The sequence below is a fragment of the Spinacia oleracea genome, chromosome 5 (assembly GCF_020520425.1).
Source record: "Spinacia oleracea cultivar Varoflay chromosome 5, BTI_SOV_V1, whole genome shotgun sequence".
In the NCBI taxonomy this organism is placed as follows: domain Eukaryota; kingdom Viridiplantae; phylum Streptophyta; class Magnoliopsida; order Caryophyllales; family Amaranthaceae; genus Spinacia; species Spinacia oleracea.
In genome coordinates, this window is record NC_079491.1 from 28,556,468 (window position 1) to 28,823,476 (window position 267,009).

The 267,009-nt window shown below is 36.9% G+C and overlaps 17 protein-coding genes, 3 long non-coding RNA genes and 2 other non-coding genes across 36 annotated transcripts; 11 read left to right on the plus strand and 11 right to left on the minus strand.

Moving 5' to 3' along the window:
• The first annotated feature begins 41,948 nt into the window (after positions 1-41,948).
• Positions 41,949-42,871, plus strand: LOC130461387 (uncharacterized). The gene is made up of 3 exons (XM_056829475.1): positions 41,949-42,260; positions 42,574-42,781; positions 42,868-42,871. Exons 1-3 carry the CDS (start codon positions 42,125-42,127, stop codon positions 42,869-42,871), a joined length of 348 nt encoding a protein of 115 aa, XP_056685453.1. The 5' UTR covers positions 41,949-42,124.
• A 1,131-nt stretch (positions 42,872-44,002) lies between these two features.
• On the minus strand, positions 44,003-45,007 carry LOC130462082 (uncharacterized). The gene is made up of 2 exons (XM_056830439.1): positions 44,813-45,007; positions 44,003-44,721 (listed from the first exon to the last, which is right to left on the minus strand). The coding sequence occupies exons 1-2, from the start codon at positions 44,930-44,932 to the stop codon at positions 44,401-44,403; spliced, it is 441 nt and encodes a 146-aa protein (XP_056686417.1). The 5' UTR covers positions 44,933-45,007; the 3' UTR covers positions 44,003-44,400.
• A 495-nt stretch (positions 45,008-45,502) lies between these two features.
• Positions 45,503-47,438, minus strand: LOC130461083 (uncharacterized). The gene is made up of 2 exons (XR_008921404.1): positions 46,943-47,438; positions 45,503-45,873 (listed from the first exon to the last, which is right to left on the minus strand). It is a non-coding gene; the product is annotated as an uncharacterized lncRNA (long non-coding RNA).
• Positions 47,439-48,145: 707 nt separating this feature from the next.
• Positions 48,146-52,146, minus strand: LOC130461388 (protein FAR1-RELATED SEQUENCE 5-like). The gene is made up of 5 exons (XM_056829476.1): positions 51,651-52,146; positions 50,578-51,007; positions 49,563-50,133; positions 48,875-49,158; positions 48,146-48,509 (listed from the first exon to the last, which is right to left on the minus strand). The coding sequence occupies exons 1-5, from the start codon at positions 52,144-52,146 to the stop codon at positions 48,146-48,148; spliced, it is 2,145 nt and encodes a 714-aa protein (XP_056685454.1).
• A 5,403-nt stretch (positions 52,147-57,549) lies between these two features.
• LOC110804333 (phospholipid-transporting ATPase 1) lies at positions 57,550-78,094 on the minus strand. Of its 2 annotated transcripts, XM_056828460.1 has the most exons (11): positions 77,527-78,094; positions 75,153-77,131; positions 73,305-73,659; positions 63,532-64,324; positions 63,114-63,237; positions 62,374-62,593; positions 61,152-61,610; positions 60,769-61,055; positions 59,041-59,138; positions 58,912-58,953; positions 57,550-57,846 (listed from the first exon to the last, which is right to left on the minus strand). In XM_056828460.1, exons 2-8 carry the CDS (start codon positions 76,576-76,578, stop codon positions 60,860-60,862), a joined length of 3,573 nt encoding a protein of 1,190 aa, XP_056684438.1. In that variant the 5' UTR covers positions 76,579-77,131; positions 77,527-78,094; the 3' UTR covers positions 57,550-57,846; positions 58,912-58,953; positions 59,041-59,138; positions 60,769-60,859. The 2 variants fall into 2 exon arrangements, with proteins under 2 accessions (XP_056684438.1, XP_056684439.1); XM_056828461.1 differs by lacking the exon at positions 59,041-59,138.
• A 7,468-nt stretch (positions 78,095-85,562) lies between these two features.
• LOC110804339 (uncharacterized) lies at positions 85,563-86,753 on the minus strand. Its single transcript, XM_022009922.2, has 3 exons — positions 86,190-86,753; positions 86,012-86,080; positions 85,563-85,925 (listed from the first exon to the last, which is right to left on the minus strand). Exons 1-3 carry the CDS (start codon positions 86,640-86,642, stop codon positions 85,731-85,733), a joined length of 717 nt encoding a protein of 238 aa, XP_021865614.1. The 5' UTR covers positions 86,643-86,753; the 3' UTR covers positions 85,563-85,730.
• A 227-nt stretch (positions 86,754-86,980) lies between these two features.
• TRNAI-AAU (transfer RNA isoleucine (anticodon AAU)) lies at positions 86,981-87,054 on the plus strand. The gene has a single exon. It is a non-coding gene; the product is annotated as a tRNA-Ile (tRNA).
• A 114-nt stretch (positions 87,055-87,168) lies between these two features.
• On the minus strand, positions 87,169-93,903 carry LOC110804343 (uncharacterized). The gene is made up of 8 exons (XM_022009926.2): positions 93,775-93,903; positions 92,618-93,445; positions 91,624-91,704; positions 90,845-90,919; positions 90,229-90,273; positions 90,048-90,137; positions 88,122-88,223; positions 87,169-87,492 (listed from the first exon to the last, which is right to left on the minus strand). Exons 2-8 carry the CDS (start codon positions 93,338-93,340, stop codon positions 87,328-87,330), a joined length of 1,281 nt encoding a protein of 426 aa, XP_021865618.1. The 5' UTR covers positions 93,341-93,445; positions 93,775-93,903; the 3' UTR covers positions 87,169-87,327.
• Positions 93,904-94,444: 541 nt separating this feature from the next.
• Positions 94,445-94,864, minus strand: LOC110804350 (uncharacterized). Its single transcript, XM_022009936.2, has one exon. The coding sequence runs from the start codon at positions 94,862-94,864 to the stop codon at positions 94,445-94,447; it is 420 nt and encodes a 139-aa protein (XP_021865628.1).
• A 948-nt stretch (positions 94,865-95,812) lies between these two features.
• Positions 95,813-102,864, plus strand: LOC110804338 (uncharacterized). Of its 3 annotated transcripts, XM_022009920.2 has the most exons (13): positions 95,815-97,111; positions 97,208-97,439; positions 97,535-97,669; positions 97,788-97,932; positions 98,511-98,795; positions 99,259-99,511; positions 99,840-100,006; positions 100,115-100,225; positions 100,315-100,366; positions 100,459-100,568; positions 100,817-100,945; positions 101,345-101,434; positions 102,132-102,864. In XM_022009920.2, the coding sequence occupies exons 1-13, from the start codon at positions 96,043-96,045 to the stop codon at positions 102,630-102,632; spliced, it is 3,279 nt and encodes a 1,092-aa protein (XP_021865612.2). In that variant the 5' UTR covers positions 95,815-96,042; the 3' UTR covers positions 102,633-102,864. The 3 variants fall into 3 exon arrangements, with proteins under 3 accessions (XP_021865613.2, XP_021865612.2, XP_021865611.2); XM_022009921.2 differs by lacking the exon at positions 102,132-102,864 and adding an exon at positions 101,894-102,125 and having other exon boundaries at positions 95,813-97,439; XM_022009919.2 differs by having other exon boundaries at positions 95,815-97,439.
• A 10,436-nt stretch (positions 102,865-113,300) lies between these two features.
• LOC110804345 (uncharacterized) lies at positions 113,301-118,415 on the plus strand. The gene is made up of 3 exons (XR_002537703.2): positions 113,301-113,673; positions 115,868-115,930; positions 118,109-118,415. It is a non-coding gene; the product is annotated as an uncharacterized lncRNA (long non-coding RNA).
• Positions 118,416-129,201: 10,786 nt separating this feature from the next.
• Positions 129,202-133,117, plus strand: LOC110804359 (serine/threonine-protein kinase AtPK2/AtPK19). Its single transcript, XM_022009948.2, has 7 exons — positions 129,202-129,348; positions 130,147-131,085; positions 131,279-131,361; positions 131,444-131,564; positions 131,663-131,836; positions 132,417-132,524; positions 132,631-133,117. The coding sequence occupies exons 2-7, from the start codon at positions 130,420-130,422 to the stop codon at positions 132,943-132,945; spliced, it is 1,467 nt and encodes a 488-aa protein (XP_021865640.2). The 5' UTR covers positions 129,202-129,348; positions 130,147-130,419; the 3' UTR covers positions 132,946-133,117.
• Positions 133,118-133,294: 177 nt separating this feature from the next.
• Positions 133,295-136,316, plus strand: LOC110804358 (serine/threonine-protein kinase STN8, chloroplastic). 5 transcript variants are annotated; one of them, XM_022009947.2, is made up of 5 exons: positions 133,295-134,027; positions 134,210-134,383; positions 134,456-134,860; positions 135,431-135,814; positions 136,022-136,316. In XM_022009947.2, exons 1-4 carry the CDS (start codon positions 133,464-133,466, stop codon positions 135,776-135,778), a joined length of 1,491 nt encoding a protein of 496 aa, XP_021865639.1. In that variant the 5' UTR covers positions 133,295-133,463; the 3' UTR covers positions 135,779-135,814; positions 136,022-136,316. The 5 variants fall into 5 exon arrangements, 3 of the variants coding, with proteins under 3 accessions (XP_021865639.1, XP_021865638.1, XP_021865636.1); XR_002537704.2 differs by having other exon boundaries at positions 133,296-134,027; positions 135,431-135,860; positions 136,018-136,316; XR_002537705.2 differs by having other exon boundaries at positions 133,296-134,027; positions 135,431-135,860.
• On the minus strand, positions 136,018-138,664 carry LOC110804337 (mannan endo-1,4-beta-mannosidase 6). Its single transcript, XM_022009918.2, has 6 exons — positions 138,410-138,664; positions 138,029-138,299; positions 137,753-137,947; positions 137,544-137,666; positions 137,247-137,458; positions 136,018-137,162 (listed from the first exon to the last, which is right to left on the minus strand). Exons 1-6 carry the CDS (start codon positions 138,565-138,567, stop codon positions 136,739-136,741), a joined length of 1,383 nt encoding a protein of 460 aa, XP_021865610.2. The 5' UTR covers positions 138,568-138,664; the 3' UTR covers positions 136,018-136,738.
• Positions 138,665-140,075: 1,411 nt separating this feature from the next.
• On the plus strand, positions 140,076-140,147 carry TRNAK-UUU (transfer RNA lysine (anticodon UUU)). Its single transcript has one exon. It is a non-coding gene; the product is annotated as a tRNA-Lys (tRNA).
• Positions 140,148-140,994: 847 nt separating this feature from the next.
• Positions 140,995-148,332, minus strand: LOC110804361 (eukaryotic translation initiation factor 2 subunit beta). Of its 5 annotated transcripts, none has more exons than XM_056828430.1 (11): positions 148,193-148,251; positions 147,787-147,851; positions 147,259-147,316; positions 143,858-143,954; positions 143,614-143,666; positions 143,471-143,525; positions 143,080-143,171; positions 142,267-142,412; positions 141,825-141,967; positions 141,644-141,729; positions 140,995-141,506 (listed from the first exon to the last, which is right to left on the minus strand). In XM_056828430.1, the coding sequence occupies exons 4-11, from the start codon at positions 143,868-143,870 to the stop codon at positions 141,429-141,431; spliced, it is 666 nt and encodes a 221-aa protein (XP_056684408.1). In that variant the 5' UTR covers positions 143,871-143,954; positions 147,259-147,316; positions 147,787-147,851; positions 148,193-148,251; the 3' UTR covers positions 140,995-141,428. The 5 variants fall into 5 exon arrangements, with proteins under 5 accessions (XP_056684408.1, XP_056684407.1, XP_021865642.1 ...); XM_056828429.1 differs by having other exon boundaries at positions 147,259-147,363; positions 148,193-148,238; XM_022009950.2 differs by lacking the exon at positions 147,259-147,316 and having other exon boundaries at positions 148,193-148,332.
• A 5,423-nt stretch (positions 148,333-153,755) lies between these two features.
• LOC110804360 (receptor-like protein kinase FERONIA) lies at positions 153,756-157,208 on the plus strand. Its single transcript, XM_022009949.2, has one exon. It carries the CDS (start codon positions 154,211-154,213, stop codon positions 156,845-156,847), a length of 2,637 nt encoding a protein of 878 aa, XP_021865641.1. The 5' UTR covers positions 153,756-154,210; the 3' UTR covers positions 156,848-157,208.
• Positions 157,209-192,907: 35,699 nt separating this feature from the next.
• LOC110779845 (anthocyanidin 3-O-glucosyltransferase 2-like) lies at positions 192,908-194,575 on the plus strand. The gene has a single exon (XM_021984309.2). It carries the CDS (start codon positions 192,948-192,950, stop codon positions 194,406-194,408), a length of 1,461 nt encoding a protein of 486 aa, XP_021840001.2. The 5' UTR covers positions 192,908-192,947; the 3' UTR covers positions 194,409-194,575.
• Positions 194,576-195,194: 619 nt separating this feature from the next.
• Positions 195,195-216,735, minus strand: LOC110804330 (sm-like protein LSM7). Of its 3 annotated transcripts, none has more exons than XM_022009906.2 (7): positions 216,550-216,735; positions 216,267-216,325; positions 215,927-216,008; positions 215,151-215,222; positions 197,389-197,441; positions 196,848-196,976; positions 195,195-195,499 (listed from the first exon to the last, which is right to left on the minus strand). In XM_022009906.2, the coding sequence occupies exons 2-6, from the start codon at positions 216,267-216,269 to the stop codon at positions 196,887-196,889; spliced, it is 300 nt and encodes a 99-aa protein (XP_021865598.1). In that variant the 5' UTR covers positions 216,270-216,325; positions 216,550-216,735; the 3' UTR covers positions 195,195-195,499; positions 196,848-196,886. The 3 variants fall into 3 exon arrangements, with proteins under 3 accessions (XP_021865598.1, XP_056684070.1, XP_021865597.1); XM_056828092.1 differs by having other exon boundaries at positions 195,195-195,524; XM_022009905.2 differs by lacking the exon at positions 195,195-195,499 and having other exon boundaries at positions 196,695-196,976.
• LOC110804329 (uncharacterized) lies at positions 199,927-203,022 on the plus strand. Of its 2 annotated transcripts, XR_008920665.1 has the most exons (3): positions 199,927-202,008; positions 202,118-202,812; positions 202,888-203,022. XR_008920665.1 is itself a non-coding variant. In XM_056828091.1 (2 exons), the coding sequence occupies exons 1-2, from the start codon at positions 200,803-200,805 to the stop codon at positions 202,193-202,195; spliced, it is 1,284 nt and encodes a 427-aa protein (XP_056684069.1). In that variant the 5' UTR covers positions 199,927-200,802; the 3' UTR covers positions 202,196-202,859. The 2 variants fall into 2 exon arrangements, 1 of the variants encoding a protein (XP_056684069.1); XM_056828091.1 differs by lacking the exon at positions 202,888-203,022 and having other exon boundaries at positions 202,118-202,859.
• A 19,078-nt stretch (positions 216,736-235,813) lies between the features above and the next one.
• Positions 235,814-239,157, minus strand: LOC110804347 (thioredoxin H-type). The gene is made up of 5 exons (XM_022009931.2): positions 239,003-239,157; positions 238,488-238,570; positions 237,578-237,697; positions 236,695-236,817; positions 235,814-236,245 (listed from the first exon to the last, which is right to left on the minus strand). The coding sequence occupies exons 2-5, from the start codon at positions 238,506-238,508 to the stop codon at positions 236,096-236,098; spliced, it is 414 nt and encodes a 137-aa protein (XP_021865623.2). The 5' UTR covers positions 238,509-238,570; positions 239,003-239,157; the 3' UTR covers positions 235,814-236,095.
• Positions 239,158-243,974: 4,817 nt separating this feature from the next.
• Positions 243,975-245,363, plus strand: LOC130461147 (uncharacterized). The gene is made up of 2 exons (XR_008921529.1): positions 243,975-244,093; positions 245,097-245,363. It is a non-coding gene; the product is annotated as an uncharacterized lncRNA (long non-coding RNA).
• The last annotated feature ends 21,646 nt before the right edge of the window (positions 245,364-267,009 follow it).

A 267,009-nucleotide genomic window follows, 5' to 3' on the forward strand; every position in this document is an offset into this window, starting at 1 on the left:
AAAGGAAGATGAAAAGGTAGTCAATGAGAATGAGGCTACAACTGAGGTTAAGAAGGGGGCGGATATTCAAGTACCACCTATTGCACTCCCCTTCCCAAACCGACAACTCAAGAATAAGCTGGATAAGCAGTTTGGCAGATTCTTGGAAGTGGTCAAAAATTTGCAGGTAACGGTTCCTTTTACTGAATTAATTTTACAGGCTCCTGCATATGCTAAATTCATGAAAGATATTTTGACCAGGAAACGTGCTTTTTGTGAAGTAGAGACTGTAGCTTTCACTGAGGAATGTAGTGCTTATTTGAAAAACAAGTCTCCACCTAAACTTAAGGACCCCGGGAGTTTTTCCATCCCATGTAACATTGGCACCGTATTTATTGATAAAGCTTTGTGTGATCTAGGTGCTAGTGTGTCTGTCATGCCTTTGTCTGTCTGTACTAAACTGAATATGGGTGAGCTTAAGGTTACCAATATCACTCTACAAATGGCCGACCGTTCTGTCAAATACCCCTTAGGTGTTTTAGAGGACGTCCCTGTTAGAGTAGGTAAATTCTATATATCTGTAGACTTTGTAGTATTAGACATGCAGGAGGATTCTCAAATTCCCATAATCTTAGGTAGACCCTTCCTTCACACGGCGGGGGCGGTAATTGATGTTAAAAGTGGGAAATTGACATTGTCTGTTGGGGATGATAAGGTGACTTTTAATCTAAACAGTGCCTTAAAAAGTCCCATGCTAGAGGAGGAACAATGCTATCGCATAGATGTAGTTGACTTTATTACTCGTGATAACGTCTCCCAAGTTCTCGAAAGAGACCCTTTGGAGGCAGTGCTTTGTTGTGAGTATTCTCCAGGTGATAGCAGTTCTTGGAGTGCTGAAGTGGATGCTCTGGAGTTGGCTCTTAATGGTGGAGAATCTGAGCCGGAGAGCACCAAATTGAAGAGGTTAGTTCGGCCGGTTTGTTCTGTTAAAGAGGTAAAGAAACCCGAACTTAAGCCTCTTCCTGCTAACCTTAAATATGCATTCTTAGATAATCAACAACTTTGCCCTGTGATCGTCAGTACTGCACTTGATGCAGCCCAGTTATCCCAACTTCTTATTGTGTTGAAAAGGCACAAAAAGGCCATTGGGTACAGTATTGATGATTTAAAGGGTATTAGCCCCGACTTTTGTATGCATAGGATACATCTAGATGAAAATCATAAACCATGCATCCAACCCCAGCGTCGTTTGAACCCTGTCATGCAAGATGTTGTAAAAGCTAAAGTTATGAAATTGCTTGATGCGGGTATTGTGTATGCTGTGTCTGATTCTAAGTGGGTGAGTCCTATTCAGGTAGTGCCTAAGAAAGGGGGGACAACTGTGGTGAGAAATGAAAAAAATGAGTTGATACCAACTAGGGTAGTCACAGGTTGGCGCATGTGCATTGATTATAGGCGTCTTAATGTTGCTACCAAAAAGGACCATTTCCCCCTTCCCTTCATTGATCAAATGTTAGAAAGGCTAGCCTGTCACAAGTTTTTCTGTTATCTGGATGGTTATTCTGGTTTCTTTCAAATTCCCATACATCCAGACGACCAGGAAAAGACCACATTCACCTGTCCCTATGGTACCTTTGCATATCGTAGGATACCTTTTGGTCTATGTAATGCACCTGCTACTTTCCAACGTTTCATGATGAGTATCTTTTCTGATTTTATTGAGTCTATCATGGAAGTGTTTATGGATGATTTTAGCGTCTATGGTACTTCTTTTGATTCTTGCTTGCTAAATCTGACTAAATTTTTGAAGAGATGTGAAGAGTGCAATTTAGTCTTGACCTGGGAAAAGTGTCATTTCATGGTTACTGAAGGGGTGGTTTTGGGACATTTGATATCTGATAAGGGCATTCAGGTGGATCAAGCTAAGGTCCAAGTGATTGAACAATTACCCCCTCCAGTTAATGTGAAGGGTGTTAGAAGTTTTCTTGGTCATGCGGGGTTTTATCGCCGCTTTATCAAGGATTTTTCTAAAATTGTTAAACCACTTACCCAGCTCCTCCTCAAGGATGCCCCGTTTGTGTTTACTGATGCTTGTCTTGAAGCCTTTGACAGGATTAAACAGGCACTGATTTCGGCTCCCATCATTCGTTCTCCCGAATGGGATCTTTCGTTTGAGATAATGTGTGATGCAAGTGATTATGCAGTTGGGGCAGTTCTGGGTCAGAGAAAGGAGAAGGTTTTACATGCCATCTATTATGCAAGTAAGACCTTAGATGAAGCTCAAGTTAATTATGCTACTACTGAGAAGGAGCTTCTAGCTATGGTCTATGCCTTGGATAAATTCCGCACCTATCTGATTGGATCCAAGGTGATAGTCTATACTGACCATGCGGCCCTTAAGTATCTTCTCTCTAAGAAGGAAGCCAAGCCTAGGCTTATTCGATGGATACTACTGCTACAGGAGTTCGATCTAGAGATCCGCGACAAGAAAGGGGCTGAGAATGTGGTTGCAGATCACTTGTCTAGATTGAGGTATGACGATGGTAAGGGATCTACACCGATTGATGATTCATTTCCGGATGATCATTTACTTGCACTTGCCAGTCAGTCACCATGGTTCGCAGATTTTGCTAACTACATTGTAGGGAGAATTCTTCCGGCGGATCTTTCATATCAACAGAAGAAGAAATTCCTACATGATGTCCGGTTTTACTTTTGGGACGACCCTTATTTGTTTCGTGAGACTGCTGAAGGGTTGTACAAGCGTTGTATTCCAGAATGGGAAGTTCAAGGTGTTATCAGTAGGTGTCATTCTTCACCTTATGGTGGTCACCATGGACCGTCTAAAACAAACGCTAAGTTGTCACAATGTGGTTTTTACTGGCCTACTATGTTCAAGGATGCACAGGCTTTTATTATGGCTTGTGATGCGTGCCAGAGGGCCGGCACTATTTCGAGGAGGTATGAGATGCCATAGAACGGGATCCTTGAGGTTGAGATTTTTGATGTGTGGGGAATTGATTACATGGGACCATTCCCATCGTCCAAGGGTAACTTGTATATCCTTGTTGCTGTAGATTATGTGTCAAAGTGGGTGGAAGCCGTTGCCTCACCTACTAACGATGCTAAGACAGTCGTCTCCCTGTTCAAGAAGATCATTTTTCCTAGATTTGGGGTTCCGCGCGCTTTGATCAGTGATGGAGGGTCACACTTCCATGAGAGGCATCTGGATGCGCTCCTGCGCAAGTATGGGGTTTATCACCGCACTGGGCTAGCCTACCACCCTAAGACGAGTGGTCAAGTTGAGGTCTCCAACCGAGAGATCAAATCTATCCTTGAGAAAGTGGTGGCGAAGTCTAGGAAAGATTGGAGCGATAAGCTAGATGATACTCTGTGGGCATACAGAACCGCCTTTAAGACACCTATTGGTACCTCCCCGTATCGGTTGGTGTACGGCAAGGCGTGTCACTTACCAGTAGAAATGGAGTACAAGGCTTATTGGGCAATCAAACAGCTCAACATGGATGCAAAGCTAGCCGGTGAGAAGCGGTTACTTCAATTGGGTGAGCTCGATGAATTCCGACTACAAGCCTATGATAGTGCCCGGATTTACAAGGAAAAGACCAAGAAGTGGCACGACAATCACATTTTGCATAGAGAGTTCGCGGTGGGCGACAAGGTTCTACTTTTTAACTCTAGGCTTAAGTTATTTCCTGGAAAACTTAAGTCTAGGTGGTCTGGGCCGTTCACCGTGACTATGGTAAGTAAATTTGGGTCTATTGAAGTAGAGAATGAGAATGGTGAACGATTCAAGGTCAACGGGCAACGTCTGAAGTTGTACCATGATGGGGCTACTATAGGAGTGGTTGAGGTCCATCACCTCAACCCCTCCGCCTCATAGATGCATATTCAAGGTAACAAGGTCGAGCGGGACCTATGAATAAACCAGCGCTTTGCGGGAGGCAACCCGTATTTCATTGCTTTCGATAGTTTAGTTTTGTTTTGTGTGTTTTGTAGTCTAGTTTCTTTGTTCATGAGTGGTGAGGAGAGAGCATGCTAGTCTAATTAATTACTTTGTTGATTATCGCGATTGTTTATTGTCCTGGATTGTTATTTGTTGGTGAACCTATGCCCTAGATTCCTTAATATATTGATTTATAATCGTTTAATTCTACGCTCGTTGGTTGGTTATTTACTAACCAATCGCTTTGCGGGAGACACATAAGAGTTGGAGCCGGAGGGGTTCAATGAAGATTGAGACCCTCGATCTCCACTCCTTCAAGCACTGAGGACATTGCTGAGTTTGGCTTGGGGGAGGTATGTGTTATTGCTTTCTAGAATAGTTTATCGCTTTTGAAAAAAAAAAAAACAAAAATACGTTCCGATAAAATACAAAATCATGCTTCCATGTGCCCCTTGATTGAAAATTGTTTTGATTCTTGGTTTTTGATGACGAGCAATGTTGATATGTTAGCCATGATTTGATATTTGATTACTTTGATGCCTTGATATGAGTCAACTTTGACCAACTATTTGTGGACTTGGTGCTTGGCTAGTTGATTTGTTTAGGAATGTGTGATAGCTTCCTGGTGTGTCATTGACTTTGAGTATTGATATGCAACTGTTAGTAATGTTTTATGACTCATATACATGCACATTGAGGAGGACGAAGGCATTTTTCTATTTAGGTAGCCTTCGGATGAAATTAGATACATTTGTTCCCTCTTTTCTGCCCATGTTGTTGCTTGTGCCCCTTTATTCGGTGACTATCCATATTACAAGCCCATGAAAGCCCCATTGGTTACTAGTCCCAAGCCTAGTTGGGGGAGCTAATAGTACTGAGGTGAAGGAGTTGTAGTGTGATACATTTTGAGCATATTGAGTATTGAAAAGGGAAGTTCTTCTTATCATGATTGTTGTTGAAAAAAAATGAAATGAAAAATGAATGAGATGAGGAGAATAAAAAAAAATTTGTGTGAAGGTTCCAAAAGAAAAAAAAAATGAGATTGAGCAAGAAAAAAAAAAGGGAAGAAAAAAAAATCGTTATTCTCAAGTTGAATCAAGCTTTTGTCACTCCGGTATTACAATTTCTTATCTTCATGAGTGATTGGTTACAATTGTGAAATCAAGGCAAGAAAGTATAGTTTGGTTGTTTGTTGTTTTTATTCATGTGTTGAGTGGGAGATTATGGTCATTGTGTTGATTGATCGCGGTTGTTTTTAGGATTTATGCTCCCCAAAGCCAAGGCTTTAAGCTCACATTTTACCCAAACTTACCGCACCCTTACCTAAGCCTATCATTACAAGCTTGAAAGACCTTCTGACCTTTGTGCATAGAGTTGTATTAATGTGAAAGTAGTTGTTTATCAATGCAAGTTACGACATGACACATTCCGAGTCGAATACTAGGTTGAGTGTATGTTTTTCTAGACACACGAGTGTGTAAGTTTGGGAGGGCATTGTTCACTTATATGTTGGGAGGAGAGCGAACGGGTACATCTTTTATCCGCCACATAAATGAGTGACGAGTGTGTGAGCACTAGTCTTGAATTCCATTGTGCATTTGTGGTTCGCTTTGCGTGACGATTGTTAAGGAGGATTAGCAATTGAATGGACTTGATTGGTTGACATTGATGCATACTTGTTAGATTTTACCTTGGATTATGTGTTCATTTTGAAATATGTTGGGGGTGAAGTTGGTTTTGTGTTCATCGATGATTTCTTTGCTTAGGGACAAGCAAAGATCTAGCTTGGGGGAGTTTGATATGTGCGTTTTATATAGTGTTTTCACCCCCGTCCCTTAGTACTTTTATGCGTCAAATAAACTCTTAGGAGCCGTTTTTAGTACTAATCTGTGTATTTGAGTGTGCCTTGAGTTTCAGGAATACTTAGTGAGAAATTGGTCTTTTTAGTCCCGTTTCTTGATGATTTAGGCCACTACGTGATCCCGAGGGAGTTCGGGACGACTTTTGTCGACTTACGGGAGCCTTAGATGATTCATGATTGAGCCCCGGAAGTTAGACTCGGTGTTGTGGACGAAGGGCGGATCACTTAGCCCTCCGCCCGGTTGATTGCCCCTCGCCCATCGGGTGAGCAAACAGAGGGACAGGCGCAGAAGGCGCCCGACGGGCGGGATCTCGCCCGGTGCCGACCGGGCGCCCATCAGAAGCAGCAGCAGTAATCGCCTTTTGCCCGACGGGCGGGTGCTGCCCGACCGGGCGCGTGCCGATGATTTCCAGAATTTCTCCCTCCGCCCGGCGGGCAGACCTGCGCCCGACGGGCGGGTTACGAGCTGGTCGCCCGACGGGCGGAAGGCTGCCCGACCGGGCGACGACAACCCAGGGCCCTTTTTCCGCGATTTTCTTCCGGTTTTTCCTTATGTTTATGGGCAAACTATAAATACTAGGCTTAGTTATTTTAGTTGGACATCTTTTTTCCTAGTATTGAAACCATTAGCTTTATTTTCCTTAGTTAATTTCTCTCTAATTTGTTCTAAACACTTAGTTTATTTTCAATTCAAAATTCAAGCTTTCCTTTACCATTGTTCTTCAATTAGGTATTGTTCTTTATTTCAATATTTTGTTTTGCCTTAATTATGTTTTCAATCATGCTAATTGCTTTGTTTATTGTTAATATGCTTGAGTAGTTTAATTTCTAGGGTTTGGGGATCCATGATTAATATGAAGGGATATTGAATAATTGTGATTGTTGGCATTGTAATTAATTCCTATTGATTGGTTTATTTCATTATACAATTAGATTTGCGCAGGTTTAATTGTGGTAGTTATGCAATATCAAATTAAGATTCGAGAAATGCAATTTGATGTTTAGGCTTGTGTCAATAGGTAGAATTAGGATTAATACGTAGCGAGAGCCCGTTAATTCTAAGTCTATGATTAGTATCGATTCGAGAGAGCATGCTAGTCTAATTAATTACTTTGTTGATTATCGCGATTGTTTATTGTCCTGGATTGTTATTTGTTGGTGAACCTATGCCCTAGATTCCTTAATATATTGATTTATAATCGTTTAATTATCGCCGTAGTCTTAGAATACAATCAATCAACCAACTCTTGTTCCCAATAGTCTAGTTTAATTAATTGATAGTAGAAAGAACGCCTGTTTCCCTGTGGATTCGATCCTGATTTCCTTTGCTACCTAGCTAGTGAAATTAGGTTTTATTTTTGATAAGGTAATACGACTTTAACCTGTCAAAATTTTGGCGCCGTTGCGTGGGAAACAATCTGTTGGATATTGAGTATTTTGGGAGCCTTTACAGGGTGCACTCTGAGTACGGGGGACTTCTCCCCGATCAGATGTCATGGATGTTCCAAAGGAACGCTCTCTTTACTCTCCCGGACACCACCGGGCTCACCAGTTTTACTAGGGGTCAGCCCCATTACATATATGTAGGTGAGCAGACAGCACCCTTAGCCCAGCCCCAGCCACAGCCCGAGGTCGCGCCTCGCACCCACCACAGGAGGGGAGGGCGTAGAGAGAGGGGGTCGGGACATAGAGGTAGTCCGGCTCCACAGGAGGAGCATGGGTCTTCAGAGGAGTTAGGGGCCATTCATGAGAGGCTGGGCAGACTTGAGCTAGGTTTCCACGAGTTTGCCGCGGATCACCAGAGGACTATGTTCCCTTTCTATGATCAGTACGCCAGGCAGGGCTACATTGCCCCAGATCATCAGCACCCTTCCTGGTTTACTTACCCCACAGAGGGGTACGGAGCCCCCGGTTCCATGGGCACCTTCACGCCTACCCACTACGGTGGGTTTGGAGCGGGCAGCCGCGGCTATGGTGGCCAAGGTGGCCATGGTGATGATGGTGATGATGGTAATGATGGCCAAGGCCATCAGTGGTGCTGTTGATGATGATGATGGTTCGGTACCCCTTGAGCCAATGAGGACATTGTCTGATTTGGTTTGGGGGGGGTTCACATTACCTGTATATATTAGGTATGTTTTTCTTTTCTTTTCGTATTCCTTTATTTTAGTGTGTTTCTTTGGTGTGTTTATTTTAGTGTGTTTCTTTGGTGTGTTTAAATACAAAAATACGTTCCGATGAATACAATATCATGCTTCCCTGTGCCCCTTGAGCGGAAATTGTTTTGATTCTTGGTATTTGATGATGGGCAATGTAGATGTGTTAGCCATGATTTGATATTCGATTGCTTTGATGCCTAAACATGAGTCAATTCCGACTAACTGCTTGTGGACTTGGTGCTTGACTAGTTGACTTGGTTAGGATGTGTGTTAGCTTCCTGGTGTGTCGTCGATTTTGAGGAATTGGTTTGCAACTATTAGTAATGTTTTATGACTCATATACATGCACATTGTGAAGGACGAAGGCATTTTTCTATTTAGGTAGCCTTCAGATGAAATTAGATACATTTGTTCCCTCTTTTTCTACCCATGTTGTGCTTGTGCCATTTATTCGGTGACTAACCACATTACAAGCCCGTAAATTCCCCATTGGTTACTAGTCCCAAGCCTAGCTTGGGGGAGCTAATAGTAGTGAGGTGAGGGAGTTGTAGTGTGATACATTTTGAGCATATTGAGTATTGAAAAGGGAAGTTCTTCTTATCATGATTGTTGTTGTTAAAAAATGAAATGAAAAATGAATGAGATGAGGAGAATAAAAAAAAAATGATTTTGGCGCCGTTGCCGGGGAAACGGTTTTATTTTCTGCTATTAATTTTATGATCTAGATTATTTTCTTGAGTCTCATAGAACTTCCAGTTCTTTGAGACCGTGTATATATTTTATTTTCTTTAGTTTATTTTTTTTATTTTTTATTTTTACTTTTTTTTTCCCTAAAAAAATGGATTATTATTCTTTCCCTCAATTTGTAAATGAGCCTTTTTGGGTGTATTTCGATAGGCTAAATGATTTTATTGGTTACCAAAATCTTAATCTTTGGGATTCTTGTGGTTTTGCTTATGGTGGTTTAAATGAGTATACAAGGAATGTGATAGAAAGTAGATTTAATGGTGATTTTTGAGCCTTGTCTTTGGATGATATGTGGAATTACTATATGTGGTTTGCAAGGGATTCGTATGAGCGTGAAATGGTCATTCATGTTCCATGTGCTAATCCAAATTATGAGCATAATCTACATGTTTCTACCCCCTCTCCCTTGAATACTTGTTATAATGAGGTGCATTCTAATGTTTATGACAATCATGCATATTTTAATGGCTTATCTAACCCTTGCATGGATATCAATGTTTTGTCTCATGATTACACTGTTGCTTCTCCCGTGTATTATTGTGAACCCTTATCCAATCCTGTTCAACCCGAATCAGAAAGCAGAGATAGCTTCTTAGAGGAATTAAGAAGATTAAAATCTGAGATTGAGATTCAGTGTACTAGATCTCAAGAGACTACTAATGAGATTATTAAAGCTAGTAAGGCTACTCTTGAGAGATTTAGAAAAGTTCAAGAAATTATTGAAAATAATGATTCGAGTTGTGTTGGGGATGGGGGTCAACTGAGTGAACCCACAGGCAACCAAAAGTGGGAGGAACTTATAACAGAGGTTGAGGATGAGTTGAAGGATGATGATGTGACTGTTGGATCAATAGATGAAGGATTTGTTGAAACTGAAAAGCCATATGTTATTGAGCAAGTCCATGAGGAAGTTGAAGTTGATAAAACCCTTGTTGTTGAGTCAACCCCTACCCCTCATATTCCAAGTCCAGGAAGGGTTTATCTTAGCCCCGTTTACACCGACTCACTCCCCTTCTCTTTCCCCATAAAACCTTTGCTTGAGGATCTTCCTCCTCCCCACGAAAATCAAAAGTCGAATGACCCAATAGAGTATGTTCCTCTTTGTGAGTCTTTTGCAGGTACTTACAGTACTTACAAAGAAGAGGTGGATGCTTTGGAGAGAGCTCTATATGGTGAAGACCATGTCCACCATGAATGCCAAAACACAGAGAGAGTTATTTCATTGATCATTGAGGTTGGAGAATCAATAGTCCGCAAAAACAATTTCCATAAGGAGAGTATGCCTACTTTCTCTTTTCCTTCTTTTTCTTATTCTTCTTTTATTATTGTTTTTTCTTTTTGTTCTTCTTCCTTTAGGCATCCTACTCCTTACTGGCATAGAGCTCATTCGGACTTTATGCAAATTTTGCTGTTGATTATCGTGCATGTCTTGTTGCACGAAAGATGTGCGAGTGCGCATGACAAGCTTCTACGCTCGTTGGTTGGTTATTTACTAACCAATCGCTTTGCGGGAGACACATAAGAGTTGGAGCCGGAGGGGTTCAATGAAGATTGAGACCCTCGATCTCCACTCCTTCAAGCACTGAGGACATTGCTGAGTTTGGCTTGGGGGAGGTATGTGTTATTGCTTTCTAGAATAGTTTATCGCTTTTGAAAAAAAAAAAAACAAAAATACGTTCCGATAAAATACAAAATCATGCTTCCATGTGCCCCTTGATTGAAAATTGTTTTGATTCTTGGTTTTTGATGACGAGCAATGTTGATATGTTAGCCATGATTTGATATTTGATTACTTTGATGCCTTGATATGAGTCAACTTTGACCAACTATTTGTGGACTTGGTGCTTGGCTAGTTGATTTGTTTAGGAATGTGTGATAGCTTCCTGGTGTGTCATTGACTTTGAGTATTGATATGCAACTGTTAGTAATGTTTTATGACTCATATACATGCACATTGAGGAGGAAGAAGGCATTTTTCTATTTAGGTAGCCTTCAGATGAAATTAGATACATTTGTTCCCTCTTTTCTGCCCATGTTGTTGCTTGTGCCCCTTTATTCGGTGACTATCCATATTACAAGCCCATGAAAGCCCCATTGGTTACTAGTCCCAAGCCTAGTTGGGGGAGCTAATAGTACTGAGGTGAAGGAGTTGTAGTGTGATACATTTTGAGCATATTGAGTATTGAAAAGGGAAGTTCTTCTTATCATGATTGTTGTTGAAAAAAAATGAAATGAAAAATGAATGAGATGAGGAGAATAAAAAAAAATTTGTGTGAAGGTTCCAAAAGAAAAAAAAATGAGATTGAGCAAGAAAAAAAAAAGGGAAGAAAAAAAAATCGTTATTCTCAAGTTGAATCAAGCTTTTGTCACTCCGGTATTACAATTTCTTATCTTCATGAGTGATTGGTTACAATTGTGAAATCAAGGCAAGAAAGTATAGTTTGGTTGTTTGTTGTTTTTATTCATGTGTTGAGTGGGAGATTATGGTCATTGTGTTGATTGATCGCGGTTGTTTTTAGGATTTATGCTCCCCAAAGCCAAGGCTTTAAGCTCACATTTTACCCAAACTTACCGCACCCTTACCTAAGCCTATCATTACAAGCTTGAAAGACCTTCTGACCTTTGTGCATAGAGTTGTATTAATGTGAAAGTAGTTGTTTATCAATGCAAGTTACGACATGACACATTCCGAGTCGAATACTAGGTTGAGTGTATGTTTTTCTAGACACACGAGTGTGTAAGTTTGGGAGGGCATTGTTCACTTATATGTTGGGAGGAGAGCGAACGGGTACATCTTTTATCCGCCACATAAATGAGTGACGAGTGTGTGAGCACTAGTCTTGAATTCCATTGTGCATTTGTGGTTCGCTTTGCGTGACGATTGTTAAGGAGGATTAGCAATTGAATGGACTTGATTGGTTGACATTGATGCATACTTGTTAGATTTTACCTTGGATTATGTGTTCATTTTGAAATATGTTGGGGGTGAAGTTGGTTTTGTGTTCATCGATGATTTCTTTGCTTAGGGACAAGCAAAGATCTAGCTTGGGGGAGTTTGATATGTGCGTTTTATATAGTGTTTTCACCCCCGTCCCTTAGTACTTTTATGCGTCAAATAAACTCTTAGGAGCCGTTTTTAGTACTAATCTGTGTATTTGAGTGTGCCTTGAGTTTCAGGAATACTTAGTGAGAAATTGGTCTTTTTAGTCCCGTTTCTTGATGATTTAGGCCACTACGTGATCCCGAGGGAGTTCGGGACGACTTTTGTCGACTTACGGGAGCCTTACTCGGTGTTGTGGACGAAGGGCGGATCACTTAGCCCTCCGCCCGGTTGATTGCCCCTCGCCCATCGGGTGAGCAAACAGAGGGACAGGCGCAGAAGGCGCCCGACGGGCGGGATCTCGCCCGGTGCCCACCGGGCGCCCATCAGAAGCAGCAGCAGTAATCGCCTTTTGCCCGACGGGCGGGTGCTGCCCGACCGGGCGCGTGCCGATGATTTCCAGAATTTCTCCCTCCGCCCGGCGGGCAGACCTGCGCCCGACGGGCGGGTTACGAGCTGGTCGCCCGACGGGCGGAAGGCTGCCCGACCGGGCGACGACAACCCAGGGCCCTTTTTCCGCGATTTTCTTCCGGTTTTTCCTTATGTTTATGGGCAAACTATAAATACTAGGCTTAGTTATTTTAGTTGGACATCTTTTTTCCTAGTATTGAAACCCTTAGCTTTATTTTCCTTAGTTAATTTCTCTTTAATTTGTTCTAAACACTTAGTTTATTTTCAATTCAAAATTCAAGCTTTCCTTTACAATTGTTCTTCAATTAGGTATTGTTCTTTATTTCAATATTTTGTTTTGCCTTAATTATGTTTTCAATCATGCTAATTGCTTTGTTTATTGTTAATATGCTTGAGTAGTTTAATTTCTAGGGTTTGGGGATCCATGATTAATATGAAGGGATATTGAATAATTGTGATTGTTGGCATTGTAATTAATTCCTATTGATTGGTTTATTTCATTATACAATTAGATTTGCGCAGGTTTAATTGTGGTAGTTATGCAATATCAAATTAAGATTCGAGAGATGCAATTTGATGTTTAGGCTTGTGTCAATAGGTAGAATTAGGATTAATACGTAGCGAGAGCCCGTTAGTTCTAAGTCTATGATTAGTATCGATTCGAGAGAGCATGCTAGTCTAATTAATTACTTTGTTGATTATCGCGATTGTTTATTGTCCTGGATTGTTATTTGTTGGTGAACCTATGCCCTAGATTCCTTAATATATTGATTTATAATCGTTTAATTATCGCCGTAGTCTTAGCATACAATCAATCAACCAACTCTTGTTCCCAATAGTCTAGTTTAATTAATTGATAGTAGAAAGAACGCCTGTTTCCCTGTGGATTCGATCCTGACTTCCTTTGCTACCTAGCTAGTGAAATTAGGTTTATTTTTGATAAGGTAATACGACTTTAGCCTGTCATATGGGGAATTTCAAATCTGGGCCAAGTTTCAATAAAGAGGTCCTGGCCCGATACTTGAGACAGGTAGACTTCTTCAGCATCATCATCCCACACACCGCACAATTCTCTCTCGATTTGATCCATAGGGACCATGGCGAGTGGTGCACCTTGGGGCGTAATATACGCCGTAGGGTCAAAGTTCATATTTTCTGGTTGGTCAAGAGAGATGTGACAAGAACCGAGTGGGCTCTTGTTGTTGTTGGGTTTGCCAACGTTGGGGAGAGGTATTATTTCCTCTATCATATCCCGGATCGTATTTTTTAGTCTCCAGCAGTTTTCAGTATCATGCCCATTCCCCTGATGGAACTCGCAGCGAGCGCCCTCGACCCAGTACTTACTTTTGACTGGAGGGTCGGGTGTGGGGCCTATGGGCCTTAGTTTTCCTTGATTGGTTAGTCTTTGGAAAGCTTGTACTAGAGTCGACCCGAGTGGGGCAAACTTTCGATTTCGGGTCCACCCTCCCGGGCTCCTTCGGGTTGGAGTTTCTTTCACAACATGGACCTCTTGGGCTTGGGGCATGGGGCCCCTGTGGTAGGTGCTACTCTTGTATGCAGGTTTGCTTTGTACTGTTTTTGTGAGGTCATCCTCGATCTTCATTCCTACCTCATAAACCCTCTTGAAGGTATCACGACTCAAGTATCTAAGATGTGGTTTGTAAGTTGGGTCCAGGTTGTCAATGAATTTTTGGACAAATTCGGTTTCGGGAGGCCAAATGATCAGTAATGCAAAATGTTTGGCTTGCGTAGCCGCTAAGGATTCGTTTTCCATTTTCAGTTGGTTCATGAGTAGGGTCATTTGGTTCTGTAACTCTTCTATAGACATATTTGAGGGTGCGAATCGAGGTTGGGGAAGCGGAGATCCTTGAAATGAGGGATGACGGACGGAGCTTGGAGTCACTAAACCTGGTGTTGGTGATGTATCTTCGAGACGCACTAACCTTTGATTTTCAGATCGGCACCAAGTGGCAGGACCAGCCCTATGCATAAGATTAGCTAAAGTTTAGGCCCCAAAGTTTTAATCATTACTTAGTCTAGACTCTTGACTCTCTCTATTGGTTTTTTCGCTCTTTCTTTTGTTGGTACACTTTTTAGTTTTTCTTTTGGTCATTCTTTGGATTTTCGAAACACTTGCCCGTGTGACATTCATAGTTATTGGCATGTTCGGTTTTGGTGCCGAGCATTGTCGTCGTAGGAGGACTAACAACGACACAAAGAGTTTTTTTTTATAAGTCGCTCTTAGAATCGAGTGCTTCTTCATACGCCCTCCTAGCAATTTTTTCACGAAAAAGTTTTTTTTTGCTACGTATTTTCTTCATGCGCGGGCACCGAGGCTGCTGCGCCTGACCAAAAGGCCAGGCAGCAACTTCAGCGCCCAGGGTAGGCGTGAGAAATTTTAGCGCCCAGCCAGGGGCGTTGAAAATGCGTCCCTAGCTGGTTCTCGTTTTCTGTTTGCGTCTAGTTTTGTTTATGCGACTTTGATTTTGCGTGCTTGCCTAATAACGTCCTTTACGCGTTGTGCGGCGTTTGTGGGATTCGTTACGGGCCATCCCGAGCGTCGCTTATTTTTGTGGCGATCGTTCGGGTTTGCGGAACAAGTATTTTGGTATAACTCTTTGTCCAATTGGTTTATGAATGTTTGGGCAATTTTTAAGGTCGTTGGTTTTCTAGCATTGTTTGTCACACACAATCACACATTTCGCTACACATAACTAACATTACATCATGAGGCAATAATAATATGTCATGTAGTTTATGATAGGCTTCTATGGGTAGTATTTGCGCCTGGCTTGGTACCGCTTCTATCGCAGATCCAACACATGCCCCGGTCGAGGTAGTGCCTTCCACAGACGAATTTCGCCCAAGAGGCCAATCACGATGTAAGCCAAGGGGGCATGCACCAATGAGAGGGACCTAATGTTAGGTTATGATACATATGACAATTCATAAATCATGCGGAAACAACCATTAAGCCAGGAATACATATTATTTACACATAATCATATAGCATAATTTAGATGCATACTCTTTGTTGCGTGCCTTCCCTAGCTGCGCCCGAACCGAACAAGAACAAGTCTTTAGGACTCCAAGTGTCGTCCCTCCGTAGATAGTCCACAGCACGTCCGGATCCGCCTTAAGATTGACCAACTAGAATCGCCCTTAAGGTACTAGAATTTTCGGCACTCTTAGGTAAGAAATATGGCTGAATTTTTCTCTCAAAACTCACTTTGAATACTTGAATTAATCTCTGAAAATATGTGACCCTAGGCACGTATTTATAGAGTTATGGAAAGGGAATTGGAATCCTAGTAGGATACGAATTAATTAAACTTAGAATCCTACAAGAACTCTAATTAATTAATTTATCCTTTTAGGAATAGGAATTTAATCATATACTAATTCTAATAGTTTTAGGAATCGTGCATGAACACAAACTCACACACACACACGGCAGCCACGAGGGCCGCCCATGCGTGCGTGCGAGCAGCAGCCCACGCAGCGAGGCCCATGGCCTTAGGCGCGCGCTGGGCCTGCCTTGCGGTGGGCCTGGGCGCTGCCTTGGCTGGGCGCGCGTTTGGCTTGCTGGGCGATGGCCCGACTTCGTGCTGGGCCTTCGTCCGGCAGGCCTCGTCCGATGCTAATTCGTACGATACGCTTCCGATTAAATTCCCGGTTCCGGAATTCATTTCCGATACGAACAATATTTAATATTTATGATTCCGGAATCAATTTCCGTTTCGAACAAATATTTAATATTTCCGTTTCCGGAATTATTTTCCGATTCCGATTATATTTCCGATTCTGACAATATTTCCGTTTCCGGCAATATTTCCGATTCTGGTAATATTTCCATTTCCGATAATATTTTCCGATACGTATGTACCATGTTTCCGTTTCCGGCAACATCTACGACTTGGATAATATTTATATTTCCGATACGATCCATATTTCCGTTTCCGGCAATATCATCGTTTCCGGAGTATTCATTTCTTGCCTGTGACGATCTCAGCTCCCACTGAAACCAAGATCCGTCGATTCCGAATATCCATAGATGGAGTATCTAATGCCATTAAATACTTGATCCGTTTACGTACTATTTGTGTGACCCTACGGGTTCAGTCAAGAGTAAGCTGTGGATTAATATTATTAATTCCACTTGAACTGAAGCGGCCTCTAGCTAGGCATTCAGCTCACTTGATCTCACTGAATTATTAACTTGTTAATTAATACTGATCCGCATTTATTAGACTTAACATAGAATGCATACTTGGACCAAGGGCATTATTTCCTTCAGTCTCCCACTTGTCCTTAGGGACAAGTGTGCATTTCCTAATTCCTTTGTCGCTCGATGCTTGCTCTTGAACATAAGGTAAGAGTTGTCATCCTTATTATGTCCAGAGGTGTTCCTCGGTTTCAGAGTTCAACTGATCAAATAAACAGATAATCATAGCCTATGATTCATCCGAGCACGGCCATGCATTTCACAGTTTCTAGCTCTCCGAGTGGCCTTGTACAACTTTTTAAGCATCTCATCCCGATTTATGGGAGGACAATCCCAATCTTGTGATCTTGAGATTAGACTTCGTTTGATAGGTGATTACCTGAGCGTTGCCTTTATAGCCTCCTTTTACGGTGCGACGGTTGGTCAACGTCAAAGCAACCAGTTCTCAAACAAGTAATCTCAAATCACTCAGGTATTGAGGATTTAGTGTCTAATAATTTTAATGAAATTTACTTATGACAGATTTTCATCTCTTACAGTAAAGTTTCATAGGTCTTGTCCGATACTAGTCTTCCCAAAGTAAGTATCTATGCAAATGATTATGACATTGCCATGTCCACATAGTTCAAGAAACAGAACTACTAGTCATCTTGCATTCTAATCGTCTAACGTTTTCTATGCGTCCAATTTTATAGAAAACTCCGACTAGGGACCATTTTCAACCTTTGACATTCAAGTTCACTTGATAGACATTTCTTAGTCACAGGACTGGTCCTGACAGTCTATCTTGAATATATCGTCAAATTGAAGGGACTCATCATTTAATACTAAACCAAGATTAAATGGAATATGAAAATACATTTCATATATGATAAATGTTCAACCCCAATGTTTTACAACCATGGGCCTCAAACCCATCTTTAAAACAGTTCATGGAATTCAAAGCTATGCTTGATTTCCAGTGCTACAACGTGAGTGTTGCTTCTCACTTGTTGCATAGGTTTAGTTATCATGCTTTGCCAATCTTAATATCCTTTTCATCGAATGTTCTTCGAGATATGATGATAAGATCTTTTCGAGTTTGTTTATTATGTGATCTAGTCTTTCTTACTTTGATGGTGGTTTTACTCATTTTGCAATGAAGAACCATCAAGTTAGCAGACGTTTTTCTTGCTTCAAGAGTGGTTCTACGCATTTTTCAATGAAGAACGATCAAGCCAGCAGATAGGTGATCTACCCAAGTTCAGTGAAGAACTTTAAACAACCCTGTTTTATTGCTTCTTAGGCAATAATTACTTTTACTTCAACTGTATAGGTTGCTAGTGATGCTTTGGTTTGGATTTACTTATCCAAGCAATTCACGGATATGTGGAAGACTTTCCAGCTGTATCTTAGAACATAGAAATTAATATTTAATTTCCCACGCAACAACTCATGGTCTCCAATCCATGTTGCCATTTCAAAACACGATGCTCTTTAGCTCGTCCTTGTCAATGGTTAACTCCAAAGGAATCTTGCTTGATCCTTTGCCAGTGTTTATGCGTGTAGCATCAATATTTAGCATATCTTTATTTCCTTGAGTCAAGAACTAATCTTATGTACCTTTTCAAGTACTATAAGTTTTTCTTGATCTCAATCTAGTTGATCTTCACTTAGATCAAATAAAGATTGGTATATGTTCGTCATGCCCAAAGTCATACGATACGTTTTTGGCGATCCTCATATTATATCATACATGATAAATTCTTTTGCAGAATAATTCCAATTGAATTCTATTCATGTAACTTTAGCTCATCTAGTTTCAGTAGATACTAAATCCAGCTAAATTCTTTGACATATAATATAGGTTAAGAATCTTACTTAGATCCTTTGATGTTTAACTTAGTAAATGCTTATACATAGTTCAAACATCCTTTACTTAGATTTATTCATATGGGTCGAATATCTCCAATGGAGTCTTTCGTGTTTGATTTAGTAAATGCCATTACTTAATCCAAAACAATATCATAAGATCTTTGTAAATAGATCTTAATACCCAGTATGTACTAAGTTTCGCCTTGGTCCATCATTGATGAATAATTTCAAACCTAAGTCATTAGCATTTGAATGTTATTTCACAATAGAGAGATATGTGTGATACACATAGGACCAAATAAGTTTTATGTACTCCCACTAAACTTCTTATATATCTATAAGAATCATGTACATTTTATGAAACTAAAATACTTATTAGCTTCACTAAAATACATTTCTAATTCCCAATTGCTTGCTTAAATCTGTACTTAGATTTTATAAACTAGCTTTTCTTTTCAAGCATTTATTTGGATCCATAAATCCTATGACATACCATGTACATAGTTTCTTCCAACATTTGACAGAGGAAGATGTTTTGTCATCCAATTGCCATATGTACCAATATGCAATCATTGCTTGAATTATAGACTTAAGCATTACGATTTTGCATGAGGTTTCTGTTAGGTTATGATACATATGATATTACATAAATCATGCGGAAACAACCATTAACCCAGGATTACATATTGTTTACACATAATCATATAGCATAATTTAGATGCATACTCTTTGTTGCGTGCCCTCCCTAGCTGTGCCCGAACCGAACAAGAACAAGTCTTTAGGACTCCAAGTGTCGTCCCTCCGTAGATAGTCCACAGCACGTCCGGATCCGCCTTAAGATTGACCAACTAGAATCGCCCTTAAGGTACTAGAATTTTCGGCACTTTTGAGCAAGATGTGTGGCTGAATTTTTCTCTCAAAAACTCACTTTGAATACTTGAAAACTCGTTATAAATTGTGAACCCAGGCCACATATTTATAGGGGTATGGAAAGGGAATTGGAATCCTATTCAGATACAAATTAATTAAACCTAGAATCCTACAAGAACTCTAATTAATTAATTTATCAAATAGAATTAGGAATTTAATCATTAACCGAACTCTGCATGATCTAGGAATCGTGCATGAACACAAACACTTACGCACACACACACGGCAGCCACGATGGGCCGCCCATGCGCGTGCGTGCGAGCGGCAGCCCACGCAGCGAGGCCTGCGCGAGCTACAAGCCCACGTAGCTCCTGCGCGCGATGCGCGCGCTGCCACGGCCTGCTGGGCCTGGCCTTGCGCTGGGCCTGGCGTGGCCTTGGCTGTTCGTGTGGCGCGCTTGGCTTGCTGGGCGATGGCCTGGCTTCGTGCTGGGCCCTCGTCCGGTAGGCCTCGTCCGATGCTTATTCGTACGATACGCTTCCGATTAAATTTCCGATTCCGGAATTCATTTCCGATACGAACAATATTTAATATTTCCGATTCCGGAATTAATTTCCGTTTCGAACAAATATTTAATATTTCCGTTTCCGGAATTATTTTCCGATTCCGACAATATTTCCGATTCTGACAATATTTCCGTTTCCGGCAATATTTCCGATTCTGGCAATATTTCCATTTCCGACAATATTTTCCGACACGTACCATGTTTCCGTTTCCGGCAACATCTACGACTTGGATAATATTTATATTTCCGATACGATCCATATTTCCTGTTTCCGGTAATATCATCGTTTCCGGAGTATTCATTTCTTGCCTGTGACGATCTCAGCTCCCACTGAAACCAAGATCCGTCGATTCCGAATATTCATAGATGGAGTATTTAATGCCATTAAATACTTGATCCGTTTACGTACTATTTGTGTGACCCTACGGGTTCAGTCAAGAGTAAGCTGTGGATTAATATCATTAATTCCACTTGAACTGAAGCGGCCTCTAGCTAGGCATTCAGCTCACTTGATCTCACTGAATTATTAACTTGTTAATTAATACTGAACCGCATTTATTAGACTTATCATAGAATGCATACTTGGACCAAGGGCATTATTTCCTTCAGTCTCCCACTTGTCCTTAGGGACAAGTGTGCATTTCCTAATTCCTTTGTCGCTCGATGCTTGCTCTTGAACATAAGGTAAGAGTTGTCATCCTTATTATGTCCAGAGGTGTTCCTCGGTTTCAGAGTTCAACTGATCAAATAAACAGATAATCATAGCCTATGATTCATCCGAGCACGGCCATGCATTTCACAGTTTCTAGCTCTCCGAGTGGCCTTGTACAACTTTTAAGCATCTCATCCCGATTTATGGGAGGACAATCCCAATCTTGTGATCTTGAGATTAGACTTCGTTTGATAGGTGATTACCTGAGCGTTGCCTTTATAGCCTCCTTTTACGGTGCGACGGTTGGTCAACGTCAAAGCAACCAGTTCTCAAACAAGTAATCTCAAATCACTCAGGTATTGAGGATTTAGTGTCTAATAATTTTAATGAAATTTACTTATGACAGATTTTCATCTCTTACAGTAAAGTTTCATAGGTCTTGTCCGATACTAGTCTTCCCAAAGTAAGTATCTATGCAAATGATTATGACATTGCCATGTCCACATAGTTCAAGAAACAGAACTACTAGTCATCTTGCATTCTAATCGTCTAACGTTTTCTATGCGTCCAATTTTATAGAAAACTCCGACTAGGGACCATTTTCAACCTTTGACATTCAAGTTCACTTGATAGACATTTCTTAGTCACAGGACTGGTCCTGACAGTCTATCTTGAATATATCGTCAAATTTGAAGGGACTCATCATTTAATACTAAACCAAGATTAAATGGAATATGAAAATACATTTCATATATGATAAATGTTCAACCCCAATGTTTTATAACCATGGGCCTCAAACCCATCTTCTAAAACAATTCATGGAATTCAAAGCTATGCTTGATTTCCAATGCTACAACGTGAGTGTTGCTTCTCACTTGTTGCATAGGTTTAGTTATCATGCTTTGCCAATCTTAATATCCTTTTCATCGAATTTTCTTCGATATATGATGATAAGATCTTTTCGAGTTTGTTTATTATGTGATCTAGTCTTTCTTACTTCGATGGTGGTTTTACTCATTTTGCAATGAAGAACCATCAAGTTAGCAGACGTTTTTCTTACTTCAAGAGTGGTTCTACGCATTTTTCAATGAAGAACCATCAAGCCAGCAGATAGGTGATCTACCCAAGTTCAGTGAAGAACTTTAAACAACCCTGTTTTATTGCTTCTTAGGCAATAATTACTTTTACTTCAACTGTATAGGTTGCTAGTGATGCTTTGTTTGGATTTACCTATCCAGGCAGTTCATAGATATGTGGAAGATTCTCCAACTATATCTTAGAACATAGAAATTATTATTTTAATTTCCCACGCAACAACTCATGGTCTCCAACCCATGTTGCCATTTTCAAAACACGATGCTCTATAGCTCGTCCTTATCAATGGTTAACTCCAAAGGGTCTTGCTTGATCCTTTGCCAGTGTTTATGCGTGTAGCATCAATATTTAGCATATCTTTATTTCCTTGAATCAAGAACTATTCCTATGTACCGTTTCAAGTACCATAAGTATTCTTGATCTCAATCTAGTTGATCTTTACTTAGATCAATAGAGATTGGTATATGTTCGTCATGGCTAAAGTCATACGATACGATTTTGGCGATCCTCATATTATATCATACATGATAAATTCTTTTGCAGAATAATTCCCAATTGAATTCTATTCATGTAACTTTAGCTTATCTAGTTTCAGTAGATACTAAACTCAGCTAAATTCTTTGACATATAATATAGGTTAAGAATCTTATTTAGATCCTTTGATGTTTAACTTAGTAAATGCTTATACATAGTTCAAACATCCTTTACTTAGATTTATTCACATGGGTCAAATATCTCCAATGGAGACTTTCGTGTTTGATTTAGTAAATGCCATTACTTAATCCAAAACAATATCATAAGATCTTTGTAAATAGATCTTAATACCCAGTATGTACTAAGTTTCGCCATGGTCCATCATTGATGAATAATTTCAAATCTAAGTCATTAGCATTTGAATGTTATTTCACAATAGAGAGATATGTGTGTAATACACATAGGACCAATTAAGTTTTAAGTACTCCCACTAAACTTCTTATATATCTATAAGAATCATGTATATTTTATGAAACTAAAATGCTTATTAGCTTCACTTAAAATACAGTTCCAATTCCCAATTGCTTGCTTAAATCTGTACTTAGATTTTATAAGCTAGCTTTCCTTTTCAAGCATTTATTTGGATCCACAAATTCTATGACATACCATGTACATATTATATTCCAACATTTGATTGAGGAATACGTTTTGTCATCCAATTGCCATATGTACCAATATGCAATCATTGCTTGAATTATAGACTTAAGCATTACGATTTTGCATGAGGTTTCAACACAATCCATGCCATGAATTTGCTTTTAACCTTTAGCAACTAATCTAGCTTTGTGTGTGAACACAATTCCATGTTTGATGGTTTTTATCCTTAAAACAAACTTGCAACCAATAGGTGTGAAACTATTCTTGGAAATCAACAAAATTTCAATTTTGTCATCAAAACATTGAGTATGTTTTGTGGCCTTTAACCAATTAAACATATAGTCTATGTATGGCCTCTAACCATTTTAGGGAATCTGGGTTTCGTCATAGCTTTCTTACAAGTCACTTCTTTTAGTTTGACTGCAAGTTGTAGGTTTCTTTACTATCTAATAGAAGAATTGCATAGTTTCAGTGACTTGAATTCTATGCCTACTTGGGTATAGAACATCAAACAATAGAATATCAATAGCCACTTGAAAGTCCTTTGAATATTCTGTTCTCCTTGAAGCACTTGTAAAGTCTTCTAAGAGATGTCTATTCTTTAAAGCCACTTCTAAAGTCCTTAAAGAATAAGTTCGATTTTTTTCTGAAGTACTTCGAAAAGCCTCCGGAATGTCCATTTATGTTTGTTGTTCGCCTCGAAGTCTTTCGAGATCTATTTTCTCCCACTTGTCATTTTGGAAACGAATCTCCAAAAGGACATTATTTCGAGCAAACAAACATTATGTTCTCAAAAATTCGTGGTAGAAACAATACCCTTGTGTCTCATTTGAATAAATCACAATGAAACATATATCTAGACTTGGGCCTTAGTTTGTTGAATAACAAACACTAAGCTCCCACTGAGTTTAGCAACTCTTTAGATATATATATAATTGAAAAGATATCCTGAAATTACTTTTCAATAGCTTTGACGAATTTGGTTTAGTTTGGTGGTAGTTGAGCATTTTGTTTTAGAAATTATAGGAAAAGTCTTTATGATTCATCATTGATCGAATCAAGTACTAATTGACTTCGATTATTCCAACTACGATATGCCATATCTTATGGACCTAGATTGTGAAATTACAACACACAATCATTGATGATCATATTTGGTCTCAAGTAATCATCAACATGATCTAACCTAGATCTTTATGATTTCTTGCCAAGTGGATTTTATACTTCTGAATCTTTGAACTAGTCAAACAGATTCAAACTTATATCACTTTGAGTAAATAAACCTATATTCCCTCAAATCCATGTGAAATAATAAAGTCATTAAATCTTTCTTTAGCTTTGAACTCTATTGTCTAGGCGTTCTAACGATAGTTCATATCTTTTGTTACTTTCAACAAGTAAGACTAGTTGTCTTAAATTGATCTAGAAATCAATGAACTTTCAAAAGTCCATCAAAATAGAGCTTTTGAATGTTAATTTGTTGATATGGTCTAAGCAACAATGCCAAAGATTAGTGGAACTCAAATCAAGGGGTTGATTTGAACCTAGTAAAGTTCTTTAAAGAGTTGTTTGTTTTAATCAAGCATATTGACTCAACCTGTAATTGACCATTTCATTCAAATAAACAAACAAACAAACATTGTTTTTGTTTTTCTTGAATGTGAGTCTTTCTGTGTTTGAAAACAGAAATTTAGGTATGTTGATTATGGAACAAAATAGCCATTAAGTTCCAGCCTTTGAAAGGACTTAAAACAAACTAGATGACCCTACAACTAATGTAGCATTGCCATGCTTCATTTCCCACTTGTAGGTCATTAGTGTATCCTAGCTTCCATTGTTTGAGTTATTACCGAAGTAAGAACCTCAAGCGGTATATGATACCAAGGAAGTTTGATTGCTAGGTCACTTCTCTTTAAACATAAACTTATAGGTAGAAACGGAATCGTAAATTCCTTTCATATGTTCCTTTGTTTTCCTATTTCTTGTACCCTTTCTTATAGTCTTAAGAATTGAATTCTTTAGTGTTGACTTTTATACTTTGTTAGACATGTCCAATGTCACCAACAAGGTTCTTTACCATTTTAATTTATGTTGAATATTTTGTTTCAACTAGATGATCTTACCAGAAGCTTCTAAAGTTCTCTAAGTATCGATCTATTCGAATGTCTAGTGACTAGACTCATTCGAGAATTAAATGGACAAAGATATTAGGTTGTTAACCATTGGTAAGGATGAGCGTTTAAACTCAATGCTTTATGATCTCAAAACTACATTGTATTTTGAATTCACAAGCACCAATTGGTTTGCCATTCGATTTTGATATTCGAAAACAACCATAAAAGTCGATATAAGAAACGTACATTTCAAATTGCTCACTTTCTCTCTTTTCCGTGAATCGTTCTTGGATTCACTACCAATCGAGGAAATTTACTGTTACCTTTCTAAAAGGATTTATTGCAGTGCAAGATATTTAATTATAAACAATAATTAAAACATACATTGAAGCATGCAAAGTCTAAACATTTATCATGAATAATAACTTGAAATTAAAGTAACCATGCAATTCAAACAAGTTATTAGCATTTTATTCGATTTTATTGTTCCGGCAGGTGTGAATAAAATGATTCCAAGATCCTAAAATCATTGAAGAACTAAGCACAGTTTGTCGACTTAATCCTAAAACATCTTAGGTAAGCAAAATCCTTTTGCTAATAGTCTAGAAACTATTCTTGGTTGATAGGTACGTCTAAGAACTTATTAGGTAAACCTATCGATTTTGCCACGACATAAAAGGACTCCTTACTTATATCGTTGAGTTTCACCAAAACTAACATGTACTCACAATTATTTGTGTACCTTGCCCCTTTAGGACCAATAAGTAACACCTCGCTGAGCGAAAACTATTACTAGATTGATGTAAAGGATATCCAAGCAAGTGTATATTTTGGCATGGCACCTTATAACTCAATTTTTAAGTTTGGAACTTAAGGCTCTTACTATGTTGGTTAGATTTTAAGTGAACTAAAATCCTTAATCATGCAACATAATCAAGCCACAATCTCATGCATAATTAAGACATATTTAAAGCAATAAATAACTTAAAGCATGCATAAGATAAATGTGATCTAGTATGGCCCGACTTCATCTTGAAGCTTTGACTTCAAAGTCCGTCTTGAAAATCTCCGTGGGAGGCACCATTTTCTTCAAATAGGATAAGCTATAACTAATTACAACTATTTGATGGTACGCAGACCATATTTGAATTGAAAAATAACTTTGGTGCTTCAGACCAATTACATTCAAATTAATGGTACGCAGACCATATTTTCTATCCTTTTTGGGCCATACTAGTCACTTCATAACCTGCAAAACAGTACATATACAATATATACCATTCACCCATTCATTATCATGAATGGCCCACATAGCTGGTTAGTAAAACACATTATGCATCACGTAAACATTTGCAGCAATTAATCAAGGGCACCAATAATCTACCAATTATTCAGTCCTTATTAATTCTAATCAAGTTGTTTTAACCTTAAGGATTTGTAGACCTAATCAAGAGTTCATGACTAAAAAGCGCTCCCACTTAAACCAATAAATTCATATGCTTTACTAATTTTAAACATAAAAATGTATTTCTAGTCTAACCGGAAACATACAAATTTAATTAAAATTTAAAGCTCATATAAATTTATAATTGAATCCAAAAAGTTTAATTTAATTTCAGTCGTTATTTAAATTAATTCATGATTTTAATTTTAGTAAAATAATTAGAATAAATAACATTTATTATAATTACAATATTCAAAATTAAAATCCAAGAAAATAATTTAAATTATTAATTTTAAAATTAATTAAAATTACGTGAACTGAAATTTTCAAATTAAACATTCAAAACGATCTAATCGTAACGCAAACACCCTACGCATTGCACGCCCATGGGCCGCACGCATACAGCCATTGCTGGCCATATGCACGCAGCCCATGCGCTCGTCGCATAGCTGCTGCATCTCCATCGCAAGCCATCGCACGCTGTGGTGCTTGCTTCGCGCGCGCCAGCGCTCGTCGCACGCGAGCCATCGCTCGCAGTGCGCGCTCGCCAGCGCTCGCTGTGCGCGCGAGCCATCGCTCGCTGGGCGCGCGACATCGCTCCTGTGCGCGCGAGCAACGCTGGGCGCAGCGCTCGTGGCACGCGAGCTTGCGCTCGCTGCGGGCGAGGCTGCGCGCTCTTGCGCGAGGCAGCGCGCGTCGTGGCGCAGCTCGCTTGCTGCCCACACGCGACTGCCTTGGCTTGCCTTTCGCCCATGCCCATTTGTTCATAGCTCGTGGCCCACGACACAAGGCAGGGTTGCTGCCTTGTGCTCGTGCACTACGCCCTTGCTCATTGCATTCGTGCCGCACGGGCGACGAGCTTTCTTGCTCGTCGTCGCATGCCCGCACTATACAACACCCCTTAAGGGTAACACGAAGCGTCCATTGCTTTGTGCGTGCAAGTTATATGAACGAATCGCATAAAATTTAAAATTTATATTTAAAATTAATGACAAATTAATAAATAATATTAATTTCATAATTTTAGGGCGAAAAATCGAAAATTTATTATTCAATTGATTTCCGATTGTTATGGATTCAAGTCTAGGTCATAAAAATTTAAAATTTATCATAAATTTACAATTTTTATGGTGGTTTTTAATCATAGGTTTCTAATTAAATTATAATTAATTATGAAAATCAAATTAATTCTAAATTATTCTAATTTTCAACAAATTAATCATAATTACAAATTAGATTGCATAATTAACAAGGCTAGGCATTCAAACTTGTTAAACATATACAGTAGGTCAATCAAAAATTCAAGATTTATCAACAAGAATCGCAAATATTTAATTTAACATCTTAAATTTACGAAATTTTGCATTCGAAAAACTAAAACCTTCGAAAAGTCATAGTTAGGCTTCTAATTTGAGAATTCTGGGTTCGGCAGAAAAAGACTATTTTTGTCAAAATTTTAGAATGCCTTTTACATGCGGAATTGACACAAAAATCACTCGATTTGGATGAGTAACGAAGAAACTGCCGAAAAACTGCGTACGTATAATTAAATAAACGCAATTTGCAATTAATTAACAATTACGAAAATTAATCACCCCTTTTAAATCTTGCAAATTTATAATATTTAACCATGTTCATGCAATTTAGATTATGAAAATAATAAGGGGCTCGTGATACCACTGTTAGGTTATGATACATATGATATTACATAAATCATGCGGAAACAACCATTAACCCAGGATTACATATTGTTTACACATAATCATATAGCATAATTTAGATGCATACTCTTTGTTGCGTGCCCTCCCTAGGTGCGCCCGAACCGAGCAAGAACAAGTCTTTAGGACTCCAAGTGTCGTCCCTCCGTAGATAGTCCACAGCACGTCCGGATCCGCCTTAAGATTGACCAACTAGAATCGCCCTTAAGGTACTAGAATTTTCGGCACTTTTGAGCAAGATGTGTGGCTGAATTTTTCTCTCAAAAACTCACTTTGAATACTTGAAAACTCGTTATAAATTGTGAACCCAGGCCACATATTTATAGGGGTATGGAAAGGGAATTGGAATCCTATTCAGATACAAATTAATTAAACCTAGAATCCTACAAGAACTCTAATTAATTAATTTATCAAATAGAATTAGGAATTTAATCATTAACCGAACTCTGCATGATCTAGGAATCGTGCATGAACACAAACACTTACGCACACACACACGGCAGCCACGATGGGCCGCCCATGCGCGTGCGTGCGAGCGGCAGCCCACGCAGCGAGGCCTGCGCGAGCTACAAGCCCACGTAGCTCCTGCGCGCTGGGCGCGCTGCCACGGCCTGCTGGGCCTGGCCTTGCGCTGGGCCTGGCGTGGCCTTGGCTGTTCGTGTGGCGCGCTTGGCTTGCTGGGCGATGGCCTGGCTTCGTGCTGGGCCCTCGTCCGGCAGGCCTCGTCCGATGCTTATTCGTACGATACGCTTCCGATTAAATTTCCGATTCCGGAATTCATTTCCGATACGAACAATATTTAATATTTCCGATTCCGGAATTAATTTCCGTTTCGAACAAATATTTAATATTTCCGTTTCCGGAATTATTTTCCGATTCCGACAATATTTCCGATTCTGACAATATTTCCGTTTCCGGCAATATTTCCGATTCTGGCAATATTTCCATTTCCGATAATATTTTCCGATACGTACCATGTTTCCGTTTTCGGCAACATCTACGACTTGGATAATATTTATATTTCCGATACGATCCATATTTCCTGTTTCCGGTAATATCATCGTTTCCGGAGTATTCATTTCTTGCCTGTGACGATCTCAGCTCCCCCTGAAACCAAGATCCGTCGATTCCGAATATTCATAGATGGAGTATTTAATGCCATTAAATACTTGATCCGTTTACGTACTATTTGTGTGACCCTACGGGTTCAGTCAAGAGTAAGCTGTGGATTAATATCATTAATTCCACTTGAACTGAAGCGGCCTCTAGCTAGGCATTCAGCTCACTTGATCTCACTGAATTATTAACTTGTTAATTAATACTGAACCGCATTTATTAGACTTATCATAGAATGCATACTTGGACCAAGGGCATTATTTCCTTCAGTTTCAACACAATCCATGCCATGAATTTGCTTGTAACCTTTAGCAACTAATCTAGCTTTGTGTGTGAACACAATTCCATGTTTGATGGTTTTTTATCCTTAAAACAAACTTGCAACCAATAGGTGTGAACCTATTCTTGCAAATCAACAAAATTTCAATTTTGTCATCAAAACATTGAGTATGTTTTATGGCCTCTAACCATTTAAAACATTTGAGTCTATATATGGCCTCTAACCATTTTAGGGAATCTGGGTTTCGTCATAGCTTTCTTATAAGTCACAAACTCATTAATCTACATGATAATAGTTTGACTGCAAGTTGTAGGTTTCACTATTTAATAGAAGAATCTCATAGTTTCATTGACCTGATCTCTATGTTTCTTCATTATCTAATAGAAGAATCTCATAGTTTCAGTGACTTGAATTCTATGCCTACTTGGGTATAGAACATTAAACAATAGAATATCAATAGCCACTTGAAAGTCCTTTGAATATTCTGTTCTCCTTGAAGCACTTGTAAAGTCTTCTAAGAGATGTCTATTCTTTAAAACCACTTCTAAAGTCTTTAAAGGATAAGTTCGGATTTTCTGAAGCACTTCGAAAAGCCTCCGGAATGTCCGTTTATGTTTGTTGTTCGCCTCGAAGACTTTCGAGGTCTATTTTCTCCCACTTGTCATTTTGGAAACGAATCTCCAAAAGGACATCATTTCGAGCAAACAAACATTATGTTCTCAAAAATTCGTGGTAGAAACAATACCCTTGTGTCTCATTTGAATAAATCACAATGAAACATATATCTATACTTGGGCCTTAGTTTGTTGAATAACAAACACTAAGCTCCCACTGAGTTTAGGAACTCTTTAGATATATTATGAAAAGATATTCTGAAATTACTTTTCAAGAGCTTTGACGAATTTGGTTTAGTTTGGTGGTAGTTGAGCATTTTGTTTTAGAAATTATAGGAAAAGTCTTTATGATTCATCATTGATCGAATCAAGTACTAATTGACTTCGATCATTCCAACGTAGATATGCCATATCTTATGGAGCTAGATTGTGAAATTACAACACACAATCATTGATGATCATATTTGGTCTCAAGTAATCATCAACATGATCTAACCTAGATCTTTATGATTTCTTGCCAAGTGGATTTTATACTTCTGAATCTTTGAACTAGCCAAACAGATTCAACTTATATCACATTTGAGTAAATAAACCTATATCCATGTGAAATAATAAAGTCATAAAATCTTTCTTTAGCTTTGAACTCTATTGTCTAGGCGTTCTAACAATAGTTCATATCTTTTGTTACTTTCAACAAGTAAGACTAGTTGTCTTAAAATGATCTAGAAATCAATCAACTTTCAAAAGTCCATCAAAATAGAGCTTACGAATGTTAACTTGTTGATATGGTCTAAGCAACAATGCCAAAGATTAGTGGAACTCAAACCAAGGGTTTGATTTGAACCTAGTAAAGTTCTTTAAAGAGTTGTTTGTTTTAATCAAGCATATTGACTCAACCTGTAATTGACCATTTCATTCAAATAAACAAACAAACAAGCATTGTTTTTGTTCTTCTGAATGTGAGTCTTTCTGTGTTTGAAGCAGAAATTTAGGTATGCTGATTATGGAACAAAATAGCCATTTAGTTCCAGCCTTTGAAAGGACTTAAAACAAACTAGATGACCCTACAACTAATGCAGCATTGCCATGCTTCATTTCCCACTTGTAGGTCATTAGTGTATCCTAGCTTCCATTGTTTGAGTTATTACCGAAGTAAGAACCTCAAGCGGTATATGATACCAAGGAAGTTTGATTGCTAGGTTACTTCTCTTTAAACATAAACTTATAGGTAGAAACGGAATCGTAAATTCCTTTCATTTGTTCCTCGTTTTCCTATTTCTTGTACCCTTTCTTATAGTCTTAAGAATTGAATTCTTTAGTGTTGACTTTTATACTTTGTTAGACATGTCCAATGTCACCAACAAGGTTCTTTACCATTTTAATTTATGTTGAATATTTTGTTTCAACTAGATGATCTTACCAGAAGCTTCTAAATTTCTCTAAGTATCGATCTATTCGAATGTCTAGTGACTAGACTCATTCGAGAATTAAATGGACAAAGATATTAGGTTGTTAACCATTGGTAAAGCTGAGCGTTTAAGCTCAATGCTTTATGATCTCAAAACTACAGTGTATTTTGAATTCACAAGCACCAATTGGTTTTCCATTCGATTTTGATATTCGAAAACAACCATAAAAGTCGCTATAAGAAACGTACATTTTAAATTGCTCACTTTCTCTCATTTCCGTGAATCGTTCTTGGATTCACTACCAATCGAGGAAATTTACTGTTACCTTTCTAAAAGGATTTATTGCAGTGCAAGATATTTAACAATAATTAAAACATACATTGAAGCATGCAAAGTCTAAACATTTATCATGAATAATAACTTGAAATTAAAGCAACCATGCAATTCAAACAAGTTATTAGCATTTTATTCGATTTTATTGTTCCGGCAGGTGTGAATAAAATGATTCCAAGACCCTAAAACCATTGAAGAATTAAGCACAGTTTGTCGACTCAATTCTAAAACATTTTAGGTAAGCAAAAGCCTTTTGCTAATAGTCTGGAAACTACTCTTGGTTGATAGGTACGTCTAAGAACTTATTAGGTAAACCTATCGATTTTGCCACGACATAAAAGGACTCCTTACTTATATCGTTGAGTTTCACCAAAACTAACATGTACTCACAATTATTTGTGCACCTTGCCCCTTTAGGACCAATAAGTAACACCTCGCTGAGCGAAAACTATTACTAGATTGATGTAAAGGATATCCAAGCAAGTGTATATTTTGGCATGGCACCTTTTAACTCAATTTTTTTTAAGTTTGGAACTTAAGGCTCTTACTATGTTGGTTAGATTTTAAGTGAACTAAAATCCTTAATCATGCAACATAATCAAGCCACAATCTTATGCATAATTAAGACATATTTAAAGCAATAAATAACTTAAAGCATGCATAAGATAAATGTGATCTAGTATGGCCCGACTTCATCTTGAAGCTTTAACTTCAAAGTCCGTCTTGAAAATCTCCGTGGGAGGCACCATTTTCTTCAAATAGGATAAGCTATAATTAAAACTAATTACAACTATTTGATGGTACGCAGACCATATTTGAATTGAAAAACAACTTTGGTACTTTAGACCAATTACATTCAAATTAATGGTACGCAGACCATATTTTCTATCCTATTTGGGCCATACTAGTCACTTCATAACCTGCAAAACAGTACATATACAATATATACCATTCACCCATTCATTATCATGAATGGCCCACATAGCTGGTTAGTAAAACACATTATGCATCACGTAAACATTTGCAGCAATTAATCAAGGGCACCAATAATCTACCAATTATTCAGTCCTTATTAATTCTAATCAAGTTGTTTTAACCTTAAGGATTCGTAGACCTAATCAAGAGTTTATGACTAAAAAGCGCTCCCACTTAAACCAATAAATTCATATGCTTTACTAATTTTAAACATAAAAATGTATTTCAAGTCTAACCGGAAACATACAAATTAAATTAAAATTTAAAGCTCATATAAATTTATAATTGAATCCAAAAGTTTAATTTAATTTCAGTCGTATTTAAATTAATTCATGATTTTAATTTTAGTAAAATAATTAGAATAAAAAATATTTATTATAATTACAATATTCAAAATTAAAATCCAAGAAAATAATTTAAATTATTAATTTTAAAATTAATTAAAATTACATAAACTGAAAAATTTCAAATTAAACATTCAAAACGATCTAATCGCAACGCAAACACCCTACGCATCGCACGCCCATGGGCCGCACGCACACAGCCATCGCTGGCCATGTGCGCGCAGCCCATGCGCTCGTCAAATAGCTGCTGCATCTACCCATCGCAAGCCATCGCACAAGTTGGTGCTCGTTGCGCGCGCGCCAGCGCTCGATGCACGCGAGCCATCGCTCGCTGTGCGCGCTCGCCAGCGCTTGCTGCGCGCGCTCCAGCGCTCGATGCACGCGAGCCATCACTCGCTGTGCGCGAGCCATCGCTCGCTGTGCGCGAGCAATTGCTCGCTGCGCGCGATCGACGTTGGGCGCAGCGCTCGTGGCACGCGAGCTTGCGCTCGCTGCGCGCGAGGCTGCGCGCGCTTGCGCGAGGCAGTGCGCGTTGTGGCGCAGCTCGCTTGCTGCCCACACGCGACTGCCGTGCCTTGCCTTCGCCCATGCCCATTCGTCCATAGCTCGTGGCCCACGACACAAGGCAGGGCTGCTGCCTTGTGCTCGTACACCATGCCCTTGCTCATTGCATTCGTGCCGCACGGGCGACGAGCTCCCTTGCTCGTCGTCGCATGCCCGCACTATACAACACCCCTTAAGGGTAACACGAAGCGTCCATTGCTTTGTGCGTGCAAGTTATATGAACGAATCGCATAAAAATTTAAAATTTATATTTAAAATAATGACAAATTAATAAATTAATATTAATTTCATAATTTTAGGGCGAAAAATCGAAAATTTATTATTCAATTGATTTCCGATTATCATGGATTCAAGCCTAGGTCATAAAAATTTAAAATTTATCATAAATTTACAATTTTTATGGTGGTTTTTAATCATAGGTTTCTAATTAAATTATAATTAATTATGAAAATCAAATTAATTCTAAATTATTCTAATTTTCAACTAATTAATCATAATTACAAATTAGATTGCATAATTAACAAGGCTAGGCATTCAAACTTGTTAAACATATACAGTAGGTCAATCAAAAATTCAAGATTTATCAACAAGAATCGCAAATATTTAATTTAACATCTTAAATTTACGAAATTTTGCATTCGAAAAACTAAAACCTTCGAAAAGTCATAGTTAGGCTTTTAGAATGCCTTTTACATGCGGAATTGACACAAAAATCACTCGATTTGGATGAGTAACGAAGAAACTGCCGAAAAACTGCGTACGTATAATTAAATAAACGCAATTTGCAATTAATTAACAATTACGAAAATTAATCACCCCTTTTAATTCTTGCAAATTTGTAATATTTAACCATGTTCATGCAATTTAGATTATGAAAATAATAAGAGGCTCGTGATACCACTGTTAGGTTATGATACATATGACAATTCATAAATCATGCGGAAACAACCATTAAGCCAGGAATACATATTATTTACACATAATCATATAGCATAATTTAGATGCATACTCTTTGTTGCGTGCCTTCCCTAGCTGCGCCCGAACCGAACAAGAACAAGTCTTTAGGACTCCAAGTGTCGTCCCTCCGTAGATAGTCCACAGCACGTCCGGATCCGCCTTAAGATTGACCAACTAGAATCGCCCTTAAGGTACTAGAATTTTCGGCACTCTTAGGTAAGAAATATGGCTGAATTTTTCTCTCAAAACTCACTTTGAATACTTGAATTAATCTCTGAAAATATGTGACCCTAGGCACGTATTTATAGAGTTATGGAAAGGGAATTGGAATCCTAGTAGGATACGAATTAATTAAACTTAGAATCCTACAAGAACTCTAATTAATTAATTTATCCTTTTAGGAATAGGAATTTAATCATATACTAATTCTAATAGTTTTAGGAATCGTGCATGAACACAAACTCACACACACACACGGCAGCCACGAGGGCCGCCCATGCGTGCGTGCGAGCAGCAGCCCACGCAGCGAGGCCCATGGCCTTAGGCGCGCGCTGGGCCTGCCTTGCGGTGGGCCTGGGCGCTGCCTTGGCTGGGCGCGCGTTTGGCTTGCTGGGCGATGGCCCGACTTCGTGCTGGGCCTTCGTCCGGCAGGCCTCGTCCGATGCTAATTCGTACGATACGCTTCCGATTAAATTCCCGGTTCCGGAATTCATTTCCGATACGAACAATATTTAATATTTCCGATTCCGGAATCAATTTCCGTTTCGAACAAATATTTAATATTTCCGTTTCCGGAATTATTTTCCGATTCCGATAATATTTCCGATTCTGACAATATTTCCGTTTCCGGCAATATTTCCGATTCTGGTAATATTTCCATTTCCGATAATATTTTCCGATACGTATGTACCATGTTTCCGTTTCCGGCAACATCTACGACTTGGATAATATTTATATTTCCGATACGGTCCATATTTCCGTTTCCGGCAATATCATCGTTTCCGGAGTATTCATTTCTTGCCTGTGACGATCTCAGCTCCCACTGAAACCAAGATCCTTCGATTCCGAATATCCATAGATGGAGTATCTAATGCCATTAAATACTTGATCCGTTTACGTACTATTTGTGTGACCCTACGGGTTCAGTCAAGAGTAAGCTGTGGATTAATATTATTAATTCCACTTGAACTGAAGCGGCCTCTAGCTAGGCATTCAGCTCACTTGATCTCACTGAATTATTAACTTGTTAATTAATACTGAACCGCATTTATTAGACTTAACATAGAATGCATACTTGGACCAAGGGCATTATTTCCTTCACCTAATAGGCGAGCGATTGGGTTTGGGACGGGTGTACTACTAGAGAAAGTGCCGAGTGGACAACATTCGAAGCGTATGCACCCCCCGGTTGGCGATGGGTATCCTTAGTCCCAACTCCCGAGATGAAACATCCAAGGGAGCCAAGATTCGTTATGCGGTTCTGTCCGTTCACATTAATATGCTGATTTTCATGTCGTCCCAACTTGATGGGGAAATAAACGCGGGGTAGGATCGTTTCACCCCTCGGCTATTTTGATTACCTACAAGCACGAGTATTTCCTTCACTATCCCTAGTGGAGTCGCCACTGTGAGGGGGTCGAAAAAGCACGAGGCTAATGCGTGACCTCGTCCCTCGTGGGTGTGACGTTTCTTTTTGTCAAATCAAGTGTAATTGGATTTCCTGTGAGTTTACACCCAATTGACTAGTAATATAGGAGTCGCCATTCAGCTTTTAACGACAATGAGAAAAACTGACAAAACCCGGTTATCGTGACATAAAGGGAGTGCAATTATGTTTGACCACGACGGCCGTAGGTTCCCTTGTGATCCCTGGTGTGGGGATCTCTCAACATACACCCGCAAGGTAGAGATTGAGGGTTCGGGGGACTGTAACTACCGAGAGGAGTACTCGCTCTTCGATAACTCCAGAGGCAGGATATCCTTACTAGCTCAGCATAAATAATTGAAGGGACATGCGTTAACTATTAAACTAATCTGAGTTGATTTTAACAATATGCAACATATAATACTAGATCGATCGCGATTATCTGATTTAGATTGTTTTAAGGGACCTAGCATGATAATCCAATTTCCCAACATATTATCTTTATTAGGCGTGATAGAACAATCAGATTTGATTAGTTTAACAGTTCATAAAAGGGCGAGGAAAGCAATTAAATCATGCGAAGGGGCACATTACGACGCACCCTTGAGAGGTGCGTCACGGTTCTCAGAAAACTAACCACTTTGACTTTGCTATTTCTCCTTTTATTTAACGAATCTCAAGTTACGGGACATGATACGTTCTGTTCGATTTTTGGATCGATTGCGACAGAACGCGTGATCAATTTCGCAGCGTGAGGCTTAGGATTAGGGGTTGGAGTCAATACTCAGAATATGAATTGTGTGTGTTTCACGTCGAATTAAAGCTATATTTATAGAAAAGAGTTCGTGGAAAGATAGAATTTTAGAGCTCTAATCCACGAAGAATTAGGAAAGAACACGTCCCAGGTAATTTCAGCGCCCAGGGCTGGGCGCCGAAGATTTCGGCGCCCAGAGCCAGGCGTTGAAAATAGGGTTTGGGCCGTTTTCTTTGTCAGACTTGGACTCTTAGAATCCGGAGTGTTTGAGACTTATTCGAGTCTTTTAGCGCGTATTAATTTTATGACGGAATGCGTCTGGGCCCGTTACGAACTCTAGGCTCGTTAGGATTTTAATTAATACGTAACTCTTATTTTCGAATCATATTAGGAATATGATTCCTCTTGCAATTTCTATCTCATTTAGGATTTATGTTGGAGTGCAACACCTAATTCTGACAGGTTTCTATCTTTTATGACTTGCCACTTTTAACAACTACCCATTACGGTAGTTACTATTTTTAGCAGGTTTCCATAAGTAGCTGGTTTCTATAAATAGCAGGTTTCGGGTGAAATGAAAAGGGTGATTGAGATTCGTTATTTTATAGGAAATGCGTTGCCAAGTGGAGATTTATGTTCTCTTCATCGAACCTTCCCTTTCGGGAATGGGGACAAAAGTAGGTGTCTACAGCATGGATGATGAATGAACTATTTTCAATGACATTTGCATGTGACATCATCACCTAATGCCCTCATCTTTCATAATTACTTAATTAGTAATACGATAACCCAATTGGCATATAAAGGAATGGATATAATAAACAGAAGAGTGTGAATGGTAGGATTTTCCATTGAACTCGCGTTGAAGACTAGATTTGGATCTTGGAATATTTCTCCTAAAGTGTTCACACTATGCATGTATGGTGTATGATGCATGTGTTTTCAATAATCTTCCTATCATACATACGAACTACTTGCACCTGAATACATATCAATTCCCAAATGGGCACCTAATTAGAGTTAAAGGGTTAATAATTATTGAAGATTTTACTACTTTAATATACCTTGTTGTGTCTTCTCGTCAAAAAATAAAAATAAATATACCTTGTTGTGTTCAAAAGTTAATATAATGCATGTGTGCAAGAATCTTCATACCATACATAATTACATACGGAGTACTTGCACCATTAATTAATTACACCTAAATAATTATAATTCCCAAATGGGCACCTAACTAAGCTTTACTAATTAAAGAGTTAAAGGGTTCATTACATGATTATGGAAAATTTTAATACTTTTGTATATCTTGTTGTATTAAAAAAAAAATCTAATAGTATAAGGCTACGTATAATACCACCAAAAGCAAGGTTTGACGTAATGACCAGTAAGATTAACATCTCACAATCTTGAATTTGGGGATCAATCTATCTCCACTCAAAGGCCGACTCTTTAAATCTTATCCCCCCCCCCCCCCCCCCCCTCAAAGGAGGCTTACCCGCTAATTCGAGTTTGGTTGTTCCATACGAAATTTTATCCTGGTAAGTCCGTCTCCTCACCGATTCCTATATACAATTCTAGTATCTTTCAGTTGGGAGTGGTTTTAGAGAAGCTAGCTACAAGACAAATATTAATTAAGTAGACAATGATTTTAATATATTACTTTAATTATGATTTGAATTAAGACACGTTGGTCAACAAACATTGTTAATGAACATATTAATTTGATTAGGAACCTCGACACCAAAGTGATGTCAGTTAAGAACCTAATCTAGTTATGTAATTAGTGTAATGCTTAATTGCTTACGAAAATGGGATGATATGTTACAATTTTACGTCTTGTAGGGTTGCATTTGCATATAAGATAAAGTTTCAAACTATACAGTCAACGAATTCTAGCTTCAAGTAAGGCACACGGTTTGGTCAATGAAAGAAAATTAGGTAGTTCAATCTTTGGAAAAAAAAACAAGAAATAGATAAAGCGAGTCGTCTCTTCATTTGTATATACATATTTTTCTTACAAAAGATTTTATGCTTAATAGATAACTTTTATTTATATCGTGGTAACATTTGATCACTTATAGAATAATTTTATTACAATATTTACAATACACCAACAATATATAAGTTTTTGTGTTTTTCTTTCTAAAGATGGAAAAAAAACTACAATGATTCACTAATGTATTTATGTAGTCTTTGTGATGGTTGACTTTTAACAATTACTTCGTATTTCCTTCGTTCCAATTTTTTTTTTTCATATTTACTATTTATTGGCTTAAAGTTTAAAAACTTTTATCATCGTAGTTTAAATATTTAGAGAAAACATTTACTTGTGACATCTCATTGGATTTGTTTCAATGTAAATTTTTTAAATATAATTTTTTTAATTACCTAAATATGATTAAAGGTATTAGTGGTCAAAATAGTGAATTGGAGACTGCACATAATGGAATAATGTGGAACATTATAGAACGGAGGGAGTATGTTTTACTTTACTATTCATATATTTAATCAATGTTTGGTTAAACTTATTTTGTTTGATTTTATTTTATATGAATTATCAGAAGTTATATATATATATATATATATATATATATATATATATATATATATATATATATATATATATATGACTTGCTTTATACTTTCTTACAAAAATTTGAATAAGACGGACTGACAGCGTCAGACGGGTGACGTGGCGGCGCGGGTCGTGACGCGGGTCAGGACGCGGGTCAAATCCGAATCGGGTTTAGTATAAAAGGTTTTCTTTCCCACGTTTTTGCCCATTTCCAAATCACTGTTCACTTTTAGAGAGAGAAACCGCCGAGTTCTTCCATTTCAGGAGAGAGAAAGCTTCTACTCTTTGTCTTCTCTTCGATTTCTTCAATTTCTGTAAGTTTTTTGCATTTTCACTTGTTTTTCTTTGTTCGTGTGTAGTTCTTACTGATTTATCCTCTCTTTTTTCGTTCGATTTAGGGTTTTGAAGGTGTGATTGTGATATTTTCCGATTTACTTCAAGTTTCGGTAAGTTCTTTCTATTTTCATCTACTTTTTGTTCAATTTTGTCATCATTTGATGTTCGTTTTGTTTCTTACTGTTTTTGGTTTTGATTTAGGGTTTTGTAATTGTGATTTGTGATAATTTCGGTTGCTCTTCATTTTCGACAATATTTTTGAAGTTTTGTTGTCATTTTTTCTTCTTTTTGTTCAATTTTGTTATCATTTGAAGTTCGTTTTTGTTTCTTACTGTTTTTGGTTGTGATTTAGGGTTTTGTAATTGTGATTTGTGATACTTTTGGTTGTTCTTCATTTTCGACAATATTTTTGAAGCTTCTTGTCCTTTTTCCTTCTTTTTGTTCAATTTGTTCATAATTTGAAGTTTGTTTTGGTGTTTTTGTTCAATTTGTTCAATTAAAAGTTCGCTGATAAATAGTTAGTTTTTTAATCAATTAGTTAATTATTTTTACCAATTAGTTATTCTTTCAAAGCAATTAGTCATATTCTGACATTCATAAATCAAGTATTAAACGAATTAGTTAATTTATTTAATTTCAAACTTTCTTGAGCAATTAGTTCACTTTTTTGACCAATTAGTTAATTGCATAATCCAATTAGTTAACTATTTTAACCTGTTAGTGAAACATTCAAAGCAATTAGTTATACAATGAAATTGTTTTGTTTTTATTGCTATTTATACTGCTTATGTTCATTACACATTCTTTTTATTTGCGCATTGAAATATATTGAACTACATTCATTTATAGTTTCAGTTCACATAATGAGGTCAAAAAATGCAAACAAAAAATCGGATTATCACGATGTTGGGAAGTCGAGTCAAGATGTTGAAGGCAGTTCAAGGCCGACTGAAGATATTCCAGCTAGTCCAAAGCTGAGTGCAGATGAGAGGAAAATTGGAAGGGGGCCAAAGAAGTCGAAAGTTAAAGTAGAATATACGGAAGATGGCGGGGAAGTTGTAGAGTTGGATAGGTATAACTCCTATCTTTGTAACTGTTATTTATCACTGTTTAATTAGTTGGATAGGTATGACTATTTAAAAATTGATTTTGCAATTATCATAACTTATTTTACATTTAGTGAACTTTTTGCATAATTTAGTTAACTTTTGACTGCAATTAGTTAAATATTTTTCAGTAATTAGTTAACATTTTTTAAAAAGAATCTTTCCACTAATTAGTTAACTTTTTTCACTAATTAGTTAACCTTTTCCATTAATTAGTTAACTTTTGACTGCAATTAGTTAACTCAATAATTAGTTTACTTTTGACTGCAAATAGTTAAATTTTTCCATTAATTAGTTAACCTATTTCATCAATTAGTTAACCTATTGCATGATTAGTGAAGTTTTTTTCAGTTAGTTAACCTATTTCATTAAATAGTTAACCTTTTTCTTCAATTAGTTAACCTATCTTTGTAACTGTTATTTATCACTGTTTAATTAGTTGGATAGGTATGACTATTTGTTATTTATTTTTTAATTAATTACTTTTGCTTTGAAACAAATTATTTTACCTATATGAAGTAGTTATGTAATTAAAATAATTAGTTAACCTTTAAACACAATTAGTTAAATATTTTTCAGTAATTAGTTAACCTTTTTTTAAAAAGAATCTTTCCACTAATTAGTTAACTTTTTCACTAATTAGTTAACCTTTTACATTAATTAGTTAACTTTTGACTGCAATTAGTTAACTCAATAATTAGTTAACTTTTGACTGCAATTAGTTAACTTTTTCCATTAATTAGTTAACCTATTTCATCAATTAGTTAACCTATTGCATGAATAATGAAGTTTTTTGCAGTTAGTTAACCTATTTCATTAAATAGTTAACCTTTTTCTTCAATTAGTTAACTTCTTAAGCAATTAGTTAAATATTTTCATTAATTAAATTCTTTTGTTTTGTGTAGGGGTTACAAACTAAATTGTAGACCAGAGGTGTTGATTAATCTTCTTAATTCTATAAAGAAGAATGAAAACAAAGTGAAAGCCATTAAAGAGATTGGTTTTGGTGGTTTGTTGAGTGTTCGACTTCATGAAGTCAACACACGCCTTGTTCCATGGCTGCTTCAACATTTTAATTGTGTTGGTCATATGCTCCAGTTTGGAGAAACACAAAATGTTCAGTTATATGATTATGATGTCTAGGACGTCTTTGGCTTGCCATGGAACAAGGATTTTGATGTTCAAGAAACGCCAAGAAAGCGGGTTGAAGAAGATGCCAACCATGAAATGATTCAAAGATGGAATGAGAAGTTCCACAAGAAACCAACTGTTCAGGCACCCACCTTGACGGAGTTGGAATCTTTTTTGAAAACAGATGAATGTGGAGATGATTTTAAACGTGCCTTTGTGGTATATGTTTTAGGTAAAAATTTCTAAATTAATTATGCTCAAGTTATTTACCTTTAACAGCAAGTATATAGTTCACTATTTACATTAATTAGTTTACCTTTTTTTTATTAATTATTCTTCTTTTTTCATTAATTAGTTCATTTTAATAATTAGTTTACCTTTTTTATCCATTAGTTACTGTTTTCATCAATCAGTTAACCTATTTTACATTTAGTTAACTTTCTTCATCATTTAGTTAACTTTTTACATTAATTAGTGAACTATTTTTATGAATTAGTTAACCTATTATCTTATTGATTTCTGTAATTATCTTATTGTTTTTATAGGTGTATTTTTGGCTCCTACGTCTAACCGGTTGTTAGACATCAAGGTTTTGAAGGCTGTTGAGGATGTTTCACAGATTGTGAAACAAAATTGGTGTAAATACGTGTTAAACCAGCTTGGGTTTGCTGTCGAGAGGTGGAGAGCGAGTGTCAAAAATGACAAGGTTGGTGGCTGTGTTCTATTTTTGGAGATAATTTATCTCCAAAGATCGTTATTTCGGGGTGTAGTCCCCCCTAAGGAAATCCCACTTGTTCAATTAGTTAACTTATTACTTCAAATAGTTAACCTTTTTTCAGTTAGTTTACTTTTTACATTAATTAGTTTACCTTTTGCATCCATTAAGCTTTTAACAATAATTATTTAACTTTTTCCATCTATTAGTTAACTTGTCCCATCAATTAGTTATCTTTTTCATCAATTAGTTATTGTTTTAACTTTTTAACAACTTTTTCAATCAAGTAGTTAATCAATTTAGGTAACTTTTACTGCAATTAGTTAACTTTTTACTACAATTAGTTAACTTTTTACAGCAATTAGTTAACTTTTTGCTGCAAAAAGTTAACTATTTACAACAATTAGTTAAGCATAAATAGATGGTACAAGTTAACTAATTGATGAAAAAGTTAACTAATTGAGGGAACAAGTTAATTAATAGATGGTACAAGTTAACTTATTGATGATAAAAGTTAACTAATTTTTAGAAAAAGGTAACTAATTGATGATAAAAGTTAACTAATTTTTACAAAAAGGTAACTATTTGAGGGAAAACGTTAACTAATTGAGGGAGCTTATTTTGAATTATTTACTTGGTATATTTCATAAGTCAGTCAGTCAATCTAATTCAATATATTAGTTAAGCATTAAATTCAATTAGTGAAATATCAAATTCAATTAGTTAAAACTTATTAATGAAAATAGTTAACTAATTGATGCAAAAAGTTAACTATTTGGTGGAAAAGGTTAATTAATTGATGGTAAAGGTTAACTAAAGAGTGGTAAGTTCAACTAATTGATGCAAAAAGTTAACTAATTTTAGGTTAACAATATTAGTTAAACATAGTCATCCTGCATATTGTGACGTCAACAATAATTACAGTAACTTGACTTTTGAAAATGAAATCAATTAGTTAACTAATTGAGGGAACAAGTTAACTAATTGATGAAAAAAGTTAACTAATTGAGGGAACAAGTTAAATAATTTTTATAGAAAGGTAACTAATTGATGGAAAAAGTTAACTAATTGATAGAAAAAGTTAACTAATTGCTGAAAAAAGTTAACTAATTGATGGAAAAGGTTAACTAATGCATTGTAAGGTTAACAATATTAAATAATTGAGGGAAGAAGTTAACTAATTGCTGTAAAAAGTTAACTAATTGCTGTAAAAAGTTAACTAATTGTAGTAAAAAGTTAACTAATTGCAGTAAAAAGTTACCTAAATTGATTAACTACTTGATAGAAAAAGTTGTTAAAAAGTTAAAACAATAACTAATTGATGAAAAAGATAACTAATTGATGGGACAAGTTAACTAATAGATGGAAAAAGTTAACTAATTATTGTTAAAAGCTTAATGGATGCAAAAGGTAAACTAATTAATTGATGAAAAAGTTAACTAATTGATGGAAAAAGTTAACTAATTTCTGAAAAAAGTTAACTAATTGATGGAAAAAGCTAACTAATTTCTGAAAAAATTTAACTAATTGATGGAAAAGGTTAACTAATGCATTGTAAGGTTAACAATATTAAATAATTGAGGGAAGAAGTTAACTAATTGAGGGAACAAGTTAACTAATTGCTGGTACAAGTTAACTAATTTGATAAACACTAAATTCAATCCAATGTCACTAAAAAAAATTGTTCTTTTGGTGTAAAAGTTCCAAATTCTGTAGGTGCTGTTGACGATGTCCTTATCTCAAAGTATCCTTTTTTTCTTTTACTTCTTCCTTTTGTCTTCACTAGTGGTGGATTTTCAACTATTATTTGTGGTGCATTTGATGATGATGATGATGTAGACGGTGCTATGTTGATTGTGGTTTGTTGTGCTTCAACATCGTCTTGTGCCTTTTGTGCTGCCTCCTTTTCTGCTGCTTTTTCTTTTTCTAGAACCTTATTTATGCTTTCGTTAGCATGAGCATAAGCCTCTTTAAGCACCTATTAGTTAAGATTTAAAGCAAACTAGTTAGACTCTTGAAGTATTTAGTATTTTTTGTTATGTATTAGTTAAATAATAGTTATTAAAAACCTTTTTAGCTGCATCACTCCCTTGACATTTAATAACCAAGTTGTACAAATTTCTTGCCATCTCATAACGCCATGGAGTAATTTTTCTCTTTTCTGTTCCATTATCTTCTCTATGTTCCATTCTCTTCCATACTTCACTTTTTGCAAACTTTGTCCACCTTTTTGAAATGTATTGCTCTGGAATGTTGACAATAGAATGTATATGTAGAACTCGTATTGCATGGAAACATCAATCCCACTTGCATGGACCCGGTCCACGCTATAATTAGCATGGACCAGGGTATTTTCGTAAATTAGCAGTGGTGGAGCATGGATCATAAATATTTTACCTAAAGAGTAACTATATGTTCTGTAACGTAACTATGTATTCATAATAGTAACTATGAAAAAATAATAATATAGTCATTTCGATAAGAATAACTATTCTATCCAAAGAGTAACTATATCATATAAAAAGTAATTTTAACTGTAGAACAGTTACTACGAAGTATATTATAAAATAAACAATATAATATAAAAAATTAGAAACTATATGTTCTGTAAAGTAACTATATCTTCATAATTGTAACTATGAAAAAAAAATATAGCCATTTCGATAAGAATAACTATTCAATCCAAAGAGTAACTATATCATATAAAAAAATAACTATAGAACAATTACTATATTATAAGATAAACAATACGATATTGATGCTTTAGAGGTAATATAGTAACTTTTTTCTATTATATAGTTACTATTATATATCGTATAGTTACTAAATAAAAAAGAGGAATTATAACTCTTGGACAATAATTAAGAAAAACATTAACTACATAGTTGGTTGTTTTAAGCTATGACATTCTAATTATTTGCATCTATTAAATAAATCACATTAAACTCAAATGATTTTTGAACTAAAAAATATATTAATCGCCACTTTCACGCACATCCTTCCTTCCTCTACCACGTCCTTGGTTTTCATTGTTGTCGGGATTTTCTTCTTCTTTTTCTCCTACTTTTGTTTTCCTTGTAGAAGTTATTCTTTGCACGACTTCAATTATGGATGCATCATCTTTGTATTTCTGAATCAATAGCATATAAACTAAGTTAATAATTTAACATTTAAATATGAAAAAGTAACATAGTAACTATTTTGAACATATAGTTTATATTATACATCATATAGTAACTCTTAGATTTAATGATGGTAAGATACTCGCAAAACTGCAGATATAGTTATTGTTATAGTCATATAGTTACTGTCATAATAATATAGTCACTCTTATTATTAATAACACAGAGAACAAAAAATTATGAATATAAAAAGAACATAATGATAACAAATCATGATAAAATAAACATAGTACCTATTTCAAATATATAGTAACTATATAAACCATATAGTATCTATATAAAACATATAGTGACTATTATTATAATATAGTAACTATTGTACACATATAGTAACCATTATAATCATATAGTCACTATCTAAGAATCGGACAAAAACATACTCTAAATAACATAGTACATAATGTAATCGTATAGTAACTATTATTTATCAAAAAGTCACTATAAACTGTTCATAACATAATAACTATCTTAAACACATAGTTACTGTTTTAAACTTATAATAACTTTCTAAAAAATATAGTGATTATTTTAAACACATAGTTACTGTTTTAAAGTAATAGTAACTTTTAAAAAAATATAGTTACTCTAAAAACTACTACTAACATAAACACAATGAACATTCCAGTGATATTAAAACACTATTTCGCAACATAAATTAAAGGTGACTATATCATTTATATACTAACTATGTGAAACACTAACCCTTATTTCAACAAAACAACAAACATTTCAAATCACTCAACAAAATAATAACTATTGTACACATATAGTAACCATTAAAATAATATAGTAACTATTGTACACATATAGTAACCATTAAAATTACATAGTACCTCTTTAAACCATATAGTTATTGTATTACTCATATAGTTACTATTTAAAATCGTGAAGTCACTGATCAAATTCGCGAAGTGAAAGTGATATTTCGGTAAAACACAAACATTAATTTCTTCAAAACAACAAATATTTTCAATTTTAAATAAAAATAGACTTAAAATTCTTTAAAAAACAACAAACCGAGATGTGATCTCTAAAAATTCTTGCGAAGATTTGTAGGCGAGCGCAAATTCTTCGATTCGATTTCGGCAACGACGAACCTCCTTCTTGATCTACTACTTCCTCCAATTTTTCCTCATCTAATAGATAAAATTATAAAAATTATAAGATAATTACGAAGAAAATCGAACAAAACCTAGAAATTTGGGCTAAATTTTGAAAAGCATAGAGAGAAAATGAAGAGAGAGAAAATGAAAGAGAATGAACAGAATGTAGATCTGAAATTTTGAAAAATAAAAAAGTTTAAAACGTATATAAAGTGGGTTAGACACAAATCGCATTGAAACTCTACAAAACACATAGTAACTCTTTAAAACACATAGTTACTGTTATACGTATATAGTTACTATTTAAAATCACAAAATAACTGTCACGTGACAGTTACATATGTTGCCCATACAAATTACTCCGTTGCCCTGGTCCACGCTAAGTTAGCTTGGACCAGGTTTATATTAGTGTAAATATGGAAACATAGCCATCATGCATATTGTGACATCAAAATATTAACTAATTGATGAAAAAAGTTAACTAATTGATAGAAAAAGTTCACGAATTGATAGAAAAAGTTAACTAAGTGATGAAAAAATTAATTAGTAAATGGTACAAGTAAACTAATTGATGAATAAAGTTAACTAATTGTACAACAAACTAACTGAAGTGAATACAAAACTAGGTACCTTAATAGTATAACTAATTCATGGAAAAGGCTAACTAATTGATAGAAAAAGTTCACTAATTGATAGAAAAAGTTAACTAAGTGATGAAAAAATTAATTAGTAGATGGTACAAGTAAACTAATTGATGAATAAAGTTAACTAATTGTACAACAAATTAACTGAAGTGAATACAAAACTAGGTACGTTAATAGTATAACTAATTCATGGAAAAGGCTAACTAATTGATAGTAAAAGTTCACTAATTGTTAGAAAAAGTTAACTAATTGATGAAAAAATTAATTAATAGATGGTACAAGTAAACTAATTGATGAATAAAGTTAACTAATTGTACAACAAACTAACTGAAGTGAATACAAAACTAGGTAACTTAATAGTATAACTAATTCATGGAAAAAACTAACTAATTGATAGAAAAAGTTCACTAATTGATAGAAAAAGTTCACTAATTGATAGTGTATGTAAAAATGCAATTAGTTAAGAGCATTAACTAACCTGATTCTTCGAAGTTCCTACAAGTGCATTTAATGGAATTTGTTGTTGGATCAAATGCTACATAATGGGCAGTATGTTCAGGCCAAGATTCATGTTGCACTTTGTAACCAAAGAAATTTCCATTGATGTAGTTGACATTTGAGATGCAACCCATTGCATACTTGAATTCTTTTTCAAAATCTCTAAACAATGTAAGTGTGTAAACATTTGCCGCATGTTTTATCATTCCGACCATTGGAAAATCAGATTTAGGCAAAGCATTTCCACAATCATATTCATTTTGATCTTCTTGATATCTCCAACGATCCACTGTTGCTCCAAAAATGTGAAAGAATTCTGTTAGTGAAGTGATTTGTTCCCTTTAAATCCAATTGCATTGTTAGTGCTCTCACTCCTGTGTAACAAGATTGAATTAGTTAAACATTCTATTTAATTAGTTAAGCAGGTACAGGAATTAGTTAAGCAAACAAAGGAACTAGTTAAGAAGGTGAAACATTTAGTTAAACATTTTGTTTAATTAGTTAATCTTTCTGATTAATTAGTTAAGCAGGCAAAGGAATTAGTTAAGTAGATGAAACAATTAGTTAAACATTGTGAAGTATTCAAAGCAATTAGTGAAGTATTCATAGTAATTAGTGAAGTATTCATAGCAATTAGTGAATTATTCTGAGCAATTAGTTTAGCATTAAAATAATTAGTGGACTTCTTTTATTTAAGCATTTACCTTTGTGAAGACAATATTGCAGCTGAGAAAAAATCTTTGTTCAAAGCTGTACACCATTTTTCTTTTATTGTATAGAGATTTGTAAACCAATCATGATCTTGAAGGTTATACTTAGTAATCATGTCAAACCAAGTGGTTTCAAATTCTTCTTCATTGTAACAACGATATAAGCACTTCTTGAATGTGTCTTTGAATGTATTGTCAGCTTTTAAGTCTCCAAATCTTGACACGGCATTCTTTTGTAAGTGCCATAAGCATAATCTATGTCTTGTATTAGGAAATACCTGCAATTTTTTTGATGAATGATGTATTAGTTAAGAATTTAAACTATATAGTTAAGTCGGAACAGAATTTTGTATTAGTTAGGAATCTGAAAATGATGCAAAAAGTTAACTAATTCATGCAAAAAGTTAACTAATTCATGCAAAAAGGTAACTAATATATTATTAAAACAAAAGTTAACTAGTTCATGCAAAAACTTATCTAATTCATTGCAAAAGTTAACTAATTGATTCAAAAAGATAACTAATGTATGTAATAGGATAACTAATTGATGGAAAAAGTAACTGATGAATGGATATCAATTTAGTTAAACTTTTCAACTCATTAGTTAAAGACCAGTAGCAAATAGTTAACAATTTTTAGCAATTAGTTAACTATAAAACCCAAATAGTTAATACACTCTTACTTGTTCAATAGCATTTGCCATTGCTTGATCTTGATCTGTAAAGATAGTTATAGGTGCTTTGCCTCCCATAGAGTCCAGAAATGTTTCCAATAGCCACACAAAAGTGTGTGTCTTCTCATCAGCAATAAAAGCACAACCAAACATCACATTACTCCAATGGTTGTTGACACCTAAAAATGGCGCACAAACTAAATTGTATTTGTTTGTTCTGAAAGTTGTGTCAAAGACACAGACATCACCATATACGTCATAATCTTCTTGCATCATTCCATCCCTCCAAAACATGCTTATTACTTGGTTTGCCTCGTTCACCTTTACTCGAAAATAAAAGTTTGGATCTTCTTCTCCTCTCTTAATTAACATGTTCACAACTGCTTGTGTATCTTTTCCTTCTAGTCTTTTCATTTTCAATCTACTTGTGAAATTCATGTGGTCAACTAATGTGTGTCCAACCACCCTTGCGTCGCCAGCTTCATTACACATATATCTATAGGAATCTGCTGGTGTTATTCCTGATAGTGTGAGTCCTTCAATTACTTTTCCCTTTTCTTCATCAATTTTTCTTTGTGATCTGGAAATGATGCAAAACGTTAACTAATTGTTGTAAAAAGTTAACTAATATATGCAAAAAGTTAACTATTTGTTGTAAAAGGTAAATAACTAATATATTATTAAAATAAAAGTTACCTAATTCATGCAAAAACGTAACTAATTGATTGAAAAAGTTAACTAATTGATGAAAAAGTTAATTTATGGTTTTAGGAAGTAAGTAATTGAGGTAAAAAGTAAACTAATTGATGCAAAACGTTAACTAAATGTTTTAAAAAGTTAACTAATGCATGGAAAAGGTTAACTAATTTATGAAAAAAGTTAAGTAATTGATGGAAAAAAGGTAAGTAACTGTTTGATCTAGTTTATTATTAAAACAAAATTATTTAAACGCTTAAGTAATTAATGTCAAAGCCTAACTAAATATATTTAATGGTTAACTAATTACTTGTATTTTGTTTTGTACCTTTCAAAGTTTTGCAGTGACTCTCTTGTTAAGGCATGATTGTGTTCTATAACATGATGAAAGACTATAAACTTTCCATCCTTTTGTAACTTCAATCGTATAGATGCGTTGCACCCTGTTCTAGTAAGGTTTTGCTGCCTTGCGTTCTTTGACTGCTCTTTCTGTTTGCTCTCACTTGATACAGTTGCTTCTTCTTTCTTTGTGTTCTTTGTGTTTTCCTTTCTCTTTCCTTCCTTTGAACAACAAAAGTATCTTTCCTTTATCTCTCCCGTTTTTTGATCTCTCCTTAATGTGTTTTTTCTTATTGAAAATCCAAGAAGTATTGAATGTTTGTCATAAAGTTCATATAGTTCATCTACAGTGCCAGTATATCCAGTCAAAGGTCCTCTAATATCATCCTCTGTTAAATCGTTCCAAATATCTTTTGAACCTGTAAAATGAACAAAAGTAATAATTAACAAAAGAAACTAATTAGTTACATAATTCAGGAAATTAGTTAACCAATTGAACTAATTGAGAGAACAAGTTAACTAATTGATGATAAAAGTTAACTAATTAAGGGAACAACTTAACTAATTGATGGTACAAGTTAACTAATTAAGGGAACAACTTAATTAATTGATGGTACAAGTTAACTAATTGATGATAAAAGTTAACTAATTGATGATAAAAGTTAACTAATTGCTTCAAAAAGTTAACTATTTGGTGGAAAAGGTTAACTAGTTGCTTCAAAAAGTTAACTATTTGGTGGAAAAGGTTACCTAATTGATGGTAATGGTTAACTTAGTGAAAAATGAAATTTGAAAAGTAGCTTTAAAAAAAATTAGTTTAGTATTGATATTATTTAGTTAAGTTCTTAAAGAAATCAGTGATTTATTTAAATTAAAAGTTCCTTTATATATTATTTAGTTTATTATCCAATTAGTTAACTATTTTGACCAGTTAGTGATTCTTTCAAAGCAATTAGTTAACCGATTTGTTTAGTTTTTTTGCCGCTTAGTTAATTGCACAATCTAATTAGTTACGACAAGTAATCAATTAGTTAACTATATTCATTAAATTAATTTTAAAACCTGAAAAATAAGCTGATGTTGTTTCTCCTGTTGTTGCAGAACTTGTTTCAGATGTGTTTTCCTTTGTTCCAGAACTTGTTTCAGTAGTTACTTGCTGCAATGTTGTAAAAGCCCTTTGATTAGGGTTATCAAATTGCGCAGAAGGTTGAAATCGAGAAGGAGGATGAAGATCGCTTTGATAATGGTTATCAAAACGGGCAGGAGGTTGAAATCGAGGAGGAGGATGTAGGTCGCTTTGGTTAGGGTTATCAAATCGCGCAGGAGGTTGAAAACGAGGAGGAGGATGACAGTCGCGAGGTTGAAAAATCGGTGGTGGTAGAAATCGAGGATGTTGAAGGTGGCGAGGTTGAAAATTCGGTGGTGTTAGAAATCGAGGAGAATGTTGAAGGTGGCGAGGTTGAAAACTCGGTGGTTGAAATTGTGGCGGAAACATCTGTGTTGGTTGTTGAAATTGTGGCGGAAATAATGGTGGTGGTGGTTGAAAGCCGTCGGCCATGTCTGATTTGAAAGTTGTCGGCGGTGATTGTGGCGGAAATATCGGTATTGGTGGTTGAAATTGCTCATAGCCGCCGTCGCCCATGCCGGATCTGAAAGTTGTTGGCGGCGATTGCGGCGGAGCAAGCTGAATAATTTCGCAAAATTAGATTAGGGTTTGAGAAAGGATGTCGCTGTTGTGAAGAAGGAAGGAGGAAGGAGGAAGGAGGAAGGGAGAGAAAGAAATATGAGATTTCGTATTTATGTGGCGCGTGAAGCCCACGCGCGCGTGGGGGAGTCAGCGGACTGACAGGCGCGTGGCCGTCAGGCCGCCTGACAGAAAACGCGCTGATACTTTCTCATTTTCCTCCTTGTAGGGGGTTAAAGTACGTTGAAAGGCAAGTAGTCAAAATATTATAAACGCCATAATAAAGAACTTTAATTTTGGGTTTCATAACAATAAAACTCAATACCTTGTCCAAATTATAACAATAACTTGGTGCGATTTCAATTTAAAATGGAAAAATAGAGTTTTCATGGAGATTTACTTTATTACAATTATTGCCACTAAATAAATAACACACAGAGACACTAATAAAAAAAGGATTCTCAACACTTATTGGGCATTATGCTATTATATACGAAATAATTAAATAAGCCTCTAAAAAAGTTCAAAGAAACATGCAATTATAAGTCTATAAAAATGGAGTACAAAAAACATTACTAGAAGAAAATCTTATGGAAATTTTAAAAAAAATCTTTTTGAAGAAAAATAACACTATAATTTTTGTTTCTGTAAAAGCAAAATCATGAATCTTATAGAAACAACCATTTTTTTTTTAAAGTAAACTGATGAAGAAAATACGACTTGTTAGGGAAAAAGGAAAAAAAGTGAAGAATTTAGAGAATTAACAAATGACAAGTAAAAGACGAAAAAATTCATATTCAATGTCCTCTTAGGATTTTTCGAACCAAAACAACCTATGTAGCATTATCAATAAGCAACCATTTTGCTACAGGTATATTTCATTATCATTATTGTAAGTTAATTACACATATATTAATTATTTTAAGTGCAATTAATTACCTCAAAATCAGTTTAACCATTTTTTATAAAAATAAAACCGGGGTTCCTTTAGACCCTTATAGGACCATATATATATGGACGCCTCTGACTGTGGCGTGTCGTTCACGTGCTTTTTTTTAATTGGAAAATTTGTCAAAATAGGCCTTTTATATGTTTGACTTTGCGAGAAAAAAAATCTTTTATATTTTTCTAAATTTGGCAATTTCATACGTAGTACCTTATTATTTTTATTGTTTTTGCAACAAACAACCTTTGTTACCTTTTATTGTGATTTTTTTTTTTAATTGTCGTGCTAGCTAACATCATTATAATCTTACATTTAGATAATAAGTAGAATTAATGTTGAGGCCTAAAACTAGTTAGAAGGAATTCCAACATGTCAGAGATCAAGGAATACATAACTCTAATATGCTTCTCAAAGATTGCTATAAGAATTCCAATAATATGTTAAAGGGATGCAAGAGAAAACCAATCATCTAGTTAATGGGTAAGTTGGATTAGGAGGATGGTATACTATGCAAAGGGTTTTAGCAAAAGGGAAGGGCTGAAGAGCTTTGACGGGATCATAATGCTATATGTAATTAAGATAATCTAATTCATAGGGGTCTAGTAGAAGTGAGTAGCATAATTGATTAACCAAGTAGACTTACATAAATTTAAAGTTGATCATGAAAAAGACACATTTGTTTAATTTGGAAATAAAGGTATGTTTCTGCTACATGCTAGATACGTGTAATTCCATGAGTATTCCTTGTTGACGTGTCATGACATGCACCCACAAGAGAAAGTAAAACATGATAATGAGAACTTAATTCACCATGCATACCATATACAAACATATGCCAAGGTTTGTGCTTATATATTTACATTCATGTAAGGTCATAACTAGTGGGAAGTTACACCTTACCCAGAACCTCTTCCTCCTACTTACATGAACATGGTTGGTAGGACTAGCAAAAAGAAGAGGGCAAAGGAACAAGAGGAAGGTCATGATAAACATAAGAGAGGCAATCAAAACAAAATAATAAGTTCAGTTCCTTTATGACTTCCATGTGAATCTTGAATGATTTTAACACAATAAAATAAAATCATCTTCCAATAAAATATTTCAAATGTTGTTTCTCGCAAAAAACAATAAAAAAATTACGGTTAGAAATTGCCAAAAAATTATAAAAGGCTATTTCTCGCAAAGTCAAACATATAAAACGTTTGTTTTGGCAAATTTTCCAAGAAAAAAAAACGCCCGTAATCGACACGTCATAATAAACGCCGGAAGGTCAACCCCTGAAAATGAACTAACCATGTTTCGCACAATTTTTTTTAAAAGGTCTGAATTTGTCAGAAATTTCATAAAAGATTATTTCTCACAAAAGTAGACCTATAAATTTTTTTTTTTTAAATTGCGAATCTAAAATTAGTTTAACTTAGTTATTTAGAAGATTGAATATGTATTAGCCAATGATCATCATTTTAGCTAATACCGTACCGGCCTAGTGTCCTACATATTCACACGATTTCTAGTCTAGTCAATATTCAGAATAACAGAAAGGTAGTCCACATTTTGAAGATTATATTTGACTAAAGAAAGAAAACAAAAAAATTTGAGTCTGAGTGTAACGATGTTACAAATGCATAAATGTTACTATTTGTGTTGGGTTACAAATAGAGAGATAACATAATGAATTTAATAGTGAAAGTTAAGTCAAAGAAGAATCCATGAGGTGTTGCCGTGTTGGTGGGAGAGTTGTTGATAAGTTACCTTTGAACTTTGACATCATACACTCGAGTATTCAATTTTTCATAGCATGGCCAATAATTTTAAATAGTTTATGCAAGAATCAATAGGGTTGATAACTATTTAGGTGTAAAGAAGATTGTTGCAAGGTAGACGTGATTTGATCACATATGTTGAACAAATCTTTAAAACTTTAACCAACTAAGTTAGTTGACATTCATATTAACAAAGGTAATTACGAGATTTATCAGATTTCATGGCAATAATACGTCTTACTAACTATATTCTTCGTATATGATTTAAACTTATCTTACTCGGAACAAATTGTATATAAAATTCCTCGTAAGGTTTAGACTGTCCAACACTTAGAGCAAGACATCAACTTCCTTAGAGGAAACTAATCAAAATAATCGTTCATAAAAAGGTATCCTAGATGTTCCTGCTTTTCCACGGTTAAACCTTTAGCACATACTGAGAACCACCACCAAATACTTCCAAGTAGACCACAAAGTCTTTCTCACTCCACCAAATATAGAGTTGTAGTTTGTAGATGGTGAATACCCTTTCTTTTTTATTAGGTATGGTTAATAGTCTTAATACCTTGTAGTTTGTAGATTGGTGGATACCATTTCTCATTTTACTCAATTTGGTAAGATTCAGCTCTAGTCCGACCACTTTAATTTGTTCCTTAATTTTTTTTTTTTTTAAAGTGAGAACTAAAAGATAAAAAGTAGGTTGAAATCCAATATCCGGTAGTGGTAGGTTAAGTGAAAGTTTTGAAGGTAATTTCTGACAACAAAAATGTTACTGCGTAGTTTTCGTAAAAAATTACAGAGTAACAATTATGACATGTCCCGTGGTCAGGATGTAACCAAACAATTCATCACCCAATGTTCATTTTGTGACCCCCATAGTAGGGAAAAAGTTTTTAAACTGAGCCCCTGTTCTTTTTGGCTTAATTTCAGTTTCAGAACTTATTTGGCAGTTCAGTTCAGTTCAGTTTAGTCCAGTTCAGTTCAGTTCAGTCCAGTTCAGTTCACTTCAGTTTAATTCAGTTTAATTCAATTCAATTTAACTTAACAATAATAATAATAATAATAATAACAGTAATAATAATAATTATAATAATAATATTATTATTATTATTATTATTATTATTACTTATATTATTATTTATATTATATTACTTATCATTTATATTTATATTATTATATTACTTATTATTTACATTTATATTATTATTATTATTTATAAATAATTATTTATTATTAATTAATATAATTTATTATTTATAATATATTATTATTTTTATTAATTAATTACTGATTATTAGTTATTAATTACTAGTATTTAGTTATTAGTTATTAATTATGAATTATTATTATTAATATTAATATTTACCATTTATTATAATTATTTAGTAATCAATTACATATTATTATTATTTATTATTTAGTTATTTAGTTATTAATTATTATTTAGTTATTAATTAACATTTTTTATTATTATTTTGTAACTAACTAGTTATTATTTATTATTTATTATTTATTTCGGTAATATTCTGTTAAGTTAAGTTAAGTTCAGGAGCATTCAGTTTAGTTCAGTTCAATTCAGTTCAGCTCTAAAGAACAGGGCCTGACACAAGAAGGGCCGCCTTATAATCGTCACCCAAATTTTGGGTATAAAAACAATTGGAAAATTCTCTATGGTAGTATTATACTTTTGCAAATGTCCCAAAGCTAGTACATGTATTAGCAGGTCCGGACACATGAGTAAGCAAACGAATCAACCGAACACTTTATCATCAATGTTCGATAATCATCAACAGGCTCAACCGAGCAAAGAAATTAGAAAACAGTAGATTTCCCAAGGCTATTTCATACATACTCCAAAAGAAAATGCACTAAGCCCAACACAACAATAATCAGCTATTAGGTAACAAAATTGCCGAACTTAGGTAACAAAATTCCGGCTAAAAGATAATCTGAAAAATGAATCACTCCACGAGTTTCTGCTAAAGAATAAAAGCAGGTTAAAATTGGATCAGATTGAATAAAAAATTCAGGAAAAACAAAAGTCCAAGGAGATGGAAGGGGGTGAGAGGAAAACACGAAGAAAATTGAGGGGGAAAGAGGGGTTGTTGGTTTCACAACCTATAATTTTTTGGAGGGAATGAAATGAGTTAACCATGATTAATTCTAATTAAGTTTTAAGTTAATTTGGTGGAAATTATTAAAATAATGTTAGATTAGAGATATCCTAAATAACTAGTGCTATTTTAGAGAATGTAGCAAAAAATTTGTTACCAATGAGAGATTACAAAAGTATAATATTATGCTACCAATGAGAATTTCCCAAAACAATTTGCAAAGTTTTTGTTGTGTTTGTTTTTTATAATACGGAGTAGCATACATCGTGGATTGTTTGGCAAATGTTTATTCCAAGGAATAATTTAACTTCTAAAGAAATCAACATTCAAGAAGGTGGGTTCTTGAAAACTGATTTATCTGGTTCCTTCGAATTTGTGCCTCATATAGTCATGTATGAAGTTGCTTTTTTTTTGTTTAAGTTGTAATTTGATAAACATATAAGCAAATACAGAGTAAACGCCAAAAGAAAAGCATAAACTTTGTATATACTTGATAGTAGTAGAAGTGTATGTTTACCAAAAGAGATCACCTACGATTTTCTCACCCAACTTTGTTTGAGTTGTACATCCAATAATTGATACGTTAACTTGTTTCAGCATGTACAAAAAATAGCTAACGTGTCAAATTGATGCTCATTTACATAGCTATACAAAAGGTGGCGTAGAGGCCTCAATATGGTGGTCTTGATCAATTCAGTCGTTCTTCCAAGCACGAGGCAAATATTTGAGACGAGTCTTTGAATTGAACAACCTTGAAATTGGAAAAATAAAATAAAAAATAATGTGGTTAATAATCCCAGAATGATAACATCCTACATATTCAGAAATTGAAAACATCATCAAAGCACAAGAGGACTACATATGTATCACCTAAATACTTAACTTGTCATAATAATACACATAGGAGAAAGATGTAACATGTAGACCAATTCACTTAAGCCAAAATTAGAGAACAATATCTCATGGCAGATGTATGCAATAACTAAATTCATTTTTACCCTACTAAGATTTTACTATGTATTCCCACAAAAAGAAGTATGTAATAGCTTCATTTGTCAGTTAACAGTCCCGGAAAAGATGACTTACGCTCCACAACAACTCAACAATAGAAATATCACTGAGCTCCATTAACACTAACTTGTCTCCAAACAAACCGTCTGATTGGGCTAGAAATATGGTCACTATACTCCCTCTATTTACCTTTTTGTCTATCACAATACCCTATCTCACCCTTTCATTCTGCCCAGGCACTCAAGAAAATCAAGGCTACCCTCTTTAGCTGTCGCAAAAATGAGCAAAATTGAGAACTGCAACTCACTAGTTTTTAAAGAAAAGATAGTTACTGAAAAATACAACACCTGTGCACTTGGAATTCACAGAGTAATCAGACAACATTTTAAGCTAGCATAATAAAAATCAGTCTCTAGTTTATACTCAATAATTTTATACAAAGCATAATTGACAGAAAATGCCATCAAATGTTTTTTATGCCTTGAAAACTTTTTAAGTTTACATAGAAACAAAAAGAAAAAGGTTACTTCAAAAACTATTGTGTTACACCAACAAATGCCAACATTATCGGAAAGCATAGAACAGCATAAGGAAACATATAGATCATTGTCTTCTATGATAATTACTTGATGTATACAATCCCAATCAATTTTAACCATCCTTCATGACAACCCAAAAAGAAAAAAAAAATTGGTTCACACTTTAAGAGATGGATGGAGTACACAAATTACAATCAGTATCTACGAATAGTCTAAAATTCATAGCGGAAAATTATGCTGCAAGAGTAAAGGATCAAGTTACTCACATTGTCTTTGCCATTTCATTTGAGTCGTGAGGTTCATTAACCCTGTACAGCCATAAAGAAAACCATAAATTAAAACCAAACTTCCGTGCATACTGTCAAACCCAAAAATCACAGAGTAAAAATCCTCACCATCTGTTAACACTAATCCTCCCGGTTCCATCATCGAGGACGAAACTGACGTCAGTAACCTTTTCAATCTTATTAAAAATCATCCCGACAAGCATCACCTAAATCGACAAATTTTCCCACCTTAACTATCACAATTAAACCTAAAATTGCAACTATAGCACCAAACAATTCAAGTAACTTTAAAAATAACAATCAAGAAAAAATAACAGCATAAATTGTTAACATCAACAAGGAAATGACCGCTCTCTTTAGATGCTAAAACTGCGTCTTTCCTTTATTTCACTGTTAACAACACCAAAGCCTGAGCATAACAATTATCTAATTCAATTTATCCAAACACTAAATGAAAATGTAAACCCCAATGAGAATAAATTCTCAATTTCCAATTAATTCATAGAAAAATGAGCGGAAATTAGCATAATTGAATACGAAAAAAAGGAAATGAGGGAGAGCAGTACCGAACAATAACGTAGTTATCGAGCACAATTAAAATTTACGAGAAATCTAAATTTGAGTAATACCCCAGCAAATTAATTTCCAAAATTCTACAAAGAAACTCAACATCATCCATCTAGCATTGTCTGATGGTTTTCTCTTGCACAATGGAGGTGATTTATACAGCCGCTCTAGCGATTGCTAGCGGTTTCTCGACTTGACGACGTCTTTTATGCATATCAGAAGGTAAAAAATTAAAACAGGAATATAAATCCCAGTGCTCTGATAGATCATACACTTGTACATTAGGCAGCAACAGCAAAGTCAGAATTCCCGTGCACTGACAACAGCCTACCAACTATCCAGCTGTTGAGTTTGTGCACACATGTCAATCTCAAATTCTCAACTCCAGTATCCCCCCTTCCTCATTAACAACATAAAATTTGGAATCCTATTGCATACCAGAGCTGCCGGATTCACAAGAAATGTCGGCTCAGCGAGACTATTGTATGAAACAGGACTATCACGCTAATTTGAACATTCACATGATCACATCTTAATCGCAATATAATCAAAGAGGTATCTCTGTACTAGGTTGATCTGATATGCAGCAAAGGGGTTCTTGTTCTTCAGCTGCAGTAATAGGACTAATGTAGGCTGGGGAGTAGAGGATTTAGGCATCTACATTACCATATGACTCAACTAAATTGCACAACTCAAATAGTTGGTTCTTTCACTTCCAAAAACACAAAACTAAGGAAACTCTAAAGTCCAAGATATTTTATAAAGAGATGAAACGTCGCCCTGAATTTGGCATCCAAAACAGGAAATCGTGATTACACTGAAAGTTGACCCAAAAAGCAGAACCTTGTCTTTCCATTATAGTGTTAGACTCAATCTTAAAAGCTTTGTAAACATTTATTCAAAACTAGTCTTTGAACCAAGTGACCAAGGCATCATAATATACAACAGCAATTGAATTTATGAAAATAAGAAGGAAACTGAAGATATGTATTCCTCTATGGACAATAATCCACACAGAAAGATGACAAGAACTAGGCAAGTGTCATCATTTAGGTATTCTGATAGGGCGCATTGACCTATGACTCTGAATTTGGTTTCTTAATCCTGGTTGAATTCTGAAACATCAGTCGACGCTTAGGACAATGGGTCCCACACCTAAGCCTTAATATGTATGACATTGCTGAATAAATACAAAACATAGCTCCATCTTATTAATAAAGAATACTCAACGAATTGACAGGAAAAATAAAAATAAAAACAGATGCTTACTGGTGGAACTTGAGGGATGGGGGCCATAGATAGAATAGGTGCACATCAGTAGTCTTGAAAATAAAGCCTGTACGTTTGTACATTAAACACATCAACTGGCATGCTCTGTTTTTGCATCTAGCTTTTTCCGCCTTTTCATTATCTCAGCTTCCCTAGCTATCTGAATATCTGAAGGCCAAAACATTTGAAACACAGCTTTGCAAAGAAAGCGGGGAAGCAATGCCACGACTAAAATTAGGGCAATTGTTAGCCAATAAGTAGGTGTAACTGCAAGATGATAAATGGTCCTGCAAATGCAAAAAGGACGGGTTACACTTTACATAAATAATCATCACAATTCACATAATCACGATGAATTTTAAACTGCAAAAATGAGAACTGACCAGTAGTTCGGAAAAATAGGTATAGAATCCAAAACCACCATACATACACATGTGATGACTATTGATCCCCATACAGCAGAATGAGTGATAACTACCCAGCGCTGAATGTCCATTGCCAAGTGCATATTAACAAGGAGTACAACAGAAATAGTCCACAAACTGCCCAAACTCCAAATATCAAGGGTACTGTCGAAGTATGTATACAGGGGAACATAAAAGAGGACAAGACTCTGCCATAAGGTGTCCAGCATTGTTATCCAAAAAAGCTGCAAATTATAGCTCTCTTGTCTATGTCCTGCACCGTAGAGCTTTGGATGCTCAAGCAATGTCTTATGACTCAGGTCCTTATCCAAAATTCCAACAACAATAGTTGGCACAGAAGTGTATATAACAGAATAAAAGACACTGCTCCAATCAGTCAACGCCTGAGTTGTTGAAAACGCAGTACACATTATATACCTGTCACAAAGAAAGGTGAATGTTATAACTAGTTTTATTGGTTAGAGCAAGGACATATATATAATATCTGATTTTTGTTCAACGACCAAAAGGCTAAAAGTTAGCAATACAACCATTCAATCTACAGGATGCTTCAGAAGAACTCTGTAGTGCTCATAAGATGTTCAATAAACAACACACTTTTTGTAATTTAATTAAAGGATGAAAGGAAGTTGACAAGAGGAAGGCAATTTGTTGCTAAATATCATAAATTTTGATGTTAACGCAATGAGGTCCATAAAAATTCTAGTGTGGGCTACTCATAGTAGCTAACTATAATTGCTTCAAAAATGTATAAAGAGACCAACAGCATAAATAATCTAAGATAATACAGAGACATTGCATTTAGCTTTCTAGGATAGTCAGAAGGCTAATACTCCGGTACTCCCTTGATTAGCATATTAATACAAAATGAACAACAAATCCAGATCAGATTACAAACTTTTACATTTCATAGCAACCAGCAAGGAAATGATGCCCCTTAAATAATGAAAAACATCTGACCAAAGGACACCTCACTTCAAAAAAGGCTAAAAACTGAAATACAACCATGCACCCACTTCCACAAAAAAATCACGGTAAATGTGCAAATAAGAATATTATGGGAGAATAATACGGCCAAAAAAGGTATGCATTTAATAGAACAAGAGATGAACAACAGATTTATTGAAACTAAGAATTTGTCCAGGTTGATATACTAGGACAAAAACCAGGTTGCACATACCAGAACAGCATAAGTACAAATACTGCATTTCTGTAGAAGTTGTAGAGGACCAGATAACCAACACGCTGATAGTTCCAATGACCATGCACCAATAGTAGTCTTTTCAAAAAACGAAATTGTCCCATAGCAAAATCAGACGCCATAACCGCCTGACGTCCTTCCTGACCACAAATTCCAACCCCAACATCCGCCATTTGAATCATTGAAACATCGTTTGCACCTAGGTTCATTAACAATTGATTCTTATCTTCGTAAATTGATTATTAACAAACATTGCAGGGTGGGGGGAGGGGCACTTTGAGGAAAACAAGTGTTTATGTCAGACAGAATTTGTACATAATCCCACATCAAAAACCAAAGCATTTTCCAATACCTTCAAACTAAGGCCTTTTGTTGGCAAATACTTGAAATCAGGAACTTGCAAATAACTTGTTGATTGATTTTTAATTTTATATGGAACTCAAAAATCCACAAGTAACAAAGTTTCATCAAAAACTGTAGAATGGCTTAACTTGGGATTTGTGTATTATTTTATGGAAGTCCAAATCCTAGGGAAATAGAAGTGTTGCAAAAAATAAGTTACATAGCTACCCTCAAGTTTTGATGTGGGGGGTAGCTATGTAACTTAATTCTGCAAATCTTCTATTTCCCAAGAATTTGGATTTCCATGAGTGCTCCTAGTTGAATAAAGCAAAGCCTAATCAAAGGACGACTTGCAGTAATCAGAAAAACCAACTTACCATCACCAATAGCCAGTGTCAAATCATCAGTGCGACTCTTTATTAAATCAACAATCCCAGCCTTTTGCAAGGGTGCAACACGACAGCAAATCACAACTTGACAAGAAGTTGCAAGATCATAAAGCTGTAGCAAGCAAAAAAGACGATCAACAATAAATAATAATGAGATTCTCTTGTACAGATATAAATAAACATATAGTGAAAAAATTATATTCTTATAAAATCAAAAAGAGGCATATGCAGTAAAAGTGGTAACCCAAGTCAAATTTGTACGACCAATGTACACGGCCAGTTAATGTTTTCCAGATAAAATTTCTCCAAATTCCAACACCAAAAAACAATGAACCAAAGAAGTATACTGCCAGAAAGTATAAAGCTGTCCCACAAAAAGATAATATGGCCAAAACAAAAATCACACCTGTAACTCAAGATCTTTCTCGAGAATGTAAACCAAACTATTCCCATCAATAATTAGAGCCAATGAAGAACTTGTCAATTCTTCTTCTTTTCCTGGGCTCCATGAGACTATATCCGCACTATTTGAATCATCTGGGATCTCAAGATAACCATTTGTAGCGTCCTTTTTCCGTACCAAGCTCTCATCTCCACAACATGCTGATGCGACAAAATACTTGGACTTTGCCTCAGCTAAAAGGCTTCTGCACTCTTGTTCTGAAGTCCCATTGATGATAATTTTCTGCATATCAGTGGTCAAGAGTCTACAAGAAAGCCCAATGGAGATTGCTGTCTCTTGCTTATCACCAGTTAAAACCCAAACTTTAATGCCCGCCTGGCGAAGGGACTCAATAGCTTCAGGCACACCAACTTGTAACTTATCCTCTATACCAGTAGCCCCAAGTAATGTCAAGTCACGCTCGATTAAAGCTGCTGTTTGACGTAGTTTTGCAGATCTATCAGTTAAAGAGGTACTAGCGTCCTCATACTTTTTCTGCCACTCCTCAAGTTCTTCATCTGTCAGATCTCGTGCAGCCACAACCAGTGTACGTAAACCAAAAGAAGAATAATCAAGAAGATGACCTTGAGTAGCAGTTTCTACATGATCATCTTTGTCCATTCCTTTGGCCAAAATCGAGAACATAGAAGTATCAGCACCTTTTACTAATACTTTGACTGAGTTGTCAGGAAATCTAATTACGACGGACATTCTTTTCCGTATACTATCAAATTCATGCAGACCCAACACATCTAACCTACAAATTGGAAAAGCTGATATTAGTGTATTGAAATAATAGACAACATTAAACTCACCAAACGAAACATGCTATATGTAATCTAATCTGCGTCTATCATAGATATAGAAATATGAGAATAATTAAAATTAGGCACAAAATAAAACATACAGCAAATAGCTCTAAGAAACATAAACAAAAAAAATTAACTTGTGATAGTTGGATAAATCATATACGTCCAAAATGATAGTGCATAAAGTTCTTTTTTATAATAGGAAAATATATTTTATTAAGAAATAGGGAGAAAAAAAGCAAGAGGACAAGGTGTCCTCATTATGAACCATAAGAAACTAGTTACAAATTAGCCCAGTTCTGTTGTAGCTCTCCAATTGAGTCAGTTTTTAAAATCGCAGCTGCCTGAGTCCACAAGGATGCCAACAAAGTTTATTCTATCCCATAGTAAATCGCGTGAAACATATGCTCCTTTAAAAACCGGAGCATTCTGTTCCAACTAAATTGTATGCTATAGTTCCTTTTTATCCTTCGCCTTTCCGAGACCCACAAACCCATAGTTCTATTTATTCAGCAAGTAGAGAGAAAATTAAGCGTATCAGAAAGAATATAAATTTATACATGGGAGATTCTGTATAAGTTAAGGCGCCCTTGCCTAAATTTTTTAAATTTAACATGGTACCCTCTCCTTAAATTTTGACCAACTCTGCCTCATAACATATCGTTAAGTGCTAGGGTGGCATATGGTAATAATTAAAGCAACTATTATACCCCTCACCTTTAAAATGGGAAGAAATAAAGATAAAATGGAAAGCAAAAACCCCCACTCCTGTTCCTTCAAAACCTATGGAACCCTTCATCCTCCCTCGCCACCCCTACAAATAGTCACCCCCACGAACCATGATGACAGGACTGGATACTGAAGCAGTGAAGCCCCTCGTCTAACACCCTTTAACAAGTTATCCTTCGAAAACATTAGCCTTAATATATTCAAGCCTTTGAAAACAACCACACATACTTTCCACCCATGTTTCTCCCTTGCACTAAACTATCCACTCCAGCACATCTTAGCCTTAATTTCAGCACTCTAGATAAAACCTGAAATAGACAACCTTAAGCAGTTATTGGATTTAACTTGATTTTGTTCATGAAATTAAAAAAATCGTACCATATCATCCTTTGGGGCTCCGCAATTTCAAGATTCCTTTTAGTATTAATGTTTTGACATTGTTGTTATTGATCTTATAAAAAGTTACTATTCTAATTTGTGCAAGAACAAAGACGAATCACATTCAATTTGCATTATGGTTCTTCAAATTTGACCTATTACATTGGGAGCATCTAAAATTTCTGGGATTAATATTAGAGGACAGAGATGAACCTCAAGAAAGCCATCAACCTTAATTGATTGCACTTGTGGATAATGGTAGGTAGGACCTCGAGGGGATGTTGCACTTTAACGTTAGTGGAAGGGGAAGGGCCATGGGGCAGGACCATGTAGAATTTTCCTTCATATTCTTTTCCCTTCTCTATTTATTTACCTATTTCAGTTGTTTGTAAATCTCACTTACGGATTACTCCCTCTGTTCCTATATACTTGCAACACTTGTGTTTGCGCATAGGTTTAGTAAGGCTTGTGGGTAATACATGAAAATGAAAGCTAATGTACAGGTGGAGAAATAACAAAGAAAGGGTGCAAGTAGGGTTAATAGAAGAGAGAAACAATAATAATTGGTACAAGTGGGGTTACTGGGAGAGAGGATCACTAAACAATTAGCGGTCTCGTGCCAAAATGGAAGCGTATTCAGAAACTGCCGAAAGATGCACGTGTTTTCAGGAATGAAGGGGTACCAATTTGCAATTTGGTGACACAAACCAAACCTTTTCTGAAAAGAAATAATTTCAGCATTAAGCTGAATTTTTAAAATAAAACCAAAGACAGAGTCGTGAGAAATAACACAAAGCGACCAATATTAGGGCCCTAGATGATCACTGGATGGAATTAGAATAAAACAAACATTCATGCCAACATTCTGTATTTACAAATGGACTGAACTTTTTTTAGTAATAGTTGGTATAGGATCAGAAAAACAGCCAATTTCACTCCACTCCACCTGAATTACACCTCTCAAAATCTGTAGAAAAACATCAAAGTCACTAATAAGGAAGATCTAGATGGAAAAGACAATGCAAAGGTAACATCAACAATCTCCAATGCTGGCTTTGTGGATTGTTACCTTTGTGAAGTTCCTAACTCTGAAAGTCACTAATTCTCCAATTACCTTGCCATATATTGACAACTTAGAAGCTTATAACTTATCAATACTTGGTTACCTTGGAATGCCCATTTAAAGGAAGTAAACATATGTACTACTCTTTTATGTAGGATTACACCAGACCAAATCAAGATAGCTTTCTCACACTGGCGTACTTCTGATTCATAAGGGATGGTAGATTGTAATAGCATTTTGGATCAATGATCTAACAGAAACAGCTCTTGTCATCTTATGTCGAGGTTCAGTACACCCCATATCCCTCCATCCAATACCCTTTAAGAGGCATTAGATGTTGATGTTGGCATGAGTACATGATCCCAAGAAAATGATGAAAAAGGTTGGCATATATATGTAAGATGTTGTATACAAATCCAAACTTCTAAAGAGTCTAGGAAACATAAATTTTCATGCAAAATAAAAACCAGCTCACTCAGTAAGTAGGTTGCAGACACAAAACAGAACATACACGCTCTTCGAGAATAAATATGCTGACTAACCATGCAATCAACTCTGAAAACTTTCCTCATATCATAGCAGTACTCTGACTTTTCCAAAATAATACAGAAGTAACCCCCCCCCCCCCCCAACACTCAGCACACCAAGTTCAAACTAAAACAACATAGTCCCTCTATTTTTTTATACCCAATTATTGTATACACTTGTTTCTAGGAGAGATAAGTGGGTGTAAGAAAAAGGTGAAAAAGTAAGAGAGCGGAATAAAATAATTGGGTAATAGTGGGATTCAGCAAGAAAACGGTGGGTTAAGTACGACACAGATGATAAAAAGGTGTAATATTATTGGGAAAAGGAATAAATAGTAAAAAAAATATGTTCGCTAAAAATCTCTATTATATAAGTGAAGAGGTGAGGTTATTTTAGTAAATCCAATTTTGGTGTCCCCCTTGGATTACTAAAATACCCTCCACATTTATAGAATAGAGAATATAATGACAACCTACCTAATAGAAAAAGCTCAAAGAAGCATTTAATCAATCTAGCCCTTAAATAAATTCTTACCATTTTAATCAATCTGTTTATATGCGTTCGCAATTTAGAAGGTGGACCATGGTGCACATAGAGCTACGTGCACCAAAAGAACACAGTATATAATTGAAAGAACATCTGGTTACGAGAAAAGAACATGAGTATTTTTTTTATTTAGGTTTTAATAAATAGTAAAATAAAAAAAAATTATTATAATAATAAAAAAGTGAAATATTATATCGCATGTTCTTTTGCCGTAGTGTCGTGTTCTTTTACTTATGCACACATGTTCTTTTGGTGCACGTAGCTCTATGTGCTCCACGGTCCATAGTCCACGAATTGATATGCGTTCGACTCTATCTAACTTATATGTTTCTTATATTCGCACGCATCGCATTTATATTATATTTTTTACATGTTATTTCAGGTTTAAATGTAACACTAATTTGTTTCTTATATCCGCACGCATCGCGTGCATGTAAGACTAGTAGAATACAGTAGAAGCGCGTAGAACAAAATAAACACCCCTTTTTAGAAAGTGGGTACATAAAAAAAAAATTAACAACCAAAGGGAGTATATGGCTTATATCAAACACAGGCTTTGTCACTAGGCGATGGCTTGGTTGTTGTACGGACAATAGTTCTAACCTTAAGAAACCTGCATAAATTAATGTTATTGTTCCTATTATATATAATATCAATATGTAAATTACTTTGAGTAGTTATTATGTTTCATAGTTAGTTTAATCATCATCGTGTTACTGAGATTTTCCTTTTAGACAAAAACATTTAATCCTGAAATGTCAAATTTTTAGTTTATTTAGCTTTAAAAATGTTGGATGTCGGGAAAAAAAAGGCATGTTTAATCTGATCAGCATTTTGGACTTTCTGTAGGATTTGTAAGCCTAAGTTGTCTTGTTTTGGCATTATTAACCCTAGATCTGCACGACCAAACTCGATTTTTCAAACATTTGGGTGTAATTATTTGGCCTATAAAATCTGAACAAATTTGAAATTTCAAACCGATCTTTGTGTTTTGGTATTTACTCCTAGAGAAAGTGATTGCATATACGTATAATTTTGTTTATTACATAATATAAATACTCTCTTTTGCTAAAATATATTTTCAAGTGTGCTAATACTAAATCAGCCCTAATCAACATAAAAGTTCAATTTAATACTCCTCATGTTTTTTCAAAGATATTCTTACTCCGCCTAAATTTATTCTTTAAAGATGTTTCAATTCTGCTTTTTCTTTATTCTAACTTTGTTAGCTTTTTAATATTTTCACCCATTACCTGCCATAACCCTGACTTAAACTTGTGTCTAATTAATTTAGTTAGTAATAGCCATGTTTTTAACAACTTTCTTTTTCCTACCTGAAAGGTAAAAAAAAAATAACACATACTTTCCACAACTTCTTCATTTCCTTGGTTTACATACGAACAATAAACAGGAAGGTATACGTATTTAAGAAATAAAGTAAGCAATATGCTACTAACAACACAATGTCTCGTGTAGGTGTAATTGTGTGGTTTTATTAGTAAGGTGATATGCAGATGATTGTGTTGTTTCAACATTAGGAGAAATCACCCGTAAAAAAACACAAGTAGAAATTAAAAGACGTACGTATTTAGATAATTTTTCGTGAAATACAAACATGATCACACACATTATGGAGGGCCACAAATCACAATACGTTGCATAACTCCCTAATAACTGATATTAATCACTTATTCTTTGTTGACAACGACCACAATCTAGAAACATACGTAAGCAAGCTTATTTCTAAATAGACTTCCTAAACTACTAGGAGGATATTTAGTTGGGCCTCTTGGTACGGATTGTAATGTATTAGGATCCAGGCTATTTTTTAGTTGAGATCTTTTGCTGTGGAACTTCATACCAAGGTTATCTAACTCCACCCCAACCCAAAGAATCTCATACCCACAGGACACCTCACCCCCTAAGATTCTAAATCCAACCTTGACTAAGAGGGGAAGGAGAGAGAGAATATGAGGTAACATCAACGACGCTCATGTTCAACTCGACGAGGAATCAACTGTCCATCACCCCCTCTTCTTTCGATGAATTTTTTTTTATTCAATCTATTATGCTATTTGGATTTTTGTTTCGGGATATCACCACCATTTTTGGATCAGTTTTTTTGTTATATAATTTGCTGGGAATTCAAAAAAGAAATCCTACAAGCATAATTCGTCAATTTGTGTTTGAGTTGGGTAGAGAATGAAAATGTCGGTAACTTCTGAATGAGAATGTTAGTTTATTATTGGTTTTCAATAGGAGGGAGAATACAAACAGGTCAAGGTAATGTATTTCAAAAAAAAATATTGAGGTGGATTTTAATTTTGTTGCATACAACGGAGCCTCATAAAACAAAAATGAAAACAAAATGGGGCTCAATAAATAAAAATAAAGATATACAAGGATAAGTCCTCGATTCCACACTAAAGTTAACCAAACAATAGAAATAGTTACAATATCTATCCCAGTTTCGACCCAAACACATTTAGCCATTTAGGTATGCGTGGGGTTCTCCCTGGTATGTGTTAGTCCACTCCATTCCCATGTATTGAACCAAACAACTCCTCGGAAATTTCAAGCCAACACGCCGAATAACACATACTAAAAAAGAGATTTCCTAAACAACTACGTCTACTTAGGAAATGTTCCAAAATATATATATATTGAAACTACACATCTAGATGAATAAAACTAGATCTCACATAAGATTATAACAACTTAAATAAATAGAGAGCGTATAACTTAATTTAATTTATTTCATATTTTGTCTTTTCTCTTCATATATTTTGTGTTGATTGATGAAACAATAGAAGGAGTGGAAAGTAAGTTGGAGTTATGGAGACAAACTTTGGAATCTCGGGGTTTTAGGCTGAGTAGAAACAAGACGGAATATATGGAGTGCAAGTTTAGTGGAGTCCGAGAAAGAGAGACAGGGGCGATTACCTTAGATGGGAAAATTGTCCAAGGCTCTGAAATGTTCCGTTATTTAGGATCTATTATCCAAAAGGATGGAGAATTGGATGGCGATGTGGCCCATAGAATCAAAGCAGGTTGGTTGAAGTGGAAAGGTGTCACGGGGTTCCTATGTGATTCAGGCATGCCCCAAAGATTGAAGGGAAAATTTTACCGCACGGCAATTCGACCGGCTTTGTTATACGGCACGCAATGCTGGCAATGAAACATTGTCACGTGCACAAGATGAATGTGGCGGAGATGCGCATGTTACGTTGGATGTGTGGGCATACAAGAAATGATCGTTTGAGGAATGAGATTATTAGGAAGAAAGTAGGGGTTGCACCGATTGAGTTTAAGATGATGGAAAATCGTTTAAGATGGATTGGACACGTAAGCAGAAGATCACATGATGCCCCGGTTAGGAGGATAGAAGGGTGGCAAAGGGATAGAATTGCAAGGGGTAGGGGAAGACCTAAGAAAACTTGGAGGAAGGTGATTGAGCACGATATGAGCTTTCTTGGAATTGAGGAAAATATGGCGTTGGATAGGACAGAGTGGAGGGAGAGAATATACATTGATGACTTTATTTGACTTATACAACTTCAATGTGTCTGATTCTCTTTATTTTTACTTTTATTTTATTTTTAAAATTCTTTCAAATGTTATTTGGAAATGTACTTATTTTACTTATTTTTTATTATCTCTTACAATATTTCTTCTATAATATATATATATATATATATATACATTTTTTCTCTTATCCTACTTTCATTAATTTCACTTTCTCTTCCTTGTTTTTTTCTTTTTACTTCCTGCTCCTTTCTGGTTTGATTGGTGACAATGACGATCTCCTACGACGATTCATGTTAGCCGACCCCAAATCATTTTGGAACTAAGGCTTTGTTGTTGTTGTTGTTGTTGTTGTTGTTGTTTGTCTTTTCTCTTCATATATTTTGATCCATTGTCAATTAAAACACATCACAAATGGATCTTATTTTAATGTACTTTTCAAAACGAATCTAATAATATTAAATTATAGTTTAGAAAGCGTATAACTTAATTTAATTTATTTCATATTTTGTCTTTTCTCTTCATTTATTTTGATCCATTAATTTAAATCGATTAAAACACATTTACACATCGCAAATGGATCTTATTTTAAAGTACTTTTCAAAATGAATCTAATAATATTAAATTATAGTTTTATAAGATATGTATGGGAAGTTGTATTACTTCGTACATTTTATGCATATGCAATGTCAAAAAGTTTATCAAAAATAATATCTTTTCCCTACAACAACTCATCTGAAATCTTACATGGCATCATATGTCGCATGTTATCATATGACGCACAACATTTTGGCAAACTCTGGGCTGCCAAGTGTAGTTATATATATTTTTTATTATTAGTCATAGGAATTTACCAAATACAACTCAAATGAAGCTTTGCCAATTACAACCTCAAACTTCCAAAATTGTAAATTACACCCTTAAACCTATATCTCACTTTAAATTACAACCCCGGGTCATTTTCCGACGAAATCAATCGAAATATTAATCTTATTAAAACACAATTACATAATTTTCTAAAAAATAAAATCGAATAATTTCTGATTATTTTGTTTTTTTTTTTTTGAATTATTTAATTTATGTTTAGAGTTTTTTTGGATTATTATATTAATGACATCATATTTCGCTGGTATTTTTGCCGGAAAATGACTCATGGTTGTAATTTAAAGTGAGGTATAAAGTTTAAGGTTGTAATTTATAAATCTGAAAGTTTGGGGTTGTAATTGGCAAAGAGACGACTTTATTGGTTTGTATTTGGCAAATTTTCCTTAGTTATATGATTGTACTTATCTACTCCCTCCGTCCCAAAATTATAGACCTGTTTGACTAAAAACACGGATTTTAAGAAAAGTGTAATTAAGTGTGTGGGAAATTGAAATATAGTACATTGATGATGAAAAAGTAGAATATAGTACATGTAAAAAAGAATAAAGTACATGGGAAAGAGAAAATAGTACATGTTAAAAAGAATAAAGTACATTTTGTTTTTGTTTTGTGGTCCCAAATGAGGGTAACATGGGAAATTTTTTGTGTTCAAATAAGGAAATAGGACTATAATTATGGGACGCCCGATTTGAAAAACAGGACTATAATTTTGGGACGGAGGGAGTATATGACAAGACGACAAGTTATAAACGTTGTATTATGAAGGCAAATCTAATAGTGGGAATTTATTGGATGCAAACATATGGCTAAGGCAAAGGAGAATGGCGGGGAACAACCCTATATGCATAGAAAAACAATTAAACTTCTCTTAAACCCTAAATATTTTTACCCAAGTATAAGAACCTCTCCCCCCGCCTTCTTTTTCCTGTAGGGACTCGTGGAATACAAACAAGTCCTAAGAATAGTTTATAAATAAAGTCACATAAACCAAGACATATGCGAAGTTGGATCTTTACGAATCATGTTAGTTTCCATCATATACAAACTTCTACAGTGAACAATTGAATACAGTTACAAATTTAACAGGTAGGTAAGTTTAAGCAGCACTGCATATCATGATACTGTAACAAAAAAAAATTGCCAGAGACAGATAATTGAATACAGTTGCACAGGTACCAGGAAGGAGAGAAAAGAAACTAAGTGTCTTCTTCTATGTCCAGAATATTGATTGCTGAATTTTAAATTTATAGATCAGATTGAAAATGAACTCTTACCTGAGCTTCTCCCCATCGACATCAATCACAATGTGACCAGAAGTGCGCTCAAAAAGGGTATATCCATAAGCAGAAGCAGCGGCAACAAGTGCTTGCTCATCAGGAGATTCACCCTGGTAATCAATTGCTTCAGTGTCTACTTCAACGTCATTTCCTGCATGCTCCAGAGAAGAACTTCGATTGAAAATAGGAATGACTGTGTTACATGCAGCTAATGTCAAGAAGAACTGATGAGCTGCATTTCGGTCATCTCCTTCCGATCCTTTATGCAACAATTCCATAAGTTCAAAATCAACATCTACTTCAGATTTCAGTTTCCATCTTTTTCTAGGCACATATGTTACACTAGTGACTCCTGCAAACATACAAATAAGAAATATTAAGAGACTTGGATATTTACCATTGGGACAAGAGAGTGTCATTATAAAACATGAGAACCTGGGGCACTGAAATATCTTAAATTGCCCAAGTTCCAAAAGTTTATAAACTTCTACATCAAATCATATAGGATTAGCTTCATAGCCACTCCCGAGTTAGTGACTAGACCATCATCATGCTGTGTTGTAGCTACAAAACTTGACCACTTCTCTATTAGAGGTAAGGGATGGAACTGGACATGATAAGGTCATCATCGCCGCCATGTAGAATTTATATCATAAATATGATGGCATACTCTAACAAACCAATTTACCAAAAATCTAATCCACAAAAAAGGGTGTAACTAAAGCTAAGAACATATACACAGAATACATAGAGTACAATACATCCTATGTGTTTTTAAAGCCCTTGGCCGAAATGCATGCTTCAATGCTTCATATATAAACCTAGAATACTTAATCAATGAACATTTGTAATTTTCTAATAGCTAAAATTCTTTGCACACACAAACTACCATGACAAATGTTTTTGCACCAACCACATATATTCCAAAACCAGTATCCTTTTACCTCAACTTTATACAGCAAATGTCACTGTCAATAATTCTCACACTTAAACAATATCATCTTTCTACAAGAAAAAAAGAAACCCAAAGACATTGTAAATTCTTATGAAAGGTGCTGGAGGAAAATGCATAACATGGACATTGGACAATCACTGTATATGTCAAAACAAAACTTCATCACAGACATGAATCCGCAAATAAAATAGTACATAATAAAATCAGCTCCAAGTCTCCAACTCCCCGTTACTAGCAGAATAATCATCTCTTCAGTAACAGGCTAGGTTAATCCTCAATTTTTGTCACATGCAAAGAGTACTTCAAAATCAACGAAAAAAGAAGAAATGGAATCGTGCAAATCGTGCCACAAGGAGGCCAGTTTTCTGGCCTATATTGATATTCTTATCAAGCGTAATACAACTACAAAGAATAAACAAAAGCGGTTTAAAAAGTTCAAATTAATTCCCACATAGTTGAGTTCGCACATCCCTCGCGACAACTCAAGACAAGCTCTAAACAAATCACAAAACCTTGGTGAAAACTAGAGATTGCAACTGAATATGCTAAATAAATGTTCATAAAAAATCGATAGGAACGCCAAGTTAGAAGTCCGGAATATTTTTTGAAAGAATCGTAAGAAAGAGACAAAGAATGACGATTTACACCAACTCAGTCTTTTCATTTACAGATATAGAATACAATGCGGCTAAAAAAAGCAAAAGCAAAGTTACACAATAATTATGTGCATAATGATCAGAGAAGAAACCTGAGGAATAAATGCATAGAGGAAATGGAGACAAAAGAAACACTACACAATCACAAGACTAGCTCAAAACAAAATTAACAATTGTAAAAGCACCAGAAAACTCAAGAAAAAATATGCATCACAATAAAAGAGCTCTGATTACCTGAAAGGCTCTGGCCTGGGGAAGGTGCAGCAGCAAAAGATATACTCCCGTACATCTTTCCATGAATACTAGCTGTCCTGAATTCCATTTTGTTTTGTGTAAGTGTCCCAGTCTTATCTGAGAATATGTAGCGTATCTGACCCAAGTCCTCATTTATGTTCAAAGATCTACATTGGAACCTAGAGTCACTACTGCTATCATACATATGCTTATCTCCAATCATGAAATAGGATTGTCCTAGTCTAACCAACTCCATTGTGATATAAAGTGATATTGGTATCATAATCTGAAAGACTATAATGGAACTCAAGAAGGCAAAGAAAGTTTCCATAGCAATCCCATAATATTTGTAGTTTTTTCCTGCCTTTCTTCCGCTTGTAAAATATCTTTTCCGGTAGTAAGGTAATGTGTCAAGCTGATCCCTGTGGCGTTGAAGCCACAGGCCCATTCCAAGAGCCACAACAGAACACATGATAAGCAGAAAAACCGACAACCATAGAGTTTCCCGATTCATATGATTTTCCACTTTGCTTCTCTTAGCAGGGGAAGCTGCACTATTCAGCATTGCTTTAGTTTCCTGACCAGTATATACCACAACACCAATCACCCATTCCGTGTTTTTAAGCTGACAACCACGCAAAATTATGTTTGATTGACTGAGTGGAAACTTATGCCCTTTGAAGTCCAAATTGGCTGTGAACTCGTAAATATTCCTGTTTGGTTGTTCACATCTGACCAGTCCTGAAACTGTCTCTCCTTCTGCAACAGCTGATGCTGTTTCTTGTCTCGCGTACCTGGTCTTCAAATTAGACTCACCATCCAAATTCATTGTTTGAATGTAGGCAATACCACTAGTATCACTTGTTCCCAGCAATACCATGTCACAAGGAATTGTATCTTCGGCATATATCTTCACAATCTCACCAGCCTGGATATCCTTCCACTTCTTCATCTCAAAACATCCTGATTGAAGCACAAGAGTTTCCCTGTTATTCTCTTTCTTGTCTGACCTGTGTCTCCGCCAATCTTCATAACCATCTTTTACAGCAGTTACACTAAGCACAAACAGGAGAGGAAACAGAGACACTGTCCTTCCAAAGACCGCAAGCGGGGGAAGTTGGTTGAGAGCAGCTATGGCTAAGAAATACAGATATGCAACCCGGTGGAATTGGATGAAAAGATTCTTCGGCAAGAAATTGAGCAATGTATATTTGCTAGTACGGATCTCATTACTTGAGAATTCGTACTTGTCATTTGTCCTCCTTGGATCATCAATATAAACTAATCTTGGACTTTGATCACAGAAAATATTATCATCCAACTGCCCATTCTTATAATAAATAGCCTGAGTCTTTCTCAATTTTTCCTGCACCCTAGATGCAGTACCAGAAATCTCAAAAGTACCAGGATGACTTATTTGTTCCATTCCACCCCACGACACGAGGCGCTTGCGGTCCCGTGTGGGGTGTTGCCAAGAAGATAACTCAGGGAAGAGAGAGCCAACGGAACAAAACCCTTTTTCCTAGAACCAGGGGTAGGGGAACTATGAACCACCGTCTAAGCAAAACTATCGTCAATAATGATAGTGGTCTCTTCGTCCTATTTTAGGTCGAATAGGTCAAATCCTGCCTCATTTGTGGAAGATGAGAATGAGGCATTTGAACACAGAAAAACCAGGTTACTGCATATTAAAAAATTGTCCAGATTACTTACGTAACGGCTCAGCTCCAGGATCATAAAGAACTCTCTAAAGTACACATTGAAGAAACACTCACAAAATAACAACTTCTACCAGCTCTAAAGGCTACGGAATATAGATACTCCACAGCTTAATTTCTCTACTTCATCTTCCCTCTCCAATCCTCATTCAAGTACTAGAAAAGACAAATCGTTTTGAGCTTCCCTCATCCATTTAAAGTGATCAGTTCAAAGAATACTACACATCAAAGGATCCACCATCGTCAAGCTACCACTGCAGTCTACAACAATAGTAAAAACCTGAATCAGCGTGACCCAGACGAACAACTTACAGACAAATAAGTTAAAGCAAAAACAACTGATCAAACTAAAGAATTCCCTCGAATAAAGTAAATAAATTACATTTCCACCAAAATTCTAATTATTGTAGTTAATTACATAATCTTAACACCTGATTCAAAACGCAAATTTCGCCAAATAGTAAAGCAGAAATTCTAGATGAGCAATAAACGAAGAAATGTGGTGGAACAATAACCCTAATTTCACCCAATGTACCTCCGCATAAATCAATCAAGCTATTAACTTTGTAAATAGCAGTAAATAGATACAAATATAGAAGCTCTAAACAGCTTCTGAAAGCTGAGTAAGAAACGGATGAAGAGAGAAAGGGACTAACCGGTGAGGTGAGGTAGAGATCAAATAGTCGATCCAAAATGCAAACGACACAGATAAATTGGAGGTAGACGATAAACCCTAAATAATTCGCTTCGATAAATGTGAAAACCCTGCCAAAAAGAAAAACTCAGAAGGAATTTGTTCTTCAAATTCAAGTTGTGCCACTGAACACGATAACCAAAATTCAATCAATCGCGCAAGAAATATACAGACTTTTAACGTAAAATCTCTGCTTCAATGACGCCAGATCTGATCGCGAAGTTTCAGATTAATTTTTATTTTTGGATTGTTTGCACTAGGTGTAATTTTGTTTGCAGTGTTAATAAGACAAAAATATCAAATCAATCGAATTCCGCCTCGAAAAAACAAAAAAATGGGATCAAAATTAGAAAATTAGGGTTTGAGAAGTGTTCATCGAATTAATATGGGATCGATTTACAGAATGTAGGTGGTGATGATGATGAAGGTGGAGTGGGTTACACGAAGAGAGAGGAGATAGAAAGGAAGAGAGATGGAGATGAGGATGGATGGAGGAACACAAATCGCGCCCCTGTTATTCTGTTATTTGTTAAATCATAAAATTGGTAAATTTGGAGAGTATTTATTGTGTCTTTATGAGTTTACTATTCTGCCCCTGGGTTTTTAATGGTCCACTTCACACTTCACTGATGTACTGTCTTTTAGAATTCTATTCAAAGTGACGTCGTTTTCTTGCCTTTTTTTATTGGGTTTCCTAAATCATAAAGTTCATAACAACCTTTCATTAACTTCTCAAACATGACTTGTATGAGCGAATTGAGAGAACGTTAGATGATTCATGATTGAGTCATTCAACTTAATTGTTGCTATTTTTGTTACGATTTTGTTAATTCGTTGGATAATCGGAAGGCTGTAATGATTAGTTACAACTTTGTATTTACTAGACATGGTAATTGGACAAGTTGAATTAAGGCATGTGCTGAGGAAAAGCAAAATATGGTTTATACACCCGGGTGCACAATGCTCACTGTGCACCCTGTTTTACAAAGAACATATAGTTCAAATACAAAGAACATATTGTTCATATCCAAAGAACATATTTCCAATGAACATAGTTCAAATTCATAGAACATATAGTTTAAATATTTCATTAGTACATGTACATTGAAATCGTTCTCAATGTTCATTAAATTTTCAATAAATGTTCAACAGGGTGCACAATGAGCACTGTGCACCCGGGTGTATAATCTAAATTGCGGAGGAAAAGTGGGTAGAGTCATAAAAAGATTACCTTGCAACGGGTCAAGTTGATCGGGCCAAGACGGTTGCGATCAATATCAGATAGTGGGCGAGCCAACGAACAAGCAGAGATAAATGAGAAAGAACAGAGACAAATGTGAGCACAAGTGAATACGAAGATGTACATATAATTTCTACACGTAACAGATTTTCATTAATTATATAGTGTGATAAACTAAACTTAACAACGGCTAATCATCATTACTTATCCAAATTTACTTGAACTTGTTATTAAACTTATTCTATATTTATTTTTACCTGAACAAGGTTCAAAATTCAAGGGTCTATAAATTATAAAGTTGAGTTTTTGTTACAAGCTTGTCATTATTAGTTATCTATGGAATTATTGATTATCGGTTATATACTTTTAGATAATCGGATAAACTATTTATTTTTTTGACTGGATAAAATGTTGCTAGTTTACGAGTGAATATTAATTATATTCGATAGGAAATATCTTAGTCCAACATTTACTTAAGAATTTTGAGTTACAAGAGGAGCAGAAGCATTGATTCAAAATTTCTAGGTCTAGAATTAAAGAAGAAAGCCACTAACTAGGGATGGAATAAATACCATATTCACCCAAATGGATAAGCTCATCATGCGCAGTTGAACTATGCATGCTCCTACGACTCTACGAGTATTGTTTCTTGATATGGTATAATGAAAATGTGATTAGTTGTTTATAACTTGGCAAGTTTTGAAGTTTTGAAGTTTTGAACAATTACTAAAAAAAAGGGAAATTTGGTGAAACAATATCTTAAGTTGAGATTTTGTGAATAGCAATAATTTTTTTTTTTTTTTAAAAAAAAAAAAAAAACCTAATAATTTAACTACCTTATATGTTTGGTTTGCTTGACCAACACTATCATTTGGCAGTTGACGTTTTCCGTTAATATTTTTTGTCGTGTATTTCTTCTATTCTTTTAAATAGCTCTCTTCTAGGAAAGATGGATAAATATAATAGAAGATGGATAAAATAAGAGATATTTGTAAAAAGATGGGTATGTTAGTATGTGTAAAAAAATGAATAAGGTAAGTAAAATTGAGTGGAAGTTGTAAATGTTGTGAAGTAAGAGGGATCACAAATTCTTATTTACATGGGGTGTACGATAAATATTGTACACTGAAGTTAAAATTGACGTAAAATGCTTAAAAGTTACCCTTATATATGTAAAAGTTATCTACTATTTAGTAATAAAAAATTTCATTTTAATAAAAAAATTATTTCTTCAAAATCACTAATAATGTATAAAATTAAGCATTTAACACTTAAAATGTTTATCTATTAACTTTTTTTTAATAATATAAAAGTTAGAGAAAACTGAGTAAAAGTTAGAGAAAACTGGGTAAAAGTTATGTTGGTGCACAATAAATTTATTGTACACCTTGTGCATGCAAGACCTTTTGAAGAAGGATATGATATTATATTTTCATGTCCAAAAATAGCATAAAGCGTAATGTAAAAGACATTATAAAACAGACTAAAACGTAAAGTGTAAAAATCATTTTGAAATGAAGGTAGTAAAGAAAAAAAAAGATAATGAAAGATTGAAAGCACACATACACACGATCACCTTAAATTATGTGGTCTCCTTTAGAAGATATGGAGATGGGAGGCAATCCCATTTTGACAATAACAAAAAGAAAAGGAGTCTTTTTTTATTTGATTCACCAAGTAAGATGATAAGCAAATTAAGTAGCAAAATGTCATACGCATAAAGCCATAAAACAAGATTGTTTTATAGTGCCGAAAGCTTTCGTTGTTAGTTGCTGTTTGGCTTGGCTTGGAAATTGGAATTGGCTGGTGTGATTATATTTCAACTTTCATGTATGCTTAAGATTGCTTACTAGTGATTCACAATCTTGTTTCCTTTTCTGCCTCTTTTTACTTTCTAGTCCTCGTCTTTTGTTGTAATTTGTGTGGCTACACATTCACTTTTTATGATCAAAAACTGCATGCAATGCATATCTTGGTTTTCCTAAATGTACTTGGGTTTTTGTCTTTTTATAAGATGGGGGAAGAAAATGTATTAATTAAGAGACCTTGCTCTCAAAGTAGAACACCTAAGTAATCATTACGTAGTACTTAGGAGCGAGAGGAGTTGCGGGTTATTACAATATTCTATGTACATCGAAGAACTCATTAAAAACTATTAATGGGAAAATAAAGTTTGCATTCTCCAACACGACGAGGAAAACTCTTCAATGTAGATTTCTCGCTCAACTTATGACAATTGTTCCAAGGGAAACAATGCAAGGTTTATAAGACTACGGATTATATATTCTTGGATGTCAGTGTGCAATGATCTGAAAACAAGAAGTCAAGAACAGGTGAACCAAACTTCAAGTACAAGTAGTTATTGGGATACGTACGGGTCAATTAGTTGAAATCCGCAACAATAAAGGAAATTATCATCACTAAGGAAATTTGTGAGTAGCTACTACATATATAGGGATATGGACCTCGACCCCGAGGCTGGTTGATTCCAAACTCTCTTACATTTCGTCAACAGGACAACTACCCTTTTCGTTTCTCAATATTGATTCTGAAACACATAATCACCGCAACACCAAGGTCGATCATGTCGGATTAAAGTTGGAAAAGACGTCGTCTGATGGGACCGGGCGGAGTAATATGACCGGGAACGAGTGTTGAGTAAAAATTGGAAGGTTAATGAGCCTAATCGGGTGGGCTCGTCCGATCAAGCAAATATATTTAGTGATTTTATTGTTGCATTCATGTCTGGCTAGGCGAATTACACGACCTTTAGGTCAGTGACGTTCAACCAAAGGTCGCGATATCCGATTTTGCTTGCCTCCTCGTGATTCCTTAGCTTTGTAATACGTAGTAGTTAATAAACTCTTCATTAGCATACTTAAGTCTATTGATGATGGTGATTGAATTCTTTTGAGTCTCTTGGCTTCCTTGGGTTGTCTTGATTCATCGTTAAATTCTATATATACACTCCTTTTCTGGCTTTGTATATACAACATTGTTATCTCCTATTCTTTTTTTCTATTCTCTCTTTTGGGCATAAGTTCTAGTGACTCATCACACACCTAATAGTGCCATTGTGTGTTGAGAATTGCGTAAACCTTTAGGGAATGAATCGGTAAAGACTATTGAACACCTCATTTTCAAGGCAGTGGTTTCATTATCACGGCATAACCATTTTCGTAAGATCATTCTACTATTTTGTTCTACATTTATTCTTGAAAACCTTTATTTACAACAGATCCCACCTATGTTACTTCATCTATGGTGAAAAATGGGGAATTATCAGAAGCGTTTATCCTTTTTTTCAAGGTGGCATTGGTGACAAATGAAAATTGACACCGCGTGTTTATAGTCATTTTGAAAGCAATGTTATCAGAAAAAAAAAAGAGCTCGTAGTAGTTATTCGATTTCTCTTTGTATGCGTTGGTTGTTCACTTAGCCTTTATAAAAAAAACAAAAAATGACTCACATTTATTATCAAATCAGTGTCGCCCTTTTAATTAGCCTTCATATAAATATGTTGTACGAAGCATAATGTTTAATATATGTATTTGACATACTTGTGTACAGACTATGATGTATTCCCTCCATTTCAAAATAATGGTTACCTTTGCCATAAATATGTATTCCAATTTAATGAGGATACTCTACTTTATCTCATTTTGGGTAGATGGTCCATCATATTTAATGTATTCACACTCTTCTTTTTCCCACTTTACTTACAACATTTCACTCTATCTATTTTTATATTCTCTATTACTCATAACTTTTCACTCACCCTAAATTTTTTTATCGGATTTTTCATGAAATAACCCCCAAATTTTGTCATAATTCACCAACCGCTCATCAAGTTTCAATTTTACATAAAATACCCCAAGTACCTTAATGACGTTATCAACCCCAATTTAACCCACCCATCAACCCATCCCCCCCCCCCTCCTTTTTTTTCTCTCTCCCCCTTTCTTCTTCCCTAGCCTTTTCTCCATGGATGCCCCCTTCCACTCTCTTCCCAGATCCCCAATTGACCACCACCAACGTTTTCGGCGCCTTCACCGCCCAAAATCCATGTTTAGGTTTCCGCTCAAAATACTCGCCGCCGGAAACGTTTGCCTTCTCTCTGATTCTGATTTGGATTTAACAAACAAAAATGAGCGACGGCGATGTGAGGAAGAGAGGGAGACGAAGCTCAAAAAGTTGTTCCTTTATACGGGGAGTTGGTATCGGATGAGTTGGGATTTTGAGTTGGAATTTTTATATTTAATTTTTGAGTTGGGATTTTTATATTTAATTTTTGCAGTGTGGGTATTCATCCCCAACACAATCTTCCATCATGAAGATCTTGACCTTAAAGGGAAGGAGCTAGCCAACAATGACGATTGTCTTACAATGGATGAAGTCAGTGCTGACCTTGATGCCTGTCAATGGCGAGATTTCAATGACGATAACGATGGCGACGAAGATGATGATAATGAAAGTGTGAATATGGAGAATTTTTATCCCAGAAGAGGGAGAAGAGTGAATCTAAGAAAGGTGTTTGACCCAGTGGAGGAGAGAGAGTGGAAGGCGGGGGAGAGAGAGTGGAAGGCGGTGGTTGTTGTGGTGGCGGATTGGCGTTTGTCGATCAATGGTCGGTCAATGGAAAAAGGGAAGAAGGAGATAGAGGGAGAAAAGAAAAGGAAAATGGGTGAGTTAGTGGGTTAATGGCTGGGTTGATTAGGTTTGTTGATGGGTGGGTTGATTAGGGGTGTTAATTAGGGATTAGGTGGGTTGATTATATGTTAATGGGTTGATTATGGGGTTGATGACGTCATTAAGGATATTTGGTGTATTAAGTTTTGAAATAGGGGTATTTGGTGTATTATATTTTCAAATAGGGGTATTTTTATGTATTATTGAAACTTAAGGACATTTGGTGAATTTCCTTAAAACTCTGGGCATTTCATGAAAAATTCGTGATAGTTCAGTAGGAACACTTGACAAGAGGGGGGGTGAATTGTTTCTTGGGAACTTGGGTAAGTTTCTTGCGGAATTCAAAAAATAAAGAGACTGTGAACAATGAGCGAAGAAAGATATAAAACTGAGGAACCTTCTTGATCCTAATCAAGAAGAACCTCATAACTCTTTGGTATTAATGCAATAACTCTATTAAAAATACACTATTTAACTCGAGTTCCTCTCGAACACGAGTTCCCCACAACAATCCCCTTCGATTACTGTGCTACTCTTTCTCTCTCTGACTTAACTCTAAGTCTCTCTTTTTCTCTTTGACTTAACTCTAAGTCGCTCTTTTTCTCTTTGACTTAAGTCTAAGTCGCTCTTTTTCTCTTTGACTTAACTCTAAGTCACTCAAGGATCACTCAACCCTTAAACCCAAAATACAATATGATAGATAAACTCTAGTACATAATAAAGCTTTTAGCAATAAGGAACTCAAGGAACACTCTATTTTGCAAATTGATTCTTTTAAAACGTTTAAGCTCTTTAAGATATATTTTGTAGAAATCAGTTGTGTGTTTTGAAAAGCAAAAACTCTTCTCCTTTTATAGAGGAGTTTTACCTAAGGTTGGGTACCCATGTTCTCCTCAACTACCCACTAACTGTTACTGCTCAGTAACATGGGCATAGTTGGAGAGAAACAGGGGAGACCAAATCAAAACACTAATTGCACGTTTAAACAGAAATACGTGGGAGAGTTTCAAGGATCATGGAAAATCTTTTACTTGAGAAACAAGGAGAATGAAAACAAAATCCTATGTTTACATTTATTAATTAAATTCATTTTATTTATTAAAAACGATTTTCTATTTTAAAACTCTTTTATAATTACAGTTAATATATTTCAATTTAAAACGCACCAAAATACTTAGGTTCCTTTCGTTCCAAATTACGTATAAACATTATTAAATACTTACATAAATCCTAAACATAAACTCATATGATATAGTCTTCATGCTTGCACCTTTAGGAAGCTTCACTCAAAGTCTTCATAGTTTGTTCCTTCTCTGGAACTTCGAGGATCCACATAATATATGAGGATCTCGCCTTAGGAACTCGCTTAAGGATCTCGCCTTGCAAACTTGCTAGATGATTAATTCTTCAACGTAGTGTCTGACATGGATCAAATACTTGCATATATTCCACGTTGCTTAGTTTATCCAACTCAGGATCTCCTTAACTTAGCATTATCCCTCTAAAGATCTCAGAACCTATTATGCATAATAACTTAACCAATAGTCATGAGTTTTCTTTGTCATCATCAAAACTTTAGGGTCAACAATTCGTTTTTTTTATTATTATTCTTTCTTACTGCATTACGCTTTTCTCATACTTATTCCTTACTGTCCAATCATTTACGAAATATCTTGATCGTTATAAAATGTATAAATGTCTCTATTATTTCAAACCGGGGGAGTACACGTTGTACAAGGTGCATTTGTCTATAACAGAAATCGAACTTAATAATAAGTTGTAATCGTAACCAAAATATCTTGGTCTTGCGGAAAAGACATCACCTCCCAACCAAAAAGTTGTGAGTCTAACCCCCCACCAAGGGCACTTTGAGCGAGGGTTCCCCTTACCATCCCTCACACTCTCAATATATCTAGCCGGTCAATCCGGGTCGAGTTGACCTATAAGAAAACCCGATAGTACACTTTATCTTAACTTATTAAGAAAAGAAAAAAAAAATGTAGAAAACATGTTTACTTGTTTAGTGCTAAACTTTTGATCACAATTCACCAGTGCTAAACATTTGACAATTGACAATTATCCCAAAACAACTTCATATCACCAATCCACCAGTAATAGCATCATACTTACTTTTTTTGAAGGTATACAACAAGATAACTTAAGAATTAGCTAAGGAAACAAAATCTAAAATCAATCAACCATGGTTGACAATAAATATTTTTATACACTCTCATTACTCATTCATCCAAAGCACTTTCCAAACTCAACCTTAACCGAATTGGCAACAATTTGGAGGTGGCCGTCGACTTGGAAGTAACCGATGATGACGATTTGGACGCCGAAGAGCTCGAAAAACTCGGGGTTGGACTCTCTGCAGTGCTGTTTTCACTCACCATTTCCTCCTTATTCCCTCCTGATTTCTCACACTCATTCTACAAAAACACAATTCAATTTTACAATCTCAAAATAAATGAAATTGTTTTAGATACAAGACTGAAAGTTAAATGCAATTACTTACAACAAGTTTTGGTTCTTTGTTTTTCTTCTCCATTTCTTTGTCTCTCAGTGACCGAATTGGAGACATCCTCTGCTTTCAAAAATCCCCAGAATTAAAACCCCCGAATTCAGCTCAATATTCATTCAAATATAATATCATGCTTTAATCGATTGAGAAAGTAAATGCATTAATTACATACCGTGCAAGCAAGCTTGAGATGCTTCAATCGATAAAGCCGATCGACCTCGATTTCAAGCTCTTTCTGGAACTCTCCGCGGCGATGGAGCTCAGTCATTTGAATCTCAAGAATACGGTCCCGTTCTTGAAGCATTCTCTCAGTGTTATCTCTCTCAAACTTTAGCCGCTCCAGCTTCAGCTTCACCGCGGTCAGCTCATCAGCCAAGGAAGCATCCATGGGTTCAATGATGTGGGTGTTGTTGGGAGTGAGATCCCAATAATTCTCTTTATTAGATTCACTGATGATCGGTGATAATGGGAAGGGAAGTTGGTGAGTTATTTTTGGTGGGTTTGATTTTGGGGGTTCATAAGTGTTGTTGATTAAAATGTTGTTTTTGGGTTGTAAAGGTATTCGGCCACCGGGTTTTGGGTGGCGGAAGTGGGGAGATGCGGTGGGGGGTTCCGCGGCCAGCATTGAGGATGGATGAGGGGAGAGATTAGGAGTTGTAGAGGGGAGATTGAAGAGAGGAGATGGTCAAAGAAATAGAGGTGATGATGATGATGATGATGACTGATGAGCTATATTCTCCAATTATTTAAAAGTGGTTGTTAATTTCATAATTTGAATTTGAATTGGGAGGGGGCGGGCAACGGCTATGTACCAATTTTTGGGATTAGGTACGATGTCTTTTCCGTAAAACCATTTTTAGTGTCGTGTATTACGACAAAAAAAAAACACATTATTAGATTCTTTTAAACTTAAAAAAACCAGATAAGTTTCAGAAATAAGAAGTCCAAAGCTCGTCCCATGAAGGCCTATTAGCTCAGCTGGTTAGAGCGTCGTGCTAATAACGCGAAGGTCGCAGGTTCGAGACCTGCATGGGCCAAATTACATATTTGTTTTTCTTTTTCTTTTTTTGGACAAGGAGTTTTCACTATTGAATTACATATTTGTTCAATATACTGAGCGGTGAAAAACGAAATCATTGTAAGCACTGCACTGGTTAAAACAGCTTTCCATGAGGACCATGAGTGATCTTTACTGGTAGATATAACAGATTTATTACATGAAGCTATGTTTTATTTTACAAACACAGGGAAGAACAGGAGGAATGTAAAAATAATTAAAAAGGGAGGAAATATATCGCTATTAACATTTTCTACATGTAATCCATAGGGAGCTCAAAGTCGTTGTCCAGATCTTTACTTGTTGGGTAGAATTTCCGCTTACTAGATTTCTTTCTCGATTTGCTTTCTTTAATAGGTTGGGTGGTTTCTAATTCCATGTCGCGGTTCTTGAGACTGTTCTTTGTGCCCAAAAAACCCTGGAAAGAGAACATGAATAAGATATTCTACCAACATGGATGCATCAAAACTGTGCATATTTGTCTAGTTTAAAGGTTCAGCAACAACTTTCAATGGAAATTATTGCCTCCCTTTCTAATAAAGCATGTTGGGTATGCAGATGTTATTTACTGGTATTACTTCAATACTTTGTACCATTGCTACTGTGAAAGGAAAAGTACTACTGGTGCATTGGTATATTGAATAACATTCATATGAAGTAGGAAAATGTAATCAAGTAGACACTTGTTTTTCGGCAGTAAAGGGAGCATCCCTATCATCCTTTGCATGAAAAAGGGGTGAGGGAAATCAGCCATAAGAACCCCGAAGGTTTGTGTAAAGTTCATCTTTGCTGCAGTAATCTTCTCAGGTCAAACAACAAGCCTATAATTGGTGGAAGTAGCCAAATTTACCGCTTCACGGCCAAATAAAATGGAAAGGAGAATTGACAAGCCTAAATCCTTGGAAAATACATCATAGCCTATAGAGAAACCCTAAAATATTGAATATGAGCCTGCGAGGAGACAATATATTGACCAACTCTTTAAATGAATGCTGACTGCACATCAAAATTTTGTTCCTTGCAGTAAGAAAACTAAAGAGTCATTACCTTGGTTAGCCTTTGAATACGTGAGGCTGCTGCTTCATGTACTATGATGACATCGGAGACTACTTCTAGTATATCTTCAGTGAACAAGGCATACGTACTTACCTGCAAATAACAATATGAGACTATGAGTCCTAATTACTCATAAAAAATAGGACAGCTTTATCTTCCACCTACCCCTTCCGGCCTTCCTGCCTTTCTTTCAAGCCTTTGGAGTTTGGATATACCATATTTTTCGTTTATAAATAATAGTGATAAAAGGTTACTAACTTACTAATGCAGTGTTTACATGAATAAGACTAACACGTGATTGTTAAATTTGGATTTGGATAGACATTGGAGAGTGAGTAAAATTATCTCTAATGGAAAATGGAATCTTGATTCAATTTCTCACATTTTCCATTTATCCCCCATAACATTCAACTTCAGATTCTTTGCATTCCTTTTCCAAGGTTTACACAAGTTAAAGATATTTTGCACCAGAGTTTTACTTCATCAGGAAATATTACAATCAAGTCATGCTACAACCTTATCCTTGACCCCTCACATGTGTTAACAAACAATGTTGGCTCCTGAAAAACAATGTGGAAGATAAGAATTCCCTTTGAATACAAAATGCTCCTTTGGAATGTTTCTCATTGCATCCTTCCCGTTGCTTCACAGTCCTATCTCAGAAGATGGAGAATTTCAACCTATTTGTATAATATGCCTCCAACACACAGAAAATCACCTTCATCTTTTTAGGGACTACCCTAACTCTTCAGCTTTCTGGTCTTTGGTTTTTGAGAAAAAAGGTGTAGAATGATCTTTTAACTTCCATGCTTTTTTAACTGTTCTTGGGAAGACTGGATTTCTTAAAACTTGAACAGGAAAGCTTTGTAAGTTTGTTTGGCGTAGTTATTTGGTATCTTTGGAGAATAAAAAATTTGGCAGTGTTTGAGAAAAAATGGAATTTCAAATCTTCTTCCTGTCGTTTCTCCTTAGATCTGGCAGTGACTAATGTTGCTTTCCAGAATGATGTCAAACGAAAGAGGAAGATGATTGCTTACTCGAAATTAGTGTGGACCCTCCCCGAGCAAGGAAGCTACAGGCTCAATGTGGATGCAGCATGGATTGCACCAGGCAAAGCAAGCGCAGGTTGTGTTATTACAAAAGATGATAGCTCTTGGGAAATGGGCCTATCTGTTAAGCTCTCAGGCTTCACAATAAGAACACCAGCTGAAGTGGAACTGGAGCTCATTGTTTTGAGGGATGGCCTGCACCTTGCCAAGGAGCTGAACATACAGCAGCTGGAAGTTGAGACTGATGCAGAGGGAGTTAAAGATCCGCTTGATATCAACAATGAATTTGGTGTGGCCATTGCTGATGTATCTAGCCTCTTTAACAGCAGTTGGAAAGTCTCTCTGCCTCTATGGGAGACGTAGGCAGAGATGCCAACAGGCCTACTGAAGTTGAAGGAGATTATGAGAGGGATATGGAAGGCATTGTCTTGCAAAATTAGACCTTTCCCAGCTTCCATCATCTGTCTTTGTAATATGGCTACTAGCTGTAATCTTAGTTTTTTCAGTTTATCTGATCTTCTCATGCTTTCCCTAAACACTAGTGGTCGCCTCTCATTTTTTCTTTGTGTTAGATTCCTACCGGCTTTTGTACTTGATGTTTTAACATATTAATATAAGTAGGTGATGATGGGATTGAAAAAATGTACATCTAGTGCCTCATTCTCACTAAAAAATAAAACCTCTATGCTAATAAATGAAAGGATGAAAACAATGCATTCTATTTTCAGCCTGCACACGAACCTATTCATTTTATGTAAGCTTCTTTTTTTCTTTTGGTAATTGATTAATATTTCATGATTGCTGGACATGTTCAAAGGCTTGGTAGGCACCAATTGCAATTATCACTATAAAAGCACAAATGACTTACCAAACTTGAAGGAATAAGCGAATATCCAAATGCATCGAGTTCAAGAGACTCCACAATGCCAGAGTTGATGTCGAAAGTGTAGCCACGGACCTAAAACAATGAACAGAAAGTCAGAAAGTAAATGTAATTGATCCACGAGTGAGTATGGTCCCTTTTAATCAAACTTGGAGCAGACAGTTACCTTTCCCAAATTTCTTTGTCCAGGTGTTACAACATTATACCCTACCTAACAAAAGGCAACAGTCAAATCTCACAGCATAAACCGGAAGCAAATATTACAAGAACTCAAATATATAATGACGAAGCCTCCTACCTACTACGTATTACACAAATTACTTATGTAATCTATCACACTTCATATTCTGTAAAAAGCACTTCAACAGTAAAAAGTATATTCTTGTATTAGTAAGCAGTATCTTCTTCCCAGCAATTTTTAAGAACAGTAAATTGTATATTCTTGCTACTCCCAATTCTCTGAACCACCCCCCCCCCCCCCCCTCTCGAACAAGACTAATATCATATGTTTGCACCATCCTTCCTCCCCTGAACAAATATAATCATAGAGTGAACTGTAAATTGGTTCCCTTCAGCACTATTCTATCCACTACAACACATCGACTCAATGCCAATCCTGCAATCCTGCTGTTCAAGTACTTTATATGACCATACTTCCATATACTACAATGCATTTAACCATGCTAACATCAAAGTTTGTCAGCCACATCCTCCCTTTTTCGCCAAAATAACCAGTTGGTTCGCACTTCAAATGTAGTTAGAAGAGAAACCGCAGAACATACCAAGGTTTCCAGTCCAATTGTTTTAAATTCATTCTGTATACAGTTCTCCTCCTGTACAAGGACCACATCACCAACCTGTAGACAGTTGGAAAATTCATACATGATTGACAAGAGCATAATTACTTCAACAAATACTACATAGTATTACTTCTGTTGTTTCAATTACTTCTGTTAATGTGAAACACATGATGCAAATGGCCTGTAGGTGAAATAGGTGAATCTCGTGACCAAGGGAAACATAATTGAAGTATGTTAAGCGTCACAACACTTGTGCTTCCACTAATATAAAATTGAATACTCTGAAGAGTGAACTGGGCCAACTGGCAAAGATAAAAAGTTTGCATCCATGCTACTTTTAGCATATAATCTGACATAAATTTCATTTCAAAAAGCATCCATGGTTGAAAACAAAATAACTAACTGAATCAAGAGAGTAAGTAGCTTTCAGCCACATATTTTTCTTAATATAGTACAAGTAAATTTTTTGTCACAACAACCACCACATAGAACAGTATGAACAGTAGCTGAAATACAAACAAGTGAAGCAGAATCATAGGACAGTCAAACCTACATCACATTCGTGATCTAAGCATGATTCCAGCTATAACTCTATAAGAGTGATTAAGTATTTAAATCGCATAATCTGGAGTGGACGAGAGTAAAAGAGAGCCGATGTGGTGGTACATGTGCATGCAAACAACAGGCAGCTGAACGGTTCAATTTGTGTGCTACTTGGACATTATCATAACCTAAACTTACAGAAAAGGGAATTCATATACCTTATTAATATCTCCAATAAGAAACTTTAACGACTCAGAAGAAAGCAAGTTTGGCCTGACTTCTACCTCCAGTACTGCCCACTGAAATGCATAAACAACAAAAACACAGGGTTGTTGAAAGGCACAAGTGTATACATCATGTAAAGAAGGAGGCGAAACAAGGGTAATAACAAAAAGTTAAAAAGGCTTGTGCAGTTTTACAGGTATGTATATGATCACAGAAATATCGGATACCACAAAATGACTTTATGAACTGAACTACTAATGCTTCAGAGAGTGCTAGTTTTGCTCTACTAACAATGTTTTTGGTAAACAACCATAAAGAAAAACGGAGGTGAGGGAAAGAGAGGGAAGGAAAGGTAGGGAGAAAGAGGATACTTGCATTTTCTCCCTAAATCATTCCAACCATAGAAATATTTGGTTTATAAAAACGGGAAGAAAATAGATCCTCCGACTCTCTTCCCTCTGTCCATTCTTCATCTAAACAAGTGAAAATAGAATAGTGGAGTCTTATCCTCTCCCTTCCTTCCATAATCCTTCAACCAAACACAATGCAAATTAGGATTTAGGAATCATGAATGTAATGCGGTTAATTCTATGTCACCCGGACTCTCTCGTTTGAAGTATCCAAGATGGATAAAAAAAAAATCCCCAGTGCTTTCTTTTGTATTTCAAGGATCAAACCTAATTACCGTATCCATTTGCGGTGTGAAATATGTGTATGTGTCACACACAAGTAGACGAAGTAGTGCAAGTTAATTGGAAAAGTAAAAAATGTACATAGTAGAGATGGTTACTGCGATTCTTAGGGCCAAATTACGACTCAATCTTTCAAGAAAGCAAAGGGTGGATGTAAGTTATAATGATGTACTGATGCTTTGATTCAGTGTTTGGAGAGCAAGACTTAATTTCAAGTAAAAAAAGATAGGGGCATCGACAAAATATATATATGGAGAATCTACACAGATTTAAATAAAGGATCGTATGAACTTACAGTTGCAGTGTCAACCCACAGCTGCGAGACAAATCCCAAGCTGCAAGCCGACATAATCCCGATCACTTGCTTTGCAAGAATGCTTGATCTCCTCATTAACTGTTTTCTACTCCGAGATTCCAGCTTCCTCTTTGGCTTATATTTTGGCTTTGGCTTGGACTGTAGAGTCTCCTCAACTTGGTCATCACCGAACTCCAAATCCTCATTCTCCCCATCACCTTCAATAGACATAAAATCTTCAGCTTTTGAAACTCTTCCTTCACCTCCCGCCTGTAAGCCATTCTCGGAATTCAAACGCCCAAACTTACCATTTTCATTTTTCTCGCTATTTAAGCTATCACTCGCATAGCCAAAAGCTTCTTTTTCACTGATTAAACCTAGCTCTAAGTCTTCGAGCTTCTCTTCACCATTTTGCAAACCCAATTCAAAATGGTCATCCCCTCCCTCTTTCAACCTCAACTCAGAACTCAAATCAAATGCATTTGAGCCGAACACACCCAAATTTGTCACAAGTCTCTGATCCATAATAAGCTTATCATGCCTAAAAATCCTTCTAAATTTGCGGTTGGATAAACTTTTCATAACAGAACAAACTTTATACCCAGTTAATATTTCTGATGCCAAAAGTATTGGCTTGTTGTTCCAACTACATTGGCCCTGACCTAATTTTCTAAACCGAGTGCCGATATATTGATTTGCTGCTGACTGAACACAGTCACACATGACTAAACTTTGATTCAGGTAATAAGGATGTAACAGGCTGAAATATGCAAAATTCTTCAACTTTGAATTACAATTTCAGTTCAACTTCGTATTTAACCCTTAATCCTGATCAACAACAGAAGCAAAGAGGCAACCATTTGATAATTGAATAAATTCTTCAACTTTGAATTACAATATGTAAATGAAATTGATTGTCACACTTATAAGAAATTGAAATTAAATCCCAGTATTTCACACTAATCAATAAAAAAAAACTAGCATCAAATAGTTATGTTTAAATTTCAATTTGGAAACCTATCTCAGTATTATTCTAAAGAAATTAAGAGAGGGATAAGCTTAAAAAACAAAACTTCGAGATAATTTTGCAGATAAACATATGTTATGGAGGTTTTGGATGGAGGGAGGGAGGGAGGGAGGGAGGAGAGAGAAAATACCGAAGGCAGCGACTATTGCAGGAGGATCCTGAAACGGGATGGAAGGTAATCGAACTGCGCGGGCACAGCTGCAACAGAAATTCGAGTTAATCTTAATTGGGAAAGTTTACTAATCAAATGGCAATTTTGTAAATATATGGCCGGAAACTTCATTTCTTTTTGTTGTATCCGTTTCCATTTTAAGCGTTTCTTTTTGTTGTATCCGTTTCTATTTTTAGACATACATTTTATCCTAAAATACCCTTACATTTCTATCTAATTACCAAAATACCTAAAGATTCTACCCATATTCCCACCTAAATTTCCCCACCCCTATTATTTAATTCTTTTCCCTTCCCCATATACCCACTCTCTCACCACCTTTATCACCCATCATTATCACTCCTCTCTCTTACCTTATTTCTTTATTATTTTCTCTCTTCTTTTTTTTTTATTATAATCTCTTACATACAATCATTTTTTTTACATCCAATCATTACACTTATACCAATACAAACCAAGATTCCAATTTTCTTAAAAACTCCCCACTTTCTGAAATGGATACATCAAAAAGAAATGGAGGGAGTAGTATAAATCTATCCGTTGATCGTATATTTATTGTTTTTTTTGAAAGGTAAGATGAATAATACATTAAGAGCCCCTCCGCTCGAGGGTCACTCCTGAGTAATCACTATAGAGAATTTAGATGCCCAACATTGGCAATCCATTCAGCTGCTCTATTAGCTTCTCTGAAAATATGCTTGATGTCCCACATGTCGAACGAGAGGACGAGTCTTTTAATATCGTTGATGATGTTGTGAAGTTTCCAAGGGATAGACCAGATTCCTTTATCTGAGTTGATAATGAGGAGGTTGTCACCTTCAATGTAAAGTCTTCTGATGTTGAGTCGCTTGGCTTCTTGGATACCTTTGTGAAGAGCACTAGCTTCAGCCATAAAAGCTTGGGAATGACCCAGATTGTAGGTATAGGCCGTAAGAGGTTGTCCATTGTTGTCTCTGATTATGACTCCAACTGCTGCTGAGGAAGATTTGCAAGAACCATCAAAATTGAGTTTAAAGGTATCCATTGGAGGAGGATACCAACGAACCATCACCGGAGGAGGATGATGATGAGGAGTGGTGTGAGTGTGTGAGGTGAAAGGGGTACCCTCAAGTTGGTGATGATCAATTTGCAATCTAAATTGCCATTCATGGAAGGCTGAGACACTCGATGTGGATTGAAAGATGCATTATTGAAAGTGCAATCATTTCTTTCCTTCCAAAGAGACCAAACGGTAAAAATAAATTTACAAATCGTTGATGGATATTTTCTTAAATATTGAATAGTATCAAAGAAGTCGTGTTGAGTAATGGAAAAATCCAACCAAGTTTTGGTGAGATTGAGATGCCAAACTTTTTTTTGATGATGGGCATTGAAGAAAAAGATGATTAATTGTATCAACATAAGTATCACAAAGTGGGCAGACATCAAAGGGAAGGATATTTCTCCTGTGGAGTACATCTCTAACCGATATGCTTTTGTGACAAATTTGCCATAAAAAGATTACAAGCTTTGGAGGAATATCAAGTTTCCAAATCCAATGAAAATCCCATTTTTTTGTATTTCCTTGGATGTCGTGGGCAATCCAATCGTTATTCGACGTCCGCGTACGTTAATATCGCCCGCGTCATTAATGTGAAAGTACAAATATGCCCTTATAAAAAAGTTAGAGAAAACTGAGTAAAATTTATTGTACACCAACATAACTTGTACCCAGTTTTCTCTAACTTTTATATTATTAAAAAAATTGATAGATAAACATTTTAAAGAGAAAATAATTAATTTTATACATTATTAGTAATTTTGAAAGAAATATTTTTTATTAAAATAAAAAAATTTATCACTACAAAATATATAACTTTTATAGATATAAGGGTAACTTTAAGCATTTCACGTCAACTTTAACTCCGGCGTATAATATTTATTGTACACCCCATATAAATACGGAGTAAATAAAATACTTATAAATCAGAATTTTGATTTTCCATAGTTCTAATATGAATCCGATAACCCCAACTCTCTTCCCTTAGTAAAAGCTGCGGAGTTTGGTGAGTTAGTAAAATAAATCAAAATACAATGTTAGCGTACTCGGGAAGTCGAGGCTTCTCTTGTACTGTTATTCCCTTAGCAGTTTCGTTATTTTTCCCTCCAAAATTTGTTTTGCCATTTTTTCTTCTTCAATTAGGCAATAGTTTTCTAAATTAGGGATTCCTGTAATTCAATAATCAAATGAATTCGAACAATAAGAGGATTAATTTCAGAGGCGATGTCAATTGTTCAAGCAAAAAGAAGAAGATTTCTGCTGCTTGGATTGACCTAATTCAATTAGGTGGTATAATTGTTGACAACGGAGACGGCGGCGATGACGACGGCGGTGACCGTCTTTTGGCTTGCGATTCTCTCTCATCAGTGCTAGAACCTGATAAACCTTACACAATTGGGCGGTGCAATCGGGTCGCCCATTTCATATTCAGTGACCCCCGTGTAAGTAAGCAACACTGTCAGATTTTATTTGATTCTTTGGCTAAGAAATTGTACCTTTTTAATGGTGCATTTTCTGCCTCTACTTTTAATTGTAATAATCGCAATAGTTATTGTATTGTTAACCAATTTAGGGATAGATTGATTGTTAAGGATAATACAAATGAGCAAAAGGATGTTTCGTGTAGTAATTGTACATGTAATTTTAAGGTTTCTTTGAATGGAGTGTTTGTTAATGGTGTTAAGATTAAAGAGGGTATGACTGTGGAGTTGTGTGTTGGAGATGAGGTTATGCTTGTTTGTACCAACCGAAATGGTGATTGTGGCGGTTTGAAATCTTGGATTGGGTTTATGGTTCGGAGGGTCGTTTTCCAAGAGGAGCTTGTGAAACCGGGGTTTAATGAATTACAGATTCAGAGGCCGAGATTGATTAGATCATTGTTGCCGGGTAAGGTGAACAAGAGGGTATTTGCCTTGAGAGTGAGGGATTCAGAGTCCTTAAGTTTGGGATATGATGGAGTTATTGGAAGAGCGAAGTCTCTCTTGGCTCGCTGCAATCAGATAGTGCAAAGTGATGATCCTGTTTCTTGTATTAGACGGTGTGTAGCTTCCTGCTCTTCAGTTGCTGGGCCGTATGATTGCATCATCGGGGGAAAATTGTTGGAAGGGTTTGAGCCTAGTAGTAATACTAAATCTCTTACAAGTGTTCCAAATGTCTCAGTTGTGAAGCAACAGCATTTTGTGACTTCTGATGTCAAGGACATCAGAGATTTGCAGCGTACTGTGGTACAATCAACTACTAGTACTGCAATTTTAGGTGAGAAGATGGTATCGTCAATGTTAAAAGCTCACACTTCATATCCAAACGGGTGTACTGGTGTTGGCTTTATTAATAACCCTTCTAATTCTTCAGAACCAATCTGCATGGATGGAAAGAACACTTCTCCTTGTGAAGCTATGAGTCAGAATGATTGTCAGGAGAAGGTTCCTTCACCACCCGGGAAGAATTTTTACTTGAATGACCTGAAAAGCATGCATCAGGGTTCATCTAAACAAAAGAAAGTTGTTTCCTTGCCAGAACTCCTGCATCCTGTCGATAGCATCCTTAGAATGTTCATTGCAACTTTTACAAGTGATATTGAATGGTAAAGTGTCTTGTTCTTTTTCTGTGGACCTAATGTTCTCCCTTTTTAGTAACTGCATATTGTGATTTACTAGTCTAATACCGTATCAATGGCAGGTTTTTGTCATATTGTGATATTCCTTCCGATCTTCCAGTTACAGTGGCATGCCATAATACTGAGAAATGCTGGAGTGGGGACCCCAGTATGAGATCCTGTGCGCCTAATCCCAACTTCCCCAATCTAGTTGTAGTGTGAGTTACCTCCCGTCAATTATTTTTCCCGAAAACTGTAACTAACTGTTATATCCTGAAGTGACTGCTTGATGTTATGCATCTACCAACATACAGTATTGACTCTTTGTTGTGATAGGTACCCTCCTTTTCCCGAGGCAATAGCCTTTGGCAAGGATCGGAAGAATCGAGGTGTTGGTTGTCATCATCCGAAGTTGCTTGTTTTGCAAAGAGAGGATAGTATGCGTGTCATAATAACATCTGCTAATCTGGTGGCTAAGCAGGTAGGTGATCACTAAGTTTAAGTTAAATTTTCATTATCCTTTAGAATCCATTGCATTTTGGACCTCCCCCACAACACACGCACACACACACACAAAAACAGATGTAACTTCACAATCAAAAAACACCCACTGGTTATGACAAGATACTTTCATGAGTGTTTATTTATTTTCAGCAGGGAACAGCACTAACATAATTACAACAGGATCAAAAAGCTTATTTTTTTTATATTTTTCTGTTCTCCAATTCTGTCAATGTCTTATCTAACATCTGCAGCTTATTATTTTCTATGAGTAGTTTATATCAGTCCATTGTGGACGGCTTTTTCAGATTTTAGACACCTGCAGCCTGTCCCACTTTGCAAGAAACTTTAATTGTCGAATTGTGAAAAAAGCTGGTTTTAGTTTAAATTGCAAAGCACTTGATGATTATACATTGAGTTCTGCTACAATTGTTTCTTTTGTTACTCTTTTTATCACTTACTACGTATGTGTTCAAATTTTTTATATTTCTTTATGCTCCTAAAATTATATTTGCAATTCCATTTCCATCTAATACGCCTTTTATTTTGAATCTGCAGTGGCAGAGTGTAACCAACACCATTTGGTGGCAAGACTTCCCATACAAAAAATCCCCTGACTGCAAATCCCTTTTTAACCAGCTTAATGGAAGTATGGATAATGATTTGAGATCCGATTTTGCTGCTCAGCTAGCAGGATTTATGGCCACTCTTGTGACTGATGTTCCTAGTGAGGCCAACTGGATTGTTGAGTTAACCAAGTATGACTTTGGAGGGGCTAGCGGCTATCTAGTTGCTTCAGTTCCTGGAATTCATTCATATAGATCTCTGTCTGCAACTTCACCTGTAAGTTCTTCTCAAGTTAGTAAGTTACAATAGTCCACACAGTTTCTACTTATGAGGTTTGATTTACATTGATGCTTGTATTCACTGTTCACTGTTCACTGTTCACTGAATGACTATTTGACTGATTTATGTTGTCAGAATGCAGAAATGAATAGATTTTTACTTCATAATATTTGGATATGGAGCCAACTTTCTACATCCTGCTAATTTAATGACAGAATGATTTTTATCTTCCAATAGTCAGATTCTATTAGTAGTCTCATACTACCTTATCTTTTTCATGTGATACAGCCGAAGAGTGGGCTTCTTCCTCTCCATTTTTTTTGGTCAATGATTTGTAATGGGATTTTTGGAATCACGCTTCATGCTTAGACAAGTTTAGGAGCAGGATTTTCTGATTTATTCACATATCTGGTCTTGTGCTTTATAAGACAAGTCTGATTTGGTTTTCATCTTGTGGCAGGCCTGTAAATTAAAATGCAGTGAGATGTTGCTTGGGTCAGTTGAATCATGTGTTGTTGGTTTAAGTTATATTTTCCGGACATCAGCTGACTCAAATGGTATACAGCTTAAGAAACTGGCTTCTTATCTTGGTAAATCTTCTGAAAAAGGAAGCGGGGTGTCAGAGATTCTACTAAGAAGAGAAAAAAATGTACCTTCGGATTCCAATGCTGTGAGTGTTGTTGTTCCTAACTTTACAGAATTATCTAAAGGAGGTAAGACCCACACTTTTTTCTTTTCATTTTTTTTTTCAGTTATTACTTCTGTATGTGTGTGTTGCAAATGATGGTTCATTGAGTTCACTAGATTGCCAAGTATCTTTGCATTCTTGGGTTGCCTCTTAACATAGCCAATATTTAGATAAATAACTCTATCCAGTCTTGTTTGAGCAAGATTATGGATGATAATATTTTATCTGGAACAAACTGTTCGATACTTTGTATTGATTACGCTGTTTTTGAATTGTTGTGATTGCTTATTGCATTAGGTTGTTAGCATATGTCCTTGTGGTCTATTGATTTTCCTTTTTGTTTCTTTCTCTAGATTGTGTACAACTCGGCTTCCTTCCTCGAGCTGTTGCAAAGTGGGTTTCTCCACTATGGGATGCGGGATTTTTTAGATTTTGTGGACATCTGTGTTCCAGGGAAGCTCTTGCAGCTGCTTTAGGAGAAAACAGCCTAAAAGTGCAATTGATTCTTCATGTATCTCAGGCATGGTATTTGGTGCTAATCAAAGACTGTATCCTTTTGTTCCATCAGCATTTGATAATAGCATGTTTAGATTTGGACTGTTCATCAAAGGTGTATTGACTCCTACAGGGTCCCAACTTTTTAGACATACCAAAGATGATGGAACCTGAACATGCTGTTGCATTTTGTTCTCTTGTTGCTTCACTTCGGAGGTGTACTGGTCTGAGGCGAATTGAAGAGGTAATATTCTATAGAATTTGAATTTAGAACTGTGCTTCCCCTGTGACCAATTTTGCTGCGGATGTCAACTGACGTGCTGCCTTTTTCAGGTGCTACATCAATATAAATGGCCTGAACCTTTGGAGTCAGATTTCATATATGGTAAGCCTTGAGTTTTTTCTTAGAATTCACATGTAAGAGGTTGAAAGTTTTCTTGAATTAGTTTTTCTTGCAACTCCTGTATATTTTTTTAGGTTCTTCATCGATAGGGACTTCAATCAGTGCACAATTTCTAGCAGCATTTTCTGCAGCTGCTGGTAAGAGATCACAGCATCTGTATGATTCAGAAGAATCTGATCCGAAGGTGACATATCTTTGCTGTTTTTGGACCTGGTTTTTCTAAAAGTTATATGAAAATCTGTTCTATACACTTAGCTGTTGGAAGTGAAAGGCCTCTTGATTATAAATTAAATATATCTCCTTGCTTAAGCTTTTCAATCCAATGGCTAAGGTAACATTTTTAAAGAGAATATTTGTAGTAGCAATATCCACCATTGTGTCTATCCTTGTGCGTATCTTAGCTTTGTTATGGACTTATGGTACTCTTGGCAGTGGGGATGCTGGACTTTAGCACATGAATTGAAGCATCCATCCATAAGAGTCATTTTCCCAACCATTGACAGAGTGAAGAGTGCACATTGTGGAATATTACCTTCAAAACATCTCCTTTGCTTTTCAGAGGTATGAAATATGTTACTTTCATCTCCTCCTTTTGTGTTTTCGTATTTGTGCATTTCGTTAGCTTGTGTTAAGTTCTGATTGAGCACATTTGGAATGAACCCCGACCAGTCATTTGCAATTAGTAGTGTAGTTATTACAAGTGGATAGACACGCTGCCATAGATAAGTAGGTAATAACGGAACGCTTCTGTCTCTCCTCAGTGATATCAGAGAAAGTTTAGAATTCGAAACAGTTTAACATTCTCAAACGTATAATTTATTTCAGTTTGTCATCATATCTGAGCTGATTATGATTTCATATTTGTTTGCTATGATCCCTTGTTTCCTCCTGACTTTTGGGGGAGTTTTTTCTGCTTTAATTTTGTCTTACAATGGGGCATTTCATTTTTCTTTTATCCAGAAAACATGGCAAAGATTGAAGATGGTGAACATACTCCATGATGCTGTTCCTCAACCCAGTGAAAGAGTAGGATATCCCATGCATGTCAAGGTAAAAACGTTTTTTTATTTGTCTAACACTAGTTTGTTAACCGTAGCTTGAGAAGGAAGGTAATTAGTTAGAGGAGAGAGATGGGAAGTAGGGAGGAGATATGCTGTAAATAGAGAATCAGACAAGAGAGGAGCATTCAGAATAGTGAATTGTTATCTTAGCTTTGTTAGCTTCTGGGAGTAAATCAGACAACTAGAAAGCTTCATAACCCATCCATTAGTTTTCTGATTCCAAGAAATGTCAATCTAATTCATCATGTTTTCGTTTTAACAATTAATTTTTATTTTTTTTGAGAGAATTCATAACAATGAAATTTAGACGATAGAAGTGTGAATTGAGGCGGTTTTCCTGTTTAGTCAGTGGTGTAATCATTCTATTTTCAAGTTCCTCTGATCCCTCGCATTTATTCATGTCATCTCATTTTTTAAATGACCATACAGTGCATCTTCTTATATGCAGGTCATAATATTTTTGCCTTCCACCATCTCATTTACCCTTCCTCCTCCCCTCCCCGTCTTTCTATTCCTCTCTTCCCTCCAAGGCTCCAATTGTTAATGACAAAACTGGAAGATGCCACAATATCACAGGAAGGAATTATGTCTTAGTAGCACCTGAAAAAATGATTTAAAGACTATTTCTAATTTGATGTCAGTTAATGCTGTCAAAAAATGGTAAGATGAGTAAATTTTGCAAGCAGGTAGCAAGGAGGCGTTTCAAATCGAAGACAGATGGATCTTCATTTGGCTGGATTTATTGTGGGTCACATAACATGAGTGCTGCTGCATGGGGACGACAAATTTCAAGCCAATCAGACCAATCTCCTGTTTATAGGCTTCATGTATGCAACTATGAACTTGGTATTATATTTGTCTTTCCTCCGCCAGAGACAGAGGCCAGTAATCCAGACAACTCCCCGAATTTGGATGATATTATCTTGCCCTTTGTGGAGGCTGCCCCAAGATATGGGCCAAAAGATAGGCCAGCAACGAAACGTGCAATGAGCGAGGCCTTAACAGAGCTTGCCAAGGAGGGAAGGGCTTTTGACATTGCAGCTGCTGTACAAGAGGCAATAGAAGAAGAGGTTCCTGATGAAGATGATGAAGTTGAAGTGGTGAATTGTGTGGTACATGAGGAGGAAGAGGAAAATACCTATGCTGATTTATTGTGGCACCAGGTTCACTCATCTCAGGGTTGTTGAACCTTTCTTACCTCAACAAACATCATTCGTCAGTCTATCAAAAGATTAGTCTTGTAAATCACTAGTTGTACAATATGAGTACATTTATACATAATTCATTTCAAAAAAGACACAAATTCTTATTTAAATGTCATGTACAATAAATATTGTATAGTATGATTAAAAGTTAACCAATACGGAGTATAATGTAAAAGTTATTTATTTTTTAATGATACTTTTTTTTTTTGTATATTCCTTCAAAATTACCAATAAGGTAATCATTTAACCCTTTTATCCATTAATATTTTTTTTGTGATATAAAAATTAATCAAAATATGTAATTTTTTTTTTTTAAAGATGGATAAAATTATTCTGCTGTACACCTTTTGCAAGTATTATTTCTATCATTATCAATAATCACACATTAATAGAGGAGACTGGATCCGTCAAAGGCAACTCGAATATGCGGACGTTGTAAATTTTGAATTTTGATCGACGAGTTAGCGTAAATCAAAACTTTTCTAAAATGAGGTTTTTGGTCCATTTGAGTCACCACAAATTTAACTTTGTTTCAATTTTCTTGTTTACTAAGCAAACAAGAAAGTGTACAGAGTTTATAACAAAATGAATTTAAAAATTAAAGTTTGTTTTTAAAATGGTTTTGAAATCATTTGAAGTAAAAATTTAAACTTAAGATAGTTTGAGTATGATTCTTCCGAAAACACTCTACAAAGCAAAGTTGTCGTATGCTATGAGCATAGTTATCCTATGCGATGGTGCACTAAAATCTTAATGATGCAGTGCAGGGGCGAGGCCACGAAGGGGCCAAAGTAGGCCATTATCAAATATATCCAAAATTGAGAAAAAAAACAATTCAACTCTAAACTACAAAAATTTCAGAATTTGCACAAGTTAAAATTAGTACTCCAGTTTACTCTATATTTTTCTTTGACAAATTGAAGTCTATCCTTCGTTTCTTAAATTTGTTGAAGAAAAAAAAATATAAATATAAAAATAAAATGAGTACTAATTAAGTTTTTTTTTTAATTTTGGGAGTTATTCCGGGCCCCCTCAACTATCAAATCTGGCTTCGCCCCTGATGCAGTGTGCGATGAAAATTTAACAATCAAGATTGACAAACAAAGTGGTCATTACCTTTCAGTTTTTATTTTTTGTGTGTTTAAGGTGGTTTGTAATAGTGAGTAGAGTTGGGTTTAGTAAGCTTTTTCTTTGTTTTGTTATTTTGAGGACTTGTAGTTTGTATTTTTTTTTTTTTTTGGTGATCTTTAAAATTCTACTTGCCAAAAAAAAAGTTAGGTTTACTACTTTGTTTGTGTAAGGATTTTAAATAGCCTCGGATTTTTTGTTGGTGTTAGTATGTTGTAATTTGTACAAGTAGTTCTTTTGTTTAATGTAATGTTTAACCAATGTTAAAAAAAAAAACCGTTGTATTTGTCCCCTATACTTTGAGAAATAGACTTAAGCAACACCAAAATAGATTAAAAAAAAAAAAAACAAATAAAAAAGGTGTATTTACAAAAAGTCAAAACATATTAGTTGATATAAATGTCATAAACTAATACATAGAAATATAATAAAAACAATTATTATTGACAATTTATCCTATAAAATTATTACAATTTAATCTAATTGAGCTAGGAAACAAAACAATAAGATGAAATAGAATTAGGGGTTTGAGTTATACCCAAGATCTTATGGAAGGAGTGAGGCAGAGGAGAAGTAACAACACCCAACAACATCAATAACTAAAGAAATAGCAACAGCTTCAGCAATGCCACAGAGTTCAGACGATGACGACGGAGGAAGAGAGAAGGTGACGATGGTCGCCGCACCAGAACAAGAATTAAAGGAGGGGAGAGACAAACAGTGCAACAACAACATCAATCAACAACAACCACTTGCGGAAGCGACCTTATGTCGGCCGGTTAACAGCCAGCCACGGGTCCCTCGGTGGTGGCTACAATTTAGAGGAGAGAGAAAGTTAGGGTTAGAAAATTGGGTATTTTAATTCAATTCAATAAATTAGTGAATATGAGTTAAAGAGATTTACAATCAAGTAGTGTAGTAAGCATGGAGATCCGAAACGCCACCGTCAGTGGCGGCGGTGACACGAAGAACAAGAGGGAGGCAGAGCAAGGAAGGTGGCAGAGCAAATCAACAACACAAACAACTCACATCGTCAGAAGCAAATCGGCGAGGGAGAACGAGCACGACGGAGGTGCTGGTGGTGCGTGGAGCAGGACAGAGAGGGAGAGTCGGTGAGACGAGAGGGGGAGGAAGGAGTGCGAGGGAGTTCCAGAAAATGGAAGAAAGAAGTAGAGGAGTTTTAGATATTTCTACGGCTTGTTTGTTTAGAGGGATAAAGAGTGGGGATAAGGATATTTTATCCCTTCACCCTCTTATCCCTTGTTTGTTTACAGGGATTAATTTTTTCACGGGGATAGGGATAGGGATTAAATGTTCCCTTATCCCCCTGATTCTGTACCTAGTTGGGGCAGGTATTAGAGAAGGGATTTATCCTTGCAATGTGAAAATACAATTATGTCCTTTGTTGAGATTTCCTTCCAGTCTTCCACTTCCCTGTATTCCCGCTTTTCTTTTCCCTGCTGCAACAACTTACAGCTCAATTTTGCATTTCACCGCCAACATCAACTTGCCGGAAGACATAAGCAAGTAGCCATTAACTTCTAATTTGCTCATATTAATCCCAAAAGGCTACTCAATAACAAAAATCTTTTTAAAAATCCAAACCTTGATCTTGTAAAATTAATATTTTAAAATCAATAAGTAAAATCAAGAATTGTCACCTTCCTGAACTTCTTCACCGGCTGCTCTTTCACCGAAGACCGGAGATGACGGTGGTCCAACGCCGGAAACTTCACCACCACCACCTCCGCCACCTCCATCGCCACCGTTCATCGTTCTCTATCTCCTTCTATTCTCCTCCTTTCTCTCTCATAGGTCAAATCAAAAGGGAATTTGGAGAAGATAAAAAGAAAGTGTTGATATGGAGAAGGTTATAAAAAGAAAGTAGACCATGGGTTCATGAATTACAGAAATGTAGAGAAGTTGAATTGGAGGAGAAAGAAAGAAATATTTACCGAAGTTGGATGGGTATCAAATGAATAAGGGGCAGTATAGGAATTTGTTGTTTTGTCCCAATACATTTCCACTACCATGCCAAACAAGGGATAGGGATAAAACCTATGAATTCCCTATTGCAAATTCCCCATCCTTGTCCCATTTTTTATCCTTATCCCTATCCCCATTTTGTACCAAATGAGCCGCTAGAGTATTTTGGGAGGTAAAGTGAGGGTGGTGACCCATCACTCCCTTGGTCAACACCTAGAAAAAGAAAAGAGTATCGTGTGGCTTATTCCACAAGAGTTACACAATTAGGAATGCAAATTAATTTATTCTCTTATTTCATTTAAGCATTTATCTATAACTAACTTCAGGAATAAAGTAATTAATTGCTAAAATAATCCATTTCCGCTAGTTCGTTTTAAAAAAAATGATAATCTTGTGTTTCAAAATTAATCTTCTACTTTACAAAATTTTCTAAAATAATAAAATATTTAAAGCTTGACACAAATTAGTTTTTAGGATTTTAAATTATATTAAAAGCTAAAGGTCGATTTAATAGAAATTTTGAATCCATTTATCGGGTTAATAAAATCAAGCCTATAATGTTAAATTAGTTTCAAAAGAAATTTCCAAATATGAATTTGAGAAAATACTTTATGCTTGACAACAAATTGAGAGCTAGTCAAAATCTGAGTTATTACAATAACCAAAATCAGAAGTCTTAAAATGAAATTTTTTCCAAAATTTTAACTAGTGGTAAAACATCGAGGTTTAATCTTTAGACTAGACCTGATCAAGACGAGCCCGGCCCGCCCGAATTTTTTGCGGGTTTGGGCATAAATTTTCGGCCCGGTTTCCAGGCCCGGTCCGACCCGGTCCGAAAATTTAATTTTTTTGGACGGGTTTGGGAAACACAAAAATACACTTTTTAGTTATAAATTTGGCCCGGCCCGAAAATGGCCCGAAAATCCTGGTAATTTAGGCCCGAAAAGCGGGTTTGGGCACAAATTTTTGGCCCGGATCGGCCCGACATGCTGGGCTGATATTTTATGCCCGAACCCGGCCCGGCCCGCCGTTTGATCTAGTCTACTTTAGACTTAAAAGATGGTGATAACAAAATTATAAATTCACTCACCAACTTAATACATTTCCAAGATACTTTCTCAATTTAGTTTCAAATAATATTTTAGAAGCGAGTTTAAGAGCTGCTTGAAATCAGGGTTATTACAAAAAGCGCATCCAAATGACGCTCATGGAAGTGAGAACCTCCATCACTAATCAACGCTCTAGGAACTCCAAATCTAGGGGAGATGATCTTTTTGAACATGGAGATTACCGTTTTAGCATCGTTAGTAGGTGAGGCAACGACTTCCACCCACTTAGACACATAATCTACAGCAACAAGGATATACAAATTACCCTTAGACGATGAGAATGGTCCCATGTAGTCAAATCCCCAGACATCGAAGATCTCTACCTCAAGTATTCCGATATGTGGCATCTTGTGCCTCCTCGATATAGTGTCGGTCCTCTGGCACGCATCACAAGCCATAATGAAAGCATGTGCATCCTTGAACATAGTAGGCCAGAAAACCCCAACTGTGATAGCTTAACGTTAGTCTTGGAAGGTCCATGGTGCCCTCCATAAGGTGAAGAATGACACCTTGTGATAATACCATGGACTTCCCACTCGGGAATGCAACGCTTGTATAAACCATCTACAGTCATGCGGAACAGGTGAGGATCGTCAGAGAAGTAGTAACGAATATCATGGAGGAACTTTTTTTTTTTTTGATATGACAGATCGTCCGGAAGAGTACCCCCCCACCCCCACCATATAGTTCGCATAGTCAACGAACCACGGTGACTGACTGGTAACAACAAGTAGGTGATCATCTGGAAATGGATAGGTGTAGCATCTTTACCATCATCATGCCTTAATCTAGACAAGTGGTCTGCAACCACATTCTCATCCCCTTTCTTGCCTCGGATTTCCAAGTTGAACTCTTGTAACAGTAGTATCCATCGAATAAGCCTAGGTTTTGCTTCTTTCTTTGAGAGCAGATACTTAAGAGCCGCATGGTCTGTGTATCATATCACCTTGGACCCAATAAGATAGGTACAGAACTTGTCCAAGGCATAGACTATAGCTAGAAGCTCCTTCTCAGTGGTAGCGTAATTGACCTGAACTTCATCCAACGTCTTATTAGCATAGTACATAGCATGTAAAACCTTGTCCTTTCTTTGTCCCATAACAGCCCCAACTTCATAGTCACTTGCATCACACATAATTTCGAATGGGAGATCCCACTCGGGAGAACGGATGATAGGGGCAGAGATCAATTCTTGTTTTATCCTATCAAAAGCCTCAAGACAAGAATCAGTAAACATAAATGGGGAATCCTTGAGGAGAAGTTGGGTCAGTGGTTTAATAATTTTAGAAAGATTCTTGATAAAGCGGCAATAAAACCCCGCATGACCAAGGAAACTCCTAACACCCTTCACATTAACTGAAGGGGGTAATTATTTAATCACTTGGACCTTAATTAGCTCGATCCACCTGAATGCCCTTATCATAAATTAAGTGTCCCAATACCACCCCTTTGGTAACCATGAAATGACAGTTTTCTCAATTCAACGCTAAATTACATTCTTCACATCTTTTCAAAACCTTAGTCAAGTTGATTAAGCATGTATCAAAGCAAGTACCATACACACTAAAATCATCCATAAAAACTTCCACGATTGACTCTATAAATTCAGAAGAAAAAAAAAACTCATCGTGCAACGTTGAAAAGTAGCAGGTGCATTACACAGACCAAAGGGAATCCTACGATATGCAAAAGTTCCATACGGACAAGTAAAAGTGGTCTTCTCCTGATCATCTGGATGTATGGGGATTTGGAAAAAAACCAGAATAACCATCCAGATAGAAAAATTACTTATGACATGCCAGTCTTTCAAACATCTGATCAATAAAGGGAAGGGGAAAGTGGTCTATCTTAGTAGCAACATTCAGACGCCTAGTCAATACATATACGCCATCCTGTAACTACCCTAGTTGGAATCAACTCATTTTTTTCATTTCTCACCACAGTTGTCACCCCTTTCTTTGGGACTACCTGAACATGACTAACCCACTTAGAATCAGCTATAGCATACACAATACCCACATCAAGTAATTTCACAACTTAACTTTAACAACATCTTGCATAATGGGGTTCAAACGACGTTGGAGTTGAATGCATGGTTTTTTATTTTCATCTAGATGTATCCTATGCATGAAAAATTTTTGGCTAATACCCTTTAGATCATCAATACTCTACCCAATGGCTTTCTTGTGCCTTTTCAACACAGTTAGAAGTTGAGATAATTGGCCATCATTGAGTGCAATACTAACAATCACAGGGCAAAGCTCCTCCTCATCCAGATATGCATATTTCAAATTAGAGGGAAGGGGTTTGAGTTCGGGTTTCTTTACCTCTTTTGCAAAACATGCAGGTCGAACTAACCTCTTTACTTTAGTGCTCTCTTCAGGTACAAGATCTTCACCTTCAAAAGCCAATTCCAGAGCATCCACTTCAGCACTCCAAGAACTACTATCACCTGCAGAGGATTCACAACAAAGCACTGCCTCCAAATGATCCCTTTCAAGGACTTGGGAGATGTTATCTCGCATAATAAAATCAACTACATCAATTCAGTATCATTGTTCTTCTAGCATGGGACTTTTTAAGGCACTATTCAAATTAAAAGTTACCTTATCATCTCCCATAGACAAAGTCAATTTCACAATTTTTGCATCAATAATCGCCCCCGCCGTATAAAGGAAGGGTCTACCTAGAATAATGGGAATTTGAGTATCTTCCTGCATGTCTAGGATAACAAAATCTACAGGTATGTAAATTTACCTATTCTGACGGGAACATCTTCTAAAACATCTAATGGGTATTTTACAGAATGGTCGGCCATTTGTAGAGTAATATTGGTAACTTTCAACTCACCCATATTTAATTTCGCACAGACAGACAAGGGCATGACATACAAACTAGCACTGAGATCACATAAAGTTTTATCAATAAAAATTGTGCCAATGTAACAAGGAATAGAAAAACTCTCGGGGTCCTTAAGCTTAGGTGGAGACTTATTTTGTAGTATAGCACTACACTCTTCAGTAAAAGTGATAGTCTCAACCTCACAAAAACCACGTTTTTTGGTCAATATATCTTTCATAAATTTAGCATACACAGGAACTTGTAAAATTAACTCAGTAAAAGGAGCAGTTACCTGCAATTTTTTGACCGCATCTAAGAACTTACCAAACTACTTTTCTATCTTATTCTTGAGTTGACGGTTTGGGAAGGGGCGTACAATAGGTGGTACTTAAATTTCAGTTCCCTTCTTAACCTCATGTGCAACCTCTTTCTCACGGGCTACCTTTTCAGCTACTACCTTCTCTGTGACTACCTCCTCGACTACTTTCTCAACCGGGTCACTACTAGACCCTCTAGAATCATCATCAACAGGCATAGAAGGGCCTTCATACCCATGCCCACTCTGCAGTGTAATAGCATTTGTAGTATCTTTATTGTCAGGCTGTGAAGGGAGTTGACCTTGGGTTCTCCCCGCAAGACTAGTGCCCATTTGGGAAAATTGATTATCAATGATCTTATTATGAGCAGCAAGAGCATCAATTTTTGCATCCTTTTTTGCAAGAGAATTTCGCATCATAAAGCATCATATTGCGCATCTCCACTGAGGGGCCTGAGGCTGTGATGGTGGAATATGTGCCTGTGGAGGGGTATAAGATGGTCTAGAGAACCCGGGTGGTCCACCAGACTGTTGTTGTTGATTATTGTTTCCCCTAGGTTGATATTGTTGCTGTGGTGGTGGAGGGTATTGAATTTGATGTGGGTTTTGAACATTGGTACTCCTATAGGATAGGAGGGGATTATTTTTGTATCCCTCATTATAAGTATTGGAGTACGGGTTATTCTTCTTGTAGGCCTAAAATGCATTACATTGCTCAATGGAGCTTCTACACTCCTGTGCATAATGGCCAGACACCCCACAACTATCACAGACATTCACGGTTTGGGCATTCATTACAGCTACACTAATAGGTTGGGCATATTGAGATGATGTAGCTTGCATATTATCTAACTTATAATGTAAGGCAGTCATTTGAGCAGTGAGTTGTTCAATAGAATTTATCTTATGCTTACCACCTTTGTTGGGTAGACCCTTAGGATTCCCATACTTGGCATTGTGGATGGCCATCTCCTCAATCATCTCCACGGCTCTAGACACATGAAGTTGTATGAACCTCCCATTCATAGCATAATCCAGAATAGGCCTAGAATCATTACACAGACCATTATAAAACTGATGAATTAAGAACCACGGTTGTAGACCATGGTGTGGGAATTCTCTCTGTAGATCCTTGAACCATTCCCAGACTTCAAACAAGCTCTCATCTGCCAATTGTGTGATGAAAATTTGACTGCTTAGACGGGATGTCTTCTCAGGTGGGAAGTATTTCACATAGAAATCAAGGGCCAAAGATTCTCGGTTAGTGATTTTCAGCTGCTCGATTGAGCCCATTAATCCATAGCTTTGCTTTTCCACTCAGTGAAAATGGGGAAAGTATTTCCATAGTCTGCTCTGGAACTACATTCTTCTGCTTGATAGTAGAGCAATATTGAATAAAAGACTGAATATGAAGATTAGGGTCTTCACCCTTCTCCCCACCGAACTGGTGTCTCTCAATCATATTTATCAAAGCAGGCTCAATTTTGAAGCTTTCGGCTGCAATAGTAGGCATGATATCCTTAGGTAGCACAAACAGACTTGACTTAGAGTAGTCTGTAATCCTTGGCTCTGTTTAGTCACCCACCTCTAAATTTGTATTAAAAATTTCGCCAACAAGATGATCAGATTCTGAGTCAGAATAATCTCCCAACTGTTTGATAAAGTTTCTTCGTCTACAAAAGGTCCTTTCAGGTTCAGGATCAAACGGAGTAAGATCACTAGTAACTACGGTCATGGGCATAGAAAACCAAAACTAACAAACACTTGTGAGATCCGATCTCAAGGAACGGGAGTCCCTTGAGACGTAGAAAATAATCTAGAACAAACAATTAATATAGAAAATAAAACTGTTTCCCCGGCAACGGTGCGAAAATTTGATAGGCTAAAGTCGTATCACCTAATCAAAGATAACCTAAATTCACTAACCAAATAGTAAGTGAAGTCATGATCGAATCCACAGGGAAACAATGTTCTTTCCACTTTACTAAAATAAAATTCTAGATTATTGGTAACAGGAAAATGGTTTGGTTTAAGGAATTAAACTACAACGATAATTAAACAATGAGAAAATCAATAATAAAAGGCATAGGGTATAGGTTCACCAATGAACAATATTCCGGGATGAAATACAATAATTAACAATCAATGAAACGATTGATTAGACCAGCATGCTCTTTCGAATCGATATTAATCATAGAATTAGCAATAACGTACAGGTTCTCGCAATTTATTAGAACTAATTCTATCTATTGAAACTAGCCTTAGCATCATGTTGCATCTCTCGATTATTAACTCAATACCGCGCAACTATAACAATTAACCCTGCGCAAATCTAATTTCATAGCAATAATATCAATCGATCAATAGGAAATCAATAAATAACACCAACAATCAACAATAACAATTCATCCCTTCATATTCATTCATGGATCCCCAAACCCTAGATTAAAACTACTCACACATAATTAAAGTAAGAAAAGCAATTGTATTTTATTGAAAACATAATTAAATTACAATAAGAAAATAAGGGAATGATTTAATACCGAATTGATGAACGACGGATTAATTGAAAGGTTGAAGCTTTGAATTGAAGAATAAAATTGTTCAACAAAAGTTGAGAGAATAAAACTAAGTGAAATAAAATAAGAATGCTGAAAATTAGATGTTTTACAAAATATTAAGGGCCTAGTATTTATAGCCTTACCCAAAATTAAAATGAAAACCGGATCATTAAAACGTGAAAACGCGCCTGGGTTGTCGTCGTCCAATCGGGAAAAGGGGGCTCGATTGGGCGAACAACTCGATGAAATCTTCAAGTTTGCAGGCAGCAGCGCAGGCGTCCGACGTGCACCGAGCGCCTGATCAGGCGCGTGCCAAAATGTTAATTCTCGCCCGACGGCCTGCTCTCCGCACTTTAGAAGTTGACGAGCCCAGCGCCCGATGGGCACCGGGCGGATGGCGCCCGATCGGGTGCGTGTAGAATTGATAATTTCTCATTCTTTATTGCCCGATTGGTCTCCCTTCGCCCGTAGATTGCCGGGAGACCTTCAATATAGGCCTAGAGACTCCATTCTTCCTTCCAATCACTACAAGAAATTTACCTTTTCGTGGCGATTATTTAGTATCAAATATATAATCGCTACTATAAGTCAATATTGTTTGTTAAATTATATAAACAATTTTCGCACTTTATAATCGCTATATTACCCTTTAATTAATCAATACGAAAAACAAATTAGATATTATTCAAGTATACCGCCCAATTTTTCACAATTGCGCTCAACTTTTCCTTCGAAACTTTTCGCTAAAAAATTTCACTTCCCTCCACACTGCTATCCCGTCTTCTCTACTTAGGGTTTAGATCAGTTTTCTCTCGTCCTCCATAGATACCAAAAGCTTGAACTCGAAGCGCGAGATTCTGGGCTAGGGTGTGAATAATTTGCGCAATTTGTCATCCCTTCTCTCCTTCCCCCAAATTGAGGAGTAAGATGGGAAGCTCCAACACCGGGGAAAAAGACGATTCCGGCGCTAACGCTGGTGGTAGCGACTCCTCTAAGGCGGTGTTCCAGATCCTAAGCCCGGCCTTTACACAAAAGGCGAGAAGGTCCTCGCTTATCACGGTCCTCGCATCTACGAAGCCAAGGTTAGTCTCTCCTCTCTTGACTTCCGCCTGTATTTTGCCGAAATTATTTTCTCACTTTTTTTGTTCTAATTCAGCGTTCTTGATTGATATCAATATGTATTTGCTAAATTGAAGTTGTCGAATTGGATTTTCTGGTGTGTTTGCTCTGTTTGATTCAATAGGTAAAGAAATTTGGAAGTATTGGAATGTATTAATATAGTTATGGGTTAGGTTTTGCGTGATTTGAACTATTGATAATGAGCGTGTTTAGATTTCAAGTAGCTATGAAAATTTAGGAGAAATGTAGACACCGACATCAAGATTGTCCGCACTATTGAATTTGGTGAAATTTCAATTGGAATTCGAGTTTATCAGAGTGTAACCTGATTGAACATTTATTGCAACTTATTAATTTTCCGATGACTGGGGACAATTGTAATCTTTATCGTTTGTTGTTTGTGAAAATTGATGAATTCACTTTTAAGTTATAAACATTGTGTTGATGCCAATATAAATTTCATTCGTGGAAAAATTCCCTCACGTAATTCATACTTTTAGACCATGTTAAGGACACTAGTAAGAAATCACATGGCCGGACCTAAAGTTTGTTTCGTTTGCGTGATCTAAGTGTTAAGTTTTGAAGTTCTTAATAACTATTTTAACATAACATTGAAAGTGTGAAGCAATATTTCATCTGTTGTGGCATTGTAGTAGGATTGATATTTGGTCCTGTACTCCTATTAGTTCTCTGTTTGGCAAAGATTTGCACTAAAATGTGTTTGAAATGCTTACAAACTTTGGAACTTAGAAGTTGAAGAAACATTATATACTTGGGACACCCGATGGTCTCACTGTCCAACCTTGACAACACCAATTTCCATGGACTTGAGCAATGGTAGCATGTACACTTTTGACCCCAAAGTGTATTTGGGCAGCTCTGATGGTAAGCTTTTTGAGTTCTTTCTCCAGTTTCTTGATGTGGGTTTCGAGCTCATTTATGATAGCACTAAATTCGGGCACAGTTTCTTCGGCTTTTGATGCTCCCTGTTCTTTTTCCAGTTTAGCATGAACAAGGGCTTCCATATCAGCTTCAAATTTAAGTTCTTGTTTCTCTAGTTCTTCCTCCAGGTTATAGTTATGAATTTCAAAGATTACTTCAGTCTCAGCAGAAACCTTTTCCTGAACCATAAAACGAACGAAGTTTAGAACTTGAAAGTCACTTCTATGTTCAGGCCATACAGAAAGATAGAGAAAAAGTATGTTGTTGTCTGGATAACATGCAATTCAAAAACCAAGCAAAAGCAACCTGATTACTGATGTTCAGTTCATTTTTTTCAAGGTAATTTACATCCAAGCCGGGTTAAGACTACTTATTCACCTAAATCAGCCCTAAGCTCCTTCTGCACATGTTAAGAACCATGAATCACCTAAATCAGCTGCCTTCTCACTCATTGATATGCCACGGATCATGTCAAAGGCCTTCTTAAGCAATATTTTTCTCATCATTCTCACCTTAAATGAGCACGTGTGTGAGAAAAAAAGAGGAAAGAATCAAAATCTGGAAAAACTGCAAAAAATAATCAAAAAAAGTTTGTGTCGGGTGAAAGGAGTGTCAAGTATGAGAAGACGTATGAACAGTGCTTGAACCTGTTTACTTCTCTCAGAGAGTGCGGCGTTCTTGTGCATCAGTGGTGGTGATCTTTGGTAACAGACCATACTTGAATGTCTTTTTAGCCTTTTCTTGTACTTTATCAAATGCAGTATTTACTGGTAAATGCACTTCATTTTCCTGTTCGTGTTCCACAATTAATTCTCAGTCATACATGTTGTCTTAAAAGGTTTACTTGTTAGTGAAAATTTATATTTTATTAAGTGATACCACATTCTTTGATTTATTTGTTTCATACAGGTTGTTGTTATCCTATATTCTTCCAATAATATTTCGGTTATGAATCTATGATGTACCGATTCTTCGCAATTCTTGAAGTGACCATGATACTGCAATTTCCTTTCTATGTTGGCATGAGTGAACAAGTAAGTAGTTGGAATTTTCAACATCATATACTTTATGTTTTCCATTATTCAAATTTGTACTGGTTTGCACCTTTCTTTATTGAAATTCTGCCTTTTTTTAAGAAAAACATTATTGTATCTGGCATTGGCAATTTGTAATCTATTTCTATACATAACTATAAGGTGTTGTCAAATCTTATAGGATGATGACACTTCGGCATGGGGGTCATGAAATGCAAATCTTAGGTAGCAACGCATAAGGACGGTAAGAATTGTTTACTTCTGCTCTAAATCAACATTCTATACTTCCAAAATCAGCATAAGTTCCCATTGCTCTGGTACTGAGAACATTAATGGTTTTATTGCTATTTCGTGGTCAAGTTTAGGAGAACCTACATCTTGTATGGAACATTACTGCTAGAGTTTAGCATTAGCTAGAGTAGGCGTGAATTCCGTAGTCTGGGATGTTGGTCGGTAGTTAACTGTTCTTTAGGTGAAGGCCTCTCAGTTGGAATTGTTAGATGTCAGGAGGGCGACTTATTAAGTTATTATGTTTGAAAACTTTACAAAGCACCTTAGTTAGAGTGTAAACTCCCCTGCGAGCAACAATGCCAGAGTAAACATCAGTTGGTTTATCCCCTGCGACAAGATTCACAACCTCTGCTCCAATCTGAATAAAAAATGATCATCATTAAGTAGAAAAATAAACTAGCATTGCAGTTCCATTTGTAGTCTTTCTATTCTTCCCCATTTTATTTTAATTTTTACTAACTACCTTTACTAATAAAAACATAACATTATTTTTCACACATGAATTAGTCCACCATGGTTCTGTCTGCTACTTTTTGAGAGCTCTCATACCTAAATGTAATTTTACTTAACAATTATAACTTTTCTGTTTGAACACTCAAAAAACAAAATTAGAGAAGTAATACTGAATTACTAATTGCATATCATAAACACATCATAGCTAGGGGTTCTAATCGAGTTGAGCAACTTGAACTCGGCTCGGACAACGCTAGGTCAAAACTTGATTCCAGTTAGCTCGGCGCAAACTCGACTCAAAACCTTGGTAGTCAGTTTGAATTTTGCTCAGTTGGTAGTCAGTTTGAATTTTGGTTCATGTAAACTTTTCTTAGGAATGCTGAATTATATGGAACACATAACACCCACTATTTTCATATTATCTTTTCCTTCTTATTACTTAGCTGACATATAGAAGTCAGTTTGACAATTTTTCATGAACTGGCATGAGCTGATTTCAGTTACCTTAGCTAAGTTGGTAGAGAGGATTGTACATGAACTGGTCTAAGCTGATTTGCTCAGTTGGTAGTCAGTTTGAATTTTCCTCAGTTGGTAGTCAGTTTGAATTTTGGTTCATGTAAACTTTCCTTAGGAATGCTGAATTATATGGAACACATAACACCCACTATTTTCATATTCTTAGGGAAGCATAATTGTCAGATACAAAAGTTCTGATACTGCTAATGGATTCATAGATATTTCTATTCTGCTCTTGCAATCATAGTTAATGTTTATAAGGATGATGAGATTAGGATACTACAGTTGAGAAGACTATATGCGTCAATACTGTGAATTTGCCAGGTCGGATTTCTAGCATATATGGTACATGAACTGGCCTGAGCTGTAAGACTAGACTGCTAGAGCATTGTTGTCAGTGGCCTGATATTATCAGTAGGTTAGGATAATAAGGTTGAAATAAAATAATTTACTTAATTTCAGTAGATAGTACTAAGAGTCATACTAGCTGGAGTGCAGGGCAACTTCATTTTGTTGAACCTTATTATCCTAAGCTTCTTATATATTGGAACTATTTCAGTAATTGCTGAATCATGGACCTTCTTAGTCAGTTTGTATGTTTGTGGAGTAGGGTACAATCAAGATCAGCCCATATCAGTTAAAATAAAAAATACTAGACCTTGATATGGAATCTTCAAATCAAGAATAGACCTTAAAGGCTTTTTGAAGTGTGGTTCTATCAGTTATTCGGGTTAATTACTAGTGTTCGTCAATGGAAAATATTGACATTGTTGCTGGAACTTCCACCCACCGCATTTCCTTATGCTGATAATCTGGAGCAAGTTCCATTCCGTAGTATGCTTGATGTTGAAACCAAAGACTCAGGGCTTGTTCGGTATCGTTGTTTGTTTCTAGTTTTCTGTTTTTTACAAAACTAAAAACCAAAATATGAAAACCACAAAAAGTAGTTTCCAGTTTTTTGCTGTCAATTTTCAAAATTAACATGATTAAAATAGGTATGACTATTTTTTAGTCATAATTCAATCTAAATCATATGACTTATAAAACCAAAAAACCAAAAACTGAAAACTGACAGTGATACCGAACGGGCCCTCAATTATCGGTTTGCTTGTCTTATTACTGACTAGTGTTATTAATTATCGTACATTCTTTTGATTTGCAGATAACTCTTTATTTGGCAAACGGTGGAGTTGGACTTATTTTGGGAAGCACACGACGTTATCGACTTATACTATATTAGTTGTTTTATTGTTACGTTGTAGTAGTTAATTAGTTATTTATCTTGTCATCTGCAAATTATTAGACAACATTTTGTTAAGTTGTTAAGATTATTAGACAACTAGATTTAAGCCCGTGCGATGCACGGTTTTTTTTAAATATGATTTGTTAATCGTTCTTAGAACTATACTCACTTACTATTGTGATCAAGAATTACGTTAATCATTTATTTTATTTTATTTTAATTGTGAGATCCAATTTGTACTTTTATTTTTTTAACTCTTATTAGTTATTACTATGGATAAATAACAAACTAAAACAACTACTCCCTTTGCCTCTAATGTTACACTTTCGAATGTTAACGGTATTCATAATTGAAGAGAATCTACTAAACTCTTTCCAATACTTAAGAAAAAACATATTCATGTAGGGTCTTGTTTGATCCATTTTTATGGGTACATTAAGAATATCAATGTTATTATTTTGTCTAATGTATTATTAGAGATTAAAGTGATACAAAATACGTATTGGCAAACATGAAAAATAGAAACTGTAATGTCTGATTATTTGTTAAAAAACAATTTAAAGAATTTCCTAGATCATTTTTCTAAATAAACCCGCCAAATCATTACAACATGTGTTATCATATATAAATAGGTGTTTTATAAATTACACATATAATAGAAAGTTAAAATAGATCCCTATTCAAGTTAGAATATAAATATTTTCTTAACATTGAAAATGTTTATGCATAAGAGTCTCATAGAAAAACCGAGTTTATAAAATGGTTAGTTCAATAATGGGAAAACTCGAGTTAGTTATTCATGTGATGCTATTAGAACTCTATTAAATACTTAATAATAATTATCATAATTAAAATTTATGATATGAATTGATCCAAATATCAAACGTTTAATATAAATAAAACTCTATTACATGCTTGATAATTATCTAAAAATAGAAGTTAATCGTATATCATGTGTATGTTATCGCACTTTTATAATAATGTATTAGTAAAGTAATTGTCATTACCTACTTGTTACCAGCTTTGAAACATTAGTTGTTGTTTTCTTGGTAATGTCGTGCTTAAATACTGTATACGACTATAATAATGTATTAGTAATTGTCATTTGAATTAATTATTCGCATCTAGCACTTGAAGAGTTGTAGTCTTGTAGGGGTTTAAATCACGGGTTACACTCTATGTTACGAATATCAAAGGCTTAATGTAAGTAAAACTCTATTATGTTAAAAAGTAGAAGTACGTAGGATAAATTTACGTTGAAAATCTACTATCATTTTGTTTGTTATCATCTTTTCAAATATTTATCTTATCACTATGGATAATTTACACGTAGTACAAAACATGGAAGAGATAGAATATGATAAATTTTCGTTAGGATATTTTATTCGTATGGGGTATTTTAAAGATAATTAGAATGCTATTTTAGTTATCATCTTTTATAATATTTATCTTATCATTATGGGTAACATATATAGAATATAAAGCATGGAAGAGATAGAATATGATAAATTTTCATTAGAACATTTTTCATATGGAATATTTTAAAGATAATAATGATGCTATGTTAATTATAGACTCCTTAAAAAAGTATTAGCATTATCTGACTCAAATTCCAACTGAAAAACGCAATCCAAACTGGGAAAAAAAGTTGGATCATAATCACACCATACATTAGAGAAGTGAATACTTATTAAAAATTAATTAGAAGCTATCACACCATGCATTATTTTAATAGTTCGTCTATTGTTTCAGTATAAGACCCCAACTTTAGATTCGTTTATGTTCAGGCTGACCATTATTTTGGTTTAGTATAATATGTTGGAGCCAACTATTAAAAACAACGTTGTTAATAGCTTAAAGTGTAGCCTAAACTATATCAATTAAAGTTGTTACCGTTTAGGCTAAAATTAAATTGTGTTTACGTATTGGTTTACTTGTTTACCTCTTTTCATCCATCACCTCTCACGGTTGTGATTAACGGTTTTATGTGTGATATTAGGGTAGAGTTCACCTTGCTTTTGTAGTGTACATCTTATATACGGAAAACCTATTGTTGCAGCATTAGTTTATATATGCAGCACATGATCTTGAATCTGTTTTTGTTCTCTCTTTACAGTGCTTAAACAAATACAAATTGTTTATCTCCAACATAATGGACTTGCTTAAAAAAGGAAATATCTAGATATCTAAACATCTAAAGAATAAGAGGGATCTGAGAAGGTAGGAGGAGAATTGAAAAAATGAAACAATTGAGGAGTTTGGCCAAAGTCTTCCTCCTTAATTGAAGCTAAGGGAATTCTATAGTATTTTAAAGGAAAAGGAAATGCAAGCAATTAAGGAGAGAACCAATTTACTTTTATTAATCATCAGCACAGTTTTAGGATTATACTTCATATAAACTATAATTCAAGTCACGGCATTTATAACGCAACTTCAACTAAAATTGTGAAGGCTATTAAGATGAAAGCTTCAAACACATGAAGGTTCCTTTGAACCATGCAAACTACTTCGTATACCATTATATAATAACGAAAATACTCAGTATATAATTGTGTGCTCGTATATTAATTACGGCTACACGGACCTAATTAACTAAAATTATACCATCAACCGTGAGTTTTTGTGGATTGTTGAAGTAGGATTTTTGGTAGCCATGAGCTTATATGTATATATATACAAAAAGGTAAAAGAAAAGTAAGATAATTTTTTGTTGGAATCTATCTTTATCATATTATGTATCTATCTTTTTTTTTTAATTAATTAAAATATATTAATAATGATTATATTTTAATCCAAGTAGAATTATAATGTAAATAAAATTCTAATGTAAATGTAAATAACATTCTAACGAAATTTTTAGGTGTTAGCACTCTTATGGTGTTAGGATTCCAACATAAAGTAAGATTTTGATACCTAACATTCCAACGGAAACTTTGATCCAATGGAAATTTTAATTTATCCTTTTTTTTAATTAATTAAAATATATTAATAATGATTTTGTTTTAATTTATCTTTTTTTTTAATTAATTAAAATATATTAATAATGATTTTGTGACTGGACATTCCTACGTGGCGCTCCGAATGCTCTCCAAAAAACTCCCATTTATATATATATATTAGATTATATATCACATATGTAATAACTTATGACATACTCTATATGAGTTGTTTATTTATAATATTATTTTATCTTATAATTATCTGGGATTTCAAATTTATATTCATGTATAATTATAATTGCCAATATGTTCTTTTTTGTAGCGATTATAATCGCCGCTATAGACTGTCAATCTGGATTTAACAAATATTAATGTATCAATTACGAAATGGATAGTATTACGTAAATATGCAACGATAAATAACCTATAGTAGTGATTATAATCGATACGATAAGTATCTAATAGCGTCTATTGCATTCGCTACTATAACTACCAATAGCAACGATTCTTTTGCCACTGAACGAATGTATTTGGTATGTGAAATTAGGAAATTATAGCGATTATAATCGCTACAATAATCGATCCTATTACACATAGTATTTCGTATCGATTGTTTTTGTCTACCCCATTGAAGGCACTAATCGCTACTAAAGGCTATGGCAACGGTGGCTACCGCCTCGAATAACTAAATGATGGGGAATGTTTTCGTAGCGAATATATTCGTTACTAAAGGCCAAAATAATCACCACAAAAGCCCTTTTTTCTTGTAGTGAATCACCGAGTCTAACTCTTAGGGCTCAAATATAAGCATCGTAGGCTCCTAAGAGTTGACAATGATCATCCTAAATATACTCAGGATCGTGTAGTGGCCCATAATATCATGAAACGAGCCTAAAAATGCCAATTTCTCTTCAAACAACCTGAAACCTCAAGACACACTACACAACGCATATTAGTATTAAAAGCGGCTCCTAAGAGCTCATTTAAGATAGGAAAGTACTAAGGGATGGGGTAAAATCACTATAAAGTATGCATATCAGGGTTTTACAAAGGTCCACCTTAAACTCACTTCCGGAAAAAACTTTGTCTTTGAATAATGTCTTGTATGTTCCATCCCTTAGCAGGAATCTTGTTTCGGGTTCCCTTTTCAACAAAGTCAGCCTAAAACTTGTCTTTGAGGCGGACATGATTGTTATCTCTAAGAATGGAGACTTTGTTGGGAAATGTTACCTTGGTGAATGATTGTTTGTGTTGAATGTTTTGAACAGTAATGAAAGTACTTCTTCTTTTGCTTATATCGTTGAGTCTATGGATGTTTGACACAATCAATTAGGATATTTAAATGTTTCATACATGAAAAAATTAAAAGACATGAACTTGATTTCTTTTGATAAAATTGACAAAGCCTCTAAACTAGAGCTGATCAACACTGGCCCAACCAGCTGCCCCGACCCGACCCGACCCGAAATTTACCGGGTTTTGGGCAGCCTTTTCGGCCCGGTTTCCCGGGCCCGGCCAGACCCGAACTTTTTAAAAAAATTGCGGGCTTTGGACAACATAAAATAACAATTTTAGTTATAAATTTGGCCCGACCCAAATGTGGACCGAAAAGCCCGCTATTTTTGGCCCAAAATAGCGGGTTTTGGGCACAAAAAATCGGCCCAAAGTTTGGCCCTTCCCGGCCCGACACAATGGGCATATTTTTTTGCCCTTGGCCCGGCCCGGCCCCGCCCGCCTTTTGATCAGGTTGAGGCCAAACATACTAAGAAACCATTTAAGCAAGTGGTAACGAGAAGTACTAAATTGTTAGAGTTGATTCACTCGGATTTAGCGGACTTTAAAAATTGCACTGCTAGTAGAGGTGTGAAAAATTATTACATAACTTTTGTTGATGATTTTTCAAGGTTTACCAAGGTGTATCTTTTGAAAACTAAGGATGAGGCCAAAAGTGCATTTTTAAAGTATAAAGCCTAGGATGAAATTCAACTTGGCCTTAAAATTAAAAGAGTTAGAACCAATAGAGGTGGTGAATATGGAAAATGGTCCTTAAAATAATTTTGTGAAACTAATGTAATCATCCACGAGTTAAGTTCTCCTCACACTCCACAACAAAATGGTATTCCCGAAATGAAATATAAATCTTTAAAAGTGACTATGAATGTCATTCTTCTAAGTTCCGGATTATCCAACAACATGTAGGGGGGTGCGGTTTTATCCGCTTGTTATGTACTCAATAGAGTGCCCCATAAGAAGTTGGATAAGACACCCTATGAACTTTGGAAGGGTTATAGTCTTAACATTGATATTTTGAAAGTGTGGGGGGGCTTAGCAAGGTTGTTTTTCCAGATTTTAAGAAAATCACCATTGGGTCTAAAACTTTTGATTGTGTGTTGGTTATGCTCATAATAGCGCCGCATATAGATTCATGTTTTTGATTGATCATTCTGTTATTGAATCTAGGGATGCAGTTTTCTTTGAACATACTTTCTCATTGAAATCCTCTTTGTCTTCTCATGTGCATGAGTCAAGTGTTGATGTGCCTTTGGATGTTTCTTTGCCAAGTCTTAGTGTTCCTCCTCCTCCCACTATAGTGGAAGAAGTCCAACCTAGGAAGAGTAAGAGGCTTAGAGTAGAGAATACCTTTGGACCAGATTTCTTGACCGTTTTTCTTGTTGAAGACTTTGTTGTAGATTATTTGAGTGAAATTGTTTTTTATTTGTTTCTCTTAGAAGAAGACCCAAATACTTATAGTGAAGCTATGAAATCCATATATGTTAGTTTTTAGAAAAATGCCATTAAAAGTTAATTAGATTCAATCATGTCTAATCATACTTGGGACTTATGTAAATTGCCTAAGGGGTCTAAACCCATAAGTTGGTTACCACGGCACAACAAGTTCCGTTAGTCCTACTTTCCTATTCTTCATATTAGCCTGGAAAACACTTAAAATACAACAATGACTTGATGTGGCATGTACTTTGACACTTACCCGTACTAAATTGCGGAGAACCTTTTATAAGAATTTGTATTCAAATACTCGATACCTTATATTTTGCCGCACAAAATCATATTTTTAATTGTTGAACAGTCTCAATTCTTAAACCAATGAGGTCTTGTCTTAGTGGTTAAGACTGAAGTCCCGTGTAAAATAGGTCTCAGGTTCGAATCCCCCTGCCCCCATTTGTAATTTATTTGCCCTCGTGGCTCATTTGCACAACAAAAAAGTCTCAATTCTTAAAATTATCTTTTTTCAAAAATAATATTTTCTCCATTCTTTTTTTATAACACAATTATTTAGACATGTTTGTCAATGCACATTTTAAAATATTAGGTTATGTTCTCTTCACCTTATTTTCACTTATTTCAGGTCTAATAATGTAATCCCTCATAAATTTATAAATTTTATTAATATATTTTAACGTATATTATTTATATTTAAATAGAATTTATGAATTTTAAGTAATAAATATATAAAGTATATTTATTTTATTTTAAGTACGTTCTAAATATTTAACGAATTTTGAACTTTATTATATTTATATATTTAATGTATATTTAATTTCATTTAAATATATTCTAAAGATTTTAACGGTTTGTGCAATCAAAAATAATTTTAGAATTTTATGTTGAAAAGAACTTGAATTAGGAAAACTCGTTGAATTTAGAAAACAATCCTAAGCAGTGTTGAATTCAAATTATAAAACAAATTCTAATCCTAGCCCAAATCGGTAAAGCCCAAATTGATAACCCACAATTCCCTATCCATGTTTCAATTCAATTTCACGTAAAACAAGAATCTCAATTCTCTCTCCTTTATTCAACTTCACGTGAAAGAAAACCCTCAAAACCCTTCCTCCCCTTCACGTGAAATTGCTGCTTCTCTCTCCCCTTTGTCAGTCGCCACCACCAGCGCGCACCGACCTCCTGCCACCAGTCACCGGCGAGTCGCACCGCCGGTAACTCCTCTCTTTCGTTCTCCTTTTTCATCTCTCTTCTTGTTCGTTCTTCTCTTCACACAATTTGATTTCTTGCTCTTCCCCTTACGTGCGTGTTGCTTGTCTTTCGCACAGCGCCGCCACGAAACCAGCGTTCGTCGCCTTGTTTCAGCCACCGTGTCGTCGCCTGAACGTTGCCCTTTTTCACGGTAGTCCCTCTTGACTCTTGTCCCTCCTTATTTCTTCTTCGTTGTTTCTCTTTCTTTTATTTTCGCTCCCCCATTAATCGTGCTTGTGTCGCACAGCCACCACCACCACTCGCGACCGCCGAGCAAGTTCTGCCGCCTCCAGTCGCGCCTCTCACCGCCGGCCACCTTCGTCCTCCCTTCCTTTTGGTTAATCCCTGAAAAACCCTAAGTGAATTTAATGTTTTTAAATTATGTTTAAATTATGTAATATTAACGTTTTAATAATTTAATTAGGGTTTTCATATTTAAATTATTAAATTTTGATGATGTATTTAGAAATTTCAGATTATATGTTGTTGAAATTAATGTAATCATTTTCAGATTTGTTAATTGCGTTTAAGTTAGAGTTTTAATGAAGTTTTATTAATTTAATTCATGATTATTGAATGTAAATTATAAGTTATTATGCTTAAATTATATTTTCAGATTATATATTATGCTTAATTAATAACTTAATTTTCAGATTATGTAATTAAATTGAAATAAGGAATTTAATTATTAAAGCATGGATTTTTAAGGTTTTAATATTCTAAAATCATAATAGCATGATTATATATTATTAAAGCTAGGAAAATTTGGTAATATTAATCCAACCTTTGGCCGATTTTCTTTTATTAATCCCACCTACGACATATTTTTTAATAATCCCACCTTTACTACCCGACGACTTTTCTTGGGCTTAAGTGGCCGGTAATCGGTGAAAAAGTCAACGAGATGGTGATGAATTGATGATGATGACTGAATATATCGAGAGAGAGTACTGCCATGTAGAGAAATAATGCCGCTTACAACAGTTTTATGACCTGTTGGGCCCAATAAAAGTTGTTGGGTAATAAAGGTGGGATTATTAAAAAATATGTCGTAGGTGGGCTTAATAAAAGAAAATCGGTCAAAGGTTGGATTAATATTACCAAATTTTCCTTAAAGCTATTATTTTTATGATTTTAAGAACGTTGATTATGCTTTTTGGACGTTTGAAATTATTTTATATTGCTGAAAATTAAAGTATGATGTTTGCAAAGAGTTTTCAACGAATTTCAATAATTAATTCAATAATTATGATGCTAGGAAATCAAATATCCGAGTTTTGATATTGCGAAAGGTTCTAAATATGTTTAGGATGCATTTAGAATGCTTTGTTATGGTTGCCAATGATTATAAATTGATTGGGATTATTTGTTGGTTGTTTAGGCGGAGAATTCTTTGTAGGCGACTTTTGAATTCGTTAAAGTGGCCTATCAGTTTGTTTACACAAGGTACGTACATACCTGTGTGCTTGAAATGTGTGTGATTTGTTGAAACCATATTGAAATGATTGAGGAACTTGGTTATGTTGAAATTGTTGATGAACTAGGTTATGTTGAAAGTGCATGTTTAATATTGTTGGATGGACATGTTAAGCATATATATTTCGTTATGAGAATTATAACATGTTAGTGGATGGTTGATTCAAATATGTTTGGTTGGGAACTCTAGATTATTTTATATATATACATATATATTGATTCAGATCGATTGATCTTTGTTCCCTTTTAGTTTTTCACTACTTTATGAGGGTCGTGGACCTTGTTTAGTAAGTTGAAACCTTATACCCATATAGAGGGGTTGATCAGTATTAAAGGAAAGGTTGGATTTAATTGGAATGAGTCATGCTTGATGCCTTGTGATCACATACTTAATTCCAAGATAAAAACAGTTGTGAATAATCGTTGATTGTATGACTTATGCGATTGTTGAGTCATAACAGAGTTTAATTTGTAAATCATGTAAAGTGAAACTGAGTAGCAATAGCTTTAGACTGTGCACGTCTAAAGTGACGGACAATCAGGAGTTGGGGTCATGGGTAGCCTATGGCTTTTTCTGGGGCCGGATTGATCACCGGTTCTATTTTATTCAAAAGTCCCTCGATATCGCAGGTCATTGGGGTTTACGGAGTCGCGCCCGTACCTCGTCTTCCTTAGTGAAGAAGAAGAAGTTTCTAGTAGCAACTCGGTCCATTGACTATTTCAATTAAAACAATGTTATTGTTATAAAAGTCTAGTCCAGTCTAGCCTAGTCTAGTCAAGTGTGGTATTCAAATTAATATGTTTTGTTTGCCCTTACTTATGTTTCATTAGAATCATGTTAGGGTTTTCGTTTATTAGTATCATGTTAGGATTGTTTTTGTTTCAGTATGTAGTACTCAACTTTGCTGATTACGTGCTTTGTTTGTGTGTGTTGATCATGGCTATGCCTTATTGATCCTGTGATGACCCATCTTTGGTGAGCAGTCTCTAAGGATCAATAAGCGTTGTCCATCTACAGGTTTGAAGATGATGCATCATGGGGATCGGGATTAGAGAGCTTGTATTGATTTTGTCTTGCTATATTATTTGGGTTTTGTTAATTGGGACTTTAAACTTGTCGTACTATTTATATTCCTTTATTTTCGTTGGTTGATTTTTGGGATTAAACCTGTAATCGATTATTTATAAACCTAAAGTTAGTTTTATGTTTTCGGCTGCAAAATTCTGAATAAGCCGTTACGTTTTCACACGGGCGATAACGCCTTGATAATTCTCTACGTATTATATTAAAAAGTTATTTTAGAAAAGAGAGAATTGTCGGGGTGTTACAAATAAGATAAGATAAAATAAGGCTCAAATTCCAGATAAAATTAGTTCAAATGACACTTTTTATAACTTCCAATAAGGGTCAATAAAATAAGATAAGAGGTAATAAGATAAGATAGTATAAGATAAGATAAATTCAGGGCTAATCTTTACCCTTTAAAAAGCCAAAACATGAAAATTAATATTTTTAACCTTAGAATCCTTCTTCAAAAAAAATAAGATTTCTCTTAAGAATAGTGGTGTGACTGATTTGCCCTCTTTGTTCTTTCTCCTCAAATTTTCATCTTCGTCCAATTTTCTTTCTCTCACCTCTTTCCCGTGCCAAATCCTCTTTCTCCATCTTTAATCATTATCATTCATTTTAATTCTTTTCTTTTCTTATCGCAAATCCTCCACTTTGAAAAGATTTGTAGATTAACCAATTTTATACATTTAGTTTAATAATCATTTAATTAATTAATTTAAGTAGTGTATAGCGGTACATATCAGTTGCAGTACATAGCAATTAACGACATGTACGTGTAGATTCATTCCACATTCACTTTTATATAATCTCCAAAGACCGTGTAATATAAGGTCGAGTTCCGCGACTCAATACCTAGTAAGATAAAATAAGAGAAACTTAGGTGAAGAGATTGATACCTAATAAAAAAAAACGAAGTATAAAAATTATTCACCACACAAAAAGTTGGAGGGTGGAGCATACTCCAATATTTTGTATTCTTTATAAAGAAAATAAAAATGCATGGGATAGTAATGTTTGAACTTTGAACCAATAAGAAAGGATATTCTAATATGGCGTACCTAAATAAATACGGAGTAGAGGTCATTAAAGCATATTCTTTATTTTTAAGGGATCATCCCCACAAGCCCAAAAGCCACTAGTCCCTCCCATTGCTCATTGGAATATCATTCAATTTCACGTGTCAAAAGTACAAAAGCGTACTCCCTCCGTCCCGGAATACTTGACCTGTTTTCCTTATCGGGCCGTCCCTTAATACTTGACCTGTTTCTAAAAATGGAAATATTCTAACAATATTATATTATATCTCACTCCACCCCTATTAACCCACTTACCCCCTACTCCATACAAAAAATAATTAAAAATTCAACCCCTACTCTCCCCCAACCCCACCCCTTTACACATTTCCCACTAACTACATTAAAATAATACCCCACTATCAACTACTACCTATTAAATTAAATAAGTCAATTCAAGTCCCTTAAACTCTGTGCCGGTCAAACCGGGTCGAGTATTCCGGGACGGAGGGAGTATTATTTAACAAACGATTAATTAATTTTCGATTAATTTTCAAAGGAATATAAAGGCGAATTGACGGGAAACGAACTTTGGAGGATACGCCACATCTCTTGCTTCATTGCTTTTCCGACTCTCTCTCTTTGCAGCGCCCTCCTCCTTCTCAGGTGATCCTCTCATCTTTTATTGTTAAGAATTAACAGTAAATTCTTCTTCTTTTTGTTAATTACAACTTGCATTTAAAGGTTTGTTTTTTCTGGGTTCTTATTTTAGGTATGTTTTCTTCACATGCTCGTGTTTATGTTTATTTTTCTTTTTTTAAACTGTAATTGAGAAAAGATCTGTTTGAATTGATGTCCAATCATTATTGAATAATGATAATTTGGTGAAAGAATCTGAGTTGGGTTTAATCTGGATTTGATGAACTGCTCCTTGAGGTGCCGTAGATCTGTTTCCGGGTTTCGTAATTGCTTAGTTTTAATCCTTAATGCAGTTTTAGGACTGGTGAATCGGGGTTTAAATTCGGGGTGGTATGTTTGGAGCTCTAATTTGTTAGAGCATACATTGATTGGTGCAACAAAAAAAAACAAACAAAAAAAAAGAGTGAAGTTTGATTGTATATCGGTGACTGAATACGTATAAATTGCAAATGAAACTCTTTCAAGCTTTTTATTAGTTGGTTTAATTCGTTTTTAGGGGTAAAATTTTATGAGTGGCTGATTTCAGATATACTGTTGAAATCTGTAGCTTTTTCTATGCTATGAAAGTTATAAACCATGCCATTCCATTTTACCTTGTTGAAATCTGTAGCTTTTTATGTGCTATATGTTACTGTAAGTGAACCATGGTATGTCTATAAGTGTTGCATGCTAGTGTTCATTTTTGTTATAGTTCGTTACTGTTGGCACGCCCTGATATTTCCGAGAGTTCTTTCCTCTCACTTATTATCTGAATTGTTTTCGCAGACTTGGTACCCTGTTCTTCATGAATTCGACAACATCTGTGACATCCGTGGTTTCCTGCATTCCGGGAAACAAGAACAGTTTCTTTCTCTGGATTTTAGTTTGCCTACTGCCTAAATTTTTGGGAAATCTTATTGTTTACGTGGACTTCCTGCTAGTCCAGGCCATTGATAGGAGTCCATCAGCATTACGCCTCTTGTCTTTTGTTCCTTAGCTGTGCGTAAACTCGGACATCTGCATCACTATCATTGTCTTGTAACTTGACAAGTTAACAGCATGGTGTATTCTCAGTTCTCTGTTTTGAGTGAGAGTTGCAAATCCTTTCAAAGCCATTTGCTGCGTCCTGATAACCCTCCAAATGCTGTTCCTGCAGATGATGATGAGTTTGATTTTTCTGATGTTTTTGGTCCTCTACCAGGGCAGTTTCCAGTCGAAGTAAATGAAGGGATTTTGGAAACTGCAGGTGCTGATTTGAGCGAACTTGTTTATGATGACCCAGTTGTTGTGTACAGGCGATCACATTCTCTAGTTGGCCCTTCTGCTTGTGTTAGTCATTCGTTGAAGCTCAGTAAGCTCTGTCTTCGAGAGACAGAGGAAGCAGATGTCTTAGTGGAGTGTGTTAATGGGGCAACTACTGAAGAAACTTCAGAAATTTTAACGGATGACGATGTAAAGCCTTTTGATTCCCTGAATGATGATCTTTTGACAAAGGACCAAAAAGTAGGCCTTGAAGATTTTGAGATAATGAAAGTGGTCGGGCAAGGTGCATTTGGTAAGGTATACCAGGTACTCAAGAAGGGTACTTCTGAAATATATGCAATGAAGGTCATGCGAAAGGATAAGATAATGGAGAAGAACCATGGTGAGTATATGAAAGCAGAGAGGGATATTTTGACAAAGATTGGTCATCCTTTCATTGTCCAGCTCAGATACTCATTTCAAGTAATTCCCAATTCTATTATGTTCTATGTACAATGCTTTTTTGTCTTTATATATTCTCCATCATCCATCCAACGGAAGTTTTAGGAGTGCTTCTTTAGGATAATGTACGTTTTAAAATGTTATCTGATGTAGCATTGACTGTAGATTCAGTTTTTGTTTACTTCTACTTAGCCTTTCTTTTGCTTGCCTGCAGACCAAATACAGATTGTACCTTGTGCTGGATTTCATAAATGGGGGTCACCTGTTCTTTCAGCTTGAAAAACACGGTCTTTTCAGGTGAATACCTATTTTAATTCCCGCCGCTTGATAGTTATCGATGCTCTTTGGAAATCCAAATAAACATTCATTATGCTTTCAGGGAAGATCTGGCTCGTATATATGCTGCGGAAATCGTTTCTGCAGTGTCTCACCTCCACGCGAATGGTATAATGCACAGGGATCTGAAGCCCGAAAATATCCTACTTGATGCAGAGGGCCATGTATATTTCCTCTTACAGCTTCCTTTTCTTAAAACACAGTTGCTATTCTTCAAGTTTTTTTGATTTTTTGTTTTGGTCTTACTATCTGTATGTTGTAGGTTATGTTAACTGATTTTGGTCTTGCTAAAGAACTGGAAGAGAATGGGAGGTCAAACTCTTTGTGTGGGACAGTGGAATATATGGCACCTGAAATTGTTCTGGCAAAGGGCCACGACAAGGCTGCGGACTGGTGGAGTGTAGGTGTCTTGATATTTGAGATGCTTACTGGGCAGGTATATGGCTGTGAAGACCTAAGAATCTATAATTTCATAGCTGTGGATTTTCTTCTTGCATTTAGTGAAGCAGATACACATATGAAACTTAAAATTTCAAAATCATCCACATCTATGAAGCTCTTTGCTTGTTAAAAAGAAACAGTTGAGTATCCAACTCATGATAGTTAGAACCCTTGGAAGTTTAGAATATCTCTTTGAATGGATTATTCATATGTTGTGACAGTTTATGATTAGATTTGGCAGGGGAGGAAGAGGGAGGGGGAATTATGAAGGCAGACTACTGCTGCCGACCTTTAATTTCATGACCTTAAACCATTTGCGGAGAATATATGCTTCCTCAGGTTGATTGCTCAGAAACCAAAATGGATACTGGAATCTTTGTACTTGTATTAAAATTATATGAAATGGGTTGCATTCCGGTATTACAAAGGAGATAGTAGCAGTTGCTCTAGTTATACTGCTGTTAGCATCTTTATGCATTTAGTTTTACGTATTCAAATTGCGTGTTTAATCCTTAAGCCCCAAGTGTGAAATCTTTTACCTACATCTTATAGATGATATATTGTCGGTTGTGCAGCCTCCTTTCTTTGGTGGTAACAGGGACAAGATCCAGAAAAAGATCATAAAAGATAAGATCAAGCTACCAGCTTTCTTAACTAGTGAAGCGCATTCTCTGCTGAAAGGGGTAATTATCTTTGTTGTGTTTTAATTTTGTGTTTAATTTGGAGGCTGATTTTCCTTTCCTCTTTCCTGTTTGAGTTAGTTGTAGGCTGATTTTCCTTGTTTTACAGCTGTTACAAAAAGAGCCAAGCAGGCGTCTGGGTAGTGGAGCAACGGCAAGCGAGGAAATAAAGCTCCATAAGTGGTTTAAGCCAATTGTTTGGAAGAAACTAGAAGCAAGGCAAGTTCAACCAAGCTTCCGCCCAGAAGTTGCCGGAAAGCTATGCACTGTCAACTTTGATAAGCGCTGGACCGACATGCCTGTTGTTATTTCTCCTGCTGCCAGTCCCAATGGCAATGGGAATCTCCTCTTCAAGGATTTCACATATGTAAGACCAGCTTCGAGTTTTCTTCAGAAGATGAGTCCCCTGAATGAGCGTGTTTGATCCCCAGCTTCCTAGTGTTATGAAAGTCTATATCTCCCGCCCGATGCATCAATTTAAGCCCTTTGGGCAATATGTATTCTCCACTTTGTGTACTTGTATCCGAAACAATTCTAACTTTCCCATTCTGAAATTCTGTGGAAACCTAATACAAGGTTGTGCAATTATTATTATATATTACCTCTGTTTAGTATTAGGTTGTTTTTCTTTGTTTTAAGACCTTAAACCATGGATTAACAAGAAGAAAATCGACAGAGACCAACAGGAACAAGACCTGTAATCTCCTTTTAAGGACCCTTGGTAGTTTGTATCCCTGGGGTCAAGGTTATAAATTATAATGGTCCTTATCAGAAGATGCCATCAACTTTTGCGGAATTTGCTGTTTTATCTGTCTCCACATGTAATTCTTCCAGTGGATAATAGTGGGACTGGCACGTGGCAAAAGTTCATCCACTGCTGACAATTCTATTGTGTATCTCAGTTCAAAAATCAAACATCATCAAGCTTCTCTTTGGGAATCTATGGCTTCTGCTCTGCTTTCTCCAGCTGCAAGTGTTCATTCTAAGTCTCTTTCTCTCTCCTCCACTAAACCCATCAACCAAACCCATTTCTTTTCCTATATTAACCGTCCCAAAAGAATCAATGTTAAGTGCAATGCATTTCCAGAGAGTATAATAGAAGGCGTGACAGATAATGCGGCTTCTCTACCGATAATTGGTTCTGGTTTTGTAGAAATACAGAAGATTGCTGATACTTTGCCGGAGTCTGAGAAGTGGGGAATCGCGGTGTTTGCTGGTTTGGCTTGGATATACTTGACTGCAAGGCCTGGAGTGCTTATTGGAGCAATTGATGCATACATTTTAGCTCCTTTGCAACTGGGTTTTGATACCTTGATAGGCAGAAGGAGATTAAAGAGGTCTGATTTTTTAATTACTGATAAGATAGGTGAGGGTTCCTTTGGTGTGGTTTATTCTGGGGTGGTTGTGCCGAAAAGCGTAAATGTGGAAGTAAATCTGCCCAAGAGGAGCATGGCAAAGATGATTGAATCTGACAAGAGATTCAAGGAAAAGGTTATACTAAAGCAGGTAAAATATCCCATTTCTTATTAGCATTTTTTCAACAGGTTAGCTATACGCTTTAAGAGTTAAGACATGGAAACTAGCAGCAGTCAATTTAGCAGAAAGCCGGAAACCATTGTTTCTTGTCAGCATCAGTATTGTCTACTAGGTTTTAGAGAGTTATGTTCTTTACATTTTTCATCTGTTAGGTAAAGATTGGAGTTGAAGGAGCTAAAGAATGCGGTGATTTTGAGGAGTGGTTTAATTACAGGCTATCAAGAGCTGCTCCAGATAGCTGTGCAGAATTTCTTGGAAGCTTTATATCTGACAAAACAAATTCACAGTATACAAAAGGTGGAAAGTGTCTTGTTTGGAAATTTGAGGTATTCCCTGGCAACCGAAAAAAGCTTTATTTGCAAACTTTTGCTAATTAGATAACAATACTTTGTGACCAGGGAGATCAAGACCTTGCGGATTACATGAAAGACCGTAGCTTTCCTTTAAATTTAGAGAACATCATGTTTGGTCGGGTGTTGGAAGGTGTGGACTCTCTTGAGCGCAATGCATTGATCATCAAGCAAATAATGAGACAGATAATCACTTCTTTAAAGAAAATACATGACACTGGTATTGTTCATCGGGATGTTAAACCAGCAAACTTAGTGGTGACCAAGAAAGGACAGATCAAGCTAATAGATTTTGGGGCTGCAGCTGATCTTCGAATAGGGAAGAACTATGTTCCAGATCGTGGTTTGCTGGACCCTGACTACTGCCCTCCTGAACTGTATGTACTCCCAGAGGAAACCCCAAGGCCGCCTCCAGAGCCTATTGCTGCATTACTCTCTCCTTTCCTATGGCAGGTACTTGAAATTTGCAAGATAAACTTAATTGCTAAGTTTTTGGTGTAGAACTGACACTTGGTTGACAAAACCTGTGGCTGTGGAGAATTTTCGTCATTTCTGATATAGATTCTAAAATCTCATAATTAGATGCTGAAATTAGGATGGTTCCATGTTTCTGCAGTGGCTCTTTTAGTTACTACGAGTAAGTAATTACAGTAATCATATCTCTTCAATACAAACAAAGGTATGTCGGTTTTCTTTCTGGGAGCCTAGAGACACCGGGCATTGTTCTTTTCACCTTATGAAAAGTTAAAAGAACTATCAGACCAGATCCAAAATTCAGATATGGGCTACCCTAGTTCAATTCACAATTAACTAGTTAGATGAGGGTTAATAAGTTCAGATAAGGGCTAATACATTCAGATAGAACATAAAGAATCCTAAAATGCTCGAACAGAGTGATGGTTCTAAGATTGCCTTTTATCCTACTTGTTTCCATTTGCCATAGTTGTCAAAATTCTTCCCCTGAGCTTTTATTATTATACTTGCTATATGATAATGCTAATATCTACCGCATGGGGTTTGCAGTTCAATAGCCCTGATCTATTTGACATGTATTCAGCTGGGATAGTTCTACTTCAAATGTCTGTACCAAGTCTGAGGTCCACAGCAAGCTTGAAAAATTTCAACTTGGAATTAAGGTCTCAAGGATATGATTTAAACCGGTGGAGGGAACGCACTCGGACAAGGCCTGACCTGAGGATTTTAGACATGGATAAGGGAAGAGGGTGGGATCTTGTGACGAGGCTCATCTCAGAGGGTGGGTCCCTTAGAAGAGGTCGTTTATCAGCTTCTGCTGCTCTTAGACATCCTTATTTCTTGCTTGGTGGTGATCAAGCAGCTGCAGTTCTCTCTAAACTGAGCTTCACCAGATAGTAATCCTTCAGTTTTCTCAAAGCTCCTCTCATTTTTGTAAGTACCATCATCAGCAATATCATCCTACCTATTTCATTTCAAGGTATTCCAATATAAATAGCACAAATAACCAATAGAGTTTTTGTTGAGAGTTTACCTACACTCGTTTGACAGATAACCCTTCCTGAGTCTGTTTTCTGGTCTTCAGTTTTGGAGAACATTAAATAACTTGTTATATCTTTCATGTGTTTACAAACAAGGCAGTTGAAGATAGGTTGGGTGATCGTGCATATGGATGATCGATTGTCCGACATAAACAAGTAAATACAACAAGATAAATGCATAGCTTTGAGGTAGGAGTGTGCATTGGTGTAATTCTACAAAGCCTCATTTAAGTAGAAATGATTTTCTCTTTCCCTCTTTGGGCATAATCATCATATAGTTTTTGATTCTCAAGGAAAATCAAATGAGCTCTGTATGTATGTATATGTACTCAAGCAAGTCTTTTCCTTGCTAAATTTTGACTATTAGATGATCATGTACCTAATGTTTATTGTCTCTTCTTGTGTCAACCTACCAATATCATTTACTTAATGTTTAGTCTCTAATTGTGTTAACCTGCTAATTTTTATTGACCGATAATGTTCTACTGATTTTAATACGGTTTTGATGTACGCAGTCCTCCCAAAACATTTTGGGACTAAGGCTTTGTTGTTGTTGTTGTTGTTGTTGTTGTTTGATGTACGCAGTCCTAAGGGCCAAGTATAAGCCTTAAATATAGCATTTCTTAAATGATATGCTTGTATGAGTTTAGGAAATTATGACAAAATCACAAGTTAACTGGTGTTATTAATGTTTAGTTAGGAAACTATGACAAAATCACACGTTAAGCAGTATACACACATGAGCCTTACAAGAAGTAAAATCAACATTGATAATTTCAATCTCCTAACCAAGTTGCCCCAACCTTAGACAACAAGGTCAGAGAAGTGCCTGATCCAGACCAAGCAGCCTCTTCTTGCAACCCCAACGACAGTTCCAACCACATGCCGCACTTATAAGTTCAAGCCTTGCAGAATTAAGAGAAATCATGTCTGTTAAAGATTGGGATTCAGTCAGAACAACAGCATATCCGTCATTCATGTACTCGGTGCCCTCAGGGAAGAGCTGCCAAAGAAGGCTTCCAGCTCCACTTCCACCTTTTTTGGCTGAAATTAGCAAAGCTTTATACACCGTATTATAAATTGTGTCCCTAAAAGAAGAGTTGTACCCAGGATCTTTGGCAGATACACCAAATTCAGAAAATACAACAGGCATCCCAAGTGTCTTCTCAGCATCTTCTATGTGGGCTTGTAACCATGACTGATAGAACTGGAGATGTGCATCAGATATTGATGGTGATATCCTATGTTTGGAAATTTGTTTCCATCAGCACAATATCAAATAAACTAGTTTGTTTTAAGATGGGGAAAATAACAATGTTACTTACCAAGAATCTGCATAAATATGAACAGAAGCAAAATCAACACCTAAAACCTGATGGTTCCTAACAAAGTCAGTTCCCACTTGTGTGGCGTATGTATTTGGATTAACCTGAGCCCTGTCAGGAGTTGAGGTACCATAAAATCCTTCCAACCCTATCTCAAGCAAGTGTTTTGGATCAATGCTTTTCACGTAGGCAGCCATTTCTTGTATCCAAGCCTATGAAAACATGGGAAATGACTTAATTAACATCCACTCGGTCTGAAAAGGTACAGGACACAAGGAATTGGTGAATTAAGCAAACCTGTAGTTTATCGCCAGAAGGATCAGAGGTGCAGCGAGGCTCATTCATCAGCTCCCAAGCGAAAATGGTTGGATCATCTTTATATGTGACATTGGTAAAGGTATTGACTCTGTTTAGAACCATCTACAGTCATATAAGAAAACCATGATATCAGAATACCAGATATTAGAAGAGAACTTTGCAGGCTATAGGAGTTATAAAGAGCTAACCTTGGTATGATTCTTGTAGTAGGTCTTGAGAGTAGCATCAGAGAAGAAGTCATCATCATCGCCCAAATTCAAGCCGGCTTCTTTTCCCCATTTAGCATATTGTGGTTTTCCACCATAGTCATTCCAGTTGTTTACCAAGGATAAAATCAGCCTGATATTGTACTTCTTTGCTTCACTCACAACAAAATCCAAGCCCTGTAACAGACATGGATTTGTTATTATCTACATTCTACTACAGCATTTTTAACTTGTAACAGAATCAAAGGTGAAAAGGACCTTGAAAACATCTTCATCATAGACAGAAGGGGACTTCTGAAGAGCTCGATATTGACCATCGTTAAAAGCCCATGTCCTGCAAACTGATAAACCAACAGAAGATGCCTGCTGAAAGACCTCAGTTACCTTCCCGCGGGTTGACTGATCTGCAGCAAAGACCATAAGCCAGTAGGTGTTGAACCCATTGAAGTAGAAAGGTTTACCATTCACAATGAACTGGTTCCCTTTCTTCTCCACCATTGTCCATGCATCATCGTCCAATTCAGACACCCTAGTCACATATTATGGTAATACCCAGTGTTAGAAGCTGTTTTAAACATTTAAGTACAAACAAAACTAAAAGAAAATTTGTTACAGAGATCTTTTATAGTAGTTGTTTACCCTGCATCAATCCCATTAGCAGGAGCAATTCCACACTCATTATCTGCAGTGATTCCATGCAGCAAGAAAAACGGCATCAGTAAAAAGATAGTGAGGCAATTAATTTTTGTGAGGCTTGCCATATTGTCACACCAAGCCATGTTGCATAAAAGTGGCATCTATATTTATTTAATTTTTTTTACTCTTGAGGGAAAAGGGAGGAAGATTGCATTACTCTTTGAAGCAAAGTCTGTAAAGATTTCTTAATTTTCTGTTCAAGTGTTTGGTTGTGCTTGCATCACACTTACTAGATTCTGCAAACACAAACTTTACTTATTGCTAATTGCCTAATTGGTAACTTCTGCTTCCATCCATTGTATTTGCACACTATTACTAAACTTGGTGTGGGAAAACTAGGCAATTTGTTAGTTTTCCTGCTTAGAATATTCAGCATTTCATCACTTACTATCGCGTTCCTATACGTACACTTAATGTACTTGTAATATTTCATTTTCCCTCTTTTTTTTTGCTCAATTAATATGGAGTAAAAGAAAAGGAATAATATGTGTATTACATGTTTCTTTTGTCTCTTTTTTCATCTAAAATAAAGTACCAAATATACTTTTCCATTTTCAAATTCAACTTTTTTAAGATTTCTTATCAAGTTGGTCATTCAATGCACAAGAAAATCAACAAAGTAACATATGTATAAGTCATAAAAATAAATGACAAGAAAAATTAGCCAAGTTGTAAAAAAAATTAATCCATTTTTTTTTTGTTGTTGCTGGCCAAAACCAAGGTTTCTTTGGGCTAGTAATAAGTGTTTGGTTATATGATCTTGAGGTTGCAACGTCAAGTTCCACCAAGGTCCATTTGGGGGCAGGGAACGTATTACTTTATCCTCAAAGATTTGTGAAAGATGAGATCTAGTTGGGTCATTGACTATACACCCAAATAACAAAACAAAACAAAAAAAAAAACACGAAAATACATGGGATAAACATACCAACATACAATTCAAAATAAGTTATGATAGTTACTTTCAAGTTTCAAGTGATAAACACTACAAACATGTTAAGGTACCAAGTCTAAGTCACTTGGGATGAAAGGCCAAAAGGCAGAGCCTATCTAGTACTTAGATTGTGACATATAGACATACTAATTGCATTCAATTTGTTGGAAAATTAAAGTCCTTTGCTTCAAAGTGAAAGTGTAGTACATACTATTCAACTCATTTATGAGGACCTTACAATTCACTCTTTAAAATTTGCAAATTTAAGTAATGCTTGCTAACATGAAATAGTGCTAAAATTTACGTAGTAATAACCAATTGAAAAAGGTAGGAATTACCCCAATTACACTGTGCTTGCTCTTCAAGCTTCTTTCTTTAACACAATGCCTAACCATAGTCTAAACTCTAAAGCTAGTCGCTAGGTAGCTAATAGTAACAATGAGTTTGGTAAAAAGCGGTTTAATGAGAAACAATATGAGTAAATTATGAAAACTTGAGAGTTTTAACTTTATTTTGTTTGGTTATTAAAATGATTAAGGTATGAAAAAGAAATATCAACTTCTCAAATACGGAGTAGTGAACATAATTACATACGGAGTATCAATAAAATGACTGGCTAGGATAAACCACATCATATTTTATATATATGTTACAGAGTAATCAATAAATGTACAAGCCTTCTTAGCTCAGTGGTAGAGCGCGTGGCTTTTAACCACGTGGTCGTGGGTTCGATCCCCACAGACGGCGTAAATTTTGATTTTTTTAAATCCTTTGTTTCCCCCTCGAATCGGGTCGGAATTTAATTTGATTCAAGCTAGACTAAAAACCGAGTTCGTTTTAGCTACTGTAGAATCAAAACTAATCTAATACGGATTAGTTTTTTCGGATTTTTCATTAAATAACCTTGAGTTTTGGTACAATTCATCAAACGCCCATCAAGTTTGGATGATATATAAAATGTCCTTCATAATCCGTATAATACCATTAAATGCCCTCATAATTAACAGACGTTAAGTCGCCGTTAGCATGAGTTTATCATTATACCCTTATTTTCTCTTTGAGCACCATTACCTATCCCTGATCAACCCATTCAACAGTTCAGAAAAAACGCCATCCTTCAACTGCTTCTCTCTCTCCCCCTGTTCTCCCTCCTTCATCCACCATAATGGCATCCATTAGTCAACCAAAAACACATATCTAGAGCAAAGGTACCCCAAACTCAGCAAATCTAGAAGAAACTAGAAAACGAGTATTCGATTTCTTCAAATTTGCCCGCAGATCACTTCCTAAAGTCATGGATATCTACAATCTCAACGATGTCGCCACTATCGCCTCTCAGCTCCGTAAGAATGTCCACATCAAAGACCCTAAGGTTTCTCCTCTAATTTATCATTTTTTCAATTTTTAAATTTTTTAGAAATTATACTGTATTTCTAAAAGTTTTTTAGTTTTTTTTTTTCAATAAAATAAGAGGTGACCTATAGCTGGTAGACTGTCATTTGGGTACAACAAAAGTCAATGGGGTTTAAAGGTTAGATAATCAGATAATAATCAAATGGTTAAATTATTAACGAAAAATTGCCAAAAAATTGGATTATTTAAATTAATTTTTTCTACTTATTATGCACCAAGCGCACCTAGAACAAGGTGTGCATTTGGTATTATTCCAGACGAGTGTCGAACAAGGTGTGTATTATTTTAATGTTCATTTAAAGTAATCCAAATGAGCAAAAAAAAAACATTAAATAGAAGCAAAATAGCCTCTGGAATGCGTTGTGGACTCTGTATTGGAACTGGCAAGAAAACTGAAGTATATATGTTGCTTATCGGCCATGGATTGCTGTTAAAGGTGCTCATGTCGAGGCCTTGCTGGATAAATATGCTTAAGACTTCTTAATCCCAAACCTGTGTGATCCAACTTCAAGGGGGATGACTGTTGAGACGAAGCTTCAGGTGAACAGAAAAAGTAGTCCTATCTTGTGTTGTAAGTTGTAACTGTCACAAAAGGCAGAAAATAATAACTGCAGTTTATGTCCCAGTCTTCCTACGCGCTATACGAGTACCATAAACAGCTCCAATGGGAGCCACAGGTCGTTCAGAACCACACTGTCAATAAACAAACAATTATAGCATCAAAACAGTGAAGAGAAATTACCCCCTCATGTTCAGATGGTCAAACCAGCTATACAGCAACAACCAACAAAAAATACTACTTCGTATTATTTTAATGAAAATAATCTTACCAGCTCACACTGGAGGAGGACGATGTTGTTTTCTTTTGAAAGAATTGTGTCTGGAGTTCTACAAATATTACAAAGGACATTTTCATCTGTAAACAAGAAGCAAACACATGAATCCATAGATCTATTTTATTGCCAATTAATCAATTATAACCAATTTTGTGCATAGAAGATGGGCACTCACTGATATATTCTTGCAATAAATTCTCTAAACTTTTAGGAGCAAATCTTCCCCTAAGTATCAATTTGTTCTCGTCATCTAATGTTCCACTAGTGCCCAGTCCGATTAGCAGAAAATTTATCAGTTGCTCTGGCTGCCTATGCATCCTGAAAAATCACGAATTTTTTTTCCAAATAAACACCCTTTCTTCACAATATGTGTAACTTTACAGGAACAGATAAATACCAACTGAAAATAGCATGATAAAATTGACAGTGTCAAGACCAAGATCAGGGAAATATGAGTTTCTTGGGCAGGGGAGGTGCCAAACAATACTTCCTACAATTTAGCAGGAAATAGGAAAGAAGACAAAAAGTTATTTAATTGAAATTACCGGTGGGTCGAAATTCGTGGCAATATAAGTATAAACTTCATTCACAAAATTCAATCAAAATAAGCACCTTACGTTTTACATAGATCCATGATATTCACCAAGACTGTCCGTGTGGTACCTTCTGGGAGAATTTGAGGTGGCCTCAAAACTGATCTTCGCTTATCTTCAGCACGCTGAGGATTATTTTCAAGCAGAAGACTAAACACTCTTTGTAGAAGCTGCACATTCAGCAAACAAATTATTAACCACCAAGATTGTGAATAAAGTTTATTAAGCAGTGGCAAGAAAAGGATTTTTTGAGCAGCAAAAGGCAAACTAAACAGTTATTCGGTTATACCTCACCAAGTAAAACATTGTTAATTTGAATGATTTCATCAGAAAAAAGAAGTAAAACATAGTTGAAATTGCGGCAAGAAAGTACTTAGACAAATGGATCCAAAACTGAGAAAATACACAATGTAGACATGCCAGCTTGCCTGTGAAACAGCAATACAGGCACACCAGCTTATTTGATGAATAGAAGTATAAAATAATGTGCTAATGTTCTAGGAGGAAGCCCCATTGGCATATTGCTTGTTGTTTACCGAGTTTTTGAGCTACTACAATCTTGCCAAAATCTCAATTGTAATGTAATACGGAGTAAACCAGTTAAATGGGCACTCAAATGATTGCACCCTTGATATACATATTTGATATTTATCAACACTAGTGACTTTGCAACAAAGCTGAAATTCTTGATCTACCTCAACATCCAAGAGGACCAATAGTCCACAAATCAACTAATTACTTCACCTAAAGCCTATATCTGATAATTAAAAGCTCTTCCAACAAAATTCAATGAAACCACACAGATAAATTCCTGCACAAAAGTACCAGAAGAGGTACCTCTTTATACTCGTAAACACGTTCACTTCTTTCCAAAGGGTACCTAGATTGTTGAACAAGTGCATCTTCTTCCTCATCTGCCTCACCACTATCTGCAGTTTATAAAACAAAAATTACCTTTCTTATGATGAGTGGTGGGGGATGCAAATGAACATTAAAAAACTTTGTACAATTGGAACCTTACAGTCAGCAATCTGCCTGCCAAGAACTAGAGACAATCTCTAGCCTCAGGATCAAGCGCATATACTATTTTAGGAAACGCTGTTCACTACTAACTCAAGGTTAAACCATGAGTAGCTATTTTTCCACCAATCAATCTCAAAGTAAACTAAATCTGAGATCCTCCGAGACACTTTTAAGTGAAATACTGGTGCAGGAAGGCTAAGTTTACCATACATGTCTCCAGCAGCATCAGAATCGTAATCAAGCAATTTACTGGTTCCTACCTGCAACAATTGACAATTGACAATTTCTTAATTAACCAGCCAAGTGTAATTGCAGCCAGATTTGTTTATATAGAATTCCTTAACTTACTGATATTTTCTTCTTTGTTGAACCAAGAAACGCATTTCTTCCACTTTCATTCACTAAAAGAAAGACAAATACCATTCAAACAGAATATTACTAACAGCAAATTGCCTAGAGACTTGAAAATCAAATAAGCCAAACTAAGCAAACATATGTGACGGATAATCTCCCATCAAAGAAAAAAAAATGTGATGGATAATCAGGAAAAGAGACTATTCTTGTGGAAGCTTTTACATACATAGTAACATACCTTCTCTCCCCATTGAGTTATGCAAAGAATCAACCAAATGATGCTGAATGACAACCTTCTTCTTTTTCTTCTTCTTGGTTGGGTCAAAAGGTGCAATCTGTAATGTGAAATTGTAGTCAGAACTCAGAATATAAAGAAACTATTCAATCAACTTGTTAGGTTCTTCTCACCCCCAAGTGCGCCATTTATTTAACTGCTACCCAAGTCCCATATGATTCACACACTTGTCTTTAACTCTTTATCAGTAGTCATAAATTAGTTCCAAAAAACCTTTTCAAGTAAACTGTGCTTTTATATCTCTCTCCAACCCCATACTTCAAGTATGCCATTTCTCATTATATTCCTAAACAACAACGATACGCATTGTAGTTCCCACAGGCCACAGTAAAGGAGCCCAAGAGGCGTCCACCTTTATCTACAACAAATAGAAAGGCTGTTTATCTAAGATTGGTAGAGTAAAACATTCCTCACAATATTGCTAGTTGTGTAAACTATAAAGTGGAAGTGAGACACAGAGGTAGAAAAATAGTAAACATGATGTCAATAGAAGAAGTAGTATTTATTATGAACACAAAACAAAACATTGCTAGAAAATCCTTAAAGCCAAGGGATTTAAACTTGGAAGATTCATTACGTCAGAAGCATTTAAAATCAAGGCTCACTTAATGAAATTGAATGTAATTTCACATTCGCGGGAGTTCAATTCTCACTTATCCTAAAAATATTTACGTATAAACCTTAGCATGGTTTGAATGTGTGCAGGTTGTGAGCACCATCAATTTGGAGGATCCATAATACACTTAATAGGTGTGCAAGCAATGTGAGACCAACAAGGTGTTGCTCGAATGCTCTATCCATGAGAGAGGACCAATCTGCCCCATATCTGAGACTGAGTTGGGTGTTGGTACAATCCTAGTGATAAGGGATCCAAAATAAACCCAAGAAACCTAGTTTCGAAGAATCTAATAAGGTCCAAAGGAGGGTGTTGCCCGTTGGATTAGAAGGAACGCTTTCTGCTTTATATTAAAAAATGGCTCTTTTGAGAAAGAAAGGTCAACATATTGTTAAGACTGTAATTAGTTCCAAAGGAGGGTGTTGTGAGTTAGATTTGAATGAATGCTTTCTGCTTTAGCTCTCATTAGGTCCAACGAAAGATTAAAAAACTGTACATCGAATGAAGGGTGAAGTGCTTGTACAGTAGTTGTACATGAGACAAAATGTGGATTGTAATTTAATTCACGACATATTTTAAGAATTTGGATCGAGGCTATGTTTTGGATTAATCTCTCAAAATACAAGGAGAATGAAAATTGATGTTTTCTTGGATCAGTTGGATGAATATTGAACATTTGAATATCTCTTGTGCAGATATGATGAGATCAAGAAACTTTGTACATGGAATACTTGGAATGGTTTTATGCCTTACAAGTTCCATAATTATTAAACTGCTGAGGTTTAAGGTATTTGTGTAGATGTATAAGTTAAAGTGAAACACTAGTTACTTGCGCGTTTTTCTATGAGGGAGATGTTGTGATTGAAAACAGTATTCTTCAGAACTTGAAACAAGCACTTCACTGTAGTTCACTACTTGAATAACTACCCCACTGATAACTGAAACTCAAGAGAACATCCAGTTTGGACATCAAAGAAAGTGGTTTGAAGGGGTGAGACTATCAGGTGACACTCAAGTGGGAGACAACAGCATCAAGCAGTCTTATAAAAAACAGTGATCTGATTTAGATACTCGAGGAGGCACTACATTGGGAATTAAGCAAAGGTTCGTAACTTCTATCCAAAAGTTGTCGTTGTGACTTACGGAAACGAAACCCAACAGTAGCTTCTTCGCGGGTTAAGGTAGCGAAAAGATTCAGAAGCTAGTGAGGGAATTCAACGAAATTGGGCTATTTGCAATCTATTTTTTGCTGTTACAAGGACAATTTGTCCTCCGTTCTTGTAATTTCTGGTAGTTGCTGATTTATACAAGGATTCTCTCTATCAAAAAAAAATAACCTTAACCTTCTGGTGTATTCATCGATCTTCAACCATCAATTGCTAATACACCAATGATTCATCTATTAGACTAACAAGACACCTGCAAGTCTTCAACCCCCTACCCCAGTTTAACAGCACAAGAGTACAAGACAATGTATTGAGCAGAAATTGCCAAAAGGCAACTTTTGAGTAGTTATGACAGCCAAAATACTATATTATCAAGTCCACTACAAGGCATCAAACCGTACTTTTGTATCCCAATGGCCAACACCCTATGCCCTATTCTTTACGCCTAAAACCCCTAAGGTTATTCCTACCAACCATTCATCTTCTCTACCCTCCTTTCCCCTTCACCTCTTTACTAATTCGCTCACCCAATTCACCGACACCCATTTAACAGTCCCTTTAAATTCATCAGATTTTCTTTAATGTTGCCATTCCCTTTGGTAGCTGATGGTAACCACCTTTTGACATCTGTTGCCAGATATAGAATTATACTATTCTCAAGATCTCAATAATATTACTCTCTCCCCATGTAGCAGTAAGTTTTCCCCTATGGGATTCTTCATCCAACTTATGGCGCGGACTTTTGCTAGTTTTTGTTTTCATATTGACGATTTCCGTGTATTTTCTCAGTTATTAACGAAGCCTACCATAAAATGTGGATTTTGACCTGCAATTTGCATATAAATACAGCATGATTTGTAAATTTCTGTGGCTAACAGAAAAAAGAAGACCACTCTAGTCGGAGATTGTTATAGGAACATTACGGTCATTGTATCTCAATTGTGCTTGACTATCAAAATTAATTAATTGATTTCATACCAAGATTTACACAGGTAATCTAGGTCCACTAAACATCTATACTTAAGAGACATATTTCCTTGTATATGACTAATGGAGTTAAACCAGTGAAGATTTATTCTTTCCAGTTCCAAATAAATCCCATTGAAGTAATCAATATACCAATTTGCAAGATTCACCATATCATCCACAACTCAATATCACCATCCAGGATTTAACTAAAACCAAGGTTCTAATAACTGAAAAAAGGACTGACAAGCGTCACCACCATTCCCATCAGAAAAGGTTAGCCGTTTAGCAACACTGCTAGTTAGTGATCACCAATAGCTTCCTCAAGTCCAGTAAATTAAGACACTTTCACCGCTTTTGCCGCACAAAAGATTTCACTCTCATGACATCTTCCTATATAATCATGTAAAGTAACTAGTCTTTGACAGGGTATTTCCCACAACCGAAGAACAGTCATAGATACTGACAGCTTGAAGCTGATTTATATCAGAAGGAATTGGTAATCACCGCCCTATGAAAATGACATCTTTACCAGTGAGTCCACGACAGATTCAGAATCATCAGTTAATCCTTCAACCCTACTCAAATGAACATACCTTATTTGATGATCCTTGAGTTCATATGTATTGTTACTAACTCCGAAGTCAACTTTCCCTACAAAATCACCAAGTGACACTCAGATCACCGTCACTTCTCTCTGCCTGGAAATAATCAACCCATCCCTATAAATATTATGACAAGATTTCAAACTACAAAATATCCACTCTGCAGTATTCTAGTTAGATGTTGATGGCCCATTGGCCCCATTCTCAAACTCTAAAAAGCTCAACGTGAACTTTCAAACATATTTTAGAAGAAGGGAGCAGCAAAGAACCATAACATGAACTTTCAAACGAATAGCTGTCTGTTTGAGTGGGATAAAATTTTATCGACTACGCGTTTCTCTTTAGATGTCACAGCTAACCCCCCACGCATATCATTACAATTAGCATTACCCCACGTTTCAAGAGGACCTCAAGAATAATAAGTTCTATGTAAGATGCAGGCTTGCAGCTAATACTACTAGTACATAGAACTAATAAATGAAGAGGAAAAAATATATACTTTGGTACAATATTACTCACTTCGGGTATGTCCCCCATTGCTTGCTGCGAGGTTTCTTCAGTCATGTTGAACCTTGAACCAAAATCTACAAGAGTTGAATCCAAAATTCAGAAAATGAAACAAGTTGAATACCAATTGAATGAACGGAATTAAATAAATTTCAACAAATTAGCAGTTCAAAGTATTTTGAGCATGTAAATGAAATCAATAAGAGTATTTAGTTGACAGTGACAAACAATAATCAAACGGACGAAGCAATTGACCATACAGTGAGTGAACAACTAATCAAAAAAGACGATGCAGCAATTCCGCATAAATTTGTAATGTGATTGGCTTAAACTCTGAAAACCCTAATTTAATTGAAAACAGCAAGATTGAAAGAAACGAAATTAAGTTGCAGAGCATTGAGAAATTCTGATTTCTGACCTTGCGAATGTCAACTCTAAGCAAAATGCCACAGTCGCTCAATTTCGCTACCACTACTTCAAATTTACAGCAATCCAATTATTTTGCATACAAAAATTAGGGAAGTTCTCATTAATACCTCTTACTAGGGCCTATTCTTCTGAACTTTATTTGGCTGAATTGAACTGAACTGAACTGAATTGAACTGAACTGAATGGAGCTGAACTGAACTGAACTGAATAAAACTGAATAAATAATAAATAAATAATAAATAATAAATATTAAATAATATAAATAATAAATAATAAATAATAAATAATAAATAATAAATAATAAATAATAAATAATAAATAATAAATAATAAATAATAAATAATAAATAATAAATAATAAATAATAAATAATAAAATAATAAAATAATAAATAATAAATAATAAAATAATAAAATAATTAATAATCAATAATTAATAACTAATAACTACTACGTAATAATTAATAATTAATAATTAGTAATTAATAATAAATCATAAATATAATGTTAATATTTATAACAATTCTCATAATAATAAATAATAACTACAATAATCATAATTATTTATTAATAAATATAATTACATATAATATTAATATAATAATAGTAATATTTAAGTAATAATAACGATAATAAAATTATTATATACTACCTTCGTTCCTTAATGTTCTTTACGCTTACTATTTGCACGGACTCCAATGCAATATTCAACGACTTATATATCCATTTCCGTATGTGAAAAAATGGATATAATTATTAATAATTATTAATAATTAATAATTATTAATAATTAATAATTAATAATTAATAATTAATAATTAATAATTAATAATTAATAATTAATAATTAATAATTAATAATTAATAATTAATAATTAATAATTAATATTTAATATTAATAATTAATAATTAATAATTAATAATTAATAATTAATAATTTAATAATTAATAATTAATAATTAATAATTAATAATTAATAATTAATAATTAATAATTAATAATTAATAATTAATAATTAATAATTAATAATTAATAATTAATAATTAATAATTAATAATTAATAATTAATAATTAATAATTAATAATTAATAATTAATAATTAATAATTAATAATTAATAATTACGGAGTTAATAATTAATAATTAATAATTACGGAGTATTAATTAATGAATATTAACTAAAAGTGAATAATTAATTAATAATTAACCATTTATTATTAATGATTAATTAATAATTATTATTAATTTAATTATTATTAATTATTAATTATTAATTATTAATTATTAATCATTGATTATTTATTATTAGTTATTAATTATTACTCCGTAATTATTAATTAAAATAATAATTTATTAATAATATTGCATAAAGTAATTTATGTTTAATTTATATTTTATTTATTTGTAATTACGTTTTACTCCGTACATAATACACAGTATGTATTGAAAAATGAATAAAAGACATTAAATGTCCTTAAATGTCATTTTACATAGCTACAGCCAACAGCCAACAACTGATTTTACCAAACATATTTGTAACTAATCCATAGTCAAACAGCCAACAAAAGCAGCCAACTTGAACAGCCAGTCAAACCAGCCAAGTAAAACAGCCGACAGCCAACAGCCAATTGCCAAACAGGGCCAATGAGAGAAAAGAGAAAGATGGTGGACATGGGACAAAAAAAAAATTAAGTAAAGGTTAAAAGGTCATTTTAAGCGGTAAAACTGAAGGAAAGGGAAAAAGTGGGACCAGAACCCGTGCTCGATCCCCCGCAACAACAATTAGGAGAGGACTGGAACCTATCCACTCCTAACTCGCCCCGAATCCGCATCACCCCTAAGAATAAATCGGGTGCTAACACCAATATTATACGTAGTAATCTAAAAGCATAAGATAAAAATAATTAAAATAAGAAAAGTCTCGAAAACGAAGCGCGTTAGACTGGTCCCAAAACGCGGTTATGCCGTTCTGGCTAATGGGACGATAATACGAAGTACTTGTATAAGAGTATCAATCAATCGAAATGAAGCATCAAATGTTGGAAAGTTATATGGCAAACCTGAAATATGCACCTTTATTCGAGCCTTCTTTCGTCATTACCGCCAAATTAGTTGGTTCGCAGCTCTTCAAACTGTTGAAAGATTGTACTCCGTACTCAGTTTTTTAATTTTCATACTTGTGTTTAACTAAATTGACTCATTTGTTCCAAGTTTTTAACTTTACCTACTAAAAGACATTTAATTGAGGATATTTGTTAACTATTACACTACTTTAACACTAATTCGCTTTCTCAATACAAGCAACCCTCATAAATAACATACTTTATCCGTTTCAAAATAATTACACAATTTTAAATTTTACGTTTGCCAACACATAAATTCGGCCATCAATTTTATTATTATGTTTTAGTAAGAAATTATAAGGGTGTTATTATTATTATTATTATTATTATTATTATTATTATTATTATAATTATTATTATTATCACATAGTTATATTTTTTAGTGCTGATATTATCGATCTTATGCGTATGACGACCTCATAGGAGACCTATTTATATGATAATAAATCATTTATGATTTTATGCCTATGTGAGAGAGAGAGTACTGTCAAAAGAGAGTCTGCATTTAAACAGTCTCATTCAAGAAAAATACTTTAATGTAGAAAAGTTTTAAAATCTAATCTAATATATATAAAGGGGAGTTTTTTTGGAGAGCATTGCATCCACATAGAACTTTCACATCATCACATATAATTAACTAATATTTTAGGTTTATTAATAAATAAATAAATAATATTAGAGTCTTGCCTTGATTAAATCGGTAGATAATATGACAAAGATAGATTCCAACAAAAAATTATCCTACTTCTCTTCTACCTTTTTGTACATATAAGTTTTTTACCACAAAAGCTCATTGGTGATTACCTTAGCTTCCACAAAAATCCACAAAAGTCTCAACCCTTACAAAGCATCCAACGATTTACGGAGATATAATTATATGCATGTATATAGGGGTGAAAGTTTGGTAGGAAAAAACCGAAAACCAAACCGACCGAATAAGAAATTCGGATCGGTTTTTTTTTCCTATTCGGTTCGGTTTAGACAGAGATTTTTTTAAAAAATTGGTTTTATGGTTGATTGGATTGAAAAGTCTGAAACCGAATAAATCGAACTAAAACCGAATAAACAGGTACAATGATTTAGGCCTAATTCTCATGGGGTTAAACAAATAGAAAAGTATACCAAGGGCCCGAAGCTAAAAACATTTATAATAAAGGCCCAAAAATAGGCCCAAATGAAAGGCCTATGACAATTCGGTTTTATGGTTTGGGTCGTACTGGAAATTTAAAATCCAGGTATGGTATGGTTTGGATTAAAAAGTTATTTGGTTTGGATTCGGTTTCATAAAATGAAAACCGAATTAGTTCGGTTTGGATTCGGTTTAATCCAAACCGGAAACCGAACCTTCACCCCTACATGTATATCATCTTTCATAGAGTTGTGTTATATGCATGTATATCATCTTTCATAGAGTTGTGTGATTGAGTTGTGTGGTTCGTGTCTATATGTTGGTTCTTTACGGGTATATATTGTTAGGATATTGTTACCTTGTGAGGTGCATCAAATGGCGTATTACACATATAGGTTGCACACAAGAAAAAGTAAAGAACAAACTTTAATTCGTCAAGGAGGGCGATTGTTGCAACAAATGATAATAGACACATGCTGTGGAATTGAGGACAAAATTAAGATTGTCTTTTATCCTGCACAACGAATCACAATTAGGTTTGAAAATTACACCAACATAGAATATACACTGATAACGTTAACACAATCGAGGTTGCAAGCCCACATGTGTCCATACCATTCACCGCAAACCCGAGATGAACAGACTAAGTAGAAAGACAAAAGTCGGAAGCATCAAGAATTTTAAGAAGGATTTTACTTGGATAGTTAGATGTTATTTGATATTTTTTTTAAGCAAGCCCATTGTAATTATTGATAATACATGGTGATTGTAATTTCAATTACCTTAATAACAAGGATTTCATTCACTTTTTAATTTTTATTCCCTTTTTTAATTTTTTTAATTTTTTTTATTTATGTTGGAACATATAGCTTAGAAGTATAAAACTGAGACTTATAATTCAACAATCGCTTATTTTTTTTTTTTTTTGGTTTAATTGGGGTCATATGTTGTGATTTACTCCATATGAACATGGATAATTGGTACTCTATGTGTGTTGTACATGACTACGTAGTTGAATAGCAGTTTCATAATTGGAGTCCGGTAATATATTTCGTGTTATTTATATACTATTAATACTTAATTTGTTAATTTCTAATAGTACGATTAACTAATATACCCCCTTTAAAAACTTGACACATATCCCTATCTATAATAAAAAATACCCCATTATCAACTACCATCTAATTAAATAATAAGTCAATTACTCCCTCCGTCTCTTTTTGTACTCTACGTTTTCCTTTTTGGGTGTCCCAAAATGTTCTTTACATTTCAATTCCTTTTATATTATCACATAAATGATTTAATATTCTATCAAAATTTGTGTCAAATTATTATATTAACCAATTAAATTCTTTGGGTCATTTAATCTCTCACACTTTTCCACATGGACATTAACTTTTTTTTCATTTTCCCAATATCAGAATTTTGATAAAAGTGAAAACATTGTAAATAAACGTAATTTTTCTCGTTTACATGAAAAACTTAGAAGAATCTCAATGCACATTAATTAGTCGTTAAAACGCGTGCAAAATACCAAACGTAAAAAACAAAAAGAGACGGAGGGAGTACTTTGTATTAAACTCTGTGCCAGTCAAACCGGTTCCAGTATTCTGGGACAGAGGGAGTAAGATTTCATGAGTTTTAGTCAATAATAAGTTTGCTAAAATATAATAACTATTCGACTCATAAATTTAACTATTTGTCTTTATAACTTAACGATTTTGTTATTCAATTAGTTATGATTTTATTACTTTTAGTTATGTTTTACACTAGTTTAGTTAGTACCAAAAAATTGGTCTAACTGTTAGATAGTCTACACAAAAGCTTTTGTTCTGAAATTAATTGTTTAATGCGGTAGTGTGTTATAGGGTAAATTAGATATATTATTTAATTAGATGGTGAGATAAAAATTACTAAAAATAAAAATATAACTGCTAATAAAATACAGGCGAAAATGATAAGTGTGGCCCAAAATAAAATACCGAGGGAGTATCATTCCCGATTCCAAAGGACCAAAGTCCGACCCAAAAAGGGGTAGCAAAAGCAATTTCCATTGCAAAGAGGTTGTAGGCGAAAGGGAAAGGGGCATAGTGGACAAAAACAGAATATTATACCTGGTAGAACTGTAGTGCTGTATCACACAAAGTCACAGCTCATTTCAATTTTAAATAAAAAACAAAAACAAAAACCTATAATTTGCAATTAGCAGTTGCAGTTAAACCCCTCCTTCTCCCGGGCCCCACTTCCACCCCCAGCAGTGCAGTAATTAGCATTTAGAAAGAGCTAATTAAATATAAAAATCGGCAATCAGACAATCAGAAACCTTCATTTCCGGTTTATCAAGTCTTCGTTAATCAATCTCTTTTCTTTCTTCTTTCTTCTTTCTTCATAACTCCCATTACCACCTTTACCTCAAACCCTAAACTTTCTCTCTCCCAGATTTCCGATTTCACGCTTCTTCTTCTTCTTCTTCACTCCAAACCCAAATCCACAGTTATGACTTGAAAGCTTTCCCAATCTACTTTCTCTCTCCTCTTTCTAGAAACTTCTCCTGCATCAATCTGGGGTTAGCTGCTGCTGCTTCTTTCAGCTCAGGAGTCGTCAAAGTTAAGTTTCTTTGAGCTCAATTGCCACCCGATTTATTCTATTTCCACCTCATTTTTCAATTTTGAGCTCATTTTTCTTTGAATCGTATGTATTTGAATTAATCTGCCTCTTTTCTTTTTTAAAAAGAAAAAAAAGGCAAAGATCTTGATGAAATGGGGAAGAAATTAGCTTTGATTATATGGTTATCTGTATTAATAAATGTAATTGTAGCACAAAATTATACACCAAAAGAAAATATACTGTTGAATTGTGGGGACACCGACAAACAAAGCACCGATGCCGATGGTCGGAAATGGAACTCCGACGTCGGATCCAAGTTCTTGTCATCATCTAAAGAAACATCCGTAGCTGAGGCTGACACTCAAGCCCCTGATGTTGCTGAGGTTCCGTTTATGAGTGCTAGGCTTTTCCGGGCTAATTTCACCTACTCTATTGCTGTTGCCCCTGGTCGAAAATTTGTCCGTCTTTACTTCTATCCCAATACTTATGCTGGTCTTAATTCCACCAATGCCATCTTTTCCGTCACCGCCGGCCCTATTACATTACTTAGCAACTTTAGTGCTGCTCAGACCACACAAGCCCTTAACTTTGATTACCTTATCAAAGAGTATTCCATCAATGTGGAGGGTGATACTTTGAGCTTAACCTTTTCTCCCTCGTCCAATTACACAAACTCCTTTGCCTTTGTCAATGGTATTGAGGTCGTGTCTATGCCTTACATCTATGAAGATGCTGATGGGACAGCCGTGGTTGGTGGTGGTGCCCCATTTACCATTGATAACACCACCGCTCTTGAGGGTTTGTATCGGCTCAATGTGGGTGGGAATTACATTCCACCCACCAAGGATACAGGCCTTTTTAGGTCGTGGTCTGATGACACACCTTACATATTTGGGGCTGCAACCGGAACCACCAATGTTGCTGATGTAAATGTCACTTTTACCAACTCCACGCCGTCTTTCACTGCTCCTCTTGACGTTTACTCCACTGCCAGGTTCATGACAATGAACAATTCTGTCAACCTCAATTTTAACTTGACATGGTTGTTTACCGTTGATACTGGGTTTAGTTACTTGGTTAGACTGCATTTCTGTGAGATCTTTGCTAATATATCAAAGACAAACCAGTTTGTGTTTAATATCTACCTCAACAATCAAACTGCTTACCCTGGATATGATATCATTGCCTTGGCAACCAGCAATGGGATACCTAATGTTCAGGACTTTGTGGTGTTTCTTCCCGATAGTAAAGAACCTCAGCAGGATCTATGGCTTGCACTGCATCCAGATACCAGTGGTACTCCCAAACCCAATTACTATAACTCATTTCTGAATGGAGTTGAGATATTTAAGATGAGCACCCCCACTGGTTCTCTTGCTGGCCAGAATCCAATTCCTGCCCCCATACCAGACTTCATTGAATCTCCATCAGGCTCGTCACATTCAACTAGTCATACGGCAGCTATTGGTGGAGGTATTGCTGGAGCTGTTGGACTAGTCTTCCTGGTTGCTTTATTAGCCTGTTTCATCTCTCGCCGCCGGAGGTACGGAAAGGTATCCAACCCAAGTGATGGTCCATCGGGTTGGCTTCCCCTTTCCCTGTATGGAAACTCACATACCTCTGGATCTGCAAAGACCACTACCACTGGAAGCTATACTTCTTCTCTTCCTTCAAACCTCTGTCGCCATTTCTCTTTTGCAGAGATTAAATCCGCCACCAAAAATTTCGACGAGTCTCGTGTCCTTGGGGTTGGAGGTTTTGGTAAAGTATACAGGGGAGAAATTGATGGTGGGTCAATGAAAGTAGCTATCAAGCGTGGGAACCCGCTTTCTGAGCAAGGTATACATGAGTTCCAAACTGAAATTGAGATGCTTTCCAAGCTTCGTCATCGTCACCTTGTCTCTCTGCTTGGTTACTGTGAAGAAAATGGAGAAATGATCCTTGTGTATGATTACATGGCTTTCGGAACCCTTCGTGAGCATCTCTACAAAACAAAAAACCCCCCTCTGCCATGGAAACAAAGACTCGAGATTTCAATTGGTGCTGCTCGCGGACTGCACTACCTCCACACTGGGGCCAAGCATACTATTATTCATCGAGATGTCAAGACAACTAACATTCTCGTGGATGAAAAGTGGGTGGCCAAGGTTTCTGACTTTGGCTTGTCTAAAACAGGACCTTCATTGGATCACACTCATGTTAGTACTGTTGTGAAAGGTAGTTTTGGATATCTGGATCCTGAGTACTTCAGAAGGCAGCAACTCACTGACAAGTCGGATGTTTACTCATTCGGGGTTGTTCTGTTTGAGCTCTTGTGTGCTCGGCCTGCTCTGAACCCTTCCTTACCAAAAGAGCAAGTTAGTTTGGCGGAGTGGGCAGTATATTGCTATAAAAAGGGCATACTTGACCAGATTACAGACCCATATCTGAAAGGGAAGATAGCTCCTGAATGCTTCAAGAAGTTTGCAGAGACAGCTATGAAATGTGTATCCGATCAAAGTATTGATAGACCATCAATGGGTGATGTGCTGTGGAACCTCGAGTTTGCTCTGCAGTTACAGGAGAGTGCAGAAGAGAGTGGTGCCATTGGTGGGATAGAGTTTGTTGAAGGGAAGTATGACGTTGAGTGTGGAAAGAAGGATCCAGATGAATCCCGGACATTTGATGGAACTGTGACAGACTCAAGGAGTACGATGAGCATTGGTGGTCGCAGTCTTGCCAGTGAAGATTCCGATGGTCTGACACCAAGTGCTGTGTTCTCTCAGATAATGAATCCCAAGGGACGTTAAGATGTCAAATGCTTCCTGGGAATTTCATCATTTGAATCTGAGTTCCAGTCCTATTTTTCTGCCTAATCAAGAGAATTAGCTAATCAGTTTGCAGTCAATCAAGGAACTCCGGGCGTTTGATCATCAGACTAATAATAACACACTATTCAAACTTTCATCTATGTATTGTCTTCTTTCATGAATCATGACTATTTATTTATAATTTCGATATTTGATGTAGCTGTAAGTTGTATCTATAGTTGTATTGGAAGAGTGAAACTAAATTGTTCTATACTCTCGGACCGTATGTATGTACTGATTTTTTCTTGTGTATTTCAGCAATATCGCGTTCATTGCAATGGCATTCATTTATTCATCTGAATTTGTTCTTCAATTTCATGTTGCCATGCTAAAGGTTGATGGAATACATAGATGAAAACTCTCATTAGAAATGTGTCTTTAATATTAAAGTGTGAATGCAATTGAGTTGTATAATGTTAGGTTAGGTATGTATTAATGTATTAATGTATTAATGTGAAAGTGTGTGTCTACTGTCTAGTGTCTACTAAGAGTATCTAGTCTTGATTAACTTTACAAATGCGGCACCACTAAAAGGGGTTGTCATTGAGCACATGGTGTGGTGTAGGTGGGGCCCATGTTAGGTTGTCCGTTGTTAGAAGCTAATTGGCAAAAATAATGGGAGGACGGCAATCAAGAACGAGTAAGAAAAATGGATGAGAATTTGTCAAATAACGAGGGGTGTTTTGCATCATCATGGCTGGAATTAGGCTGTACATAATATTATGCTTCTTGCACTTTCATCAGAATGACACCCCAATCCCATACATGTCTACACGTCCAGTTGGTATGACATATGTTTGGTTAGACTAGAAATATTCAATTTCAGGACTTTTTCCACTTGCACTTCATTAGAAACGGAAAATAAAATACAAAAGCTTTATTGTACACCAACATAACTTTTAACCAGTTTTTTTTATAACTTTAACATAGTTTTAATTAACTTTTATATTATTATAAAAAAGTTGATAGATAAACCTTTTAAAGGGTTAAATGATTAATTTTATACATTATTAGTGATTTTGAAGAAATTAAATTAAATTTTTTATCTTTAAAAAATACATAACTTTTACATACATAAGGGTAACTTTTAAGCATTTTGAGTTAACTTTTACTTCCGTGTACAATATTTATTGTACACCACTTGTAAATAAGAATTTGTGAAAACAATACTACCTCCATTCCAACTGTTCTTTTACGTTTTTTCCTTCCTATGTACGTTTCTTAATATGTTTTACTATTTTTTTTTACTGTTTTTTGTTTTTCCTTATGTCCGTTTCTTAATATGCTTTGCGCTTCAAATTTAATCACTTTACGGAATGGAATTTAACCATTTTACCTCAATTTGGTCATCGTAACATATCCAATTGCAGTTTTAGCAAATAGAAATTCTTGTCTTTTAACAAGTTAGCAAAAAGACTTGGGAGTAGGGATAACCTTACTCTGCATATGCTTATGCTTGGGACTTGGGAGTAGGGGTTACCTTACTTAATTCCCCTACTCTCAACCTATAGACCTGCGTTAATGAATTGGTTAACCTGTGAGAAATGTAAGTTCAATTGCCAATTACTACTAAAAATTAAAATTATTGACGTAAATAAGGATTGCATACAAGGAAAATGCAGGATTTGCATGATTAGGGTTGTTTAAGACCGGTCTAAGCCAGAAAAATAGATTAAGACAGATCGAAAAACCGATCCAAAACTGGATCGAACTTGAGGGTGCAAGTTCGAACGTCCATTCTAGGTAAATTTCTTGTTCGAAGTTGAATAGTCCGTTTTTATGTATAGGTTTTGGTCCGGTTACATGACTCTTCAAATTTCCCCCTTTGTCCCCACCTGTGTTGAAGGGAAGATGGCTAGACTGACAGCTCAAGTTGTTGCCCAAAACTTTCATCATTTTGGCCGGCCGCCGATGCTCTTTCATTCTTTGTGTTACTGATCTAACTCTAATTACAGTTCATACTCGCTTGTGCTATGAGACCGCGTTTGCATTTTGTATTCCCCGTTACATAATATTGTTCCCGTTTATATTTTTTTTTCACTTTTGGCAATGCACATTTTATGTCAATTGCATCTCTAATTACACAATATTAAAAATGTATAAAATTTTGAAATTCTTAAATAATTGTTAAGACGAATCAAACAAGACCCTACATGGATATGTGATTATCTTCAATTGTGAATAATATCAGAATTTTAACATGGAACATCATTATAAAATGAAGGGAGTATACACTAATTAATTACCATTAAATCTATACTACTATTTAATAACATGCCAATTTAATTGCCATGTGTCATCTCTTTAAATTTTCACATTTTATTTTATTTTATTTTTTAAAATAAAAAATTATCTTAAAATCTCTATACTACGTATATGTTTTTTTCGATTTCCCCCCCAGTTATTATGTTTAAAAACATCAAACGTGAATTGTGCCTTTTGATATTCTCCCCTTTTTATCTCAAGCAATATAATTGAAGGCCATGTTAATGAAACTCTCTTGAGTCTCTTCTCCCTGTTGCATTCTTTTTTCCCTTTTGATTTTGTTAAGATAAGTATGGAAAATATTATGGGAATATATTGCGAGATATCTTGTGAGAGTTTTATGGTAATTAGGATTGTTTCCTAAACTAGGAAACCCTATGTAATATGTATACTTCACAATATCAATAACAAAGGCGAGCAATTCAAAGCCTAAAATTAAAATATACTCCCTCCGTCCCAGATTAATTGTTACACTTTCCTTTTTCGTCCGTCCCAGATTAGTTGTTACACTTCTAAATTAGGAATGACCCCACAATTATTATATTGTCTCTCTTCCCACTAAATTTTTTTGTCCCCACACCCTCTCTCATTCAATTAAAAAAATATCCAACTAACTCCTATCACATCTACTTTTTCAATAAAATAGCAATTGATAACCAAACAACCACTTATCACCTAAAGCTTTGTGCAAATGTAAGTATAACAACTAATCTGGGACGGAGGGAGTATTGTTCAGTGATGGTGCCATTCAGAAATTCGAACCTTCACCTCCATTATGGATTTAAATTATGGATTATTATTATTATTATTGGATTATAATTGTTTATTATTGCTGGGATTGGTTATTGTTATAACGGATGCAAAGAAAGAATAAATAACGTAATAAAGAACGCAGAGAATTTAACATGGTTCACTAACAATGTGTTAGCTACGTCCACATGCAGAGGGGAGGAAAGTTTTATTGATCTTGAGGAGTAAAGATTACAGAATACGAATAGGTTATGACCTAGAGAGTTTATATAGTACTCTCTAGACAGATGCGGAAAAGCCCAGAAAATAGGCCCAAAACAGATAACCCTAGTCCAAAATAAGTCGAGATCCCCGTGCTGGGGCGTTGCAGTAAGGGGCTTGACCGATTCAAGGCATTATCTAACAAATCTCCACCTTGACTTGAATCCTCTCACAAATAACAGATGTACCAAATGCACCATTATAATGCCAGATGTACCAGAAACTCCCTTGCCTCAGATTTTGCCCTCAAAAGGGTAATCAACAACTCCTAACATTTAGCAAGTTCAAACAGTGTTGAAACTTGCTATGTGGAACCGGCTTGATGAACATATCGGCTGGGTTATCAGCAGTACCCACTTTGTTCACCTTAATTCTCTTCTCACTTCTCATAAAATGATACCTTACATCGATGTGCTTAGTCCTCTCATGATGTACTTGATCCTTAGCTAAACAGATTCATGCACTGAGACTATCACAGTACACTATAGCCTGATAATGATGTAGACCCAAATCACTGACCAACCCTTTCAACCATATTTCCTCTTTTGCTGCTTCTATCAATGTCATGTACTCTTCTTCTGTAGTAGACAAAGTCACCGTAGGTTGCAAAGTAGCTTTCCAACTGACAACTGAACCACTAAGAGTGAAAGTATAACCAGTCATAGATCTTCTATTGTCAACATCTCCAGCATAATCAGAGTCTGAAAACCCTGTCACCAAACACTCTGTATCACCTCCATAAATGAGACCAACATCAGATGTACCTTTTAGGTACCGAAAAATCCTCTTCACAGCTTTCCAATTCTCCTTTCCAGGTTCACCCATAAACCTACTTACAACACTAACAGGCTGTGTCAGATCGGGTCTAGTGCAGACAATTGCATACATCAAGCTTCCTACTGCACTAGCATAGGGAACTCAAGACATGTACCCCTTCTCCTCAGCAGACTTAGGTGCAAAAGCAACAGACAGATGTGCATTTGCAGCACTAGGAGTATCTATGGGCTTTGCTGTAGACATTCCAAATCTTGACAAAATCTTCCGAATATATCTCTTCTGTGATAAGAAGAGCTTCTTTTTGCTTCTATCCCTATAAATATCCATCCCCATATTTTTCCGAGCCGCGCCCAAATCTTTCATCTCAAACTCAGCACTAAGGAGATCCTTCAACTTCTGAACATCAGACTTGTTCTCTGCAGCTAACAACATATCATCTACATACAAGACCAGATAAATCAATGAACCATTTGCTGCCTTGCTATAGTAAACACAACAATCATACGGACTCCTGGTGTAGCCAATCTCTATCATATAGCTGTCGAATCTCTTATACCACTGCCTTGGAGACTGCTTTAGTCCATACAAGGACTTCTTCAACTTGCAAACATAATCTTCCTTACAAGGAACCTGAAAACCATCTGGCTGAGTCATGTATATCTCTTCTTCCAACTCTCCATGTAGAAAAGCTGTCTTCACATCTAGTTGTTCAAGCTCCTGATCCTGATGTGAAATATTGCTAGTAGCACCTGAAGGTACGTACATGTCTAGGGTGACCACCGTTTTCATGAGGATTCATATGATATTATATTATATTATTGTGATTCATGTGATTGGGATTATTATGGATTCATGTTTGATGTTGTGAACGAACATATTTGGATTATTATGGAATTGTGGTTTTATTGAACAAGCATGTTGTGATTATCTATGATCATTGAATTTAATATCAAGCATGTTGTTCAAGTATTGTATGCATGTATAAGTTGTTCCACATGCAAGGGATTATTCTTATGCTGTCGTACGTAATGTCTAGCATATTTTGAGCCAAGTATTCGTGCCCGTTGCACTATTTATTCTACCCCATATGTAGTGTATGTTTGGGAAGTCAATGTGAATTGAATTAAGGACTATTCGTGTCTAGTGCACAACCCGCATGTTAACAGACATGTAGTAGAATCTCAATATTATATTTAGAAGGAACAATGAGAGTAATATCACTTGAGTCTTGAATGTTTGATCACAAGTCCTAATGGATTAAAAGAAGTATTGTTTGGTTGTCTGTTTATTAAATGTCTTATTGTTGTGTCTTGAGTTCACCTTCTAAATAAATATTAATAAACGTAAAGTGCAACCAGAACAAGCTTCAAACTCTTGGAACGTATATACCTTGAGTATGAACAATGGGGGGAATCTTGCCGGAAAACTTGTACTCCTACTAATGATACAAGACGTTGTTTCATTTCTTTTATGTGCTGGAATTCCGTCTGTTATGGTCCGACGATTGGGTTACTCTTATTATTATTTCGGTGTTTGATGAGCTCCCAACACCCTTCCTTTAATGGATATTTTCTTTTAGGCCCGTTTGAAGCTTACTATTAATTAATCTACGAGCCAAGAGTCGTGTCAAGAGACGAGTCTTGTCTTCATGATTAATTGTTTCTTAAATGGCTTTTCCATGTGGATTATTTTATTGTTGAGTGAAGCATGTTAGTACTAGGATTTCATTCTAGCTTGTCCGTACTCATCTTTCGATGACTTCGTGCTTCATGTCTTTTTGGTCATGGTCTTTGCCTTAATGAGCCTATGATGATCCACCATTGCATTTGCGTTGTTGGTAAGTAGGTTTTTAATAACAGGTTTGTAGAGGTAACTTGCCGGATGGGAAGTGGTTGAGTGATGTTTTCTCATGCATTACTAAACTCTATTATTTTTACTAGTCTAGACTATTCGAATTACTTAATTAATGGATTTTATTAATCGTGTTTGGTTTTGGGCCGTTATGGTTCCAATTTGTATGGAGGCTATTAACCATTATTAAATGTTTTGAATTTTAGTTATATTTTCGCTGCGTAATTCTGGTACTAGCCTTAACCGTTATCACAGTGGCGATAATACTTTACTAATTCCTTTATTTTAAGTTGGAAAATGATTTTATAAAGGCAAGGAATTATTAGGGTGTTACATATTGGGTGGGTCGAAATGGGTTGTGTTGAAAAACTCGACCTACGACACATCAAGAAAAATATACGGGTTAGACGGATTGTGTCATGGGTCATAAGTGGGTCCGACCCACGTGACCAATTATGGTTGTGTTAGCGTGGGCTAGGTCAGACCCGATCGACCCATTGGCCATTTCTAGTGGGGGATTGTTAGATACAGTCTTCACTTTGTATTTGTGGGAGTATTCTCTCACATAGAAGAAATATGTTGTTTTGCATATCTTTAAATATATCCATGTGCTACATACATTGAATATGACATGGGCTTAAGTTATTGGGCCAAGTGGGCATTGGCTTTGGTGTGCTAGTATTGGGTTGATAATGTGGGCTATAAATTATTAATCAAGACTAGCACTTACTTATTTATTTTTAATAGAATAATATCAAAGACAATTATTTAGTAACTGTCATATTGGTTTCCTATTTAATTTATTCTAATGCAAAAGGTTAACGCTAATTAAGTTTCTCATATTTCTCACAAAACACATCTCCAAAAGACATGTTCATGAGAATGGATGATTTTGCTCTATTATGTTCATATGATTAGGGAATATTGGAGGTAGATTAGCTTTGAATCCTATCAGTAATATAGTGGAGCTAATATATCTCAAGGACAAAAATTAACTCGTCATAATCTAGTTTTGGTAATTTTAATTATTGTAATTTAAAGTATTGCTTTTAACATTATTATGTAAATATTATGGAGAGCACTATGAAGGTGTTTGGTAATGATATTGTGAAACTAGATCGTTTTGATGGAACCAACTATCTACGTTGGAAGGACAAGATTTCGTTCTTGCTCACTGCTTTGAGATTTTCTATGTTCTGGATCCGAAGTTGAGGCCGTTACCAGAACCATCAGACAAGGACACCGAATGATTATTTAACGTACGAAACGCACTGAAGATGAGATGTTGGGTAGAGGTTACATTCTAAATTCTCTCAGATTGTTTGTATCATCTCTATGCTCCAATTCAATTTGTAAAAGAGATGTGGAAATCCTGGAGTTCAAGTATGATGCAGGAAAACAAGGGGCAAATTATTTTTAAAATGTTGGAAACGACATATTTTTTGTAATGATGCATTCAGTTAAATATTTTATATAAAAAATAGATGGTCAAATAATATTTTCGAATATCCGTGCGTGCACAAATCCTAATCCTTCCTCTCTCCCTTTTCTCTACTTTTTTTAGGGTTTTCAAAAGTTAGGGTTTTTTAGAGCGGAAATAGCCAAAAATTTTCCGAAAATTTGGTTATTCTCAACCTGCTGTTTTGTTTTTGCGTTAGATCTCAATTAAACTACATATTGTGAATTGTGTAGTAATTAAGTACCCCCATGGAGGATTTGATTCTAGTTAAGTTTTGTGTGTTTAGTTTAGTTCAGGTTGTTTCTTTGGTAAAGCTTTGTGCAGGATCGAAGAGGAGTTCAATCTTTCGACTACAATCAGATGAATCAGATGAAAAACATATTTGTCACGGTTACAACAGATCTATAAACCTCCTTGCCGAAGAAAGCTGTTAAACACAGCGATATAAAAGAGGGTATACGGAATGTTTGATATACTATGATTGTAGCTTTGGTGAAAAGAAGTTTTTATTTGATTCGTTTGGTATGTATTTGTTAGATTCAAATCTTTTTGTAAATGTTTTTTGACTTTTTATTAATGAATTAATTTGATTATAATAAAAATACGAGATCTTAACGGAATGGCAAATATGGATTATAATAATATGTATGACTACTTGATTAGTACGTATGATATTGCCATTTAGCTATAGAGCTACTCCGTAGAGTGTTGCAGTATCCATTATGAAACTATTCAAAAAATCCAGATATACCGGGCAAATTAAAATAAGTTAATCAAAGAAAAAGTGTATCGCTATTCGACGTGAAGGAAATAATGCCCTTGGTCCAAGTATGCATTCTATGTTAAGTCTAATAAATGCGGTTCAGTATTAATTAACAAGTTAATAATTCAGTGAGATCAAGTGAGCTGAATGCCTAGCTAGAGGCCGCTTCCGTTCAAGTGGAATTAATGATATTAATCAACAGCTTACTCTTGACTGAACCCGTAGGGTCACACAAATAGTACGTAAACGGATCAAGTATTTAATAGCATTAAATACTCCATCTATGATTATTCGGAATCGACGGATCTTGGTTTCAGTGGGAGCTGAGATCGTCACAGGCAAGAAATGAATACTCCGGAAACGATGATATTGCCGGAAACGGAAATATGGATCGTATCGGAAATATAAATATTATCCAAGTCGTAGATGTTGCCGGAAACGGAAACATGGTACGTATCGGAAAATATTATCGGAAATGGAAATATTGCCAGAATCGGAAATATTGCCGGAAACGGAAATATTGTTAGAATCGGAAATATTATCGGAATCGGAAAATAATTCCGGAAACGGAAATATTAAATATTTGTTCGAAACGGAAATTAATTCCGGAATCGGAAATGTTAAATATTGTTCGTATCGGAAATGAATTCCGGAATCGGAAATTTAATCGGAAGCGTATCGTACGAATAAGCATCGGACGAGGCCTGCCGGACGAAGGCCCAGCACGAAGTTGGGCCATCGCCCAGCAAGCCAAAACGCGCGCCCAGCCAAACGAGCGCCCAGCCAAGGCAGCGCCCAGGCCCACCGCAAGGCAGGCCCAGCGTGCGCCAAGGCCATGGCCTCGCTGCGTGGGCTGCTGCTCGCACGCACGCGCATGGGCGGCCCATCGTGGCTGCCGTGTGTGTGTGTGTGAGTTTGTGTTCATGCACGATTCCTAAAACGTGCAGAGTTCGGTTAATGATTAAATTCCTAATTCTATTTGATAAATTAATTAATTAGAGTTCTTGTAGGATTCTAGGTTTAATTAATTCGTATCTGAATAGGATTCCAATTCCCTTTCCATACCCCTATAAATATGTGGCCTGGGTTCACAATTTATAACGAGTTTTAAAGTATTCAAAGTGAGTTTTTGAGAGAAAAATTCAGACACACATCTTGCTCAAAAGTGCCGAAAATTCTAGTACCTTAAGGGCGATTCTAGTTGGTCAATCTTAAGGCGGATCCGTACGTGCTGTGGACTATCTACGGAGGGACGACACTTGGAGTCCTAAAGACTTGTTCTTGCTCGGTTCGGGCGCAGCTAGGGAGGGCACGCAACAAAGAGTATGCATCTAAATTATGCTATATGATTATGTGTAAATAATATGTATTCCTGGGTTAATGGTTGTTTCCGCATGATTTATGTAATATCATATGTATCATAACCTAACAGTGGTATCACGAGCCCCTTATTATTTTCATAATCTAAATTGCATGAACATGGTTAAATATTACAAATTTGCAAGAATTAAAAGGGGTGATTAATTTTCGTAATTGTTAATTAATTGCAAATTGCGTTTATTTAATTATACGTACGCAGTTTTTCGGCAGTTTCTTCGTTACTCATCCAAATCGAGTGATTTTTGTGTCAATTCCGCATGTAAATGGCATTCTAAAATTTTGACAAAATTAGTATTTTTCTGCCGAACCCAGAATTCTCAAATTCGAAGCCTAACTATGACTTTTCGAAGGTTTTAGTTTTTCGAATGCAAAATTTCGTAAATTTAAGATGTTAAATTAAATATTTGCGATTCTTGTTGATAAATCTTGAATTTTTGATTGACCTACTGTATATGTTTAACAAGTTTGAATGCCTAGCCTTGTTAATTATGCAATCTAATTTGTAATTATGATTAATTTGTTGAAAATTAGAATAATTTAGAATAAATTTGATTTTCATAATTAATTATAATTTAATTAGAAACCTATGATTAAAAACCACCATAAAAATTGTAAATTTATGATAAATTTTAAATTTTTATGACCTAGACTTGAATCCATAACAATCGGAAATCAATTGAATAATAAATTTTCGATTTTTCGCCCTAAAATTATGAAATTAATATTATTTATTAATTTGTCATTAATTTTAAATATAAATTTTAAATTTTTATGCGATTCGTTCATATAACTTGCACGCACAAAGCAATGGACGCTTCGTGTTACCCTTAAGGGGTGTTGTATAGTGCGGGCATGCGACGACGAGCAAGGGAGCTCGTCGCCCGTGCGGCACGAATGCAATGAGCAAGGGCGTAGTGCACGAGCACAAGGCAACAGCCCTGCCTTGTGTCGTGGGCCACGAGCTATGAACAAATGGGCATGGGCGAAAGGCAAGCCAAGGCAGTCGCGTGTGGGCAGCAAGCGAGCTGCGCCACAACGCGCACTGCCTCGCGCAAGAGCGCGCAGCCTCGCGCGCAGCGAGCGCAAGCTCGCGTGCCACGAGCGCTGCGCCCAGCGTTGCTCGCGCGCACAGCGAGCGATGTCGCGCGCCCAGCGAGCGATGTCGCGCGCACAGCGAGCGATGGCTCGCGCGCATAGCGAGCGATGTCGCGCGCACAGCGAGCGATGTCGTGCGCACAGCGAGCGATGGCTCGCGCGCACAGCGAGCAATGGCTCGCGCGCACAGCGAGCGGTGGAGCGCGCGCAGCGAGCGCTGGCGAGCGCGCATTGCGAGCGATGGCGCGCGCACAGCGAGCACCACATCGTGCGATGGCTTGCGATGGGAGATGCAGCAACTATGCGACGAGCGCATGGGCTGCGCGCACATGGCCAGCAATGGCTGTGTGCGTGCGGCCCATGGGCGTGCAATGCGTAGGGTGTTTGCGTTACGATTAGATCGTTTTGAATGTTTAATTTGAAAATTTCAGTTCACGTAATTTTAATTAATTTTAAAATTAATAATTTAAATTATTTTCTTGGATTTTAATTTTGAATATTGTAATTATAATAAATGTTATTTATTCTAATTATTTTACTAAAATTAAAATCATGAATTAATTTAAATAACGACTGAAATTAAATTAAACTTTTTGGATTCAATCATAAATTTATATGAGCTTTAAATTTTAATTAAATTTGTATGTTTCCGGTTAGACTAGAAATACATTTTTATGTTTAAAATTAGTAAAGCATATGAATTTATTGGTTTAAGTGGGAGCGCTTTTTAGTCATAAACTCTTGATTAGGTCTACAAAACCTTAAGGTTAAAACAACTTGATTAGAATTAATAAGGACTGAATAATTGGTAGATTATTGGTGCCCTTGATTAATTACTGCAAATGTTTACGTGATGCATAATGTGTTTTACTAACCAGCTATGTGGGCCATTCATGATAATAAATGGGTGAATGGTATATATTGTATATGTACTGTTTTGCAGGTTATGAAGTGACTAGTATGGCCCAAATTGGATAGAAAATATGGTCTGCGTACCATTAATTTGAATGTAATTGGTCTAAAGTACCAAAGTTATTTTTCAATTCAAATATGGTCTGCGTACCATCAAATAGTTGTAATTAGTTATAGCTTATCCTATTTGAAGAAAATGGTGCCTCCCACGGAGATTTTCAAGACGGACTTTGAAGTCAAAGCTTCAAGATGAAGTCGGGCCATACTAGATCACATTTATCTTATGCATGTTTTAAGTTATTTATTGCTTTTAAATATGTCTTAAAATGCATGAGATCAAAAGCTTGATTATGTTGCATGATTAAGGATTTTAGTTCACTTAAAATCTAACCAACATAGTAAGAGCCTTAAGTTCCAAACTTAAAAAAATTGAGTTACAAGGTGCCATGCCAAAATATACACTTGCTTGGATATCCTTTACATCAATCTAGTAATAGTTTTCGCTCAGCGAGGTGTTACTTATTGGTCCTAAAGGGGCAAGGTACACAAACAATTGTGAGTACATGTTAGTTTTGGTGAAACTCAACGATATAAGTAAGGAGTCCTTTTATGTCGTGGCAAAATCGATAGGTTTACCTAATAAGTTCTTAGACGTACCTATCAACCAAGAATAGTTTCTAGACTATTAGCAAAAGGCTTTTGCTTACCTAAGATGTTCTAGGATTAAGTCGACAAACTGTGCTTAGTTCTTCAATGATTTTAGGATCTTGGAATCATTTTATTCACACCTGCCGGAACACATAACTTGAATAAAATGCTTAATAAACATTGAATTATGCATGTATGCTAGAATTTAAGTTTATTAAGAGAAACTGTGAATGGTTATTTATTTGTTTATTCTTTTCAATTGTAGTTTTTAATATGGCAAACAACAATTCATTCAACATTCGATCAATTCTCGAAAAGGAGAAGTTGAACGGGAAAAACTTCCTTGACTGGCAAAGGAACTTGCAAATAGTTCTTATGCAGGAAGAAAAGGAGTATGTCCTAGATGAGGCGATGCCCGAAGCTGCAGGCGACGGGGTCACTCAGGCAGCCCTCAATCGTTGGATTGATGCCAACAAGGATGTGAAATGTCTAATGCTCGCCACCATGAGTGCGGATCTGCAGAAAACGTTCATCAACTCAGATGCTTTCACAATCATCAGTGAGTTGAAGAACATGTTCCAAGATCTGGCTTGAGTCGAAAGATTCGAGACTCATAGGCAAATTCTTGAGACCAAGCTTAAGAAAGGCGAGCCCGTAAGTCCACATGTTCTCAAAATGATTGGACTCATTGAGAATATGAGTCGGCTGGATCAACAATTTTCTCAGGAAATGGCTATAGACACCATCCTCCATTCTCTTCATAGCGGGTATGATCAGTTCAAACTGAACTACAGTATGAATAGTCTGGACAAAACGCTCACTGAGCTTCACGGTATGCTGAAAACCGCTGAAAAGACGCTCAAAAGTGATAAGCAGGATGTGCTTATGGTGCGTGGGGGCAAGTTCAAGAAATCTGGAAAGAAGAGGAATGCTAAGAAAGGTGGCAACAAGGCCAGCCCAACTAAGCAAACTGGCGCCAAATCTGTAAAGAGGAAGGTCAGTCAACCCACTTCTGAATCCGAATGCTTCTACTGTAAGAAGAAGGGGCATTGGAAGAGAGATTGCTTGAAGCTAAAGGAAGATCAGAAGAACGGAACAGTCGTTCCATCTTCAGGTATTTTCGTTATAGACTGTATACTTGCTAATTCAACTTCTTGGGTATTAGATACAGGTTGTGGCTCACACTTATGTTCCAATCCACAGGGACTAAGAAGAAGTAGAAAGTTAAGCAAGGGTGAAGTCGACCTACGAGTGGGAAATGGAGCACGGATTGCTGCATTAGCTGTAGGAACTTACTATTTGTCGTTGCCCTCCGGGCTAGTTTTGGAACTGGAAGAATGTTTCCATGTTCCAAGTCTTACTAAAAACATCATTTCAGTTTCTTGCTTAGATGCTAAGGGATTTTTCTTTTTAATAAAAGACAATAGTTGTTCGTTTTATTTTAAAGAGATGTTTTATGGATCTGCTAGATTAGTCAATGGACTTTATTTATTAGATCACGACAAACAAGTATATAACATAAATACCAAAAAGGCCAAAAAGGATGATTCAGATCTCACCTATCTGTGGCATTGTCGATTAGGCCATATAAACTTGAAACGCTTAGAAAGACTTCAAAAGGAAGGAATTCTAGAACCATTTGACTTAGAGGATTATGGTAAATGCAAATCATGTTTACTTGGCAAAATGACAAAGCAACCTTTCTCTAAAGTTGGAGAAAGAGCAAGTGAACTATTGGGTTTAATCCATACAGATGTATGTGGACCAATGAGTACAAATGCTAGAGGTGGTTTCAGCTACTTTATCACTTTCACTGTTTACTTCAGTAGGTATGGTTATGTCTACCTAATGAAGCATAAGTCTGAATCCTTTGACAAATTCAAGGAATTTCAGAGTGAAGTAGAGAATCAATTAGGCAAGAAGATTAAGGCACTGCGGTCTGATAGAGGCGGTGAATATCTGAGCTATGAATTTGATGACCATCTGAAAGAATGTGGAATTCTATCAGAATTGACTCCTCCTGGAACACCACAATGGAACGGTGTGTCGGAACGGAGGAACAGAACCTTGCTAGACATGGTCAGGTCAATGATGGGTCAGGCCGAACTTCCATTAGAATTTTGGGGACATGCACTAAATACAGCTGCACTCACTATAAATAGAGCTCCGTCTAAAGCTGTCGAAAAGACTCCATACGAATTATGGTTTGGAAAGCCTCCAAATGTGTCTTTTCTTAAGATTTGGGGATGTGAAGTATACGTCAAACGATTAATTTCAGACAAACTTCATCCAAAATCTGACAAATGTATCCTTGTGGGCTATCCAAAGGAAACAAAGGGGTATTACTTCTACAATACATCTGAGAACAAGGTGTTTGTTGCTCGAGATGGTGTCTTTTTGGAGAAAGATCACATTTCCAAAATGACAAGTGGGAGAAAAGTAGACCTCGAAGAAATTCAAGTCGAACAACAAACTCTAGAGAATGCTCAAGATGACATTCAGGATGAAACTCATAGATCTTTAGAAGAATCTGGTGAGAATCATGGTCAATCTAGAAATGTTACCCCGCGTAGATCGCAAAGATATAGATCTCAACCGGAAAGGTACTTAGGTATTTTGACAAACGAGAGCTATGACGTTCTATTACTTGAAAGTGATGAACCTGCGACTTACAAACAAGCTATGACGAGCCCTAGCTCCAAGCAATGGCAAGAAGCCATGCAATCTGAATTGGACTCCATGTCTGAAAACCAAGTATGAGATTTTGGTCGATTTGCCAGATGGCTACCAAGCCATTGGAAGCAAATGGGTTTTCAAACTGAAAAAGGACAAGGATGGGAAACTTGAAGTTTTCAAAGCTAGATTGGTTGCAAAAGGTTACAGGCAAGTCCACGGTGTGGATTACGATGAAACTTTTTCACCAGTTGCAATGCTAAAGTCTATTTGGATAATGTTAGCAATCGCTGCATATTACGATTACGAAATATGGCAGATGGATGTCAAAACTGCTTTCTTAAACGGCGTTTTAACAGAAACTGTGTTTATGACACAGCCTGAAGGTTTTGAGGATCCAAAGAATGCTAAAAAGGTATGCAAGCTAAAGAAGTCAATCTACGGATTGAAGCAGGCATCCAGGAGCTGGAATATACGTTTTGATGAAGCAGTCAGTGACTTTGGTTTCATCAAGAACGCAGACGAATCTTGTGTATACAAGAAGGTCAGTGGGAGCAAAATTGCTTTCCTAGTATTATATGTCGACGACATATTACTTATCGGAAATGACATTCCTATGTTGAACTCTGTCAAGATTTGGCTTGGGAAATGTTTTTCGATGAAGGATCTAGGAGAAGCACAGTACATATTGGGCATCAAGATTTACAGAGATAGATCTAAAAGGATGATTGGACTTAGTCAAAGCACTTATATCAATAAGGTGCTTGATAGGTTCAAGATGGCGGACTCCAAGCGAGGCTACCTACCCATGTCTCATGGAATGACTCTAAGCAAGACTCAGTGCCCAAAAACACTTGATGAGCGTAGACGAATGAATGGGATTCCATATGCATCATTGATTGGTTCAATAATGTATGCTATGATATGTACACGCCCGGATGTTGCGTACGCACTCAGTGCTACGAGCAGATACCAGTCAGACCCAGGAGAGGCGCATTGGACTGCTGCCAAGAATATTCTGAAGTACCTGAAAAGGCACAAAGATGACTTCCTGGTCTATGGTGGAGATGATGAATTAATTGTTAAAGGCTATACGGACGCAAGTTTCCAAACCGACAAAGATGATTTCAGATCACAGTCTGGGTTTGTCTTCTGCCTCAACGGAGGAGCAGTAAGCTGGAAAAGTACTAAGCAAAGCACCATTGCGGATTCTACAACTGAAGCGGAGTACATTGCTGCACATGAAGCAGCAAAGGAAGCTATATGGCTAAGGAAGTTCATAGGTGAACTTGGTGTAGTCCCCTCCATTAAAGGACCAATAGCCCTGTATTGTGACAATAACGGAGCTATTGCACAGGCAAAAGAGCCTAGACACCACCAGAGAGTCAAGCATGTACTTCGTAGATTTCACCTTCTACGAGAGTTCGTTGAAAGAAAAGAAGTCGAGATAAGCAAGATTGGAACTGATGACAACATATCAGATCCATTAACTAAACCTCTGCCGCAAGCGAAGCACAACTCGCACACTGCAGCTATGAGAATCAAGCATATTGGAGAATGGCTTTGATGTCTCTATTTAATGTTTTAAAGTTTTAGAGTTTAAATCTTTGTAAAACATTATTGGTTAATCATTCACAATAAATGAAAAGAATTCATTTTTCCATTTAATTTGTGGTTTATTAAATGATGAGTCCCTTCAATTTGACAATATATTCAAGATAGACTGTCAGGACCAGTCCTGTGACTAAGAAATGTCTATCAAGTGAACTTGAATGTCAAAGGTTGAAAATAGTCCCTAGTCGGAGTTTTCTATAAAATTGGACGCATAGAAAACGTTAGACGACTAGAATGCAAGATGACTAGTAGTTCTGTTTCTTGAACTATGTGGACATGGCAATGTCATAATCATTTGCATAGATACTTACTTTGGGAAGACTAGTATCGGACAAGACCTATGAAACTTTACTGTAAGAGATGAAAGTCTGTCATAAGTAAATTTCATTAAAATTATTAGACACTAAATCCTCAATACCTGAGTGATTTGAGATTACTTGTTTGAGAACTGGTTGCTTTGACGTTGACCAACCGTCGCACCGTAAAAGGAGGCTATAAAGGCAACGCTCAGGTAATCACCTATCAAACGAAGTCTAATCTCAAGATCGCAAGATTGGGATTGTCCTCCCATAAATCGGGATGAGATGCTTAAAAGTTGTACAAGGCCACTCGGAGAGCTAGAAACTGTGAAATGCATGGCCGTGCTCGGATGAATCATAGGCTATGATTATCTGTTTATTTGATCAGTTGAACTCTGAAACCGAGGAACACCTCTGGACATAATAAGGATGACAACTCTTACCTTATGTTCAAGAGCAAGCATCGAGCGACAAAGGAATTAGGAAATGCACACTTGTCCCTAAGGACAAGTGGGAGACTGAAGGAAATAATGCCCTTGGTCCAAGTATGCATTCTATGTTAAGTCTAATAAATGCGGTTCAGTATTAATTAACAAGTTAATAATTCAGTGTGATCAAGTGAGCTGAATGCCTAGCTAGAGGCCGCTTCAGTTCAAGTGGAATTAATGATATTAATCCACAGCTTACTCTTGACTGAACCCGTAGGGTCACACAAATAGTACGTAAACGGATCAAGTATTTAATAGCATTAAATACTCCATCTATGAATATTCGGAATCGACGGATCTTGGTTTCAGTGGGAGCTGAGATCGTCACAGGCAAGAAATGAATACTCCGGAAACGATGATATTGCCGGAAACGGAAATATGGATCGTATCGGAAATATAAATATTATCCAAGTCGTAGATGTTGCCGGAAACGGAAACATGGTACGTATCGGAAAATATTATCGGAAATGGAAATATTGCCAGAATCGGAAATATTGCCGGAAACGGAAATATTGTCAGAATCGGAAATATTATCGGAATCGGAAAATAATTCCGGAAACGGAAATATTAAATATTTGTTCGAAACGGAAATTAATTCCGGAATCGGAAATGTTAAATATTGTTCGTATCGGAAATGAATTCCGGAATCGGAAATTTAATCGGAAGCGTATCGTACGAATAAGCATCGGACGAGGCCTGCCGGACGAAGGCCCAGCACGAAGTTGGGCCATCGCCCAGCAAGCCAAAACGCGCGCCCAGCCAAACGAGCGCCCAGCCAAGGCAGCGCCCAGGCCCACCGCAAGGCAGGCCCAGCGCGCGCCAAGGCCATGGCCTCGCTGCGTGGGCTGCTGCTCGCACGCACGCGCATGGGCGACCCATCGTGGCTGCCGTGTGTGTGTGTGTGAGTTTGTGTTCATGCACGATTCCTAAAACGTGCTGAGTTCGGTTAATGATTAAATTCCTAATTCTATTTGATAAATTAATTAATTAGAGTTCTTGTAGGATTCTAGGTTTAATTAATTCGTATCTGAATAGGATTCCAATTCCCTTTCCATACCCCTATAAATATGTGGCCTGGGTTCACAATTTATAACGAGTTTTAAAGTATTCAAAGTGAGTTTTTGAGAGAAAAATTCAGACACACATCTTGCTCAAAAGTGCCGAAAATTCTAGTACCTTAAGGGCGATTCTAGTTGGTCAATCTTAAGGCGGATCCGGACGTGCTGTGGACTATCTACGGAGGGACGACACTTGGAGTCCTAAAGACTTGTTCTTGCTCGGTTCGGGCGCAGCTAGGGAGGGCACGCAACAAAGAGTATGCATCTAAATTATGCTATATGATTATGTGTAAATAATATGTATTCCTGGGTTAATGGTTGTTTCCGCATGATTTATGTAATATCATATGTATCATAACCTAACACGACGTCCTCATACGCTAAAATCGTCCACATTTTTTACATGAAAATACGATTTTACCCTTATAATAATAATAATAATAATAATAATAATAATAATAATAATAATAATAATAATAATAATAATAATAATAATAATAATAATAATAATAATAATAATAATAATAATAATAATAATAATAATAATAATAATAATAATAATAATAATAATAATAATAATAATAAGCAGGGGCTGGTTTTGAATTCTCGGCCAACGGCGGGGTTACTCCGGCCATCTCGCCGGTGCATTTCTATTCGTCATTTGCGACGGTGATACAGGTACGTCAGGGGGTGTTTTACGACGGTGATTCAGGTTCGACGAGGGGTGCTTTGCGACGGTGATACAAGTTCGACAAGGGGTGTTTTGCGACGTGGATACAGGTTTGACAAGGGGTGTTTGGCGACGGTTATACTGGTTCGACAAGGCGTTTCTATTCATCAGGTCCGTGGTGTTCGCGACGGTTATACTGGGTCACAAGTCAGCGGTGTTCGCGACGGTTATACAGGGTCACAAGGGTTGTTCACAACGGTTCTCTCTAGTCAGCGCCGTTCAGTGGTGTTCGCGAGTTCTGAAGCGCCGTTCAGTGGTGTCCGGCAGCGGTGTACGGTGTGCGTTGTTGTGCTTGAGAGGCTGTCTTGTTTGCTTTGTTTTTGTGGCAGTGTAGGTGTTGGGTGTTTGGAACTTTGCGGCTCAGTTGCAGTGTTTGGTGTTAGGAAGTTGCGTGTCAGTTGTGGTGGTCATTGCGTGGTGGTCAGTGGTGTTTGTAGTTTGGAAGTTACCAGCAGTGGCAGTGGCAGTTTCGGTGAGTTCCGTTTCAGTTTTCAGTGCGGTTGAAGTGCTTTGATATGGCAGCTTCCGTGGAGAAGTTTCATTGCCCTTTTGTGGGTCTTAGCGGGTGCCAGGATGGAGGTGGGCGTGGTTTGGTGAGGAGTTCTCTGATCACTCACTTACGTGATCGTCATTGTTGCACTGATGTGCGGGATGTAACCCGTCATTCCCTTACTACCAATTTGCAGGTTTTTACTACGGCTGAGGTGACCTTTCGTCGTATGGGAATTTGGCTATGTGGAGATTGTTTCAAGACGCATACTCATCGTATTAGGTGTCGACATGGCAGTGGTTCTAGTTCGGTTTTTGTGGACCCACCTGATTCTGGGGATGGTACTATTCGTTTTACTCTCTACGGTATTCAAAAACCACAGGCTCCTTCTTCCGAGCTGTCTACTTCTGATGCGCCTCGAGAACATCATTTTTCTTTTGATGTTGCTCTTCTAAACACTTTATGGTCTAAGCGGCTGCGTTCTGTGAAATCCATCCCTCCCAAATGTCGTTTGGGTTTTTCGCGAGTTCTGAAAGGGGCGCTTGATAAGGTGATTTGCAGACCAGATGACATCGCTTGTTGGGTTCAGTTGCTCGTGTTACCTCTTTGTGTCCTCAAGACTTTTTCTCCACGAAGTAATCGTGAGTGTTCCTCCGGTGTTAGGCGGCGACAACAGGAAGAGAGTATCACCTCTGCTATTCGTTCTTGGGGTGTGCCTGGTGGTTCTGAGCAACTTGTCATAGACACATTGGCTAGCGTGTCTCCCCCTCTATTGGATGTTGACGACGACCATGATTTGGCGGAGCGTAATATTAAGCAATGCAAGAGAAAGATTTCTGACGGTCACTACACTGCTGCCGTTAGGGTTCTTTCTTCCTCAGGTCTTGCCCCTTACAATGATGCTACTCTTGCAGATTTGCAAGCAAAGCACCCTTCCGTTCCGGTCCCTACCTTACCGGATATCCCTGTTGATCATCACCTTATTGCTTCCTCCGCTGTTGTTTTGGAGCAGATTAAGGGCTTTCCGCGTGGTACTTCGTGCGGTAGAGATGGCTTGCGTGCTCAACACCTTTTGGATTGCTTGGGTGGTGCTGCTGTAGCTGTTTCTGATGAGTTGGTGGATGCTATCACTCAGGTAGTTAATCTCTTTCTTGCTGGAAAGTGTCCTGCTGAGCTTGGAGGATACATTGCTAGTGCTCCTCTTACGCCACTTATTAAGCCTGGTGGGGGTATTCGGCCTATTGCCGTGGGCACTATTTGGAGGCGCCTTGTTTCTAAGGTCGGGGCTGCTTTGATTGGTCCGCGTTTAGGAAACTACTTTGGAGGTCTTCAGTTTGGAGTTGGGGTTCCAGCAGGTGGTGAGGCCATTCTCCATGCTGTCAATCGGTTGGTTGAGGCTCGTGGGGCTGATGTTGGCCTCTCTATGTTATTGGTGGATTTTCGGAATGCGTTCAATTTAGTTGATCGATCGGCTTTGTTGCGTGAGGTACGGCTACATTGTCCTGCTCTTTCGCGTTGGGTTGAATTCTGCTACTCTTCTCCAGCGCGGCTGTATTATGGGGAGCATACCTTGTGGTCTTGTCAGGGTGTGCAGCAAGGGGATCCTCTCGGCCCTTTGCTTTTTTCTCTGGTTCTACATCCATTGGTGTGTCGAATCAGAGACTCATTTGATCTATCTCTTCAGGCGTGGTACTTGGACGATGGCACTATCGTTGGTGACACTTTGGTGGTTGGACAGGTCTTGGGGTTGATTTTGGAGGAGGGTCCTCATTTAGGTCTCCATGTTAATGTTGCGAAGACGGAGGTTTTCTGGCCTTCGGAGGACCCCCGCAGTCGTCTAGAGGGTGTCTTTCCTACGGATATTGCTCGTCCTGCGCTTGGTGTTAAGTTGCTTGGTGGCCCAGTCAGTACGGATTCCTCTTTTTGTAAGGAGTTGGTTTCGCAGCGTGTGTCGAAGACTGTTGTGTTGATGGATGCTGTAGCCAAGCTTAATGATCCCCAGTGTGAGTTGTTGCTTCTTCGTGCGTGTACTGGAGTTTCTAAACTCTACTTTGCTATGCGCACTTGTCCGCCTCATCTTTTCGAAGCGGCCCAATTATCTTTTGATGTGGCTCTGCGGGCTTCTTTAGAGCGCATCGTGACTGCTTCGGGACCTGGGTTTGGTGACTGGCAATGGCGCCTTTCCACCTTGCCTTATTCTTATGGAGGATTGGGTGTTTATTCAGCTGGTGATGTTCGGCATTATGCTTTTCTTGCATCCCGTTTGCAGTCTTCTGGTTTGCAGGATTCGCTTCTTCGGCTTTCAGGTGTTGATGGTCCGGGACCGGCCTTTGATGATGCTCTTGGTCTTTTCAATAGGATCGTGGAGACCGACCTTATGCGTAGCCCTAGTGAGATCGCTGCCCCCAGACTCATGAAGAAATTGGCAGACTTATATTTCACGAAGGTTACTGCTGATGCGGAATCCGCCTACTCCTTATCTTCACGTCTTGTTGCCCTATGGAAATCACAGCAGGGGGATCACTCCTCAGCTTGGTTGCGGGCAGTCCCCATCTCGGGGTTAGGCCAGACTATGAACGGTAAGACTTATCGTTCGGTTCTTTGCTATCGGTTGGGTATTCCGTTGTTCTCTTATTCGACGCCGTGTTTTGCTTGCTCTCGGGTTTTCGACGGGGACATTTATGGGGATCATGCCGTGTCTTGTGCTGGGATTGTGGGTATCAAACATCGACATAATGTTGTTCGTGATACCCTTTTGGATATTTGCTATCGGTCGGGGATCTCTGCTCGCAAGGAGGTTGATGTTGGGCTGACTAGTGAGAGTGATGGAGCTCTTCGTCCTGCAGATATATTGCTTTACTCATGGGATGGCGGTCTAGATGTGTGTGTTGACTTGACTGGGTCTTCCCCTATGACGCAATCTGGGTTGTCAGGCTTCGTTCCGGGTCGGGTTGTGGCGGTTGCAGCGCAGCGGAAGCAGGATAAGTATGGGGCACGTTGTAGGGCTTTGGGTTACGGTTTCTTTCCTTTTTCCTTCTCTTCTTTTGGGGAATTAGAGAAAGGGGCTGTTTCTTTGCTGAAGCGGGTCCAGACGTACTCCAGGACTCAAGACATTGGGGCGCGGGCAGCTGCCCACATTTTCAGCAGGATCGGGTTCGCCATAGCTAGAGGAGTGGGGGCCCAGATTATATCTCGGCTCCCCTCCAACTTCTTGTAGTTCATTTGATCTTTGTAGCTTGTTAAGCTTGTAACGTTTTGGTGTTTTCCCATAATAATAATAATAATAATAATAATAATAATAATAATAATAATAATAATAATAATAATCAGGACTCAGGGGCGGCGATCGATGGGCGACTTATGTTTAGGGCGTTTAGGGTGGGTGGTCGATTGTTCAGGCCGGTCGTGTCTGGGGGTCGGGAGTTCATGTGCGGCGGTAGTGTGGTTATACGCCGGCTGATGTGGTGTTGCGACGTCAGATAGTTGTTGGTGAGGTTGCGCCGGTGAGGTTGCATTGTTGCTGGTTATGCGCGTCAATTAATTTTTTTCTAATGAAATTGCCGCCCGGAAATGGAAGTTAAGGACCATGGTGTGCCGCTCGGTAATGGCGGCACCCACCATGACTCAGTCGCAGATCTTGAGCGGCTCAGCCATGGTGGCTGCCGCCATTACCGAGCGGCACACCATGGCCCTTAGCCACCATTAGCAAGCGGCAGCTATTCCATGTTATTTTTAATTTCTAATCTTGTATTTATGGTTAGCCTAGATTAGCGTATTAATTGATATAATTAGTTCCTATAATGTAGCCTAAGATTACGTGTATTTATGCTTAGTGTTGTGGGGTTTTTCCGGTGAGATACCTTGGAGGTTTTCCGGTAACTTCTAAGGATTTCACAAGATTGTATTTTTATAGAGAGAGAAAGTAGAGAGAAGGCAGAGCAGCAATTGCTCTTGATTGTATTGATTGTGACCCCTTTTTCTAGGGAAGTGGGACTTTTTATAGTACTAGGTTTTCGTGGGAATGATCTAATATTCCCTTTACATGATTGGCTAGGGTATGGGAGGAGGACATGTGTCCTTTCTCCTTACCATTCTCTGGCCCCTTTTGGCAATAGTGGGCTTTTTGGGCCTATTGTGCTTATTCATACTACTTGGGATACCTACTACTTAAGCCCATTTTCAGGTATAGGTACATCACATACATTTATACACTCTTAAATACAAATACATATACATTGTAGATACGTAGATTGATACCCGTGCTGTGGAGTAGTCTTCGTATGGTTTCTGCTTAGGGGGCGTAATACGTGCCATGTGTCGCATCCTCATTGGTACACGAAGGCATGGTAATTTTGCCCACAACATTTGCCCCTCAAGAAGGGCATTTCTGGAAACACTTTCCGGGTATCGCTTCTTGACCTTTGATTTGCATCTTCGTCTTTGGGACAGGTGTTGAGGTGGTGACACGTGTCACCTTTCTCCATTTTTCCCCTCCCTATATATAGAGGGGGGTAAAATTCATTTATTACATTTCGTTTTCACAGAGCTATACTCAGGCGATTTCCGGCGTACTCCCACCACCAGCAGGCGATTTCCGGCCACCGCGAGACTCAACTTGTTCTTCACCAAACTCAACCTATTCTTCACCAAACTCAACATGTTCTTCACCAAGTACTTCACAGATCTTTCAAGGTTAGTTTTCGCCTTTCTTTCTTGTTTTTGTTATCCCCTCGTCATTTTTCCCTTTGTTAGCGGCCGACCTCCTAGTACTAGGTAAGGGTTTGAAGGTTTTAATTGAGATTTTTCCGCCGTTCGTCTTTTGTCGGGGCGGACGTCCAATCGCGTCTTTTTCTTCATTGTTGGTCACTCCTAAGCCGTGCTTTGTTCACTATGCAGAAGGCATGGCTAGAACCAAGCAAACGGCAGATCCTACGCGCATGCGCTTGCGGGAGGAAACATTCACACCCCCTAGGGAGAGATATTCTTCCACCGCCCCGGCAGCCGACGAAGAATATGTCGAACTTTTTCAAGAGATCGACGAATATGTCGAGGTGGAGGAGCAAACGGCGAGCTCATCAGGGGGTACAGCGAGCCAGGCAGTGGGGGAGTCAAGCGTCGCTCCATTGCCATCGGCCGCCGAAGAGCAAGAGGCTGCTCCCCAGCCTATTAGGCCCAGAGGACGGGAGGAGGCCCAGCTGCTTCCGTCGGAGATCCACCCAGACATAGGGTGGATGCGGTGGCTAGACAGGCATGGGGCCAAGATGAGGGACGACCTCTGCGTGGGGGAAGGGTACCAGATGCGTGTGCCGGCCGGTCTGGACTCGACCGTCAGCCTGCTTGCCGAGGGAGAATTCCAGTGTATGCCGCATCCATCAAGCTCGGCATGAGATTCCCTCCACACCCCTTCGTTGTGGAAGTGTTAGATGGTTTTAACATTGGGGTGGCCCAGCTGACCCCTAACTCGTGGGCTGATATCTTTGGCTATATTGCCAAATGTGCGCTGAACGACGTGGAGCCGTCGTTCAACGCTTTTCTGCATCTGGTCTCCCTCTCTCGTTCCCCCAGTGCCGCCAAATGGTGGTTTAATCTGAGCAGCCGTGGTACATACCAGACAGTGGTCGGCAAGCTCAGCAAATGGCATATATGGAGGAAAAGGTGGGTCGTGTTTTACACGGACGACCAGGAGATGTATGAGAGGATGAGCTGCTGGAATCGCAACGCCAACTATATGGACCGTGACGAGCCCCTTCCACCCCTTACTACCGAGGAGTGGGATCAAATAATGGTCCTGTTCAAGGCCAACACTTACCACTTAACCGTTGACAAGACTTTCCATGTGCCGGCCGAGTGGTTGCCGCACATCAGCCAGTTTCGGAATGAGGTCTTTCTAGCGGCCGTAGGCCTAGGATATTCTATGACTCGAGGTTGTATGCCAAATTATGTGCCGTTCCGCGTTGGTCTATTCATACTTTCTAACTTTGGGTTTCTTTTTGTTCACAGAGGAAGGGATGAGCAAATTGTCGGCGGCGGATATTGGGAAGGGCGACATGACCGATTGGATGGCCGACATCTATGAGGCCAAGATGCAGAAAGCCAAGGCCGAGTTGGAGGAGAAGGTGAGTATTCTCTTAGGTCGTCGTCTTTGCAAGTTAAGCTTTTCCCGTCCAGTGTCTATAGTGGACGTCTTTTTTAATGACGAGCCGTTATCTTGACATGTGACTCGTGTTTGCCAAGGTACGCCTCGTCATTTTTTAAGACGGGCGTCCCTTTGGTGACGAGCCATTTTTCCACAAGTGACTTGTGATTGATAAGGTATACGCCGTCATTTTGAGACGGGCGTCCTTTTTAATGACAAGCCACTATTCTGTGAGTGACTTGCACTTGATAAGGTACGCCTCGTCATTTTTGGGACGGGCGAACTTTATAATGACGAGCCACTATTCTGTGAGTGACTTGCACTTGATAAGGTACGCCTCGTCATTTTTGGGACGGGCGTCCTTTATAATGACGAGCCACTATCTTGTGAGTGACTTGTGATTGATAAGGTACGCCTCGTCATTTTTGAGACGGGCGTCCTTTTTAATGACGAGCCACTATTCAATGAGTGACTTGTGATTGATAAGGTACGCCTCGTCATTTTTGAGACGGACGTCCTTTTTAATGACGAGCCACTATTCAGTGAGTGACTTGTGATTGATAAGGTACGCCTCGTCATTTTTGAGACGGGCGTCCTTTTGAATGACGAGCCATTATTCAGTGAGTGACTTGAGATTGATAAGGTACGCCTCGTCATTTTCAAGACGGGCGTCCTTTTAAATGACGAGTCACTATTCAGTGAGTGACTTGTAATTGATAAGGTACGCCTCGTCATTTTCAAGACGGGCGTCCTTTTTAATGACGAGTCACTATTCAGTGAGTGACGTGTAATTGATAAGGTACGCCTCGTCATTTTCAAGACGGGCGTCCTTTTTAATGACGAGCCACTATTCAGTGGGTGACTTGTAATTCATCACGAGGCCAAATATCTAACTGTCCTTTACGTTCTTTTTTAGCAAGCTAAGGACGCGGCTAAGGCGTCAGGGAAGAAAAAGGGGACGACTCTGTCCCAATTGATGAAAAGAGCCGTGCCAGCTGGCTCGGAGACTCCGAGTACCTTCAAAAAGCCCAAACCTATACCCCGCCGTCTTGTGAAGAAGGACGAGTCAAAGGTTGCTGAGGGGGGTCGCCCCGATGACGATGAGATTGGCGTGGACAAGCCGTCTCTGGTTGTGGACTTGGTGTCCAAATCAAAGTCTAGTGGGCATCCTGACGAGTTGGAGGACCCTCTTTCTGGAATTCCGGCCGACGTCCGTTCCCAGATACCTGCGGAGGTGGCCCGCCGAGCTAGGTCATCGGGCGGTAAGTATTATTCGAACGTCGTTCAGACGTATCGAGCCTCCTCTGGAAGTTCTTCTTACTCTCCGCGTCATCCTAAGGCCGTTGTTTTTCCTATAGCTAAAGACAAAGGGAAGGATGCAGCTGCTGCAGAGGACGAGAACGTACCCGCTACTCCTCACTATTCGTCAAAGGATAGGGTGGCTATATGCCGTAAGGTATTTAAGGCCGTCCCCGCAGAGTATGTTGCTTCTCTTCCTGGCCGCAAGACTGACGCCCAGTTTGGTGCAATCCAGGCCACTCTTCTCGACGTGAGTCTATTTCCCACTTTGCTTGTACTTGTTTTCCTTTTCAAGTCATTTACTAACATGTAGCTCCTTTTGCAGTTGTTCTGCCGCATGGAATTCTGCAAGGGTTGGAAGACCCGCACTGCTGAGGAGCTCAAAGCTCAGGTGGCTGAGTCCACCCACCATGGTGACTATGCGTTCAAATCCATTGAAGAGGTCCGCCTGCAGATGCAGACGACCATAGACCTTCAAGCAAAGGAGGTAGCTTCATTGAGGTCTGACAAGGCCGAGCTGCTTAAGAAGATCTTGGCGCAGGACAAAGACATGGTGGCGATGGTCGAGGAGGCCAAGACAGCGGCGGCGGAAATACGGACGCTTCAGGATTAGTTGCGGGAGTACCCTCAAGTCAAACAGGCGGCTGAGGAAGCCGAGCATCTTCGGGGGTCCTATGATCAGGGGGAGCAAGCGGCCAAGGACGCTGTTAAGCATGCCTGGGAAAACCACATGCCAGAGTATGACCTTGCGTGGTTCCAGCGGCGATTGGAACACAGTGCCGCTGTGTTGGCTGCTGAGCATCTCGGTCAGCCGCCCCCAGAGTTTGTACCTTCTGATGATGAAGACGATGCGGCTGCTCCCTGACTTGCTTCCCTCCCAGTTTTTCAGAATTTTATTCAAGTGTTCTCATGCCTAAGGGAAAAAACAATCATTTTGTCAAGTTTTGGCGCCGCTGGCGTCTGTATAATTTTGTCTGCTGAGCACACAACAATTTCTTTTTTGTTTTTGAATTCTGGGCTACTTTTGCACGCCTTTCTACGGGCGTTGTTTTATAAGTAAATAGGTTATTTTTGTTGCTTCTTTTATCTCGCATTTATTTGTTCTTCGTAATTTGATTATCCCTTAATCAATAGGTATGATAGCCAAGGTGCAACTGAGTATACACTAAGCACGTTGGTGCCGCAGGCAACTGAGCATGCGCTAGGTACTACTTTGGTCGTCGTTTTCTTTGGAGAGCGTGTCTATAACGATATTGATTGACGCAAGTCAATCAATAGGTATGATTGCCGCTAGACATGCTCGTCAAATGGAATGGACGGCCAAACATTCTGCACAACCAACCTTTTTCCAAGGACGTTCGTGCCGCAGGCAACTGAGCATGCGCTAGGCACTACTGTGGTCGTCGTTTTCTTTGGCGAGCGTGTCTATAACGATATTGATTGACGCAAGTCAATCAATAGGTATGATTGCCGCTAGACATGCTCGTCAAATGGAATAGACGGCCAAACATTCTGCACAACCAACCTTTTTCCAAGGACGTTCGTGCCGTAGGCAACTGAGCATGCGCTAGGCACTACTATGGTCGTCGCTTTCTTTGGCGAGCGTGTCTATAACGATATTGATTGACGCAAGTCAATCAATAGGTATGATTGCCGCTAGACATGCTCGTCAAAGGGAATGGACGGCCAAACGTTCGTGCCGCTGAGCTTTTGAGCAAACAACCTATGTTTCAAAGCTATTCGTGCCGCTGAGCTTTTGAGCAAACAACCTATGTTTCAAAGTTATTCGTGCCGCTGAGCTTTTGAGCAAACAACCTATGTTTCAAAGTTGTTCGTGCCGCTGAGATTTTGAACAAACAACCTATGTTTCAAAGTTGTTCGTGCCGCTGAGGTTTTGAACAAACAACCTATGATTTAAGGTTATTTGTGCCGCTGGAACTTACCATGCCGTACTGGTTGGCCAGCGGCTTGCTATACTGGGAAGGAAGTTGGATAGGTGATCAGCCTACAACTTGGTGCTAATCTGGGCCACTTCTTAGGCTTCAAACAATTAGTCTTGCTGAGAGTTTTTGCTAATCTGGGCCACTTCTCAGGCCGTCATACAATTAGGCTTTGGTTATGCATTTGAGTGTACATTTTTATATTCATTGTGCGAGCAATAAATATTACGAGACAAATAGAGTAGTATTATTTATAACTTTGCAAGGCGAATTTAGCCGGTTACAAAAGTAATTACTACTCTACTATGACCATTAGAGGCCGCCCCTTGGGCAATGGATCGTGGTAAGTAAGACAAAGCTTAACACATATCTAGAAGAAATACTTCTTGAGATTGTCGGCATTCCAAGTGCGCAAAATAGGCCGGCCCTGCATGTCTTGAATGCGGTAGGTTCCATCTCTAACCTCATCATAGATCTCATAAGGTCCCTCCCAGGTGGACGTCAGCTTACCCTGTTCGTTTGCTCGTCCTGTGGATTCCATTTTCTTGAGGACAAAATCTCCCACTTTGAGCACTCTATTAGAGACTTTCTTGTTGTATTCTCTTGCCATTCTTATCTTGTACAGCTGTTGTCTGAGCGCTGCATTTCCTCTAACCTCGGGCAGAAAGTCCAGGGCTGCTTTCATTGTCTCCCAGTTAGCATTTTCGTCATACAACATGACTCTCAACGTTGGTTCACACATTTCTGTGGGTAGGACAGCCTCGGCGCCATAGGCTAGCAAGAAGGGTGTTTCACCGGTTGAATTCTTAGCCGTGGTGCGGATGGACCATAAGACATTTGGCAGCTCATCAGCCCATAGACCTTTGGCTTCGTCGAGCTTCTTTTTCATTCCTTCGGAGATAATTTTGTTGAACGCCTCAACCTGGCCATTGGCTTGGGGACGTCCGACTGATGCAAAGCAAGTGTGTATGCCGTGGTCTGCCAGCCACTCTTTCAGCTTAGGCGTCTCAAACTGGGGCCCATTATCGAAGACGATAGCCTGTGGAATCCCAAAGCGAGTCATGATGTTCTTCCAAATGAATTCTCTCACATCAGTAGTTTTTATGTTTTTGAGCGCTTCTGCCTCCACCCATTTGGTGAAGTAATCTACAGCAACGATGACATAACGCCTTCCTCCTGGTGCGGCCGTAAATGGGCCTAGAAGATCCATCCCCCACTTAGCAAATGGAATTGGGCTCGTAATGGGCGTCAGAACTCGTGCCGATCGGTGTATTAGGTGAGAAAAACGCTGGCATTTGTCACACTTCTTGACCAGTGAGATTGCGTCCTCTTTAAGAGTCAGCCAGTAATAGCCGGTTCGAAGTGCCTTTTCAGCCAAAGCCCTTCCACCAATATGCGAGCTGCACAACCCCTGATGAAGGTCTTCTAGAATTTCCTGCCCCTTCTCAGGCGTTACACATCTTAACAAAGGACGGGAGTAGGCCTTTTTGTAGAGGGTGCCGTTCCACATTTCAAACCAAGAGCATTTTTCTGAAGTTTTGCCGCTTCCCTTGAGTCTTCTGGCAAGACTCCATTCATTTTGAAGTTTACTATGTCATCCATCCATGTGGACGTCCTGTCAAGAGTTTCCACCTCCATTTTCTCAACACTTTTGTGCTCTTTTACCTCCCAAAACACGTGCCGAGGGGTATCACAAGACGCGGAACTTGCCAATTTTGACAGGGCATCAGCTTGGTTATTTTCCGAGCGAGGGACTTGCCTTACTTCAAAACTTTTCAGTGGTTCTACTTCCTGATGGACGGCCTGCATGTATTTGACCATAGTCGGATCCCTAGCTTCGTAGGTTCCATTAACTTGGCTCACAATCAGTTGGGAGTCAGATAGTGCTACAATCTCCTCGGCGCTTGCCGCCTTACACATTTTAATGCCACAAAGCAGGGCTTCATATTTGGCTTCATTATTTGACGCCTGGAAGTTAAATCGCATAGCATACTCAAAAGTATCTCCTTCTGGGGAGTGACAGATTATCCCAGCTCCACATCCATTCTGTGTGGATGAGCCATCTACATACACTGTCCACACCGTGTTTGTATTCTTGGCAAAGTCTGGCTTCGTCATTTCAACAATAAAGTCGGCACATGCCTGCCCCTTGACAGCTTTCCTCGGCTCATAGGTGATATCAAAGGCGTTCAGCTCTATTGCCCAATTTAGCATTCGTCCTGACGCCTCCAGTTTCGTAAAGGGCAGTTTGAGCGGTTGATCTGTGTAGACCACTATTTTGTGAGCTAAGAAGTAAGGACGGAGCTTTTTGCTGGCCATGAACAGGGCTAAGCCAAATTTTTCCACTGTGGGGTATCTAACTTCAGCATTTTGAAGAACATGACTGACAAAGTATACTGGTATCTGTATTCCCTCCCTCTCTGTCAGTAGAACGGCACTCAACGAGTGCTCGGACACGGCAAGATACATGTACAAAGTCTCTCTCCTAGCAAGGGGCTAACAAGACGAGGCAAGGTATGCAAGTGTTCCTTTAATCTGACCAACGCCGCCTCGGCTTCGTCCGACCATTCAAACTTGGCCTTCTTTCTGACTGCCCTAAAAAAGTAGTGGCACTTGTCTCCAGCCCTGGAAAGGAATCTGCCCAGGGCGGCCAAGCAACCTGTGAGCCGCTGGACCTCTTTTACTGTCTTTGGTGAGCTCATATCAATTACTGCATGGATTTTGTCTGGGTTGGCTTCAATTCCCCTTTCATCAATCAAGAAACCTAAGAATTTTCCTGCCGTCACCCCAAACACACACTTCTTAGGGTTCAATCTCATATTGTAAGCTCGAATAGTCTCAAATGTCTCCCTAAGATCAGTTATATGTGCCGCCCGCAGCTTATTTTTCACGATCATATCATCAATATAAGCTTCAATATTTCTGCCGAGCTACTTTATGAACACAGTGTTAATAAGACGCTGAAAGGTGGCCGGCGCATTCTTTAATCCAAACGGCATCACTTTGTAGCAGTAAAGGCCTTGTTCAGTAACAAATGACGTTTTTTCCTGGTCATCAGGCCACAACGGGATCTGATGAAACCCTGAGTATGCATCCATAAAGCTCATCATAGCATGCCCTGCTGTAGAGTCGACAAGCCGGTCAATCTTAGGTAATGGGAAACTGTCCTTGGGACATGCCTTATTGAGGTCGGTGTAGTCAACACACATTCTCCAGGTGCCATTGGGTTTCTTGACGAGGACCACATTAGCAACCCAGTCGGGGTACTGACTAGGCCTGACGAACCCTGCCTCCATCAACTTTTGTATTTCCGCTGCTGCCGCCTGATTTCTATCCTCCCCATGGTTCCTTTTCTTCTGACGAACCGGCTTAAAGTTTGGGTACACATTCAGCTTATGGACGGCCACATCAGGATCAATACCCGGCATTTCGTCCACTGTGAATGCAAAGATATCTTCAAATTCTCTCAGTAGGTGGACCAACTCTGCCGCCAGCGGGTCGTCAGGAGGAATCCCGATGGGCACTACTCTGTCAGGTTTGTCTGTGTTTAATACCACATCGAAATGAGCCCCAACAGGCTCTGGGCGTCTCTCTTCCATGTGCCCTGTTGTGATAGTTAATGTTTCTTTGACGATTTTGGGTTGTGTGTCGCCACATTTTCGTTTGTTTCCCGATGTCTCTTTCTCTTCACCCGTCCCCCATGCTTCTGGACTCAAGGTGGTTAGATAGCAATCTCTAGCTTGTTGCTGATCACCATGTATAGTGCTGACACTCCCATCGTCACAGATAAACTTAAGGAGCATCAGATGAGTCACAATGACAGCCTTTGCCTTATTCAAGGTAGGACGCCCCAGGATGATGTTATACGCCGTCAGGTCTTTCACTATGAGGAAACGGACGTCCATTTGTCGAGATTCCTTTTTATTTCCCATCCTCAGAGGAAGCGCAATAATGCCGACTGGATGGATGATACTACCTCCGAAGCCTATAATGAGATAGTGGATTTTCTCAATCTTTGAGGAATCATGTTGCAGCCGGTTCAAGCACTCTAGACTAATTATGTCCGACGAACTTCCTGTATCGACCAAAATACGCCTAACCCTCAGATTAGCAACCTTTAACTCAATTACCAAAGGATCGTCATGCGGGGTGGAGATTTTCCCACGGTCGGCCTCGCCGATTTCAACTTTTGGAAATGGGTCAGCTGTGGCCTTGCCGGACAGCATCACTTGCCCCAATCGCTTGGCATAATCCTTCTGGCCCCTCATGGTCGGCCCGCCGGCGGCCAATCCTCCGGAGATGACTGCTACGCACTCTGGGTCAGTACGATTCCCATCTTTCTCTGAGGGAGGGGATTTGTTCTTCTTGTAGAAGGGTTTGCCAGAACCTCCCGTGTTCCTGCTGATATAACTCTTTAAGAATCCCTTAGCGGCTAGGCCGTCCAGTGCCCTTTTCAAGCTCTTACATTCTTTGGTGTCATGCCCAATGTCACTGTGAAAGTGACAGTACAGTTTGGGGTCCCTACTTTCTGGTGGCGACTTCATGGGAAATGGACGATCAATGTCATATTTGGACCCGACGTCCATCAGAATTGTGTACATGTCTGTGTTATACTCAAATCGCTCCCAATCATAAGTTCTGGACCGTTTCTGGCCTGCCTCCCCGGGAGCCCTGTCTGACTCTTTTGCAATAGCCCACGTCCCGTTAGGCCGGCTCTTCTTTTCGAATTTCTCCTTTTTTGCCGCCGGCTCGGCGGTATCACTTCCTTTGGGATCTTGACGCTGCAAATCTCTGTTGCATGGATGAAGGCCTCGGCCTCATCCAGCACTTCTGGCATTGTTCGGACGCTTTTCTTTACCAGATCAAACTTGAAAGAGCCCTTTTTAAGCCCTCGAATGAAGTTATCGAATGCAACACCATCTGACAAATCCGGAATTTGCCCTGCCTCTGGATTGAATCTCTTCACATAGCTCCTCAGAGACTCGTCTTTCCCTTGCTGAATCCTACTCAGATGCATGCTCGTCTTCTTTTCTTCCTTGTGAGCCATGAACCGAGTAGAGAACAATAACTCGAGCTCCGAAAAAGAGCGAATAGTTCCGGCTGGAAGTCTCTCGAACCACTTAGATGCTACTCCTTTGAGTGTGCCCGGAAAATACTTACACCAGGTCGAGTCAGTTGTTCCTTGGACATACATGTGATGCCGGTAAACCAAGAGGTGCATGTCTGGATCTGTGGTCCCATCGTAAGCATCAATGTTGGGCGGCTTGACTTTGGGTTCCCTCGGGGCTCTCATGATGGAGTCTGCAAAAGGGGTGGTGTGTCCTAGGGCCATGTTGGACACCCCCTCCTGAATGTGATACACAGGATCTTGACGCCTTGAGTAGGGTACCCGCTGGGAAGACTCGCGTCCGCGAGTTTGACGGGTTGGACGGGTGACCCCTGGGCGCGCCTGGCTCAGGTGCGTATAAGTTGGATGAGGGAGAGGTCTATCCGGCATGACGGGGGTTGACCCAGTGTCAGAAAGTTCAGACTCAGAGTCAGGCAATTGCTCTGCGCGTGGCTGCTCACGTCCTTGGGACGTTTCTCCGATCAGCCGCTGTGGCAGTCGGCGTGGTAGGTAAGACATTGCCTGATTGGGCTGACTCGCTGGTGGCTGCCTCCTCAGGTCCTCGCCTGTCTGCCTGGTCCAGACGTTTGGGGGGCGCAAAGAAAGTGTTGGCCTATTGCTTGCCGGTCCCTCATGATTTGCAGCCGCAGCAGTGGTGTAAATCAGCATACTCTTCTGTACCTCAGCATTAACTGTCTTTCCCATATCAGCTTGGAACTCAGCCAAAATAGCCGGAAGAGCACCCACAGAGACAGGCATATCAGGGTTCTCCTCTATTATTGTATCCGCCCGAGGATCCAGGTGTCCTCCAGGAGGGGTGCGATTGGCCTGGTCGTCCTCCTCGCTGAGCACCTCTACCTCGGCAGCGTGACGCGGGGTGTGCCCGGCCACAAATATTCGCGCGGCATCTCCAGTGATTCTCGTGGCCGGCGTATGATGCTCAGTCGGCATTTCTCTTTCGAGGGGTGGCCGCTCTACTCGCATAGGCCGCCCAGTATCGTGGTCCTGTCGTTGATCTTCCATGTTACCGTACCTCCCCACAGACGACACCAAATGTTGTGGGGTTTTTCCGGTGAGATACCTTGGAGGTTTTCCGGTAACTTCTAAGGATTTCACAAGATTGTATTTTTATAGAGAGAGAAAGTAGAGAGAAGGCAGAGCAGCAATTGCTTTTGATTGTATTGATTGTGACCCCTTTTTCTAGGGAAGTGGGACTATTTATAGTACTAGGTTTTTGTGGGAATGACCTAATATTCCCTTTACATGATTGGCTAGGGTATGGGAGGAGGACATGTGTCCTTTCTCCTTACAATTCTCTGGCCCCTTTTGGCAATAGTGGGCTTTTTGGGCCTATTGTGCTTATTCATACTACTTGGGATACCTACTTAAGCCCTTTTTCAGGTATAGGTACATCACATACATTTATACACTCTTAAATACAAATACATATACATTGTAGATACGTAGATTGATACCCATGCTGTGGAGTAGTCTTCGTATGGTTTCTGCTTAGGGGGCGTAATACGTGCCATGTGTCGCATCCTCATTGATACACGAAGGCATGGTAATTTTGCCCACGACACTTAGCATAGGTTAGGATATTATTTGATAGAATTAGTTCCTATAATGTAGCCTAACGTTATATACGTACTGTACCTTGTATATATATAACCAAACTCATGCAATGAAATAATATGCTAATTTATGCTAACCATAAATACAAGATTACAAAATCACATAATAATATGGAATAATACTCGCATAATCTATCATTCACATATAGGTACAAAAAACCAAAAAAAAAAGCAAAATATTTTATAAGGGTATTAATGTCCTTTCACCATTAATATGAGGGCGATTTTAGCAGAATAGGACGTCGAATAAAAACCCCCAAAAATAAGATAGCGTCCACATTTTTTACATGAAAATACGATTTTACCCTTATAAGAAAAACCCTTAAAAATATACGAAGTATTCATTTATGTTACTTAGCTTGCAGCATTTTCTATACAATTCAATTACCCCAACATCTTGAATTGTCTATAATGTCAAAAGCAGAGCTTGTGCTTATCCCAACTCCAGGAACAGGACATTTAATCTCAGCTGTTGAATTCGCCAAGCTCATTATCAAACATGATCAACGAATCTCAATTCTTGTCATCATCTTTCACATACCAATCCATAGTACCACCACCAAAGTCAACACATATATCGAGTCTCAATCTCTTGCAGTTGACCCTCAACGCATCACCTTCCTTACTCTCCCGTCTCTTCCCGACTCCGACATACCAGATCCTGCTTCAAGTAACTTCTTCAACAACATGGTCCAACTCCAGAAGCCCCTTGTCAAACAAGCCATCATGGATCGCTTAATAAAACCGGTCGCATTCGTGTTTGATCTCATGTGTGTCAACTTGGTTGACATTGCTAAAGAATTTCAACTTCCTTGTTATGTTTACTTCACCGCAGGTGCATCTTTATTGAATTTAATGTTTCATTTTCAAGCACTTTTTGATGATCACGGTATTGATATTTCTACTGCATATAGTAATCTCTCTGATAACGTCGGGTTGGGGTTGGACTTACCCGGGTTTAGGAACCGGGTCCCTGCTAAAGTGTTACCTTCTTCGCTTTTTGACAAGGATAGTGGGTTTGCAATGTTTTTTAATCATTTGAGTCGGAAGTTTCGAGAAACTGATGGAATTCTTGTAAATACTTTCATGGAGTTAGAACCGGGTATTATCCAATGTTTACAGGAACAGGATAAGATTCCTGAGGTTTACCCCGTGGGGCCCATTTTAGCACTCCATGATGATAACAACGGAGGTGATCGAGAGCCGGTGATGCGGTGGTTAGACGAGCAACCTGATTCCTCGGTGGTGTTCCTATGCTTCGGGAGCATGGGAAGCTTCGATGAGGATCAGGTGAGGGAGATAGCCAACGGCCTTGATCGATCTGGTCAGCGTTTCTTGTGGGCCCTACGAAGGCCAATCTCTGAAAGTAGCTACGTGCTTCCTAGTGAGAATGAGACCTTTGAAGATGCCCTCCCACCGGGATTCTTGGATCGTACGGCCCATAGAGGGAAAATAATCGGGTGGGCTCCACAAGTGCAGGTACTTGCCCATCGAGCTGTGGGTGGGTTCGTGTCACATTGTGGGTGGAACTCGATACTAGAAGCTATATGGTTTGGTGTCCCGATTGCAACTTGGCCAATGTACTCAGAGCAACAAATAAATGCATTTGAAATGGTGAAAGAAGTACAAGTAGCCGTGGAGATTAGGATGGACTATCAAAGGAATTTAATGAACAAGGATGCAAATTTTATGGTTACATCCTCGGAGGTGGAAAATGGTGTGAAGAAACTAATGAGTATGGATGACGCTATGAGGGGAAGAATAAGTAAGATGAAGAACATAAGTAGAGAGGTTTTAGAATGTGATGGATCTTCTTATACTTCATTCACTTGTTTTATCAGCAAAGTTTTACAAAGTGTTGGTGATCAATAATTTTACAATTACATAAGTTGTGGGTAGTCTTTGATTCTTGTTTAGCATCGTCAAACAAGAGATGTATTAGATTGTAAAATACTAGAGCTTTTCCTATTTTGTACTCCCTCCGTATTCGTATTTATTTAAGGGATACACATGCCTTTTCCGGCCGTATTTATCTAAGAGATACACTTGCTATTTTTAGTAACTTATCAACCCCACCACCTAATTAAATAATCTATCTAATATATCCTATGTCCCACCACCCTATTAAACAAATAATTTCAGAATACACCCCACCTCACCCGCATCCCTCTAAAATGACACCCCACTTGTTTTATTACTTGAATTCTTTTTCTTAATACCCGTGTCCGTGTCCGGCCAAGTGTATCCCTTAAATAAATACAAATACGGAGGGAGTATCATTTTGTGGTCCTTTTCATTTTCCCACTATCACTTTTCTACACTAAATAACCACTGCTCCACTTTCACATTACTCATTGAGTCATTTCGTTTCTTTATTATCTTCTTGTATTTCTTATCTTGTGTTACAAAATGATTTTCCAAATTGAAATTTCTCTTCATTTATACTCGGGCTATTTCATTTAGAGCCTTATCTTATACAGGGCCGGCTTCGACGATTTGGTGGCCCGGTGTTAAGCTTATCAATGAAGTTCATGTGAGGCCCTCTTTGCTTCCAATAATAAACTGTCAGATACAGATACAAGAAACTATCAAATTTCCCCTCTTCCATGGATAACTTTTATGTGTTTTTTTTTTATATTTAATTAAATGGATAATAAATAGGAAAATAAAGATGAACAATATTAATTCAAAATTTACATACTACACGCTTCAATTTTCAATTAAAATGAACAAATTCCACATACATGAACAACAATCAAATCAATAAAATTAAACCCAAATCTTCAACAAACCCTACCTAATTGACCAAATTCCACATACATGAACAACAATCAAATCAATAAAATTAAACCCAAATCTTCAACAAACCCTACTTAATTGACCAAATTCCACCTTGTTCGTTTCTACTCGGAGTTCCAATCCATCGAAATACACCGCCTTGCCATCGAACTTCGACAAATTTTCTGGGAAGAATTCGATTTCAAAACCCTAATTTAATCGAAAATTGAAATAGAAGAATTACAATTAAGAGCAACAAGTCAATAACATAAAAACAATCAAATCTTGAGGTTTTAGCATAAGAAAATTACCTGGTAGAGAGCATTGAACGGAAGAGAGAGAAAGTGAGATTCAAAGCCTCAAAGGAACGAGAAAAGGAATGTAGGTCGAAGATTGAACCGTTGAGTAGTTGATGAAGGTTGTAATTGACTAATTTTTTGAAATCAGTCAAATCACCATGGGAAGGAGAGAGAATTTGAAGAGTTATTTTTGGTTTCCTTGTTTCATTGTTTCAAGAAGTTACGGGGAAGGGAGAAGTATGGGAAAGGGAAGTTTTTTTTATTTTATTTTAAGTTTTAGCCCAGCAGTGTTTAAATTATTTTTGGGCCCCCAAATTTTGGGGCCCTGTGATGTGGATCCGACCAGACCTCCCTATGGCCGGGCCTGATCTTATACGTAGTATGCTGCAAGGTGTCACCTAATTAACTATGTGTTGCGCTAATATTTTTCTCATTCCCTAAAAGTGTTAAAAGACATACTGCGAACAAAACAGACAGTTTGTGGATAAAAAGGGCTGAATCACATGTATGCTTACATCACTTTCCATCAAAGTTTGCTAGTTGGACATGGAAGCAAATTTGTTAAGTTAGAAACAAATTCAAACTTGATTATGCCTGGGAATGTGTGGTTACTCAATAGATTGAGGATATATTCTAAAGAAAGAAGTTTCAAGACTTATAGGTCAATTGATTTTAGTTTTCTTGTGTATATTTCTGTGTGTGTTTGTGTTTGTGTTTTTTACAAAACGACACAATGCCACTGCTCTCCTATATATACAAAACCCTATTTTCACCAACCTACCTAGCTGTAAAAAACAACAACAAAAGACAAAAATCCTCCTTGGATCAATATAAAGAGACATACTAGGACAAATATAGTAATAAGATAAAAGGTACTCCCTCTTCCGTCCTACTAATATACTCGTAGTAATAAGATAGTACACTATCATCTCTGAATAATATATGTATTTATTGATGTGACTGTTTTCTATGCGGATCGGAGTAAATGTTTTGCGTGAATTCAGCCAATAAATGCTAAAACATGACAGTGAGTAAAACTGCTGCACAGTAAATTACCATTCTTAAACACAGAAAGAAACACTTTGGAAATACTCATGTAGATTTTTCTATAGTATTTAACTATTTATAGAAGGATGTTTTCATGAAGAACTCGTCATTTAGGAGTTATGTTAGCTTCTACAGAAAATTGCAATTTACTACACAGGAAAACAAAAATCATTCAGACCCAACTAACCATATTAATAAGTTAAAAGGCATAACAGCCAAACAAGATCTAAGCACCGTCTGGCTGAATGAAAGGATTCGCAATCTCATCAGTGCCGTCTGTTGGGGAAACAAGCATCACTGCTGTTCCTCTACAAACCTGCAACAGTAGAGCGCAACTTCAAATCAATCCATGATCCAATATCAATCAGTGAATTCAATCAACAAAATATCACATCAAGTATAGAAAAATTATAGCAAGCTAGTAATGGAAAAGGGCTTGTTTTGTAGATAGATTCTAAGAGATGTAATAAAAAAAAATCAAATATGGTAGGTAGTTAATGACTTATTTAAGGAAGATGCTGCTGAAGTACTGAAGCAAGTTACCAAGTTATTAAATCAATTGAGACAAACACAATCCATTTATTTCATTTTGACATCCTCAAAACACGAACTTTAATTATTTGTGAATTCCTAAACAATCCAACACTACCAGTTTTGTTTCTACACCTAGATAGGAAAAACTCAACATGAAAATACAAAATTTTAGAGATTTGGTACAAGGAACATACAATTAAGCCAAGGCGTCTCGTCTGGTCAGTGGTCTTCAGTGGGTCATCAGCATCTGCAGCCACATGTTACCAGAGTCATATATCCTGAATGGAACCATATCGTTAAATAAAAGCTACTTCATATTGTTTATGTCACTGAATTTCTAGATTTGCCCCTGCAACACAATGACAACATTGTACAGAACCTCCAAATACCTGCCCCATTACCAACCCTAAAAGAAACAGTAACAAACTCTAGGAAGAACCAACACCTTCCTAGCACCTTTACTGATGTTCACAAATCAGAATGCAGAGAGTTGTGACTAGAGAAATCACAATGCACTCCCAGTTTGAAATAGTGTCCAATGCAGAGAACACATCCTATCGTGTAGTTAAGCAACCCAATGACACTAAAAGCGCAAGAACAAAGTTGTGTAAGGAGGAAATGCGGAGGATGCTGTAATAGGGGGCGGATAAACCCACAATTCTATGGTACTTAACAGTTAACACCTCCTTTCCCAACTCGGAAGCGGGGGGGTAGCAACTCTTGTTTTAGATTCAGTAAATGACCCCAATGCTTTAATGTTTGCCTAACATGATCTAAGCTTTTCCTGTTTCATGCATCACGGTGTACTTGATACTACATTTATGCAGAAGTGATATGCTTATAAAAGAACTGTCTGTCAGTAGAAATCAGAACTTATATTGTCAAGTTGACATCGTCTTATAAACACCCAGATTACATCTTAGCCTGCAACCTGTAGAATAAAATGGACAGGACACAGCAAAAACATGGTACTCAGAGAAGATGATAAATCCCTATGGGGTCACCAAACTGACAAGTGGTAAAAAAAGTATAAATCCCTATGACGGCTGTAAACACAAATTTACGAGTCTGCAAAAATAACAGAATCAAAATAATGTGAACAAAATATTTTGTATTGATTTTGTATTTGGGTACAATCTCTAATGTTTATCCACTGATTCGATCTCTACAACAGCAAGAATTTGTGGTTTGAAGGTAGAACGGCGTTTGTGCTTGTTGTTCTTCTTCCACCGAGATTTGATGTCAGACTTGTGTGCTTGGAAGCCGTCTTAGGGTTTTTCTGGAGAGTAGTAGTTTTTTTGTATACTACGTTCAGTGTCCCCCTCCAAATGACTTGGAGAGAACTTTTATATTCTCCTCTTAGGTTTAGGGTTTTCCTTCTTATAAATGGGCCTCTTTTCTTTAACCCATTTAAATAACCCACGTCCATTACATAAACGTCATTTAATTAAAATGGGCCTATTTGATTTATAACCCAAATTAAACAATTTATCTGACATCTAAATAATAGAAGTCAACATTTGACTTTTTCGGGACCACAATTGATGACATGGCATTTATCACATTTTTAATGCCTACAAATTGCCCCCTCGGGATCGGTCACGTACACGAAGCTTTGAGTGTTTGCTTGTGATTCGATCTCGAAATCTTGCTTGAATTTTTTTTTTTGATACTCCAGCATCTGCCTTTACTAGAACGGAGTAACATTTGGTCTTTTAGCCCAATCCGAACTTGAACCAATGTGATGAGTGGGCCAGCCCAAACTTTTTATTTCATTGGATAGCCCAAACTCACGCTATCTTCACTTCTTTATGGCTCATGAAACTCTAGAAAACTACTTTGATACTTCAGGACTCCTTTTGACAGAAGATTGAATGTCATGAACTCATGATCATCTTTCGATGACAAGGGTGGAACTATATCAAACATCAACTATCCAGTACTACCAAAATAAGATAGACTTTGGAAAAGCCCATCGTTACCAATCCTACTTGGAGTAGGACTCAAGCATGGCTTAACTAATCAATGATTCTGATAGAATTTGTCCAGAATATATCCGCCGGCAATTTGACGATCTTCAATACTTTGATAGTAGAGGTTGAGTCATACGAGGAATCAACCACCAAGTAAATAAGATAGAATTTGCTAAACCCCAAGTTGACTTGTAGTAGGACTTAGAGCCAACCAATATGACTATAAATATAGTCCTTAATGTGCCAAATTTTAATCATCAACAACAACAACAACAACAACAACAACATTCTCTACCTTATCGGAGATCAAGTCCTGCCTTAGTGTTTGACGTACGACAACCATTGAAGGAGTCCGATAGGAGCTGTCCGTTAGTCCGATTGGAGGCGTCCGTTAGTCCGGGAAGAGTTGCTGGCAAGTTCGTCACTGCCTACTGTCACCTTCAATCTGTCCCTGGTTCCCGTGAGTCCGCGAAGGAGCGTCAACGAGCTTGACCGCACGGAGACCGGAGAATGTGTTGTTCGGGGAGATACATGTTGTTCGTTGCCCCCAGTCTGTAAGGCCGGAGCTTTGAGGCGCTATCCCCGGTGCGATAGAAGCAGCGTCGACGAGACCGGAGAAGGTGTTGTCCGTTTGCCAAGTTACCCAGTGCTGTCGTGCTACACCACCTTCGCCGTTGACGCAAGATCCGACTCCCAAACCCAGTACGTATACTCTTCTTGTTTTTCTTTCAGCAATCTTAACTTTAATTGTTTGCTATTTTCACGGTGTTCTTGTTTACTCGCCTTTGCTGTGTGCTTTCTTTTTTGTTGCTTCGAGTGTCTGGCTGTTTGAACTTTTATGGCTTTTTGCTGAGATTTTCGTTTGGTCGAACCCGTGTTTACTCAGTTTTGTGTTGTTGTTCATCCATCTTCTTAGTTTTATAAATGGGGTAAAGACTAATAATGATGATGATTGATGACCATGAAGTTTTGAAGTTTTCTTTTGTTTTTGTCTCATTCACTTTCCCTTCACGTGATGTACTCTTCTTTCCCCTTTTCTTTTTCTTTTTTTCTATTTTTTTTTTATTTTTTTTTTGATAAATGACTGTTAATGGCAATTGGTGATGATGACTGCACAACTTTGTCATCTTTCTCTTTGTATTCACATGAACTTTATTGTCCCCCTTTTTTATTTATTTATGCTGCTTCTAAACTTCTGATAATGATATTTGATGATGATCATAAACCTTGATGTTGATGTAAATTGTCGTCTTTCCGTCGTTCATGTACTGTTATCTTTTTCTTTTCTATTTGCTTTTTTTTTTGAATGATACCGTACATGCTGATGAGTGATGGTCAGATACCTCGCTGCCCCCATAGTGAACATAGCGATAATATGATAACGATGATTGGCAATTGGTAATAGTGACTATTACATGCTCTGTGTACATTTTTTTATAAAAAAAAAATAAAAAATACCAGAGTAACAGTAGGTTCACCGTATCAAGAATTCATAATGTCGATAAATTGATGACAATAGTTTGTGCTGTTTTTGTTTTTGTATCCCGTATAACCAAAATAACTTGGCATTGGCATTGTTAAGCATACACTAACTTGAAGTACTTTTCCTGTAGGAACAATATCAACAATATCAACATGGTTTATTTCAAGTATCACGATTTCCCTGGAGAAGAGACATTGTCACTTATGCAAGATGCTAATTCGGTTGATGGAGCGCACTTTCGTTCATTTCCTCCTGTGATTGGTCCTTTTGCAAACATCAATTCTTCTACGGAGTTCTCGGGCCCGAAAAGCTGGTACAAGGAGAGTCGTGATGTTAATGCATTTGGTGGAAAAACACCTAAACCTGTCCTTGTCGCTTCACATCATCATCCCTGCGATGAGGCGTGTTCTTTCCAGACATTATCTACGCGTTTGTCCCGCAAGGAGACCAAATGGAGTTCTAGTCCGAAGTTTGGAGTCGAGCCAACATACATCCCTCTTTATTGGGAATGGTTAGAAGATGTCCTGCACCATTCCAGACGCACACTTGCTAGCACCCATATTCTTGATGCCGTCTATGCTTCCATGTACATCTACAAGTGTAATTCTCCTGTCATGCAGGCTTTTTGCGAATCCTGGTGTCCTACGACAAATACCTTGCACACTTCAGTTGGAGAAATGTCAATCAGTCTTTGGGATATATACGACCTTGGTGGGCTTCCCGTAACTGGCCTTTTTTATGACGAGGTCGTCCCTTCTGCAGTTGAATTGGAAGGCTCCGACGATGAGCACAGTCTATACCTCCCTTACAGTTGCAAATATTTGTTCATGGCTTTGCATTATCTTTCTGAGAAACACAAGGTGACAACTATAACGTTCGAGACTTGGTGTGATTTTTGGTTTCGCGATGCATCAAAGTATTTCTTGGCATCTGGCAACAAAAAGTCTGTCCTTCCAACACTTATGAAAGACTTCAGCTCCTTTAATGGTCCTCGATCATGGAGTCATAAGATGTACGAAGCCTTTCGCATCCTACGGATTCCTGAAGCGCATCATCGACAAACATATTTGGCTGCCTTTCTCTCATGTTGGCTTTGTGCCTTTGTTTTGCCGGTGTCAGATTTGGGTTGCATCCGTCCTGGATCTTTCAAACCTGCGTCATTTCTTGCAAGTGGAAAAGAGACTTCTTTGGCGATCCCTGTTTTGGCGAGCATCTACCACGGATTGAGCAAAATTTCGAATTCTCCTACCCCAAGCAAACATCGCGAGTCCTTCCCTGCACAATATGTGTATGTCTGGACCGCTAAGTATTTTCGAAGTCATCACATCGTCACCTACGATTTTGTTGGTGCTCCCCTGGTTGGAATTCAAGGCCTTGACTCTGTCATAAAGTCTCCAGATGCTAAATCGCTTGTTTCTTCGGGTAAGGATTTCAATTGGCTTGCTAACTCAATTTGTGGTAATTCAGATGAGAAGCGTGAAGATGACAACCATCAACCAAAGCAATTCACAAACTTCTTCATTAGCATGCGGTCCTGTTTTCTGACCTTGAGGTTCGACAACAACTACGTGGTTGAGCCATACAGTCCTCATCGATTCGGTCGGCAATTCGGATTTCACCAAGATGTGCCAGGCGAATTAGTAGTCCAGACACAAAACATCACCCGAGAGCATATGTACTATCTTTTTCAATCCAGCATTCGTCTGCATACTAGGGCTACCTTTTTGGTCCCTTGCCGCACGTTTAATGCCCAATCTCGAGTCACTCCAAGCTTCACAACATGGTGGAATTCGGTCGTTTCTTTAAATGCGGCTTATGCTTCAAGAACTCCTAGTCCAACAAATGTCAGGTCTAAGAAGAGAAAGGAGAGAAAGGGCGATGATCCTAACACTTCACCAAAAGACAAAGCTGCCAAGACTTCGGCTGCACCTCGCAAAGTTAGAGTCAGATTGCCTAAAAGTTCCACGATATCCTGTCCGCCCAAGGAAACATCTTCGAAAGGCAGGGACGAGAGTAGAAGACTAGCAAGCAGAGTTGTAAGTAATGAACCTTCCAATGACGAAAATGAACCTTCCAATGACGAACACGCAGGTGAACCTACAATTCTGGATGATATTTTCGCTGAAGATTATGGCCCTGAGCTATCGCCTGAAGAGATAGAGGTTCATTTCTTTACTTTGACATTCTCGTTTTCTTTTTAATTACTATTTTAAGCCCCTTTATTTTTCACTTTTCAGAATCTTCAAAGCGATGCGAACATAGCAGTAGAGCTTACTGCTTGCGAGAATACATTTGTCTCCCTTCCCGAACAACAGTTCATTGATGATGTTGTCATTGATACTGCGCCAACCACAAGTGTTTCTACTGCTTCGACCGAGTCTCCTTTTAATGCTCAAGACATGATCACTAAGGCGACCAACAGGGCGGACCGATATGCTGCAAGCTTGATGATTAATGAAATAAAGGACAAGTTGATGAAGACTCCTTTAGCCAAGGTTCATGAACTAGCGCAGGAGTTTGAACAGGTTTTCTCCTATGTTCGTGATAAGAAGATCGACATCTCTGCAATCGAATCTTTTATCAAGGGGTATATTGGGTGCGGTTCTCAACTCCACCACGTTCGGCTAGGGAAACAGGGAGATCCCACTCTCAATGACTTGGAGCAACGATCTTTGGAGATAGAGACGAGCGTGCAGACAACTACAATTGCAGGGAAAGCAGAAGAGGAGCGAATGCAAGCTCTTCATAAGGAGATAGATCAGATTCAGCAAGAACAAGCCGAACATAAAAGGAAGCTCAATGATTTAGCAGAACGAGCGGATAGACTTTTGCCTCTTATTTCAGAATCAGAAGAGAAGTTCCAAGGGTACGTCATACAGAAGAAAGAGCAAGAAAACTCACTCCTCATCATGAAGGAGAATATTGCTGCTGCGAAAGAGGTGGAGGCAAAGCTAGCGGAAGCTGAGAAACAATTTGGTGTTGCTCGTGATGCTTTGCAAGCCTTCAAATTTGAGCCGTAGTTCCGCCTTTCTTGTTACCATTGTTGCACTTGTTTTCTTTTAATTCTTTTTTTTTTTTTTAGAGACCAATTTGTTTTAAGAATTCCAAAATGAAATGAATAAGACTCGTCATTCTTCCTGTCAAAGATTTTTGTCATTGATTCCATATTCATTCAACTCATAGGAAACCAACATGAAATTTTCATTTATTTATTTAGCCGTTCACAGTTTATACTCTTGCGGGCCAGGAGTAGTACAAAAATGGGAGAGATTTTTTGGTGTGGCTGGACTTAAAGTTAGTGATTCCTTCAAGCTGCCTACGTACTTATGAAATGAATAAATTCACTCCATAAGATCAAGCCAACGTAGTTCCTTTAAAGCAAAATTTTTTTTTTTTTTTTTTTTTTTTTTTTTTTTTTTTCCTGACGTCGTTTGCTGACGTCATTTCCGGAAGTTTTTTTTTTTTTTTTTTTTTTTTTAGTCAGTTGCAGTTTAGCCTCGTGTTTGGGAGGTTACAATGTTGCACAACTTCAAGGGTAGTAACGCTTCAAAAATTTGCCGTTGATAGGGCCTATGCGCAGTCCTTCTGCATCAACGATCTTGTAAGCTCCATTTGTGTAGACTTCCTGGACAACGTAAGGACCATCCCATTTCGATGCAAATTTATTTCCCGTCTTGCGAGAAACAATGATCGGTCTCTTGATAGCAAGGACCGTGTCTCCAACTTTGAAAGACCGTACTCGCACCTTCTTGTTGAACGCCCTTGTCAAACGAGCATGGTAGCATTCCAACTTTTGTTGCGCCTCAAGCCTCTTTTCGTCAAGTGCTTCCAACTCTGCCAGACGAATCTTAGCATTTTCTTCTTCAGTGAGATTTTCCTGGATTGCCATGCGAAGTGACGGAATTTGAATCTCCAATGGCAATATGGCCTCCACACCATACACAAGTGCATAAGGTGTCGCTTGAGTTGGTGTCCTGTACGTGGTACGATACGCCCATAGAGCTTCGCCCATTCTTTCGTGCCAATCTCGCTGGTGTTTCCCAACAATCTTACTAAGCAACTTGCAAAGTGTTTTGTTGAAAGATTCAGCTAGTCCGTTTGCAGGTGCATTATACATTGAAGACTTGTTTTGTGCAAACTTGAATTTCTCACAAAGGCTCGTCATCAACTTGTTGACAAATGGTGTTCCGTTGTCTGTGATTATGTAACGTGGCACGCCATATCGATGTATGATGTGATTCCGAATGAAATCGACCACGTTCTCTTTCTTGACTTCACGAAGAGGTATTGCTTCCGCCCATTTTGAGAAGTAATCCGTAGCGGCAAGGATGTATGCATGACCACCTGATGATTTCGGTGTGATTGGACCAACAACATCGAGACCCCATGCTTCAAACGGCCAAGATGTCACTGTCGGATGTAGCGGTTCCGGAGGTTGATGAATAAAGTTCGCATGGAATTGACAAGCTTCACATTTCTTCGCAAGTTCCATGCAATCTTGAACCATGGTTGGCCAGTAGTACCCCATCCTCTTGACACGGTCGTGAAGCTTAGGACCAGATTGGTGAGCTCCGCAAACTCCAGAATGAGCTTCTTGCATTGTTTTTGCTGCTTCTTCATCTCCCAAACATCTCAACCAGGTTCCAAGGAACGAACGCCTGTAAAGTGTTTCTTTGTAGTAAATGAAGCGTGGAGCACGTCGTCGAATTTCCATCTTGTGTTTCAAATCGCTTGGCAACTTTTCGTGTACCAAGAAATCAATGAGTGGTCGACGCCAATCTTCTATGTCTATCTCATAGACAGTAACTGCACCTGAGAGTTCTTCAGCTTCAATTTCAACTTCATCTTGAGGGTTTATCACCCACCGATTACAGACCGGGACCGACATGTTTTCTTCTGCCCCCAGTGCCAATGTGGCTGCGAGATTTGCAAGTGCATCCGCTGTCTTGTTGGCACTCCTTGGAACATGTTGCAATCGGACGCTCTCAAATTCTGCCAGCAATTGTGAAGCATGCTTATAATAAGGAATCAAGTCATCTTTCTTGACATCATAATCATCGAGGAGTTGATGGATCACCAGCTTGGAGTCACCGTATACATCAAGGTCCTGTATTTTTATCTCTTTTGCCATTTGAAGCCCCAGAACGAGAGCTTGATATTCAGCAACATTGTTCGAGCATAAGTTGGTGAGCGTAAATGAATACGTGAAGACATGTTTCTCAGGTGATACAAGGATGACCCCTGCTCCCGCACCATCTTGGCGAGCTGCTCCGTCGAAGTACATTTCCCATGGAGGTAAGACATCAATGTAGAATACTTCTTCTCCAGGTAGATCATCAAGAAGCTCCCAATGTGATGGAATCGGATGTGCAGCTAGGAAATCGGCGAAAGCTTGTCCCTTGATCGCCTTTTGAGGTACGTACACAACATCATGTTGACTTATGAGCATAGCCCATTTAGCAAGTCTTCCGGATAGTACTGGTCTTGATAGGATGTACTTTATGGGGTCAGCTTTGGAGATCACCTTCACCGTATGTGCCTGCATGTAATGCTTCAACTTTTGGATTGCAAAGATCAAAGCTAGACACACTTTCTCAATAGGCGAATAATTCAATTCCGCGCCAATCAACGTACGACTGAGGTAGTAAAGAGCAGCTTCCTTTCCGTCATCATTCTCTTGAGCACACAATGCCCCCAACGACCTTTCATGAGCAGAGATGTAGAGGATAAGTGGCTTCCCTTGAACCGGTGCCCCCAAGACAGGTGGGGTTGAGAGGTACTGCTTGATGCTTTCAAAAGCTTTGCGACATGAATCGTCCCATTCAAATGGAGCGCCCTTCTTCATAAGATGGCTGAAAGGATGACATCGTCCTGCAAGATTCGAAATGAAGCGTCGGATATATGCAAGTCTCCCTTGTAATCCGCGCAATTCTTTGAGGTTCTTCGGCTCGGGCATATTCTGGATTGCTGTAATTTTTTACTGGTCAACTTCAATTCCTCTATGTCTCACAACAAATCCTAGGAACTTTCCAGAGGTTACGCCGAATGCACACTTCAAGGGATTCATCTTCAATTGATACCTACGCAACTTCTTGAATACCTCGCGGAGATGAAGCAAATGATCGTTCCTCTTCTTTGATTTGACGACAAGATCATCGACATAACATTCAACGGTCTTATGCATCATGTCCTCGAAGATTTTCTGCACTGCTCTTTGATAAGTTGCGCCTGCATTTTTCAAACCAAACGGCATCACCTTGTAGCAAAAGATACCCTTTGGTGTACGGAACGCCGTTGCTTCTTGATCTTCGGGCGCCATGAGGATCTGATTATATCCCGCCGTACAATCCATGAAGGATAATGCTTCATGTCCGGTCGTTGCATCAATCATTATCTCGGTGACAGGCAAAGGAAAATCATCCTTAGGACACGCTTCATTCAGATTTCTGAAATCTACACAAACACGCAACTGGCCATTTTTCTTCCTCACAGGGACAATGTTTGCAATCCAAGTAGGATACTTTACTTCACGAATGAAGCCAGCGTCGATGAGTTTGTTGACTTCAGCTTCAATTTCTGGAATTAATTCAGGTCGGAAGCGTCTTTGAGGTTGCTTCTTTGCTGAGACTCCTTTCCTTACTGCTAAACGGTGGACCGCCACTTTGGGGTCAAGACCCGGCATTTCCCTGTAACTCCAGGCGAAAACATCTTTGTACTCGGTGAGTAGTTCGAAGTATCCCTTCTCTTCTTCCTGAGTGAGCAGAGCACTAACATAGATTGGACGCGGATCATCTTGGGTGCCGAGATTCAACTCCTTTAGTTCATCAATTGTGGTCTCAACTCCATCATCAAGAGTTTTTGGTGCTTCTGTTGTTTCCATCTCCTCCTCCAAGTCTACATCCTCATAAGCGGTGATATGATAGGAGGTGGCCGTCATATCTTCTACGGCATCACGTTTCTGGCTTGTGGGGCTCTTTTGATTGGTAAGAACCATGGTGTGGCCTTTTACACGGAGAGAATCACCTGTCTTCACTTCCAGTACCGCCAAGCGTTTCATTCGAGAAGGTACGTTGCTTCTGACATCGTTTTCCAGCTCGAACTTGTCTCTTGTTTTTGATGTAGTGTTTTTCGGCCTCCACTGCGGCTTGAGCGAAACGTCCTTCTTCCCAAGACGACTGAAGACTTCCTTCTTAGGCTTCTGTGACAGACAATTGGTGGGTTTGCCAGTGACTTTTCCCAATCTTGTGAAGACATCTTTTGCATTCGGGCTCTTATGTGCTTTCCCGGACTGATCTCCCAATCTATCAAAGACTCGACTTGGTGTTGGAGAGTTTACCGGACCGTCGAGCCTATCAAAGACGGAGGACCGTGCTTTAGCTGAAGACGGATGTATCCTATCAAAAACCGATTCTTTCTGGACTGGCTCAAAATTCTCATCCACACTTTCTTCCATTTCCTGAACTCCAATGTACTGTGATGCTTGCATTGACCTCCGTCGTCCTGAGATGATAATTGGCTTAGACTCCTTGAATCCCAAACCAACCTTTTTCACCCAAACACGTTCACCTTGTTGCTGAAGTTTTTGCTGAGTTTTATTGAGGCCGTATGACTTATCTTCAACGAGCTTTCCCATGGGTTCTGGGTTAGAGAAATCATAACCAGAATTTTCCATTAACTTGTATGCAACTGGATCGAAGCCATCTTTCCTTGAGCTAGGTGTTTCTGGCGACTTCGTGGAGTTTGGAGTAGGAGAAGTCAATATCTTCGGGTCACTGATCTTATGGACCGGCAATGTCATGCTTTTATCAAATTCTTGCGGCATGTCCTTGACCTTTTTTGAAGTTGTTTCTGCTCCACAATTCATAAACGGAGACTGACCTTCTTTGCGACGCGACATGGGGATGTAACGTAGCACTGGCACTGCTTCTCTAGGATTTTCTTCAACTCTTTGCGAAAGAATCTCCTTGCTTTTCTTCTCATCAACTGTTTCATGTGACGGCTCCAGAACGTTCCTTGAAGGCTTCTCTTCTGTAACCCTTGATTGCAACTTCTTCGGCATGACTTTTCCAGTCGATGCAATTTCCGTGGGCATTACTTCAACAGGCTCTCCTTGGCTGGCATAGAATTTCGCATCGGCAAAATGAGACTCTGCTTCAGAGAATGGCTTCACGTCCGCATTCACCTTTCTTTCACCGTTTCTGTAATATTTGAAGCATTGATGCAAGGTTGAGGCTACTACTCCATTTTCATGCATCCAAGGTCGGCCTAGCAATAGGCGATATGAAGTATTCGAATCAATGACATGAAAAATTGTTGTTGCAGTCATTTCTCCGATAGTCAGATCAACTCTTATCATACCGATGGCTCGTTGCCCGCCTAGATTGAATCCTTGGATCATCAATCGACTTTCGGTCAACTCACTTTCGGTGATTCCCAACTTCGTCATGGTGGACTTCGGCATTATGTTCACTGCGGAACCTCCGTCTACCAAGATGCGGTTGATCTTTTTCTTGCGGATGTATCCACATACAAAGAGAGGTCTGTTGTGAGGCTTTGAACCCAACATAAGGTCTTCGTCTGTGAATGCCAAGGCCGCACTGCATGCAGCACAACGCTCAGGGTGATTTTCGTAGATCCCTTGCTCAATATTTTCCTTCGATGTATATTGCGTCGGATTTTCTATGGCACGTGCAAGGGCGAACCTCATTTCTTCGGGTAGGGATAAAGCTTGGCGCCAACCCATTCGAGAAGGGACTGTACCTAACAACGCCAGGATCTTTGCATCTCTTTCAGGGTCTCTTTCATGGTTTAGCCCTTCAGAGACTTGACTTTTCTCTTCTTTCTCTTCTTCTTCCGCCACGCTACAGGTCACTGTGTTGACAGAAATTTCGCCGAGGTATTCCTGCGGAAGGAAATCATTTAATGTGACATGCTTTCGTACCTCCTTTGTGGGAAAACTGTCGCGCGAGGTGCTCTTCTTCTTCACGAGACCTTTGTTTCTCGTGACATGCGAACTTTTGGATTTGTTTCTTTTCTGGTGTTGCTTTTGACGAAGAGGAGGTTGCTCTTCTAGCTTCGTTTGCTTTCTCTTCTTCCTTCTCGTCACTAATGTCCATCCTTCCTCATCTTCCTTGCGAGGTAGAGGGGTGGACGCAGAATTCTTGACGGGATCTATTATCAAAATGGGATCCAAACTTCCAAACTGGATGACTGAAGCATGATGGGACTCCGCCGCTTCATCCAGATCTAGCACAATCCTCCCTTCTGTTGCAAGTTGCATGATTCTCTCCTTGAGAGTGATGCACTTTTCGATAGGATGGCTCACTATTCGATGGTAAGGGCAAAAGTTTGGGTCAGATGTCCTTCCCATTTGATCAGGGCGCTTGGACTCAGGCAAGCTTATGACCTTCTTCTCCAACAAATCGTCCAACATGCCGGCCAAGTCTGAATCCGGAAATGGATACTTCTTTGCTTGGAGTTCTTTAAGCGTTGGCTTATCTCTCCGAGCATCTTTTGTAAATGGCCCTTTCTTCTGTTCAGTTTTAGGCTTCGCCGAAATTTTTACAGGGGCAGAGCTAGTGGCAACGGCAAATGACTCCTTGGTTGAATCTTTCACGTATTTCTCAGGCTTCTTGAAGTCCTTCTTTTCCTTCTTGAAACTTGAAGAACTTCCTCCACGATTAATTGTGATACTGATCTCCATGTCATGAGCACGGGTAGCCAAATCTTGAAAGGATCTTGGTTTTATGCCCTGCAAAATGTACAGCAAATCCCAGTTCATACCTTGGATGCACATTGCAATAGCAGAGGTCTCCGTCAGACGGTCCTTGCATTCCAGGCTTAGAGTGCGCCACCGGTTGATGTAATCTACAACAGGCTCATTCTCCCACTGTGTCGTCTTTGTCAATTCAATCATGCTGACGACACGTCGTGTACTGTAGAACCTGGCCTTGAATTCTTCCTCCATTTCTGCCCAACTGTCGATGGCTCCTCAACGGTCTTTGATTCGATCGCCATCACCTCCGCAATGTCGGTTTGTAGGGACTGGACCGATTCTTCACAATCTGATACTTTGAGGGGTGACGTTGGAGAAGACCCGGTACTACTCTTTGCATCGCTTTCTACATAGAAAGGATCGAACAAAGGACTAGTGTGGATGACCAGCCTGTCAGGCTTTTGGTGATGACGCATATCTTCTTCACCGGGCATAAGGAATCGTGCACCTTCAGCAGGAAAGGACCCGAAAACAGGGATGTTGCGGGACTTGCGGTAATACGGATTCGGGGACACGTCGGAGGAAGCACGGACATGGCTCTTTCTCCTTGTTTTGGTGGTGATAGGAGCCGAACGCAGACTCGAAGCAGCCTCATTCAGATCAGCGTTCTTCATTCCTCTGGTGCGTATACCCTCGTCACGCCCTTTCATCATCTCAGCCAATTCTGCCGCCCTTTGTTTCACCATAGCGGCCTTCTCAGCATCGGACATGGAAACGGTTTGTTGAGCAGCCATCTTCGTTGGTAGATTGATTTTTTTTTTTTTGTAGAGAAGGAGATGAGTGGTAGAGTCGTCCCACCGAGCGTGCCAATTTGTAAACACAAATTTACGAGTCTGCAAAAATAACAGAATCAAAATAATGTGAACAAAATATTTTGTATTGATTTTGTATTTGGGTACAATCTCTAATGTTTATCCACTGATTCGATCTCTACAACAGCAAGAATTTGTGGTTTGAAGGTAGAACGGCGTTTGTGCTTGTTGTTCTTCTTCCACCGAGATTTGATGTCAGACTTGTGTGCTTGGAAGCCGTCTTAGGGTTTTTCTGGAGAGTAGTAGGTTTTTTGTATACTACGTTCAATGTCCCCCTCCAAATGACTTGGAGAGAACTTTTATATTCTCCTCTTAGGTTTAGGGTTTTCCTTCTTATAAATGGGCCTCTTTTCTTTAACCCATTTAAATAACCCACTTCCATTACATAAACGTCATTTAATTAAAATGGGCCTATTTGATTTATAACCCAAATTAAACAATTGATCTGACATCTAAATAATAGAAGTCAACATTTGACTTTTTCGGGACCACAATTGATGACATGGCATTTATCACATTTTTAATGCCTACAACGGCCACTATCTATTATGAGTTTGATTTACAAATTCAGAATTGAGATTTAAGCAATTTTGGCTCCAATCTCCTCTATGATTCAAACAACCCATATGAACTCTAAAGAGCCATAATAGGCTGCTTCGATCTAGAAGAACCTCCCACGATAATACTGAAGAATTCTTTACATGACACACCTTTACGGAGGAACGACAACTCGGTGTCATATATCCCAGATGCTATTGGAGGATGTGGACATTTCTCTTGTTTATAGCAACTCCACAAGAAGGAATTGTAAGGGTGAAAGGATGAGCAATATAATAGCCTTTCAAATAGGTGTCAATGAAAAGATACTCTACAAAATAAATGCAGAGATTGCTACATGAAAGCATTTGGGAGTTGAGAAGACTACTACCATATCATTGTTTTCAGATCTTCCATTGGTTTCCAAAAGAGGTATGCAACCTGATTTCACTTGATTATGTTTCTGAGTCATTTATAGTCAGTCATCATTCTGTAACCCGATATCAATCCTCCCTAATTTAATTTGAGATTCTGCCTACTCCAAGAAAGACCTAAAATTCTTGAGGCGGTACATTATAGCCTTTAAACTGGGTATCATTAATTCATCACCCCTTCGCATATGGTATTATGGTGCAACCTACTGTCCCTAACTCCCTATAGCCTATGAGAACCTCCAAGAATCTAGATGATCAACATATAAAGTACCTTGAAATTAACCATGAATAACTCATTTAATATCTGTCTAAAATTTCAAAAAAAATAAAAATGTCTACAAGACTGTTCCAAGTATGAATTGAACTTAGCCAGGCTAACTTCTACTGGAACAGGTGTTTACAATAAAGGTTTAGCTTATGATCTTGCCTTTTACTAAGCAGTGAGAGGTTACAACTTGTTACCGCCGGAGACCTTTTGTCAACTTGTGGAAGATCTCACAACTTGGGTCATAACCCTTAATAGGCTTTACGTAAACAACTGGGTCTAGTGTCTCTATTACATATAGTTCATAAGGCAACTTCGGTTCCCAAGTGACAATGGCAGGGTGCCAGACCCTTGATTTCCCTACACAACAACCTTACTAAGTTACTATTCTAATCAAAGTTCCCCAATGACCATAGAAGATATCTTGGCTTAACCAGTAGATTTTTCCAGAGGAGGCTAACCATAATATTATCTCAACATACCCCACCTGGCCACCAATATACATTGAAACTTGCTGTCAGCCTTTAAAAGGTCTGAAATGTGTTAATTATAGACCTTGAAACAAGGATCATTCAGGACATCATAAGTCACTGTCATTTATGGTTGTTTGCATATATGTAACCAAAGCAACCCATAAAACTTATTTAGGATATGTGATATCTACTACAGGATCCGAAACTCGCTTACTCTCATGAGAATAATCGATAAGGTTTTGCCAAAATGATTTAGGTTGTCCGTAATCAACGATCCTCGTGCCAACATAAACACTCCAGTGACGACATTTCGGATGCAAAAAGACTTTTTCAATTCATAACATTTTATCATTAGTTGGGAGAAATCTCTCACGCAAAAAGTAACACCTTTCCATAGCATTGGGCAATTGGGCATGGTCAATGATGCCATAAATTATCCTATTAGCTATTGAAGTGAGTATGTTGACCTTTCAAAAGGAAACTGACGAGGCTATTTTCAGTTTGTTATCATCTATAATCTAAATGGTTACTGTGGGCTTTGGATGACCATGAGGAAACATCCAAGAACCAAACTACCCCTACATTCTCTTTCAGAATTTTTACATGCATTTGAAAGAAGTCTCCAAGGCATGTCTTACAACCTCGGCAGGCCATTAGGAAACTCAATGATATTTCTCACTGATTTCCATTGAAGTTCACAACCCATCCACCAAAAGGTATCAAAATTTGTAATTAACTTTCAAGAATATACTTTGATAAATCATGGTTCTAATACTATGTTGGATTAAGTGATGTATACTCACCAAGAATAAAGCAATATAAAGACACCTCTTTCCAATTTAATAAAACTTCCACACTCTCTCGAAAAGGTTTCCAAGTATGAGTTATAGCCTTTAGAAGGGTTATACTTTAAGGATCTTCTATACTACGAACAATATTCTCTATATCCCATATTGCTATAGAGAAAGATGCAACCACAGGAAAACCTCCCAAAATCTAAGGAGACTTACCTATGATTCTTTGAATTAAAGACATCCGGATGTTTGTTGTCCCACATCTAATAATTGGAAGAACGGCTAAGATGTGAGCCGCGTAGGTTACTTTGCCTATTGCTAATTAATTAAGAAAGTTCTCATCTAGAGTTTGTGTGGCTTGAAACTCCTTCAGTCCAATCAAGTTTAAACACATTACAAGGACGTAAGAAGATCAAATCAGTTGTTTCATCCCAAAAATAGCCCAACATTTTAGCAATGAGCATGTTTGTACACGAAGAAATCAATTCTTTATTCTCAAACTAGGCTATAACTTTAACCTAGTAGGCTATTCCTTTTTGTTCTTTGAAATTTTGTTTTAAACATAAATCATTGAAGATATATCTAATTATTCTCTCGAACTGTCATGTCCATCAATTCATGCACACTATCTTAAAAAAAAAAATTAAAAAACCATGTGCAAAAATCTTCACAAAAGATTCATGTCTAACTCTTTGATCTAACCAAGTCAGCATCATTTATATACGTTCCCATGAAAATACTTTAAAACATAAATTCGTTGCTTCTATGATTAACTTGTGAAGTTGTGATACCTCATTTTCTTTTCTTTTCTTCTCCCTTAACAGCGCCCACTCCTACCCATCAAGAGCAGGCCAGCTATACAAGCAGCTTCGAACTCAAACAAGTAGGAATGTACTTCAAAACTAGTAATGACAATTGACAAATAAATACTAAATTATTGTCAATAAAAGGCCCTTCTATCTATGATTTCTTTTAAAACGATGAAAAGATATGCCAGCGTTACAAGACAAAGTAGGTCCAAGTTTCAAGGATCTACTGTGAGCGGACCAGCATTACATGGAAACTTTGCACAGATATAAGTCCGTCTAGAGAATGAGTCTGCCATCACAAGTAGCACAGCCACCCTTTAATTATCCTGCCTTAAGCAAGTTTGGAAGATTCACATACATGCAGTGACGCAACAGTATCCCTATCTGGTCTAGTTACCAAATCTGAATACATGCACCTTTATAACCAAAATAACATTCCTTTGAACTGAAATAATGACTTTCTCTGCCTCAAATCCAAAACAACACACTAAAATCAAGCAGGGAATACGTCAAATCTTCTGCAAGTCAGCGAGAGATAAGGACTCGCACTTTTTGCACAACAAGCTCGGAATTAAACATAAATTAGCAGAATAGTTCATACCTCTCAGGTATTCAACGGCTTCATCTAGCACAAGGTTCAATAACTGATCGTATCCCTTGAGTGTCCCGGTCACTGTAAAAGATTAAACAAAAAAGTATGCAAGAAACAATGTCAATAATCAAGACAGGTCACAGAAGCGCATATGGCACAAATTCTCATTCCATACCAATTGATGGTCACATGTTAAGGAATAGAGGAAGTCTAGAATCAAGCATATAGTGCAATAGAACATTTACATCACACAAAGCCTTGACATACTCTCATATTTAGTATATGTTAGGACAAACAAAAAATATGAAATTGAAAGTGCAAATGATTTAAACTGATTGTTACTTATAACAGATACTATCTCCCCGTCAAACCTCTTAGTATGTTTCAGTTGCAACACAACATCTTCAAAAACATAACTGATTACTACATCAAGACTTTATTGTAATTAGAGTTTGAGCTTCCCGTCACAGAAAAAATCAGGATCATATAACACAATTCATTAGATATGCACCAGTATGACATCAACAGTGGAAGCACAAATCAACCAAGTGAACAAAGAACCAGAAAAGTTGTCTTGACAGGCAGGCATAAAACTGAAAAAGGGCCAACAACTGAAAAACATCAGCTTTCGAAGAACATATACAATATATTACACATGAACACACAAAAAACAACGGACAACTAATTTCAATAAAAATATATTGAAGCTAAACGTAATTGACAAATAGCACCACAAAAAGAGAAGGGGAAGATGAATTAGAGATAGAAAAGGGCAGAAAGAAAACCTTGTCTTCCACCCGTAAGCTTAACTTGAACCCCCTTGTCAACAAACTTGGCAAGATCTAAAACTGTTTCTTTTCGACTGGACTGAGAGAGAGAGAGAGAAACATATTTGTGTCAACAAACTTGGCAAGATTAAAAAAAAAACAAGCAAAGGCACCTTAAACAAGTGAACAACCATAGACCAAATCAAGTAAAGCAGGCTAGGCACTCATTAAGTTGTTCCATCAGATTACAATTCTATTGAGATACCAAGCCTACCAGCATTAACATAACCACTAAACTCTGAAAATCAAAATCAAAATTAAAATCAAATTACAAGAAGACCTGGCAACAAGAACTTACCATGATCTTTACAGTTGGCTATTCAAATTCCTTGTATGTTTATTGAAGGCCAGTTTGACCTAAAAATGAAATCTTTTAAATTAGTGTCATACAAAATATAATCTTTAAGCAGAAATTAATATGAATAAACACTGGAATACAGATAATTCTCCTACAAAATGCGCATTTCATCAAAATAGAACAACATAAAATTGCAATTTTAGGTAAAAAGGAGAGAGACAGAAAGCAGAGAAACAGGAGGATTTTGTGACAAACGCAAGAGATAGGTGTTGAATTCAGGTACCTGAGAGTTAAATTTGATAGCGTAGAGCCGCACAAAGTAGGGCTTAACTTCCACACGGTGGCTGAACACTGGCCAGCGCCGTCACCTGAGTACAAACACCGTTGGTACTCGGCGAATAGTGAATCTGTGAGAGTTTTCAAAGCGAGCTAGAGTCTGAAGTCTGAACTAGGAGGCCAAGGAGCTTGGTCCACTGGGGGCATAAAGGGGTTTTTCAAATTCACGCCAAGGAGCTTGGTCCACCGGGGGCATAAAGGGGTTTTTCAAATTCACAAACTTCAAACACGCATTAGGGTGAGTTTAATCCCCAGACTCACCTCCAATCTCCAGACTCTGTCACATTAGTTTTCCACTAATTTTTTTATTACCCAGACTCACACAAAACTCATCCTATTTTTACACATTATTCTCAGACTCATCTCAAACTCACCTAACTCCTAAAATAATATTTTATGCATATTTTTTTTTGGGTACATTTTCTAAATATTATTGAAATTTTGTTTTCTTATCTACAAACAAAGTAATTTATAATCCGAGATAAAAAAAATGAAAAATAAAACAGAAAATGTTAATTTCGAAATTGAAAAATATTCCGTACAAATTATAAACAATAATACAACATATTAAATTAAAAAGATCTAAAACATAAATTTAAAGGTAAATGAAACAAAACAATATATAAACCATTAAAATTTAGTTTGGTGAAATAAGATAAATTAAGTTTGATGATGTGGCATGACTTGATCGGTGGGAGAAAAAAGTGGAGTCTTAAGTGAGTCTTGAGTGAGTCTTGAATTTTCAAACTCACTTCAAGACTTGGTGTAGTCTTTTACCACATTATCCCAAGATTTAGGCTTAAGACTCACCTCAAGACTCCTTTCAAGACTAGGGATAAACTCACCCTTAGATCTGATTCAATTGATTTCTGACAAAAATTAAAGTGATCCGGAAAACAAAAGTCACATACGTGTTTGGCAAATGACTTTTAGCTAGCTTTTCATTGGCTTTTGGCTTTAGCTTTTTAATTTGGTCAAACAGCCAAAAAATGTGTTTGGTAACGAGTCCCTTATTATACTATCATTTTTTGTACCATCTTTTAATTTTAATTGGTCCAATTTTTTCAACTCGTTAAATATCTTTGCAATTTCCCAAGTATGTTAAGTTAGCAATCTTTGTGCTTTTTCATTATTGGTTCATTTTGATAAATAAAACAATCTTATTGGTTGTTGTAATGATTAGGGATTGAGGTTTTACTTGGGTTTATTTTTTTAATTAAAAAAAAGAAAAGAATCTTTATTATACGTTAATAAACATGTAAAAGTTCAAACCTGACAAACAAAAAGAAACGGAGAGAATAGCTTCTTAGGCCATCTTTTTCCCTGATTACTAATCCCTCCGTCCCAAAATTATAGTCATATTTTTCAAATCGGGCGTCCCATAATTATAGTCTTGTTTCCTTATTTGAACACAAAAAAATTCCTGAATTTCATCAATTAAACAAGCATAATTATAATAACCCTAATTTTTAAACCCCAATTTTCACAATCAAGCTAGTAATCAAAATCTTAAATCCTGAATTTTCGATTACAAGCGACCAATTTTCATAACCAACCAGTCATAATCAAACATCAACCACCATTAAAAATTGGCATTTGAAAAGACAAAAGCAAGAAATTAACTCCGAAATTCACCTTTACCATGCCAAATCCTTGTGTTAATGATACTCTTCCCTTATTTTTGTTGAGTTGACTCAGTAATTCTTTAGCAATGATGGGTAAGCACAAAAATGGAAGAGAAGGAGAAGAGAGAGAAAATGAAAAGGAAGGAAAAGGGGAGGAAATTAATTACGAATCTTTTTTTTACAAAAAAATAAGTTGCGGAAAAATAAAGAAAAACATCGGAAAAAAACAATATTAAGAGCGTGTAAGTCACGCGATTAGGTTTTCTAATCCGATCGGTTTTGTGACTTATTCGTCGCCGTTGAAGTTTAAATTTACCAAATTGTCGCCTGAGACACTTTTTTTTACCAATTTGTCGCTTAACATCCACTTTTTTACCAATTTGGTTAAAAGGCCCACCATGTCCATACAAGACTAGTATAATTCAGGTAAATTGGGGTAAAGATTTTGGCTTTTCCCACTTCCTAGATTAAATAAAAAAGTTTATACATACCTTTAAACCGGGTTTCAGGTCTAGATTGAATTTTTCTGATTTTTGTCCGGTCCGGATCAGAACCTGAAATCACTTATTTTGTTGGACTGGTATCCGGTCCTGAATCTAGCAATCCGGTCCAAACAATTCAGATCCGGTTCCAGACAAGATTCAGGTCGCGCGATCAATTTCTGCACACCCCCATATGCACCACCTTTATTATAGTTAATCACTAGTATAGTACCTGTGCGATGCACGATTTATGATATGAATATTGAATTTGCATATCTAAACTTTTACTAAACTGTAGCGATAGGAAATTATCATCAAAATAGAGCTTATAGATAATATTATTATTGAAACTAATGATGAATAGATCTGTTATTGCCTCATTCCTTGTCTTATTTATTTAACAAACTCAAAAAAAAATTAAAAAAATGATAATAAGGGTTCATAGATAAATTTATGCTTTTCCCCTTTAACCCATGTCAAACATAAATTTATTCCCATCCGCTCTTTACTTCGATAGTCATACCCACTTAATACTCCCCTACCATTTACATCATTAGCCGATCATTTAATACCCACTCCACCATATACCTTGTTCATCTAGAGATAACTTTGAAGCGTGGTGGGTTGGTCTCTCAACACCTGTACCTACCTAAAATTTTCATCCCCATACTCGCCACCACGATAGGTATGATACTCATCTCCGTCCTAATCCCCGTCTCGCGGGCGGAAAATAAATTAACTTTGCTTCATCACCCGTCCGTGTATCCACACCCGCCTCAAACCAAGCCCTAGACAACTGATCTTGACATTATTTTTTGATAACAAAGTTTTGACTTTTAAAACTGTAAGAGTATGTGACAATTTGTTTGTCTGATTACATTATACTTTTGACACATGTAACTTATAAATATTTTCCTAATTAAAGCTAATTATGGATAAATTTTTTATTGCCCCATTCGGTGTCTTATTTATCAAAAACAAAAAACAAATAAAGATACATAGACAAAATTATTTTCATTCTCACTCATCACATGTGTCAAACCTAGCTCTAAAAGGATGGACCCAACAATATTTTCTGGTAAGAGATTTTTTAATTTTAAAACTCTATTCTAGAGTATTTGACAACTTGGTTGTCTGATTAGATTATACTTTGGACACATATAACTTAAAGATATTCTCCTAATTAAAACTAATGATGGATAAATTTGTTTTTGTCCCATTTGGTGTGTTGTTTAATACAAATAGAAAACAAATAAGGGTACCTAAACACAATTATTTTCATCCCCATTCATTATATGTGTCAAACCTTGCCGTAGACAGCTGGACTCAACAATATTCTTTTGGTAAGAGAGTTTTTAATTTTAAAACTCTTTTCACAATTTGATTGTCTGATTACACAATACTTTGGACACATATACCTTATAGATATTCCCAAATTAAAATTAATGATGGATAAATTTTTTTATTACCCCGTTTGGTGTCTTATTTATTAAAAAAGGAAAAAAAAATAAGGGTACATAAACAAAATTATTTTCATCTATTCAACACATGTGTCAATCAAGTGTTTCTCATCCACCTTTCACTTCGATAGTCACACCTATTTAATCGTTTTATATTTACATCATTACCCGATCACTAAACACCTACTCACTATTTCCTTTATTCATCTGTCATGATTTTGAGGTTGGTTGGTGTATCCGTACTTGTACTCGTCTATAATTCTCATCTATATCCTTGTCACCCACAATAGTAAAGATACTCACCCATGTCAATCTTCTTATTAAAGGGTAAAAAATATAACTCATCCTCGATCTATCACTGACCTGTGTATCCACACACACCTCACACCCACCCCTGGACTATTTTTTTTTTTTTTGGTAAGAGAGTTTTGAATTTTAAAATTCTACTATAAAGTCTTCTGCAAAGCCAATGTCTTATTATAATAATTGAGTAAATAAACAAAAAATTATAATATGTAATATCTCCGTCCAAATTTAATCATTGCAATAGTCTTTTCACGGAGTTAGATGCGATAAATTATTGTAAGCTTATATCTAAACTTTTACTAAACTGTAGCTATAGGCAATTATCATCAAAATAGAGCTTATAGATAATATTATTATTGAAACTAATGATGAATAGATCTGTTATTGCCTCATTCCTTGTCTTATTTATTTAACAAACTCAAAAAAAAATTAAAAAAATGATAATAAGGGTTCATAGATAAATTTATGCTTTTCCCCTTTAACCCATGTCAAACATAAATTTATTCCCATCCGCTCTTTACTTCGATAGTCATACCCACTTAATACTCCCCTACCATTTACATCATTAGCCGATCATTTAATACCCACTCCACCATATACCTTGTTCAGCTAGAGATAACTTTGAAGCGGGGTGGGTTGGTCTCTCAACACCTGTACCTGCCAAAAATTTTCATCCCCATACTCGCCACCACGATAGGTATGATACTCATCTCCGTCCTAATCCCCGTCTCGCGGGCGGAAAATAAATTAACTTTGCTTCATCACACGTCCGTGTATCCACACCCGCCTCAAACCAAGCCCTAGACAACTGATCTTGACATTATTTTTTGATAACAAAGTTTTGACTTTTAAAACTGTAAGAGTATGTGACAATTTGTTTGTCTGATTACATTATACTTTTGACACATGTAACTTAAAAATATTTTCCTAATTAAAGCTAATTATGGATAAATTTGTTAGTGCCCCATTCGGTGTCTTATTTATTAAAAACAAAAAACAAATAAAGATACATAGACAAAATTATTTTCATTCTCACTCATCACATGTGTCAAACCTAGCTCTAAAAGGATGGACCCAACAATATTTTCTGGTAAGAGATTTTTTAATTTTAAAACTCTATTCTAGAGTATTTGACAACTTGGTTGTCTGATTAGATTATACTTTGGACACATATAACTTAAAGATATTCTCCTAATTAAAACTAATGATGGATAAATTTGTTTTTGTCCCATTTGGTGTGTTGTTTAATACAAATAGAAAACAAATAAGGGTACCTAAACACAATTATTTTCATCCCCATTCATTACATGTGTCAAACCTTGCCGTAGACAGCTGGACTCAACAATATTCTTTTGGTAAGAGAGTTTTTAATTTTAAAACTCTTTTCACAATTTGATTGTCTGATTACACAATACTTTGGACACATATACCTTATAGATATTCCCAAATTAAAATTAATGATGGATAAAAATTTTTATTACCCCGTTTGGTGTCTTATTTATTAAAAAAGGAAAAACAAATAAGGGTACATAAACAAAATTATTTTCATCTATTCAACACATGTGTCAATCAAGTGTTTCTCATCCACCTTTCACTTCGATAGTCACACCTATTTAATCGTTTTATATTTACATCATTACCCGATCACTAAACACCTACTCACTATTTCCTTTATTCATCTGTCATGATTTTGAGGTTGGTTGGTGTATCCGTACTTGTACTCGTCTATAATTCTCATCTATATCCTTGTCACCCACAATAGTAAAGATACTCACCCTTGTCAATCTCCTTACTAAAGGGTAAAAAATATAACTCATCCTTGATCTATCACTGACCTGTGTATCCACACACACCTCACACCCACCCCTGGACTAATTTTTTTTTTTTGGGTAAGAGAGTTTTGAATTTTAAAATTCTACTATAAAGTCTTCTACAAAGCCAATGTCTTATTATAATAATTGAGTAAATAAACAAAAAATTATAATATGTAATATCTCCGTCCAAATTTAATCATTGCAATAGTCTTTTCACGGAGTTTAGATGCGATAAGTTATTGTAAGCTTATACTCCCTCCGTCTCTTTTTGTTTTTTTACGTTTTCCCTTTTGGGTATTTCAAAATGTTCTTTACATTTCCTTTTATATTATCACATAAATAACTTAGTATAATATCAAAATTTGTGTCCAATCATTATTTTAACCAATCAAATTCATTGGGTCATTTAATCTCTCACACTTTTCCATTGGGACATTAAATTTTTCTCATTTCCCAATATCAGAAGTTTGATAAAAGTGAAAACATTATAAATAAACGTAATTTATCTCGTTTAAATAAAAAATTTGAGGGATTTCAATGCAAATTAATTATTCGTTAAAACGCGTGAAAAATACCAAACGTAAAAAACAAAAAGAGACGGAGGGAGTATATTATAACTTAATAGAAAAAATAGGCATGCTGGGAGATAGAGAAATTTCTTTTATAGAATCAAGTATAAGAGCGACAAATCAGTGAGCGATATAACTCCACATAAATTTCGTTATCCAAAATTGTGCGCAAAGATTTTTCATTAGATTATAATGTAAAATAAAGGCAAATATATTACCCATCAAATAATCAAATACAAATAAACTAATAATATAAAATGAAACTATAAAATTCTTAAAATTGTTTTTCATTTGAAAGATTTAGGAACTATTAAATAAAAGGATACGTAGAAATTTAAAATTCGAGAAAGAAAAATACAAAGTTATTAAACAATTTTTTATTCAATGAGCATATTTTACACAACATTGATAAATGCTTCTTCAAATATTAAAGCAAAGGTAAATATTCGTTATACATATCCACAGTCAATATAAGACACATATTTTAAATTCAAATGGACAATACATGCAATTGGTCATTAGTAAATTTAAGTTCAATATTTTAATGCATTCTAAGAGATGTTAAAATATTTTAAATAATTAAAAAGATGTTTTGTCCAACCTAGTTTAATTTTTTTTATTATTATTTTAAACATATTATTGTCATATTGTAAATATATTATTGTGATATTGAAGTAGATTCTTAGTATATTTTTTAGTTAATAATCTTGGTGTATACACAGTACATTCCAAGAATTAGCCATTATCGATCAACAGTTAGCATTTTTAATATTAGAACTGTGAAATAATGCATTTGTCATTAATTAGCCATTATCGATCAATTGTTAGCACTTTTTTCACAACAATCTCATACTCTATTGTTAGGTTATGATACATATGACAATTCATAAATCATGCGGAAACAACCATTAAGCCAGGAATACATATTATTTACACATAATCATATAGCATAAATTAGATGCATACTCATTGTTGCGTGCCTTCCCTAGCTGCGCCCGAACCGAACAAGAACAAGTCTTTTAGGACTCCAAGTGTCGTCCCTCCGTAGATAGTCCACAACACGTCCGGATCCGCCTTAAGATTGACCAACTAGAATCGCCCTTAAGGTACTAGAATTTTCGGCACTATTGAGCAAGGAATGTGGCTGAATTTTTCTCTTAAAACTCACTTTGAATACTTGAATTAATCTCTGAAAATATGTGACCCTAGGCACGTATTTATAGAGTTATGGAAAGGGAATTGGAATCCTAGTAGGATACGAATTAATTAAACTTAGAATCCTATAAGAACTCTAATTAATTAATTTATCCTTTTAGGAATAGGAATTTAATCATATACTAATTCTAATAGTTTTAGGAATCGTGCATGAACACAAACTCACACACACACACGGCAGCCACGAGGGCCGCCCATGCGTGCGTGCGAGCAGCAGCCCACGCAGCGAGGCCCATGGCCTTAGGCGCGCGCTGGGCCTGCCTTGCGGTGGGCCTGGGCGCTGCCTTGGCTGGGCGCGCGTTTGGCTTGCTGGGCGATGGCCCGACTTCGTGCTGGGCCTTCGTCCGGCAGGCCTCGTCCGATGCTAATTCGTACGATACGCTTCCGATTAAATTCCCGGTTCGGGATTCATTTCCGATACGAACAATATTTAATATTTCCGATTCCGGAATCAATTTCCGTTTCGAACAAATATTTAATATTTCCGTTTCCGGAATTATTTTCCGATTCCGATAATATTTCCGATTCCGACAATATTTCCGTTTCCGGCAATATTTCCGATTCTGGTAATATTTCCATTTCCGATAATATTTTCCGATACGTACCATGTTTCCGTTTCCGGCAACATCTACGACTTGGATAATATTTATATTTCCGATACGATCCATATTTCCGTTTCCGGCAATATCATCGTTTCCGGAGTATTCATTTCTTGCCTGTGACGATCTCAGCTCCCACTGAAACCAAGATCCGTCGATTCCGAATATCCATAGATGGAGTATCTAATGCCATTAAATACTTGATCCGTTTACGTACTATTTGTGTGACCCTACGGGTTCAGTCAAGAGTAAGCTGTGGATTAATATTATTAATTCCACTTGAACTGAAGCGGCCTCTAGCTAGGCATTCAGCTCACTTGATCTCACTGAATTATTAACTTGTTAATTAATACTGAACCGCATTTATTAGACTTAACATAGAATGCATACTTGGACCAAGGGCATTATTTCCTTCAGTCTCCCACTTGTCCTTAGGGACAAGTGTGCATTTCCTAATTTCTTTGTCGCTCGATGCTTGCTCTTGAACATAAGGTAAGAGTTGTCATCCTTATTATGTCCAGAGGTGTTTCTCGGTTTCAGAGTTCAACTGATCAAATAGACAGATAATCATAGCCTATGATTCATCCGAGCACGGCCATGCATTTCACAGTTTCTAGCTCTCCGAGTGGCCTTGTACAACTTTTAAGCATCTCATCCCGATTTATGGGAGGACAATCCCAATCTTGCGATCTTGAGATTAGACTTCGTTTGATAGGTGATTACCTGAGCGTTGCCTTTATAGCCTCCTTTTACGGTGCGACGGTTGGTCAACGTCAAAGCAACCAGTTCTCAAACAAGTAATCTCAAATCACTCAGGTATTGAGGATTTAGTGTCTAATAATTTTAATGAAATTTACTTATGACAGATTTTCATCTCTTACAGTAAAATTTCATAGGTCTTGTCCGATACTAGTCTTCCCAAAGTAAGTATCTATGCAAATGATTATGACATTGCCATGTCCACATAGTTCAAGAAACAGAACTACTAGTCATCTTGCATTCTAGTCGTCTAACGTTTTCTATTCGTCCAATTTTATAGAAAACTCCGACTAGGGACCATTTTCAACCTTTGACATTCAAGTTCACTTGATAGACATTTCTTAGTCACAGGACTGGTCCTGACAGTCTATCTTGAATATATCGTCAAATTGAAGGGACTCATCATTTAATACTAAACCAAGATTAAATGGAATATGAAAATACATTTCATATATGATAAATGTTCAACCCTAATGTTTTACAACCATGGGCCTCAAACCCATCTTTAAAACAGTTCATGGAATTCAAAGCTATGCTTGATTTCCAGTGCGACAATGTGAGTGTTGCTTCTCACTTGTTGCATAGGTTTAGTTATCATGCTTTGCCAATCTTAACATCCTTTTCATCGAATGTTCTTTGAGATATGATGATAAGATCTTTTCGAGTTTGTTTATTATGTGATCTAGTCTTTCTTACTTCGATGGTGGTTTTACTCATTTTGCAATGAAGAACCATCAAGTTAGCAGACGTTTTTCTTGCTTCAAGAGTGGTTCTACGCATTTTTCAATGAAGAACCATCAAGCCAGCAGATAGGTGATCTACCCAAGTTCAGTGAAGAACTTTAAACAACCCTGTTTTATTGCTTCTTAGGCAATAATTACTTTTACTTCAACTGTATAGGTTGCTAGTGATGCTTTGTTTGGATTTACCTATCCAAGCAGTTCATAGATATGTGGAAGACTCTCCAACTATATCTTAGAACATAGAAATTATTATTTTAATTTCCCACGCAACAACTCATGGTCTACAACCCATGTTGCCATTTTCAAAACACGATGCTTTATAGCTCGTCCTTATCAATGGTTAACTCCAAAGGGTCTTGCTTGATCCTTTGCCAGTGTTTATGCGTGTAGCACCAATATTTAGCATATCTTTATTTCCTTGAATCAAGAACTATTCCTATGTACCATTTCAAGTACCATAAGTATTCTTGATCTCAATCTAGTTGATCTTCACTTAGATCAATAGAGATTGGTATATGTTCGTCATGCCTAAAGTCATATGATACGTTTTTGGCGATCCTCATATTATATCATACATGATAAATTCTTTTGCAGAATAATTCCCAATTGAATTCTATTCATGTAACTTTAGCTTATCTAGTTTCAGTAGATACTAAATTCAGCTAAATTCTTTGACATATAATATAGGTTAAGAATCTCATTTAGACTCTTTGATGTTTAACTTAGTAAATGCTTATACATAGTTCAAACATCCTTTACTTTGATTTATTCACATGGGTCGAATATCTCCAATGGAGACTTTCGTGTTTGATTTAGTAAATGCCATTACTTAATCCAAAACAATATCATAAGATCTTTGTAAATAGATCTTAATACCCAGTATGTACTAAGTTTCGCCATGGTCCATCATTGATGAATAATCTCAAATCTAAGTCATTAGCATTTGAATGTTATTTTACAATAGAGAGATATGTGTGTGATACACATAGGACCAATTAAGTTTTTATGTACTCCCACTAAACTTCTTATATATCTATAAGAATCATGTATATTTTATGAAACTAAAGTACTTATTAGTTTCATTAAAATATAATTGCAATCCCCAATTGCTTGCTTAAATCTGTACTTAGATTTTATAAGCTAGCTTTCTCTTTCAAGCATTTATTTGGATCCACAAATCCTATGACATACCATGTACATAGTTTATTCCAACATTTGATTGAGGAATACGTTTTGTCATTCAATTGCTATATGTACCAATATGCAATCATTGCTTGAATTATAGACATGAGCATTACGATTATGCATGAGGTTTCAACACAATTCACACCATGAATTTGCTTGTAACCTTTAGCAACTAATCACGCTTTGTGTGTGAACACAATTTCATGTTTGATGGTTTTTATCCTTAAAACAAACTTGCAACCAATAGGTGTGAACCTATTCTTGCAAATCAACAAAATTTCAATTTTGTCATCAAAACATTGAGTATGTTTTATGGCCTTTAACCATTTAAAACATTTGAGTCTATATATGGCCTCTAACCATTTTAGGGAATCTGGGTTTCTTCATAGCTTTCTTACAAGTCACAAACTCATTAATCTACATGATAATAGTTTGACTGCAAGTTGTAGGTTTCTTCACTATTTAATAGAAGAATCTCATAGTTTCATTGACCTGATCTCTATGTTTCTTCACTATCTAATAGAAGAATCTCATAGTTTCAGTGACTTGAATTCTATGCCTACTTGGGTATAGAACATCAAACAATAGAATATCAATAGCCACTTGAAAGTCCTTTGAATATTCTGTTCTCCTTGAAGCACTTGTAAAGTCTTCTAAGAGATGTCTATTCTTTAAAGCCACTTCTAAAGTCCTTAAAGAATAAGTTCGGATTTTCTGAAGCACTTCGAAAAGCCTCCGGAATGTCCGTTTATGTTTGTTGTTCGCCTCGAAGACTTTCGAGGTCTATTTTCTCCCACTTGTCATTTTGGAAACGAATCTCCAAAAGGACATTATTTCGAGCAAACAAACATTATGTTCTCAAAAATTCGTGGTAGAAACAATACCCTTGTGTCTCATTTGAATAAATCACAATGAAACATATATCTATACTTGGGCTTTAGTTTGTCGAATGACAAACACTAAGCTCCCACTGAGTTTTGCAACTCTCTAGATATTTTATGAAAAGTTATTCTGAAATTACTTTTCAAAAGCTTTGACGAATTTGGTTTAGTTTGGTGGTAGTTGAGCATTTTGTTTTAGAAATTATAGGAAAAGTCTTTATGATTCATCATTAATCGAATCAAGTACTAATTGGCTTCGATTATCCCAACTAAGATATGCCATATCTTATGGACCTAGATTGTGAACACACAATCATTGATGATCATATTTGGTCTCAAGTAATCATGAACATGATCTAACCTAGATCTTTATGATTTCTTGCCAAGTGGATTTTATACTTCTGAATCTTTGAACTAGCCAAACAGATTCAAATTTATATCACATTTGAGTAAATAAACCTATATTCACTCAAATCCATGTGAAATAATAAAGTCATAAAATCTTTCTTTAGCTTTGAACTCTATTGTCTAGGCGTTCTAACAATAGTTCATATCTTTTGTTACTTTCAACAAGTAAGACTAGTTGTCTTAAATTGATCTAGAAATCAATCAATTTTCAAAAGTCTATCAAAATAGAGCTTTTGAATGTTAACTTGTTGATATGGTCTAAGCAACAGTGCCAAAGATTAGTGGAACTCAAATCAAGGGGTTGATTTGAACCTAGTAAAGTTCTTTAAAGAGTTGTTTGTTTTAATCAAGCATATTGACTCAACCTGTAATTGACTATTTCATTCAAATAAACAAACAAACATTGTTTTTGTTTTTCTTGAATGTGAGTCTTTCTGTGTTTGAAAACAGAAATTTAGGTATGTTGATTATGGAACAAAATAGCCATTAAGTTCCAGCCTTTGAAAGGACTTAAAACAAACTAGATGACCCTACAACTAATGTAGCATTGCCATGCTTCATTTCCCACTTGTAGGTCATTAGTGTATCCTAGCTTCCATTGTTTGAGTTATTACCGAAGTAAGAACCTCAAGCGGTATATGATACCAAGGAAGTTTGATTGCTAGGTCACTTCTCTTTAAACATAAATTTATAGGTAGAAACGGAATCGTAAATTCCTTTCATTTGTTCCTCGTTTTCCTATTTCTTGTACCCTTTCTTATAGTCTTAAGAATTGAATTCTTTAGTGTTGACTTTTATACTTTGTTAGACATGTCCAATGTCACCAACAAGGTTCTTTACCATTTTAATTTATGTTGAATATTTTGTTTCAACTAGATGATCTTACCAGAAGCTTCTAAAGTTCTCTAAGCATCGATCTATTCGAATGTCTAGGGACTAGACTCATTCGAGAATTAAATGGAGAAAGATATTAGGTTGTTAACCATTGGTAAAGCTGAGCGTATTAAACTCAATGCTTTATGATCTCAAAACTACATTGTATTTTGAATTCACAAGCACCAATTGGTTTGCCATTCGATTTTGATATTCGAAAACAACCATAAAAAGTCGCTAAAAGAAACGTACATTTTAAATTGCTAATTTCTCTCATTTCCGTGAATCGTTCTTGGATTCACTACCAATCGAGGAAATTTACTGTTACCTTTCTAAAAGGATTTATTGCAGTGCAAGATATTTAATTATAAACAATAATTAAAACATACATTGAAGCATGCAAAGTCTAAACATTTATCATGAATAATAACTTGAAATTAAAGCAACCATGCAATTCAAACAAGTTATTAGCATTTTATTCGATTTTATTGTTCCGGCAGGTGTGAATAAAATGATTCCAAGATCCTAAAATCATTGAAGAACTAAGCACAGTTTGTCGACTTAATCCTAAAACATCTTAGGTAAGCAAAAGCCTTTTGCTAATAGTCTAGAAACTATTCTTGGTTGATAGGTACGTCTAAGAACTTATTAGGTAAACCTATCGATTTTGCCACGACATAAAAGGACTCCTTACTTATATCGTTGAGTTTCACCAAAACTAACATGTACTCACAATTATTTGTGTACCTTGCCCCTTTAGGACCAATAAGTAACACCTCGCTGAGCGAAAACTATTACTAGATTGATGTAAAGGATATCCAAGCAAGTGTATATTTTGGCATGGCACCTTTTAACTCAATTTTTAAGTTTGGAACTTAAGGCTCTTACTATGTTGGTTAGATTTTAAGTGAACTAAAATCCTTAATCATGCAACATAATCAAGCTTTTGATCTCATGCATTTTAAGACATATTTAAAAGCAATAAATAACTTAAAACATGCATAAGATAAATGTGATCTAGTATGGCCCGACTTCATCTTGAAGCTTTGACTTCAAAGTCCGTCTTGAAAATCTCCGTGGGAGGCACCATTTTCTTCAAATAGGATAAGCTATAACTAATTACAACTATTTGATGGTACGCAGACCATATTTGAATTGAAAAATAACTTTGGTACTTTAGACCAATTACATTCAAATTAATGGTACGCAGACCATATTTTCTATCCTATTTGGGCCATACTAGTCACTTCATAACCTGCAAAACAGTACATATACAATATATACCATTCACCCATTCATTATCATGAATGGCCCACATAGCTGGTTAGTAAAACACATTATGCATCACGTAAACATTTGCAGCAATTAATCAAGGGCACCAATAATCTACCAATTATTCAGTCCTTATTAATTCTAATCAAGTTGTTTTAACCTTAAGGATTTGTAGACCTAATCAAGAGTTTTATGACTAAAAGGGCTCCCACTCAAACCAATAAATTCATATGCTTTACTAATTTTAAACATAAAAATGTATTTCAAGTCTAACCGGAAACATACAAATTTAATTAAAATTTAAAGCTCATATAAATTTATAATTGAATCCAAAAGTTTAATTTAATTTCAGTCGTATTTAAATTAATTCATGATTTTAATTTTAGTAAAATAATTAGAATAAATAAAATTTATTATAATTACAATATTCAAAATTAAAATCCTAGAAAATAATTTAAATTATTAATTTTAAAATTAAAATTACGTAAACTGAAAAATTTCAAATTAAACATTCAAAACGATCTAATCGTAACGCAAACACCCTACGCATCGCACGCCCATGGGCCGCACGCACACAGCCATCGCTGGCCATGTGCGCGCAGCCCATGCGCTCGTCGCATAGCTGCTGCATCTACCATCGCAAGCCATCGCACGCTTTGGTGCTCGCTGCGCGCGCTCCATCGCTCGCTGTGCGCGCGAGCCATTGCTCGCTGTGCGCGCGATCAACGCTGGGCGCAGCGCTCGTGGCACGCGAGCTTGCGCTCGCTGCGCGCGAGGCTGCGCGCTCTTGCGCGAGGCAGTGCGCGTCGTGGCGCAGCTCGCTTGCTGCCCACACGCGACTGCCATGGCTCGCCTTTCGCCCATGCCCATTCGTCCATAGCTCGTGGCCCACGACACAAGGCAGGGCTGCTGCCTTGTGCTCGTGCACCATGCCTTGCTCATTGCATTCGTGCCGCACGGGCGACGAGCTCCCTTGCTCGTCGTCGCATGCCCGCACTATACAACACCCCTTAAGGGTAACACGAAGCGTCCATTGCTTTGTGCGTGCAAGTTATATGAACGAATCGCATAAAATTTTAAAATTTATATTTAAAATTAATGACAAATTAATAAATAATATTAATTTCATAATTTTAGGGCGAAAAAATCGAAAATTTATTATTCAATTGATTTCCGATTGTCTTGGATTCAAGTCTAGGTCATAAAAATTTAAAATTTATCATAAATTTATAATTTTTATGGTGGTTTTTAATCATAGGTTTCTAATTAAATTATAATTAATTATGAAAATCAAATTAATTCTAAATTATTCTAATTTTCAACAAATTAATCATAATTACAAATTAGATTGCATAATTAACAAGGCTAGGCATTCAAACTTGTCAAACATATACAGTAGGTCAATCAAAAATTCAAGATTTATCAACAAGAATCGCAAATATTTAATTTAACATCTTAAATTTACGAAATTTTGCATTCGAAAAACTAAAACCTTCGAAAAGTCATAGTTAGGCTTCGAATTTGAGAATTCTGGGTTCGGCAGAAAAAAACTATTTTTGTCAAAATTTTAGAATGCCTTTTACATGCGGAATTGACACAAAAATCACTCGATTTGGATGAGTAACGAAGAAACTGCCGAAAAACTGCGTACGTATAATTAAATAAACGCAATTTGCAATTAATTAACAATTACGAAAATTAATCACCCCTTTTAATTCATGCAAATTTGTAATATTTAACCATGTTCATGCAATTTAGATTATGAAAATAATAAGGGGCTCGTGATACCACTGTTAGTTTATGATACATATGACAATTCATAAATCATGCGGAAACAACCATTAAGCCAGGAATACATATTATTTACACATAATCATATAGCATAAATTAGATGCATACTCTTTGTTGCGTGCCTTCCCTAGCTGCGCCCGAACCGAACAAGAACAAGTCTTTTAGGACTCCAAGTGTCGTCCCTCCGTAGATAGTCCACAGCACGTCCGGATCCGCCTTAAGATTGACCAACTAGAATCGCCCTTAAGGTACTAGAATTTTCGGCACTATTGAGCAAGGAATGTGGCTGAATTTTTCTCTTAAAACTCACTTTGAATACTTGAATTAATCTCTGAAAATATGTGACCCTAGGCACGTATTTATAGAGTTATGGAAAGGGAATTGGAATCCTAGTAGGATACGAATTAATTAAACTTAGAATCCTATAAGAACTCTAATTAATTAATTTATCCTTTTAGGAATAGGAATTTAATCATATACTAATTCTAATAGTTTTAGGAATCGTGCATGAACACAAACTCACACACACACACGGCAGCCACGAGGGCCGCCCATGCGTGCGTGCGAGCAGCAGCCCACGCAGCGAGGCCCATGGCCTTAGGCGCGCGCTGGGCCTGCCTTGCGGTGGGCCTGGGCGCTGCCTTGGCTGGGCGCGCGTTTGGCTTGCTGGGCGATGGCCCGACTTCGTGCTGGGCCTTCGTCCGGCAGGCCTCGTCCGATGCTAATTCGTACGATACGCTTCCGATTAAATTCCCGGTTCGGGATTCATTTCCGATACGAACAATATTTAATATTTCCGATTCCGGAATCAATTTCCGTTTCGAACAAATATTTAATATTTCCGTTTCCGGAATTATTTTCCGATTCCGATAATATTTCCGATTCCGACAATATTTCCGTTTCCGGCAATATTTCCGATTCTGGTAATATTTCCATTTCCGATAATATTTTCCGATACGTACCATGTTTCCGTTTCCGGCAACATCTACGACTTGGATAATATTTATATTTCCGATACGATCCATATTTCCGTTTCCGGCAATATCATCGTTTCCGGAGTATTCATTTCTTGCCTGTGACGATCTCAGCTCCCACTGAAACCAAGATCCGTCGATTCCGAATATCCATAGATGGAGTATCTAATGCCATTAAATACTTGATCCGTTTACATACTATTTGTGTGACCCTACGGGTTCAGTCAAGAGTAAGCTGTGGATTAATATTATTAATTCCACTTGAACTGAAGCGGCCTCTAGCTAGGCATTCAGCTCACTTGATCTCACTGAATTATTAACTTGTTAATTAATACTGAACCGCATTTATTAGACTTAACATAGAATGCATACTTGGACCAAGGGCATTATTTCCTTCATCTATTCCAATACCACTTATTATTAGTATATTATGAGTAAGAATTCATATAATATGTTATTAGTATATCCGAACTTAAAACATTGATTTTCTCTCTTTTAGTATATTATATAGATAGATATGATAGATAAAGATTATAACATAAAATATAACAACAAACCCTTACTACGTAGTATACCCGTATAAGATACAACCATTATAAACTTAGAAATTTCAAAATCAATTTTCCCCTACCACCCCCAAATAGGATATAAACCCTTATAAGATATATCCACAATCTTATTCATCTACAGTTAAATCGAACTTAATATAAAGTTCAAAGTGTGATTTGCACGTCTAATTCCGAGCAAAGTGAATATTCAGTAATTGTGTTTCAATTGTAAAAATGGAGATTCAAATTCGCACGTCAAATTCCAGCAAAGTGAATATCAAGTAATTGTGTTTCCAATTTTTTTTTGATATAGGATAAAGATACAAGTGGAAAAAAAAACTAACTAATTAACTATCAGGAGTAACACCAAATGGTGTAACGAATTGCAGTCCTATATTTTTTTTGTTTTGTGTTTCCATTGCTGTATCCTATATTTCAACATAATAGGGTTGTGTTAGCGTGAAAATAGCAAAAAGTCCATATATTTTTAATTATGATTGCATAGTAATTTCTAAATCTATCTATTCCATTACATTATACTAAAATTGTAAAACAGACATTAGGATTTAGGAGTGACTATGTCACTTTCTGGTGTGAAATTTTCCTGCCAAAAACTTTTATCCTAATAAATCTTTGCTATTTATTTTCTATCCCTTTTTATTTACCATTTATATATGGAAAAAATATATTCCTTTGTATATTATGGAAATAATATATCACACTTAATAATAATTTGCTTTTTTTTAATATTTTAGTCAAATCGTTCGTATTAGATGATTAGTATCTTCAAGATTTATTGGTAAATAAATATTTAAGTGAAATATATTACTAAAAAAAGTAGTTAAATAGTTTAAATATCCATGCATACACGGAACCTGATCTAATTTTAGTAAAGTTAGAGCTTTATATTTAGCTTATGCATAAAATTATGTATATTTTTATTATGATTCCATAGTTGCAGACTAAATTGTAGCATTATAGAGTTTTATATTTTTCCATTCTCAATTCTCACGCATACTCAGATTTACTTTTGGAGAAATTTTTACTGAAATAAGTATATCCCAAGATATTTTGACACAATTAGATATGCACTATTTAAAATTTGCTTTACTACAAAATTTCTAAAGTACCAATTACATGTTTAATTGTCTAGTATAATTGACATGCACTTTATGAAAATCCCTACACCAAACATAGACGCACCACACACATTTACAACCACTATACAATAGTTTAATATCAATATCATGCCCTAATATAAAATTCATCAAATTTTACGATATTATAATGATATTATAACATCTAAAATTATAAGCGAAAGATCATGTATTAAGTTGAACCTAATATAATTAAGCATGTAATCAAACTATTTTTGGAAGTAATTATCACGCATAGGAGTGAACATATGTGATGTATATTTATTTATGTTATTAGATCCTTTATTTTTATTTTAAATTTAATTATTTATATTAAAAGAGAGGCCAATCAATGAGTGACATTTGTCATCACCACATTGATTTCCTCTCTTTTAGTATAATATATAGATAGATAGATAGATGAATTAAGCCGAGCCAAACAACAAATTATCATTAAATCAATAGTCAAGCAGTCAAGCTATGTAGTATTTCCGGTGTCAACAAAAAATCAACTATATAGTATTTCTTCTCAATCCAATCTAATATACTTGCAATTTAATTACATCAAACATCAAGAATAAGTTGACAAGATCATCATTCATAAAATGAAATGCCTCCGAATTTTGGATTTACAAAATTGACAAGCACTGTACCGCCAAAGCAATGCTTTCAGATACACGTACGTATAACAATATTAACAAATAACACACTCATCTAATGCTTTTCACAACTTTACAGGACAAGATAAAGGAGATTGGGTAAAACGTGGATTGCCGATTACACCCTGATCAGTGATCACAAATCCAAAAACACCATGTACCACAGCCCACAGGGAGGTGATGATACCCTTTCATTAAAATGGCCGGCCTTGTGCATCTACAACCGCAGTTATCTTCTTTAGTAACTCTACCTTGTTGGACCCCACAAGCTTGTCAATCTCCTGCCCATTTTGGAGGAAGAAGAAACTTGGAGTTGCCTTGATATCAAATGAGGTGCTAAGATCCTGCACCACAGTAACTTTCACTTAAGTTACTACCGACTACTTAATAGCATAATAATTGCAACAAGTTAGAGATGCAAAATTTCACCATCCTAACCCGAGAGATGGAATTATGAGGATAGGCAGTAAAACAGTGGTTTAAAACAAGAAAAAGTCACTGATAGTCCACCATCAAAAAGAAGAATTTAGATCAACTTGGACTCGTGGAGAAAACTTGTCTCATTTCAAAGTTCAAACAAAAATGTGTTGGGGTAATTCCACCATCCTATCCCTGGTTTCAGTGTTAAATGCTGCAAGCCTGCAACTGTCCAACCCCTCCCATATCCCACCAACATAAATCAGATAGATAACGCATCCCAAAGTCCCCGAGTGGTTACAGCAGTAAAATGTCTATTATGTCCCTTCCCACTTCTTGTTCTTTCAGACTGGATTATACAGTTTATACTACTTACGGGGAGTTCATCAACGTCAATGGTGAGGAACATCAAGGAAGTATATTTCCGAGACAATTCACTATAATATGATGCAATAATCTTGCAGGGTCCGCACCACGCTGCACTGAAATTTGCTATGATCTGTCAAACAAACAAAAATCATCAAAATTCAGCAAGTACTCCATTATGGAGTAGAATTATAACATTTGGACTTTTGAGTAGGGTACTAATCAGCAAGTACTCCAAGTAAAGGTACTAATGTCTTGCATTGGAAGCACAAAGAAGAAAAACATGAGAGACAATGAGATTGCCCTTACTCTTCCTTTCCACATTTCCTCTTCCCAAAAAAAAATGAAAATTGGAAAATGTAAAGAAAAGAAAAGGTAATCACTTATGATACTGGATACCCCAAGATTCAGTCAAAACAATTTCATATGCGCAGGCTACGCACATCAACAACGGTAATGAAGCAAGTAGTTCCGCATTCAAGGACAAAGCATAAGTTATAAACATAAGTACATGACGCGTATAAGAAGGCAGCGAGAAAGATGATTGCATACAGGAAGCCAGGGATAACAACAAGTTTGAGGGAAAGAGAGAAGCAGGGCATAGTAATTGTTAAGAGATAAGCAAATCCCTCAAGCAGTCAAGCCTGAAATCTCGAATTTATCCATTTCCTTTCCTACATCTATACTATTGATCCCTTCTGATTTCTGATTCCATGCCATTAGGCTGCTAAAACATCTAAATTACGAAAATAAACTTCTCTTAAGATGTGAAGGCTAGCAAAAGTTGTTTCAAGCATCTCTTATGAAAGGAATCAGTAAGAAATAAAGAAATATAAACAGTAGAACAGCCGACAGATCTTTTTTCCGAAGATCCATAAGGGGATAAAACTTACAATCTTGTCTTGTTGATTTGCAAGCATCAACTTCTCCTCCCAAGCTGCCATTGTTGTGATAAGGTGCACATTTCCATCAGCCATTATATAATGAGCAGAAGAATCATCACCATCATCATCCTGCAACCAGAATTACTACGTTTAATTAAAATGCTCAACACGGGTAATTTCAGTGCCAAATGCTCAACTGCGTAATTTCAGTGCCAAATGCTCAACACGGGTACATGTAACACTAAAATCTCAAATTGATAGTGCAAATCAGTTGCTTGACAAACCCAACCAATGGTACAAGAAATTGAGATTTGATACCACTCATACAGGTTCCTAGTTTCCTACCATCCACAAGTTTCAATAGCTAAAGGCTTATCATTCAGAACTCAAAGAACAACCACGACAGACTAGACGAGGGTTAAAACTCAAGAGGAGGCGAATGAGTCCCAACCAGAAATCCAACTGAGCTATCCTAGAAAGTACTAGCATCACTGCCACTATTTGTTCACACTTGTCTGGTATAAGATTATAAGTTAAGTAAAAGGTCATGGATTGCTGTCACATGCATATTAATTCATCTCCACTCGCAAACATGTTTTTTTCTTCATTAATATCCGTTATCGCTCAATACTACTTAACCACAAGTTTGTGATTGGAGATGCACCAACTTCGGCATTTGAATGAGACATGAATATCAAACAACACAAAATTATCATTCCCTTATTTACACCAAATGGGGCGTAATGAGCCTGAAATAAGATTTCCCCTTGAGAGGAGGAGCTGTAGTTAAAAAGTGACATTTTTTAAGTGGTTGAGTAGTTCAACAAGACATTGAAAATTGAACTTAATGAGAACAAAATCCATCCAAAGAGAGCTGTCCAAAATCAGTATAAAAAAGTCGGAATTCGTATGAACTTACTCTTGAAGCACACAATCCCATCTTGCAGCCTCCAGAACACAATTTACTAAAGATACAAGCCAGGGTGCTGCTGTGAAAATTGCCTGGAAAAAGCAGGAAATTCTGAAATTAAGCAAGATCCAGTTTACATTCAGCTGTTCATCAATCATTTGTAAGTAACAGTACCACTAGTAATCATCTAAGTAACACTTGATTTGAACAACCAGATCAAACCAAACAGGAAACTATAACATTTATAAATATTATGAGAAAAGTCTAATACACTACTTCATAAGAGTTCTCAACTACTGAATTTATACGAATTAACTATTTATTTTATTAAATTACGGGATTTCTGCAGGAAATTAGTGTAATAGGAAATAAAATGAATGACAAAAACATCTATGAATGAATATTGAGTTTTAGAAGAATTAACAAAGAAGAAAACTTTAGCACACAAAAATTAGATCTGCGATAATTATAAGAGAATTAATTAGTGTATGAGACAGCAAAAATGGAGAATAGTGGATGCAAACCTTTAAAAAAGGGGATGGACAAAACCCTAATTCCTGTGATTGAAAGATAAGAAGAACTGAAGAAGGAAGAAGAAGAAGAAGAAGGGATGATAAATGGGGGAATTGAAAAGAGTTGTAGTCGTATAAAGGAAAGGAAAGGAAAGTGATGCGTTATCGACTAGTTTACTCAAGTACTCGTAGCTAGTCGTAGAAGTATTCAACCGTTGCCAACTCAGCATTTTTCACTTTTTTGGACTTTAACATATGCAACATGTGCCCATTTGTTGGAGAGGTTGACCTGTTTTGACCACTTCACCGTGGATTTATTTTGTTGATTTACTGCTTGTTATGTAGGTTCGTAAAGTTGATTTGTATTGCAAGCAACTGTGATTTTAGTGGAAGACTACTTTATTAATCTTGTCATTTTCATATAAATAAATTTATTTCGCACTATGTTGGAACCTTATATATATAAATCTACACTTTCAGGTGTAGAGATTTAAATAAATATTGGCAATATATTTAATTCTCAACATTTAATATATGTAACATTGAGCACTATGACTATTATACACCTTTATGCCCATGAACATGTAACAATTTAACAAAATCAAGTCATAGATATTTATGTTCAAACATATTTCGAAAACATAAAGCTGGCATGTACACTTACTCATATGGGGATCAATTCATTATCTTTCAATTTTGCCAACTTATTCTTGCTCGTCTCCCCATACATTGGGAAAATGTTTTCGATTTATTATGGGACATAACATTCTTCACCAACCAAATAATACAATTTTCAACATGTATTTGATAAATATTTCATTTTTTTTTGTTCTCTTGTGGAGATCAACATTGATTATGGGGAGTAGATGCAATATGCAGTTGTTTTTCTTCATATTTTCTCTTTTCGTGCTGACGTATGATTGCCCCAATCAAGATATTTAAGATCTTATTTATGATACTTAAATCAATCACAAAACACTTGTAACACGTTAAACTTCTTTGTGATCTTCAAGTCACCAACTATCATTACGGTGGACTTCAGGTTACTTACTATCATGGTGAACTTGAAATCACCTATCATTATACAATTTTTCAAAATCTTTATCGATCTCTTGTATGTATTTATTTTCTCAATTGAATTCGATTGAAATACAACTCAACCTCATCATTATGTCTTGCCTTTGGATATATGCAACATGTGAGGGAGTGTCAGCACATAAACTTTTATTTAACAGGAATTTTCACATTCTCATGACGGGTGTTCTTAAACCCAGATGGCTTGAATTATCACATCATGATACGAAATATTTCATTCTCTAACTCGTGGTTGGATTCTCAAAGTAATCATTGTAATTATGATAATATAAAACTTGACCATATTGTGATGTGATATTACGACACAAACTGGTGTCTCGATTATAACGGCAAGACAATCTAAAACAAAACTTATGGAAGATAGCTCTTACTCTTTAGGAGTATCCATTACAATTTTGGTATATATTACAAAAGTATCCATCTTCAGAATTAGTCTCGTACTCATGCTCATAAAGCGAGTCAATAATATATGAACAAATATTTGTACCATAATTCAACATAGTTGTGTATCTTGATCATATACTACTAATTTTATTGCGTTGAGAGCTATCTCCCCCTAATCCTTACATGTATTTATTTATAAATTTGGTCCGTAAAGCATGCTACAATGTCTAGTAGACATGTGTTTTCATTATCTTCATACATCATGTTTATCTACAATTTATTCCCTTTTGACGAGTGCTAAAAAAACTCAACAAGATGTTTTGGTAGTGGCCCCAACATTTATTTAATTTTTCTCCAACCAAAAATATAAAATTTGAGTTTTCTCATCATTAAATTCTACATGCTTTTCATCATTTACAATCTCACTTCTGGTGTGTATTTTGAAATTTTGTAATTTTCCCACTCTTGACTATACTATATTTTACTTTTACATTCTCGGTCATGACTATTGACATTATCTTCACTATTTCTAGTCATACAATTTCTCATTCACTTCTGAGAATGATTTAACTAGTTGAACATGATCATAATATTTTTTTCCAGGATTTCTCTATTTTGTTCATCCACCAAAAAGACAATTTATGAACTAATTAAAAACTCTATTGAATATTTCTCACAATTATCGTGGCTGCAGGACCATACTAGTTTCATGAAAGATATAAAGAGCATCTTGACAACAAGATTTAGAAACTATTATGGTTTTTTTAGGTTGTATTTTCTTGTACATCTCCAAAAGGATTTGCATGCCTTTAATGGTCAAATGTCCAGACTTAAGTCGTGAACCTATTTCAACTTATAAACAAAAGTCAAGGCTATATATATTTGCATTTCAATATGTAATACCTTTGATTATAATTATCTTCAAGGAAGAGCAAGACCCACTTATTTATGTTTTCAATATTATATAGTAAATTATTATAAATTATTTCCTTGTTTTCATAGACCAATGCTCTTTTCCTCCACAACGGTAACATACATTGGTCACATTCTCAGTTTATCTTTCTTTTGTTTGTTATCATCTTCGTCCCACTTCTGGTGGGAATATGAGATCTTGAGAGAACCACCTCGGCCTCGACCTCGACCATATCCGTATCCTCGCCCACGTCTTCGGCCACTATTGTTGTGTGGTATTTTTCTTTCCCATTATGGGATGTCACATTCTCTTCGGGGAATGGAGCAGAACCAGCTGGATGTGATTCTTAATTTTCATCAATAACTCGTTATTTTTTTATCAGCCACAAGGAGACAAGATATAAGTTCAGAATAATTCTTAAATCTCTTTTCACAGTATTGTATATACAGGACAACATTATTTGCGTAAAAGGTAGAATATGTTTTCTCCAGTATTTCTGCATCAGTGATTTTCTCTCCACATAATTTCAAATGTGAAAAATTCTGAACATAGCTGAATTATATTCCCTTACAGACTTAAAGTCTAGTCTTAAATGTAATCAATCATAACGAATTCTGGAAGTTATTACAGTTTTCTGTAGGTCATATGTTTCCTTTAGGTTACTCAAAAGGACTTGTGGATCTTTTACGGCCAAATACTCAATCTTAAGACCTTAATGGAGGTGGTGACGAAGAAATATCATACCTTTTACTTGTTTTGACTTGTTGATTTATTTACTTCTTTGATTGTATCACCAAGTTCCTTTGCATCTAGGTGAATTTAAGCATCTAACACCCATGACATATTATAAACTTACGCTTTCTCTCTCAACTCATGGTGGAAATTGTATTTGGTTATAACATCAACAGAAGACACATTAATTGAAATAATAAAACCAAACAAATTGTGCAAAGTCATAATATATGAGGCACTCAAAAATTCCGGCATGAAAATAAAATGAATGAAACTAAATAATAGTCAAATAGACTAAACCATGTAGATTGAAGAATAATTGCGACACAGGACAAAAAACAAACTCCATTAACATTTCAGTTAATAACGCAACAGTATGGGATCATGAATTTAGATAAATTCAAGTATACTTTCAAAACTCAATAGGAGTACGTAGTACATAATAATGATGCGGCACCTTTAACATTCTAGTATACAAATGTTGGAAATTCTCATTGGGAAACACAAAGGAAAAAAGGGTGAGTGAAAATTCAAGAGTCCCACATTGGAAAAACTCTTCATATTCCTCTTGTTTATTAATTGGGGAATGAGTGTAACTCTTGTTTAAGAAAGTGTGAGAATGGTATGTGTAATCCCCCGTAATTCTATACATTTCATTTATATATTTTAACGTATATTTAATATATTTAAATAAGAATTTATGAATTTTGGAAATAAATATATAATTAACGTATATTTTTTTATTACATTTTAATTATTTTTAATGATTTACGAAATCAAAAGTAATTTTAGAATTTTAAGTTGAAAGAATTTGTATTACGAAAATCGTTCGAAATTAGAAAACAATCCTAATCGGTTTTAGGATTCATATTCTAAAACTAGATCCTAATCCTAGCCCAAATTGGTGAAGCCCAAAACACATAAACCCATAATGCCCATTACTTTTCAACATTCACGTAAACAAATTCACGTGAATTGCAAAAACCTCAAACACTTCTCTCCTCTTGCTGCCTCTCACGTCGCCGTCATCCACCAGCCACCATCCACAATCCACCGGCAGCCACCACCGGTAACTCCTCGTCGTCCTCCTTCTTCCCTCTCGTTTTTTTTTTCTTTCTTTTCGTTCCTCCTTTCGTCTTCTCTGTAGTTGAAATTGTTGGTTTTGTTTGCCCAGCCAACCGCCACCGTGCAACCACCGGCGACTACCATCGTCGACCGTGTCTGCGGCCGTGCCCAGCCGCCGGCAAGCCTTGCTTCTCGCACTCCCCTGTTCGTTGCTTCTTGCTCCCTGCCTCACAAGCAACCGTCCCTGCACAACCACCGCGACCAGCAGCAGCGTCGCCCAGACCCGCGACCACCTGCCTTGTCGCCGCCGCCCCTCATCCGGCCAGCACCCTCACTCCTCCTCTTTTGGTTATTTCTTTAACCCTAAAACTATTTAATGCTTTAATTTTGTTTTAGTAGTTTAATTAATGTTTTCACATTTTAAATTTATGGTTTTAATTATCTAAACATAGAATTCAAATTTATATATTTGCATAGTGAGTTTATTAAATTTCAGATTTATTAAATTTGATTGAAATAAGAATTTTAATTATTAAACATGAAATTTAAGGTTTCAATAGTTTTGAAATCATGGTGGGATGATTAGGGATTTTGAAATTTGATTGTTTCAATGTTCTAAGAACGTTAATTGGTCTTAGTGAAGTTTTTAAATGAATTTATATTGCTGAAAATTTAAAGTACGATGTTTGCAAAAAGTTTTCAACGAATTTCAATCACTGATGCCAGGAAATCAATGTTTAAGTTTTGATATTGGGGAAAGCTCTAAATATGTTTAGGATACATTTAGAATGCTTTATTATGGTTGCCAATGATTAGAAATTGATTGGGATTATTTGTTGGTTGTTTTAGGCGGAGAATTCTCTTTAGGCGACTTTTGAAAGTGTTAAAGTGGTCTATCAGTTTGTTTACACAAGGTACGTACATACCTGTGTGCTTGGAATGTGTGCTAATTGTTGAAACCATGTTGAATTGTTGATGAACTTGGTTATGTTAATGTTGTTGATGAACTTAGTCAGGTTGAAATTGCATGTTTGATACTGTTGGATGAACACATTAAACTTATATTGCATTTTGAGGATTATAACATGTTAGTATGGAAGATTGATGCAAACATGTTTGATTGGGAACACTAGATTACTTAGTATATAATTCAGATCAGTTGATTGTTGTTCCCTTTTAGCTTTTCACTACTTTATGAGGGCAGAGGACCTTATTTAGTAAGTTGAAACCTTATACCCATATACAGGGGTTGATCAGTATTAAAGGAAAGATTGGAGTTAATTGGAATGAGTCTTGTTTGATGCCATTGTGATCACTTACTTAATTCCAAGATAAAAACAGTTGTAAATAAACGTGAGTTGTATGCCTTATGTGATTGTTGAGTCATAACAGGGTGTCAATTTGTAAATCATGTAAAGTGAAACTGAGTAGCAATAGCTTTAGACTGTGCACGTCTAAAGTGACGGACAAACAGGAGTTGGGGTTCATGGTGGTAGCCCATGGCCTTTCATTCGGACCGGATTGATCACCGCGTCCTATTTTTAGTCAAACGTTCCTCGATATCGCAGGTCACTGAGGTTACGGAGTCGCGCCCGTACCTCGTCTTCCTTAGTGAAGACTTCTAGCTAGAAAACTCGGTCCATTGCCTATTTCAATTAAAATAATATTATTGCTATAAAAGTCTAGTCCAGTCTAGCCTAGTCTAGTTAAGTATGGTCGTCAGATTATCATGCTTTGTCTGCCCTTACTTATGTTCATTAGTATCATGTTAGGATTGATCGTTTAATAGTATCATGTTAGGATTATTATTGATTTAGTATGTAGTACTCAGCTTTGCTGATTACGTGCTTTTGCTTGTGCATGTTGATCATGGCTATGCCTTATTGATCCTGTGATGACCCAATCTTTGGTGAGCAGTCTCTAAGGATCAATAAGCATTGTCCATCTGCAGGTTTGAAGATGTTGCATCATTGGGATCGGGAATAGAGAGCTTGTATTTAGTTTTGATTTGCTAAGTTAACTTGGGTTTGTTAATTGGGACTTTAAACTTGTCGTACTATTTATATTTCCTTATTTTCGTTGGTTGATTTTTGGGGACTAAATCTGTAATCGATTATTTATAAACCTAAAGTTAGTTTTATGTTTTCCGCTGCAAAATTCTGAATAAGCCGTTACGTTTTCACACGGGCGATAATGCCTTGATAATTCTCTACGTTTTATATTAAAAGATTATTTTAGAAAAGAGAGAATTGTCGGGGTGTTACAAAGTGGTATCAGAGCTAAGGTTTTACTTTAATAAATTTTTAGGCGCCTAACTATCTAGTTATTTAAAATAAATTTCTTACAATCGAGCTCCTACATATTATAGTGTTCAAAAATTGGTACTGTTTTTTTGGGGGCCGATTTCCTTTTATCCTGTTTGAAAGTATACGATATTCCTTATTTACGTTCGAAATCAAATTATTTTTCCAAGTTAAAGTGATACTTTGGACATTTATTTTTTTTATTATTTATTATTCAAACAAATAAATAAAAATCATATGAATACATTTTTTTTAAAAAGGAGTTCAATTTTTTTTAAGTTGTTTCAGGAGTTAGAATTCGTTAATTAGGAAATATAAATCTTTTCGAATTAATAACTTTATTCTCGAATTTATTCGCTACGCATTTTCTTAACTTATTTCATTTTACTTATGTTATATTTTTATTTATGTTATTACTCTACGTTATAATTTTATTATATTTTCGTCCTTTTATTTCGTTATATAAATGATTCTAATGCTTTAGTTTATGAGAGATGGGTAGTATAAGAAGGGCATATAAGATAGAATTATATGTGCATTAGTAGCTAGTCAATGATAAGAAATTGATTGTTATGTATGTGCATGTGCTAATTGTTTAAGTGTTACATTTACAAGTGCATAAAGAATTGTTTGATTCCACCAAACTTATCGATTACTGAACCTTGTTTATGTTTTGGCTGGAAAATCGTTAGTGAGACCTTGAATTGTGTATTTCAGGGATAAAATGTTTCTTTCCAAGTATACCAATATAGGATCCTTCGAGAAACTTGATATAGAAACCCCAGATATTTATGTGAAGAAAATTGTGTTTGGATGTGAATATTATGCTAAGGTTCAAGGGCAACCTATCTTAATGAGAAAGGATATCATAGCAGCCACTATCATTAATTGCTTACCTAACAAATTTCCATACCTAGAACTCAAGGAAAAGTTTAAAGACATGCATTCTGATAATGGAACTCCAAACTTGGCTAAGTATGGAACTTGGGATGGTAGATGGAAATATGATTCAGAAATTCTGACCACCGTTATTGAAGCGGCAGAAAGTGGATTTAGAGACGGTAAAATCGTAGGGAGTCATGTTGGGGATTCAGTTACAGAAGAACCTATGGGAATTAGTGTAAATAATGACCTAGAGGAAAATGATGTAGCTGTGGAGAATGAGAATGTAGGTGTTGAGGCAGAGAATCCTAACCCAGCGGCTCATGAGCCAACCATTGAGATCTCTAGTGATTCGGATGCAGAGCTCGAAAGTGAACAGGAGATGGCAAGTGAGCCTAATCAAGATGAAGACATGGGTGAAGATGCAAACCCTGAGGAAGACCCCGATGAAGACCCTGAAGAAGAGTTCGATGATCTTGAGATCTAAATTTCACTCCGCAAGTTTCAGGAGCAATGGAAAGGCAAAAGGCCACAAATATTTTGAAGTCATTAATAGTTAATTAGCTCTTTTATGTTTTAAAGAATAAGTAGCAAAGCTACAACAGTTTAAGGTTAAAGTTTATTGAAGTTTGAAATGTTCTTTATTATTTTCAAGGATATAATAAACCTTTATAGAGTCAGCAATAGAAGTTAAAGTATTTTTTTCCAATTTGGGAATTCCATAATTCGCCAACAGTAGTTTAAATTTATATCATAGAACCTTTACTTTATTTTAGGACAAACTCGATGTTACTATTTAGGAAGTGTTATCAACATTTTGTTTCGAGGAATAAAGCTAGATTATAGATAATCCAAATGATCATGAGTTTATTTTGGGCACCCGAATGGGAATATTATTACTTCTTTGTTGTGATTGAACTTCCATTCATTGGTTTTCAAATTGTATGTCCTTGATGGGGATATTTTCTTGAATGAGTGACGATGATTGCTCTATTATTGGTGTACATTCTTGAATAAGTGTTTGTTGATGCGATCTCTATGATCAAATCTAAATTTCTTTCGTAGAGGGGAAATATGAGTTATGGATCGTAGAGTAATTAATTTTAGGTCGCACACTAGAATGTCAAGCAATAATGACTTAGTTGTCGCTATTCGCCTCTTGACGGAAAAGATGATCCAAGAGAGAATTGAGCGTCCCGATTCTGCTGGGGACATGTTTAAAAGACTAGCCAAAGTTAAGTCACCATACTTTAAGGGGGAAACTGATCTTACTTTTTAGAGAACTAGGTTAGAGAGTTCGAGAAAGTGTTTGGGGATTTGAACTGTCTTGAGAACATGAGAGTGGGTCAAGTTGTACTGTACTTGGAAGATGAAGCTGATTTATGGTGGAGAGAAAATGGGGTTAGACTTAGCGCTGTTGAGAGATTCAATTGGGATTCGTTTTTTTTACTGCCTTAAGGAAACTCCTTTTATGAGAAAGCAAAAGGCACAAGAATTCATAAACCTTAGGATGGAATTGACTAAGTTTGTACAAGGATAAGATAGACGTACTGTGAAATTCAGAAAGTAAATGTAAGGAACCATATTGGAAGATTGACCTCGTATAGATGTTTTGGGTAGTCCAAGAACCTTTGGTTATTTCTGTAATGCGAGTGAGGAAATTGATGAATAGGGAGCGTGAACTATTTTTCTGTAGTGTGTTAGAGGTGAATAAAGAACTTGGAGTCAAAATCGAAGATGTTGCCATTGTGAGTGGATTCATTGATGTGTTTCCGAGTGAAATTTGCAAGTATGTTACCTGTTGGAGCCTTTGAGTTCACTATAAACTTAGTTCCTGGAACGACACCTATAACTAAAGCACCATATAGAATGACACCTCTCGAAATGAGCAAATTAAGACACAATTGCAAGAGTTGTTTCGTTAAGGGGTATATTAGGCCTAGTGCATCACCATGGGGAGATCCTGTGTTGTTTGTTAAGGAGAAAGATAAGAGTATGGAATTATGCATCGATTTTAGGGAGCTAAACACCATCAAGAACAAGTATCCTTTGCCTTGGATAGATGACATATTTGACCAATTGAATGGCGAGAGTGTGTTCTCAAAGATTGATTTGTGTTCGAAGTATCACCAATTGAGAGTAGCTGATAAAGGCCTAAGACCTCATTAGGATTCGTTATTGTCATTATGGGTTTAGAGTAATGTCGTTTGGGTTAACCAATGCACCTGCCATAATTATGGATTTGATGAATGAGATTTTCTACGAATTCCGAATTAAGTTTGTTATGATGTTATTGATGATATCCCTATTTATGCAAGGAATGAGAAAGAGCATGACAAACACTTGAGGATTACTTGGAGACGCTTAGGAAGAATCTAGTTTTATTAAATAAGTATACAAATCTTGAAGTCATATGTGTATAAGTGACACCGACGGAAAAGTGAAGGACTAAATTGATTGAGAACTATGTTACGTAAGGGAATAAATCTAAGAGATGATTTGAGTGGTCCAGGATCGTTAGAAATAATTTGGCGTCTTGAAAAGGTGAAAGGAAATATATGAATTGGTGAAAGAGCTAGGAGTTGTGCCCAAAAGTTATACATCCGTGAAAGACATAATGAGGTTTGGTAAAAAGGAAAAGTTGACCAGAAGGAAGCCCTGTAGATCCTGCTAAGATTCAAGCTGTGAGTGAGCGACCTACTCCAAAGAACGTGTCCGATACTTGAAGTTTTCTAAGCCTAGATGACCATTATAGGAGTTGTGAAACACTTTCCGAAGAGAGCAAAACCATTGACCAACTTGTTGAAAGAGGAATCAAAATTCGAGTGGAGTGAGAAATGGGAGAAAGCTTTCTAAATTTTGAAAGAGCGTTTGACTTCCGCACCTGTTGTCGCGTCAATTGAAACTTTATGAAGCCAATTACCCAACCCATGACCTAAAGCTAGCTGCTAGTGCGTTGCTTTGAATGATTTGGAGACATTATCTTTATGGGACAACATTTGAGATCCTTACCGACTATAAAGTCTGAAATTTTGGCAAAAAGGCCTAGTGAATCTTGTGAACAACATTGAAATGAGTATTTCTTTCCACCCTGCAACCGATAGACAGACTGAGATTACTATGAAATATATGTTGAGATTCTGTGTTAATTGACTTTAAGGGTAATTGGGAAGACCAACTAGAGTGATTGAATTTCTTGCACCAATAGTTACCATGCGAGCATTACGATGTCACATGTTGAGGCATTGTGAGGGAAAAGTGTAGAAGTCCATTGCTAGAATGATTTGAGTGAAAATATTGTATTGAGGACATAATTCGTTGAGGAAGAAATACCCAAAGTTATTCCGTGAGATGAGTTACGAGGGCGTAACTCGTTTTCTTTAAGAGGGGTAGAATGCGATATAAATTCGCGCTTTTTACCTAATTTTATGGTGTTTTCATGCATTTCTATGCTTATTTTAGCAAATTATACATGTCGATGCAAGTAAATAGATTCTTCGCGTAAGAAATAGGTGTTCATGAGTAATTCAAGAAACTTTAAGTTGGCAAAAGAGTGTACATAAATGCCACAAGTACTTCTACAATAAGAATAAGTTCAAAAGTTTGGAAAGATATGTGAATTTTCGTGTCAAGTTTCGGGACGAAACTTCTTTTAAGAGGGGTAGATTGTAATCCCCCGTAATTCTATACATTTCATTTATATATTTTAACGTATATTTAATATATTTAAATAAGAATTTATGAATTTTGGAAATAAATATATAATTAACGTATATTTTTTTATTACATTTTAATTATTTTTAATGATTTACGAAATCAAAAGTAATTTTAGAATTTTAAGTTGAAAGAATTTGTATTACGAAAATCGTTCGAAATTAGAAAACAATCCTAATCGGTTTTAGGATTCATATTCTAAAACTAGATCCTAATCCTAGCCCAAATTGGTGAAGCCCAAAACACATAAACCCATAATGCCCATTACTTTTCAACATTCACGTAAACAAATTCACGTGAATTGCAAAAACCTCAAACACTTCTCTCCTCTTGCTGCCTCTCACGTCGCCGTCATCCACCAGCCACCATCCACAATCCACCGGCAGCCACCACCGGTAACTCCTCGTCGTCCTCCTTCTTCCCTCTCGTTTTTTTTTCTTTCTTTTCGTTCCTCCTTTCGTCTTCTCTGTAGTTGAAATTGTTGGTTTTGTTTGCCCAGCCAACCGCCACCGTGCAACCACCGGCGACTACCATCGTCGACCGTGTCTGCGGCCGTGCCCAGCCGCCGGCAAGCCTTGCTTCTCGCACTCCCCTATTCGTTGCTTCTTGCTCCCTGCCTCACAAGCAACCGTCCCTGCACAACCACCGCGACCAGCAGCAGCGTCGCCCAGACCCGCGACCACCTGCCTTGTCGCCGCCGCCCCTCATCCGGCCAGCACCCTCACTCCTCCTCTTTTGGTTATTTCTTTAACCCTAAAACTATTTAATGCTTTAATTTTGTTTTAGTAGTTTAATTAATGTTTTCACATTTTAAATTTATGGTTTTAATTATCTAAACATAGAATTCAAATTTATATATTTGCATAGTGAGTTTATTAAATTTCAGATTTATTAAATTTGATTGAAATAAGAATTTTAATTATTAAACATGAAATTTAAGGTTTCAATAGTTTTGAAATCATGGTGGGATGATTAGGGATTTTGAAATTTGATTGTTTCAATGTTCTAAGAACGTTAATTGGTCTTAGTGAAGTTTTTAAATGAATTTATATTGCTGAAAATTTAAAGTACGATGTTTGCAAAAAGTTTTCAACGAATTTCAATCACTGATGCCAGGAAATCAATGTTTAAGTTTTGATATTGGGGAAAGCTCTAAATATGTTTAGGATACATTTAGAATGCTTTATTATGGTTGCCAATGATTAGAAATTGATTGGGATTATTTGTTGGTTGTTTTAGGCGGAGAATTCTCTTTAGGCGACTTTTGAAAGTGTTAAAGTGGTCTATCAGTTTGTTTACACAAGGTACGTACATACCTGTGTGCTTGGAATGTGTGCTAATTGTTGAAACCATGTTGAATTGTTGATGAACTTGGTTATGTTAATGTTGTTGATGAACTTAGTCAGGTTGAAATTGCATGTTTGATACTGTTGGATGAACACATTAAACTTATATTGCATTTTGAGGATTATAACATGTTAGTATGGAAGATTGATGCAAACATGTTTGATTGGGAACACTAGATTACTTAGTATATAATTCAGATCAGTTGATTGTTGTTCCCTTTTAGCTTTTCACTACTTTATGAGGGCGGAGGACCTTATTTAGTAAGTTGAAACCTTATACCCATATACAGGGGTTGATCAGTATTAAAGGAAAGATTGGAGTTAATTGGAATGAGTCTTGTTTGATGCCATTGTGATCACTTACTTAATTCCAAGATAAAAACAGTTGTAAATAAACGTGAGTTGTATGCCTTATGTGATTGTTGAGTCATAACAGGGTGTCAATTTGTAAATCATGTAAAGTGAAACTGAGTAGCAATAGCTTTAGACTGTGCACGTCTAAAGTGACGGACAAACAGGAGTTGGGGTTCATGGTGGTAGCCCATGGCCTTTCATTCGGACCGGATTGATTACCGCGTCCTATTTTTAGTCAAACGTTCCTCGATATCGCAGGTCACTGAGGTTACGGAGTCGCGCCCGTACCTCGTCTTCCTTAGTGAAGACTTCTAGCTAGAAAACTCGGTCCATTGCCTATTTCAATTAAAATAATATTATTGCTATAAAAGTCTAGTCCAGTCTAGCCTAGTCTAGTTAAGTATGGTCGTCAGATTATCATGCTTTGTCTGCCCTTACTTATGTTCATTAGTATCATGTTAGGATTGATCGTTTAATAGTATCATGTTAGGATTATTATTGATTTAGTATGTAGTACTCAGCTTTGCTGATTACGTGCTTTTGCTTGTGCATGTTGATCATGGCTATGCCTTATTGATCCTGTGATGACCCAATCTTTGGTGAGCAGTCTCTAAGGATCAATAAGCATTGTCCATCTGCAGGTTTGAAGATGTTGCATCATTGGGATCGGGAATAGAGAGCTTGTATTTAGTTTTGATTTGCTAAGTTAACTTGGGTTTGCTAATTGGGACTTTAAACTTGTCGTACTATTTATATTTCCTTATTTTCGTTGGTTGATTTTTGGGGACTAAATCTGTAATCGATTATTTATAAACCTAAAGTTAGTTTTATGTTTTCCGCTGCAAAATTCTGAATAAGCCGTTACGTTTTCACACGGGCGATAATGCCTTGATAATTCTCTACGTTTTATATTAAAAGATTATTTTAGAAAAGAGAGAATTGTCGGGGTGTTACAGTATGGGTGGACACATCACACACACGCGCGCGCGCGCCGGGCCTTGGTACTTGGTACTTGGGGTGGGTTTTGTGGGTCAACCCTGTTCTTTTTGGTAACTGGACCGGGCCGCCTTGGTACTTGGGCCTTGGGCCTTGGTACTTGGGCCTTGGGCCTTGGGCCTTGGTACTTGGGACTTGGTACTTGGGCCTTGGGCCTTGGTACTTGGTACTTGGTACTTGGTACTTGGTACTTGGTACTTGGTACTTGGTACTTGGTACTTGGTACTTGGTACTTGGTACTTGGTACTGTGGGTCAACCCTGTTCTTTTTGGTAACTGGACCGGTTTGCGCAAGTCACTGTTACGGGAATCTGTATTGATTACGTAACCGTTGGATTAAATGCCATTAATTACGTCCGTTACTATGATCAATGTTTTTGACCGTTTTCTGGCTGTTGCAACATTCATTCCCTCAGCCGTTTTTGTCTGTTGGCCTTGGGCCTTGGGCCTTGGTACTTGGTACTTGGTACTTGGGCCTTGGGCCTTGGGCCTTGGTACTTGGGCCTTGGTACTTGGGCCTTGGTACTTGGGCCTTGGTACTTGGTACTTGGTACTTGGGGTGGGTTTTGTGGGTCAACCCTGTTCTTTTTGGTAACTGGACCGGTTTGCGCAAGTCACTGTTACGGGAATCTGTATTGATTACGTAACCGTTGGATTAAATGCCATTAATTACGTCCGTTACTATGATCAATGTTTTTGACCGTTTTCTGGCTGTTGCAACATTCATTCCCTCAGCCGTTTTTGTCTGTTGCAATGCTTTCCTTCTAAATTATTTAAATCAGAGTTTCAGTTCCCTTCTCAAAAAAAAAAAAAAAAAATCATACACACAAATACGGAAACACATTCTTACTCTCACACAAAATTGCTCTCGGTTTTGGGCATACGTTCTCACTCCATCCGGCTTTGTGAGTGCACACAACGTCGGAGTTGCGCTAATCCTGGAGGGCGACCGCATTCTGTTCTACTGCACCGGGAGGTAGCGCGGAATCGTCTTTTAGGACAGTGGGTGTCCACGACGCAACAATTGTTCTTCGTTCAGTTCATCGAATCAGATAAGTTTGTTCTAATTTTCGCTTTAATCGCAACAATCTAAAAGACGATTATTATGGCTTTGACTTCCAAATTCATGATTCCTGATATGTCTAAGTTAGAACCTCTTGATGGCAAGAATTATAAACGTTGGGCTGTTAGGATGCGATTCTATTTAGAACAAATTGAGATTGCTTATGTGCTTGATGATGTTGTCGAACCTGATGATGAAACTGAATTGCATGCTTTTGAGTTGAAATTTGCTAAAGATGATAGGACATGTAAGGGCATGTTGCTGCATCATATGTCGAATACATTGCTTGATATCTATATGGGGTTTAATCATGCTAGGGATATTTGGGATGCATTAGAAAAGAAATATGGAACTGATGATGCTGGTACTAAGCGTTATTGTGTCAGTAAGTGGTTAGCTTTTCAAGTCCAAGATGATAAACCAATTATTGATCAGATTCATGCTTATGAAAATATTTGCATTGCTATGGCTGCCGAGGGTTTGAGTATTTGTGATATTACCCTTGCTATAGTTTTAATTGAGAAACTCCCACCCTCTTGGAAAGATTTTCGTAATCAGTTAATGCATAAGAAAAAGGACCTTACCTTAGAGGAGCTTGTAGGTCACCTGAAAATTGAGGAGGAAAATCGTATTAAGGATAAGGGTCAATCTGTGTTTTCCGGGTCTGCTAAGGCTAACCTTGTAGAACCTAAGCCTCATGCATATTCTGAAAAGTTTAAGGGAAAGGGAAGTCCTTTCAAGCCTCAAGGGAAACCAATGAAGTATAAGTTCAAGGGCAAGTGTTTTGAATGTGGGAAAACTGGTCACAAGTCTGTAGATTGCAGATCCAAGAAGAAGTCGGATCAGAACCAAGCCAACCTTGCTGAAGCTAATGAAGTTTCTAATCCTAACCATTTTGTTGCTGTTGTTTCAGAAGCTAACTTGACAGGTAATGTTGCTGAATGGATCGTTGATACTGGAGCAACGAGACATATCTGCACCAACAAAGACATGTTCACTACCTACGAAAAAACTGATGGTGAAAATGTCTTCATGGGTAATTCAGCTTCTGCAACTGTTCAAGGCAAAGGGAAGATCGTTCTCACTCTTACCTCTGGAAAACTTATTACTCTTACCAATGTGTTGCATGTTCCAGAAATGCGTAGGAACCTGATTTCTGGTAGCTTGCTAATTAAGGATGGATTGAAGCTTTCATTTGATTCTGATAGGCTTGTTATTACTCATAATGGGGAGTTTGTGGGAAAGGGTTTCTGTAATGGGGGTTTATTTACTCTTGATGTCAAACTTGAAATTATGAATAAGAATGCTAGTACTTCTTCTGTTTATATTGCTGAGTCTATTGATTTATGGCATGCAAGGTTGGGTCATCTTAACATTGCTTCAATTAAAAGGCTTAAACAACTTAACTTGATCCCCAGTTTTTCTAAACCTGATTTTGCAAAATGTGAAGTATGTGTTGAGGCCAAGTTTGCAAAGAAGCCATTTAAATCAATAGATAGACAAACTAAAGTACTAGAGCTTGTTCATAGTGACTTGGGGGATTTTAAAAATTATGAGAGCAGGGGTGGTAAAAGGTATTATATTACTTTTGTTGATGACTGCTCAAGATTCACCATGGTTTATCTTCTCAGGTCAAAAGATGAGGCTGAGGAAATGTTCCTCAAATACAAGGCCGAAGTGGAGAACCAACTTGATAGGAAGATCAAGAGACTTAGGAGTGATAGGGGTGGTGAATATGACCCTAACACTCTTAAGGCATTTTGTGAGCAGAATGGGATCATTCATGAGACAACGACTCCCTACACACCCGAGCAGAACGGGATTGCTGAAAGGAAGAACAGAACATTGAAGAACATGATGAATTCTATGCTTATTAGTTCTGGGTTTTCTGATAACATGTGGGGGGAAGCTATATTATCTGCTTGTCATGTTTTGAACAGGGTACCTCACAAGAAGCTAGACAAGACTCCATACGAAATATGGAAGGGTCGTGCACCTAACCTAAGTTATTTGAAAGTGTGGGGGTGTCTAGCAAAGGTGGCTATACCCAGCTTCAAAAGGGACAAGATTGGTCCTAAAACGGTTGATTGTATTTTTATTGGTTATGCTTACCAAAGTGCTGCATATCGTTTTCTTGTTAAAGGTGCTAACAATTCTTATGCAGGTGGTAACATCATTGAGGCAAGAGATGCCGAGTTTTTTGAAACAATATTTCCTTTGAAAATATCTTGTATCAATGATGTGCCTTCTTCTAGCACTTCTTCTAGTATGCTTGTTGTTGCTCCTCCCACCTCTGATGTGAATTCTGAATTGGAGCCAAGGAGGAGCAAGAGGGCAAGAAAGGAAACCAGTTATGGTGATGATTTTATTACTGCTTTCTTAACTGAACCTTACTTGATTGATGATGACTTTGCTTATGTCTTTATTTTGGAAGATGATCCTAGGACCTATGAAGAGGCTATGAAATCTGTTGATGCAGTGTTTTGGAAAGAGGCAATAGATAGTGAACTTCAGTCAATCCTAAGTAACAATACTTGGGAGTTGGTTGATCTGCCTAGGGGTTGCAAGCCCATTACTTGTAAATGGATCTTTAGGAAAAAATTGAAATCCACTGGATCCATTGACAAGTATAAGGCTAGAATTGTGGTAAGGGGATTCACCCAAAGGCATGGTATTGATTATTTTGATACTTATTCTCCTGTCACTAAAATTGCTACTATTAGAACTTTGATTGCTCTTGCTTGCATTCATGATCTTGTTGTGCATCAAATGGATGTTAAAACTGCATTTTTAAATGGTGATTTGGATGAGGAAATTTACATGGTTCAACCGGAAGGGTTTGTTGTTCCTGGTCAAGAGAATAAGGTTTGTAAATTAGTCAAGTCCTTGTATGGGCTTAAGCAAGCTCCAAAGCAATGGCATGACAAATTTGACAAGACTATGACAGGTAATGGGTTCCATGTAAATGAAGGTGATTCTTGTGTTTACTCTAAGCATGATTCTGATGGTTGTGTGATTATTTGTCTTTATGTGGATGATATGTTAATTTTTGGGACTAATTTGGATCGAGTAAATGAGACAAAAAGTTTTCTAAGTTCTAAGTTTGAAATGAAAGATATGGGTGAGGCAGATGTGATTTTAGGAGTGAAAATCAAGAGAACTCCAAATGGCATTTGTCTTAGCCAAGCTCACTATGTTGAAAAGTTACTTAAAAAATTTAACTCTTTTGACGTCGATCCAGTTAGGACTCCCTATGATCCAAGCATCCACTTAAGGAAAAATAATGGTGATCCTGTTAGCCAATCTGAATATGCTAAGATTATTGGTAGTGTTATGTTTCTGATGAACTACACTAGACCTGACATTGCTTATTCTGTGAGTAGATTAAGCAGGTATACTCATAACCCAAGTCATGAACATTGGGATGCTTTGAAGAGATTGCTCAGGTACCTTAAGGGTACCATGGATTGGAGTTTGCACTACTCCAAGTTTCCAGGAGTTTTGGAAGGCTATTGTGATGCTAACTGGGTTTCTGGCAATGATGAAATTAACTCTACCAGTGGTTATGTTTTCACCCTAGGGGGTGGAGCTGTGTCTTGGAAATCTTGTAAACAATCTTGTACTGCTATGTCTACTATGGAATCTGAGTTTATTGCTCTTGAATTGGCAGGTCATGAGGCAGAATGGTTGAGAAATGTGCTTGCAGATATTCCGCTGTGGGGGAAGCCAGCTCCTTCAGTTGCACTTCATTGTGATTCGCAAGCGGCTATTGCTGTGGCAAACAACCATGCCTACAATGGGAAGAAAAGGCACATTCGTTTGAGGCACAAGGCCATCAAAGAATTGTTGTCAAGTGGGGTGATATCACTAGACTATGTAAAGTCTGAAATGAACATTGCGGATCCGTTAACGAAAGGCCTATGTAGAAAACTAGTTTTGGAAACATCGGAAGGGATGGGCCTGAAGCCCGTTGAATGAATTGTAAAATAATGAACTCCTACTCACAGAGTTCAAAGGACGACATTATTGTTATAATTCGGAAGCACAAAATTTTATTTTTTGTCCATCCCCTAGATGTTATAATGTGCTTGCTACAATAGGAAAGAGGTTGAGCATACGGCTCTTAATGAACCCATACCATATGTTTGGTGGTGTGAATGTAGCTCACACTTGATGGGATTCACCTACGTAGGTGTGGAAGTGTGGCCGCTTCCTATGAGAATTGCGATGTGGGCTATTCTCTAGAGCACCTATGAGCATATCCAGGTCGGACGTATGGCCAGTATAAGGCGTCACTTTATTCGCGGAGTCAGAATGTCATACATATTCAGTTGCGTGCTTTAAGTGACGGGTTTCTATCTCCCTATCAAGTTCAATACGAAAGTCACTTGGTAGGAAAGAGATCATAGCTTAAACATCTATGAATGAATATTGAGTTTTAGAAGAATTAACAAAGAAGAAAACTTTAGCACACAAAAATTAGATCTGCGATAATTATAAGAGAATTAATTAGTGTATGAGACAGCAAAAATGGAGAATAGTGGATGCAAACCTTTAAAAAAGGGGATGGACAAAACCCTAATTCCTGTGATTGAAAGATAAGAAGAACTGAAGAAGGAAGAAGAAGAAGAAGAAGGGATGATAAATGGGGGAATTGAAAAGAGTTGTAGTCGTATAAAGGAAAGGAAAGGAAAGTGATGCGTTATCGACTAGTTTACTCAAGTACTCGTAGCTAGTCGTAGAAGTATTCAACCGTTGCCAACTCAGCATTTTTCACTTTTTTGGACTTTAACATATGCAACATGTGCCCATTTGTTGGAGAGGTTGACCTGTTTTGACCACTTCACCGTGGATTTATTTTGTTGATTTACTGCTTGTTATGTAGGTTCGTAAAGTTGATTTGTATTGCAAGCAACTGTGATTTTAGTGGAAGACTACTTTATTAATCTTGTCATTTTCATATAAATAAATTTATTTCGCACTATGTTGGAACCTTATATATATAAATCTACACTTTCAGGTGTAGAGATTTAAATAAATATTGGCAATATATTTAATTCTCAACATTTAATATATGTAACATTGAGCACTATGACTATTATACACCTTTATGCCCATGAACATGTAACAATTTAACAAAATCAAGTCATAGATATTTATGTTCAAACATATTTCGAAAACATAAAGCTGGCATGTACACTTACTCATATGGGGATCAATTCATTATCTTTCAATTTTGCCAACTTATTCTTGCTCGTCTCCCCATACATTGGGAAAATGTTTTCGATTTATTATGGGACATAACATTCTTCACCAACCAAATAATACAATTTTCAACATGTATTTGATAAATATTTCATTTTTTTTTGTTCTCTTGTGGAGATCAACATTGATTATGGGGAGTAGATGCAATATGCAGTTGTTTTTCTTCATATTTTCTCTTTTCGTGCTGACGTATGATTGCCCCAATCAAGATATTTAAGATCTTATTTATGATACTTAAATCAATCACAAAACACTTGTAACACGTTAAACTTCTTTGTGATCTTCAAGTCACCAACTATCATTACGGTGGACTTCAGGTTACTTACTATCATGGTGAACTTGAAATCACCTATCATTATACAATTTTTCAAAATCTTTATCGATCTCTTGTATGTATTTATTTTCTCAATTGAATTCGATTGAAATACAACTCAACCTCATCATTATGTCTTGCCTTTGGATATATGCAACATGTGAGGGAGTGTCAGCACATAAACTTTTATTTAACAGGAATTTTCACATTCTCATGACGGGTGTTCTTAAACCCAGATGGCTTGAATTATCACATCATGATACGAAATATTTCATTCTCTAACTCGTGGTTGGATTCTCAAAGTAATCATTGTAATTATGATAATATAAAACTTGACCATATTGTGATGTGATATTACGACACAAACTGGTGTCTCGATTATAACGGCAAGACAATCTAAAACAAAACTTATGGAAGATAGCTCTTACTCTTTAGGAGTATCCATTACAATTTTGGTATATATTACAAAAGTATCCATCTTCAGAATTAGTCTCGTACTCATGCTCATAAAGCGAGTCAATAATATATGAACAAATATTTGTACCGAATTCAACATAGTTGTGTATCTTGATCATATACTACTAATTTTATTGCGTTGAGAGCTATCTCCCCCTAATCCTTACATGTATTTATTTATAAATTTGGTCCGTAAAGCATGCTACAATGTCTAGTAGACATGTGTTTTCATTATCTTCATACATCATGTTTATCTACAATTTATTCCCTTTTGACGAGTGCTAAAAAAACTCAACAAGATGTTTTGGTAGTGGCCCCAACATTTATTTAATTTTTCTCCAACCAAAAATATAAAATTTGAGTTTTCTCATCATTAAATTCTACATGCTTTTCATCATTTACAATCTCACTTCTGGTGTGTATTTTGAAATTTTGTAATTTTCCCACTCTTGACTATACTATATTTTACTTTTACATTCTCGGTCATGACCATTGACATTATCTTCACTATTTCTAGTCATACAATTTCTCATTCACTTCTGAGAATGATTTAACTAGTTGAACATGATCATAATATTTTTTTCCAGGATTTCTCTATTTTGTTCATCCACCAAAAAGACAATTTATGAACTAATTAAAAACTCTATTGAATATTTCTCACAATTATCGTGTCTGCAGGACCATACTAGTTTCATGAAAGATATAAAGAGCATCTTGACAACAAGATTTAGAAACTATTATGGTTTTTTTAGGTTGTATTTTCTTGTACATCTCCAAAAGGATTTGCATGCCTTTAATGGTCAAATGTCCAGACTTAAGTCGTGAACCTATTTCAACTTATAAACAAAAGTCAAGGCTATATATATTTGCATTTCAATATGTAATACCTTTGATTGTAATTATCTTCAAGGAAGAGCAAGACCCACTTATTTATGTTTTCAATATTATATAGTAAATTATTATAAATTATTTCCTTGTTTTCATAGACCAATGCTCTTTTCCTCCACAACGGTAACATACATTGGTCACATTCTCAGTTTATCTTTCTTTTGTTTGTTATCATCTTCGTCCCACTTCTGGTGGGAATATGAGATCTTGAGAGAACCACCTCGGCCTCGACCTCGACCATATCCGTATCCTCGCCCACGTCTTCGGCCACTATTGTTGTGTGGTATTTTTCTTTCCCATTATGGGATGTCACATTCTCTTCGGGGAATGGAGCAGAACCAGCTGGATGTGATTCTTAATTTTCATCAATAACTCGTTATTTTTTTATCAGCCACAAGGAGACAAGATATAAGTTCAGAATAATTCTTAAATCTCTTTTCACAGTATTGTATATACAGGACAACATTATTTGCGTAAAAGGTAGAATATGTTTTCTCCAGTATTTCTGCATCAGTGATTTTCTCTCCACATAATTTCAAATGTGAAAAATTCTGAACATAGCTGAATTATATTCCCTTACAGACTTAAAGTCTAGTCTTAAATGTAATCAATCATAACGAATTCTGGAAGTTATTACAGTTTTCTGTAGGTCATATGTTTCCTTTAGGTTACTCAAAAGGACTTGTGGATCTTTTACGGCCAAATACTCAATCTTAAGACCTTAATGGAGGTGGTGACGAAGAAATATCATACCTTTTACTTGTTTTGACTTGTTGATTTATTTACTTCTTTGATTGTATCACCAAGTTCCTTTGCATCTAGGTGAATTTAAGCATCTAACACCCATGACATATTATAAACTTACGCTTTCTCTCTCAACTCATGGTGGAAATTGTATTTGGTTATAACATCAACAGAAGACACATTAATTGAAATAATAAAACCAAACAAATTGTGCAAAGTCATAATATATGAGGCACTCAAAAATTCCGGCATGAAAATAAAATGAATGAAACTAAATAATAGTCAAATAGACTAAACCATGTAGATTGAAGAATAATTGCGACACAGGACAAAAAACAAACTCCATTAACATTTCAGTTAATAACGCAACAGTATGGGATCATGAATTTAGATAAATTCAAGTATACTTTCAAAACTCAATAGGAGTACGTAGTACATAATAATGATGCGGCACCTTTAACATTCTAGTATACAAATGTTGGAAATTCTCATTGGGAAACACAAAGGAAAAAAGGGTGAGTGAAAATTCAAGAGTCCCACATTGGAAAAACTCTTCATATTCCTCTTGTTTATTAATTGGGGAATGAGTGTAACTCTTGTTTAAGAAAGTGTGAGAATGGTATGGGTGGACACATCACACACGCGCGCGCGCGCGCCGGGCCTTGGTACTTGGTACTTGGGGTGGGTTTTGTGGGTCAACCCTGTTCTTTTTGGTAACTGGACCGGGCCGCCTTGGTACTTGGGCCTTGGGCCTTGGTACTTGGGCCTTGGTACTTGGGCCTTGGGCCTTGGGCCTTGGTACTTGGGACTTGGGCCTTGGGCCTTGGGCCTTGGTACTTGGTACTTGGTACTTGGTATTTGGTACTTGGTACTTGGTACTTGGTACTTGGTACTTGGTACTTGGTACTGTGGGTCAACCCTGTTCTTTTTGGTAACTGGACCGGTTTGCGCAAGTCACTGTTACGGGAATCTGTATTGATTACGTAACCGTTGGATTAAATGCCATTAATTACGTCCGTTACTATGATCAATGTTTTTGACCGTTTTCTGGCTGTTGCAACATTCATTCCCTCAGCCGTTTTTGTCTGTTGGCCTTGGGCCTTGGGCCTTGGTACTTGGTACTTGGTACTTGGGCCTTGGGCCTTGGGCCTTGGGCCTTGGTACTTGGGCCTTGGTACTTGGGCCTTGGTACTTGGGCCTTGGTACTTGGTACTTGGGGTGGGTTTTGTGGGTCAACCCTGTTCTTTTTGGTAACTGGACCGGTTTGCGCAAGTCACTGTTACGGGAATCTGTATTGATTACGTAACCGTTGGATTAAATGCCATTAATTACGTCCGTTACTATGATCAATGTTTTTGACCGTTTTCTGGCTGTTGCAACATTCATTCCCTCAGCCGTTTTTGTCTGTTGCAATGCTTTCCTTCTAAATTATTTAAATCAGAGTTTCAGTTCCCTTCTCAAAAAAAAAAAAAAAATCATACACACAAATACGGAAACACATTCTTACTCTCACACAAAATTGCTCTCGGTTTTGGGCATACGTTCTCACTCCATCCGGCTTTGTGAGTGCACACAACGTCGGAGTTGCGCTAATCCTGGAGGGCGACCGCATTCTGTTCTACTGCACCGGGAGGTAGCGCGGAATCGTCTTTTAGGACAGTGGGTGTCCACGACGCAACAATTGTTCTTCGTTCAGTTCATCGAATCAGATAAGTTTGTTCTAATTTTCGCTTTAATCGCAACAATCTAAAAGACGATTATTATGGCTTTGACTTCCAAATTCATGATTCCTGATATGTCTAAGTTAGAACCTCTTGATGGCAAGAATTATAAACGTTGGGCTGTTAGGATGCGATTCTATTTAGAACAAATTGAGATTGCTTATGTGCTTGATGATGTTGTCGAACCTGATGATGAAACTGAATTGCATGCTTTTGAGTTGAAATTTGCTAAAGATGATAGGACATGTAAGGGCATGTTGCTGCATCATATGTCGAATACATTGCTTGATATCTATATGGGGTTTAATCATGCTAGGGATATTTGGGATGCATTAGAAAAGAAATATGGAACTGATGATGCTGGTACTAAGCGTTATTGTGTCAGTAAGTGGTTAGCTTTTCAAGTCCAAGATGATAAACCAATTATTGATCAGATTCATGCTTATGAAAATATTTGCATTGCTATGGCTGCCGAGGGTTTGAGTATTTGTGATATTACCCTTGCTATAGTTTTAATTGAGAAACTCCCACCCTCTTGGAAAGATTTTCGTAATCAGTTAATGCATAAGAAAAAGGACCTTACCTTAGAGGAGCTTGTAGGTCACCTGAAAATTGAGGAGGAAAATCGTATTAAGGATAAGGGTCAATCTGTGTTTTCCGGGTCTGCTAAGGCTAACCTTGTAGAACCTAAGCCTCATGCATATTCTGAAAAGTTTAAGGGAAAGGGAAGTCCTTTCAAGCCTCAAGGGAAACCAATGAAGTATAAGTTCAAGGGCAAGTGTTTTGAATGTGGGAAAACTGGTCACAAGTCTGTAGATTGCAGATCCAAGAAGAAGTCGGATCAGAACCAAGCCAACCTTGCTGAAGCTAATGAAGTTTCTAATCCTAACCATTTTGTTGCTGTTGTTTCAGAAGCTAACTTGACAGGTAATGTTGCTGAATGGATCGTTGATACTGGAGCAACGAGACATATCTGCACCAACAAAGACATGTTCACTACCTACGAAAAAACTGATGGTGAAAATGTCTTCATGGGTAATTCAGCTTCTGCAACTGTTCAAGGCAAAGGGAAGATCGTTCTCACTCTTACCTCTGGAAAACTTATTACTCTTACCAATGTGTTGCATGTTCCAGAAATGCGTAGGAACCTGATTTCTGGTAGCTTGCTAATTAAGGATGGATTGAAGCTTTCATTTGATTCTGATAGGCTTGTTATTACTCATAATGGGGAGTTTGTGGGAAAGGGTTTCTGTAATGGGGGTTTATTTACTCTTGATGTCAAACTTGAAATTATGAATAAGAATGCTAGTACTTCTTCTGTTTATATTGCTGAGTCTATTGATTTATGGCATGCAAGGTTGGGTCATCTTAACATTGCTTCAATTAAAAGGCTTAAACAACTTAACTTGATCCCCAGTTTTTCTAAACCTGATTTTGCAAAATGTGAAGTATGTGTTGAGGCCAAGTTTGCAAAGAAGCCATTTAAATCAATAGATAGACAAACTAAAGTACTAGAGCTTGTTCATAGTGACTTGGGGGATTTTAAAAATTATGAGAGCAGGGGTGGTAAAAGGTATTATATTACTTTTGTTGATGACTGCTCAAGATTCACCATGGTTTATCTTCTCAGGTCAAAAGATGAGGCTGAGGAAATGTTCCTCAAATACAAGGCCGAAGTGGAGAACCAACTTGATAGGAAGATCAAGAGACTTAGGAGTGATAGGGGTGGTGAATATGACCCTAACACTCTTAAGGCATTTTGTGAGCAGAATGGGATCATTCATGAGACAACGACTCCCTACACACCCGAGCAGAACGGGATTGCTGAAAGGAAGAACAGAACATTGAAGAACATGATGAATTCTATGCTTATTAGTTCTGGGTTTTCTGATAACATGTGGGGGGAAGCTATATTATCTGCTTGTCATGTTTTGAACAGGGTACCTCACAAGAAGCTAGACAAGACTCCATACGAAATATGGAAGGGTCGTGCACCTAACCTAAGTTATTTGAAAGTGTGGGGGTGTCTAGCAAAGGTGGCTATACCCAGCTTCAAAAGGGACAAGATTGGTCCTAAAACGGTTGATTGTATTTTTATTGGTTATGCTTACCAAAGTGCTGCATATCGTTTTCTTGTTAAAGGTGCTAACAATTCTTATGCAGGTGGTAACATCATTGAGGCAAGAGATGCCGAGTTTTTTGAAACAATATTTCCTTTGAAAATATCTTGTATCAATGATGTGCCTTCTTCTAGCACTTCTTCTAGTATGCCTGTTGTTGCTCCTCCCACCTCTGATGTGAATTCTGAATTGGAGCCAAGGAGGAGCAAGAGGGCAAGAAAGGAAACCAGTTATGGTGATGATTTTATTACTGCTTTCTTAACTGAACCTTACTTGATTGATGATGACTTTGCTTATGTCTTTATTTTGGAAGATGATCCTAGGACCTATGAAGAGGCTATGAAATCTGTTGATGCAGTGTTTTGGAAAGAGGCAATAGATAGTGAACTTCAGTCAATCCTAAGTAACAATACTTGGGAGTTGGTTGATCTGCCTAGGGGTTGCAAGCCCATTACTTGTAAATGGATCTTTAGGAAAAAATTGAAATCCACTGGATCCATTGACAAGTATAAGGCTAGAATTGTGGTAAGGGGATTCACCCAAAGGCATGGTATTGATTATTTTGATACTTATTCTCCTGTCACTAAAATTGCTACTATTAGAACTTTGATTGCTCTTGCTTGCATTCATGATCTTGTTGTGCATCAAATGGATGTTAAAACTGCATTTTTAAATGGTGATTTGGATGAGGAAATTTACATGGTTCAACCGGAAGGGTTTGTTGTTCCTGGTCAAGAGAATAAGGTTTGTAAATTAGTCAAGTCCTTGTATGGGCTTAAGCAAGCTCCAAAGCAATGGCATGACAAATTTGACAAGACTATGACAGGTAATGGGTTCCATGTAAATGAAGGTGATTCTTGTGTTTACTCTAAGCATGATTCTGATGGTTGTGTGATTATTTGTCTTTATGTGGATGATATGTTAATTTTTGGGACTAATTTGGATCGAGTAAATGAGACAAAAAGTTTTCTAAGTTCTAAGTTTGAAATGAAAGATATGGGTGAGGCAGATGTGATTTTAGGAGTGAAAATCAAGAGAACTCCAAATGACATTTGTCTTAGCCAAGCTCACTATGTTGAAAAGTTACTTAAAAAATTTAACTCTTTTGACGTCGATCCAGTTAGGACTCCCTATGATCCAAGCATCCACTTAAGGAAAAATAATGGTGATCCTGTTAGCCAATCTGAATATGCTAAGATTATTGGTAGTGTTATGTTTCTGATGAACTACACTAGACCTGACATTGCTTATTCTGTGAGTAGATTAAGCAGGTATACTCATAACCCAAGTCATGAACATTGGGATGCTTTGAAGAGATTGCTCAGGTACCTTAAGGGTACCATGGATTGGAGTTTGCACTACTCCAAGTTTCCAGGAGTTTTGGAAGGCTATTGTGATGCTAACTGGGTTTCTGGCAATGATGAAATTAACTCTACCAGTGGTTATGTTTTCACCCTAGGGGGTGGAGCTGTGTCTTGGAAATCTTGTAAACAATCTTGTACTGCTATGTCTACTATGGAATCTGAGTTTATTGCTCTTGAATTGGCAGGTCATGAGGCAGAATGGTTGAGAAATGTGCTTGCAGATATTCCGCTGTGGGGGAAGCCAGCTCCTTCAGTTGCACTTCATTGTGATTCGCAAGCGGCTATTGCTGTGGCAAACAACC

What these genes read in the sequence shown, in the direction of transcription:
- LOC110779845 (XM_021984309.2), top strand. Translation starts at nt 192,948, where the DNA reads ATGTCAAAAGCAGAGCTTGTGCTTATCCCAACTCCAGGAACAGGACAT.
- LOC110804329 (XM_056828091.1), top strand. Translation starts at nt 200,803, where the DNA reads ATGGTTTATTTCAAGTATCACGATTTCCCTGGAGAAGAGACATTGTCA. An exon ending in ATTTTGTTGGTGCTCCCCTG is followed by an intron (nt 202,009 to 202,117) that starts GTTGGAATTCAA and finishes GTGGTAATTCAG; the next exon opens with ATGAGAAGCGTGAAGATGAC.
- LOC110804333 (XM_056828461.1), bottom strand. Translation starts at nt 76,578, where the DNA reads ATGGAACAAATAAGTCATCCTGGTACTTTTGAGATTTCTGGTACTGCA. An exon ending in AGAAAGATCTTGAGTTACAG is followed by an intron (nt 63,238 to 63,531) that starts GTGTGATTTTTG and finishes TGCTTGCTACAG; the next exon opens with CTTTATGATCTTGCAACTTC. An exon ending in TTTGTACTTATGCTGTTCTG is followed by an intron (nt 61,611 to 62,373) that starts GTATGTGCAACC and finishes TCTTTGTGACAG; the next exon opens with GTATATAATGTGTACTGCGT.
- LOC110804343 (XM_022009926.2), bottom strand. Translation starts at nt 93,340, where the DNA reads ATGTGTGACTGTGTTCAGTCAGCAGCAAATCAATATATCGGCACTCGG. An exon ending in CAATTGGACTGGAAACCTTG is followed by an intron (nt 90,274 to 90,844) that starts GTATGTTCTGCG and finishes GCCTTTTGTTAG; the next exon opens with GTAGGGTATAATGTTGTAAC. An exon ending in CGCTTATTCCTTCAAGTTTG is followed by an intron (nt 88,224 to 90,047) that starts GTAAGTCATTTG and finishes TGTTATTTGCAG; the next exon opens with GTAAGTACGTATGCCTTGTT.
- LOC110804361 (XM_022009950.2), bottom strand. Translation starts at nt 147,831, where the DNA reads ATGACTGAAGAAACCTCGCAGCAAGCAATGGGGGACATACCCGAA. An exon ending in TGCTGCTGGAGACATGTATG is followed by an intron (nt 143,172 to 143,470) that starts GTAAACTTAGCC and finishes TATAAACTGCAG; the next exon opens with ATAGTGGTGAGGCAGATGAG. An exon ending in TTTATTGCAAGAATATATCA is followed by an intron (nt 141,730 to 141,824) that starts GTGAGTGCCCAT and finishes TCTTGTTTACAG; the next exon opens with ATGAAAATGTCCTTTGTAAT.
- LOC110804359 (XM_022009948.2), top strand. Translation starts at nt 130,420, where the DNA reads ATGGTGTATTCTCAGTTCTCTGTTTTGAGTGAGAGTTGCAAATCCTTT. An exon ending in AGCTCAGATACTCATTTCAA is followed by an intron (nt 131,086 to 131,278) that starts GTAATTCCCAAT and finishes GCTTGCCTGCAG; the next exon opens with ACCAAATACAGATTGTACCT. An exon ending in TTGAGATGCTTACTGGGCAG is followed by an intron (nt 131,837 to 132,416) that starts GTATATGGCTGT and finishes TCGGTTGTGCAG; the next exon opens with CCTCCTTTCTTTGGTGGTAA.
- LOC110804339 (XM_022009922.2), bottom strand. Translation starts at nt 86,642, where the DNA reads ATGCTGGCCGCGGAACCCCCCACCGCATCTCCCCACTTCCGCCACCCA. An exon ending in ATCTCAAGCTTGCTTGCACG is followed by an intron (nt 86,081 to 86,189) that starts GTATGTAATTAA and finishes TTTTGAAAGCAG; the next exon opens with AGGATGTCTCCAATTCGGTC. An exon ending in ACAAAGAACCAAAACTTGTT is followed by an intron (nt 85,926 to 86,011) that starts GTAAGTAATTGC and finishes GTGTTTTTGTAG; the next exon opens with AATGAGTGTGAGAAATCAGG.
- LOC130461387 (XM_056829475.1), top strand. Translation starts at nt 42,125, where the DNA reads ATGATTCAAAGATGGAATGAGAAGTTCCACAAGAAACCAACTGTTCAG. An exon ending in CTTTGTGGTATATGTTTTAG is followed by an intron (nt 42,261 to 42,573) that starts GTAAAAATTTCT and finishes TTGTTTTTATAG; the next exon opens with GTGTATTTTTGGCTCCTACG.
- LOC110804330 (XM_022009906.2), bottom strand. An exon ending in GCTTACGGGTGGAAGACAAG is followed by an intron (nt 215,223 to 215,926) that starts GTTTTCTTTCTG and finishes AATCTTTTACAG; the next exon opens with TGACCGGGACACTCAAGGGA. An exon ending in AGCCGTTGAATACCTGAGAG is followed by an intron (nt 197,442 to 215,150) that starts GTATGAACTATT and finishes ATGTGGCTGCAG; the next exon opens with ATGCTGATGACCCACTGAAG.
- LOC130462082 (XM_056830439.1), bottom strand. Translation starts at nt 44,932, where the DNA reads ATGGAACATAGAGAAGATAATGGAACAGAAAAGAGAAAAATTACTCCA. An exon ending in GGAGTGATGCAGCTAAAAAG is followed by an intron (nt 44,722 to 44,812) that starts GTTTTTAATAAC and finishes CTTAACTAATAG; the next exon opens with GTGCTTAAAGAGGCTTATGC.
- LOC110804338 (XM_022009919.2), top strand. Translation starts at nt 96,043, where the DNA reads ATGAATTCGAACAATAAGAGGATTAATTTCAGAGGCGATGTCAATTGT. An exon ending in CTCTGTCTGCAACTTCACCT is followed by an intron (nt 98,796 to 99,258) that starts GTAAGTTCTTCT and finishes ATCTTGTGGCAG; the next exon opens with GCCTGTAAATTAAAATGCAG. An exon ending in ATCTCCTTTGCTTTTCAGAG is followed by an intron (nt 100,946 to 101,344) that starts GTATGAAATATG and finishes TCTTTTATCCAG; the next exon opens with AAAACATGGCAAAGATTGAA.
- LOC130461388 (XM_056829476.1), bottom strand. Translation starts at nt 52,146, where the DNA reads ATGGCCGACGGCTTTCAACCACCACCACCATTATTTCCGCCACAATTT. An exon ending in AACATCAGCTTATTTTTCAG is followed by an intron (nt 51,008 to 51,650) that starts GTTTTAAAATTA and finishes TTCATTTTACAG; the next exon opens with GTTCAAAAGATATTTGGAAC. An exon ending in TCACTGCAAAACTTTGAAAG is followed by an intron (nt 50,134 to 50,577) that starts GTACAAAACAAA and finishes CATCATTTCCAG; the next exon opens with ATCACAAAGAAAAATTGATG.
- LOC110804360 (XM_022009949.2), top strand. Translation starts at nt 154,211, where the DNA reads ATGGGGAAGAAATTAGCTTTGATTATATGGTTATCTGTATTAATAAAT.
- LOC110804347 (XM_022009931.2), bottom strand. Translation starts at nt 238,508, where the DNA reads ATGGGATTGTGTGCTTCAAGA. An exon ending in TGGGATTGTGTGCTTCAAGA is followed by an intron (nt 237,698 to 238,487) that starts GTAAGTTCATAC and finishes TTCTGGTTGCAG; the next exon opens with GATGATGATGGTGATGATTC. An exon ending in TTGACGTTGATGAACTCCCC is followed by an intron (nt 236,246 to 236,694) that starts GTAAGTAGTATA and finishes ACTGTGGTGCAG; the next exon opens with GATCTTAGCACCTCATTTGA.
- LOC110804350 (XM_022009936.2), bottom strand. Translation starts at nt 94,864, where the DNA reads ATGGTTCGTTGGTATCCTCCTCCAATGGATACCTTTAAACTCAATTTT.
- LOC110804358 (XM_022009947.2), top strand. Translation starts at nt 133,464, where the DNA reads ATGGCTTCTGCTCTGCTTTCTCCAGCTGCAAGTGTTCATTCTAAGTCT. An exon ending in GTCTTGTTTGGAAATTTGAG is followed by an intron (nt 134,384 to 134,455) that starts GTATTCCCTGGC and finishes CTTTGTGACCAG; the next exon opens with GGAGATCAAGACCTTGCGGA. An exon ending in TCTCTCCTTTCCTATGGCAG is followed by an intron (nt 134,861 to 135,430) that starts GTACTTGAAATT and finishes TGGGGTTTGCAG; the next exon opens with TTCAATAGCCCTGATCTATT.
- LOC110804337 (XM_022009918.2), bottom strand. Translation starts at nt 138,567, where the DNA reads ATGCCACTTTTATGCAACATGGCTTGGTGTGACAATATGGCAAGCCTC. An exon ending in ATGATGAAGATGTTTTCAAG is followed by an intron (nt 137,948 to 138,028) that starts GTCCTTTTCACC and finishes TGTCTGTTACAG; the next exon opens with GGCTTGGATTTTGTTGTGAG. An exon ending in CTTCTGGCGATAAACTACAG is followed by an intron (nt 137,459 to 137,543) that starts GTTTGCTTAATT and finishes ATGTTTTCATAG; the next exon opens with GCTTGGATACAAGAAATGGC.